We start from the raw sequence: 269,691 nt of genomic DNA, 5'->3' as shown, positions 1-269,691 counted from the left end.
TTTCCCGGAGTGCCCAGATATCGAGATTCGAGTTATCAGGGTTCTAATGTGGATCATAAGACTCATCTAAAAAGCTTAAAAAGCTTAAAACTCACTAATTATAAAATTTCCCGCGGCAAGATCCCCGGTTTTCGTCCCCCCTATGTTTTTTATAAGTCTGGTGCTGAATTGAAACGAAGGCATTCAACAATTTTTTTTAAACCCACGAAAATTGATATGTATTAGCAAAAGATATGTAGCTAAAATAAAACTATTTTTTCGAGGAAATAATCTCATAAACTAATGTCACAACTTGGTTTGCACGTCTTCCCCCAGAACATGGCTTGGCGTCCCCCTAAACCATGCCTTGACCCACCTTTACTTACGATTCTGGCTACCCCGGGTTATATACCAAGGGCCAGCTCCTTGTGAGCATATATACCACGTAGATGAAGTCTTCAAGGGAAATCAGCCGGGTCAGGAGGGACATCGCTGCCTACGTTTCAATGGCCTTTTCTGTCGTCTTCTTCAAGGCGAATGATGGATGTGGTTAGTGCCGGGCTTATATATACCCAGTTGGGGCGGTCAAGTCGTCTGTGATTGGTCAGTTTTAGGTGTCCTTCCTTCTCTTAGCCTACTCATTCTTTTGATCATTGGATTCCACGATTTGATGTGGTTGAAACCCACGTCTCTATTCATTTCATTATTTGCGATTCTTTGCCGTTGAGTCGCGCCACGTAGTCGGCATTCTCGCACAAGTTGCCCGGGTTGCGACTGCTGCGGGACGTGTATCCGTGATAACGGAGAGTGGTCGCGCACTGGCAATGAGACGCTTAGCAAACGAGAACTCAGAGCTCTCGTGAATGCAGCTTGCGAGAGACTGCTTCCTTTTTACGAAGGAGATTTTAATGGAAATAACAATGCTGATGTATCCTTGCGTTGATGCAGCAATTCCAATGATTTTGCGGTAGATTTTATTTTTTTATAAAGATCGCGAAAATATTGAGCGAGAACGGAATTATGCACGGATTATCAGCTACACGGATAAACCGCAGCCGGATAATCGAGAGTCCGCTGTACTCTGTTCTGATTTTGTAATTAGAATTATGTATACCTATTTCATGCCAGTGATGAGGTTAGCAACTGGAATCACCAGGGTTACGAGTGAGTATGCATTTCCAGTAATCACCTTAGGTTAGTTTCCCTAATTTTTCCCTATTTTAGCTGCCAGACAGTGTAAAAGACACCCCCTGTGCAAGACGCACCCCCTGCCACGAGGTCTGGTCTGGTAGAGTTAAGCCTTTAAGCGCTTCTTGTGGTGACGAAAAGTGCCCATGTGTAAGATATCCTAGTAGTGATAAAAGTTTGGGTAAATGCTGCAGTAAGCGTGCAAAGCTCTCAAGAATGTTCCCGCATTCTAAGGATTAATAGGAAAATGTTTACCACTTTTGATACTTACAATACTGCTGTGGACTTTTTATAATAATTCATGTAATATCTGCAATTTTCACAGTAATTATTAGCCCCTGTCAATTCTGTTTTTTTCTAAGGTGTATGAGTGTTTTTTTTTGGTGTTTGTAGTATGGTTTTAAAAAAGGAATGCCCTAATTTCATTATGGGTTTACACAACCTGGATATGCAATGTCAAACCTTGGTTACTTTGCTGAATATGTTTGTGCTAGAGGCAATGAGGGCAGTCAATTTCATGTCATACTTGAGAAAGCTTCTAATACTGTAGACCATGAGTTAATTATGTCAAAATTGTAGGTATATATGCATCTCCTAAGTGGATAGAATTTTTTCGTCCAACTAAGAAATACTCTGCAATATATTATGTTTAAGAAATGCAATTCACCTGAGTACACTGCTATTCATGGAGTACTCCTAGGATCTAACTGGGGTCCCTCGCTGTTTTTATACTAATCAATGACTTGCCTACCTGTTAACAACATAGATTCTAAATAGATGTTAGCGGATGTAACGCTTTTTCATTAGATTTAAGTATTGGTGGTGCATGCGATTATTATAGTAACGGCGTCTATGGACTGAGATTGGCATCCCCTTTATTTTTCATGGTGCTTCGTGGAGGAAACATATTTTTGGAGAAATGAAATAATGCGGGAGGTGATTTGACATAATACGAAGGTCACCATTTTTTTATATGGATCTTGTCACAGCATTTAGGGGCTAGGATAATTAAAAGAGAAATTCCTAGTAACAGACTTAAAAGCGAGGGAAATGCAAGCAAGCCTGCCTTGGATCCAGAAAATTTAGCCGTGGTGAAGGGTAAGGGTGCATTTCAAAAACAGTAATATTTTGGCTAAGTGCTCCTTTGCCAGGCAATTTCGGAACTTTTAATTCAAATGATCACCAAGAGTGTCTCATTTACATTTCATTAATAATAATAATTTTATTCACCTGTATGATCATACAATTAAGTAGGCAGGCTTTGTCAAAAAGAAATAACTTGAGTGCATTTCAATCAATTCGAATAACATAATAGGTTTTAGAAAAACAACGAATATACATATAAGATGTGGCAAGTTATCATAGAACAAACTAAAGGAGTACATATTTCATAAAATTTACAATTTACAGTACATTCTTGTTGGTCAGAGTAAATTGTAGGAATGATGACTTTACGCAATGAAAATACAAAAAAATGACAAATTAAAATTAACAAGATTACACAACAACTTTTTAACAATTGTTCAATATATTCATTCTCTTGGGATAGGAAATGCTTTAATTAGCAAGAAACTAAGCCATATAGTTTTTACAATGTATCTTAACTGGGTGGGAACATAACACTTTCAGTGCAAGGAAAGTGTATGTATGTTTGAAGGCTTCATTTTTGGGGCTTAGGTATACAAACAGTTCCCGAACCTCATGGAGACGTATTTTTTACCGGAGTTTACTAGCATATTCAATCTTTTTCGCTCTGTTTCCCACAAAAATATAAAACGTCATGAGTACCTTAAATGCAAAAAAAAACTTTAGTCGTAAAACATTATGTTTTCGGAAAAGAGGCAACGAGAGCTCAGTTTTACACTGCCCTTATGAGTTCCATTAGGCAATCTGCCAAGGCTTAATATGAGGAAGGTAGGCTCCTTCCCAGCAAGAAATGCCATACTGCAGTCTTGATTCAACTAGAGCACAATATACAGAACAACCTATTTTTGGACATAAATATCTTAATATAAGGAATTTCCTTGAAATCAATCGCATTTCCAATTCCAGTTTATTGAGAAATTATTTCCAGGTAATATTTTCATTAATGGTTATCCCAGATTAACTCACAAAGTTAATTTGCTAAATTTTAAACATGTCGAACAGGTTTTTTTCATGTCACACATGAGACATCTTTAGTAAACGCTCCATTTTTTCGAATAATTTTTTTTTACTTAAATGTAACATATTTTGTTCATTTGCTTGATAAAAATTTTTGTGAATGGTTTTAAAAATTTGTTCCATCACATTCCATTTGTTTTTGTAAATATATATCACTCATATCGTGCAATATAAAAACCAAAGCCATATTATCCACAAAGGAAGTTTATTTAGCATTGAATATTCCAGTATTGAAATTTTTTTTACATAAGAAAAAGAACAGTCACCAAGATCGATCTCCAGGGATTATTTTTCGAATAATTTATTTTTAATTTAAATGTAACATATTTTGTTCATTTGCTTGATATAAATTTATATGAATAAAATTAAAATTTTGTTCCATAACATTCTATTTTTGTAAATATATGTCACTCCTATCTTGCTATATAAAAACCAAAGCCGTAATATCCACAAGGGAAGTTATTTTAAAATTGAATCTCCACGGCACTCCAGAAGAAAATGATGTTTCTTGTCCATAAAAGTCACGTATTTTCTCACTCTGGGTTCATCCACTGAAGTTACTCCGGAACCATTTAGTAACGACTCATCTCATTCCAGCTTCCAATAATCGTTTCAGTAACACTGACTCGTCTATGCAAGCTTTCGTAATTTTTACGTATTACAAAACTGCAACTTTATAGATATTGTTGAGTGCATCAGGGATAGCAGAACAAAGCTTTAAAATTCCATTTTCTGTACTTTTACCTTTCACACAATCCCAATTGCACAAGGGTAAGTAGTTATTAGTGTTTATGAAATCCAAAAACTGAATTTTAATTTTTTCCAAGACTTTTGAGAAGACAGGGAACAGTGATATTGGTATATAATTGCTAGCATAAGTTTTATCACCTATTTTGGAAATTGGCACTGCAATACCTGTTTGTTTTAGAAATTCACACTATCATACTCAAGTTTGCTGTGTGTAGAAAACGGTGCAATACGATCATATACCTTAATAATATTGATACTGTTTTTATCATGACCTATTGCATTTTTACGCTTCATTTCTTCAATAATTCTGCTAACCTCTTTAACGTCAGTTGGAAAGAAGTACAATGACTGAGCCTCACCACAGGGAAATGACAGCTTATAATGACTTTCAATGCAAATATCAAAATATTGGGTTCACTTGCTAGTCTTTGAAGAGCTTCACTAAAATGATTGTTGATCTCACTCACTGTCTTGAGTGCAAAATACAAAAAACGACTTGGTACGATTCCCATGGTATCGTGGGAGATGACCCATCTTCCCAATAGGTACTTGATCATTATTCATTCTTCATTGCGAAGGTAAGAATAAGGTATTGGGCTTCTCACTACAGATTTGCAATCGCTTGATTTAGAACAACTTCGATATTTATAAGAATAATCTTTCCAATGACCAAACATGTCAAGTGCACAAAGGTGGCCCATTTGGGGAAAGCCATAAAACTTACGTAGCACGAATATTGTTTATCACTAGTGAGTGCTCATGTGGCGGTTGAGATTAGAACTAACAGTGAAAAACTTTGTGCTTACACTAAATTAATTATGTTTCACAACAGTACGTGCACACTTGCTGTGGTCAAGGCCATTCCTCACAGTAACGTACTTGCTGCAGTCCCTGTATAGAAATGATTAATCTCATTTATGTACACCCATGTGACGGCCAAGGTGAGAACTAGTAGCAAAAGACTTGCAACAAATGTCACATTGATAAGGTTTCTCTCCAGTATGTACTCGCATGTGAATGGACAGATAAGAACTCTGAGCGAAAGATTTTTTGCAGATTTGGCACGAATATGGTTTCTCTCCAGAGTGTACTCTCATGTGACTTTTGAGATGACTCGCTTGACCGAAGAACCTGCTGCACACGTTGCATTTAAAAGGCTTTTCCCCTGTGTGAGTTCGCATGTGAATTCGGAAATTACTTCCGTCAGTGAAAGATTTTTTGCAGATACTGCACTCATAAGGTTTTTCTCCCGTGTGTGTTCGCAAGTGTTTAACCCGATCTTGATTCCATTTGAAGGACTTGCCGCACACATGGCAGGTATAAGGCTTCTCTCCTGTGTGAATGCGTATGTGTTTTACTAAGTCGGTCTTTTTAGAGAAAGACTTTTCACAATCATAGCACGAATAAGGCCTTTCTCCCGTGTGTGATCGCATGTGAATATTAAGAGTACCTTTCTCAGAGAAAGATTTTTCGCAGATTCTGCATGCATAAGGTTTCTCTCCCGTGTGTTTTCGCATGTGACTATTGAGATAACTTCTACGAGTAAAAGATTTTTGGCATACTTGACACGTATAGGGCATCTCTCCCGAGCCTACACACACGTGACGATTCAGGTGACCAATACCAGTGAAGGACCTGCTGCACACGTTGCATATAATAGGCTTCTTTCCCGAATGTGTCCGCATGTGACTTCTGAGATTACTACTGGCAGCAAAAGGTCGTTTGCAGATATTGCATGAGTAGGGTTTCTCTCCCGTGTGAGTTTTCATGTGACTTCGAAGAGCACCCTTCACAGGCAAAGATTTTTTACAGATATTGCACGAAAAAGGTTTTTCTCCCGTGTGAGTTCGGATGTGACTTTTGAGAGTACCTGTCACAGCGAAAGATTTTTTGCAGATATTGCACGAAAAAGGTTTCTCTCCCGTGTGAGTTCGGATGTGAATTTTGAGAGTACTTGTCACAGCGAAAGATTTTTTGCAGATTCTGCATGAAAAAGGTCGCTCTCCCGTGTGTCTTCGCATGTGTTTAACCAAGGAATCCTTCTGAGAGAAGGAATTACTGCACACATTACAGATATAAGGTCTTTCTCCCGTGTGTATGCGTACATGTCTTACTAAGTCGCTCTTATTCACGAAAGACTTCTGACACTCGTTGCATGAATAAGATATCTCTGCCATGTGTATACGCTTGTGTTTGGTGAGGTCCTTTTTCTGAGGAAAGGACAAAGTGCACACGCTGCATGAATATGACTCCTCTCTTCTTCTCACACCCACGCGATTACAAAGGTTTCTATTGCAAGATGACATTGAGGATAAACTCTGTGAAGTGGACTCCTCTTCTACAGTAATACTTCTTGTCACTCGCCTCATTTTTTTCTCATCCTCTTTTCTGCCAGTGGTTTCCTTGAGAGGCCCATCCCCTTTTTTCCTCAGCCCAAGTCTTTCTCTCGGCAGCCCATGTAAAGTCTTGGAGGTAGTGGGCTCACAGGAACTATAACTACTACCGCTTGATTGAAGCTTTTTGAAAGACACATCTCCCATTGATGATTTTGCTTCAGCGTCCAAATTATCGCCAATCAAATGATTTTTCATGTGTTTGATTAAGTCATTTTTGTTGTTAAATACATCTCTGCAGTTGAAGCAATGATATGAACTTTCGTTTGACTTGCAACTATTCTCAGAATTTTTGATCAAGCAATTGTTTATCTCTTCATTGTCTCCCATGACAGTCTCACAGCCACTTGTGTCATTTCCTCTGATTCTGATTGACCTGAGGTTATGAGTGGTATTTGATGCATCAAAACCACCTCTATCCCCAACAACCGTCATTGCGGCTCCGCCTCCCTTGCTTTTAAGTGATTCAATGTATTTTGTATTACACTGTCTATCATCAGGAATTGAGCTATTTGTTTCCTTATCAGTATCTAGAGCGCCACATATTTCCAAGTATTCATCCATCAGATTTCTTTCTATTCCAAAATGGGATGCTCCAACCTTGGGATTAATTTGTGTCACCATAGATGCGAGATCAATGCACTCATCAATCGAATGATTCATTACATTTCCTTCCGCAGACAGATGTGAAGTTGATGTTGCTCCAATGGGCATTCCTTTGGCAGCCGGGAACCCTATAAAAAAATTTCACATTTAACCCAGATAACACAAAGTAAGACAGTTATTCGTTTCTAAAGGTTTTCTTACGGAAAAAATTGATAAGCAGCTAATCGTAAGCTAAGGGGCTTATATAAGACAAGGGTGAGATGTTAGGGAAGAATAGATAAGGAATGCCATCAAATATCCTCAGGCAACGTAACCCACATAGCAACGAACCTCTCAGAGACGTCTCACTATGATTTCGAATATCGCAAATGTCTCAGAGATTTCTCAGAGATGTAATCGTGAGCCGTTCAGGAAATTAAAAAAAAAACTTATTTAAACGCCATCAATGCCTTACATATATATTTTTCGGTGCAACTGCGCAGTTTTGATAATTAAAATCATGACATTTAATATGGGTTTCTTATTTTCAAAAGGTCATCCATCAAAAATTCGTCGCTAAAAATGATCGAGATAAGCAGGTCACAACTGTATAATTTGCATTTAATTATTTTTTGCCTACATTTTTAAGCATACCAGAGTACAAACACTTATGAAACATCTCATAGACTTATCTGAGACGCCTCATGAGACATCTCATAGACTATTTTTTTGGACATAGTGACATCTCAGAGAAGTCTCAGAGATGTCTCTGAAGCTCTCAGGATGTCTCTGAGACGTAACATGCGATATTCGTGACGTCTCAGAGACGTATCCGAGACGTATTTCTGCTGTGTGGGAAGTCGCTTCTGTTAGAACGCTAAAGGCTGCTGAACAGCATACTACACATGCTACGCGGCTCATCTCGACATGAATTTAAAGGCTACCGGTGAAATTAAGCGAGTCTTCATAAGGACTTAATCCTTTCGCGCCGCATGCCTCACCTGTGCGGCGAGAATTTTCTTCCCTAAACAACGAATGCCACACCAGTGTGTCCTGAATGTTCTTACCCTAACCAACGAATGCCGCGCTTGTGCGGCACAGGTCGAAAAAAGTGACCGTGGCGGACACAATAGACCCACGGACGCGGTCGCCCCTCACGATCCGCCTTAGCTCCAGCCCAGTCCCATCTTCGGCCGCTCAGGTCGACCCATTCTTATCCTCTCCATGCGGTCAACTACTGTTATTTGCAGTGTGTTTTCAAAAAAAAAACATTTGCTGCTTACTTTTGAAATTCAATGCTAGAAATGAATTCATATTTTTTTGCTGACCAAATGGAAATTTCAAACAAAATTCTAACGTTAATATCAACGGAGTCATAGAACAACTAGTAAATATACGAAATCCGTCTATATAAACGTTAAAACTTCGTTTAAAATTTCTGCGGGCTCAGAAAAAACACAAAATTCATTTTGAATGTAAAAATATCGGTGCGAGCAACAAATATTTTCATATATTTTGCTTTAACATTTTAGCCAGTTGACCGCGAACTCGTGCTAGGAAGGGGCTTTTAATCCCTCTAGGGTCTGGGACAGAGGCCGAGGAAAGGGATCGGCGCCCTCTGAGTGGGGTCCATAAATGGTTAGGGAGGGAACCACTGCCTTCAGTTGACGCGAAAACGCTTCGTACAAGGGAGTAAAGATAACTTTCAAGAGACTCGTATTGAGGAAGAATTTCCCTGAACCAAGGTCCAGCGCGAAAGGGTTAACAACTGATAACAGATTTTCACGTAAATAGAAAACAAATTGATAACTGCAAGCGACTGGCTAGTGAAGATATAAAGCATAATACAAATAGTTTATCCTTGCGGCGGACCGAAAAAAATAACATCAGGGAGAACCAAACGCACGACTTACGTATCTGTTGCTCTGTACTCTAACCACTACACCACGGCAGCTGATGAAAGAGAATGGTTAATCAACCTTTTTGAATACCAATTATGTAGAAAAACTTGTCTGGTATGTGCATGAAAAACTGAAATTATTCAAGGTCCAAAGAATTTTACATTTATGAATTTTAATTTATGGCTCGTTAACCTGATGACTACAATATGTATATTATAGATTCCTTCCGGCATTTTTATATTACTCTACGTCGCTATTCTTGTGAAATTTTCTGTTTTTCTTATGACCGTCGTTTCGCTATCAGTTCATACATGTGAATGATTTTCAAATTATGGCAGTATGATGTTGTTTTAATCATATTAAAGAAGTGCCAAGAATGGAAAATTTCAAAAACGATGGAATTTAAACAACACATTAGGAAGTGCTGAAAGTTTGGCATCCATTTTGTCATTACTCTGGATGTTTGTCGGACTGGCTGTAAGAGACCCATAACAAGCTTACTTGATAAGCGCCTTCCTAATTTCTTCCTCTCACCTTATCTCAATGACTAATAATGTGCTGGCTGGGAAACTACCACAGTCGAACATGAAATCTAAGACTCCTATTCCTAACAATAAAATGATTTAGTGGAAGGAAAAAGCCACAAACCATGGGGTAAAAAATTATGCTGTCTTGGCTTTGAACCCAGGAACTTGAAAAAACCAGGCGGGAGAGAAAGAAAGGGATAGGAGCACAAAACAGAGAAAGGACGAGGACAATGGAGCTATCATAGAATGAAGCCAGAATTCCTGAGGTTAAGTATACATATACATTATATTTGATCCATAAATAAATAAATGCCAATACGGATCAAAGAAAGTCTAACATTGCATTAGTTACATAATTTATAACATGAAAACGGCTGCACTATTTTAAATGACATTTCGTTGTTTGGATTCATCTCAGACCTGGATAACAGAATAAACATTAAATGAGAATTTTTTTTAAAGAATTGGCAAAACTGCAACAGCTTGAAGTTGGTAAAAACTGAAAATTAAACATTTTTTGTTTTTACCAATTTAATGGCAGAGCTTTTTCTACTTTGACAAGGGAACATTGCACAACACGTTAATGTTACCATAATGGGTACCTCGGCAAGTGACCGCCTTTTTTGCCTCCTCTGCAGGGACCACATCATTTACAATACACTTCTGATTATCAGGGCTATGGGGAGATACGGAACGGATAATGAAAAAAGCGGATAATCCAAACTTTCACTTAAATGTCTTTTAATGTTCACTATTCACGTAAAACAATTAATCCATTATTATTAATAACGTTATTCTCTTATTTAAGAGTGTTTCGCGGACTCATTGAGTGCTTTCTTTGCCAGTTCGCCATCTTTTTAGCGGCGTCAACATGAATGTATTCGTATTATTAATGCTCCATGAAAGGCTTGGTTTTGAAAACCACGCATCCAAGCGACCTTGAGCTCTAGCTTTACAAGCGATGAAGATGAACCCTTTTCCTGCAGTGAGTAACAAAGAGCCTCACTCCTACAATGCAGGAGCAGTGGTTTCCTGTAGCACCGTTTGCTGAGAGTACCCTTCTTCATGGTTCCTGTTCACCTAGCTTGGTTGATGCATGAGCATTTGCAGTGTGTGTGTCGCTCGTCTGTAGCGTTTTAACGTGAGTGAAATGTCCTCTTAGCCGAATTGGAAAATAGTCAATTGATAGGTTAAAAAGCGAGTCACTATCATGAAAAAAAAACGCACGCAAAAAGAAAGACTCACAAGGGAAAAAACTCGGAGCTTTCACAGGCTCGGACTCAATCTCAACCTGAGTGTAAATGGGGAGAAGGAAAGGAATGTGTTGGACAAGGGAAAGAGGGATGAGATGTTCAACCCAGGGAAGCTATTGGCTTAAAGATACCAAGTGCACGCAATGTTCGAGGGTGTGGAGATTGAGGGCGGAGCCAGTGGAGGTGAGGGAGGCAATAACTGATACTTTTGTACATTCAGGAAAAAGGTCATTAAGGGACAGACCACAAGTGCGGGTATTTATGCTAGGGTTTAGATGGTGGTGCATTCGCCAACATAGATATCAGGGCAGATGTTGCGATGAAGGAGGTACAGCAGACTCCTGATTATCCGGCTACGGTTTATCGGGGTTGAAGATTATCCGTGCATGATTTTTCACACTCGCTCAATTTTTTCCACGATCATTTTATTTTAAATCGGACGCAAAATCATCGGAATTACGGCATTAATGCTAGGATAAACCAGTTTTATTATCTCCGTTAGAATTCCCTTCGTAAAACGGAAGCGGTCACGCGCCAACTGCATTCGCGGAAGCTCTGTGTTCCTGTTTTCCAAGCATCTCCGCGATCCTTGATCACGGATACTCATCGCGCAGCAGTTGCAGTCCTACACCAAAGTTTAGAATCGCCCATGTGGTCATAGCCCGTTCAGTAGCTACATAGCTGTACTTAAGGATGGGGCTCCCACTTAGCTCACCCACTGCGACAGCTGCCTGTCCTTACGCTACTGCACTCACAGTTTTTTGTTATCTTCATAGGATTCTACCCCCGAACGCGGAGGGTACAGCAGGCGGTGGACAGAACGTATATCCCGAGCGGCAGAGAGAGAAATGGCACAGGGAGTCATTCCGAGAAGACGTGAGCGCAAGGATTACCGTAGGCAATCAGCTATTTTTACTGGGAGTGTTTTTTTTCTTTTTGTCGAGGCTAGTGCCAGGAGTGTAGTTAGTTGAGGATAAGTCTATCCCTTATTTGTTATACCATGTCCCCTCCCATATTCCTGGTGATGAAAAGGGAGTGGTTTGGACACTAGCACAATCCTCCCAACTTTCTGAGGGAATTACTCCCTCCAACAAGGGAGTTGTCACCACTCCGAGTACGGGCAGAATTATTTTTCCCCTTTATGCTGCATCCAATACTGGTGCCCAGAAATCCGACACCTTACGACGAGCCTAGACCCACGGCCTAACCTGTGGCTCAACCGTGACTCCACCAAGTGCAAACTATGCTCAGTCACTCGATGAAAGATTTTCCCGATTGACATTCATCCCTAGTTAATGGAAGTGTACGGTGTACGATGAACCTAGACCCACGGCTTAACCCATCAGCACCCAAAGTTTTTTTAAATTCATACATATTTCACTTTAAAAAATATGATACATATGAGCTCAATACTGTGGTGTACCGCTCAATGACTCAAGACAACGTGGTTTTCAGTTCAGCGAGTCCGACTGGCTCGGCGGCAGGTAGGGTAGCAACTCCTCGAGCTCACAACTGCCGCTGATAAGCCGGGGTAGGCGGCGTGCCGGTCGAGCCAATCGAGCCTCATTTATTTCCAGCACAAATACAACAATTCCTCCCTTTCAAAACTGGTTACATCATAGAACAAAACTTAATAACAAAAAAAATAAATTTGTTTCAATAAACAAAAATTTAACAACTCCTTGGAAACACATATTTGGAAATATAAGGCAATAACAATAGCAGTGTAACAATGCATAAACTATAAAAACTAATATAAACACCAACTAAACTCTCAAATATAACCAAATAAACAAGATCATTGCGATTGAAATCTATCAACCGGCTTCCTAATGCGCTGAGGGTATCTTTTATCAACAGCTGATCCCTCGTTTGGAGATGGAACACTTGCATTTGACTGAGTGTCAGAGTGAGAAGGAACCGGGGATTGCAGCGATGGGGATGCGTGAGGCAAACGTGGCGTACTGGGAATGCTAGAGGTGGGTGAGGAGTGAGGGGAAAGGTTGTTTTTGTTTGGGAACCTCTCCGCTACTGCGTCATTATTGACATTGAAATCACCCGTTTTAACATCATCAGAATTGGCATACACTGAGCTGGAATTCATCCCAATGAGCTGATCAATATGTCTGTTACAAACAAAACCAGACTTGAACATTACAGAATACATTACACCACTTAATTGTTTTAATACGATCCCTACAACCCATTTGTCTTTACAGCGATAATCCCTAATTAGAACAGGTTGATTTTCAAACAAAATCCTTGTTTTCTTAACACCAAAATACTCTTTTTGTTTTTCTTGCTTAAGTTCCACTCTCTTGACCACATTAGGCCTCAATAGATCTAGTCTGGATCTTAAAGGTCTACCAAACATTAGTTTAGCAGGGGTTTCATTCGTAGTACTATGAATAGATTTTCTGTAACTAAACAATTTATTACTCAGGGCAATATTTACATCTGCATTTTCTACAAAAGCGCAACTTAACTTATGCTTAGCATACTTAACAGAACTCTCCGCCTGGCCATTAGATCGAGGGTGGTATGGCGGCGAAAATGAGTGCTTCACACCATTTGATACCATAAAATTTCTAAATTCTAATGAAGTGAAAGGTGGGCCATTATCGGAATGTAAGGAAACAGGTAGTCCAAATCTTGAAAATAGCTCTCTGAGCTTTTCTATGGTTACCTTAGCCGAGGTAGAGCTAACTTCAAATACCTCAAGCCACTTAGTATGAGCATCAATCACCACTAAATACATCTTTCCTTTAAAAGGGCCCAAGTAATCCACATGTAACCTCTCCCAAGGAGAAGCGGGATAATGCCACACATGAAGTTCACTCTTGGGAGGGCTAGAACGTTCTCTAAGGCAAGGCGAGCAATTGTTAGCTAGGTCTTCTATTCGTCTATCAATATTAGGGAACCAAACATAATTTCTAGCCACAGATTTCATCTTTACAATACCTAGATGACCCGAATGCAATTCGTTCAGAACATAGTCACGCAATTTACTTGGAAGAACAATTTTGTACCCCCACATAATAATACCATGCTCTACAGTCAGTTCCTCTTTCCTTAAGAAATATGGCTGTAACTCACTATTTTCCTCTGAGATAAAGTTAGGCCACCCATTCATTACATAATTATACACCTTCTTTAAGATAGGATCACTCTGTGTTTCTTTTCTTACATGTTCAAAATTTAGTGGTACGGAACTCTCAGCTATACAATGCAAATAAGTTCCTACCAATTTTGTTTCTTCATTAACAGAGTGTAAGTCAGGTAATGGCATACGTGAAAGAGCGTCAGCATTACCATGTTTTTCAGATTTAACGTACTGAACATCAAAATTATACCCTGATAAAAACAAAGCATATCTCTGCAGTCTACTCGCGGCAAAAACAGGTAATCCCCTTTTTGGGCCGAAAATGCTTACTAAGGGTCTGTGATCGGTACATAAAGTAAACTTCCGTCCGTACAAATATTGGTTGAACTTCTTGACGCCAAAAACAACTGCTAATGCCTCCTTATCTATCTGTGAGTACCCACACTCGGCAGGAGATAAGGTTCGCGAATGAAATGCAACTGGCCTTTCGACACCCTCCTGAGTGACTATGCTTAAAACAGCACCAAGTCCGGTGGAGCTGGCGTCAACTGCCAATTTCACGGGCAGTGTTGGATCATAGTGTGCCAACACAGGTGCTTGCGTCAAGATTTTCTTCACTTCATTGAATGCATAAAGACAGTCTTTGCCAAATTTGAACGGAACATCTTTACGTAGAAGTTTATACATAGGATTTAAAATGGTTGACATGTTTTTAATAAACTTAGAATAATAATTCACAAGACCAATAAATGCTCGAACTTCATTGACTGATTTTGGTATGGGTGCATTCACAATCGCAGCTACTTTATCTTGGGATGTGTGCAATCCGTCTTTATCAATTTTAAACCCTAAATATTCAACCTTACTTGCAAAAAATTTACATTTTTCCTTTTTGACTGTTAGACCACATTCACTAAGACGTTTACACACAGCCTCCAATCGCTTATAATGAGTTTTAGTATCCGGTGCACTAACCAAAATGCCATCTAAAAACACAACAGTACCTTCTAACCCTGCTAAGGTTTGTTCAATGGCCTTTTGAAATACTCCTGGAGCACTCGAAATACCATAGGGCACTCTGCAATAAGAGAAGAGACCCTTGTGTGTGCTAATAGTACAAAGCTTTTGTGACTCAGAATCTAAGGTCAATTGCATAAATGCATTGCTTAAATCAATTTTGCTAAAATGCCTACCTTTATGCATGCTTACAAATAAATCCTCAATGCGAGGTATGGGGTATTTATCAACCTCCAAATACTGGTTTAGTGTGACCTTAAAATCCCCACAGATTCTGATGTCACCATTAGCTTTTAACAGGGGCACAATTGGCGTACCCCAATTGCAGCTACGTACAGGCATTAACACTTTTTCGTCCACCAGACGTTGCAATTCACTCTCAACCTTTGACTTTAAGGAAAAGGGAATGGGTCTTGGCTTGAAATATTTCGGCTTAGCACTCTCTTTCAGAATTAATTCTACTGGTTCGCCTTTGTACTGGCCTAATTTATTGGTAAAAACTTCAGGGAACTTTTTTACTAAATTGTTAACCATTAAATCAAAGTTATCAAATATTTTACTTGAATCGCTAATTCCGTACAGATCGGATTTATTTTTGAAGGAAATGTCTATGCCCAATATTTTAAGCCAATCACGTCCTATTAACGGATGTGATCCCCCTTGGATTACATACATATCAAGAAGTTTATTTACATTCTGATAGCTGACCTTGACTTTAATTTTACCAATTGGAACAATCGGTTGATTGGTATAGGAACATAGCTTTAACTCGCTAGGGTAAAGCGTACAAGAACTTAGATTATTCTTGTAAAAGGTATCACTAATAACAGTCACACTTGCTCCTGTGTCTACTTCGAACGTAGTCATTTCACCCTGAACGACAATATCTACCCTTATTGGGTCAACTTTGACTTTCTCGGTATGTTCCTCATACATGACAAACATGTGCTGAATATCTTCGATGTGCAAATCGTCAGCTTGATTTCCCACACAAAAAGCACTTGGCGTATCGGAACATTTTTCCGAACCCACGAAATTGTGTTTTGGCTTTAACATAGACTTATTAAAAGACTTACATTTTGGTGGTCTGGAATGGCCGTAACTATTATTACGCACAGTTGTCGCACTTGTCAACGCACTCGTCGATCGACAAACCTTGGCAATGTGGTTTTTCTTCCCACACTTATGGCAAGTAACACCATACAATTTACACTGATTCTTTACATGCCCAATTTGCCCACAACAGAAACACTTCACACCACCATCCCTGGACACTGAGTTTGACCTGGTCGATGTAGGGTTGTTGATCCTTTGCGTTGCTCTCCACGATGCGATGTGCTGTACTCGGCCGCCGTTGTCGACTCCTTGGACAGCCAAGGCTGCTGCGTTCTTCTCTGCTGCCTCCACTGAGCTGGCAATCTTGACTGCCTGCTCGAAACTCAAGCTGGCCTCTGCAAGTAGTCGCTGTTTCGTCGACTCATTTCTGATGCCACTTACTAGACGATCCCTTAAATAGTCATTTAAGGAAGACCCGAACTGGCAATATATTGACAGCTTTTTGAGGCTTGCGATGTAATCAGCTACCGTCTCCCCCTCATTTTGATTTCTCTTGCTGAATTCGTAGCGCTCAGCAATAAATGATGGTGCCGGGTAAAGATGGTCCTCTACCAGCTTTACTAACTCGCCATACGTCTTTGACGATGGTTTGTTCGGCGTGCACAAATCACGAATCAAATTAAATGCTTTAACTCCCACAACGGTTAAGAGAGTACTCACTTTCTTACTCGCATTTATCTCGTTACATTCCACGAACAATTCAAATCGTTCGACATACGACGACCACGTGTCTATCGTACTATCAAACTCGCCAACCGAGCCTATTACTCCAGCCATTTCAGAATTACTGGATCACACAGAATTACTTCCTTTATCCTAGCCGTTATCGATCTGTTACATAACGCTAGTTTCCACATAGTTTATCCTCGTCGCCATTTGTGGTGTACCGCTCAATGACTCAAGACAACGTGGTTTTCAGTTCATCGAGTCCGACTGGCTCGGCGGCAGGTAGGGTAGCAACTCCTCGAGCTCACAACTGCCGCTGATAAGCCGGGGTAGGCGGCGTGCCGGTCGAGCCAATCGAGCCTCATTTATTTCCAGCACAAATACAACAAATACAATGAAAACAATTCAAACTTACTGAATAATTGAGGTAACCTACTAAGTATGTTCACCGAAATGTACTCTAAAATTCACATATTAAATGCATTGCAGGAGTATTGGCTCAGCACTGCACTGGGTGCGATATGGCACCCAGTTAATCCCTAGTTAATGGTAGTGTACGGTGAGAAGTGTATAGACATCAAAAATGTGATGAAATGCGGACAGGAGTTTCCCGTTGGATGGAAAAACGTCCATGGTGAGCAGAGCAGTCAGGGTGGGGAATCAACAGCAGCTTAAATTGACAATATGGCATGCAATAACCGGAGAATTACTCTTCATGAGATAAAGAAATGTCTTGATGAAGGCTGTAGCTACATCTCTGTGCAGAACAATGGGTCAGAGGTCCTCCGTTACGACACGGTTTCTGCCAGATGAGTCTCATAGGAGTATGTCTGCATCATGACAGTGCACGTTCACATGTGTCATATCAAACGACCACCCTATTCCATGAATTTGGTTGGGATATCATACACCACCCTACTTACCACTCTGACATAGGCCGAAGCGAATACCACTTTGTTTCCCTTCCTCAAAAAACACCTAAGGGGACAGAAATTAAAGTCGGACCAGTGCAAGAAGTAGTCGTCAGTTAAAAATACAGGGAGAGCAGTACAACACGAGAAATAAAAAGCCAGTTACAATAATGCCAAAAAGTAATTATCCTCAGGGCAACTATTTAGAAAAATAACTAAGTGTTCCCCTTTTCCAATGATGGAGACAAAGTTGAAAATAAACTGATTATTCAGGATGAAAAAAATAGGAGACCTTAAAATTAATAAGGACGCTTCCGCGGTGAGTTGAAAGGCGATTGTTTTTCGGGTTCCTTTTGTGTTGACTCATATATTGCTTACATAAAAAAAACTAATAAATCCCAATCAATACCTTTCGTTTTCTTCGATGTAAGAAACAATCTTTTTATTTGTTAAACCTAACAAAACGCAATAGCCAACCCCTGGTAAAAAGTGAATATGATTGCGCTTGTTTTACAATTCTACCTAATTTTCCAAATAATTTAAATTGGACCAAATGTGAAGCGAATTTTTGCACTTATTTGACCAGGTTCTATGTTAACCTTTTTTATGAGCGCTGTATTTTACATTTGGAAACTCGATTCTCAGCCAAGTGATCAATCCTGGTTATTTATGCTATTTTTTCAATAAACCAGTCCTAATGGTAAAAACCTTAGCTCAATTAAGACGTACAAATCTTAGTAACAATCTTCACTGCAAAAAAAGCATCATTTCAATAAGCCATAAAGAAAATTTCCCTAGCCACTGATCCAAGTAGTTAACCCCTTCAAGACGGTGGAGTTCCCCCCTCAGCATGACTGCTGTACTGAGTCTCAAAAAGACTCTTCCGTCCCCTCCGTACGGAGCACTTTTGCTGGACCTTTGTTACGAAGGGTGTCACAGATAATCAAACACTCTCAGCTCTAACCTTTTTCGACCCTTCCTAGCAGGGACTAGGCAATATCTCAGACTCCAGAGGGTAGCTGGGCTCCCTTCTTTTGGAATTTATAACCCTACCAGCGGCATTGGTTTGCAGTCAATCATGCTCTATTTATATTAATTAGCTACATGGACAACTGTTGCTCGAACGTAAATTGCAGACTTTCAATTGAATTTCTTGTTTTATTCTGAGAATTATCGAATTTTGAACAAAGCTCTACCAACAATTTTAATGCAGCAACAATTTCCATGCTGATGTTTATACCAAAATCGTGATTTATGTTAATATTTTCCATATAATTTCATTTAAAAAATGTGAATGCTGCTCAAAAGGCAAATAATTCAATTCTTAGTTTATATTTTTTGAGAAAGGAACAAATATTTATTTTGTCACATGACTGGACGAACAATTGCATGACTGCAGTCCCTTACCACTAAGAGGGGTGATATAAGAGGAAGGGTCTGGGTACTTGCTCTCGGATTTCGAGGGTAAAGCCTAAGCCATGCTGTGTTGGGTCCCGAAGCAAAGACATCGCAGACCCACGACCATCATAAATGGGGAAGAGCTAGGAAATTTATATATTCAGCATTCGTTCACCTGGGTAGGAAAATCTTCGACCAAAATTTGTGGCTTTTCGTCTCCCCGGTCAAGAAATGTCCAGATGCATATTTTTGTATTTAGTAGGGAAAAGGTTAAATACTAAAAAAATCAGTAGAAAAATATTTTGCTTGGGAAAATCATTATAAAAAACCACATAATTACAAAATCATTGAAAAGATAACTTCTCTCCCCATTTCAATTGGCAAGCAAACAAAAAAAGAAAGCATGGATGGATTTCTATTTCATTAGCTTCATCCTCCTCAATCATTTACTACAATAGGGTAGTTTCCTTCATTAAAGAAAAAGAAACGCATTGATTGCGATTCGTTACCCACCATTAGTGTATTTATAATATACAAATGATTTGGTTTTAGAAATACCAGTTTATGCAAATGGCAATGGTCAATTTTAACCGCATATGAAAAAGGGCAGATTGGCGCCCATGCGATGACACTCCACGAGACGTCACAGGGACCTAGTTTCTATACGAGTAGATATGAGTTTTACATCATCTGAGATTACCATTGCATGCATGAGGCACAGAGCTCAGAGTAACATGTCTTAATAACCACCTATTAAAACTGGCTATTGTTAGAAAGTTTACTTCGTTTGATAAGGTATTATTAATCCATAATTAAGCCAAGCTCTACCTGCTAGCAGTGTACCCTTCTACCTGCTAGCAGCCTGCATAGGCAGCCTGCGCCTAGCAGCACTCTAAGCCTCGCCCTTAGGTCACCTCACTTTGCAGCAGCAGGAACCAGAATGACATCACACGGGCTTTTCCCGGCATTCATTCTTAGCCGTCGCATTTTCGCGTGCTTGAAAAATTCCACTTTTCATTTAATTGCAATAAAATAGATACCGTGATATAAGAATCTACATATGCATACTCCAGGAGTAATAATCTTTCGATTAAGGAAATAAAAAAATAATAGGAAACCACCCTATTGCTCCATGTATTTATTTCCCTTTTGAGCACTCACCCAATGCTTCTGGTGTAGACTCATGGGCCATAGTGATTCCCTCCATTGGCTCCCCATCCTCCATAAATACAGGCTGAAAATAAGAAATTTATAACTTTTTATGAAAGACTTAACACTAATTTATAAAATGTATTGCATCAAATTCTTGGAGTTCCCTCGAAATATTTTCTCAAGAAAATAAATTTTTTCCAACACACAGAGAGTTCAAGATTTTCCCACTACTCTCAACCAGGAAATGGTCATTGAATAATATTACGTCTGTATTGTTATATTATATTTGTTAGATAACTCTACCAGTGATGTCTTTTCGTACGCTACGCTATCATAACTAAGGTTATATAGGTGATAGTTTCATCTCTGAATTACAATTATAATTATAATAATATGTATTTCAATTTGCAGTAGGAAGTTCAGCGAGGCACAAGGAAGGGAAAGGAACTCGTAATATGTTACCAACAAATTAAAAGTCATTATTCTCTTGACAGAAAAAGTAAAGGCATAATTTTGAAACGAGGCAATATTTTTGAAAAAAAAACATCACTCTCAACAAAGTAAAAATCTGTACAAACACAACAAAATGTCGTCTTTTTTGTCCAAGTAAAAACTGGACTTATTAAATAAATACTCTTGATTAATAGTCTATGAAACCTCAGTTGAAACCAAGGTCATAACCCAGCCACTGCAAGATGTTCGATGGACTCCCATTTGAATCCAGAAGTCTCTTATGGACATCCTTTGGATGCCTTTCAGATAACATCCAATGAGGGTCACTACAAAGACATCCATTTGGAGGCTCTAGAATGCTATCCGATGGACATGATGTAAAATAGATCATAAATAATATAAATTATATCAATTTATGACTTCTTAAAGGTGCTGGAGATGAGTATTTCCACCAGCAGTTCAAGTCATCAGTCTTGAGTTTTCCTATTCCTGAAGGCCATTTTGGAACTAACACCCATGACTTACAACTATCAACCAACTGACTTCGATCGATTTAGCCAGAAATCGAGTACCATCAATACAAGATGTCTACTGGCAATATATTACCAGTGCTATGTGTATTATCATGAACAATGTTGATGTACTGTCACCCAAATACAGTAGTAGTTATCGAAATTGAGTAGTAAATCTATGATCACCTGACAGTGCAGTGTATTTTTTGGATTTTGTGGAATTTTTCCAGATTCCTCCAAAGGGTATCAACGGCTAATCGGATAAGCAGATTGTTTATTATTAAAATTCGTATTTCACAGAGTTTATACTAATCATATAATAGTGAATCTGTTTTTTTCAAGTGAATTTCTTAAATGTGATTACTATGCAGATACATATCTAGTAGGCTCAAGTTTAACTTTGATAACTAATCAGATGTTATCATTGTACTAAAATCAAAAGCTTGCTTTTTATCAAATTATATGTTTACTTTGAAAGTGCGATTCCTCAAGGCTGGAATCTACAATAGAAACACAGTAGCCTATTTTAGAAATTCTAGGTTTGAGACAGCGTGCTTTTGCAGAGAACATAAATGCAAAAAAATAAGGTTTTGCGATTACCACAATGACAACATCTGATTCTATGAGAAAATTCGAGTAGGACGACAACAGTTTTCCTCTCATGGCACCAAATCTTGTAATATTTTATGGTAAGTAGGATTACAAACTATGTATTTGCCTTGAGTGCAATCAATGGATGTGATGAAAGCCTATAAGAATTTGCATTAAAATTTTGAAACTTGGTTAGCCTAAAGAAAAATATTTGGGCCACATTGTATTAATGTTTCAATTTTTCAAATATAACTTTGATTTTTCTGTTACTGTCAAAATCCGGTTGGACAATTCCATTAAAAGAGCATTCAATAGAATACATTATCTTTACGACGACATGCTTAATAAGAAAATGCAACCAACAGTCTCAGTGTTAGTCTCCAAGAGTTTGGCATGGACTATATACATATATTCAAGAAATCCGCTTGATGAAAATGCTCCTCAATATATAGAATACAAAATCTGGTTAGCAGGAATTTTTATCATCTACTAACCTAGGAGCTGATGAAACAAGCAAAAGGACTTCAGTGGTTGATACCCTTTGAGGGACTTATACGGATTCAAAAAAAGGCAAACAGAAGGGGGAAAAAGCCTTCCTTCTCTTTCTCTTGGGTTACGAACATAAGGCCCGGCGCAGAACCCCCATTGATATAAGGCCTGGAGACAAAATCCCCTGCTGACAAAACGCCTGATGACAAAATCCCCTGCTGACAAAATGCCCAATTACAATCCCCAGGTGACAAAATCCACAATGACTTTTCACTTTTCTTGTGCTGAATCATGATTTTACATCTTTTACCATGTTTCTATGGACAAAAAAACATCACTTTTTGTAAATTATTTTACTGATACCTAACCTAACCTGAATGGGCTGAAGCATCCTTTTACATTTTTAAAACAATTAGGTAAATAACTCAATAAATAATTGAAGTTGATATTTCACTACAAATTTTAAACAATTATTAACAAAATATAATAATACATAACTCAAATTAAAGCAAATAAAATGCTTTTCACTTTCATCATCTTATTTTTAAACTTTTTCACTTCATGTTGTGTAGCTTATTTTGAGATAAGAACACTTACTTCACTTATTACAGAAGATTTCGTTTTAATGGGTCCACCGGTTACTTGTGGCAGCCTCTTTATTGGGGCAGATCTTGCAGAATAGAACCCAGAAGAGGATTATCCCAGAGTATTCTCCGCTTAATTGGCACTGCATGTCGCTTTATTGGGCCAAGAGTCGGCAACGTAGACTATACTAGCGACTAAATTAAAATATTTTGTTTTCAAAATTCTATTTTTTTATATTTTCCTCCTTTGATTTACTCTTGTATTTCACAAATGTTCCTATTCTTGCCCTGTTTTGAAAGCTCTTGTTGTTATACTCTCCGCAAGAGGATAGAACTTTTCTTTAATAGGACTTAGTAAATGACACTCATTCAGTATCGCCCGAGGATGTGAAAAATATATTTTTAGCTAAATTGTTGTAATTCTTAAACATGATAATAAATTAACTAAACTCGCTTACTTATTTATCAAATTAATTGTTTCATAAACTTGAGTTGCATTATAAACAGGGGCCAATCCAGGATTTCTTTTTGGGGGGGGGGGGGGGGGAAAGCAAGGCCGTATCCAGGATTTTGTTCTGGGGAGGGCACAAGGATACCCTGTAATACAAAATGAACGCAATGATAATAGACTTTTTAAAATCTTCCATATTTTTTAAGGTTCTGGGGGGGGGAACGTGCCCCCGTGCCCCCCCCTGGATTTTCCTATTATTATAAACATTCTTTAGTCTTCTTTCCATCATTTCAAAAAGTGCACAAGTACTGATATGTCCCAATTACCCGAAATCCACTATAGTACCTTTGAATCGAGTGGGTGGCTAAAATGCTGTGTAGAAAGAACAATTTTCGATCATGTATGATAATGAAAACATATTGAGATTTAACACCAAGTCTATCCTTCATCTATTAATTTCATTGGATTACAGGAATTACATACATACCTCGGTATTCTCCTTGGGAGATGGTTCCTTCTTGGCACCAATCAGGTTCCACTTGAGGTCTGTCACCATGGCTCCTGAGCTCTCGACCTCCATCTCCTTACCATGGGAAGCAGTAGAGGGCTGGACCTGCAAGAGAATCTGCAAGCATCATCATTAACATATTCACTGCGGAGCACGTCAATTGACGTGGTCCCATCCAAGCTGAGATACGAGGAACGTCAATTGATGTGCACTGCCAGTCGGGCCGGGAGCCCTTTCTCCACCTCCATACATGACTAATATCCACTTGCATCTTCCGTTTGCGTGTATGGCCTTTAGCAAGCTTTCCTCTTTCGAAGAATGTGTGGCGTTTGTATAAAGCAGTATTTGACGGAAGTTATGGAGCGGAAACCTCCCTCTATTTTTCTTTCTTATTTAAATGGCTGATTTGATGACTTGAATGAAAATCAGGCCCATATTGAATGTGTTATTTATTGAAATACAGAAATAAATAAATACTTTTCAGAATTTTTCACAGGAATAAAATTAAAGCTTGACTTTTATGGATGCATTCTTCATACTACCTAGCAAGCAGCCTCAAGGACATCCATAAATGAATGAATACTTTTATTATGCTTCAGGTAGAACCTGTGACAGCTAATAAACACAAGATGCATATCATGCTCCAACTAAATATTAACCAAATAAATAGCATTTTGACAAAAATATAACAGCAGCGATACAAAGTCATTGTTCATCTTTCATGATTATTTAGGATCACATGCAAGGCTTAACAAGCTGTAAACTTTCAGACAAAAACGGTGACATATTCAATATCAAATATCAAAAAATATAAGTTCTAACAAAGATAATTATGATCACACATTTGTGTAAATTAATTTATAGAAAGTTTTGATAGCATCGTAAAATGAAGATAAAAACTAAAGTTAGCCCCGGATTTCAAATGGGAGTAAAGCCTTTCTTTAAATGATTGAAGTGAACAAGTTGTTTTTATACTTAACGGTAGAGAGTTCTAGAATCTGGATGCTGTTAGCTGAACCAAAAGTTAGGAATTTTAATCATTTAAAATTAGGTTTTTTGAATTTACCACTTTACAATATACCTAATACCTCTTATTTACATTACCTAGCAAAAGCCATGCGATGATTCTCTGAGCATTAATTTCCGGAGTTGTAAAACTCCAGATATAACCTCACTCATAATAAAAACTTGTGAGTGGGTAACGCTATGCAGGGGATTCCAGAGCCCATAGGTAATGAAACAGATTTATGAAATGTAAAAATGGTCTAAAACGGAGAACTTTCGTTTATTTCGGGTTATAATTCAGTTTAATAACATCAAACGCTTTGGTTAGTAAAATAACTAGGGCAGTTGAGATATAACGGTAGGACATTCTGAGTCAACGAAAAAGAGAAATCCGTAGATTAACTCCTTATCAGACAAAAGTTAAATAACTTCAATGGGGAAATGTGAAGATTTGTATTACTTTAGATGCACAGTCAATGAATGGTGCATCCTAGAGATGAAGTAAATACAAGTTCTATAATGTCTGTTTCAGTAAAACACCATCAGTTTGACTGGAAATAACTGAATCCTTCACAATTTATTTGCTCAAAAGGTATCAACAGTGCTTTCGAATGCATGATATCAACATAGTGGGAATGCAAAACATCTGTGATAAAATATAAGTAACAAATGATAATTAACACATTTAAATATACAGCTCCACTATCGACCACAGTTTCAACACTCTTTGTCTCTTTCAAGGTCTCATATCCTTACAATGAGACAAATCGTGCGACATTGAGATTAGCTTTTAGTGATGCCTGAAGGGAGAAAGGAACGGTCAGTAGAATAGCATGGACACAGAAAGCATTCTACAAAAAAGAAGAATATAATCACAGCTGAGAATACAAATCCAGAAGTAAGGGTACGATGCACCACACACTACATACGGAGCATATTTATAAACAACAGCAAGGCTTCAAAATTGACAGCTACAGAAAAGTAAAGAGAGGAGGCTTTCAAAATGTGTTGCTCCTGAAGAATATTGAAGATAAAAGGGGTAGTCAGAGAGACAGAGATGACCTGAAAAAGAAAAACCCAAAAAGAAAAGGACACCTGTGCTGTAAGAGGGGAAAGTAATGCTTCTGAATGTGTTCCATGCATCAGATTATTAAGGGTGTACAAGAGAAGAAGACTGTATAAATGGAAAGAAATGCAGATAGCAAAGAGCAATGGAGGGCTATATAAAACCAATTTTAGGATTGCTGACTTATGATGGCAATAAAGTTCAGATGCAGTTCAAGTTCAACTTACAATATATAGCTCATAAATAGTATTACCTGATCAGAAGATGCTTCATTTGCCAGTTTGCTTGAGGTGCCATCAGTTAAATCATTGAGTACACATCCACCTTCATTATCACTGATCTGATCTTCTTTAAAAGGAGAGGACCTGTATGTTCCAAAATCACCCTAATGGAAAGAGAAATAGTCATTGATAAACATTTTAATCAATTGTTACAAGCTTTGGTGTAACTATGGGGGGATGAGGGGATAGATCTCCCCATAGCCTCAGAGAAATAAAAAAAATATTGAAAACTATTGTCTAGTTTTGACATATAATAACTACATCTGCTTAAAGTTAAATTTTAAGTGCCTAAATCATGTAAAATGTATTCACAGGCATTTTCAAAAATTTCCCGGGACCCCCCATTGCCTAGGGGGGTTCACACCCCAGACCCCTTCATCCATTCCAAAGCATATTCATAAGTACACCACTGGTTAAAAGAAACAAAATTGATCATGCACAGAACTTGAATTACAGGATTTCAGTAGAAATTAAATAATCCCTCGTGAACAATTCTGGCGCCTCTGTAGAAAACAATAACTTAACCAAAAATATTTGGCCAATGAAGTTATTATTCCTTCTCATTTAATTGAATAACTCAAACTCCATAAGTGGAACTCAAATCATCATTATAAATACACAAGGAAAAGGAGAAGAGGCAAAATCCCATTAGAATAGAAAGGGAAGTTATGCATTCTACTTGTTATAATGCACAATTAGTCTATATTTATGATGTTTTGAATACAAAAGTGTAAAAGTGATTTTGTGAATGTTATTTCATAATTAAGTGTTTCTATACCCTGAGGTAACTCCAAGCTGAAAAATAGAAAGTGAATAGTGCTACAAGCTCAACATTCCCTCCGTTGGATGAGACGTTAAGCCATGGTCCCCTTGGTGCCTTTCGTTAAGAGCAGGCTAATGCCGATGCTGGGTTTCTCTCCATCCTTCCTTACCTATCGTTCCCACGTAGCACAAATGACCTAAGCTGTACGTTGCCTCCTCCAAATATCATTTTGCAATTATCAAGATTATTAATTAATAGCCAGTCGTCCGAGGATTGATATATCGTAGCTCACCACTCACCTCTACTATCAGCAATAGGGTGGTTTCCTATTACTTTTTAATCGCCTATATCTAAAGATTATTACTCCTGGAGTACGCATTTCACGGAAAACCCCATGTGACATCATTCTGGTTCCCGCTGTCGCTGTGTGTGGTGACCTTGGGGCGAGGCTTTACGACGCAGGATGCTAGCAGGTAGTAGAGTATCCTTCTAGCAGTTAGTGCTTGCCTTATATAAGGACAATTAATACCTTATAAAACAAAGGAAACTTTTTGATCATAGCCAGTTTTAATAAGTGATTATTAAGACATGTGTCCCTGAGCTCTGTGCCTCATACATGCATTGGTAATCTCAGACGATTTAAACTCCTGACTACTTGGATAGAAACTAGGTCCCTCTGACGTCACGTGGAGTGGCATCGCATGGGTGCCAATCTGGCCTTTTTCAAATGCAGTTAAATTAACCATAGCCATTTGTCAGAACTGCGATTTCTAAAACCAAATAATTTGTATATCATGAATACACTGATGGTGGGTAACGAATCGCAATCATGCCTTACATTTTCTTTGATGAAGGAAACTGCCCATCACTCATATTAATCCTCTGTTTTACATTCCATTTTACTGATTCTATACATCTCATTAGAGGCTTTCAACTTTTCTTAAGATCCATAAATTACTCACATGATCTGTCACAATTTCAATTTGATGTTTCCAACTTTGAATACAAATGAGTAGACATCTCCGCAAGGTTCACAAATTTGAGACAAGTGCCATCTACATGCTTGATTAAATAACAAATGAGACACGAATTTCGACAAAGAGGGTACAATTTGGGGGCATGAAGCGGGAAATTGATTTGTACCTCTCGAAAATCTCATGAAATATATAATGTTCATGTTTAATCAGGGAAAATGTTTTGAGTGCCTGCTGAAAGGTATTGGGAATATTCCACAACAGAATGAATTTGTATATTAGCATAACTGTGCTAAAATAGGCAAGAGAGCACTTACCAAATCATCAGTGGCCAATGGGTCTGGGGCATTATCCGAGTTTTCAGCTGTATTAGGTGTGTACATCACGGAATAATTCCCTCCACCAAGTCCGTCTTTGTGTTCCCCTTTCATATTAAACTTGAAGAGAAAAATGGATGTCACCCATTAAACACAAAATAATAACAATAGCATATATCCAATAATAATTAGGGATGGTCGGATCGGATACATCGGATCCAAAGTCACAGAAGACATATGATCTGGATCCAAAATTTTAAATAATAGCTTCAGTGAATGCAACAACCCCCAATAAGGGTGGAAAGAGTTCTGATTCTATCTTTGAATGCGCCATCCATGGGATTCTTGTCCTAATCATGAAACATTTTCATTGAAAGCCCTCGCAGATGTTACATCGGAGAATTACAGTCGTGGAAAATAGAAAAGGCAAAATAGGACTGGCACAGGGTGTGACCCTTCCCAAGAGATTGAACAATCATCGGGGGAATTTCAGCGTCAGGAACTTGAAAATGCATTTCGATCCGAAAATATCCGATCTGAAAAATCCAGCTCTAAAAATCAAGGATCCAATCCGAATCCAAGAAAAATCCTGGATCCTTCCATCCCTAATTATAATAATAACACTTTGAATGATGATAATTATAATCCCTATAATAATAAAAACTCTTTTACTTAAAACCACTCAAGCAGGCCAATATACTCATGAGATTCTTGTGACTCACATATCAAACTCCAGAATATTAACATTCAGCTACTGCAATATTAAACCATTCTTTCACTTATTTATCATAGATATTTATCGCCAATGCCTTTTCCTCCTTCATTCACATTCACAAGATCATGAAAATTAAAAAGATTTCCAAATGAAATTAGATTTTCATAATTTCGACACAGTGTAATCCTAAAGGTGTCTATTCATGATCTAAAGAGTCACTTTTGTATTGTTTGCAAAAATTGCACGGACAGTTTTTTTGACTGAGTCCACAAAATACTCAACTTGAGTGTTTCAACTTGCCACCATGTAGCAGCGTTCTCTGAGCCTTGCTCTGGGACGAATAGGAAGTTAGCATAGCAATGAACATACCCTAACAACCTAGATGGGGGGACACGTAGGAATCTAAAATATTGAGCACAAAAGCCTGAACACATAAATTCATTAATTAATAAAATATTAAAGCATTTGCACAGATTTACTGAATGACTAAGGAAATCGTAGATATATATCGCAATGTGTTCCAGCGAATGCTATCAACGAAAGCTATTGCCCACGATGAAAAAGATGTACTTATTGCTCATTCTCATCCAGTATTGAGCACTTATAGTTTATGCTGCGGAAGCAACGGTCTTGTTTTGACATATATTGCATTAAAATTCCCAAAAAATAAAGAAGTGTTCTACTTTTTCTGCGAACTGAAGACCAGAAATCCAGAAACCCTTTGGTCCCAAGACTTCCGGATTTGAAGTTCTCAACTGTATTTACCGCAACGACTGACATTCAGCAGAGGAATTTGTACAACTGAAGGCCTTTCAACTCTATACCTATATGATAATAAAACTTACCATCATATTGTCCAAGGGTGGTTCACACTCTGGCACAGGGATATATATTTCAGTCACTTGAACTGAGCATGGGATCTGTGAAGTTTCTTCGGATACATGTCGAATACAGTCCTTTGTCTCTGAAGAAGATCCTGACTCATCTTTAGCTGCACCCTCTCCTTTGATCCTCTGCAGAGAAAGGTACACTATTAAACAAATGAATTCCATCTGATTCAACAAATAAGGGAAGCTCCTAATCTTAATTAAACATTGGGTTTAATGTCTTCCGCTCATTTCTCATGGATGAGGACGGTCCTCGCTACATGCACGGATAAGGTTTCCTTGACGCTAATGGAAGCTTACACAAGAGTGCGGACCATCCACATGCAGAGTAGTGGCCCTTTTGCCACACGGATTCGAACAAATCTATTAGGATCCGCAAATAATAATCTTCCTATATTTCTTACTGCCGTCAACCCTAACCAAATATTGCCACTTCTAACTCTCCTAAGCTAATCATTGCACCGGTCTTCTATTGGGAAAATATGAAAACTACTCACCCCGCAGTTATCTCTCGGTGATATTTTCCTCAGTTCTGTGTCCGATTCTAAGCAAATCTTTTTGAAAATACTGAAATCCTTGAGTTTCTTCAAACAAAGTGAACAAATGGTAGTGGGAAGGCCATCTCCCTCATCGACCTAAGAAAGCAATCAAGCAATTCGTTAATAATTATCTTGAGATATACGGACATAAAAGAAATAAAGCAAACATTACGAAAAAGAGAAATCTAAAAAATGAAACGTGGCGCTTACTTGTAAACCGACTAAATCATGCAGGGCATGCTTCACACTTATTTCGTATTCTGCATTTGAAGTGAATAAGTTGCAATAATGATATTGATTCTTCCTACAAAGTCTGCAAACGTCACTCTCTGAATTCCTTTCTGTCGAATCCGTGAAAATCCCGATGGTACGACTCATTTCTTCACTTCAATATTTCATTCAATCTTTAAATCGGCTCAATCATCCACTCAACACTGACAGAGATCATTAAGGTTGACTCAGGTATGAACAGCAGATTAAGTAGATGGTCAAATCGGAAGAAAGAGTCAACCTATTCGTAGACTCCACTGCAGTAAATCAAATCGTAGCCTACGTTGTATATAACGTAGGCTACGATCAAATCATATCTAAAGTTCACATGTTTATATAAGATAAGGCAGGAAAGATTCGAGGTATGTAGTTACGTATCTCACCGCTGATTGATTACGTATACAACAGGCCTACTCTCGACAAATGACGTTGATCGATCACTTGTATATTCTTGAGTTTAATTGAATGAGTGCTAATATGGCTATCTTGAAAACATTTTTTATGCATTATAATAAAGTTTTATTTAACCTCTTTGTCTCCGCAAGGCCGCAATGGCACCATGGAAAATTCCATGAAGTCACTGCTCCTGCGTGGCGGCTGAAATTGGGCTCTAATTACATTTCTGAAAGAAGTATTAAATTATCGCTGCAAAATATTTGTTTTTCTACCACTAATCTAAGTAAAATTGATAATTTACTGTGAAACTTCCATTTCTAGTGAGGTAGAAAGAAATTAATCTTAAAACGCAAACAGTTAGCCTGTTCTTTAGGGGTGCCGCAGGCGGAAAGAACGAGAACTACAAAACTATTCTATACACATCTCTTCTGTCATTGTCCGCTATCGTCCCTTATTAACAAACTTCGTTAACGTGTTGAACGAGCATTAAAATTGTTGAAATATTCTCAAACTATTCTATTATGTTGTCATTTTTCTTTGATTTGATTTATTAATTTTTGGATATTTCCTAGATTATTCCTTAGTGTTTTCACTTTCACACATCATCGAAGTTTTCTTGTGAGACTTTGAGATCTCTGTCAGTGTTAAGTGGATGATTGAGCCGATTTAAAGATTAAATGAAATATTGAAGTGAAAAAATGAGTCGTACCATCGGGATTTTCACGGATTCGACAGAAAGGAATTCCGAGAGTGACTTTTGCAGACTTTGTAGGAAGAATCATTATTATTATTGCAACTTATTCACTTCAAATGTAGAATACGAAATAAGTGTGAAGCATGCCCTACATGATTTAGTCGGTTTACAAGTAAGTGCCACGTTTCATTTTTTAGATTTTCTTTTTCTTAATGTTTGCTTTATTTCTTTTATGTCCGTATATCTAAAGATAATTATTAACGTATTGTTTGATTGCTTTCTTAGGTTGATGAGGGAGATGGCCTTCCCACCACAATTTGTTCACTTTGTTTGAAAAAGCTCAAGGATTTCAGTATTTTCAAAAAGATTTGCTTAGAATCGGACACAGAACTGAGGCAAATATCGCCGAGAAATAACTGCGGGGTGAGTAGTTTTCATATTATCCCAATAGAAGACCGGTGCAATGTTAAGCTTCAGAAAGTTAGAAGTGACAATATTTGGTTTGTGTTGACGGCAGTAAGAAATATAGGAAGATTATTATTTGCGGATCCTAATAGATATATAAAATGAATTTGAAACGATTGATTCAATATTGAAATGGATGACCCTAGTGCAGAGGCATAATGTTGTATGACTTCATAAGGCCACTAAATCCAACATAAACTATAAAGACACCTCTATGAGTGATCCGAAGTTAATTAGGTCCTTCCTTTTGTCAATCGAAAACATTAGGGGACATGAAAGGCCCTCTTATTTTATTGGCGGAGCGCTTAAAGTCCAATTTCCTACAATCTGTAATTATCCCAATCTGTGAAGCCTTAGCAAGGTTCTTGTTATGATGCAGTAGGCGTTTTAACGGCAACGACTGAAGACATGGTGTCTTCCGGTACAATTTCGTGTGTACCAAACAATCTTTCTGGTAAAGTGAGGCATCCAAGTTCACCATTGATCAAGTGATGTAAGCAATATACCCACTAGGCCATGACATGTATACCACACTCCCTTTTAAAATTTGGTCACCGCAGCATATAAAATTGAACAAACATTTACTATTGGCTGCCAAATAATGAACTGTGACCGACCTAGAGATGATTTGGTTTATCAGTTGTCAAGCATGGTCTGAAGTTCACCTAAACGTCTTAAAATATATCTTTTGATCTGGACCTCTTGTTTATCTTGAACTATGATCTCGCGAATTTTAGGTCATTTGTATTTTAAACATAGCAGCTGACGTTTCAGAAATTTAATGTCCATTTTCATGGCAATTTATATGAACAGATGAGGGGTACAACAATAAATGCATAAGTGATCTAGTTTACTTCTTTCGTGCTGGACGTCGGATTTTTCAACGCTAACAACTGGATGTCGACTGTGTCTGGCGTGTTTGAAGGGAGGTGACTGTCGAGGTAGCAATTGTCAGATACATTCAGGCCTGGCCTGAAGCTCTGGTTACACGAAACATTAATACATACAAGTAAATGTACGTTTGTATTAATGATTTTGGTGGACCGTAACAGTACATGTACAAATGCATGAACCAAATAAGAACAGGTTCTATTTTCTGTGCATGGATTTGCACAATTGGGGTGGCTACACGGTGCATTTTGGCGTTCATTCTCGCATTCATACATGTAGGCATTAACCCGTACGTGTTGATGTATTGTGTAAGCAGGTCTTGAGATCCACTCCTCAGCAATTAAGCCCAACCCTCCCACTCATTTGTAATCATCCTCACCGTTGCAAAGTGGTTATATTGTCATTGGTTTTTTTCATGGATATATTTTGTTGCATACTACAATTTTTTAATACTTTGAAATGAATTCTTGGTTTTGTTCTGTGCATAAGCAATTTTTAAACAAAATTTTAGCATGCCTAATTCTACAAAATAAATCATTGCAAAAACCATTGACAATTTATTCAGTCAGCAATGAATTGCTGCTTGGTCATAAATGCATTGGGAGGGTCGGGCTTAATTGCCAAGGAGTGGCCCTAAGTTCCTGCTAAGCTGGGTCTCGGGCCGGGCCCAAATGCATTGGACAATACTACCTAAGCGGTTACTACACTTCCTATGGGCATGCCCAGTGGGGGACCAAAGGGGGCAGCTACCCCCCTAGAAATAGAAATTGTAAAAGTCTTTACTGAAAATCAGGACTGGATATAAATGAAAGTTTTCGACAAATTGTTTTTCCAAACCCAGGAAAAATGATATTACTCAGTACGAGATATGTAACTGAAATGAAAATATATTTTCAAGCAAATAATTTTATAAATTAATAAAGCCCTTCCCCACGTATCTGCTAGAGCCAGCGTCCGGTTGTTTTTGATGAAAAAATCACGACAGCTATAGTCGACGTTGGGTCTTATGCGTATGAAGATCCCAAGACAGCTTCACTTAATGTTGAGTGTGAAAGGGTTAATAACATAAGAATAAATTGTCAATGCTTACCATTTTGTCACAGAAAATTTTTTCTCTGGTATGTATCATTTCTTTAAATTACTCTCAGTATCTAAATTGTCGGCATTTTATAAGGCTAAGAAACAGCTGCACTTTCATAGGGAAGACATATTCTAGATAGGTATCTACTAGATATTAAAAAAATGAGTGTTCATAATTTTGAATCGCTCCCATAAATATTTTCCAGAAGAGTTTGCCTTTGATTTTTTGGTTCATGTGCGTAAAATGACTTCATTTATCCATCCAAAAAAAGTCAGAAGCATAGCAGTTGTACTATTTTCGTAGATTGAGAAGTTTTTTTGGCTAGTTGCATTGGAAGCATTCTATAACAGTCGCACAGTGGCCTGAAATTGGAAAAAGCGGGCCAAAAATCGCTGTAGGCTTAAATATTGCTGAATAAATGAAACTTTTTGTGTATTGTATATTTTAATAATGCAATGAAATTTATTTAGGATAAGGTAGTCCATAATATTATTTTAGAAGGGCAATAAAATTGAAAACAGGTACAAGTGATATGGGAACCCTAGTTGCAGGGGCGACTCGAAAATTTTGATGCGGGAGTATCAGCGAAAAGATAGTATTTCTTCCATTGTCAACAGCCATTTAGCTGTCTGATAGCTTTTCATTAGGTAATTGATGATTGAAAATTGCTAGTCAGTCTTTTAAACTATAAATATTGGTCATTGAAGAGTTATAATAAGGAAGAATACCATTTACAAATATTTTTGTTGCTACTTTCTCAAAAATTAAGACGTGCCACTTTATATCCCATTCTGAGTCAGAAAATGGAGATTTCTCATATTTTCACTATAAATAAGAAGATTTTTCACCTACTCTGATAATTATTTTACTTAATAGGGAACCCCCACAGAGCATGAAATAAAAGGATTCGATTTAGGGGAAGCGTGTGGAAAAGGTCATGGTTTGTGGCAATCCTAGAAATGCTACTTTACCTTTAGTGTCATTCCATTTCAAATCAACCAGGCCATGACACCCACCGACTCAGATATTCATGAAATTCCCATGGCCCTACATTCTGGTGAATTTAGAAATTGCGTACAATTTTAACCACCAATTGCCAATTGTTAATGAAATATGAGCAATTGAAATTTGGGAGTGACCCCTAAAGTGCCGCAACGTGCAACACATGGTGATTTTTACTTTCACTAAGTCCCCCACTAAGGAGGTTTTGGGTGCACCCTATTGTGGCACAAAGAAAATTAAAAGCCGCTTTCATGACCACATTTCCTGAAGTTCATCGAGATGAAAGTTTTTCCATTATTTTCACATGTCCACTTTCACTTTACATACAAGGTAAAAAGACGCACTCGCACTGTTATCTCCAAGCTATTTCACCCTATCACCCCAAGTTTATCACCCTATTTCCATTGACAAATCTGCTTGGTCCGCATCAGCCGTCCGCGTTCATGTGTAAGCACAAACCTGTCTCTGTGCCCTGTACACGGATGGATGATCCGGGGGCAAAGTGGCCACGTGGATGGACAGAACCTTATCTGAATGTGTTGGGCGGACCGTCTGCATCCATGAGAAATGGGCCTAAGACATTAAACCCCCTGTTTAATTAAGATTAGGAGCCTCCCTTATTTGTTGAATCAGATGGAGTTCATTTGTTTAATAGTGTAACTTTCTCAGCAGAGTATCAATGGAGAGGGTGCAGCTAAAGATGAATACAGATCTTCTTCAGAGACAAAGGACTGTATTCGAGATGCATCCGAAGATACTTCACAGATCCCGTGCACAGTTCAAGTGACTGAAATATATATACCTGTGCCAGAGTGTGAACCACCATTGGACAATATGTTGGTAAGTTTTATTCTCGTATATGTATAGAGTTGAAAGACCTTCAGTTGTACAAATTCGTTGGTTGAATGTCAGTAGTTGCTGTAAACATAATTGAGGACCTCAAATCCAGAAAGCTTGGGAGCAAAGGGTTTCTGGATTTCTGGTCTTCAGCACGCAGGAAAAGTAGTGCACTTCTTTTTTTTGAGAATTTTAATGCAATATATGTCAAATCAGGACCGTTGCTTCTGCAGCATAAACAATGTGTGCTTTATACTGGATGAGAATGAGCAATAAGTACATGTTTTTCTTTGTGGCCAAAGCTTTCGATGATAGTATTCGCTGGAACACATTGCAACATATGTCGATGCTTTCCTTAGTCATTCAGTAAATCTGTGCAAATGCTTTTATATGTTGATAATTAATGAATTTATAAATGTGTTCAGGGTTTGAGATCCCTACGTGTCCCTGCCTAGGTTGTTAGCATATGTTCATTGCATGTGCTAACTTTCTACTCTTCCCAGAACAGGGCTGAGAGAGTGGTGCTACGAGGTGGCAAGTCGAAACACTCAAGTCGGGTATTTTATGGACCAAGTCAAAGAAACTGTTCTTGCAATTTTTGGAAACAATACAAAAGTGACTCTTTAGATCATGAATAGACACCTTTAGGATTACACTGCATGTCCAAATTATTAAAATTTGATTTCATATGGAAATCTTTTTAATTTTCATGAACTTGTAAATGTGAATGAAGGAGGAAAAGGCATTGGGGATAAATATCTATAGTGAATAAGTGAAAGGATGGTTAAATATTGCAGTAGCTGAATGTTAATATTCTGGAGTTTGATATTTGAGTCACAAGAATCTCATGAGTATATTGGCCTGCTTGAGTGGTTTTAAGTATAAGAGTTTTTACTATTTTAGGGATTATAATTATCATTATTATGATATTATTATTGTTATTTTTAGTATCAGGGATGGATGGATCCAGGATTTTTCTTGGATCCGGATTCGGATCTCATCCTTGATTTTTGGAGCTGGATTTTTCAGATCGGATATTTTCGGATCGTAATGCATTTTCAAATTCCTGACGCTGAGATTCCTCCGATGATTGTAAAATCTGTTGGCAAGAGTCACACTATGTGCCAGTCATGTTTTGCCTTTTCTATTTTTCACGGCTGAAATTCTCCTACGTAACCTCTGAAGAGCTTTCAAATAAAACAGTTCATGATTAGGACAAGAATCCCATGCGATGTCACACTCAAAGATAGAATCGGAACTCTTTCAACCCTTATGGGGCACTGCATTCACTGAAGCTATTGTTCAAAATTTCGGATCTAGATCCGATGTCTTCCACAACTTTGAATCCGATGTATCCAATGAAGGGAAATATCTGCGGATATTTGGATCCGAGGTATCCGATCCAACCATTTCTAAATATTATTGGACATGCGCTATTGTTATTATGTTGAATTTAATGGGTGACATCTATTATTCTCTTCAAGGTTAATATGAAAGTGGAGAACGAAGACCAACTTGGTGAAGGGGATTATCCTGTGATTTACGCTCCAGATCCAGCTGAAAATTCGGGTAATGCCCCGGACCCATTGGCCACTGATGATTTGGTAAGTGCTCTCTTGGCTATTTTAGCACAGTTATGGTAATATAAAAATTCATTCTGTTGTGGAATATTCCCAACACCTTTCAGCAGGAACTCAAAACATTTTCCCTCACTTCATTAAACATCAACATCTTCTATTTCGAGAGATTTTCGAGAGGTACAAATCAATGCCCCGCTTCGTGCCATCAAATTGCACCCTACTTGTCCAAATTCTTGTCTCATTTGTTATTTAATTGAGCATGTTGAATGCACTTGCCTCAAATTTGTGAACATTGCGGACGCATCTAGTCGTTGGGATTTGAAGGTGGAAACATCGAATTGTGAAAGATCATGTGAGTAAATTGTAGATCTTATGAAAAGTTGAAAGCCTCTAATGAGATGTATAGAATCGGTGATATGGAATGTAAAACAGTGGATTAATATGAGTGATGAAAGAGTAGGGTAGTTTCCTTCATCAAAGAAAACGAAAAGAATTGATTGTGATTTGTTACCGACCATTAGTGTATTCATAATATACAAATTATTTGGTTTTAGAAATTGCAGTTCTGACAAATTGCAATTGTCAATTTTAACTGCATTTGAAAAAGGCCAGATGGCACCCATGCTATGCCACTCCTCGTGACGTCACAGGGACCTAGTTTCTACACAAGCAGCCAGGAGTTTTACATGGTTTGAGATTACCAATGCATGTAGGAGGCACAGAGCTCAGGGAAACATCTCTTAATAGTCACCTGTTAAAACTGCTTATGGTCGGAAAGTTTCCTTCATTTGATAGGGGAATAATAATCCTTATTTAAACCAAGCACTACCTGCTAGAAGGGTACTCTGCTACCTGCTAGCATCCTGCGTCGTATCTGAGCTCAAAGCCTTTCCCCCAGGTCACCTCACATGGCGACAGCTGGAACCAGAATTTCACAAGGGGTTTTCCCAGCATTCGTACTTAGCCATCGTGTTTTTGCACACTTGAAAATTTTCACTTTTTTATTTATTTATTTATTTATTACATATTTCAAACACAGCCATAATGGCCTTTACATTGAATACAAAACATAAAATGCGCAGCTTTAACAACTATAAACTATAAAAAAACTTTAAAAAGGATATAAAAAAGGAAAAAGGATTCAGTACATGTCTTTTTGAAGCTGCCTCTTCAATAATCCTACGGGCATTGAAAGATCCAGGGAAGGGTGAGTACTCGAAATGGCATTGAAGGAGGTAGGGAGTCTGTAAAATAGTGATCTCTGAGAGAGAGAGAGATAGACGGAATTTAGGTTGGTGTAGTAGGTGGTTATTACGGAAGGAGCGGTTGGGAATGTGGAGGGAAAAAAAAGGGAGCATATCTGAGGATCGGAACTTGCCATTTAAGGCATTGTAAATTAAGGAAATATCGTGGAAACTCCTACGGGAGGATAGTGGGACCAATGATAGGGCAGACATTACTTCAGAGCGAGAAGAATTACGGAGGTGAGGTACATAGTGTCGAACTATTGAAATAAAGAAATTAACTGGGCGTTCAAGAATTTTAAGGTTGGAGGGGCTGGCAGTGGAGTAAATAATGGAGCAGTACTCGAGGATTGGGAGAACGCAACCTGTGAAAATAGCTCTCATGGCGATTGGATCGGTAACAGAAGTGAGTCGATAAAGAACTCCCACGACTGACATGGCCTTGGATTTCATTTTATTTAGGTGCGGAAGAAAAGTTAGTTTGGGGTCGAAAGTAACGTCCAGGTCATTGATGGTGGACTTTATCGGAACAATTTCATTAAAAATAGTATATTTATGAGGATTGAGGGTGCGTTTTAAAGAAAAGGGTATGTATTTTGATTTGCTTGTATTAATTTTGAGTTGCCACTGAAGGCACCAGGCCTTGATGGAATGAAGGGAAGACTGCAAAGACTGAGAGTCAGAAGTGTTCTCAACTCTTTTGAATATTTTGCAGTCGTCTGCAAAGAGGAGAATTTTGCATGCGTTAGAAAGTGCACAGCTCGTAATATCGTCAATGAAGAGGGAAAAGAGAAGAGGTCCGAGAACACTGCCTTGGGGGATGCCTGAAAGGATGGGGGTGCTTGGAGAAGACGCTCCATCAAGAATAACTCGATGAGTGTGGTCGGTTAGGAAATTCGAGAGTATAGATAGGAAAGAGCCGTGGATATTGTAGCGATAAGACAGTTTGTGGATAAGAAGGGTGTGATTGACGGAGTCGAAAGCTTTAGCAAAGTCAATGTAGCAAACGTCTAGTTGTGAAGAGGCCTCAAAAGCAGCGGTGATATGCTGATGTAGGATAGATAGGTTCGTAACAGTGGAGCTAGCTGGAAGGAAGCCATGCTGCTGGGGTGAGATGTAAGCGATAGTAAATGATAGAAGTTGGTCATGAATAACACGTTCGAATAAAATAGGAAGAATAGGGAGGATAGACACAGGACGATAGTTACTCACATCATCTTTTTTGCCGGATTTTGAAATGGGATTAATAAGTGCTGTTTTCCAAGTTGAAGGAAATGATCCCTATGAAAAGAATCGGTTGAATAACTTACAGAGGGGGATGTAGAGAGTATCAGCTGTTTGGTGCAGAAAGAGTGATCCGAGGCCGTCGGCTCCAGTGGCTTTGTTGGGAGGCAAAGATTTAAGGAGGCGTAGAGTCTCCTCAGGCATAACAGAGACCATGGTAAGTGAGTGAGAGCCAACCGTATTAAGTGTTGGCAGTTCGAATTGCGGAGTGGGAGGGGTGAAATTTGAGGAAAAGTATTTGTTCAAAGCCGAAGGTCGCTCTACCCCCGAGAAAGACCCTTGGTCTGATTTAACGATGGTTGGTATTCGGGTTGTTTTCCGTTTTGAGTTAAATAATGACCAGAAGCGTTTAAGGATAGAAGCCATGTCATTTGTAATTGATTTGATGCTATTGCTATTATCGCGGTGTAAGAGATTCCGTGACACTCTACGGAGGGAAGAAAATGAGGCATATGTGTGGGGATTTCATTTCATCTTTTTTTGCACTTTTCATTTTATCGCGAAAAATAGATATCGTCATTCAAAAATCATAGAGCATGAAATGCATACTATAGGAGTAATAATCAAGTTCGATTTAGGTGATTAAAAAGTAATAGGGAAACACCCTATTGCTGATAGTAGATGTGAGAGTTGATACGACATATCAATCTTCGGACGGCTGGCTATTAATTAATAATCTTGATAATTGCAGAATGATATTTGGAGGAGGCAACGTACAGCTTAGGTCATTTATGCTGTGTGGAAACGATAGGTAAGTAAGGGTGGAGAGAAACCCAGCGTTGGCATTAGCCTGCTACTAACGAAAGGCACCAAGGGGACCACGGCTTAACGTCCCATCCAATGGAGGGAATGTTGAGCTTGTAACACTTTCTATTTATTTGGTTTCGTGTTACCTAAGGTATAGAAACACACTTCATTATGAAATAACATTCAAAAAATCAATTTTACACTTTTGTATTTAAAACATCATAAAGGAAGACTACCTAATTGTGCTCAATTTACAATTGGGCATTATAACAAGTGGAATCCATAACTTCCCTTTCTATTCTAATGGGCTTTTGCCTCTTCTTGTCTTCCTTGTGTATTTATAATAATGATTTAAGTTCCACTTATCAAGTTCTAGTTATTCCATCAAATGAGAAAGAAGAATAACTTCATTGGCCATATAATGTTGGTTAAGTTATTGTTTTCTACAGAGGCACCAGAATTGTTCACGAGGGATTATTTAATTTCTACTGCAATCCTGTAATTCAAGTTTTGTGCATGATCAATTTTGTTTCTTATAACCAGTGGTGTAACTAGGTATATGCTTTGGGATGAATGAAGGAGTCTTGGGTGTGAACCCCCTAGGCAATGGGGGTCCTGGGAAATTTTTGAAAATGCCATGCCTGGGAATATATTTTACATAATTTTGGCACTTAAAATTTAACGCAGATGCAGTCATTATATGTCAAAACTAGTCAATAGTTTTCAATATTTTTTTTTTTATCTGAGGCTTTTTGGGGATCTATCCCCCTTATACCCCCATAGTTACACAACTGCTTGTAACAATTGATTAAAATGTTTATCTATGAGTGTTTCTCTTTCCATTAGGGTGATTTGGGAATATACAGGTCATCTCATGTTAAAGAAGATCAGATCAGTGATAATGAAGGTGGATGTGTACTCAATGATTTAACTGATGGCACCTCAAGCAAACTGGCGAATGAAGCATCCTCTGATCAGGTAATACTATTTATGAACTATTTATTGTAAGTTTAACTAGAACTGCATCTAAACTTTATTGCCATCATAAGTCAGCAATTCTAAAATTGGTTTTATATAGCCCTCCATTGCTCTCGGCTATCTCCTTTTCTTTCCATTTATTCCGTCTTCTTCTCTTTTACACACTTAATAATCTGATGCATGGAACACATTCAGAAGCATTACTTTCCCCTCTTACAGCACACGTGTCCTTTTCTTTTTCTGATTGTCTTTATCAGGTCATCATTTTTAGAATAATTCTCTCATCTCTTACTATTCTCTGCTCTTCCTTGGTACTTACTCTGTCGACCCCTTTTATCTTCAACATTGTTCAGGAGCAACATATTTTAAAAGCTTTCTCTCTTTACTTTTCTGTAGCTGTCAATTTTGAAGCCTTGCTGTCGTTTATAAATATGCTCCGTATGTAGTGTGTGGTGCATCGTATCCTTACTTCTGGATTTGTATTCTCAGCTGTGATTATATTCTTTTTGGTAGAATGCTCTTTGTGTCCATGCTATTATACTGACTGTTTCTTTCTCCCATCATGCATCACTAATAGCTAATCTCGATACTGCATAATTTGTCTCACTGTAAGGATATGAGACCTTGAAAATGATGTAGAGTGTTGAAACTGTGGTCGATAGTAGAGCTATATATTTAAATGTGTTAATTATAATTTGTAATTTATATTTTATCACAGATGTATTGCAATTCCACTATGTTGATATCATACATTCGAAAGCACTGTCTGATACCTCTTGAGCAAATAAATTGTTAAGGATTCAGTTATTTCCGGTCGAACTAATGGTGTTTTACTGAAACAGACATTATAGAATTAGTATTCAGTCGATGGATGTAACTATATCTCTAGGATGCACCGTTTATTAACTGTGCATTAAAAGTAAAACAAATCATTCACATTTCCCCATTGAAGTTATTTACCTTTTGTCTAGTAAGGAGTCAATCTACGGATTTCTCTTTTTCGATAATGCATAATGTCCTTCCGTTTTCCATTATAACTCAAAATAAACTAAATTCTCAGTTATAGACCATTTTTACATTTATTGCATCTATTTTATAATTTATGGTGTCTGGAATCTCCTGCATAGCATTACTTACACACAAGTTTTTGATATGAGTGAAGTTATGTCTGGAGTTTATAACTCCAGAAACTAATACTCAGAGGTTGATCACATGGCTTTTGCAAGGATTTTGCAACGCAAATGAGAGGTATTTGGCATATAGTCAAGTGGTACATTTAAAAAACGTAATTTTAAATTATTAAAATTTCTAACATTTGGTTCAGCCAACAGCATCCAGATTCTAGAACTCTCTACCACTGAGTAGAAAATTAATTTGTTCACTTCAATCATTTAAAGAAAGGCTTTGTTATTTAATATTGAATATGTCACTGTTTTTGTCTGAAAATTAACAGCTTGTTAAGCCTAGCAATGATTGTAAATAATCATGAAAGCTGAACGATGACTCTTTGTAATGCTGTTGTTATATTTTTGTCAAAATGATATTTATTTCTTTAATATTTTGTTGGAGCGAGACATGTATCTTGTGTTCATTATCTATCACAGGTTCTACCTGAATCATATTAAAAGTATTCATTCATTTATGGATTACCTTTAGGCAGCTTGCAGGGTAGTGTGAAAAATATATCCATAAAAAGCAAACTTTAATTTTATTCCTGTTACAAATTCTCAAAAGTATTTATCACCCACAAGTCCACACCAGTGTGGACTGAAGCCGCAGTTTCAGCTAGCTTCGTGCCTATTAAACATCTATGTAGAGTACATATGCATCATCAGTATTGTTACGCAAGGTAGTATGAAGAATGCATCCATAAAAATCAAACTTTAATTTTATTCCTGTGACAAATTCTCAAAAGTATTGCTATATTTCTGTATTTCAATAATAAACACATTCAATGCGGGTCTGATTTTCATTAAAGTTGTCAGAATTGGCCGTTAAAATAAGAATGAAAAATAGTCGAAGGTTTCCACTCCATAACTTCAATTCAAATACAGCTTTTTTCAAAAGCGGTGCACATACTTTGAAAGAGGGAGGCTTGCTGAAGGCCTTACATGCAAACGGAAGACGCAAGTCAATATTAGTCATGTATGGAGGTGGAGAAAGGTCATGTACGGAGGTGGAGAAAGGGAGAGCACATCAATTGACGTGCTCCCTATCTCAGCTTAGATGGGACCACGTCAATTGACACACACTGCACTGAATATGTCAATGATGATGCTTGCAGATTCTCTTGCAGGCCCAAGCCTCTACATCTTCCCATGGTAAGGAGATGGAAGTCGAGAGCTCAGGAGCCATGGTGACAGACCTCAATTGGAAGCTGATTGGGGCCAAGAAGGAACCATCTCCCAAAGATAATGCCGAGGTATGTATGAAATTCCTGTAATCCAGTTAAATTAACTGATCAAGGAGGTACTTGGTGATAAACCTAAATATTAACCCTTAGGCTGTGAGAACGTTTTTAAACAGTCCGCATAGTGAGTGTGGGAAAAGCATTTTTCAACGTTCCACCAGATTTTCTTACCACTGGCAGCCTTTCCTTAAGATTTTATTGCCGTCCTTTCTGCAGTTGCTTAAACTCGTCCCAACCTAATGGGAGAGAGCACAAAGGTGTCTTTCAAGGACTGTGTACCCTCACCATGGGGAGCGCTATGTGTATTATCCCTTCTCTGAGAGAGAGGGAGCTCCCTGCTCTCCGCGGGACATTCACGATGAAAACAATGCCCACAAATCCTTGCATTTCCTAGGAATGTATTGATCTTGCTGTTGTCCATTAGCCGGGGAAACTTATTTGAATGCCTTGGTCTCTCTTTCTTAAAATGTCGGTGGTGGGTCTTCCATCACTGCATAATTACCAAGGACGTATTAGGTATATTTGTAGTCTGTCGTCAGGGGGTAGTGTGGGCAGTCCTGGAGGGTCCACTACCTGCTAGACACACGCCCGGGGTCGAGAGAAAAATATCTTCCCCGCTCATGTCTTGCACAAAGTGGAAGAAAAATGTTGACGCTCCCACAGCTAAAGAGTTAATCGTTGTAAATGATAGAAAATTGTTCCTTCTGAACAGTATTATTAGTCACCCATTTGATTCAAAGCTACTAATAACTGAAATAAGTGTTCTTATCTCAAAATAAGCTGTTTGTTCCTTTTTTTTTGTTGCAACTCAACTTGAGGTTAAAGGGATGGTACCCAGCATGTAGGATGGTGTTGGAAAGATTAAAAGTTATCTTATAAGCTTTACCAATATTAATAATGGAACGAGAGGAACAGCATGTTCAAGTCTTTAGCACGTGAATGTTAATTTACCTGTGAGGGCAAAGACTTTGCCAAGGGCAGGGAGGGGGTGTAGTGGAAGTTTCCACTGGCCATGTCAGCAGTGCCACAGTGTGGGGTAGTACTCCAATGGAGGCTGACATTATGACAGTGGATATCTCTGAAACGATTGGAGATAGGTCAAAACAAACGGAAATTTGGCATTTAGGATTCCACTTTCATTTTTCTGCAATTACAGTGCTTTTTTGTCCCAAAAAACTCAATTGAAGTTCATCAGTAATAATTGCCCCTGTGGCATAGTCTCCTGCAATTTTAAATTTACCCAATGTTAGCACGTGAATTTAAACCTCATTTGGATCATTTTGAGAATAGAAAAACATAACCTTTCTCAATTGTGAAAAATTAATACCAGCCTATGGTGTAGTCTTTTGTGGTTCCCAGCCACTGAAATGATGTCCATTGGACATCTATTGGATGTACTAGCTGACATCCATTTGATGTCCTTTGGACTTCTGATAGATGTCCAAATGTCACACTTCTATACGTTCGGAGCATGTCTTTTTCAGGATTTGGCAATTGAAGAAAGATTTCTTTGGCTTCCCACCTAGTAATTCCGTCCTTTTCTCCCGACATTTTGAAAAGCATCCTCAGGAGAGGATCCCCTGAGGATGAGAGATAAGTCGAGAGAAAGGTGTCAGTTCACTAAATTCCCAGCAACAAAACGCCCAGGACAAAATCACCGTGACAAAATCCCCGCAGCTACTTACAAGGTGTTGCTACAAATGTAGTTTTGAAAAAGTTAAAAAATAAGTTAACAAAAATAAAAAACAATTAATTGCTTAAACTTGAGTTATCTATTAATGTATTTTGTTAATAATATTTAAATTTGTATGGAAATGTCAACTTCAATCATTTACTGAATTGTTTTCCTAATTGTTTTAAAAATTGAAAGGATGCTTCAGCCCATTCAGGTTAGATTAGGTTTCAGAAAAATAATTCACAAAGAGTAATGTTTTTTTGTCCATAGAAACATGGTAAAAGATGTGAAAGCATGATTCAGACCAAGAAAAGTGAAAAGTCATTGTGTATTTTGTCACCTGGGGATTTTGTCATTGGGCATATCGTCAGCAGGGGATTTTGTTGCCAGGCCTTATGTCGACGGGGGTTCTGCACAGGGCCTTCTTTTGGTAAACCAAGAAAAAGAGAAGGAAGGCTTCTTTCCCCCTTCTGTTTGCCTTTTTTGAATCCTTCTAGGTCCCTCAAAGGGTATCAACCACTGAAGTCCTTTTACTTGTTTCATCAGCTCCTAGGTTAGTAGATGATTAAAATTCCTGCTAACCAGATTTTATATTCTATATATTGAGGACCATTTTCATCAAGCAGATTTCTTGAGTGTGTATATAGTTCATGCCAAACTCTTGGAGACAAACTCTGAAACTGTTGATTGCATTTTCTTATTAAACGTATCATCGTTTTGATAATATTTTCTATTGAATACTCTTTTAATGGAATTGTCCGACCAGATTTTGACAGTAAGTGTGAAATCAAAGTAAAGTTTGAAAAATGAAACATTAATACAATGTGGCCGAAATATTTTTCTTTAGGCTAACCAAGTTTTAAAATTTTACTGCAAATTCTTATAGGCTTTCATAACATCCATTGATTGCACTCAAGGCAAATTCATAGTTTGTAATCCAACTTACCCTAGAATATTACAATATTTAGTGCCATGAGATGGAAACTGATGTCCTCCTACTCAAATTTCCTCATAGTCAGATGTTGTCATTGTTGTAATCACAAAACCTTATTTTTTTGCATGTATGTTCTCTGCAAAAGCACGCTGTCTCAAACCTGGAATTTCTAAAATAGGCTACTGTATTTCTATTGTAGATTCCAGCTTTGAGGAATCGCACTTTCAAAGTAAATATATAAGTTGATAAAAAGCAATCTTATGATTTTAGTGCAATCATAACATCTGATTAGTTATCAAAGTTTAACTTGAGCCTACTACATATCTGCTTAGTCAACACATTTAAGGAATCCACTTGGTAAAAACAGGTTCACAATCATATGATTAGTATAAACTCTGACAAATACGAATTTTAATAATAAACAATCTGCTTATCCGATTAGCCGTTGATACTCTTTGGAGGAATCTGGGAAAATTCCACAAAATCAAAAAAATAAACTGCACTGTCAGATGATCATTGATTCACAACTCAATGCCGATAACTGCTACTGTATTTGGGTGACAGTACATCAACATTGTTCACGATAATACACATAGCACTGGTAATATGTTGCCAGTTACCATCTTGTATTGATGGTACTTGATTTCTGACTAAATCGATCAAAGTCGATAGATTGATAGTTGTAAGTCATGGGTGTTAGTTCCAAAATTGGCCTACAGGAATAGGAAAACTCAAGACTGATGACTTGAACTGCTGGTGGAAATACTCATCTCCAGCAACTTTAAGAAGTCATAAATTTATATAATTTATATTATTTACGATCTATTTTATATCATGTCCATCAGATAGCATTCTAGAGCCTCCAAATGGATGTATTTGTAGTGACCCTCATTGGTTGTCATCTAAATGACATCTAATAGATGTCCATAAGAGACTTCTGGATGTCAAGTGGAAGTACATTGGACATCTTGCAATGGCTGGGTTATGACTTTGGTTTTAAGTGAGGTTTTGTAAACTATTAATCAAGAATTTTTATGTAATAAGTGCATATTTATCCAGTTTCTACTTGGACAAAAAAGACGACACTTGGTTGTGTTTGTACAGATTTTTACTTTATTGACAGTGATGTTTTTTTTTCAAAAATATTGCCTCGTTTCAAAATTATCCTTTCACTTTTTCTGGCAAGAGAATAATGACTTTTAATTTGTTGGTAACATATTTTGATTTCCTTTTCCTTCCTTGTGCTTTGCTGAACTTCCTACTGCAAATTGAAGTACATATACTTATAATTGTAATTCAGAGATGAAACTATCACCTATATAACCTTAGTTATGATAGGGTAGCATACGAAACCACATCACTGGAAGAGTTATCTAATAACTATAATATTACGATACAGATGTAATATTATTCAATGACCACTTCCTGGTTTAGAGTTGTGGGAAAATTTTGAACTTTCTGAGTGTTGTAAGAAAGTAATTTTGTTGAGAAAATACTTTGGAGGGCCTCAAAAATTTTGATGCAATACGTTTTATAAATTATTTGGTCGAGCCTTTCAAAAAAAGTTCTAAATTTCTTACTTTCAGCCAACATTTATGGAGGATGGGGAGCCAATTGAGGGAATCACTATGGCCCTTGAGTCTACAACAGAAGCATTGGGTGAGTGCTCAAAAGGGAAATAGATACATGAAGGAATAGGGTGGTTTCCTATTATTTTTTTATTTACTGAATCGAAAGATTATTACTCCTGGAGTATGCATTTCTCACTTATAGATTCTTAAATCACGATATCTATTTTTTCGCAATTAAATGAAAAGTGGAAATTTTCAAGCATGCAAAAATGCGACGGCTAACAGTAAGTATGAATGCCCGGAAAAGCCCGTTTGATGTCATTCTGGTTCCTGCTGCTGCAGAGTAAGGTGACCTAAGGGCAAGGCTTTGAGCGCTGCTAGGCGCAGGCTGCTAGCAGGTTGCAGGGTACGCTGCTAGCAGGTAGTGCTTGGCTTAATTATGGATTAATAATACCTTATCAAACGAAGGGAACTTTATGACAATAGCCAGTTTTAATAGGTGATTATTAAGACATGTTTATCTGAGGTCTGTGCCTCATGCATGCATTGGTAATCCTAGATGATGTAAAACTCCTATCTACTTGTATAGAAACTAGGTCCCTGTGACGTCACGTCATGCTGGAATCGCATGGGTGCCAATCTGCCCTTTTTCAAATGCGGTTAAAATTGACCAATGCCATTCGCATTAACTGGGATTTCTAAAACCAAATCATTTGTATATTATAAATACACTAACGGTGGGTAACAAATCGCAATCAATGCCTTTCGTTTTCTTTAATGAAGGAAACTACCCTATTGTCGTAAATGATTGTGGAGGATGAAGCTAATGAAATAGAAATCCTTCCATACTTTCTTTTTTTAATTTGCTTACCAATTGAAATGGGAAGAGAAGTTATCTTTTAAATGATTGTGTAATTATGTGGTTTTTTTATAATGATTTTCCCAAGCAAAATATTTTTCTACTGATTTTTTAGTATTTAACCTTTTCCCTATTAAAGATGAAAATATGCATCTGGACATTTCTTGACCGGGGAGGCGTAAAGCCACAAATTTTGATCGGAGATTTTCCTACACAGGTGAACGAATGCTGAATATATACATTTCCTTGCTCTTCCCAATTTATGAGGGTCACGGGTCTGCGATGTCTTTGCTTCAGGACCCAACACAGCATGGCTTAGGCTTTACCCTCGAAATCCAGGAGCAGGTTCCTGGACCCCTTGTCTTATATCACCCCTCTTAGTAGTAAGGGACTGCAGTCATGGAAATGTTCGTCCAGTCATATCGCAAAATAAATATTTGTTCCTTTCTCCATAAATATAAACTAAGAATTGAATTATTTGCCTTTTGAGCCGCTTTCACAATTTTTGAATGAAATTATATGGTAAATGTTAACATATATCTCGATTTTGGTATAAACAATACATGGTAATTGTTGCTGTATTAATATTGATGGTAGAGCTTCGTTCTAAATTCGATAATTCTCAGAGTAAAACAAGGAATTCATTTGAAAGTCTGCAATTTACGTTCGAGCAACAGTTATCCATGTAGTTAATTGATATTAACAAAGCATGATTGACTGCAAACCAATGCCGCTAGTAGGGTTATAAATTCCAAAAGAAGGGAGCCCAACTACCCTCTGGAGTCCGAGATATTGCCGCGTCCCCGATAGGAAGGGTAGAAAAGGGTTGTTGCTGAGAATGCGTGATTATCATCGAGACCCCTCTTAAGGAATATCCAGCAAAAATGTTGAAAATTATATGTACAGTGGAACCTTGATTTATCGTTTTTCAGGGGGATGGATGAAAAAAACGATCAATGCGGGAATGTTTGCCCGGGTTGCCTTTGTCCCAGGAAACGCTGGATTTTTGCGAATTATGACATTCATTAATGGATTTAAAAAAGATTTTAGCTGATTACAGGAATATTATTCCTTTATCGAAACACTTAGGTCATATTGTTGATTCGGATTTTATCTCTTTCAAATATCCTGAAGGAACACGCCGCCTTGCTAAAAAATGTTTCACTCCACTCGGAATTTTCACTGCTATCATGCCTTTCTGTCCGATGTAAAAAATCTTATCCATCAAATGCCATTTCAAGTACACGTATTTACGAGAGAAATGTGCATGTTATGCCTCAAACAACCGATTTCGCCGTCGCAGTGATTGGTTATGAGATGGATCAAGAAGGCCAAAAATAGTTTGTTATTTGAAATGTTCCTTTATAGCAATTAAATTTTTAATATGATTGAGGCAATGTGGCGTTAATCGTCAGCGGCACGCCCAACTGATCCTCGGCTTCATCCCACTTCTTGTTTTCACCAGGGATCTCGCTCTACCCCTACCCCTGCCGTCATGTACTAGCGGACATACCGAGGCGTGCTGTAATATTCACGCATTTCTAGCCCGGATTCTTTTCTTCGTCTTCAATTATTTTCAGCCTATCTTTTAAAGTTCTGACTCGTGTCTTCGAATGGGCCATGGTCCGAAAACGAATAAGAATAAAACTGATAAAAATGAAACCGGACTCTATAGAACCCACTCGGAAAACACTCGCCGGTTTTAAGTCAACCCACCCTGGAAAGTTCGGAACCACTCGTACGAGGTGAAATTCGGCACTACTAGTAATGCCGTAGCGATAGCATTTTTTAGTAATGCTATCGCGTACGGCGTAAGCAGAGGGTGAAGCATGACCATAAGACTGCGCAAATTTTTTATCCTACAGAGAAGGCAACTTACCCACTCATTTCTAACAATAAGTCGCGTAGCTCTAGATGAGCAGAAGAATTCAGATTGCTAGTAGGGAGAAACAAAATATCCTGAGAAGACATCCGCTTCGTTTGCACCTCAGACAAGTGAGACTTGTAGCGTAACTCGTAAATTGTAACCAGACTACCTGTTTTCGAAAAAAATCCGCATCAACTGCCGTGAAGCTCACTATCAGCTGCGAGGATATAGATATTCGCCAGAAATCACTATCTTATTATTCCAACTATTTCCTTGCTTAAAATGGTTAAATAACGTTAGAAATACGTCGTGTTTGGTATCATTCTTTTTTGAATTACGTGCACATCACTAATATCTCAATCTAATAAAAATATAATACCAATTGCCGAAATTCATTTTACACACCTTTCGGGCTAATCGGTGATTCATGCAGCAGTTGACCTCCAGAGGTGGGGATCTTTGAAACGAATCTGCTAATAAAAGTCAGCGGTCGAGAAAGGGGGAAGCGTGAAAAAGGCTTCTTTTGTTCTCGAGTAACTTGATATTTTCTTTCGAAGCTAAGGTAGTGCATTGTGTACTTGCATTGTGCTTTATATCTTCACTAGCCAGTCGCTTGCAGTTGTTAATTTTTTTCTATTCACGGGGAAATCTGTTATCAGTTGTTAACCCATTCGCGCCGGACCTTGGTTCAGGGAAATTCTTCCTCAATACGAGTCTCTTGAAAGTTTTTTTCACTCCCTTGTACGAAGCGTTTTCGCGTCAACGGAAGGCAGTGGTTCCCTCCCTAACCATTTTTGGATCCAACTCAGAGGGCGCCGATCCCTTTCCTCGGCCTCTGTCCCGGACCCTAGAAGGATTAAAAGCCCCTTCCTAGCACGAGTTCGCGGTCAACTAGCTAAAATGTTAATGCAAAATATATGAACATATTTGTTGCTCGATCCGATTTTTTTGCATTCAAAATGAATTTTGTTTTTTTTCTCAGCCCGAAGACATTTTAAACGAAGTTTTAACGTTTATATAGACGGATTTAGTATATTTACTAGTTGTTCTATAACTCCGTTGAGATTAACGTTAGAATTTTGTTTGAAATTTCCATGTGGTCAGCAAAAAAAGATGAATTCATTTCTAGCATTGAATTTCAAAAGTAAGCAACAAATATTTTTTTGGAAAACACACTGCAAATAACAGTAGTTGACCGCGTGGAGAGGATAGGAAAGGGTCGACCTGAGTGGCCGAAGATGGGACTGAGCTCGAGCTAAGGCGGATAGTGAGGGGCGACCGCGTCCGTGGGTCTATTGTGTCTGCGACGGTCACTTTTTTCGACCTGTGCCGCACAGGCGCGGCATTCGTTGGTTAGGGTAAGAACATTCGGGACACACTGGTGTGGCATTCGTTGTTTAGGGAAGAAAATCCTCGCCGCACAGGTGAGGCATGCGGCGCGAAAGGGTTAAGCCCTTATGATGACTCGCTTAATTTCACCGGTAGCCTTTAAATTCATGTCGGGATGAGCTGCGTAGTATATGTAGGACACTGATCAGCTCTTTTAACGTTGTAACAGAAGCGAATAACCTTGCCTGAGGATATTTGACGGCATTCTCTTACCTATTCTTCCCTAACATCTTACCCTTGCCTTATATAAGCCTCATAGCTTACGATAAGCTGCTTATCAATTTTTCCGTAAGAAAACCATAAGAAACTGTTAACTCTTTTACTTTGTGTTATCTGGGTTTAATGTGAATTTTTTTCTAGGGTTCCTGGCTTCCAAAGGAGTGCCCATTGGAGCAACATCAACTTCATATCTGTCTGCGGAAGGAAATGTAATGAATCATTGGATTGATGAATGCATTGATCCCACATCTCTAGTGAGAAAAATTGATTCCAAGGTTAGAGCATCCCATTTTGGGATAGAAAGAAATCTGATGGATGAAGACTTGGAAATATGTGGCGCTCTAGATAACGATAAGAAAACAAATAGCTCAATTCCTGATGATAGACAATGCAATACAAAATACATCGAATCACTTAGAAGCAAGGGAGGCGGAGCGACAATGACAGTTGTCGGGGATAGAGGTGGTCGTGATTCATCAAATACCACTCATAACCTCAGGTCAATCATAATCAGAGGAAATGACACTAGTGGCTGTGAGACTGTCATGGGAGACAATGAAGAGATAAACAATTGCTTGATCAAAAATCCTGAGAATAGTTGCAAGTCAAACGAAAGTTCATATCATTGCTTCAAATGCGGAGAGGTATTTAACAACAAAAATGGCTTAATCAAGCACATGAAAATTCATTTGAATGGTGCTAATTTGGACGCTGAAGAGAAATCATCAGTGGGAGGAGATGTGTCTTTCAAAAACCTTCAATCAAGCGGAAGTAGTTATAGTTCCTTTGAACCCACTACTTCCGAAACTTTAAATGGTCTACCGATAGAAACACTGGGGCTGAGCGAAAAAGGAAATCGGCCTCTCAAGAAAACCACCGGCAGAAAAGGGGATGAGAAAAAAATGAGGCGAGTGACAAGAAGTTTTACTGTAGAAGAGAAGTCAACTTCACCAAGTTTATCTTTAAAGTCATCTTGCAATGAAAACCTTTGTAATCGCGTGGGTGTGAGAAGAAAAGAGGAGTCATATTCATGCAGCAAGTGCACTTTGTCCTTTCCTCAGAAAAAGGACCTCACCAAACACAAGCGTATACACATGGCAGAGACATCTTATTCATGCAACGAGTGTGAGAAGTCTTTCGTGAATAAGAGCCACTTAGTAAGACATTTACGCACACACACGGAAGGAAGGCCTTATATCTGTGATGTGTGCAGTTATTCCTCCTCTCATAAGCATTCCTTGGTTAAACACATGCGAAGACACACGGGAGAGCGACCTTTTTCATGCAGAATCTGCAAAAAATCTTTCACCAGGAAATGCACTCTCAAGACCCACATACGATTACACACGGGGGAGAAACCTTATGAGTGCAGTATCTGCAAAAAATCTTTCGCTGTGAAATTTGCTCTCCGAAGTCACGTGAGAACTCACACGGGAGAGAGACCCTACTCATGCACTATCTGCAACCGATCTTTTACTTGCAGTAGTAATCTCAAAAGTCACATACGGACACACACAGGGGAAAAGCCATTTAAATGCAACGTATGCAGCCGGTCCTTCAATGGTATTGGTCACATGAATGGTCACGAATGTGTAGGCACGGGAGAGATGCCCAATACGTGCCAAATATGCCAAAAATCTTTCACTTATGGAAGTGCTCTCAAAACTCACATGCGAACTCACACGGGAGAAAGACCTTATGCATGCAAAATGTGCGAAAAATCTTTCTCTGATAAATGTAATCTCAAAACTCACATGCGAACACACACGGGAGAAAGGCCTTATTCGTGCTATCATTGTGAAAAGTCTTTCTCTGCAAAGACCGACTTAGTAAAACACGTACGCATTCACACAGGAGAGAAGCCTTATGCCTGCAATATGTGCAGCAAATCCTTCAGTTGCAGTAAAGAACGGGTTAGACACTTGCGAACGCACACGGGAGAAAAGCCTTATGAGTGCAGTATCTGCAAAAAATCTTTCGCTGTGAAATTTGCTCTCCGAAGTCACATGAGAACTCACACGGGAGAGAAGCCCTACTCATGCAGAATCTGCAAAAAATCTTTTGCCGCCAGTGGTAATCTCAAAAGTCACATAAGGACACACACAGGGGAAAAGCCTTTTAAATGTAACGTATGCAGCCGGTTCTTCGCTCAAGGGAGTGCCCTGAAGGGTCACATGAGAGTACACACGGGGGAGAAACCATATTCGTGCCAAATCTGCAAAAAATCTTTCGCTCGGAGTTCTTCTCTGTCCATTCACATGCGATTACACACAGGAGAAAAACCTTATCAATGTGAAATTTGTTGCAAGTCTTTTGGTACTAATTTTCACCTTAGCCGTCACATGGGTGTACATAAATGAGATAAATCATTTCTATACAGTGTCTCCAGCAAGTACTTTACTGCAAGGAATGGCCTTGACCGCTGCAAGTGTGCACGTACAGTTAAGAAACATTATTCATTCAGAGTAAGCACCAATTTTTTCACTGTTAGTTCTAATCTCAACCGCCACATGAGCACTCACAAGTGATAAACAATATTTGTGCTACGTAAGTTGTATGGCTTTCCCCAAATGGGCCACCTCCGTGCACTTGACATGTTTGGTCATTGGAAAGATTATCCATTTAACTGTCAAAGTTGTTCTAAATCAAGCGATTGCAAATCTGTAGTGAGAAGCTCAATACCTTATTCTTCCCTTCGCAATGAAGAATGAATAATGATATAGTACTTATTGGGATGATGAGTCATCTCCCATGATACCATGGGAATCGTACCAAGTCATTTTTTTGTATTTTGCACTCCAGACAGTGAGTGAAATCAGCAATCATTTTAGTGAAGCTCTTCAAAGACGAACAAGTGAACCAAATATTTTGATATTTGCATTCAAAGTCATTATAAGCTGTGATTTCAAACTGTGGTGAGGCTCAGTCATTGTACTTCTTTCCAACTGCCGTTCAAGTGGTTGGTAGAATTATTGAAGAAATGAAGCATGAAAATTCAATGGGTCATGATAAAAACAGTATCAATATTATTGAGGTAAATGATCGTATTGTACCGTTTTTCTTACACCGATAGCAAACTTGAGTATGATTAGTGTGAATTTCGAAAACAAACAGGTATTGCAGTGCCAATTTTAAAAATAGGTGGTAAAACTAATGCTAGCAATTATATACCAATATCACTGTTGCCGGTCTTCTCAAAAGTCTTGGAAAAAATTTAAATTCAGTTCTTGCATTTCATTAACACCAATAACTACTTATCCCTGTGAAATTGGGATTCTTGAAAGGTAAAAGTTCAATCTTAAGGCTTCGTTCTGCTATCTCTAATGCACTCAAAAATAATTAGAAAGTTGCAGTTTTGTAATACCTAAACTTTACGAAACTTGCATAGACGAGTCATTGTTATTGAAAAGATTATTGCAAGCTGGAATGAGAGGAGTCGATACTAAATGGTACCTGAGTAACTTCAGTGGGAGAACCCAGAATGAGAAAATACGTGACAATTATGGACATGAAACATCACTTTCTTCTGAAGTATCCTGGAGATCGATCTTGGAGACTGTTCTTTTTCTTATACATGTAAACAATTTAAAAACTGGAATATTCAATGTTAAATTAACTTCCTTTGTGGATAATACAGCTTTGTTTTCATATTGCACGATATGAGTGATATATATTTACAAAAATAGTATGTGATGGAACAAAATTTTAATTTTATTCATATAAATTTGTATGAAGCAAATGAATAAAATGTGTTACATTTAAGTAAAAAATAAATTATTCGAAAAAATGGAGCGTCTACTACAGATGTCTCAAGTCTGACACGAAAAAAAACCTGTTCGACATATTTTGAAATTGAGCAAATTCACTTTGTGAGTTAATCTGGGATAACTGTTGATGAAAATATTATTTTTTAATTCTCAAACCACCGGATACAGCACCTTTTGGCCATTTTATACCGGGGTATTCAAAGATTGTAACAAGTAAGCGTACACGAACAGCCATGCCCTGGACAGGGGAAACATACCCAGGTGGGACTCGAACCCGCGACCCCTTGTTTGGCAGGCGAAGACGCTACAGATGTCTCATGTGTGACCTGAAAAAAACCTATTCGACATGTTTTGAAATTAGGCAAATTAACTTTTTGTGTTAATCTGGGATAACTATAGTGGATAATATATTGATGAAAATATTACCTGGAAATAACATGTCAATGTAATCGAATTGGAAATGCGATTGATTTCAAGGAAATTGGTTATATTAAGATATTTATGTCCAAAAAAATAGGTTGTCCTGTATATTGTGCTCTAGTTGAATCAAGACTGCAATATGGCATTTCTTGCTGGGAAGGAGCCTACCTTCCTCATATTAAGCCTTGGCAGATTGCCTAAAGGAACTCATAAGGGCAGTGTAAAACTGAGCTCTCTTTTCCGAAAACATAATGTTTTACGACTAAAGTGATTTTTTTCATTTGAGGTACTCATGACGTTTTCTATTTGTGTGTAAAACAGAGCAAAACAGATTGAATATGCTAGTAAACTCCGGTAAAAAATACGTCTCCATGAGGTTCGGGGACTGTTTGTATACCTAAGCCCCAAAATGAAGCCTTCAAACATACATACACTTTCCTTGCACTGTAAGTGTCATGTTCCCACCCAATTTAGATACTGAGTCAAAACTCTATGGCTTAGTTTCTTACTAATTAAAACATTTTTTTATCCCAAGAGATTTAATATATTGAACAATTGTTAAAAAGTTGTTGTGGAATCTTGATAATTTTAACTTGTCATTTTTTTGTATATTCATTGCGTAAAGTTATCATTCCTACAATTTTTTTCTAAAATATTCTCTAATCTCATTATAATACGTGTTTTATTTTGTATTTTAATTTTTTCCCGTTGCTGCTGAACTTAACACATGCATGTTTGAATATCAAAATTTTTTGTGCTCTTATATTTTATATGGTCATAAATCAGCACCAACTGCTGCTTTAATGAGCTAAGTTACGATGGTACCTCCAATTCAGGATCACAGCGTACCTACATTCTACTTTATTGTTTTATTTACATGCTCTATGTAACCTACGAATAAGTGGAATAAATATTATTTTTATTTTTGAAATGTATGTAAGGATGAATGTATTGAAGGATTGTGGCAGCAGAAGGATATGCCCAGGATAGAAGTTAAGAATCAAACAGCCGGCTTGCCTTATTTTTTTATTGAAGGCCTGCCTTTTTTTCCATCAAAGGTGCATTCTTCAAGGTCTCTTTTCAATTTTCGTGTCTGGTTTTATATTGGTTCTGAATTTGCCTGGCATTAACCATGATTGCTTGGTGGAAATAAACAAAATATTGTCCCTATGCTAAGAATAAAGTACTATTAGTTCACAATAAAAGGCATATAACTGATTTTGTTAATTAAATAAATTTGTGTAACTTTTCCAATTTGAAGTAACATGATTGCATTTTTGTTCTTATTTATCTGTTTTCAAAAGTTTCCATTCAAAGATGATGGTCAAAATTTAATTGATTTTCAAGTTACTTTCTAAACTTTCTTTAAAAAATTTCAGCACTGTGTCACCAGTTCATTTTCTCTTAAACATCAATTGATTGATTGACAGAGATAGTGCTACAACTCAACCACTTGATTTCCGATATGTGTTAATCTTCCTGTATCCATGTGCCTGATCTGTTTTAATACAACATTGAAAGAAATTTTGGTATCTGCAATCTGTATCGGTTAAGAAAGTATGACCGGATATTGCTAGAGCTTAAAATTGTTTGCACTGAGAAATTTTGGGAATTTCATTTTCACGTGAATTTCCAAGAATGCGATGGTGAATATGTCTCGTTGATTGGTATTTAATCAGTTGATTTAAGTACCTACTCTGCAAGAAGGATATTTAAATGGGAAATTTGTAACCTTACTTTAGTGCTTATGCATGGCTAGGACTGTTTCCAGTTAATTCTATCTGGAATATAGTATTTTGCATCAAGCTTTCAACAAATAATTTTGCATAGCATGTGAAGTTCCAAGCCAAACATCACATGAATGATTTTCATGTTGAGTTTTTGGATACGTTTCAGAAGTGGTGGTAAATAATGTATTTATAAGAAACACTCCAGACTTTTGAATATAACACTTGACTAGTGAATGACCAACTACCATTTAACAACAGCAGACAAAATATCTACTGTATTCTAAGCAGGTCTTTTTAAAGAGTTAACAATTTGTATAAAAAGCAATAAATTGCTAACATGTATGATCATCAACATATAAGATTGGAAGTAATTTAAGCGTATTTAATGATTACAGGCATACTTCTGAAACAAATGACAATTATGATTTTCAAATAATGAAATCTAAGAAATAATTTTCACTGTCTGATAGTTTTTATTTCTTATGTAATTTCAAATAATATAATATTAGAGTTATCATTTACTTCATAACATTTTCCAAGAAATCTCCCCTAGTTATATAAGTCATTTTATCAGAGATGTAAAACTTCTAATTATAATTCTGTCATGTTCAAAAAATTATTAAAAAAGGAATTCTTCTTGAATGTTTTTGTACCACAGGCACTCTTAAAATGTATCTTGTAAAATGTAAAGCAAAAAATACCTCTTTCATGAACAAATGCTGACAATTATTACTGATTTTTTATTGTATTCCATCATTAAACATCATAACTTTTGGAAAACTGAAGTCAAACATATAAACAGCCACAATACTTAGCGTAATGGGCTGTTGAGACTGATAGTGTGTGTGTGTGTTAACATACATAGTTAACAAAAAGTACCTGAAGCTCCTCAATGAACATAAAAGTGATAGGTAAAGCATGCCATTATAAACGAGTATATTTTTATAGATCACTCCTATGAATGAAGCACTCGTATAAATGAGGCACTCTCGGTGATCATTTGAATTAAAAGTTCCAAAAGTGCCTGGCAAAGGAGCACTTAGCCAAAATGTTTTCGAAATGCACCCCTACCCTTCCCCACGGCTAACTTTTCTGGGTCCAAGGCAGGCTTGCTTGCATCTCTGTGGCTTTTAAGTCTGTTATAAGGAGTTCTTTCCAAATTTCTCTTTAAATTATTCTAGCCCCATAATACTGTGACAAGATCCATAACAAAAATGGTGACCTTCGCATTATGTCAAGTCACCTCCCACATTAATTCCTTTCCCCAAAAATGTGTTTCCTCCACGAAACACCGTGAAAAATAAAGGAAATGCCAATCCTATTCCATAGACGCGGTTACTATAATAATCGCATGACCCACCAATACTTAAATTTAATGAAAAATTGTTTATTATTTTGTTCTATCACAATTTTTATTAACACACTACCATGGTTTCGACGCTTTATATACTGGTGAGAAGTGCATTGATCCTTCATCTAAAATACAAGACGCACGAACTAGAGGGAGGTGGGGAGTAAACTGTAGAGGAGGGGAGAGAAGGTTTAACCTTTTCCCTACTATACACGTATATATACGTGTGGACGTTTCCTGACCCGGTTGACGACGGCTGTATATTTACGTATTAGATTTTCCTAGCCAGGAGATCGAAAGCCGTATATATACGTTTTCTAGCTCTTCCCCTTTTAGGACGGTCGCGGGTTTACGTCGTCTTTGTCTCGGGACCCAACGCTTCGGGGTTTAGGATTACCCCTCGGAATCCGGGAGCAGGTACTCGGACCCCTCGTCTTTTATTACCCCTCTTAGCGGTAAGGGACAACGGTCATACAATTGTTTATCTCGTCCGGATTCGAAATAAATATTTGTTCATTTATCAAGAAATATACACTAAGAATTGAATTAATTGTCTTTTGAGCAGCGTTTACAATTTTAAACGAAATTCTACGACATATATTTACTTATATCTCGAGTTATGTATAAACATCAACATGGAAATTGTTGCCGCATTAAATGCATTAATGACCTTAGAACTTCCTTTAAAATTTGACAATGCTCAGAAAAAATGAGGAATTCAATTCAAAGTCTGCGATTTACGTGCAAACAACAATTATCCATTTGCTACACACGTATAAACAATAAATAAGTTGACCGCGAACCCATGCCGCAGGTATGGTCGAAAACCCGGAAAGGAGGGAGCACAACTACTCTCGGAGTCTGGTATAATGTGGAGTCCCAGCGGGGAGGGGTCGAGAAAGGTTCAGCGAGTCCCTTCTTAACGAATGCCCTCCAAAAATGCTCCGTACCACGAGAAGGAAGTCTCTCTTGGGGCTCAGTACGGCAGTCATCCTAAGAGGAAAACTCTGCCGTCTCGCAAGTTTAAAAGTGGGGAGGGTGTAAGGGGAGAACTTTTCGGGTCTTTCCCAGGCCGTAAACCAAGGGAATGTATTCCCTTAATCCTTTCGAGACGGATCTTTAAGTTATCTTTTCGTATCTACACATTTCTTTCCTTCCACATCCTTTATAACGTAATCCGTATATTTTATTCGAGGTTTTCCATTTCTGTTCTTCCCATTCACTTGACCCTTGACAATTAATTGTATTTATTTTGCCATCATACTTCAAGATATGGCTGATAATATTGTTGTGTCGGCCAATCAAGGTTTGTGCGAGGCTTCCCTTCTCTCCCTCTCTTCATAGGAATTCCTCATCCATTTCACTTGGTCGATAAGCATCTTAAGGACTATTTTTATCCACCTTGGTATTCCGAATGGAGTAGCCATGGCTGAAATTTCACCAAAAGTCATTTTACATGTATGGATATCAAAGAAGAAACATTTGTACACAAAATTACTTATATTTGTATTTGTAAACAAAGCCTAGTGTAATTCCCGCAACACACGGAAAATCCGTGTCGTGCTGGGAAGCCGTATCAATAGGATATAAGCAACGTGCAGTGAGGTCAAATCCAGCAGGTCCTCAACTTATTTCAACTGACAAGGGTTCCCACTCAACCGTGAAAACCTTAAAACCGTGAATAACCCATGATTTTTTTCTACCATGAAAAAACCTGGAAAAAGCCGTGTATTCGTCACTAAACCTAAACCCTTTCGATACGGCGGAGTTTTCGTCTTGGCATGACTGCTGTACTGAGCCCCAAGGGACTCTTCCCACTCGTCGTGCGGAGTATTTTTGGAGGGCATTCGTTAAGGAGGGTCTCGCTGAACCTTTTTCGACCCTTCCACGCACGGAATTCGCATTATCTCGGACTCCGAGAGTAGTTGTGCTCCCTCCTTTCCGGGTTTACGACCATACCTGCGGCATTGGTTCGCTGCCAACTTATATATTGCTTATATGTATGTAGCAAATGGATAATTGTTGTTTGCACGTAAATCGCAGACTTTGAATTGAATTCCTCATTTTTTCTGAGCATTGTCAAATTTTAAACGAAGTTCTATGGTCAATATTAATGCATTTAATGCGGCAACAATTTCCATGTTGATGTTTATACATAGCTCGAGATATAAGTTATATATGTCGTAGAATTTCGTTTAAAATTGTAAACGCTGCTCAAAAGACATATAATTCAATATTTAGTTAATTTTTTTATGAGCAATGAACAAATATTGATGTCAAAAAATGACTGGATTAAAAATTGAATGACCACTCTCCCTTACCGCTAAGAGGGGCAATAAAAGAAGAGGGTCCGGGTACCTGCACCCGAATTCCGAGGGTGAATCCTAAGCCCCGCAGTGTTGAGTCCCGAAACAAAGACACCGTACACCCGCGACCGTCATAAAAGGGGGAGAGCTGGAAACTGTATATATACGGCCTTCGTTCTCGTGATCAGGAAAATCTCGGACGGAAATATACGGCTTTCGTCTTCCAGGTCAAGAAACTGACACACACATATTTACGTCTTTAGTAGGGAAAAGGTTAAGGAAAGGCTGCCAGTGGTAAGAAAATCTGGTCAAACGTTGAAAAATGTTTTTCCCACACCCACCATGCAGACAATTCAAAAACGTTCCCACAGCCTCAGGGTTAAGTAGGTCAATGGCTGGATCGATGATTAACTTCCTTTAATACCCAGAGGAACTACAGTGGAACTTGGGTATAACGGCATTGGCTGTAACGTCAACTTGGATTTAACTTCACATTTTATACGGACCAGCCAAAATTGAACATTTTATGTTGCACGAAAACCCGTTTATATCGTTAACAAATATTGCGATGCACGGGTATAGCGTCAAAACTTTTGCGGTTCTTAGGTTGCAAAAGTGGTAGTGTGATTGTATTATGTCCCAAAGTTCATAGAAACCATGTGTAGAAACATCAAAAGCAAAAACAGTTCACAAGCTGGACGTTGAGCTGGTGACGGTATGCAACTCTTTTGTTTAATTGGTATCTAGAGGGAGCGGGGGCTGTCCGGCATACCTGGGTCTTATCCCTTCCCACCCCTACATTCTACAAGGTCACTGATACAGGCACACCATATTGTATTGTTTGTTTTGTTAGTTACGGTAGATCATCAGTCACATCACTACCTACCTCCGTGTGAGCATCGCGTATGTTGACAGTTATCTTATACATCGTTAGTTGTGTTTTGTTTGTGCAATGTCAAGTTGTGGTGTCACTCAAATTTAACGCTGATTTTTTATAACGTCACTGGGATATAACGTTTAAAATCTTCTGGTCCCTTTGATGACGTTATAACCAAGTTCCACTGTAGATACCTGGATATTTTTGCAAACACATACCAACCAACGAACTTTGCCTACTGCCGTCCTTCAGAATAAAGGTCATCAAACTTGCTTTTTGGGCTGCATTGGTTGTTAGAGTTACTTATTGTTAGCATCAAGAGCTAATTATTCATTCAGAACTAGTGTTACCATCTCCTTCCAGTTGTAACTGTTCGCAGTTCCCAAAGAGTGAAGATATCACAAAAGCATAAGATGCAAATAGCTTCAAATGATATACAGCATAGTATTACCATGCAAAACCATTTCATTCACTATATCTTTTACTGGAATACAATGTCTTTGTACATATGAGTTAGGTGACATTCACAGTACGTTACAAAAAAGGACTTGAGGATATTCTTTTTGGTCAACTGATAAACGAGAAAAAGGATAATGCTGAAAGTATGAATGCCTGCATGAAGGCAATGCTTCTCTATTACACGAATGATACAGATAATCTGATAAAGAGCAGACAGCTTTATAGACAAAATTGGATTAAGCTGGCATAAATATTGGAATTAAAAGAGGATAACTGTCTAAAATGACTTAATTATACTCCAAAATGTGAAAAAATGCACTTTATTTCCAATCTTTCAAACGCCTACAGAAAAAATCACTGAAAGAATACAAAATCAAATTTATAGTCAGGGATTAAAAATACAGATCAGCTCTTACAACATATTCATCCTTCAAAAACAAAATTTTCCACAAAGATTATAACTGACAGCATCAAAGAACAACTGCAAAAGCTTGCAATTGCATTGCCCAAGTGAAACCATAGAAATGACGTTAAGGAAATCAATTTTCACAGAAAGGCTATTCGAAGATAAGATCATCAAGAGTAAACCTGGCAATCAGAAAATAGCAGCAAATGGATTTATAGATATAATGGCTTTCGGTTACATATTGAATAAAATTTCATTGCAAAGCCGGATGCTGTGTTTCTTGCAACCACTGTTTGTGCAACAAAGACATGAGATATAAAATGGAAACTATTCAAAAATACAAATATTCCAGCAGCATATTTAACAAAAACCTAGAAGATGATTCTCTACCTATATGTTCTCTAGCTCTATGTAAATAATTTTCACAATGACAAAATGCATCAATCAAATTAGATTAAAGAATGAAACAGTGAATGACAGGAAAATGTATGATAAAATGCATGCAAATGCGCTGCAAAACATTGCTGAATTAAATTATGGATGCAGAAAATAGTTACAGCATGTACCTTTCAATGTGATTACAAAATATGAAAGCAGTTCCTCACGGCAGGCATGAAATAAATAAAAAGTGTGACAATTACTTAACACATGAGAGTAATACGGTAAACCCAAGCCTTTTACAATACACTGAGGGGCTTGATGAAAACACTGATGAATATGAATAAAATAATCCTCTTCAGGAATTGCCCCAATGTATCGTCAAAATTACGTCAGGTTGCCTTCATCTCTGAAAGAAGAAAGAAATGGATATCACCTTGAGGGAAATGATGCAATTACAACCGAATATAAAATTAAAATGCGCGATTCCAGTATTAATATGAAGTCCATTTCCATTGTGCGATTAGGTATCGCCCCAATTAACAAAACTTCTATAGCTAAAATCACACAAACAGATGTCAACTAGCTTAAAATCAACCTACATTGTGACAGAAATCATTGATTTGGTGAGTCAAGGAAAACAATGACACTTGCAAAACTATGCAGAATTTACATTCAAGAGATTGTGTAATGGATTTGAATTTTTGGCGTCTTAATCTTTTGATATCATTGAATTTATTATATCCATCACACATTTTTTGTAAGAATTTTTCAAACACAGAATATGAAGAAATTCAATGTGTTTATAACAATTTTTGATATGAAATACGGTAAAATTAAAACAATTTTAAACTACTTAATCACATTTCCAAATAAAACAATATAAAGTTATTTCTATTCTCAGTCAGAGGTTTTACTTCATTACAACCGAAATACATAAAATCAATGAACCATTTTCAGGATTCAAAGAGCATTCTACATCAGCTAGAGGAGAAAACAAGAGGCCTACACATGGGACAGGAATACTTGCTATGGCTCGTTCAATTTAATTAGGCTCAAATATGTAGAAGTTAATACTAAAAATTGAGAAGGAGACTTTGTTGATTTACACTGATATATTTCGTCTGTACGACATTTTTCAAACCATAGATGACCTCTATGGTTCGAAACATGTCGTGGGGATGAAATAAATCAGTGGAAATCAACGAAGTTTCCTTCTCATTTTCGACTTGTTATAGATCTCACATGAAGGAAGTAGCAAATACAGAAAAAAGTCAAGGGGGGGGCACAATAAATATATCTTGATTTGCCTTTACTTTTACCGTAATAAAAGATGATCAAGTCTCAGGCAAAGAACAAGAAAATTTTAATTAAAGTGATTATACACATGTGAAAGACAATGCCATCGTATGATATAAAAAGTTACAATTGTGGTTTCGCAATGTTCGGCAATACGGGCAGACCCGCAAGGAGGGGACGTGCACCCACTTCACCCCCCATCTGTATCCGCCGCTGTATGGGCAAGAAGTATCACCTTGGGAACATGAAATGTTACTCACGTTTGCTGTCATCCAAACTGAAACTACTATATAAACTCTATAAATTAATGATTTGATGGCTTATGAACAAAGGCTTCATAAAATGCATTGAATGTTTTGATTTAGCCCTTTCACTGCTGTGAACGTACTTTTTCTTCCTCCATGCACTTTCCCAAAAGCACTTCGACGGGTCCCTAATCCAGGACCCTTTCCTGGACCAGCTCACCCACGCAGGACCATCTCATCAACCCCACCAGGGGGGCCTACCTCCCAAAAAGTGACCACTATGACTGCAATTTGAAAACCAATCAATCAATCGATCCGATCATCAAAAATGATTGTTTTCATCGCACTCCTGCCAATCAAATACGTCTTTGAACCGTGCTTCTGCGATGAAAAATAACTTATTTGTTAACTTTGCTAAATTGGCCATTTTCCAGTGGTCCACAGCCATGTTTTTAGCAAAGTTTATAAAACCGTTATTTTTCATCGCGGAAACATGGTTCAAAGATGTACTTGATTGCTCCATTGGCAGGAGTACGATGAAAGCAATCACTTTTTGATGATCGGGTTGATTGGTTGATTTTCAAATTGCAGTCAGATCGGTCACTTTTCGACCCCCACTGGTAGGGTCGATGAGACGGTCCTGCGTGGGTGAGCTCGTCGAGGATAGGGTCCCGGATTAGCGAACCTTTGGAGGGTGTACCATGCCCATTATTGAAGTACCTGCTCCATGGGTCCATGAAACGCATTTTAACCTTTTTGCCGCATGTGAGGAGAAGGTTTTCAGAGATTGAACAGCAGCGAAAGGGTTATTTGAAACTGAAAGTTCTCAAAACAAAATAGGCGACAAATATGGAATACTAGATATTTAATGAAAATACAGGAAGGAGAAAGAAATAGAAAAAAACTCACTCTTGCCTTAACTAGCAGCGCTGGTACCACATACTTAGCGTAGACTGAGAAGAGGAGACGGGCCTGTTCCTGCAGAATAGCTCTTCCTGCCGTTGATCCATGAAATGTGATAATCCCAGGTACTGCGGCTGCAAGGTGACATACCCTCGCAAACTGCGTCTTCTGATTCAATGCATAAATGATCCACCGATGTAATTCCCTTCCCCTCTTACTCTCCTCCTCCACCTCCAATAGAGCCATCATCCACTCACACTCCTGTTCTGCATCCTGCCCATATGGCCTCCCCCCGTTGCCAAAATCCAACTTCAGAGATAACTGGGATAAGGCCCGAGCTAACTTGGCGCCTTCCTCCTTCTCACTGTAACCCGAACAAATCTTCGCACCTAAATAAACAGTTTCAGCCTCCAAATCACAAAACGAATACCAATCATTCCCTTTCCTCTGAGTCCCACCCAAGTCCACAACCTTATCCTTCATCCTTCCGATGCGACTAAACTCACAGTCCACCAAAACCTTCACCCTGTCATCCCCACTCAGATACTTCAATACACAAGCAGTGCACTCGTCTTCATCATACAGTCTCTCATACAACCTACGCATAAACTCTACTCCATCGCCGTACACTATCTCAGTCTTGAACATCATGGCATCCACGCATTCCTGCCTAGCTTTGGCCAGATCAGACGAAAGCTTACTCACCACAGACCTCCCTCCTGGGCCAAACTCCATTGACATCACCTCCTCTGCAGTTGAGAGCACTGCCTCTTCTATACAACTCAGTTCATCACGTCCACATGCCCGCCCCTTGAGTTCCTCCAAGGAGGAGGTCAGCTGACACACAAGAGACTTCATCTCTTGCCGCAAGGCGTCCATAGAGGACTTCAGATATGCAATATCCCGATCTTGCCCAGTCACGGATGTTGTGTGGGCAGTACCCCTACTGTAAGATAATTCAAGGTGACGCCTCAGCACCTGGTCTCTCCGGTGTACCAATCTAACCAAATTAAGAACTTGCGATCGGTCAAGGTCCTCGGGAAACTGTCGAACCATCTCCTCTGCTGAAGATAGTGCATTCAATTGACTCTCATCCTTTAGGCCTGGGTCCGCCCCTCTTGCCAATAACTCCTCCACCCAATCCACCTTACCAAATCTGACTCCAACATGCAAAAGAGTACTCTGCTTTATTACCATGGCATCCACGTCTTTCAGACTGTCCAGCAGCTCTTTATGCTGGAGTAATGAACCAGTGAACAATCCATTCAAGAGCCTCTCCTCGACAAACTCCACAGTGTTGCTAGCACCAACGTAGTTTGCCATTATTGCAAAACCATGAAGCAATAATTGTAAAAGTTTGTTCTGTTCAGATGACAGTAAGTTGCCAATGGAAATGAGGAATGGCTTTGATGGTCAGCAAGGAGAAACAAAGTAGTATCTCACAATGGGCACGAAAGGATGAAATGTTCGCTGCAAGGAAACAAAATGAAAAACAAATTATTACCTCAGAAGTTTTCAGCATTGGTGCCAAAACAAGCAAACTGGCTTGTGCATGACATGAGAAACAACTACGAATAAAGGCTTAATTTAGTTAAACTGACAAAAGAAAACTTTAAGTGCAACAGTTATTTGGGGTTCACTTGTAAGAGAATTCTTTAAAAACTTACCATTGATTCATGATTAAACTTGAAAGAACTGTACTACATATTTGTAATAAACACAGAGAACTCATACTAAAAAGAATTAAGGTAAATCAATACCTTGGCTGAAAAACCTCAAGTCTCTTAAAAAGTTTCACTGCTGCTTTTGAGGGATAATTAATTAACGAACATTTTTGCAGTCTAGATCATATTTTTTCTCTTAAAACATAAATTACATATAAGGTTCAAATTGGACCCCTCAGCCGAGGGAAATATTGACGTACCTACCTCATTGAGTGTAGCAGTTGCACCAATAGAATGAGGTGATTTATTTTATATGCAGAGAGAAGTATATTGATTTTGCTAACTGTTTGATGCCGGTACGGTAGGAGTGATCCTTCAACTTCTGACAAACTTAACCCACACCATTACCCTGTCAATTCTTAATACAGCAGAGAAATCTCATCTTGGATAAGCAGCAGCAATGTGCCTCGGTTATAAATGTAAAACTAGTTTTGACAGGGAATTATATAATTTGGCTAAATAATTGACAAAACCTAGTAGGAAGATTGTTTAAAGAACTGCCTCAGGCCATTACTAAAAAAGGCAACCCAATGAGGGAGCATCACCTTCACCTACGGGTTGTCCCAACACAAGATGATAAAAGACTTTTAACATCACACCAAGCTGAGGCACCAAGTGGGTGAGATGATGCACTTAATAACAAACTAAGAAATAACAGAAAGTGCAAGTAGGAAGATCCACATGCTCTTCATCCAGAAGACAGAACTACAAGAACTTCACGATAATACCCCCTTTGAGAATATCAAGGTTCAGGCAAGTTATTTTAGAATGTATTGCTGCAAAAATAATGTTGAATAACCACTTAATTTGACCCAAAAAGCATTAAGGTAGAAATAGAAGGACAATCATTGCAAATGCCTATTACCAGTTAAATAAACTACAGTACAGTAGTGGCACAGTTAAAATTCCATGAATGTAGTAACTGCAGCTAGAGCTGTGATATGTCTTTTGAGCAATGGTAAGAAGACTAATTTAGATGTAGAAATGAACCATGACTGAAATGCCATCAAGGCATACTAATCTTTATTTCATTAGTAATTCAATGTAAAAGTCGTAAGTAGCAAAATAAACACGTGATACACAGCCATCTAAACAGGACTGTTTATACACTGTGGACAAGAGAAAATACCCAATAACAAATCACCTCAGAAACTCATAAATTACAGCCCTATCTTGTGGATAGTTTCCAACATCCTCATCTAACCAAATCTTTAGTTAGAAACCTAGACTTAGCACTTAGCACATATTTGACGGAATGTGACTTCGACGACATGTAATAAATTTAAAATATTAGTGAGTATTTCATAATAATCTCCAATTCTAACTCAACTAGAGGAAATACAGCGTAGCTGTATTTTAAGCAGAAAAAAAATTAGAAACAAGCTATATTACATGAAATATATAGATTCTGAACTTCCTTTATGGTCCTAATCATGAACATGTTTCCCTTTTAAAAACAGTATAATAAGAAAATACAAATACAGCACAATGTACAGTAGTGGAACAGCGAGGGGGGGGTTTGGGGGATGAAACCCCCCCCCCCCCCCAGAGCTCAGAGAAATTTTAAGGTTTAATCTATTTCAATTAATTGGATTAATATTAATTATGGAATCGTGTAAGGATAAAAAAATATCTCTCAGAATGCCGCAAAACTCACAAATTTGAATCATTTCTCTTTAGTTTTTATGGCGGAGGGCCCCCACACCTCCTGCCTACCCTGGTATGTGGCTATGCCATACCCCCAACATTAGTTACACCAGAAACCCCCCTAGCCTTTATTCCTAGCTGCACACCTGACGCACATTTTGATATTCAATTCCAAGAATCAATTAAACAAACTGGGTAGAAAAAATCAAGGAATTCATTGCAATCAACAACCGGGATTGCAAATGACAATATATTGGCAGTATGGGCCAGCAGTGCCCACCTGCATGCTTTGCACCCTGGTTAATCTTCCTCGGCTACCAGCTGTTACCTTGTTGCTTGTCATGGCCCAGTCATGCGAATCATGGGCCGATTGCGTGAAAGTGTCTCAGGGAGTTTGGGGGACATGGCATTATATGTTCCATTTCAATGCCTGCTTTTCCTTTGCTACACTCATAGGCGTACCCTGCTGAGGGATGGGGCAACTAACCCCCCTAAAAGCGAAAATAAATTTAGTTCAAAACAGAAGTCATGAACAAAGTTTCCTTTGGAAGAAAAATAATTGATTGGAATTAATCGGAACAAATAAAAGTCATTATTTTTTTCTAGCAAATAAATATAAAAAAGTAACCGATTGCTGCCACGAATTCCTTGAAATTTTGGTTTTATTAACCTTTTTCTGTGCAAAACAGTTACAACTTTGAACGGCCACAGCTAGTTTTGCCCCATCCACATAGTTTTGATTCTGGGTACGCCCATCCCATGTGGAAAAGTTTACTGCTCCAGAACTGGACCAGAAATTTTTCCACATGGGAATGGCTACAGTTTTGTACAGGAGAACCAATTAAATGAGGAGACGGGTATTAATTGCGGCTTGTCACTTTTTACCTCCCGTTTTGTAGGCTGGCTGTTTTTTGTCCGTTTCCGCACGTTTGTCATCAGGCAATGGGAATTAGTATCGCCATGTTGATAAATATAGGGGCAACACACTGCATTGACAAGCGCGGATACCTTCACAGTTCATAAGAGAAAGTCGAGGCAAGAGCATAGGTATTAAATGAATGCCAGAAAATAACAAAAACCAACATTATTAGAAAGAGAATAATCAGTTTCAAATAATACAGGTGACTCCCAGCGAAGGTCTGATAACTGTACTTACATTAACGCCATGTTTTTACCCACCCTTTATCGACGGATTACCCACTTACACGAATCCCCATAACCTTTAAAATTTAACCATTCATAAAATGCTACCTTCGTCAGGTCAAATCTGTATACCATATGACTGATCATTATCATAAAAAGTGTTTTAATTCATTACTGCGAATTTATGATTTATTATTGTTACACACCTGTAACTGAATATAAGTGGGGTGAACGAGCTAATGAAATTACGAATTGAATATAAGACTTAATTATACCAGTCGTGCATGTTTCCCACAAGGTAAGTCCTTGCAACAAGTGGCCGTAAGTCTTAAAATCTGGAATGAAAACCAGTATATGCATACAAAATAATCACTATAAAGCCAACACGATTCGTAATAAAATGATTAATTTGCTACAATGAAGTAACTTCTCCCACCGGGTGCACATATATTCACGCATGAACGCAGCAATTGCGATGAAAAGCAAGAGAAAACAAAAACTAAATTTCTTGTAGAGGAAGTGTAAGTGTTGATGACACCACATACTTAATACTCCTAAAACTCTAAGACATTGTGCATACATATTTCCTTACACTGAACCAATAACATGAAAATGATCACTCACTCAGATACGATGCAGATCCAATTAACATGGATTGAGGGTTGAAGAAGGCAATCAGCAACGAAAGGAATGCGAACACTGCTATGCAGAGCAGCTCTCACCCAATGATCGCATATCCAACGCCAGACGGGAAATGCGTTGGATGTCCAGGAGTTCGAGATCCAAGAATTGTCCACGAGATAGCTAGCAAATCGGTTTACTCCACATGTTTCCCTACCCTAAACGTTAGAAAAATAAACAGTTGATCTACAACTAAAATATGAAATAAGGGCGAGTGTTATGATGCGCATACGACCACTCACTTGTTTTCCTTGTACAAATCCAGGGGGACTGCTTTGCATAATCGCATACCGCACTAAAAAGGAATACTAAAAAGGTATGCAACATTTGCTACCTTTCTGAGTATTTTTTTTACAGTATCCTGCAAAGAAAATTATCCTAAATCATAGTTTACATTTGAGTATTCCTGAAAGGTAGACTCTTTCTGTGGATTTTTTTACAATTTCCTCCAAAGGAATCATCCAACATTATTGTTTACATTTTAGTATTAGTGGTAGAACAGCATATATAGTGAGTGTACATTTGTTGAATCATAAACATGAGATAATAGCCATATCTTAAGTTAGCATTTGAGTCAACCGAAATGGTTGACGCTGTCGATTTTTTCTGCATTTTATGCCGAGGAAATGATGAAACCGTGAGAGTCTAACAAAAAGGTTGACTCTTTCTTTCGATTTGTTTTGAATCTTATACTGAGGAATTTCAGAGTTCTACGAGTCTACCAATAAGGTTGACATTTTTGCCGATTTCTTTTGAATCTTATATCTGAGGAATTGATTAAATCAATGAATGTACGTATAAGGTTAACTTTTTCTTTCGATTTGTTTGGAATTATATACTGCTTAATTAACCAAACCTTAAGTTAATGGTTTAGTCTACCCGAAAGGTTGACTATTTCTGAAGATTTATCTTGATTGGACTGTGAAGAGGAATCGCCTATTTGTTTAGAGTTTGGCGATTCTGAAAAATGAAGCCTTTCACTCAGATTGTTGTATACATGTCATTCATGTCCGTACGTACAATAACCGAATTAACAGGTTTCTTAATTAAATGGTTTCTTTTTTTCTTTATAACCTTCCCTCAATTACCCCTTGGAAAATCAATCTTGGAACATTTTACACGAACCTTTCTCAAAATCTCTTTTAAGTCTTTGCATTGCGTTCTTTCTTTAGATGCATACGAGGAGGCACCAAGGAGTATGAGAAGTGCATTGGAAAGCTGGGGCAAGGTCGGAACCCGCTTAATGCCTTTGAGGCAAGAAGGCAAGCTCTCCTGAATAAAATAAAGAGTTGTCTACCCGAAGAAAAAGGCATTTTCTGTGTAAGAGTCATCAACTGATGATGATAGTTCATTTTTGTTGACTGAACTTCCCCCAGTTCCCAGGAGGAAGAAAATTGAGATCGGAAAGTAAACTGTTGCACTCCAGAAATATTCTTAACTCTAGAATTCCTGGCTGGGTAAATTAGACCCAGCCAAGAATTCCTTTAAGATTTGCTAGATTTAAAAAACCTCACACTTATTTACAATTGCATAAAATAAAATACTTACAAAGTTATCAAAGCTTGGTACTAAAAATGTATCCAGGGAAAATTGAATACACCCTACAATGCCTATCATTTTGCAACGTGGTTTCTATATTATGAACGTTACAGTACAGTGACGCATTGTAGCAATGGAAAGCAACTTAAAATCCTCATACACAATATTAATGGATAAAATATATTGCTTACGACATAATGATAGCTTAATGTCCACAAAAAATTAAGGAAATCAGAAAATAGTGAACAATACCAATGCTTGATCAACCTGCGGTAAATGCCTAGCCTCTGTTGGTTCCCTCAAAGCTCTACTTTTAAAGTTGGCCGATAGTTGGCATCTCTTACGTCTGGATTCTCGAAAAGAGAGTATTTATGTTGATTATTTTGAAAGGAAGAAATATTTTAGACTCATATTTCATGACTTTGAATTATTTAGTCTGGTTTACCACTGTGCAAAAGTTAGGCCTGATATTAATATTGTTATTTTTATCCATGCTTTCTCATCACTTATACCTGCCATACCCAGATGGCTCATTTTAACCCAGACTATCAAATAATCCATTTGAAGCCTTTCTACTTTTCCTTTGTATTCAATGTAACGGTTTGTTTTATATATATTTTGTATTGCTGATATTTTGTCAAAATGTTACTGTAATTTTTTTTAACCTGATACAGTTAATTGTAATGATACTCAGGTTTTGATACAGGATACTGATACAATTAATTGCAATCATTCATTGTACCTCCCAAACCCATCAGAGGAAAAGTGACAGGCATTCACAAATTTTTGGAAGCTAGTTTCCCTGAATACCATAGAAATTGTTGAACGAATACAATTTTAATATTTTTCGTCTAATTTAATTTTCTACTACCCTCATAAATGCATTATAGACAATATTAATAAATAAACTAGGAAGGAATTTAATATTTTGGGTAAAATATGCAAATGGTCATGTTGGGTCGAATCGACCCACTTGGGCATAATAGGGTGTAAGGATTGGTGGGGCATGCTAGTGTTAAATATTGCGAACACTATCCTCTTTCATTGCTTATTATATCACAACCTGAATCAGTACACGGAGATGGTTCAGGAATGACCGGAGTTGAGCAACCATTAGTTCTGGTGCATTCTGGGTGATCACTGGAAAATCCCATTGACGATTTTGAAATTAAAAATAATGATTTTCGTGACAGCCCCACATTATGTTTCCATGTTGGTATCACAGATAAGTTTGGACAGTGCCCTCATCTTCAGATGAATTCAGAAATTGAACGATCACCCTCTTTGCCCTGAAAATTGAGAACTTACCTATTTTAGACGGAATAATACTATGATATGCGATGGACCAGGAGAGAATTAATACATGCTAACAGGGGCGGATTCAAAATTTATTCTGGGGGGGCATAAGGGTCCGACAGGTCATCCTATATTTGAGATTTAAAACAAAATGGAGCAATTTCTGCAAAAAAATATTCTCTTTATTTAGACATGATAGTTTTTAATATAGGTGCACGCTGGGTGATCACACTACACTCACTTTACTACAGTGTACAGAGAGAAGGGTCTTAAACTACCCGCTTGGGCAGTAATGGGTTAGGTACTTTTCAACTGACAATGGTAAAGAATTGTGTCATTTTGATGCAGAAGGGAAATGAAAACGTGTATTTGGTAATAATTGAGAGAGAGAGGCCGCTAGGTGTCGGCCTATCACATAATAGGGTAGTTTCCTTCATCTAAGAAAACAAAATGCATTGATTGCTATTCGTTACCCTCCATTAGTGTATTCATAATGTACCAATTATTTGGTTTTAGAAATCCCAGTTTAGACGAATGGCAATGGTCAATTTTATCCTCATTTGAAAAAGGCCAGATAGCCGCCCATGCGATTCCACTCCACTTGACGTCACAGGGTACTAGTTTATATACGAGTAAATAGAATTTCTTGATTGAAACTTTCGCGGCTCATGATGATTAAAAATAAGTCACATACGGGTGTGTAGACACAACCCAGACAGCACACTGGTAACGGTATACATATACCGTAAGTATACCAGGTGTATACTGTTTCCTTGAGAAACTGTATACATGTTTTAGATTCTAAGTATACATAAACAGTATCCTGAAGCGTATACGTATACAGTATACGAAAGGTATCTGTATACCTTTCATATACTGTATACGTATGTGCTACATATGGAAACAGTATCTGAGAGGTATATGTATACCTTTCATATACTGTTTCCATATGTAATCTCAGTGGCGGATGCATATGGGAGGCACGCCCCCAACCCTTTCCTGGCCGCCCGCATAACCAAACATTGCAGGACTACAATTTTAACTTTTTTATGTCATAAGATGGCTTTGTATTTCATGTGCGTATAATCAGTTCAAATAACACTTTCTTAAACTTTGCATCTGACTTGATTATTTTTTTAGGATAAAAGTAAAGGTTGGTCAAGATATCTTTTGCGCCCCCCTCTAGAGTTTTTTTTCTGTATCCGCTACTGTGTAGCCATTAGTAAATAATATGTGCCCTTTAAAGGTTACTCTGTCCGTATACTATTTCCATATGTAGCCTTCAGTATACACAGCGTCCTTTCCAATGGGCTAAAACCTTTCCGTTACTTGCGTGCTCCTATGACCCCAAGAGCTACACTGACAGGAATAAATCTAAATTACCTCAGGAAGGGCCACTCACGCCAAATATGTGGAAGGGTAGGAGCCAGACGAATGGTAGTCCACGTGATGGTGTCACGTGAAAAACACTGTTGGAATTTAGTTGGAAAACCTTACCAGCTAACTCTTCCCTGAAAACATGGAGTGGGACCTGTTCGCAAAGGGCAGGTGCCATTCACGGCAGCGAGGTTGGCAAAGCAAATAATTACGTTTGTACATGTATCTTCATTCTTTGTAAAGGTATCGGCTCGAGCCGCTACTCTCTTCTCATTCTCCTTCTGGTTTCATTGGATAAAGACGTCGTCTCATTTAATATCTTTAAACTGATTCATCAGTGAATTTATTTTCCCCGGTTGGCTTCAGGCAGCAGGCTAGCCCTGGCAAAAATGAAGGAGGCTGATAACGGTGCTGGAGAGTTTTTTATCATTTCTGTTCGGAACACCCAAGAACGCCGTCCGCCTGGGTTATTAAGAAATGCAGATTAATTTAAAAAATCAATGAACTGCCTTAAGATGTAAAAAATCCTGCCATGAAAAGTCCCTATTTTCATAAAGAAAAATGCTCTTCGAAATGTGATTTCAATCGTGCTTTTTTATCTACTGAGGCGATGAAACAAAAAAGATATTTTTCAGTGGAATTTATTCCTCAAGTCATAACGCGAAACTTAATTTTTTTGAATGCCAAGATTTGGACTCCCGCCCGTGATTTCGACCTATCGATAGTGGATTCCGTCGATAGTCGATTCCACCAGTAGTCGATTTCCACAGAAACATATGAAAACATAAATGCGTCCATAACCGCTTTCACAATGAAAGACCCCGCGAATAATGTTACGTTCACTGTGTTGTGTTCGTCGTTTGCGAAATTGATCCTGCCGAAGTTTATCAGCCTCTTAAGTTCTTCATTTACTTGTTTCACCTGCACCTAGGCATTCAATTACCGTTATAACTTAACTTGTGTTTGTTGTAGTGTCGTGTTTGCTGTTTGCGAAACTTGTCCAATGAAAGTTTATCAACCGCTCAAGTGCTACTTTCGCTTCCTTCATCAGAATCTGGGTAAGTAGAAGTGTTGCCATTGCCACATTTTTTATTTTAAATGACGCAAATTCTTAATATTTTCAACCTTCTCACACTTTCTGAGACTGAGGGATCCATCTTCTATTGATTGAAAAACTTTGCATTTGCGTAAACTTTAATTTATTTATGTGCTTGACGCATTTAATCACCGTAGTGTGGGAGGAATGTGAACAAACATTTCTCGACTTTACTATTTATTAAGTCATTTAAAGTTATTTACATTTTTTTAATTAGCTGTTGTGCCATTAGTGTTGCTTCCTTTAAAATGTAATCATATTTGTTGGAGATCAGAAGGTATTTCACTCTTTAGGTTTAGACAAATTGGTTTTAAATTATTAAGAATTAAATTCTCAAATTAATTTAGTACTTCGATTATTCAAGGTGAATAACTTATCGTTTTTTACATATAGAACTGATGGGGAAGTTTTTCGAAATATCCTTTGTTGAATGTTGGTATTTATATAGCTTAAGGGAAAATCCCATGAATAGAGATTACTTTTTAACAAAGTGACTTACTTTAACTAGACAAATTAGATGTATCACTAATAGATTCTAATAAAGTTTATGTGATATTATTTACAGGTGTAGTAAGGAAGAATTTTCCAAATTGCCAATGATGAAGAAATACGAGGAAAAGTGAGCTTGTTCTTCATGGATTCTTGTGACCTTAAGGAAGGATAATCAGGCAAAAACATTGATATTGATCCTATTGGTCTTTATTTTCGTTTACATTGAATAAAGGCATTTCTAACGGTATTTGTTATTTATCAACACTCATCAAAATATTCAGAAAATATTTGTCTTGTTATATTTGACATCTAAATTCTTACTACTTCTTAAATTGACTTTTAACTTACTATGCTTAGTGAATTTACTCATACGATAAGATGTTTTTTTTACATTGGATGAATAGACTGATTAAATAATACTGTGAGAGGATCCGCTAAAACCTCTTGACGATAATTAAGCACAAAATGTGGTTTACCGTCCGGGCTTTGCCCCTTTATTGTGTCTAATGAATTCAATCTCTTATGTATTTCTGAGATTGTGTGGTATATTAGTAAAAATATGTGTAATATTTAGTTAAATATAATTATTTTGTTTTAACAGCACACATGTGTTTTCCATTTCCTCTGTAGACCCTGTAAGACCTGAATTTCACAGATTTTTTTTCTCTATTCAATTTATTGTCAGCAAGAAGTCTCAAACAAACTGGTAAGTGTTCCCACAGAACAATGCAAAACACACTAGCATGTTACACTATGTTTATGAACGCTCTCTGCTGCTTAGACAGGATGTTCTCAAATGTACGTAAACACTCTGAAATGCTGGAGATGTCACTCACACTAAATGACAAAATGGATGTACTAGTACTTCCACGCTTGCACTAAATACACAGTGGCACCAGAACAGAGATTTAGTTTCTGTTTTGCTACTTTAATTTCAGTTTTAATACAGCAGTGCATGTCAACAACTGCATTCAGGATTTTGCTCAATCAAGAAAAATATACTCAGGGTGTTCAGTGATTGGGAATCTGGAAATATGCATGATTTTTGGTCACTCAAAATATCCATGAATTTTTGCTCCTGCTTGGAATTTAAAATCTTTTATTTCAAACTCGTTTCACATGAAATTTGTCTGTGCAAGGCCTATTTTATATACTTACATGCATGCTTCAAAATGCATTGATTGCATTTTAAATTGCACTTTATGAGTGCAAACACTGATTAGATCACTTTTTCAATTTTAACAAATTTGTTGATATTCCAAGTGTTGCATTCATAAAATAAGTGAATAATTTCTTTGAAAAATGTAAGAATTTTAACTAGGATAATACAAAATTATAGAATTAATTAAAAGTATTCAGTAAATGTAGTTTTGTAAAATTCGTATACATAGCTTTTATCTCGTAAGATTGACCTGGAATTTAGTAAAATTTCCCTAGAAAACCTGGAATTCTGCAGGAATTTTTCTGCTTTCATACATATATACGTCTTGTATACTGTATATATATATGTCTTGTATACTGTATACGTATACTGTATATGCGTGGTAGGAGGACATTTGCTGCGTTATATACATTTGGTAGATGGTGGGTAGAAGGTTTTTATACGTATACAGTATACGTGTATCTTCTACTGTATACGCATGTTATACACTACGTATACGTATATTTAATGTATACAGTAGCATGTGTGCTGTCTGGGAAACGACAAGCGGCATACACCCATATGTGAGTAAATAGGAGTTTTACATTGTCGAAGATGACCCATTAAAATTACCTAAGTTCTGAAAGTTTCCTTCGTTTGATAGGGTAAAAATAATCCTTATTTAAGCCAAGGACTACCTGCTAGAAAGGTAATCCGCTACCTGCTGGCAGCCTACATCGTATCAGAGCTCAAAGCCTCGCCCCAAGGTCACCTCACACGGTGACAGCTGGAACCAGAAATGCGTCACACAGTGATTTCCCAGCATTCCTACATAGCCATCCCGTTTTCGGGCGCTTGAATATTTTCACTTTTCACTTCATTGCAAAATATATATATTGTCATTAAAAAATCTTAGAGCGTAAAGCGTACTCCAGGAGTAATAATCTTTTGATCTATGCAATAAAGAAATAATAGGAAACCTATTGCTCCCATGGATGACATTATACCTCTCAGGGTTGAGAGAGGCGAGGGAGTTCAACTGACTCACAAGTTAGTGTAGTCGTGTGGATGAAGCAGTACGGTGCATTACGTGGTGTGACGAGGACCGCGTCGCAAATCATCGTGGTATACGTGGGAAGTCATGCAGTGAAAGGTAGGGGCTCTCTCTCTCTCTCCTATTCAGAATATGGTCTATTTTTTATCGTTATTTTGAGGCGAATATTTAAATTTGACATTTTCGTGAAATTATATTGGCCCAAACAAGCTGCACCAAGGCTATCATGTATTCAGAATTTGCCCCAGTGCTAAATTTCATAATCACATAGCCGTCACTTTGTGGAAATCCATTGCACTTGAATCAGTAATGGGTACAGAAAAAACTTAAGGGGTGTAGGTAGCCAAAAATATTGCCTCGTTCAAATAACAATCGTTCCAGGAATCGTTGGAACTATCGTGCATTCACACAACGATGGTTAAGATCTGCGGTGCCCTCTAGTGCTGACATCTAATGTGAACGTGAAATTGATGGTTAGCAAAGCTGTTGAGGTATGCAGGGCAAAGATATTAGTTTGTTCAACGTGTATTTACCGAATAATTTTTCTTCCGCCAATATTCTTCCTTCCTGGGACAAATCCATGAAAAAATACAACGAAGAGAGCTTTGCGAACTTTTCGTCTTTCTCTTGTCGCTTCTTTTTCCGGTCTCCCAGCGCCTTACCATATTAAAGTGGCAACGTTAGGAACTGCGTCAACTATTGTCAGGACATGCATTCACACTGCTAGTTCGGCCAACTATCGTTAGGACGATTGCTCGGACAATCGTAATCCTAACGAGGCGTTTAGGAAGCCAAAGATATCTTTAGCTACCTATATTTTATCGTACTGAAAAATAATCAAATAGCATGCAAAGTTTACAAAAATTTTATTTAAACTGGTTGTACACATATACAAAACAATGCCATCTTATAATATTAAAATTTACGATTTTAATTCAACGATGTTCGGTAATTCAGACCCCGCAATGGTCGTACCCAGCGAGGGACAGGGGGGTGATTTTTGCTTTAAGGGGGGCAGCTGCCCCCCTAAAAGCAAAAATCTTAAACCAAAAATCGCAAAAGTCTTAAAGCATGATCAGTACTGGATTGAAACTAAAGCATGCAACAAATTTCCTTTAAACCCTTAAAAAATGTAATGTATTAGTAAAAGATACGTGACTAAATTAAACTATTTTTTCAAGGAAATAATCTCATAAACTAATATCACAACTTGGTTTGCCACCCCCTAGACCATGTCTTGCTCCCCCTTAGTTATGTACGTGGCCCTTGGGCTCCGCAATGTGGGGCGCTCCGTTCAGCCCCCCCATATCTATCAGCAAGGCCGTAGCCAGGGGGGGATCAATCCCCCTTGATCCCCCCCCCCGAAATGAAAAAAATTAAATAGATACTTAATGCTCGCTTGGTGCTCACACGACGATACTATATAGTGGTGCAAGGACATCTAGTGGTCCAATGCGATTTAAGTCAATAATTATCTGAGCGAATTTGTAGGTGCAGTGTGTGTAGTTGTAGTGCAGTGTGTGAAATAATAGTGCTGTGAATTAGTAGAGAGGTGAGTGACTTATGAGCCTCCTGAGGGACCACAGAATTGACATCGACACCGAGGAGTTAATTCATTTGTTCGCTGCAAAAAAAAGCTAGAAGGCTAAATTCAATTTTATTATAATATTTTTATATGTTCCTTTAAGGGTTTATAATAAGTATGTGTATTTAACTGTATTCGCTATTTTATTTATCTTATAAAAATAATTTTATGTTTGTCTACTATTCCATAAACCCCCTGAAAATATTTTCTGGCTACGGCCTTGTCTATCAGCCGCTAAATTTAATGGATGGCCTTTGTACTTTTCACTATGATTTTCACACGCAACACGCTTCAACCAGTGGGGTAGCCTGGAGTTTTGTTGGGGGGGGGGTCCAAAACTAGGGGGAAATTTTTTTAAAAAGGGTTAATTAAGTAATGGGTTTTAAACTAATTTCAACACTCTTCATAATCGAAAAAACTTCATTTCATAACATTAGAACCGCGGACGGGACTTTTTTGTCCCATCGCCCTTTGCAAACGTTTGCCATTCATGTACTAGTGGTTTCATCCCTTTGAAGTTTCCTGACTTTTACTCATTTATCGTGCTCTTTCGAATGGTCATATCGAAAATATTGTACGATGTTTGGTTCGCGAGAAAAACGACGATTCACCTAGAACCGCGGGATGGGACTTTTTTGTCCCATATGGGGAACACATACAATTTCAGTTTTTTTTTTACACTTATTTTGTATTTAGCATAATAACTGTTTATTACGAAGGGGATTGATGCACAGATAACGCTATTCTGCCAGTTAGAAGCGCAGAAGGGAATAATCTGTGCACTGTGCCGGCCGCCTACTCACACAGCGCCGGCCGCGTCACCTCTGCCCGGCGCGTCTGCAGGTCTGAGCTTGCAACCAACACGCTTCGCCTTGCAGCACATTTAAACATTAAACGTTACCTAAACACGTTTTTTGTTCACACAAGCCACAAAAAAACCGTCAATTATACTTAAACATGACAGGATCCACGTATTTTGTCAATGGGACAAATAATTATTACTTAAGTCCCATGCCGCGGTTTTGGTGAGGTTGCAAAGTTCAGCGGTTCTAGTGTTAAAGAAATATTTTGTAAATTAATGTTTTTTCAATATTTTGTTTTCTTCTATGAAGGATAATAATTATATTTTTAAATTTCGGGGAGTGGGTCCGAACCCCCCGGCCCCCTTCTCTGGCTACGTTGCTGGTTTCAGCACTTCAGTACCATCTACCGGGTATTACGCAAGTTTCAAGGCATCTTCAACCCATTAACGCCTAGCGGTACCAAATGGTACCGGCTGGTAGTGCAGTGCTAAACGCACCTTTTTTGTCATTCATCGTGATTTATTAGGGTTTTTGAGAGTTTATAAATTGATAAGAATATTTTTAGTAACATATTTCCGATAAGTTTGGTATTTTAAAGCCGTAATTAATGCATTTAGAGCCGTTTGAAATTTGTGAATTATCAACCAGCCCCAAAAAACGGAATTTTTAGACCAAGCATGTCGATTTTCTTTACTTACGCCTTATGTACTGTTAATACAAAGGTTTTATTATGAAATTATGGTTTTTATAACATGTATATCTCATATAAAGTATGGCTATTTGATGTGAGCCTAATATTTTTGGGATGTAATGATGCAAAACATTTTCGTGGTACCACATAGTACCGCTATAAGTTACCACTTCTATGACGCGTACCTATTAGTGGTAAAATGAATAAATTTTGCACCTAATGACTCCGAATTTCATTGGTATTTAGATACCTGATCACCACACAAAAATTGCAGAAGCTTTTTAATTCAGGCGTTACCGGGTTAATCCCTACGCCACTTTCTCCGGCTGGATACAGAATAAGATGACATAACGAACAATTTTAATACTGATGAGTGAAAATAGTTGCATTGTGATGATGACATCATGAATTCGAATTAACCTTGCATAGGTGCTGATATGTATGCTACACTGTAATTTTCTGTGTTTCAAATTAAAATTGCAAATAAGGATAGGTCGGCCAAATTTCAATTTAATCTACATATATCGTAACATAGGCGTACCCAGAATAAAAACTAGGGGGGAACTAGCTTTTCTCATTCAGGTTGTGACTTTTTGCACAGAAAAGGTTAATGAAACAGAAATTTCAAGGAATTTTTGAAGGTTTATACATTTGTATTATTCCTGAAATATAGTCAGCACCCTCATTTTTTCTGCCTGGCGATATTGAAGTACGGAAAACGTCAATTGACTTGGTGCCAATTTTTGCAAAAATAATTTAAAATATTGCTCAAATCATACATAAAAATGCTCAGCAAACTGTAGTAAACACAAACTAAACAAAAAAAATTCCTGCTGATTCTGACGACTTCCATAAAAATGATGCCTTCGTTGAATATGTTAAGAAACTTGACTATTTATACGCATGACAAATCGACGAAGAAAGTAGTTACGCATAATTACATGAAGTTATTAGCTCCAAGTTAATTACATCTTGGATCTTCAATGAATGTGCATTTTCTAGGGGGGGGGCAGTTTCCCCTCCGCTGGGTACGCCCATGTATCTCAAGAATAAGTGGTAATATTGTTATAATGATAAGCGTATTGAACTGTCATTTTTCAATGTAATTTGACGTTGTATCAAGCCACATTGTCGCAGGTCTTCCTCTCTTCGCGTGCGTCGGCTGGTCCTTCGGCCGCCATCTTGAGGAAGATGTCGTATCGTGGGTCGTCTGGCGTGACGACACTGGTGACCTTGAGGAAGGTGTCCCTGAGGATGGTGTTGGGGCCAGAGTGAAGAGCGTAGAAGAGCGATGTCGTCACCCGCAGACGGTCCACCGCAAAATCACCGCCTTGCCTCAATGCTTTCAGCAGGCGCCTGCGACAACAATGAGCGGGGGCAATTATGTCTTAAACGAAAGAGAGTCTTTGAAGGACACGTTCTATAGGGTAGTTTCCTTCATCAAAGAAAACGAAATGCATTTATTGCGATTCCTTATCCACCAATAGTGCATTCATCTACATCTACATAATACCCTGCGAGCCACCTCTAGGGTGTTTGGCAGGGGGTGATCAATCACCAGCATGCAATTGGACTCAAACACGCATCCACACAGTACTAAAAACGTGCCGCATTCTAACAAATTGTACTACCATGTGCTGTTAGAAATAATAATAACATTAAGAAACATGCATTAAGTTTTACATAGGTTAGTTGGCTACACCACAAGTCATGCAATCTATTTATGAGTTCTATCGCTGCCGTTATAATCTCTTATTGATCGTGGGCAAAATGACATTCTGAATGTATCTTATCTACGATATATCTCTCTTATTTTATTTATATGATCTGATCTTCCGTATATGTTGGCATTCGTAAGATATGGGTAACTTCGTTAGAAAAGACACTACTCTTGAATTTATCTAAAACGTTTCATAATATATTCATATTCGTTTCATACTCATATTTCATATTCATAATATACAAATTATTTGGTTTTAGAAATAATGGTTTAGACGAATGGCAACGGTCAATTTTATCCTCATTTGAAAAATGCCAGATTGGCGCCCATGCGATTCCACTCCACGTGACGCCACAGGGACCTAGTTTCTATGCGAGTAGATAGGAGTTTTACATTGTCTGAAATTACCATAGCATGCATAAGGCACAGAGCTCAGGGAAACATCTCCTAATAATCACCCATAAAAATTAACTAAGTTCGAAAAGTTTCCTTCGTTTGATAGGGTAATAATAAACCTTATTTAAGCCAAGCGCTATCAGCCAGCATGGTACTCTGCTACCTGCTAGCATCCTGCGTCGTATCAGCGCTGAAAGCCTCGCCCTAAGGTCACCTCACGCAGCGACAGCTGGAACCAGAAATGCGTCACGTGGGCCTTTCTCAGCATTCATGCTTAGCCGTCGCGTTTTCGCAAGCTTGAAAATTTTCACTTTTCATTTAATCGCGAAAAATAGATTTCGTCATTCTAAAATCTGAGAGCGTGAAATGCGCACTCCAGGAACATTAATCTTTCGATTTAGGCAATAAAAAAATAATAGGATACCACCCTATTCTATTGCCCTCCTTTCACATAATTAGTTCTCGCCCGTGCGGAAATAAATCTAACGGGCCTTATGCCCTGAAGTCCCTGCACACATAAGTAGGCAACAACACAGGAGTGGCTGAAACTATACAAGCAAATTATGGTACTCAGGGACTCGTAGTTATCTGTAGGACTAGGTAAATCAGTTAAGTAATCGCTGTTTACGGGCAAGTAACGATCACAACGAAAGTAACGATTCCTCTGTAATTATGAGGAGTAAATTAGAAATCAAAATTACATTTCGTAAAAAGTAATCGTTGCAAGTAATCGAGTTACCTTAAATCGGTCACTTACCAATACTGCGTATAATGCCCTATTGGAGAATAGTCCACAATCATCTTTCATACGGCTTATGTCTATTTTGAAATTCTTTTTGGTTTCCTTGCGGATAATATCCCATTGTAGACTAGGCATTAGACTGGAAGGAAGGGTGAGACGGTGAATATTATTATCCCTTTCAGGACGGGGGAGTTATCGCCTTAGCTGACTGCTGAACTGAGCCCCAAGAGATTCTTCCGTTCCCTTCATACGGAGTATTTTTGCAGGACATTCGTTAACCCTTCAACTGCGGAAGCGTCAAACTTTTGCCGCCACTGTGTGCGGGACATGATCGGGAAAGATATTTTTCCGTCGACCCCGGGCGTGTGTCTAGCAGACAGTGGACCCTCATAATCCGGGACTGCCCACCTTACCCCCTGACGACAGACTACGAATATAATGTCCTTGGTAATTACGCAGTGATGGAAGACCCACCACCGATAGTTTAAGAAAGAGAGACCAATGCTTTCAAATAGGTTTCCCCGGGTAAGTGGCGTGACAAGGTATATGCCTGGGGGATGGGATGGTCTGGGATGGCCAGTCCCTCCTCCGGTAAAAATCTGGGAAAAATTTAGAAAAATGACATGCCAGGAAATACATTTTACAACATTTTAGTTCTAAAAATTGAACTTTAAGCTGATGCAGTTATTATATGTCAACACTAGTCAATAGATTTAAATATTTTTTTATTTCTCTGAGGTTTTGGGGGGAAATATATCCCTAACCCACAATAATTACGCCATTACCCCGGCTAATGGACAGTGGCAAAGTAAATAAATTCCTACGAAATTCAAGGATTCGTTGGAATTGTTTTCATCGCGAATTCACCGTGGAGAGCAGGGAGCTCTCTCTCTTTCTCTCGGAGATGGGATAATCCGGGTAGGGCTCCTCGTGGTGAGGGTGCCCAGTCCTCGAAAGATGCCTTTGTGCTCTCTGGTTGGGCCGAGTTTAACCTTTTCCCTACTATACACGTATATATACGCGAGGACGTTTCCTGACCCGGGAGACGACGGGCGTATATTTACGTGTGACATTTCCTGGCCAGGATAACGAAAACCGTATATATACGTTTTCTAGCTCTCCCCCTGTTAGGATGGTCGCGGATTTACGTCGCCTTTGTCTCGGGACCCAACATTGCGGGGTTTAGCATTTATCCTTGGAATCCGGGAGCAAGTACCTGGACCCCTCCTCTTTTATAACCCCTCTTAGCGGTAAGGGACAGCGGTCATACAATGGTTTATCCAGTCAGGTTTCGAAATAAATATTTGTTCATTTCTCAAGAAAAATAAACAAACAATTGAATTATTTGTCTTTTGAGCAGCGTTTACAATTTTTAAACGAAATTCTACGATAAATATTAACTTATATCTCGAATTATGTATAAAAATCAACATGGAAATTGTTACTGCATTAAATGCGTTAATATTGGCCTTAGAACTTCGTTTAAAATTCAACAATGAAAAAATGGGGAATTCAACTCGAAGTCTGCAATTTACGTGCAAGCAACAACTATCCATGTGCCAAATACATATAAGCAATACATAAGTTCACCGCGAACCAATGCCGCAGGTATTTTCGTAAACCCGGAAAGGAGGGAGCACAACTACTCTCGGAGTCCGAGATAATGCAAAGTCCCAGCGTGGAGGGGTCGAAAAAGGTTCAACGAGACCCTTCTTAACGAATGCCCTCCAAAAATGCTCCGTACTACGAGAAAGAAGAGTCTCTTGGGGCTCAGTATAGCAGTCATGCTAAGGCGAAAAAAAAAAAGTCTCGAAAGGGTTAAGCAACTGCGGAAAGAACGGCAATAAAATCTCATGGAAAGGCTGCCAGTGGTAAGAAAATCTGGTGAAACGTTGAAAGAAGTTTTTCACGCACTCACCATCCAGACCGTTCAAAAACGTTCCCGTAGCCTAAGGGTTAAGAAGGTTCTCGCGGATAATCACACATTCGGAACACCAACCTTTTTCGACCCTTCCTAGCGGAGACTCCGCATTATCTCGGACTCTGGGGGTAGTTGTGCTCCCTCCTTTTGGAGTTTATAACCCTACCAGCGGCAAACATAATGAAAATACACTTTTGTATGTTCCACAAGAGATTTTAATACCGACCCAGGTTTCGGCAGTACACACTGTCATTATCAAGGTGAATATACAAAAATTTTGCGAGCTTATATATACCTTAGGGAGAGGGGGGTTAAGACAGGGAGGAGGTGGTGATGGTGGGAGGGGAAAAGCTAACGAGGAATAGTTTCCTCAAGGTCAGCGGGTTAACTTGCCGAGTCCAGCAGGACTGATAATAAAGGGGAGGAGTATGAGGGGTACAAAAGGTCGTTAACCACCCTTACATTTTTGGTTCGACATGCTCTTAAAATTTCCAACTGCTCAAGAAAATCCATCTTTTTACCTTTACACACATTGTGGAGAACCTTGACATTAACCTACCAGCGGCATTGGTTTGCGGTCAATCATGCTTTTTTCATAAATGAAATAGCTATATGGATAATTGTTGCTTGAACGTAAATTTCACACTTCAAATTGAATTCCTCGTTTTTATTCTGAGAATCATCAAATTTTGAACGAAGCTCGACTCTGAATATTAACGAATTAAATGCAGCAACAATATCCCTGTTGCGGAAAAGTTTCTTGGGTCTTCCACGGGTTGATTTTATCCATGTCTCCCGACGTTTCGATCAGCGACTTGCTGATCATCCTCAGGGGATCTTCCGAATGCCTTTCTTTGAAATTTGTCCAGTATATATACACCCCCATCCGTGGTCAGGTGTAACCTTATTGGTTCACCCGTGTTCTGCTTTTCCCGCCATTATTATTGTATATAAGGGACTTCAATATTGGTCTCCATGCATTGCTGACTTGGAACCCAGTGTCTCGTTTTACGTTGTTGCGGTTGATTCGGATCTGAATGGCTTCCTTGACAAGGCGGTCCCAGTAGCCATATCAGCAAGTCGCTGATCGTAACGTCGGGAGACATGGACGAAATCAACCGGTGGAAAACCCGAGAAACTTTCCTGCACCTTATACCCCGGATAAACCTAAGATCATACAGTATCCATGTTGATGTTTATAATGAGATCGAGATATAAGTTAATATTTATCGGAGAATTTAGTTTAATAGTTATATAAGCTGATCAAAAGAAAAAGAATTCAATTTTAGTTTATAATTTTTGGGAGAGAAACAAATATTTATTTCGAAAACTGACTAAATGAACAATTGAATGACCGCGGGTCCTTACCACAAAGAGGGGTAATATCAGGAAAAGAGGCCGAGTACCTATTCCGGGATCTTGAAGGTACGGCCTAAGTCCCGCTTTTCTGGGTCCCTAAACTAAGACTTCGCGAATGCCTCATTCACGTTACGATTGTACAAGCCATCGTCCTAAAGACAGTTGACCGAACTAGCCGTGTGAATGCATGTCTTGACAATAGTTCACGTAGTTCCGAACGTTGCCACTTTACGATGGTTAGGCGCTGGGAGACCGGAAACGGAAGCTACAAAAGTAAGACGAAAAGCTCGTGAAGCTCTATTTTTTCATGGATTTGTCCTAGAAAGGAAGAATATGGATGGAAGAAAAAGTATTCGGTAAATACACGTTGAACACAATAATGTCTTGTCCCTACATACCTCAACAGCTCTGCTTTCCCGTTCACTTTAGATGTCAGCACTAGAGAGCAGCACAGGTTTTAACAATCGTCGTGTGAATGCAAGATAGTTCCGACAATCGCTGGAACAATCGTAATGTGAATGAGGCAAAACCCGTGTCCGTCATGAAAGGGAACAAGCAAGGAAACGTATATATTCGGCATTCGCTCACCTGCGTAGGAAAAATCTCCGACGAAAATTTGCGCCTTTAGTTTCCTGGGTCAGAAAACGTCCTGCCGCATATTTTCGTCGTTAGTAGCGAAGGGATTGAATGTACCCACCTGTGTACGACCACCAGCTCCTTGAAGCTAGTCTCGCTGGCCTGGTGACAGTTAATGACGGAGGCCAGGAAGTGCGCGTCGTGGTTGCGCAGTGACGAGTGGAAGCCAGTTGCCTTCAACTTCAGCGCCGAGTAGTGCGCCATGCAGTCCCTTCGCCTCAGCAGTGATGAGGAGAACCTGGCGGCGAAGGCAAGGACTTCTGGCGGACAGCTGCCGCGCATGAGCCGCACGCAGAAGACGTTGAGCAGGCGCTGGGCGAGGTGGACGGAGAATTGGACCTTGTCGCGTTTGAAATGCTCTTCGATCAATCGAATAGTTGACTTCAGGACGTCCATGTTCTCCTGCATTGAAAATGGAATGGTTTTTTATGCTAGGGGACTGAGCAGCATTACGACGTTGGCCCAGAGTCGGACCATTGTCGGCTATTGTTGGTTATAGTTTGGGCCAATGTCAGTAGCCGACCTCGGGCTAAAGCCCCTATGACACTTCCCAATTTATTGGCCAATCCATTGGTTATTGCATTTTGGTCCGACTGACACACACCAATTTCTATTACAACATCCTTTTCACAATATTCGACTCAATTTCTTGCCCAATATTGGTCCGACTGACACTAAATAATTTCTAGTCCAGACCCCGCCTCACTACGCCATTGGCATCAGCTATCTATTGTTAGAATTTTGTGTCACAATTTGTCTGCAACCTACTTATTCCGGTTGGGCTATTCCTAAAGCCTGCATGACACTCTCCCATTTATTTGCCTATATTTTGCTTATTGGAATGTGGTCCGACTGACACACCAATTTCTATTACAATATCCTTTTCACAATATTGGACTTAATGTTTTGCCCAATTTGGAATTAAGAACAGGTTCTATATTCTCGCGGCTAATCTCCAATCAGAAGTCAGTTTTGTTGACTTCTAGTGGCCAAAACAAGAAGCTATTCAAAAAAATCCGACTTGGCTGAAAAAAATTGGTTTTGTTCCGAAAATTCGCTTTAAGTTTCTAAAATGGGGACGAAAGAAGTTGTTTTAATATTTATTAAAGCGTATAAAATCACAAGAATGCTTATACAGCGTAAAATCATTGAAATACAATGGGGTTCTCTAGCAGGACATTAGAAAACTATTTATGCCATTATTCTACATCTATTTCTACATAGTACCCTGCGAGTCACCTCTAGGGTATGTGGCAGGGGGTGATCAATCACCAAAATGCAATTGGACTGCAACATGCACACCATGAAGTACAAAAAACGTCACGCATACTAACAAATTATACTACTATATGCTGTTAGAAATAATAATAAAATTACGAAACATGCATTAGGTTTTGTATAGGTTAGTTAGCTACACCAAAAGTCCTGCAATCTATGTACGAGTTCTATTGCTGTCGTTATAACCTCTTCTTGATCGTGGAAAAACTGACATTCTGAATCTGTATGTTCTACAATCTATCTCTCTTATTTTGTTTATATGATCTGATCTTCCGTAGTATGTTGGCGACCGTAAAATATTGTTAAATTCGTCAGAAAAGACACTGCTTTAGAATTTATCTAAAGGTTTAGTCTATTTTTCAATGTACGGTCCGACAGAGATTCCCATCCGAGTTTATCTAAGAGGTCAGTTACACTAACAAGATTATCGTAAAGACCTTTCATATACCTGGTGTTTTTACAATATTGTGCGCCGATTTGTTGGCCAATAAATTGGAAAGTGTCATACGGGCTTTAATACTAGGAGGACTACGGTCTGTAAAAAAAGCCAGACGCCCGAGTTTGATGAGCCCTATCGTCTAAATGAGGGAAGGAGGTGGGTGGAACTAGATCCATCAATTTTCACGAGTAACCTCTACTTATTCAATGAAATACGCCGGGATTTTTTTCGGTCGTCTTTATTTTTTCGTGCTTTAATTTCTTATTTGTTGTACGTATTCTATTATTATATAATTATTTTTTTCGCATAGAAAGGGAGTTATACCGCCTGTCTACCTTGATATACCAACACCGGCCATAATGACGGGTTTAGAGCAATTCCACGTAAATGTAATGCTGACTGGTTAAATAAAAAAGTGGTTGGAGGCTCTAATATGGATCAAAATTTGTGCTATAAAGTCAAGACTTTCGTCATTAAGTGCTGACACTAGCATGAGTCGCGTGTGTCTCTGATAAGAGAAATTTTTTAATGTGCTCACCACAGTTTTTAGCCACATAATAAATTGATGGGTCATCTACGCGCAAAAAACACCTGTTTCGCCAATTGATTTTTATGGTCACTGTATTAATAATGTTTTTGTATTTTGAGGTTCATTCATTATTTTGAATGATTTTAAGGATTTTGCACAAATCTGTTTTGTTTATTCTGAATTAAAGAAGTTAATTTGTAAAATTTTTTGGCAGTGAAAAAATTTATACCAGAAGGGAATCACAAAAGTCAGTCCGTGACATTTCTGGTCAGTCCGTGACGATGATTTTCAATAGGAATTACTCCTCTGTAAAATCAGTTATTGTAATGGGCTTTGCAGCATTATGAAATTTGCATTTGGTGTTCTGAGATGTAGTTTACTGAAACTCTGATCACTATTTGTTTCAGAGCAAACCTAGGAGTTTTTACTGCTAGCTGAAAATTCGTTTCATTTTTGTCAGTCCCTGACAGTGAATGTTTAGTCACGTAAGTCCTGTATTTTTCAAGACAAAATAGTGTATCAAACAAAGTTAAACATCATACCATTGTGCAGCAATTTGGAAGTTGAAAAAGTTTTGTATGTCAGTCCGTTCGCGTTACGAGTGTTTTTAAAAGTTCAAAAACGCATTGTGACGGTCAGTTCGTGACGCGTGAAATCGCCCTTTAGCGTTTCGATTTCATTTGTAAAGGTAGCGCCTGTTTTATTCGGGAAATTGCTATTTTTTATTACTTCTGGCCAATTTGATGTTTCACCCAGCACATTAATGCATTTCAAATTCCTTATTACCAGTTACGTAACCAGGAATTTATTTTGGGGGGGGTTTCAAAACCAGGGGGAAAATTTTTGAAAAAAAGGGTAATAAGTAATGGGTTTTTAACTAATTTTAACACTTTTCATAACCGAAAAAACTTCATTCGTCGAAGAAATCTTTTGTAAATCAATGATTTTTCAACATTTTGTTTTCTTCAATGAAGGAACATAATTGTGATTTTATATTTGGGGAGGATCCGGATCCCTCCGTACCAACCCTGGCTACGCAATTGCATGTTACATGTTATATAAATGGAAATGAACTGCATATCCGCCATGGCGAGAGGCGTGTGGTAGGACAGGGCATAGGAAACGGAAGCAACGTGACCGCTTTCCACGGAATTTTTTTAACTATGAAATTATTTCTATTAAAATTAAAAATTAGCGTTGACGAATGAAGAAAAAGGTTATATTTGATAAAGTTATAAATAAATTTAAACGCAAGCGAGCGTTTTATATACTTCGGGGAGGGGGTCCGGACCCCACCCCGTACGCCCTCTGGCTGCGCCACTGCTTGTTACGTTTTGAAGTGAAATAAGCAGCATATCTTTAAGCTGTTTTACACGGGGCACGGAATTGCGCAGGTTAGAGCTGCATTAATTTCTCAAATGGCGTGAAATTGCATGAACGAAATTAGAACAGGGACTATTTTGCCGTCTCGCATCCACGCATTCTCGCATGTGTTCTAGCAATTCACCGCTTTACACGACGCAATTTTTATTGCGCTTTCGCAACATTCGTCATATTGCGCAATTCCATGCACAGTGTAAAACGGCCTTTTCATACCGAGAAGCGTGTGGTAGGACAGGACAGGAGAAGCAGGAGCAACGTGACCGCTGTCTCTATCAATTTTTTACTGTGAAATTATTTGGATAAAAATTACTTATTAACGTTGACAAATAAAGACAAAGATTATGACTAATGAAGTTATCAATTATTACACAAGCGAAGAAAATTTGCAAAAAATTGCGGCCCGTTAAATGGTGGATATTGGTGTTTGAGGTAGCCAAGCAACCTCGGTATTTCCAGTGTTGAATTCCAATAAGGAGTTTAACTGGGCGTAGCAACGGTGTTTATTTCCAGATCTTCATGTGTTAGGTAAATCTATATAAATCGAAGCCATCCTGTCTAAAAAAAAATTTTAATAGTGAAATGATTTGAATAAAAATCACTCGTTGTAAAAGTAAATGAATAAATAGGATTTATGAATTAATTTAAACACAAGCAAAGAAATATTTTAAATCAATATTTCCCTTTAAAATGAAGTATAATGGTACCACTAGGTGGCATTGCCACACAGATCTTTCTCTTGTTAAACTCCAAGAAGGCGAGGCACCGATGTTTGAAACCATATCTTTCCGTGTTGGGTAAGTCTCCATAATTTGATCGCGGCTATCCCTTTTCATTCTCTATTTTAATTATATACTTGCCGTAACACACCCGACCCTTTGCTTCCAATATTTTAAGAAGGGACAAAGGCACAAAGGCTAATAGTCTGACTGAGCTGACGAAACTTTTAGCTCAAAAGAAGATGAATTTGAACCTGCAGGACAATAATGTGTGAGGATCTAGTGCTAGCAGTGATACGCCTTCATTGCGCGGTACAGAGGTCAATTTTGGTGTTTCCACATGCAGCCTAGAAAAGTTTTCCATCTCCTAACTTTCTTCTCCAAGCAATGAGAAGTTACTTGAGTGAGTAATTTCTGGAAGGGCTCCCCACAGCCCAGAAGACTTTTCTAACTTTTCCTTCTCCGATGTTCCCTCACCAAGTCCAGAGAGGGCATCACCACTGGCAAGACGAGCAGCAAAACAAGGGAATAGGGTTGTTTCCTTCATCAAAGAAAACGTGAGGCATGGATGGCGAATCGTTACCCACCATTAGTGTATTCATAATAAAGAGATTTTTTGGTTTTAGTAATCCCAGTTTGGAGGAATGGCAATGGTCAATTTTAACCGCATTTGAAAAAGGCCAGATTGGCGCCCATGCGATGCAACTCCACGTGAAGTCACAGGAACCTAGTTTCTATACAAGTAGTCAGGAGTTTTACATCGTCTGAGATTACCAATGCATGCATGAGGCACAGAGCTCAGGCAAACATCTCTTGATAATCACCTATTAAAACCGCCTAAGGTCGGAAAATTTCCTTCGTTTGATAAGGTATTAACTTTCTTCGTTAAAACTTTAGTAGATGTTCGTCACTCCGATTAAAACTTTTGGTTTATGTCGCCGCGTCAATTCTTGGGTGGCCCCAACGTTTCCCGACAGATACTGGTCGCCTTTTCAAGGGATTATGAAGAGATAGGAATTAAAGATCTTTTATATAGGTATCTGCGTCAGGTAGTGGGGGGAGAGGAGCCGGAGGTTGGGGGAGTGGGTTGCTGCTTGATTTTTTTTCTTATTACGGGTTGCCGAGTACGGCTAAGTTTACAGCCCGCAGTAGAAAAGAAGAAGTAGAGAGATGAATAGGCTCTAGAAATAATGAACTGAAAACATTGATTAGAATTTATAGATGAATGTTTCCTAGTTTTTAATGTAAAAGGTGCATTGTTTATGGTTAAAAAAGGCCCAAATTCGTTAAATTGATTTCAATTTTGTTATTTATTTGCAAAACAGTATCTATTAATTCTGAAATACAACTTCGAAAACTTGCAGAACTTGCTTTCATCACTCATAGTGAGTTAGGTAAATCTTATATATTATTTCTACTGTATAGACACCTTTTTCTCAACTTATACGCAGCCAAACTCTACAAATGAGGTACCATAATGCACAGAATTTATCGGAGATCATGCGACGGAATATCTTACTTCCTGGTTTTTAAATAATAAAAATACGGTAAATATTCCTGACTTTAAAGGCGCACAAACTGATACATTTGCTCATTTTTAACAATATATCGCATTCTTTAAATAACTTTTATCAAAATGCGGCTGATTCCACATTCAAGTCTCCTGTTGATACGTAAGTATGAGTCATCATGTGCGTTTAACAGAGGATAGTGTAATAACTTCCAATGTTGTGTTTACAAAGGTCCTCTGACCTCAATTAGTACATGAACATTCCAATTAAATTTGTACCTAAGACCCTGCCTTTTTTTTACATTTTACAATTAGAAACGCGCCTATCCCTCTGTGGACCTGCATTGTAAAGAGCTGGGGAAGCCCGCAGGGAGCAGGTGCAGCACGCTCGTTGAAAAGTAATTTTGCACTCGTTGTAGTTTCTTCAGTTACAAAACTCGTGTAGTAAGTCAGTACCCATTAGCAAAGTATCCGAGAGTGGTACGATCAAATGGGTATCCCCATTCCGAACTAATTATAATTCTGTCTCAAACATGTTTCTCCACATCTGGGGATAAAACTGTTTGACCACACGCAGGTTTCATGATCGGATTTTTCATATGTCGTCTGATGACCGAGTGAGGAATATAATATTCAGGGGCAGGTTTACAAATACCACCCCTGATTTCACAGCTTCTATAGCCTGATTGATCTCTTCGGAAGTCCTTTTAACACTAGCATGTCCGACCAATCCTTGCACCCTATTATGCCCGAGTGGGTCAATTTGACCCAATATGACCCAATATGTTTGCATATTTTACTCAAAATACTTGATTCCTTCCCAGTTTATTTATTAATAATTTTTGTAATGCATTTAGGGGTGTAGCAGAAAATTTAATTAGACGAAAAATATTGAAATTGCAGTTGTTCAACAATTTCTACGGTGTTATGGGAAACTAACTTCAAAAAAATTGTGAATACCTATCACTTTTCCTCTGATGGGTTTGAGAGGTACAATGAATTTCAATGGCATCAGGTTAAAAAAAATAGTAACATTTTGACAAAACATCCGTGTAAAACACACCGTTACAGAGCTAATCTAGCATATTTCTGTATCTAAGCTTCCCATAAACAAACACTAATTCGAAATCGTCGGCGTACTGCCTCCTTCACGCAGAGAAAAACGGACAGGTTCAGTTTTTCTGTGACGACGCAGCGAGCTGGAGACGTGACGTCATCAATTCTCAGAGACGGGCTCTGATTGGCTCGCTAGCCGCGGCGTCAACGCAATGCCGAACTGTGAAGGCACCCTTAGTACCATCTGCTCGAACTGTCGTGCCTGCGACTGACACGTTCTTGGGACATCGCCAACTGCATAGCGAAGTGCCGCTCCACCCGCGGTGATGACACCCCGATCAAAGCCCTGAAGACTATAGGGGCGAAAGGTTCATGCTTGATGGGTTGCCCTGAGTTGGCGGATGGCCCAGGACCCGGGCCCCCCTTTGATCTGGTCCTGGTTGCCACCAACGATCATCGGATTCACGGATCTTGTACATCAATTACAATCTAGCGATTTGATCGGTGGATTATTCTTCCTCATAGGAACATCCTCTAAAATCGCTGGCACATTAATGGCTTTGCCTGGTTTCGCTTATAGTAGGGCCCTCCTCGCTTCTGTAGCGTTGAGGTGCTTTTCCCTGTCCCGTTCCTTCCGCTCCTATCCTTTCCCAGAGGCGTCGTCGGGCTCCTATCGCGGCGGCGCCTCTTTCCTTTTCGCTTCCTCTCCAGCCCCTCCCCGGGTGATCGGGCTTATAAGCCACGGGCTTCGTTCCCGGCCCCGGTACGTTGCATCCTCGAAGAGTTCTCCCAGAACCCTCATGCTCTTTGTACATCAATTACTCACATTGTTCTTCAAGTCGGCGTGTCCGAGGTGTCTGTGGCAGAAGTATTGGACGGCTTCGAGGCGTAGGTTCATGGCAACGAGAGACAGACCGTACGCGAACCTCAAGCTCAGCGTGACGTCGCCTTCCATCTCGCTGTTCACATCATCCAACATGGCGTCCCGGCGCATCTCCACGAACACGTCTACGAACCTGCGTATCGAGGGAAATAAAAAATTTACATCAACTTATAGTTCAAGTGATCCTTTGTGTAAGTTTACGTGTCCAGGGAGATTATTCTGTGTATACAAAGAAAAACACATTTTGAGAACAGGTTGATCATAAAATGAGCCGTTCAATGAGTTTTTATTGACTCTTAAAGATGATACGATGGAAATGAAATTTTCCAGTGAAACTAAACCGTTTCAATAAGCAGATAATAATTTACTTGTTTCAAGGGTTAGTCCATATTTTCTGATGAAATTGGTTATTCTGAGAACTCTTTGTCCATACAATGATCCGCTCGATTAGTTATTCATTGATTTACACTCAACGGATGACAGGATGGAAACGAACTGATCCCGAGGAAATGATTCATTCATATGAACCGCTTAAGTGCCTTTTAATGACTACAGAGTAGATTCTCCGCTGCCCGTTAATCTTTGGCAAATAATAGGGTAGTTTCCTTCGTCAAAGAAAACGAAATGCATTGATTGCGATTCCTTATCCACCATTAGTGTATTCATGACATATAAATTATTTGGTTTTATAAATCCCAGTTTAGACGAATGGCAATGGTCAGTTTTAACCTCATTTGAAAAAGGCCAGATTGGCGCCCATGCGATGGCACTCCACGTGACGTCACTGGGACCTACTTTCTATTCGAGTAGATAGGATTTTTACATTGTCTGAGATTACTAATGCAACTATGAGGTACAGAGCTCAGGGAAACATCGGGAAATGAAGCGACAAGAGAAATACGAAAAGTTCGTGGAGCTCTATTATTTCATGGATTTGTCCCAGGAAGGAAGAATATGGACGGAAGAAAAATTATTCGGTAAATACACGTTGAACACATTAATATCTTGTCCCTGCATACCTCAACAGCTTCGCCAAGCAACAATTTCCCGTTCTTTTTAGATGTCAGCAACAGACGGCAGCACAGGTTTTAACCATCGTCTTGTGAATGCACGATAGTTCCGACAATCGCTGGGACAATCGTAATGTGAATGAGGCACTACGGAATGGAATGGCACTACATGACGTCACTTCCGAAATTTGACCATCGAAAAGTACTGGTGAGAGCGCAATAATGCATTTACGGTGGATTATAACACGGCACTAGTTGATACTACATGAGTAATCAGAATCAGCTGGCGTAAATTATTATGTATTCATCTTATTATTCAATACTTCTAAGCTCTGAGAGACCGGAAGAGGTAGCGACAAGAGAAAGACGAAAAGTTTGCAAAGCCCTCTTCGATCTATTTTTTCATGGATTTGCCCTAGGAAGGAAGAATATGGGCGGAAGAAAAATTATTCAGTAAATACACGTTGAGCACAGTAATATCTTGTCCCTGCATACCTCAACAGCTTTGCTAACCGTCAATTTCTCGTTCACTTTAGATGTCAGCACTAGAGGGTAGCACAGGTTTTAACCATCGTCGTGTGAATGCACAGTGATAGTTCCAACGATTGCTGAAACAATCTTCTATATTATTTCTACTGTATAGATGCATTTTTCCCAACTTATATGCAACCAAACTCTACAAATGAGGTACCAAAATGCACAGAATTTATCAGAGAACATGCGACGGCATATCTTACTTCCTAAGCATTGCTATTGTTTCCTCAAATTCCTTTTAAAAATGACCCTTGATATTTCTATTAGGGGATGAGGCGATCCGCCATAATGATGCCATGCACTTGCTCCATGGTACAGAGCAAACCTTTATTTCAGGATATTTAATTGATACCAATTTAGTTTCAGATACATATTATTATATTTTTTGCAATATAACGCGCTTTCAACATATTTTTTCTAGTTAACACAGAAAGGTGTTGGACTCAACGCGTACCCAGTCTCTGGCGAACCATTTTCTGTCTCTCTTTCTCTGGCACCCTCTTTTCTTTGTTTTCTAGTCTTGGGAATGGATGAATGTTTGAGAGGTAAACCGGTAAATATTCCTTGCGTTAACGGCGCACAAACTGATATATTTGTTCATTAGCAACAATATCTCGCATTCTTTAAATGACTTTTATCAAAATGCGGCTGATTCCACATTCAAGTCTCCTGTTGATACGTAATTAAATTTGTACATAAGACCCTGCCTTTGTTTTCTACATTTTAAAATTAGAAACGCGCCTATCCCTCTGTGGACATGCATTGAAAAGAGCGGTGGAAGCCCGCTGGGAGCGGGCGCAGCACGCTCGTCCTAATTTGAACGGGGCATTACCTTTCGGCGACGATGAGCAGCTTGGCCCTCTTCCGCCTCATATCCCGCGATTTGATGAATCGCCACCCGAACTTCCTCTCATAGTAGAAGTTGGTCAGGTCGTACATCTTGATGGCGTCGTCGAAGAGTCTCGAACGGAAGTATTCGTCTCCCAGAAGCTCGGCCGCCCGCAACAAGTTGTAGTTGGACCACTGAGAACGAAGGATGGATATAGAAATGCAGTAATGCGCCTTGTCAAGGAAGGCATTCAGATCCTTATCAACCGCAAGAACATCAACAGAGACACTGGGTTCCAAATCAGCAATGCTTGGAGACAAATAATGAAGTCCGATATATACAAGAAAAATGGCGGGAAAAGCACAACAATTTTCGAAGAACGGCATTCGGAAGATCCCCTGAGGATGATCAGCAAGTCGCTGCTCGAAACGTCGGGAGACATGGACGACATCAACCGGTGGAGAACCCGAGAAAATTTTCTGCAACTGATACGACGGGAAAACCCAAGATCATACAAGAAATGCAGTAATTAATACAAGGAGGCCTGGGCCGCACTGCTTCCTAGAAGGACCAGTCGGGGAGACCGGGGCAAAACCATACGGGGGGCAATACCGTTCACCAAAATTTTAGATCCGATAGAGTATGGCAGTGGCGTAACTAGAAATATGCTTTTGGGGACATAAGGGACCTAGTGGGCGACTCCCCCCCCAAGCAATAGGGGTCCGAGAAAATGTTTGAAAAATGGCATTCCTGGATATACATTCTACATCATTTTGGTACTTAAAGTTTAACTTTCAGTAGATGCAGTTATTATATATCAAAACTAGGCAAAAGTTTTATAATAATTTTTTGAAGTGAAAACTTCTTTAGCGGCGTTAAGCACTTTTTCGGGATGGGGAAAAAGGATGGAATTAGCGTGAGCGTCACCGACCCGACACCGCGATCGCTACAGCGAGATATACATTTCCGTCTTAAAATTCGTCTCTTAGTGTCACAGCCTCGGTAGTATAGTGGTCAGTATCACCGCCTGTCACGTGGGAGACCAGGGTTCGATTCCCCGCCGGGGAGGATTTTTTGTCTCAATCTCATAGACTTTAAAAAATTTTACAATGGATATTTCAACTACGCTGCCTGGCTGACCAGGTATAGTAAATAAACTTTGTTAATGTATAGACTGTTAAAGTCTTTTTGTTTTAAAAATATTAAAATTGAAAATAAAATCTATAGTGTATATTGTATTAGTTCATTATATATAAAGAGCTCATGCATGAACGTGCAGAAGAGTGTACACGCTATAAAAATACCGGTCAGTACAATTTAAGGCAGTTTCTTTTATGTGCATAGTGAACAATTATGGGTTTGAAGCATATTTAATAAAAGAAATAAAAGCATATTATATTTTAATATGTAAATGATGTTACTTACTATTCATACACATCGTATTTTTAATTTAATAATAAACCGTTTGCTGAAAAAAATAATTTAAATTTTTGTTGAAAAATGAGTATTATTGGAAAAATTAGTACTTTTATAATATTAAATCTATATAAAAAAATAAATGGATAATAATTATTTCAGTTTTCACTTCTGTCGACCAGCCCCACGACTGCCCCGTTTTTTTCTCTGTGGCTTTTGGGGGATCTATGCCACTCATCCGCCCCTTAGTTACGTCACTGGAGTATGGGCTAGAGCGCTGGGAAGTGCTGAGGCGATAGCGGAAGGAAAATGAAACCGATAAAGATAATTATGCAGGATTATAATCCAGGAGCATCTGACTCTAAACACGTGCATGCAAATTTTCATTCCCTCTTTGATTTGTGGACGACATTTGTCCTTTACACATCGAGTTACTGCGGATTGCGTCAATGCCAAAAAATGTTTAGCCCTGCGTTTCGCTGATATCCTCTCCCGTGGACCATAATGCAACGACAAATTTAAAATATGAAACATTTCAGTGCGGAAATTTCAAAGTGCCTTCAACTTGTTGAAACAAATAAGCAAGAAATCTATGAGCAAATAAAAGCACTTTCCTCCGTTCGCATAAAAGGAGTTCACTCTACTTAAAGTTAAATGTTTAGCGCCGAAAATATGTAAAAATGTATTTCCAGGCGTGTCATTTATCGGAAAATTGCTGTTCATCCCCTTCTCCCCATTCCGCCCGTCGCCTACCCCGTCCACCCCTCGGCACGCCCAAAGCATATTCCTACTTAAGCCACTCTCGGGCCAAAGTTCATGCTAAAGACATTTTAGGCGAGAAATGTCATTATTTTTGGCATCCAGAATACAATTTCTACTGATGAAGGTGATCACGTGTAGTTCATTTTTAATATTTTCTTAAGTAATAACTGATTAAGTAATATTACATAATAATGTTAATTAATATATATGATAGTAATATTAAAGTGAGTAATTTAAAAATTCCATGTTCCGATATTTGGACTTCGTGTGAGTTATTCCGCTACAGTGGCGCCGACTCCATGGGGCCTGGGGGGCCGGAGACCCCTCAAAAATTCGTTATGGGTGTGAGGAAAATATGTGTCAGGCTTGTCGATTTTCCCCGAAGTGTCCAGATGTCGAGATTCGAGTTATCAGGGTCCCGATGTTGATCATATGACTCTTCTAAAATGCCCAAAAAAGACTCAAAACTCACTACTTATAAAATGTCCCGGATAGTAATACCGCAGAGAGCGGTATTTCCCCTAACTGGTGATCTATCTACATCCACATAATACCCTGAGAGCCACCTCCAGGGTGTTTGGCAGGGGGTGATCAATCACCACCATGCAACATGCAATAGGAGGGAACACTCATAATTAGAAATTGGATTTCGTTATTTTAAACCAAAAAGATATTATCGAAAAACACACGCGCCAAATTTCAGAGCTCAAATTCGATTTTTAACCGAGATAAGTAGCTTTAAAAGTCCGCTAGGAGCTTTGGCCACGCCCACGACGCGAAACGTATTTCTATTGGCTGACGCCGTGTGACGTGTGAACCTCATGAATGCCCCTGGAGTAACGCTTGAAGAAGCCGTAAACACATTGGGTTCGTGGAAATAGTGGCCAAAAGTTTATCATCATGGTGAAAAAAACGCTAATTTTGTTCTGGCTGATTATCGAAATGTACTGGTATTATCAACTGAGGCTCGATGAACAATTTTTTTTGTCTTAAAACGAATCATTTCATTGAAATGAAACTTCTTAAGATGATATTTTTAAAGTTTTGATGGAGACATAGATAGAGATCACGGCAATTATAGTGGATGCTTTAATTTGTGGGCATACAATCGTAAATTCTTTTACTTATTTTAGTTTCCGGATTTTAATTTCCGGATGTAAATTATGAAATAAATTTTTAAAATGTGCTATAGTTATAGCTGTTTTCTTGCTCTCTGAAGTGAGGAAGTTCGGGGTTTTCTCCGTTTCTTTTAGGATTAGCATTCAAATTTCGTTGGAACAGCTATTTTTAAAGCAGAGGCCTCGCTTTGGTCAACTGTGCTCCTGATAATTCTTCAGATAGTTCGCTTTCTTAATTCTCCTGATAAGTCAGTTTCGTTCTATAAAAAATAGTAAGCAGTTGTCATCAAAATGATAGAGTAACTCAGAGATGGGGATTTTTACATGAAAATATCCGTAAGTTCACTTATATTTACATCAGAGTTACACGTACAGTCACTTTCAAAAGTTGTAGGACAAAGTTTGTGGCACCACTTCTGCTTCTCAAGAAAATGTAGTATTCTATACTAATTTCGTAGTTTTCTGCTATGCTCCACTAACATTCCGCTTGTGAGTGAATATATATTAGCACTCGAAGGGATAAATTATTTCATACTGCAAATTTGACATTCCGCTTCTATTTATGCAGGATGTAATGATTATTTCGTATGCATTTACTGCATACTTGAACCGGTTTTCACCCTTACTTTTTATAATACTTACTTTTTGAGTAATTTTATGTTACCGAGGCGGCCAAGTGGCCATCGATTTGAACTGTGCTAGTAAAGGTTGAAGTATCGGGACTGTCTTTCATAATTTTTTCAGCTTTTTCTCTCCTTTTCTTTCTTATTTTCAGGTTTTTTGTATTTGTAGTTTCGCTGTCATTTCCAATACGCTTTCATTGAAGCTAATGCAAATTTTTTAAATTAAGAAAAAAATGGTGGATAAAATCATGACGTCGGCATTAACGCACAGTTTGAAGTCTAGCGAGAGGAATCACACTTTACATTGTATACTTTGATTATTATTCTTTTTCGATTGGTGATAGTTCAAACTAATTTATAGTATTCATTTAGTGCGCATTTGGTTTCTCTGTTTTGCTGTAAGATTAGAAAAGTTAAAAAAAGAAAGAAAAGTTATTACTTACTATTTGTGCTTCTATTTATAAACCTGGCAGCATCGTCACTCAAATGTGCTTATTTCAGCTTGTTGTGAGTAATACAACATCGTAGTATTTTCTGGAGTACAAATTTGTGATTATGATGTATTACTTTGTACTATTTGACACATCACCAGATGAGCGTCGAAGACCCTTTCCGTTACAGTATTTGGCTTTTAATGCGAAAGATAGAAAAAAAGAGTGAAAACCGGGGCAAATATGTAATAGATGCACAAGAAATAATCATTAAATTCAACATAAATTGAAACATAATGATATATTTGCTATTAAAAAGTAAAATATCCCGTTGAGCGCGTGTGTATTTAAGCAGTTACGAACTTTTGCGATGTGTGGCCAAAGACAACAAAAGGAGTAATGGAAACTAAATCCCATTGAGAAGCAGAAGAGACTTACATTAAAATGGCCCTCACAAATTCTGTAACAGCCCATCTCTGAAGGAATATGCAGCCTCTCCGTGCAGCGGAGCAAGACATCATGAGGTTCAGACATCATGAGGTTCACACGTGATCAACATGGCGTCGCCCGAGAAATACGTTTTTGGCGCGGAATTCAAGTTGAAACTTGAAACTGCTCCAGGAGGGAAATTATTCTGCGCTCAATGGTAAAATTTTGTGAGAGCCTTTCTTACACCCATTGCTTTATAAATCAAGCATAATATTTAGTAGTGTAATCCCTTCTATTGGACTCCCAAATGTACACCACTCGGTCCAAAAAACGTCACGCATGCTAAAAAATTGCACTATCACATGCTCTTATAAATAAAAATAAAATTGAGAAACTTGTCATATAGTATGCAAGAGTTAGCAGGCTACTCTACAAGTCATCTAATCTATTTATGAGTTCTAACGCTATAGTTATAATTTCTTATTCAGTGGCGTAATTTTGGGGGGATAAAGGGATAGATCCCCCCCCCCAAAGACTCAGAGAATTAAAAATATATTTTAAACTATTGTGTAGTTATGACATACAATAACTGCATCTTCCTTAAGCAAAATTTTAAGTGCCAAAATGATGTAAAATGTATTTCCAGGCATGTAATTTTCAAAAACTTTCCCGGACCCCCTGTTGCTCGGACCCCTAGACCCTGCCAACCCCCCCAAAGCATATTCCTGGTTACGCCACTACTTTCATTGATAGATGATCGTTCGTGATGATGAACGATGTTGCAAAGAATGTGAGGGAAAAAATAAAGATGGAAAATACTATTTAAATTTATATTCCATCAGCCAAACAAGTAAAACATAGCATGATAGCTTACAATAAAATTAAAATAATACCAAACCCCTTATCTTATTTCTTGATTGAAGCATTCGCGGCTCATAGTGATGAAAAGAGAGTACATGCCGCATGTCATAGTGGAGATTGCCCCGACGTTTCACGACCAACTGCTGGTCACTCTTTCAAGGGAATGGTGTTGGGATTTGTTTTTTTTTTTCAAGATCGTCTCTGGTTTTCAAGATCGGCAACATCCTCCGGAAATTTGACATTGAAGCCATTTTTAAACCACACGCCCAAGTATGACACCTCCTAGGAAATGCCAAGGATAGGACGCTACTTCAAATTGAAGGAGTGTACGAAATCTCTTGCGGAACTTGCGTGGAGAAATACATCGGGGAAACAGACGAACGGTAAAAACTCGAATAGAAGAGCACAGGCGGGCCATTCGACTAGATTACTCTTCAGAGTCAGCCGTAGCGGAACACGAAGCCACCGGACATGCGATCGACTTCGAAAAATCAAGAGTCATCGCGAGGATAAAACATTTTAAAGCCCGACTCGTCCGCGAGGCCATAGAAATAAAGAAGAACCAGAACAACTATAATAGAGATACCGGATTAGGAATCAGCAGTACTTGGAACCCTGTCATCCGCAACATTTCGTCATCTCCCCCTCCAGTCCTAACTCCTCACACCCTCCGCCCACCCCTCCCACCTGAAATATAAAAAAAGGCAGCAATAAACCAATCCCAGCATTATTCCCTTGAAAAAGTGACCAGCAGTCGGTCGCGAAACGTCGGGGCAATCTCCAGTGCGACACGCGGCATACACCCGTATGTGACTTATTTTGAATTACGTGTTACTTGATGGAATTACTGAGTATTAACGGCAAGTAGGGGCAATTTCTCAGTCTAGTTTTCTGTATAGGTGGTAAGGGATTTCGCCCGGACAAGGTGATTTATTTGGACTGAGCGATTTCAATACATTTTCTATTACGTGCGCACTAACGTCAATAGACGGCATCTTTCGTACGCAGAGATTGTCGACTGTTTCGGATGAGTTCTCAGGAGGCCACCGGAAATGCGATCGATGTCAGGCCTGAGGGTGACGCAGTGCGTTGAAACTATGGTAGTTATCTAATAAATATTTTATGTGGAATACTTTAATTTTCTTTGAACGGAAAAAGAAAGGCCAAGAATGCGCTGGGGCGATAAAGTTAAGAAGGATGTGAATAATATGGGAGCCCAGCTGGATGTGGCAGGCGACCGGAGAATGTGGAGACACCAAGTTGGTGAGGATAAAGACCTTCTAGGTTTCGAATGGCCATAGGAGTAAGATAATGAGTATTTAAAAATACATTTTTTTGAAATGCAGCCCAGTCCTGCTTGAGGCGGGGGTTCGCAGGACGCTAGTCGTCAAGAAAAGGAGATGCATGTGCTCCCTTCCATTCAGCATTCATTTAAACACACTTTTTGTGGTGGGGAAAACGAAGTTACAGCCGTTCGGCCTCGTAATAGGGTAGCTTCCTTCATCTAAGAAAACGAAAGGCATTGATTGCGAATCGTTAGTCACCATTACTGTATTCATAATATACAAATTATTTGGTTTTAGAAATCCCACTTTAAACGAACGTTAATGGTCAATTTTAACCTCATTTGAAAAAGGTCAGATTGGCGTTCATGCGATACCACTCCACGTGACCTCAAAGGGACCTAGTTTTTATATGAGTAGATGGGAGTTTTACATCGTCTGAGATTACCAATGCAAACATGAGGCGCAGAGCTAAGGGAAATATCTCTTCATGATCACTTTCTTTAAATTGTCTATTGTCGGAAAGTTTCCATCCTTTGATAGGGTATTAATAATCCTTATTTAAGCCATGCGCTAACTGTTAGCTGAGTACTCAGCTACCTGCTAGCTGCCTGAATCATGGCGGCGCTCATTGCCTCACACCAAAGTGGCCTCACCCGGCGACAGCTGGAACCAGAATAACGTCACACTGGCTTTTCCCAGCATTCATACTTAGCCGTCGCGTTTTCGCGCACTTGAAAATTTTCACTTATCATTGAGTCGCGAAAAATAGAAATCATCATTTAAAAATCTAAAAGCGTGAAACACATACTCCAAGAGTAATAATCTTTTGATTTAGGCAATAGAAAAACAGGAAACCACCCTATTTATGCAATCCGTGGGACCTAGAAATGAATAAAGATACGAATGTCATGTTTTTAGCGCGACAGACTCCGTGTACCGGCGCAAAACATATTAAAGTTGACCTTTAATTAAGTATACGGAGCATGATGTCATGAAAGTAAAGTAAAGGGTCTACGGTGGGGCTCTCGGTTACGCTGTTACTTTTAATAGAAACTTCTCAATAAATATCGTAAGGAACTTATGGGACTGTTGTCACTCTGAAATTATGGATTTCTCGATCTATCTTATCCTAGCATTTTCCCAACGAGTCTCTTGCTGCTTTTAGAAATATTATAGTAGAATCTGTGTTTTACTTTCAGTCCGATCATAGTAGCTTTTGGCGAAATATGGATTACTTTGGAATACTTTCGATAGCTGAGGGTAGCCGATTAATCGGTTCGCAGACCACCAGTGTGGGAGAGTCCAAAATAACCTAATTTATTTTCGTTTACTCACCGATTCCATGGTGACAGGGACCTCCCCATGCATGAGCAGCCAATCAGAAGCGTCGCCCGCGTAGCGGAGGCATGTGACCCTGTTTTTGACGTCATTTCCGCCGGCGTTGAGTTTGCTGAACATCTCGCGGAGGGCGTTGAGGTTCCAGTCGTGTAGGGCGGGTGGCGCTCTGATGGAACCGTCCGTGATCACACCCCCGAACACCCTCTTTCGGGCGGCGTTGAAGTCACTCGTTGCCGTGGCAACGGTGGTCATGTTGTTTGCGCGGGAGACCCCGTTTGCCGACATCAAAAGGTATTATAAAGATCCTTTAAGAAGTAGAAATGGGGCTTTACGGACAATCAAGGGCGCGCGTTGGTACGTCCGCAATAAATATATGCATGAAAACCTTAACATTGAAACAATACCACAATTCCTGCACGTCATCGCTAAAGCCTTTGAAGACTCCCTACGAAAAACACAAAATACACTATTAACACCCATCTGGAATTACCAAGAAAACCCGCATTTTAAATATCGTAGATAAATAAGAGCAATTAATCACCCTACTCAGTAAAACAAATAGCCATGTAACTCATGAACCCTTTATAACCCAATGCTACTTCTAAGCAATACCAAAAGTATTTAAACTTTCAGCTCCATTTAGGAGATATCCAAACTAAATATTATTTTGTTGATGAAGCATTTAGCTGGCATTATAATTGTCATTGAGTGTAACATTTTCGAGTTTTCAAAATGAAAAATCTTGAAATTTGATTTTTACCAGAAACAGCTCTGGGTTGGAAAGGGTTTACGCCAAATTGCGCAATATACCGAAAGCCTATTACCAGCAACAGCTGGATATCAGGTACAAAACTGCTAATCAAAGTTACCACACATGATTTGCGTTACAAAGGCGTGGCGTCATCGGAGTGAAGTAAATAATAAGCAGATTAGGGAAGATTGGCAGTAGCGGATACAGAAAAAACTCAAGGGAGGCGCTAAGTACATCTTCAGTTGTCTTTACTTTTATCGTAATAAAAATGATCAAGTCAGAGGCAGTATAAAAAAGTATTAAAAGTGATTATACACATGTACAAATAATACTATCTTATGATATAAAAAAGGAACAATAGGGTGGTTTCCTATATTTTTTTTGTTGCCTAAATCGAAAGATTATTACTCCTGGAGTGAGTATTTCTCGCTTTTAGATTTTTAAATGACGATATCTATTTTTCGCGATTAAATGAAAATTGAAAATTTTCAAGCGCGCGAAAACGCGACGCGTAAGTATGAATGCCGGGAAATCTCTCCGTGTGACGTATTTCTGGTTCCCGCTGCCGCCCTGTGAGGTGACCTTGAGGCGAGGCTTAGCGCTGATACGACGCAGGCTGCTAGCGGGTAGCTGAGTACCCTGCTGGCTGGTAGCGCTTGCCTTAAATAAGGATTATTAATACCTTATCAAACGAGGAAAACTTTCCGACCTTAGCCAGTTCTAATAAGTGATTAATGTTTCCCTGAGCTCTGTGCCTCATGTATGCATTGGTAACCTCAGACGATGTATAACTCCTATCTTCTCGTATAGAAACTAGGTCCCTGTGACGTCACGTGGAGTGGCATCGCATGGGCGCCAATCTGGTCCTTTTCAAATGAGGATAAAAATGGACCATTGCCATTCGTCTAAACCGGTATTTCTAAAACGAAATAATTTGTATATTATGAATACACTAATGGTGGGTAACGAATCGCAATCAATGCCTTTCGTTTTCTTTCATCAAGGAAACTACCCTATTATGGTTTTGTTATGTTAGGCAATGCGGGGGGGTCCGCAAGGGGGGGGGTGCCCCCCATCTGTTTATGAAAATTGGACAGATTATGCGGGACATAAAAAATTTGTGTGGCTGACTTTTCCCACGCATTGTCATTGGGCTCTGAACTGTAAAAAATGGAATCTGATATTTAATCAGAGACAAAAAATTGCGCATCTAGCCATCTTGATAACCTCTAGAATTGCGCTCTATTTAAACCAATGCGGAAGAATAAATAGATAAAATTTGAATTTTTTTCTCAACTCTTGATTCGGATAAGGTATGGGACTGGGCTCAGGGGCGCCGACTCAATGGGGCCTGAGGGGGGTCGGGCCGCCTCGAAAATTCGTTATGGGTGTGAGGAAAAAATGTGTCAGGCTTGTCAATTTTATCCGGAGTGTCCAGATATCGAGATTCGAGATGACAGGGTTCTTATATTGATCATATGACTTCTTAAATCCTTAAAAAACTTAAAACTCACCACTTGTAAAATTTCCCGGGGCGAGATCCCCGGTTTGGGCCCCCCAATATATTTTGTGAGTCGGCATCCCTGATTGGGTTGATAAATTATTTGTTTCCCCGGCGACAATCCGTCAAACAGTCGTTATCAATCTGCTACTCTGCCATACTTTCAGCATGTAAAAATGTCAAAGTTTACTCCTACAGTTCCTGAATTGATGACGTCACCCTAGCTTCGGTGTAATTAATCAACCATGAATAATGCGTAGCAAGGTTTTCGGGTTTCCGCGTCGTTTAATCTTCATGACGGCAGTTTGACCGGCGTTGCAGCTGGCGTCTTCAGGTTCGAAGTGTTTGATGCAGGTTTTTGCCCGTCCTAAATAGGCCTTGGTTTGGGCTAGGTGCGTTCTGATTGGTCCGTTTGGGTAAGAGTCTCTTCCAGGTGTTTGAGAGCGAATAGCAGTCCTCCAAGTTGAAAGTGGATGTTTTCGCTATTTCGATAGCCTCTCGTATGAGTCGGGGAAAGTAATGCTTTTCTCCAGTGATGATTTTTGCATTTTCAAAGTCTACATTGTGTGTTGGTCCTTCCCATACGTGCTCGGCGATTCAACAGGGAGGACAGCTATTCGCTCTCAAACACCTGGAAGAGACTCTTAACCAAACGGACCAATCAGAATGCACCCATCCCAAACTAAGGCCTATTTAGGACGGGCGGAAACCTTCATCAAACACTTCGAAAGTGAAGACGCCAGCTGCAACGCCGGCGAAACTGTCGACATGAATATGAAATGACGCGGAGGTCAACCCAAAAAGCTTTCTACGCATGCTGCACCACCCCGCGAAAGTCTCCATCAACAACCATGAATAATATTTCAGAGAAATGAAAGGAGGCGCAAACTGGAGTGTAAGTGAAAGCGAACCAACTGAAAAGACTGACGATGAGTGGAAAACGAGAACATTGCTAAGTTGGTGACGTCAATACGCGAGGAAGAAGCTTACACTTAACCTTTAACCGGTAACAAGTGGTCTGAGAGACCGCTGCGTTTCTAAAATTATTAATATTTTCAAAATATCAGTCATAATGATAATGACATAATATGTATAATAATAACATGGCACTCTTAAAATATAACGTTCTTATTATTTATTTCTAAAAACTTGAAACTGAATTTGAGTAGCGGTCTGTAAGACATCACGTCACTAAGTTAGAAATCCAGTAAACGTAATGCTAGTGGAAATGATTCAAAAAGCTATTTAAAACAATTCATAGCAATTTTTCAAGAATAATAATTATATTATAAATTGATAAGGAAGCAGTTTTAGTTGCATAACGTGGATAATTAAGTAGTTCATTAAAAAAGCAGCATAGTAAAAATAATAACTCAAGTGATTTTTATATCAGTTTTTTGATCCTGTTCCAAATAACAATTTTAACTGGAAAAGTTTGGAATGCATAATATTGAATATAAGTTTAAGAATAGTTCAGAGGCCAAAGAAACATTCAACTAAAAAATAAAAATGAATTTGCAACGTTTTACGAATTTTTGTTTTATTGCGTTCTCCCAGACCTCACGTCACTGGTAATGTAACAAGAATTGCACGTCATTGGTTAACGGTTAAAGGAAAAGACGCGTTCACTAGAGCTTAAGCTACAACGAACCACCCTGTATCCATACAAAAGACGGAGAAGTAGTATAGAAGCGGGAAAGAAGGCCAGAATGATCTCTTGACGTCATCAACTCATCCAATAGGCTACTATATCGCCGCAAGGAAACAAGGAGCCACTCGGAAAGAGTGACGTCATGATAATTTCATAGAAAGGGATACCTCCGTCCATTTTACGCCGAGAATAGCTGGAGAAGATAGTTTTTAATGAAAAAAATACGGGTCGTTTCACTTTTCAATATCTGATTGAATTTAAATTTATGTAAAATGGAGGACGAGACCTTTCGCAAATAAAAACGTATCTGGTGGGCGCTCTCATTGGGGTTCACATATTTATTTCACTTCAGCACCGCATGAAAGAAGTAACTTTACATCTATATAATACCCTGTGAGCAGTGGCATGTGCCCCTCCCCCCCAAATGTAAAAAAAATATTTTCCTTCGTAAAAACTAAAAATACAAAATATTGAAAAATCATGCCTTAACAAAAGATTTCTTTGACGAATGAAGTTTTTTCGGTTCATAAAAGTGTTTAAATTAGTTTAAAATCCTCTACTTTGTATCCTGTTTTCCAAATATGTCCACCCATGATTCTGGATCCCCCCCGGACGTAATTCCTGGCTACCCCACTGCATGCGAGCCACCTCTGGGGTGTTTGGCCGGGGGTGACCAATCACCAACATTCAAGTGAACCGCGACATGCACACCACACGGTCATAAAAATATTACGCATTCTAGTACAATACGCCTGCTTATTCATTAGACAAAACTTGCCAAAGGTTAATTATTCCTATAGGATATGCATGCGAGGTTAGAACATATGGAAAAAATTCCATGCAATGAGTCATCCTAGCGAGTGACGCCTGTATTCCTATAAATTGAGACAAAGTTGCTATCCTTTTTAGTACGAGGGAAGAATGAAATTTTAAATCTCTCTGTTTTGCTGTCTATTTCTTTTCCTTTCTTCTCATGATCACGTCTACCATAGTACGACTGTAAACGAAGGATATTATATACTCATCTACCTGCTCTGCTACCTGATAACAGCCTGCGTCGTATCAGCGCTCAAAGCCTCGCCCCGAGGTCACCTCACACGGCGGCAGCAGGAACCAGAACGACATGACACGGAGTTTTCCCAGCATTCTTACTTAGCCGTCGCGTTTTCGCGCGCTTGAAAATTTTCACTTTTCATTTAATCGCGAAAAATAGATATCGTCATTTAAAAATCTAAAAGCGTGAAATCCGTATTCCAGGAGTAATAATCTTTCGCTTTAGGCAGTAAAAAAATAATGGGAAAAAACCCTATTCATTTTTTAGTACGAAAATTATGTCAAATGTATTTCCAGGCACGTTATTTTTCAAACTTTTCTCCGAAGGGGGCGGGGGATTACCACCGCAGGCTATCCCATCCCGCCCAAAGCATAGTCCTATAGTTACGCCACTACATCGCAGTCAATGCATTGGTAGCTAATCTCAGACGATGTAAAACTCCTATCTATTTGTTCAGCATCTAGGTCCCTGTAACGACACGTGGAGTGGCATCGCATGGCGGCCAATCTGGCCCTTTTCAAATGCGGTTAAAATTGATCATTGTCATTCGTCTGAACTGGGATTTCTAAAAGCAATTAATTTGTATATTATGAATACTCTTAATGGTGGGTAAGGAATCGCAATCAATGTCTTTCGTTTTCTTTGATGAAGGAAACTACCTACCCTATTGGTGTGATGCAGCGTGCTAATGGACACTGATACTCCATCCAACTCAATGAGAAATAATTTTAAATTCGGTGAAAATAATTTTGAAATTTTATCGAAATAAAAATAAGAAAAGTTATTTTCCTACTTTTTTTGCAAAAAAAAAACAAGCTATTCCTTCTGACATAACCGTTTATATCTTACCTACATAATGGGACTAAATGATACTAAACTTATGAAGAGCCGTATTATATACACTATTTTAAAATAAATTTAAAATCCTGAAAAAGCCATGAATTTAGCCATATTATGACATTTAGAATTTAAAATAATTTGAAATAGTGGTATAGAAATAAGTATAAATGTTTCACTTACTTTTATGCAGATCCTTTTGAGGTGCACTTCTTGATGTTCTCTTGAGATGATCACAACCAGAGAGTATTCCTACCTACTGCGATGAGGATGAACTGTGAATAACTTCACCGCAGAACCACACTCATGCTACTACGGCGACCATGGCGCCTCCTCGCGTGAGGGGCGGTAAACGCAGTAGAGACAACAAACGGTGGGCCGTGATTGGTCGAACGGATGCAAGGGGAATTCATAGAAAATGTCCTTGACGTCACATCCGTCCGTTATTAATAACATTTTCCACTCCTGGGAGATAAAGTCGACATTGTTATTATCGCTCCGGCAATTTCGCCGGCATCGGCAGAAAAACAAGTGACTGTGGAGGTGATTAAAATATGTGATAAAGAGCGAAGCCATAACAATGATCTATTCTTAGTCGCGCAATAATCGGGAAGGAATGTTGAATCATGGTATTTTTCCGTACGTGGAATGCGGGGAGCAAGAGTTGCTAGGGGAAACGCAAGCGTAAACAGTGGTGTTTCACGCCACAGGAGACTTGAAAGGGTATTGAGAAGTACCATATATTCGAGTGAAAAAATTTCATTCTCATTTTTATGTCGACATTTTTTTGCTACTTGGGATGCTTTCCAGGTACATTTGAGTGGGCAGTGGTTCTTATAGTCAAACTGCACATCGCATACACATCTCCTTACCTAGTTTTTGCTGCATGGAATAGGGTGGTTTCCTATTATTTTTAATTGCCTGAATCGAAGGATTATTACTCGTGGAGTACGTATTTCACGCATTTAAATTTTTTAATGACGATATCTATTTTTCGCTCTTAAATGAAAAGTGAACAATTTCAAGCGCGCGATATCGCGACGGGTAAGTATGAATGCCGGGAAAAGCCTGTGTGACGTATTTCTGGTTCTATCTGCCGTTGTTCTGGTTCCCGCTGCCGCAAGTGAGGTGACCTTGGGGCAAGGATTTGAGCGCTGATACGACCAGGGATACCGACTTACAAAAAATATTGGGGGGGACCAAACCGGGAATCTTGCCACGGAAAGTAGTGAGTTTTAGGTTTTTTAAACATTTTATAAGAGTCATATGATCAACATTAGAACCCTGATAACTCGAATCTCGATATCTGGACACTCGGGGAAAATCGACAAGCCTGAAACATTTTTTCCTCTAACTCATTACGAATTTTTGAAGGGGCTCGGGCCCCCTCAGGCCCCATGGAGTCGGCGCCACTGGATACGACGCAGGATGCTAGCAGGTAGCAGGATACCCTGCTAGCAAACTACGAAAACGAAGAAAACTTTCCGACTCTAGGCAGTTTTAATAGGTGATAATTAAGATATGCTTCCCTACAATATATATAATAATACACTAATGGTGGGTAATGAATCGCAATCAATACCTTTCCTTTTCTTTGATGAAGGAAACTACCCTATTGAAGGAGTATACGAAATCCGCTGCGGAAAGTGCCGGAAGAAATAGATCGGGGAAACGGGACGAACGGTCAAAACTCGATTAGAAGAGCACAGGTGGGCCATTCGACTGGGTCACTCTTCAAAGTCAGCCGTAGTGAAACACGAAGCCACCGGACATGCGATCGACTTCGAAAAATCAAGAGTCATCGCGAGGGTGAAACATTTCAAAACCCGACTCATCCGCGAAACACTTCAAATTAAGAAGAGATACCGGATTAAGAATTAGCAGTACTTACTTGGAACCCAGTCATCCGCAACATTTCGTCATCTTCCCCCCAACAGTCCTCACACCCTCCGCCCACCCCTCCCGCCTGAAATATAAAAAAGGCAGCAAAAACCAAATCACAGCATCATGCCCTTGAAAAAGTGACCAGCAGTCGGTCGCGAAACGTCGAGGCAATCTCCATTACGACACGCGGCATACTCCCCCATGTCATTCTCATTTTTTAATCACCACGAGACGCGAAAGCTTCAACCAAGTAATTCGGGGCCGTCTCTTGCTCTTCTTCCGTTTCACCTGTCCTTCGACGATTGTCTTCATCGGGTCATGCCTCGTAATGTGGCCAACTATGTTGTCCCTTCTTTTGCTTAGGGTTTTTAGGAGGCTTATCTTTTCTCCCACTCTTCTTAGAACTCCCTCGTTATTACGCGGTAGATGCATTTCATCCTATTTTGGCATAATCATCCATTTTCAGCGGAATTCCCCAATATGGAACTGTTTAAGACACATTAATTTTCATTCATCTCCTTACTGTGACTCCATTGCCATCAAAGTTGCTCGTTATCTTTTCATTTTTACAACAAACTAAACAATTTAAATGGAAAATTCTAAATTGAAAAAAGTGAAAATATGTTGGAGCATGCTTTGCCGCATTTCCTAGTTTAAGAATAGGGTGGTTTCCTATTATTTTTATTGCCTTAATCGAAAGATAATTACTCCTGGAGTTCGTATTTCACGCTTTTAGATTTTTAAATGACGAAATCTATTTTTCGCGATTAAATGAAAAGTGAAAATTTTCGAGCGCGCGAAAACGCGACGGCTGAGTATGAATGCTGGGTAAACTCCGTGTGACGTCGTTCTGGTTCCCGCTGCCGCAAGTGAGGTGACCTTGGGGTGATGATTTGAGCGCTGATACGATTCAGGCTGCTATCAGGTAGCAGAGTACAATGCTATCAGGTAGCGCTTGGCTTAAATAAGGATTATTAATACCTTATCAAACGAAGAAAACTTTCCGACCTTAGGCAGTTTTGATAGGTTATTATTAAGAGATGTTTCCCTGAGCTCTGTGCCTCATGCATGCATTAGTAATCTCAGACAATGTAAAACTCCTGACTACTTAGATGTATAGAAACTAGGTCCCTGTGACGTCACGTGGAGTTATATCGCAAGGGAACCAATCTGGCCTTTTTCAAATGAGGAAAAAATTGATCATTGTCATTCGTCTAAAGTGGGATTTCCAAAACCAAATAATTTTTATATTATGAATACACTAACGGTGGGTAACGAATCGCAATCAATGCCTTTCGTTTTCTTTGATGAAGGAAACTACCTTATTACCATATTCGATTATACTCGATACTCGTAGTTTTCAACTGGACTCGCGGTCAAAAAGTGCTACTCGCACATCCCTACTATGACTGCTATGTCGTCAGCAAATCGCAGCATAGGTGCTCATTTTTCTCCGTGTATATTGACACCCGAAGCTTAAATTTATCATTCCGCTTCACTACTAGTCCCGGGACTTTGGAACACGGGTCAATGACCTCATGTTCTATAATTCTGGCACCTCCTGACCCACCCCACCTCCTTCCCCTCGTCGAACCCAACCCCACCTCCTTCCCTTTGCCGGACCCACCCCCTCCTCCTTCCCCCTGACCCACCCCCACCTCCTCCCCCTCGTCGGACCCACCCCCGCCCCTTGGCATAACCCTAACCCCTCTGGAGGAACAGGGGTTCGATGACCTGCCTTTCCAACCCTTCTTGGGACCCTAGCGACTCCTGCCTATAGGACAAAGCATCATTCTTTGTGGCATACCCTCCCTCGTCACAAGCCCAGCCCTAGTTCCGTAATTAAAGTGTCTTCGGAGATTTTGGAAATTCTTATGTAACCACTTACCCCTTCTCTCTGTGGAACAGGGGTTCGATGACCTGCCTTTCCAGCCCTTCTTGGGACCCTAGCGACTCCTGCCTATAGGACAAAGCATCATTCTTTGTGGCATACCCTCCCTCGTCACAAGCCCAGCCCTAGTTCCGTAATTAAAGTGTCTTCGGAGATTTTGGAAATTCTTATGTAACCACTTACCCCTTCTCTCTGTGGAACAGGGGTTCGATGACCTGCCTTTCCAGCCCTTCTTGGGACCCTAGCGACTCCTGCCTATAGGACAAAGCATCATTCTTTGTGGCATACCCTCCCTCGTCACAAGCCCAGCCCTAGTTCCGTAATTAAAGTGTCTTCGGAGATTTTGGAAATTCTTATGTAACCACTTACCCCTTCTCTCTGTGGAACAGGGGTTCGATGACCTGCCTTTCCAGCCCTTCTTGGGACCCTAGCGACTCCTGCCTATAGGACAAAGCATCATTCTTTGTGGCATACCCTCCCTCGTCACAAGCCCAGCCCTAGTTCCGTAATTAAAGTGTCTTCGGAGATTTTGGAAATTCTTATGTAACCATTTACCCTTTCTCTCTGTGGAACAGGGGTTCGATGACCTGCCTTTCCAACCTTCTTGGGACCCTAGCGACTCCTGCCTAAAGGACAAAGCATCATTCTTTGTGGCATACCCTCCCTCGTCACAAGCCCAGCCCTAGTTCCATAATTAAAGTGTCTTCGGAGATTTTGGAAATTCTTGTGTAACCACTTACCCCTTCTCTCTGTGGAACAGGGGTTCGATGACCTGACTTTCCAACCCTTCTTGGGACCCTAGCGACTCCTGCCTATAGGACAAAGCATCATTCTTTGTGGCATACCCTCCCTCGTCACAAGCCCAGCCCTAGTTCCGTAATTAAAGTGTCTTCGGAGATTTTGGAAATTCTTATGTAACCACTTACCCCTTCTCTCTGTGGAACAGGGGTTCGATGACCTGCCTTTCCAGCCCTTCTTGGGACCCTAGCGACTCCTGCCTATAGGACAAAGCATCATTCTTTGTGCCATACCCTCCCTCGTCACAAACCCTGCCCTAGTTTCGTAATTAAAGTGTCTTCGGACAACTTGGAAATTCTTATGTAACAAACGGCTAGTTTGGAAATGGCGAAAGACTCTTTCTATAAATCCGTGCCCTCACTTCCTCCTGTTACCCCCAAACAAACCTTAATATGATCCATATCAACCAATACAGGTATTGCAATCACGCAGATGATAAGAAATGTGAGCGCCAGCCAGGTAATTGGAAGGAAAGGTAGAGATTTCATTTTATAATTTATTTATTTATTTTTTACAGTTAAATATTTAAATAAAATCCTGGTTCTAGAGTCACTTCTTCTCTGCACTGTAAAATGTCTCTGTAGTTTGAAACTACTTCGTGAAAAGCCACGTTAAGGCATGTTTTGCATGTCACACACTCACACTCGCGGCAATTTGAGATTTTTCTTACGGTATGGTCACTTGAACCAACAGCACGCGCAATATTCTTGGCACAGCTATCACAAATGGCACACGTACAGTAATCACTGGAAAGTGGTTCTGATAGTTCAAATGAAAGCAACAGACTGTCTTGGATTTCGGCCTCTGTATCATCATCATCATCATGCGTTGCAGCGTCGATGATTACGGTTTCCGCCGTGCTGCTGATCTCCTCTGTATTCCCTACAGCCGCAAATACCTCGCCATTCGGCGACCAGAAGCCATCCGGAAACTCTCTTTTTGCTGTAACGGGTGTAGAGCATCGAAAGCCGTTCTTGATAGAGGATGGTGGATCGTCATAATCTGAGTGATCGTCATCTTCCCAGCTATAAAGGTTGGCAGCTTGAATCTGAAATAAAGGATTTATAAGTTTTCAGTGCTGGACTCGGGGAGTTGAAAATCGAATACATTGATTGGTAACAATGACCGTAAGAAAAAAAAAAAAATGCCAACGTGCTTACCTCTCGTTCAATTTCCTCAGGAGTGATTTTCTCATACTTGTCGTCCATGTCAATAATTGCCTCTGTTGTGGGTCGTGGATGGGTGCTTTCCGTCCGACGGGTAAGGGACAACTGAGACCCACTCGCAACCCTTTTTCCAGTGGTGGGGGAAGTAAAGGCGGGGGAAGGTACGTAAGTGAAAGAAAGGGAGGGAGGGAGTTGGGAAGCATTGTCTAAATGCGGATGCCTTTCCGTATTTTTTGACGGCCACCTCTTAACAGCTCTGCAGTGGCCTTTCAGGCACGGATCGGTAAGGTTCTGCGCCGACGTTATGTGAGTGAAGGGGGAGTTGAGAAAAGGGTCTGCTGTGTTTAGCGCCTTATGTCGATGACCCTCCACTTTTGCATTGCCGCTTTTTCGAGGGTCCAAAGAATTTTCCCGTGACGGCTTGAACGATTTTGAAAAAAGAGATTTCGTGTGACAAACTATAAATCGCGGGAAGGATGGTGAAAGGTGTTTAAGTGTCTTAAGGTGTTCCTAAAATTACTTATGATTTGTAAAAAGGGTTCTTCACCCCTTGGAAGGGTATGGTCAGTAAGAGAAATATGTATGCTGAAAAGACCAAGGTGAATGTATTTTCCCATGCGTTTCGAAGGAAACTCACCCCCTTTTATTTATTTTTTTTTTTTTTTGAGTGGGGGTATGCCAGTTCATACCCTTAAAAGGGCTGAGAGTAGAGCTCTATCGCTTGTTTGTCTCGTGGTTGCGTCTAGAGGCCAGAGTTGCTGTGTGCTACGTGTGTCGGTTGTCTATACACTTTGCTATCCTGCTTATCACACGTCGATCCTGAGTGAGAAGTCGCGGTGTAGTCAGTGTGTCGACTGTCTTTACATTTCGCTATCCAGTTTATCACACGTCGGTCCAGAGTGAGAAGTCGCCGCGCTGTCAACCTTTTCGTGGGGACTACACGTTGCAGCCAATTGAAAACAGAATCTACAGAGGGGAACGCATCAGAATCGCCAGGAAAAGAAGTGAGTTAATAAATCATTATCATTATCATGGATAAAATTTTTGAATTCGTGCCGGCCGCTGAAATAATTCGCGCCCATCGTTCGGGAGCGTTTACAGACTTAACTCTTCTGAACAGTGCCTTGAACGGTTTGGTGCACCGTAGGGTTGTGCTTGGGGAGGAAGTGGGAGTAGACGATCTGATTAATATAATTCAAGATGTGAAGAAAGCTCAGACCGCTTCGACTGCAGTTGCCCCTAAGGCATTAAACGTCCCACCTAATTTTTCAAACACGGAAAATGAGACTCATCAGGTGTTACCTGCTTCACCAGGCAATGCCTCTCCTTTTCCCACGCTTGATCGTGGATTTGTGGACTTTTTGATGAAATCGCAAGCAGCAGAAGAGATTAATCAATCAGTGTCTCCGCCATCAGATTCTGTCTTACCGGTTGCGGACGATGGATTCTCTACATCGTCAATGCCGAACATCAACTCCACCTCTAGCTCATCAAGCTCTTCAAATACAACTCGTCCACCTTCAGAGTTTGAAAGAGAGAATTCTGACCAACAGGAAAATATTGCTCACTCTAGCGACTTGGATAAATTTCATGGATTGGATGTTTTCTCTCCTCACGTTCCACCTGGATTCGAAGAAACTCCTTTTAATATCGACTCCCAAGCGCTAGAGTCTTTAGAAAATTCATTCCTTCCCCTTCACCATGAAACGCCTCCTTTTTTAACAGGAGAATTGTTCTGTGGCGCCACCAGCTCTGATAATACCCCCCGCGAAGATCAGGGGAGTAGTTCCACACTCTCAAATGAGTTAAATAGACCGCGTATACAGCCCAGCTCATCAGACGCTCTGACATCTAACGTGATGGATGAATTGAGCGCGGATTGTTCTCCCGAAGAAAACGGGCCGGCGGAATCATCTGTTGAACCTCAGCGGGGAGCACAAGAGGGTGGTGGTGATCCCGAAAATATATTTTTCACTATACTTTCCGAGAACCGAAGTTGTTTGAAAAAATTCCGCTTGAACGGGCGGGAGATTTCTTGCGTTTTGCGCCCAACTCCCGAAGGTATGGATCCCTTTGCATGGTTTCAAGCATCACTAGATGCGCTAATCAGTGAGTTGACCGAAGGAATCCCTCCAAACAGTAAGGCGGGAATGTCCATATACACCTCTGAAAATCCCGGAAAACCGATTAACATTTCCTATCGACGAGTTGATCAGTTTAGTGCCGAGGTGATTTGTGGAAGAATCGAAAAAGTTATTCAGTCCAACGAGACTTTTCTGTTAAACGGGATACTGCATGTAACATTTACCTATGTCGAGATGCCTGTCGGAGGGAGCCGTCTAAAAAATCGCCTCTGTTCTTTCCAAGACTTTTGCGAATCGAAGAAATCAATTGTTGTCATTTCCAATAGGGATAACCTCTGCTTGGCTAGGGCTATATGTGTGGGGATTTCACGTCATGAAGACACCGACAAAATTTATAAAGCAATGAAGAGAGGTGGTGGCTTACAAACGCAGAGGGCTGAAGAGCTGTGTGAAGTTTCAGGGGTAAATTTAAATAATGGCGGTGGTTTAGAGCATCTCAAATCCTTCCAAGACCACCTTCCGTCATACAGTTTAACAGTTTTTGGGGACCGTAGGGGAAAAGAAGTTCTCTTCGAAGGACCATCAACTCCGGCAGAAGATGGGAGTGCAAGGAGACACATCGACTTAATTTATGGGGATAAACATTTCAACTATATTGTGTCCCTAAAAGGGGCCTTTAGTTACGATTATTACTGCAGGCCTTGTCGGGTAGGCTTTTCTCACCTCTACGAGCATAAATGTGCATCAGAGTGCTCCAGGTGCATGAGATCGCCGCCATGCGATATTTGCGAGCCAAATGTGACTTGTGAAGTGTGCAACAGAAACTTTTATGGAGTAAGATGTTTCACGCAACATTTAGAGAGGAGGGGTAGAGGAAAGGCGCCGTGCGACGTCTTAAAATATTGTGTGAACTGTCAAAGAGTGTACAGTTTGGAACACGCGAAATCGATGCACGTTTGTGACGAAGTCTATTGCCAGACGTGTAAGAGTAGGCATGTGTCTGATAGAAAATGCTACATGTTGCCAAAGGTGAAACAAAACAAGCCAGCGACAAAGTTTCTATTTATTTTTTATGACATAGAGTGTAGACAGGACACACCTCTCCCTGAAAGAACTGGACAATTTCTCCATACCCCTAACCTCCTTGTCGCACAAAAATGTTGTGGTGAGTGCATTAATGATGTATCTATGCAAGCTTGCACTCAATGTGGAGAAAGACAGGAGGTATTTCGCGACTCGGAACCAGTCCTAGACTTTTTAAAATCCGTAGTGGTCATGAGGAGTAGGGGTTTTAAGGAGATAATTTGCGTGGCACATTACGCCAAAGGTTACGACAGCCACTTCATCATAAAGGCAATGGTGGAGAAAATGAACTGGCAGCCGAAGATAATTTCTACAGGGGCCAAATTGATATCTGTGGAATATGAGGGGGTTAAATTCATCGACTCGCTCAATTTTCTTCCGATGCCTTTGTCAAAACTTCCGCAGACGCTGGGACTGGATAGCTCCCTAGCGAAAGGATACTTCCCGCATCTGTTTAACAAGAATGCTAATAGTAGATACGAGGGATCTATGCCGCCACCTGCTGACTACGGTGTGGAACAGATGACGAGGAAGGATGCAGAAATTTTTCTAAGTTGGCACAGAGAGATGACGGAAAGCAATTACGTGTTCAAAATGGACGAGGAGATCGTGAAGTATTGTGTGCAAGACGTGAATATTCTTCGTATAGCCTGTACAAAATTCAGGCAGGATTTTCTGAGCCTAAACGAGACGGATCCCTTCAGAGAGGCGCTGACCATTGCCAGCGCTTGTATGTGCGTTTTTAAGAAAAAATACTTGAAAGCTAATGAGATAGCCATTATACCTCCAAGAGGATACAGATGGGCAGACATTCAATCCCAAAAGGCCATTAAGTGGCTTTTGTCTGAGGAGCGAAGTCGCGGTCAAGTGATACAGCACGCTGCAAATGGAAGAGAAGTGAGAAGGGAGGGGAAGAAGGTTGACGGGTACTTGCAAACCCCTGATTCGAAGATAATTTTCGAATTTAACGGGTGCTTTTACCACGGCTGCCCCAACTGCTTTCCAAATAGACATGAGCTCATTCATAAAAACTCTCAAGAAACCATGCAGTCGAGGTTCGAGACGACTGAGAGAAAATTGGATTTTTTTACCCAAAGGGGCTACAGGGTAATCCAAAAGTGGGAATGCGAGTTCGATAGGGAGGTAGAGAGAGACAGCGAGTTGCATGAGTACTTGAGGGAGCATCCGTTGTGCGAAAAAAGTCCTCTAAACCCCCGGGACGCTTTCTACGGAGGGCGGACAAACGCGATAAAACTCTATCATCGGGCCAATGAGTCGGAGGGGGAAGAAATAAAATACATAGACATCTGCTCACTATATCCTTATGTGAATAAGTACAAGGCATATCCTCTAGGGCATCCAGTGATATACGTGGGCGAAGATTGTCCTCCCCTCGAAGAGATTGAAGGATTGGTGCGCTGTGATGTTCTTCCCCCTACCGACCTCTACTTGCCAGTATTGCCAATGAAGGCCAATGGAAAATTATTCTTTCCGCTTTGCCGTAAATGTGCGCTAGTTGAAAATCAGGGGGCATGCTGTCACACGCAAGAAGAAAGAAAGCTAATGGGGACATGGGTTACCAACGAGGTAAAAAAGGCGGTGTCTCTGGGATATAAGGTGCTGAAGATACATGAAGCTTGGCACTATGATGATATTACAGAGTATTCCAGGGAAACGAGGGAGGGAGGTCTTTTTTCGGGCTACATAAATAACTTTTTGAAAGTTAAGCAAGAGGCTAGTGGGTGGCCTAGTTGGTGCAATTCCGAGGATGAGAAAGAGAGATACTTAAAATTATTTCTCGAGAGAGAGGGTGTGTGTCTGGAGAAGAAGAATGTGGAGTTCAACGCTGGAAAACGATCTTTAGCAAAACTCATGCTCAACAGTTTCTGGGGCAAGTTTGGGCAGCGTGAGAACCTGGCTCAGACAAGTGTAGTAAAAAAATTGGACGAGTTATACACAATGCTATCGAGTCCCACGGTCGAAGTGCATCGGACAGTGGAAATAAATGATGAAATGTTATATGTGCACTGGGAAGAGGCCGCCGATGCAGTTAGCGCCACACCTAGCGGTAATATTGTATTGGCGTGCTACACAACTGCTCATGCTAGGCTCGAGCTGTACAAGTATCTTGAGCATCTGAATAGACGCACGATTTATCACGACACAGACAGCTGCATCTACACACAAAAACCCGGGGAATGGGCACCGCCGATTGGCGACTATTTGGGTGATATGACTGACGAGATCGCACCCCTGGGAGAAGGGTGTTTCATCTCTGAATTTGTGTCTGGTGGACCAAAGAACTATGCATATGTGGTGCGCTCGAAATGTTCTCCAACTTTCGAGAAAAAAGTCTGCAAAGTGAGAGGCATCACTATAAACGTATCAAACGACCAAAATGTGTGCTTTGATGCGCTGAAAAAGATGGTTCTTGAAGATGCTCCGGGGCGGAGATTAACATACAACCACCGTATCTATCGCCTGAAGAACCATGACATTGCGACGAGGACTGAGACAAAGCTGTTCCGAGTTGTCTACACAAAGAGGAAAAGGACCGAAGATTTTTGTACGCTTCCTTATGGGTTTAAACGAAGAAGAGGAGATTGAAGCTGTCTGCCTACAACTTCTCATTCTTTTCTATATTATCAGTAACCTCACTATTTCTTTTCATTTTCCTTTAAGTTTCACTCTCCAATATGCATTCTTATTTTTCATTTATCTTTATTTCTCGTAAATAGCTTCTCTTTACTTAAACTGAAATTGTGCATCTCTTTTGAATAACACATTTTTATTTCACTTCATCTTTCTCTCTCAAAATATTTCTTTATTTTAATTCAGTTTAATCAAGAATATTATTTCCCTTTTTTTTTTATTTGTATACTTCTATTATTTTTTATTATTTAAAAATACCTCTGTATTTTAATTTCGATTTACTTAAGAATATTACTTTCAATTTTTATTTGTATACTTCTTCTATTATTTTATCATTTTTCCCTCCGATGGACTATCACCTTGACGTGGTGGATGGGCTTAAGAACTCCTACCATGGGAATTCAACAAAGAGTAGTCCTTCTTTTATCAAATGCACGTGTCGAGACCAAGTAGCGTAGTGATGTGGTTTGTTATCCAATATAAGCGTAAACCCAACCTAGAATTGCTTAATCTCTAAGATGGATCTAAGGCTGAAGCATCCTTTCTGCGCGTTAGTTGCAGGCCCTTCCTCATGTGGTAAGACTTGTTTTACAAGTAAGCTGATAACACTTCAAAAGGATATGTTTGACGTGTCGTTTTCCGACATAATCTGGTGTTATGCAGAATGGCAGCCTTCTTACGAGTCTTTAAAACCTTTGGGTGTCACTTTTCATGAAGGACTACCAGATATGAAGAGTATTCAGCCGTCAAGCGGCGCTAAATTAATGATCCTAGACGATTTAATGATGGAAAGTAGCGATAGAGTCGTGGTAGATTTATTCTCAAGGGGAAGCCACCACAGAAATATAAGTATTATCCACCTGACTCAGAATCTGTTTCATCAGGGAAAGGGAGCTAGAGATATATCACTCAATACCCACTACGTTGTATACTTTAAAAATCCTAGGGATAGGAGTCAGATTTTGAGCCTCGCACGGCAGATTTATCCGAGAGACATCAGATTTTTGCAAGACGCGTATGACGATGCAGCGCAAGAAGCTCATGGATATTTATTCATCGATTTAAAGCAATCCACACCCGATGCATTTCGATTTCGTGCCAAAATATTTCCGGACGATGCACATCATTATTTCTACCAACCGAGGAAATGAAATCGAACGACTCGTCGCTGGAATGGTAATAAATAGAAACAGACACTTGGTCAATGTTTTAGTCACCATGAAGCAGAGGATAGCTAAACACATCGATATTCTGAGCTTCATTGCACGCTGTAAACCTTCGATACGCGCAGCAATTCTCAAAACGGCGGACCCTGGGCTCACCAGAACCATATGTGAAATTGTTGATAACACGCTGAAAGGGAGAGTGGATTTGACTGCTGCACAGAAAAAGCGATTAGCGAGACACAAAGCTTTACTGCGTAAACTCGCAACGGGAAAAGGCTGTTGGCAGAAAAAGAAGAAATTAATTGTGCAATCGGGAGGTTTTATTTTACCACTACTCTTACCAGTTATAACTGGTGTCATTTCCAGCCTTATAAGTAATGGATCACGCTAAGAAAATGGTGCTTGTTCCTCATGAAACTTTGCATCGCATGAATAACCCAACCGTTCCGATGACCAACAGCGGCCAAGTCCTCTCGGCCCTAGATGACGAGATGGAGAGAATTTTACGCGCACCCATGCAATCAGACAGTGAAAAATGGAAGTTATATAAACAATGTCTCCATCGTTTTCTACACTTTGCGGGAGAGGAAAGGAAACCATTAGGTCTACCTATAATGGAAAAGGAACGCAACGTGGACGATGAAAGTTCTGTCGCTGCAGGAGAGGAGAGACGCATTCCCCTACGGTCTGAAATTATTAATTCAGTACCACTGAAATACAGGAAAAGGGCTGAGCTTCTCGTGAACAGAATCTCATTGTCAGATAAAATCAGCTGGAGCTCTGATGGAACGGTTACCATCAATGGTGGCGTTATTCCAGGGTCCAATATCATAGATCTAGTTGGAGATATAATGAGAGAGAGGAAAAATTCAAACCCTATCGGTATCGCTTCCTTCGCGTCATTATTATCGGAAATAAACACGCCAATGGAATATATAGGGAATCGCCCGCGGCTTCAAATCATTCAGAGCCACACACCGAAGGTGAGAGAACGTAACGTAGAAAGGCTGCCATTTATGCGTCGGAGGACTCAGAGTTCACCAAAGAGTTCATCCTCCGCTAAGGAGACGATCATTCAGCGCTGGACTCCATATCGCTTTAAAAAATGAAGAAGTCTGTGGATTCGATACTTCGAAATATTTATTACGACCCTGCGCATCCTGCGTCATATTCCGGAGCAGAGAAGCTGTGGAAAGCTGCACCACCTACTTTGTCAAGGAAAGACGTCAGAATATGGCTTCAGAAACAAGATGCATACACGCTTCATAAGCCCTTAAAACGAAAGTTTCAAAGAAATAGATATATTGTCGACAATATGGACGATCTGTGGCAGGCGGATTTAAATGATATGAAGCATATAAGAAAGCAGAACGATGGATTCAATTATATTCTCACTGTGATCGATGTATTTAGTCGCTTTTCATGGGCGGTCCCTCTGCGCTCAAAGACAGGCGCAAATGTGACAGAGGGTTTTTATCGAATATTGAAATCAACGAAACGAAAACCTCTCAAACTCATGACCGATAAGGGCAGCGAATTTTTAAACAAAACATTTCAGGACTTTTTAAAAAAGAATTCGATTGGTTATTACCATTCTAATAATCCGGACACCAAATCATCGATAGTTGAACGCCTAAATAGAACTCTTAAATCTCGGATGTGGCGATATTTTACGATGTACAACACCAAGAGATACGTTGAAGTCCTTCAGAAGATCGTAGACGCGTACAATAAATCCACTCACTCTACAATCAAGATGGCTCCAGCGGACGTTACCGAGAATAATATTCTTCAAGTGTGGAATAATGTCCACGGCGCTGTGAAGAAGAAGAGCGTAAGAGCGCGCCTGAAAGTTGGAGACAGAGTGAGAATAAGTAGAGAGAAGGTGTCATTTCGGAAAGGATACGAATCGAATTGGAGTGAAGAAATATTTATAGTTGAGAGAGTTATTAAGAGGCGGCCGCCAGTTTACGAGTTAAGAGATTTAGAAGGCGAAATAATCGAAGGTACTTTTTATGAACCCGAATTACAAAAAATTATTCTCTCTAAATCGAGGACATTCAAAATAGATAAAGTACTTCAAACGAGGGGGAGAGGGATCAGAAAAGAGGCGCTTGTCAAGTGGAGAGGATATCCCACCAAATTCAACTCGTGGATTCCAGCGTCATCGATAAAGAAGTTATGATGTCTGAAGAGTTCTACCTCACGCTCCCTAGTAACAGCTCTATGTCTAGTCATGGGAGCAACACAACCTCTAAATTTACATGTCTTCTGCCTAGAAATATCTCTTTGGACGGGCAGTGGGAGGTCTCTCTCGCAGAGATTCACTTCCCCATGACAATTTGCAACGTTTATGGTAAACAGCGCGAATATTCCGTTTACCATGCCAGTAGCAACGACTCTTATTACAGAAAACTACCGGCGAGTCACTACTCATCTATCGTAGATCTCGTTGAGACATTTAACGAAGATCTAAAGAAGATTTCTAGCTCTAACGATGTGAAATTTTCTTACAACGAACGGGGAGTTATTACAATTGAGGCGATAGACACAGTTGTTACCATATCTGAAATTTTGGCGTTGCAACTAGGGTTCGAGCCTGGGGGTGACATTGTGGAGCAGAAAAAAGCTAGGCGCAAACCCGACCTCGATATAGGCTACCCCTCTCAGATATACGTTTATTGCGACATCGTCGAGCCGCAGGTAATAGGCGATACTGTAGCCCCTCTCCTGCGAATAGTTAGTACGGCGGCCGAGAAAAAAAAATTTGGTCTCAACGTTAACCACGTTTTCAGCAGACCATTCTACGTTCCTATTATGAAGAGAGAGTTTGACACGATAGAAATAGATTTAAGGACTCACGCGGGTCATCCCATACCATTTCTTTATGGGACATCAGCTGTAGTACTTCACTTTCGCAAGCGTGGGAGCTATGGTAAAGACGAATAACAACTACGATCCTTACACTCGTTACTACCTAAATCAGGTTGGAAATGGGGTGGGATCTGTTTATCAGGGAGTTAGCTATCAAAAAGGTCACGGTATAGGGAAGTTTCTGGGAGGGCTCTTTCGATCCGTGCTGCCATTACTGAAAAGCGGTGCTCGCACCGTGGGTCACGAGGCTCTTAGAACCGGAATGAATGTCATTGGCGACTTGGCCTCGAACGATGCACAGCCTGTAAAAAGGGTGATACGCAAACGCGTTCTAGAGGCTGGAGAGAATCTCATGAGAAGGGCGGAGAGTAAAATACAGAGGATGACAGGGGGTGGGTATATTCAGAAAACGCGTAGGAGGAAGTCTCAGTCGAAGACTACCACCCGAGGGAGTAAGACATCTACTTCAAAGAAGAAGAGGAAGATTAAGGGGAAGAAGACGACGACGGTTCTGTCAAGAAAGATTTCTAAGCAAGACTTGAAGGACATATTTACCTAAAATGTCTTTTCTGCACCACCAATCCTGTGAATGTGTAAAGTCTGAACTCGATCTTTTTTCCGTGCCGCCAACACAAACGAGTATCGAGGATGGTCAGTGGATACACTATAAACCCGTTTCTACCCTGTCCGATGACGCTCCTTTGGAGTTCGTAATACCAGGACATGGTGAGGAGTACTTAGATCTTTCGCATACGCTTATATCCATAACAGCGCGAGTAGAGCGACCGACACAGTTGGCTGTGGACGATTCTGTAATCGGCCCGGTAAATCTATGGCTCCATTCTCTATTCTCCCAAGTGGATGTTTTCCTAAATCAAAAATTGGTGACGCCCCCTAGTCATACGTATCCGTATCGAGCATACATTGAAACAATTCTCAATTACGGGCCCGCTGCGAAGACTTCACATCTCACGGAAGCGCTCTGGTACGCTGACACACCAGGGTTAATGGACGATTGTCGTAAAAATACAGGAGCCATTAAAAGACGTCGATACACTGACGAAGGACGTTCTGTAGAATTAATGGGCCATCTACATTGCGATCTATTCAACCAGGAAAAATTTCTTCTGAACGGAGTAGAGATGCGTCTGAAACTCGTTCGGTCAAAGTCGGAATTTAACATGATGGCTTCGAGAATATACGACAACGTTAAAGTGAAAATACTTGACGCGGCACTTCTCATTCGTAAAGTGAAAATAAGCCCGTCGGTGTTAATAGGGCACAGTCGCGCTCTAGAAAAATCCACAGCGAAATATCCAATCACACGTGTGGATATTAAGACCATCACGATTTCGAAGGATGTGCAGAGTAAAACTATGGATAACATTTTCTTGGGACAACTTCCAAAGCGTGTGATTGTAGGATTTGTCTCAAACGCAGCGTTCAATGGAGATATGGTATCCAATCCATTTAATTTCCAGAATTTCAACCTCACATTCTTGTCTCTGTATCTTGATGGGAAACAGATTCCAAACAGGCCGTTGCAACCTGATTTTTCGGGATCTGGCCTTTTCCTACCGGCTTATCACACGCTCTTCTCAGGCACAGGCATTCACTTTCAAGACGATGGCAATGGTATACCCAGGGAAGATTATAAGGACGGTAACTTCCTCACCGCATTTGATCTGACACCTGATTTAGAGGCTAACGCCTCTCATTGGAGTCTACAGAGGCATGGAAGCCTTCGTCTGGAAGTAAGATTTAAAAACGCTTTGGCCGAGACTATAAACTGTCTGTTGTACGCAGAATTTAATAATATTCTCGAAATCGATCGGCATCGCAATGTCGGAGTAGATTACAGTAGTTAGCGCCCGTAGGGAGAGAGAGAGAAGGAGAGAGAGAGAGAGAGAAGGAGAGAGAGAGAGGAGAGAGAGAGAGAGAGAGCGGAAGAACACCTCAAGGTGGAGGGAAGTGTGAAAGAGGGAGAAAAGGGGAAGGGGGAGGAGGATAGGGGTGAGAGTTCCGAAACTAGGAGAGGTAAGACTTATAAGCGTTCGAACTCCTAACTAGCTTTCAGTACGAAGTGACGCCGCTCTGAGATGGCAGCTATTGTGGATATTCAGTGCTTCAAACACGAGGGCGAGCTAGTCGTAAAAGAACTATCCATCGTTACCTCTGATAGTAACAGCGCAAAAACATGGCTATTCAAACCCCCCTATTCGAGGAGTAGGAGAAGGGAGAAAGAGGAGAAGGAGGATTTATGGTTAAAAAGACATTATCACGGCCTCTCTTGGGACGATGGATATACCGAATACACAGATTTACGCTTTATTCTAGAATATCATACATCTGCGTGTACTTTTGTGTTTTCAAAAGGTCGAGAAAAGTGCGAGTTCCTAAAAAAAGTCTTGATTCTCCGGGAAGTACTCGATTTGGAAGTTTTAGGATGCCCCTCTCTTAAGAAATTAAAATTCAAAACTACTCTACCCACTAACATCTGTCCTGTTAATCATCGAAGCAGAAAGTTTGACTGTGCAACGATAAATTGCGTTTACCTCCTTAAATGGCTACGCAAAGATGGATTGAAGAGGATTTCATCTCCCGAATTTCATGTTAAATCGTTTAATGGGGCGTCGAGTAGGTTTGCTTTAAGTACAAAACGTTTAGCAGATGCTGGCTTTTTCTATTCGGGAATACGCGACGTTGCTATATGCAGTGTGTGTGGTATCGCTATAGGGGCTTGGGAGGCATGGGATTTGCCAGAAAAGGAGCATCATCGATGGAATCCTTACTGCCCCATATTTATATCATCACCTACGTGCAATGTATCGTGCATAAAGACGTATGAAATGAGATGGACTTCTCATTTCGAAAGGAGTGAGCTAGATGGACGGTATTCAACTGACGCGCGCTCTAAACAAACATTGTGAGACTCGTTCATTTTTCAAAGGTGTGTTTGCAGCAGATAACTTGCCTAAAAACTGCACTCATCCCTCAGCCCTGGTAGTGAATACAGACCCCCAGAGAAAGTCAGGATCGCATTGGATTGGAATATTTATAGATGAAAAGGGAAAAGGGGAATACTTTGATAGCTATGGACTGCCTCCACTTATCAAAGATCATAAAACCTTTCTTAATAGGGAATGCAAGTCATGGCGGTACAACAACGTACATCTCCAGAGCTGGACTTCAGCAACGTGTGGTCTTTACACATCCGTATTCCTAGCTTACCGTTGCACGGGGTTTTCCATGAAGAAATTTTTAAATATATTCAGCGCAGACCACGACTGCAACGATAGGCTCATTTTAATTCTCTTTGATAAAATATTCGATAGACGGTGTAATTCATGCTCTACGTATAAATCTCTATTCTGCGTGCAAGTCGGGAGGGCCGCGACAGTATCTACACCCTATACGAGCGTCGGTGCGAAGCGACCATCTTTTCCTCCCCTCCCCGCTTCTCCTCTTTCCCACCGTCTTTACCCCTACCAGGGGAGAACAGAAAGAGCCCAGCACTGAAAGGACAGTCACCAGTCATCCCACAGCCATGGACACACCTAGAGGTTCCTTCCGGATGCCGGGGAGAGGTGGGGTGAGAGGATCGTCCCATCGTCGGGGTTCACGCCCGTACTCGCCTCGGCCACCCCATAGCCGCCGGTACACACGTCCGTCCTACGAACCGTCCATCATGCCGGAGATTGAAGAGGAGGAACAAGCCATGTGTGAGCCCTCGCTGCCGCTGACTCGAAAACCTCAACACCTCGGGATACTTGAATGTGGTTATAAAGTGAATTACAGTGATACAAAGCGAGTGACAATCGGCATTGACTTGAAAAACAAGTGCAACCCCTTCATAGCGCTGAGCAAAGTTGGACGCTTCTCTGTCGTGTTGGACTATTTGGGCTGGTGTGAGTTAATGAAAAATGAGAAACTGATAAATTCATATTTTCATAGTGATACGGTGCCGCATAGTATCCCAATAGGGAACTGTGTTTTAAAATTCAAATGCATATACGGCACAAAATCCATCATCTTGGAGGACAAAAAAGACAATAATGAACTAACCAGTGTTTACTTGGCGAAATCCTCTTGGGATGGACTGTTGGCCTATGCTGATTGTGTTAGAATGCGATGGGAGGAACGGAACGCATGGTCTTCGTTCACTCTAAGACTTGTAAGTGCATACGTTGATGCTGTTTTCAATTCATATCACAGTGAGAGCAATAGCAATCACGAGAGAGCTTTTTGTGAATACGTTGACACTGTGAAAATCAACATGTCAGAGATTGGAAATCCACCAAACTCCTTAAACGCGGAAGCCCTTTCAAGGGAAATTCGCGCAGTCTTATCAACTCGCGAAGGAAATGATTTCATCACTGATTATGTCGCTGTGTGCTCCTCAGGCTCTGATTAATGAATGGAAAATGTGATACATACATTTATTTTATTTTTCTTTCATCATATTTTTGTATTCATGAACCTTTTAAATAAAATGATCGAATTTACCATGTCTTTCTTTCCACTATACTATTTAGAAAAACCCCGCATGCAACCTCTGGTAATAAATAGGGTTATGGTTCTCGGAGACTTCAACTTACGAGGCCAGCGGAAAAGGTTACTGCTTTCCATAATGTCCGAAGACACTTTAATTATGAAATCAGGGTTGGGTTTTGCTACGTGGGAGGGTATGGCGCAAAGGCTATTCTTTGTCCTATAGGCAGGAGTCGCTGGGGTACCAAGAAGGGTTAGAAAGGCAGGTCATCGAACCCCTGTTCCTCCAGAGGGGTTAGAGTTATGCCAAGGGACGGGGGGGGGGGGTGGGTCCGACGAGGGGGAGGAGGTGAGGGTGGGTCAGGGGGAAGGAGGAGGGGGTGGGTCCTGCGAAAGGAAGGAGGTGGGGGTGGGTTCGACGAGGGGGAAGGAGGTGGGGTGGGTCAGGAGGTGCCAGAATTATAGAACATGAGGTCATTGACCCGTGTTCCAAAGTCCCGGGGTTAGTAGTCGCTTCTATTAACCCATTATAGCCCAGTGTTGCTCCTGAGCAACATCAAAAATGCACACATATCCTGATGTACTTAGGAAATATCTAAACTACCCATTATTTTGTGGTGTAAATTGTAATGACGAGACATTTAGCGGCAACGATTATTATGGTTGAGAGCAAAATTTTCAAGTTTTTGAAATGAAAAATCTTGAAATTTGATTTCTCCCAGAAGCAGGTATGGGTCAAAAAGGGTTAATGTAGGTAGAGATGATTATTTCGTGGGCATTTACGGCACACTTTCACCGGTTTTTACCCTTAGTTTTTACAAAAGTTATCATAGTTATGAAGATTAAGTGGCCTAGTGGCCAACGCTTCGAGCTGGGGAAATGAACGTTGAGAGGGTTTGGGACTGTCTCTCATAATTTTTTATCGGCTCGTTCTCTTGTTTTCTTTGCTTATCTCCAGGTTTTTTATAATCGTAACATGGGCGTACCCAGCAAGGGTCAGGGGGGGGGGTGCAGCTGCCCCCCCCCTAGAAGCAAAAATCGCATAAGTCTTTAAGCAAAATCGCTACTGAATTGAAACGAAATCATTCTACAAATTTTCTTTTAAACCCACGAAAAATGATACGTATTAGTATAATATTATCTAAAGATATGCAACTAAAATAAAACTATTTTTCAAGGATATAATCTCATAAACTAATAAAGCGCAGTTATATTTTTCTTAAAATATTGGTTTCATTCACCTTTTCCATGCTAAAATGTCACAATCTGGCGGAAGCCCCCCCCCCAAGACCATGGCTTGCCCAACCCTAGTTATTATCCTGGGTACGCCCTTGAAATTTCACTGCCATTGATACATATGTTTTTATTAATGGTATAATGAGCCTTTTTAAAATTCGGAAATAAATGTTTTTCCTGGATATGCACAATTACTTATGCCACTCATAAAACTCGATAAATGTCGGCATTCCTTCTCCATTTTTCGGAAACCCTGTTATACGGATCATGTCATCCCAGCAAGTTCAAGACAACATTACTCACACAAACTTATAGCTTTTCATTCCACGATTCATCGCCTGTTAAGCATACCACTTTCAAAAGGAGACTTTAAGAAAGAAATCATCACTATTAAACGAATTGCTTCAGCCAACGGTTATTCTCAAAATTTAATAGACAACCTGATTTTTAAAAAACAGAGAAGATTGGCTATTGACCAAATGTTTTCGGCGGACGAGGATAAAAAGAAGCAGTGGTGCACAGTGACGTACTTCAATGCACTTTCTCTGAAAATGGCTCATCATTTACCCAAAGACAAATTCCGCAAGGCACTTCCTTATAGCACTCTAAGGAGACTGATCGTAAAATGTAAGGATCAGATAGACCGATTGGATAAATGCGGAGTATATAACAAAAGGAAAAGGGTGGTTTCCTATAATTTTTTTATTGCCTAAATCGAAAGATTATTACTCTTGGAGTACATATTTACGTTTTTAGATTTTTAAACGACGATATCTATTTTTAGCGATTAAATGAAAAGTGAAAATTTTCAAGGGCGCGAAAACGCGACAGCTAAGTATGACTGCTGGGAAAAGCCTGTGTGACGTATTTCTGGTTCCAACTGCCGTCGTGTGAGGTGACCTTGTGCCTCGTCTACACTACAGACTTAACTTAAGTGACTTCACTTAAATATAATCTTGAATTTGGTGCGGTAGCTACACTTGAGCTTTAAGTCGACTTTAGCACCGTGATTGTCTATATCGGGAAACAGTTATGTTGACAGATGAAGGTCTAGGAGAGCAATTAGAGATTCTTTGATTCAAAGCGACTGTTATTTGAAATAAACTTCCAAACTCCGTGAATTAACCATTTTGGATTTAGAAGGTTAAAAGGAAAGACCGATTTCAATTCCTGAGGGAACGCTATATGGCGAGAGGTGATGGAGCCAGAGGAGTTTAGAATTACTAAGCGTGACTTCGTGGAATGACATATTCATAACGTAAACAAAAACACTTATTGCTAGTCAAATTCCACTGCTTTATTAAAACCATTGATGTTAAATTTCAACCATTAATTCCTCCCACGTTCAATGAAATCGCCACATCTTATCTCCCTCGGAATCCCTAGAACTAAAATTAAAGCCCTGTGCAATAGTTTCAATAACAGTGTGTGGGAAGTTACTGAGTGCATTCGTTTACGTTATTTTCGATTATGACACCATGGAAAATAAACTGTTTTACCGGATCCTCTGCCGTCGTCTCATTGTCAGTCTTAAAATTCCTTTAAACGTTTCTAAGTTTTATAAATCGATTTTCACCGTGAGCAACAGGCATAGCAATTAGTTTTCACGGAAATAAAACCAACAATAAGATGAGAAACACTACAAAATAAATTCGTCGAATTAATAACGCCAACACTGGAAATTAACTAACGAAATAGAACGCTCAACAACCACATCATAGAATACAGCACGACTTAGAACATAATCAACGGGATAATTCAGAAGTGAGATGGGTATTATGTGCCATTTACGACACTTAAAGAGCTTCAACCGTGCGGAAACAGTTGCCTACGCAATTTAAGTTGGGTTCTAAGATGACTTAAGTGGAGGTGTACTTAAATGAAGCTGGTGACACCTACACTACCAACTTAAATACAGAGCCAACTTAAGTAGTCACTTAAGTTACTAGTTTAGACCCGGAATTGGGGCGAGGCTTTGAGAGCCGCTATGATGCAGGCTGCTAGCAGGTATAGAGCGTTCCACATTTAGGTGACAGTATGGGCTCTTATGGAAAATCGTTTCCCATGTTAATGTCCATAAGGCCGGGAGCGCGGTGTTGTCATTAACCCTCATATGGATTCTCTGCGCCTTAGCGGCGCTCGTGGTTTTAAAACTGGTGTAAAAATTTTCCATTCCAATGGATCATTCTGAAATTTTCAGTAGTCTATTTTTTCTGCCTTCTTCGTCTACGTATAAAATTTTGTTAGCATAGTGTCGATAGTTTACATTTTATTGGCCTCTAATGGAAAAAGTTACGTCGTTGGATTTTCGGCGCCGCTGCGGCGCTCAGTATTTCCTCGTCGCTACGTCATTGACTGCACTCCCAATGTTAATGTCAAACCATTTATGTTTCGTATGAAATGCTATAATATATTTATTATCATATTATTTATATTTTTAAACATTATAAACAAAATGAAATTGTTAAACAAAAGGAAAATTTTACCATACCTATTTTGCTTTCTATTACAGCTAAAAATCAAAATATTTGCCTCAATATGATGTTCATTGACAAAACTTCATCTTTTTACAAAATTATTCATAAAAACTTATGGCTAGTCAAAGTTGTTTTCTCATGGGCCGCCGACTTAGTTTTGCTTGGACCGAGAATTTCCTCATCGTTACGTCAGGGTCTGCACTTTCAACGCTAATGTCAAAGCAATAATGTTTCATATGAAATGCTATAATCTATTTTAATCCTATTATTTAATTTTTAACTTATAAACCAAGTGAAATTGTTTAACAAAAGGAAAATATTACAATACCAATTGTGCTTTCTCTTTTAGCTAAGAATCATTACGTTTGCTTCGTTATAATGTTCATTGACAAAACTTCATCTTTTTGCGAGAATTATTCATAGAAACTCATGGCTATTCAAAGCTGTTTTTCCATGGCTTCCGACTTAGTTTTGCTTGGGCACCTTCTCCGCTCCGCGTCCACGTTACTGCCGTGGTGATAGTCAGCTTTGGGTAAATACTAGAGTGACTCTGTTTAGAATTACTCCAAGCAGCAATTCTAAGAAAAATTTAACACAATGCATTATCCGAATTCGTAGAATAATGCTTCCTCACCGTTGTGTGAATATTTCTCGCTGAATGAGTAACTGTAACTTACCAAGAGATTCAGAAGTTTCACCGACTACCGTGAAGAACACATCGCACAGTTATTGTTATATGTCTTGTACTTTTCATTCGAAAAAAATCCCTTTGCGGCTACGATAGTCTATACAAAATTGCTGGCGTTTATATAGCTAGTGATGACGTGACAGTTTACCATTGAGGTGAAATCAAGATAACTACCCAACTAATTTCGTGATAGAAAATAATTTCTCTTTCCTGACGATGAGTTTAGACTTTACATGGTAAAAATCGTTTCATGATGAATAGATGAAAAGACAATTTACCATGAGGTGAAAATTTGTAAACATATATCTCGTTTCTATGTGTACTGAAATGTACAGATGTTTTATGCATTGGGGGTGTTACTAACGTAAAGGGATGAGTGAGAAGGAGAAAGGAGAAGGAATGCCAGGAGGTTGTTTTGAGGTGAAGGGGCGGTAGTGTGTAGACTGCCAAGGATCGGGGAATACCCAGATCGTTAGGACAGGTAGGAGTAGAAAATCCTTATCGCAAAAAAGGTTGGGAGTGCGAGGAGGCAATTAGATACAAAAGCCTGCTTTCTGTTCATCCTTCTAACGCTGCATGAAGGACAGGGAACAAAAGCCTTGTCAAAACGCCCCGCGGTGGCCCTCCCTTCATTCCAAGAAGGTCCAGCTCGGTGGGTCATTAGGGTGGTGAGAAGTTCAATCAAGTTTTGTGGGAGGAGGTAAGAAGGTGGTGAATGACGAATAAGGGAGCTTAGTGGGAAAGTATGGAGAGTCTCAATGTTTGGGTCAGTGAAACGCTAAGAAAGGAAACGGAAAGAAAATGTAAGGGAAGTCCTTCCAAAGTGAGGGTATTTTTGTCACCCCAGAGCATATTATCATCAGTTTCTCACGCAGATTTGGACGAAAAAAAGGCAGCTGCTCATTCTCCTCTACCACCAATAACACATACTTCTAAGAATTTATTTTTTTTGGACTTCCCACCAATCCAGGAGTAAAACCTAATCTTATGCACTCCCACGCAAAACATTTACCCGTCCATATCTAAGGAAACCTTTCGCTTGGGCTACACGTCCCCAGTGGGGGAATGGGGCTCCGTGGTAGGAAAAGAGTACCGACTCTTCTAGCTCCATCTCCAAAGAAGCGTTGAGTTCTTTGACACGCCGCTTATCATCCCATATTATTTATATTTCAAAAGCCATAAGACTTGATTTTTTTAATTTCAGGACATAAGCTCCCAGAATATTCGTAAGATTTGTCTTGATCGCCAGAATCTTGTAAAAATCACGAATGTTACACTCGTCTCTTCACACTTAACCTACATCTGTTCCATTATTAACGTTTAATAACTTATCCTTCTATATACACTGCAAAGATATAACATATGGGTGGACGCATTGAAGAAAAATTATGTCATATGGGCATAAACGAATTTTATTTGGTCATCATTTTTAGCATTTAGATACATAAAATTATAAACAATATAAACATTAAAAAGCGGAGTTTGCCGAGCTCTGCATATCAGAAAAATATTTCAAACAACAATTACTCACGAAATTAAAACTTTCACTCAAAAATAACATACAAAGGGAACTGAAATAAAGAGCATTACGGCAAGAAATGGAAAAGAATGCAGCGTTCAAGATTTTTTGTTATTACTTCAACAATAAGGGTTTAAATCTAGCAAAACACGGTAAGAAATAAAGATAATAGATGTATTTACCATTATCAATCAAAAAACTTGTAAATTCAGGCTAACTTTGAAAGATAATAGCAAAAAATGACGCGGCGCCGCTGCGGCGCCGAGAATCCAACGACGTAACTAATTTTGTAAATCCATATGAGGGTTAATAGCACGAAGATTAATGTTGCGCTATGCTCTGATTAAAAATTGCATTCTTATGTGGAAATAGATGCTGCATTTATTGGTGCCAATAGGTTTTCGATAAAAATTATAACAAAAGCTATAAAAAATATTTCCTTAAATCTCCGTTAGAAACGTGTATTATTTTTTACTTAATCTTCTTCTCGCAATTTTTGCCTGACCGTTGTTTGTATTCAATTGAATCTTCTGCACAAAGTTCTTCATACTCTTTTATCTTTGATGATCTTCACCTATTTTACAATGATTGAGTTAAAATGTTGTTCTGCCGACGTAACACCCTTTTTAGGCCAAGAAAATTTTGATTTTTGCAAGGTAAAAAGTAGTCGCCTACTAACTTACGTTTTATACGTCGTAGGTCCCCATATGCTGCGTATAAAATTGGAAGAAAACTACAAAGTTATTTTTAGTGAAATATTCATTAACTTACATCAATTCTGAAGGGAGCCACAAGGTTTTGTTCTTAAGAAAAAATATTACGGCGCCGGGCCGGGCTTCTTGGTTTTTCTTGCGCGGAGGGGGAAAATTCTCGGGCGGAAAAGGATCTTTTTGTCAATTAATACTACGAAATACATAACTATTTGTTTGATATCCTGAACAGAGAATGCTCATGCATCGTAACAGCAGTGTTTTCATTTCAATACATTGATACACGAAAGCAAACAAATTTTAACGGCTTGGAAATAAGACGCAAATTTCGCCTTGGGTGTTTCGGCCCCGCCGCAGAAACCAAGATAGAGGGTATCTCATAATCTGTGCAAAACACTACCCCTTCCAGTGCATGTCTTTTACAAAAGGGGGCTCGGGTTTTTCCTCAAGTTCCGTTCATAGGGTACCATAAAACATTTGCACCAGAAGCGACCCTAGCGGAAGGGGCCGGGGGAAGAATTTACGGAGGCGTTCAGTTTGTCGTTGCATTTTTTCAAGTGAACAAGTGTTGTGTGGTCTGCTGAATTTGAGAGCCGCAAAGTGTGTTTTACACTTATCTCTGCTGTAACGTGCCCAATCACCATTTCCGATACAAAGAAGAGAAAAAAAGGTGAGAAGCTCAGAAGCCGCGAAAGACAGTTGGTGCTCAAAGTCTTCTCGTACATCAGGAAATCTCTCAGCATTAGTGAGGCCTGCCGAGAAGCTTCCAAGGCTACTGGGTGCTGGGAGTTCACTATTTACAGAGTGAGAAAGGAAAGCTCCCGTGGTCCATTGGTAACTCCTTCAAAAACTAAAGAAATTAGACAGCCTTACAAAAATTCGAGAGCATTGATTTTCGACGGTTTGGTGAGATCGGGAATTAGAAGGAAGGTACATGAATTCTTCGTGAAAAATATTCCTCTGACTTTAACATCCATCTTAAACTCGGTAACCATGGATAGTATTCTCCCAGATTACAAAAGGACAACACTATATCGTCTTCTTTTGGACATAGGCTTCGTGTACGAACGCAGGGGGAAAATAATTATCGTTATCGAAAGGGATGATATTATTCGTAGGCATCACAATTATTTAAGGCAGCTAAAAAAGTATCGTCACTTCACAATTCGGCGTTGGGTTGACGCCTTGGCTAGCGAGCCAATCAGAGCCCGTCTTTGAGAATTGATGACGTCACTTCTCCAGCTCGCTGCGTCGTCGCAGAAAAACTGAACCTGTCGGATTTTCTCTGCGTGAAGGCGGCAGTACGCCGACGATTTCCAATTGGTGTTTGTTTCTGGTAATACAAATATGCAAGATAAGCTGTAATGGGAGTGGAAAATGCTATTTATTTCATTATTTACTATTATTTTGAAGTGTTCAGCTTAGATGTTTCGTATATTTCCTAAACATAAGACGAATTTTAACCATAAATTAGATTCCAATCACTGAGGAGCATAGATTAGCGTAACACATACCCGTAAATGGTATCAAAAGCTAAGTACAGCGTGAGAGGTGCTTGTTGGTGACTACGGTCGTTTAAATTCCATTTTATATCCAATGATTGTACCCTCATGATCTACTCAGAGCTATTTAGATAACATGACTAGGACAATCTGTTTGAACAACAGTTATCATCAATAAATATTCCTGATAACATTCCACGTCACTCATGTTCATTGAGTGTATGTAATTAGCTATTTTTCGAATATTCCGAGTTAGGAAATAAAATTTAAAGATCATGATAATGCATAGGCAAGGGCCATCACTACACGCATGATTATCGACTTTATGGTCGCCATATTACCTTCAAATACTATTTATAGTTAAGAAGAACATTTTAAGAAATGAAATTGTGTAAACATGCAGAAAACAACATATGTATTGTGCGTTTGGTTCGAAATCATAAGATGATATGCTCACAGGCCGATTTTTAGGAGCCGACACTTTTTGCCTTTCATTTGTTTTCGCAACGCAGAGCCACAGAGTATACTCTGTGGCAGAGCTGTGAAGGGCTCCAACTTGCTACGATAAGTTTGCTCCCCCCCCCCCCAATTACGCAAAGCCGAGCTATGAAGGCACCCTAACACAGGACGATTGTACTCACAGACGAAACTTGGATTAATGTTGGACAAACAGTGAAAATGACTTTGCGAGACAAACAAATAGAAACTCCGCGTCAAGCTTTCTTTGCTGGACTAACTATAGTTATATATAGTATACTGCGCTTAAGGCCCCCACTTCCTGAGGAGGACGATTTGCAATTATACATGCAAGGACGGAAAAAAGGGTTCATAAAAGGAGCATCGCGTGTGTTTCTGTACAAAAAGAACTCGGTGGATGAGCATGACGAAATGGATGGCGAGTGTTACGAGAGATGGTTTGAGCACTCACTTCTTGCAAACCTACCGAAAGTTCAATTATAGTGGTAGATAATGCCTCTTATCACTCAAGGAAATTGGAATCCTTGCCTACTACAAGCTGGGGGAAAGAGAACATTAAGGAATGGTTGGCTGGTAAAGAAATTAGCTTTGATGATGACAGCTTAAAAAGAGATCTTTTATTTACAGTAAACCGAGTACGGGAAAATTCTGAAAATTTTAAGGTTGACGAATTAGCAAAGGAATACGGCTGTACGGTTCTTAAATCACCACCGTGTATATCATTGCGAATTAAATCCAATTGAGATGGTTTTGGCTCAAGTGAAAAATTACGTCGGCATGAAGAATTCAACGTTCAAGAAGACTGAAATGGAATAACTGATAGCAGAAAGCTTTGATACTATTACTTCGGAGAACTGGAAAAACTATGTTGAGCATGTCAAGAAAGACATGTGGCGTGCAGACAATTTGCAGGATGATGTAGAGGAGTTGATTGTTCGTCTGACATCGTCTTCATCATCTCTGTCGACATCGTCTTCAAAGGAGGAGCCAGGGCCACAGCCGAGCACATCCCGCTGCGTGGAGGGAGTGGAAAATCTCTGCTGATTACGACGCTCGTGTACTATGAATCCTCAGGCAAGTACTCATTGAGATTTGAAAGATTATTGCCATTAATAATTTATCTGCGTCACAAATAGGGTGGTTTCCTATTATTTTTTTATTGCCTAAATCGAAAGATTATTACTCCTGGAGTACGTATTTCACGCTTTTAGATTTTTAAATGACGATAACTATTTTTCGCGATTAAATGAAACGTGAAAAATTTCAATCGCGCGAAAACGCGACGCGTAAGTAGGAATGATGGGAAAAAGTCCGTGCGACGCATTTCTGGTTCCCCCTCCCGCCTTGTGAGGTGACTTTGATCGAGGCTCTGAGCGCTGATAGGACGCAGGATGCTAGCGGGTAGCTGAGTACCTTGCTGGCTGGTAGCGCTTGGCTTAAAAAAAGTTTATTAATACCTTATCAAACGAAGAAAACTTTCCGACCTTAGCCAGTTTTAATAGGTGATTATTAAGACATGTTTCCCTGAGCTCTGTGCCTCATGCATGCATTGGTATCCTCAGACGATGTATAACTCCTATCCTCTGGTGTAGAAACTAGGTCCCTGTGACGTCACATAGAGTGGCATCGCATGGGCGCCAATCTGGCCTTTTTCAAATGAGGATAAAATTTGACCCTTGCCATTCGTCTAAACCGGTATTTCAAAAACCAAATAATTTGTGTATTATGAATACACTAATGGTGGGTAACGAATCGCAATCAATGCCTTTCGTTTTCTTTGATGAAGAAAATACCCTATTGCATCATAACGCTTGTCATTCGAAAACCAATAAATTGAAAACAGAAATAAGCTTAAAAAACATAAGCACTAGCCCTAATAGGTGCCTGTGTTGGAAATGCGTTAAATTTCTTGTATTAAATGTTGTCAGTAATGTTCTTTACTTGCCTCGTCCTAAAATTTTGCTGGGTGAAAATAATTCTGGTGGCAGTGAATTATTTTACTAACATAATTACGCAAACATTAATTATCGTTTCGTTTTCATCGCGGTTATTGCGTTTTATCTCCTTGCATGAGTCGATAATGTTTGGATAAACTTTGATATGAAAGAAAATTTCAAATAGATTATGGATGGTTTTTCAAGTTGGACGTTCCATGGCTAATCATTGGAGTAAAGGAGAAGAGTAGTAATAGATTCGGCTGCTACTCATTCCTGACGGTCTATTCGATTTATCCTTGAGTTTTTATTGACGTTCTCCGAAAATTAAGGCACGAATGAATGCTTAGAAGCAAAATATCAATAAGGTCATCTTTCTTACAACACACGTCTTACAGCTTACGTCAGTGGAAATAGACGTTTCGCTCACAGTAAATTTTCAAGATAACATTTATAAGCCAATTATCCGTCTGATATCTTTATCTTATACAACCTCACCTTTCATGTAATATTAGCCAACGCCAAAAATACCGCATAATATGTAAGGAATAAAAATTTAGTCGCATCCAGAAGTCACGATAAATTTTATTATCCTTAACTTTATTGATTTCTTTACATTACAGATTATTCACTATTCAACTAGTGTATTGAATAAGTACCTACATAAAATAACATAAGACTTTTCCTTTTATATTGCAGTAAAGGTATTTTAATCACGCTAAAAAATTTGTTAATTTACGCCGTTTTTCGTGCGATCCCAAACTCCTTTTTAAACTGCACCATTTTGGCGCTCTATTATGTGTGGTTGCATACGCTGTCTGGATGCCTGCCGGCGGACCGGAAGCTTGGCAACACTGTTCTCCATAAGGCCCGTACTGTCAACTAAATGTGGAACGCTCTTTAGCAAAGTACCCAGCGAGCAGGTAGCGCTAGGCTTAAATAAGGATTAGTAATACCTTATCAAACGAAGGAAACTTTCCGAACTTAGTTATTTTTAATGTGTGATTATTAAGACATGTTTCCCTAGGTACTGTGCCTCATGCATGTATTGGTAATCTCAGACGATGTAAAACTCCTATCTACTCGTATGGAAACTAGGTCCCTGTGAGGTCACGTGGAGTGGCATTGCATGTGCGCCAATTTGGACTTTTTTCAAATGCGGTTAAAATTGATCATTGCCAATTGTCTAAACTGGGATTTCTAATAACGAAATAGTTTGTATATTATGAATGCACTAATGGTGGGTAATGAATCGCAAGCAATGCCTTTCGTTTTCTTTGATGAAGGGAACTACCCTATTATGGAAACTAAATTCCTTTGAGAAGCATATGTGATTTCCACTAAAATGACCCTCACAAATTCGATAACAGCCTATTTCTGAAGGAATGTGCTGTCTCCGTTCAGCGTCGTACCACCGCCTTTTTCGGTCTAGCTCACTTGACTCATCAAAAAAAGTACTTTTCTGGTATTTACGAGAGGTATATTCACATCTCGGCACAAAAAAGTGGACGTATGGCTTCCACCCACTCATTCAAATTATCCGTTTGATGTACTATTTATTTATGTTGGAAATAACGCATTCTTACAATGTACTTCTTATGCAAGCAAGGAAGATATCATGAGGCTCACACGGCGTCACCAACATGGCGTCGCCCGAGAAATACGTTTTTGGAGCGGAATTCAAGTTGCAACTTCAACTGAACCAGTGGCGCCGACTCCATGGGGCCTGAGGGGGCCCGAACCCACCCAAAAATTCGTTACAGATGTGAGGAAAAAATGTGCCAGCCTTGTCGATTTTCCCCGGAGTGTCCAGATATCGAGATTCAAGTGATCAGGGTTCTAATTTTGATCGTATGAATCTTCTAAAATGCTAGAAAAACTTAAAATTCACTACTTATAAAATTTACCGGGGCAAGGTCCTCGGTTTGGGCCCCCCAATATTTTTTGTAAGTCGGCACCCCTGAACTGAACTAACTAAACTGCTCTAGGGGCGATTATCCAGCGCTCAATGGTAAACTTTGGTGAGAGCCTTTCTTACACACATTGCATTTTAAATCAAACATAATATTTGATTTTGTATTCCCTTCTATATTGAGCATTGTATTCCAATTCACATAAGCAAAAGCCTTCTTTAGGTCTACAAACACAATTAGTGTACGTTTGCACAATATTTCCATGCATTTACTTATATCCCTAAAATGCAAGAATCACTCGCTCAACTCCCTTTCCTTTCTAGGGCATAGATATGCCCATCCGTAAACCTGTGTCCCTTGAAAATGGAGTCTAAGCGTTGAAACCGGTCGGATGGTAAAATTCTCATGGAATTGTGCAGTCTTTTTTTTTCAAGAGCACTGGACTTCAATAAGAGACAGCAAAAGTTTTCTACACAAATAATTCCGTTGCCTGTGAGTATGAAAACACCTCTCTGCGATTATAAATATTGGTAGAATTGACGTAAACTATCCAGAGTAGGATCACTGCGCATTGTTTCTGCGCTGAAAGTTTGCCCAATTCACTTACGGTGAGCAAGCAGATGTTACAAGAAAAAAGAGCACATGACTTTCATGCAAATGATCTTTTTTGAGATCATTTACTGTGTAAAACGGTCATATGCTTCTCCAGTAGATTGGACAATTACCACAACATATGGATTAAAGATGTGAGAATGGAGAGGTTTAGAATTTCATTCTGCCATTGATCAAAAACAGACCGAAAGAGAACAATTACAAAGTTAGGTCTTCACTTCACCACCTTAACCTTTCACAGTTAAAATAACATTATTTGTGAGGTAGTGTATGATGCTCTAAATAGCAATATATGTATAATGCACTACCCTGACTGAAAAAAACAAAAAAGCTTCTGATTCCATTACATAATGACAACTTCAACACTCAAGAATCCGTGCATAGTGTATCCTAGTTCAAATTCATTCGATGAACAAGATCTAAAGGTAAAATAATCTGTCCTCGAAAACCCAATAATAGAATTTTATTATGAAAGTGTGGGGTACAAATACACAGGGTACATCTTTGAAATGTTAATTTCGTGGAAAAAATCTGAAACTGAAATGTTAAAAATATCTCCATACTCTACCTCCCTATCTGAAACTTTCATATAAAATGTCAGGAAAACTCTCACATTGTGTTTCAGATAGGGAGGTAGAGTTCCCTGGCATCACCCATCCTTTACCCTTCTTTTCCCCACCATGGGGGAGTTTATTTTTATCAGGGGTACAGCATTGTTAGGTGAAAAATATCTGAAATTGCAAACACTCAAGATGTGGAAAAATTGGGTCTGAAATAATTGTTATTGACAAAGTTATTTGGAATATCCTTCTTCAAAAGTTGACTAGAGCTTCACTTGAGCCAGTGGTGTTTACAATTTTAAGTTCTTATTCAAGGGATGAGACACTGCGATTGCAAGGAGAATTCAACAGAGGGGGAAAATGGGGTGCCTAAAAATAAACAGCAGTTTTTTGTTCAGGAAAATGAAATGCCACCATCGAGCATAAAATTCTGGTAAATATGCATAAGATGGGCTGTAGAAATAGGTAAGACGAACTGGCAAGGAGAAGGTTGTGAGCTAAATGCTATAACAAAGCTGCAAATAATATCTTTTTCAGTTTTTATTTTTATTTTCAGTCCAAAGTTTTTCAAACATCAAGTATCAACAATGGCCGAGCACTGAGCCATTCCAGTGCATCAACATTTTACTCTTGTTTTTCAAGCATTGAAAAAGAAAATTTCACATTATATTCATTCATATTTCACATAGATTCCATAGCCATCTAATATCTTCCACTCTTATCAAAAGAATAGACAAACATGCCTCCAAGTGCACATAGTTTATTGTGGTTCAATTCATGATTTCCAAGAAAAAGTTCACAATTGAAACTGAACGACCAGAAAACCGGAGTACAGCATGGATACAGAAAATGAGATCATATGAGTTAGAGAGATCAGTAGATGATGATAGAGAAAGATCTGGAAAGTGCTGGTCTCCAGTTTTTAGTTCCACCGTAATTCTGAGTTTAAAACATAAATCAAAACTGATGGAAATACATGGAAGTGTTATATTAAAATTTCTGATATTTTGCTTCTACATATTGTTCATGACATCAATTTCCTAAATTCTTTCTTACAACACCTTCAAATACTTTCTTTCGACTTCATTACACATAATTATCCTTAATATACAGCCGGGAAGTCAACTGGCTCATTGCCAATTGATGGAACACATTTTCCAGGGCATTGTTGGGAATTCACATGAACATGAAATTCTCTACACTTCTCAGTGGAACTTATTTAAAGGCACAGCAATATCTGGAGACGTTTGATAAACCAATGCCATTCATTTTCATTTGAAGCAATGGCTAACTTAATTTACGTACATATAAAATCCAAACATATCCATTATTATTCAAAACGACCAATCATTTCCAAAATGTCACCCATTTTAAGCATCGACCCCACAGCAATAATGAAAAATTCAATTTGAGATAAATTGCCAACCATGAAGCAAATGAAAAAATGAAGTAAGACTTAGAGCAAGACACTTAAAATAAAAATTACATGTTAAAAATTACAAATTAGCATGATGCCGATTGAAAGCAATGGTGGCATAAAAATGAATCATCCTGTCCATGAGTAAGCATGACATGCGTGAGTGGATGGCCTCTCACTGGTGTTTATGGAAGTGGTAGTCAGGGTTAGTGAAAGAATTTGCACGTTAACTTCATAAAAGACATTTCTCTCCTGTGTCTGTGAGAATGTGTATGACTTGGGTGTACAGTGAAACCTGCCTTTAGCGGAACCTGAGTTAAGCGCAAACCTGTCTTATCCGGAATATATAGTTGGTCCTGGAGGTCGCAATAGGGTTTAATGTGTATTCAGTGCCCTCTGTCAAATGGAAACTGTCAAATGCGTAAATGGAATTGATTCCTGGGCGAGTTTCTGGGTAGCGGAATTGTAGAAAACAATTCCAAGGAAAATTTTTACCCTAAGGAAATGAAATTCGAAAATGTTCTGTTTAGTCCTCTCCCTAAAAAACAGTCCTTAAAACGGAACCAGCCAAAGATGTCGTTCGTTCTCTATGGTCCACGTCAGGGGTCTCCAATTTACTAGGCCACGAGGGCCACATTCCAAGTTCCAAATCGCCCCACGGGCCGGATAGCAAATTTGCAGATTACTGAAGTATTCGATGCCAACGAACACTAGAAGGCCACTTTGACGTGCATTACAGCACTGTAATGCTCCTAGTGGCATCTCACAGAGTTAAATGAGCGAGAATCGCGTGGTACTTGAAATGAGTGCGCGGGCCAGATGAAAGCCCTCTGCGGGCCATATTTTGTAGACCCGTGGTCTACCTCATTGTTGGTTTATATCACATCGCGCGAGGGACTCAGGCCAATATGACATCAATCTAGACTAAAACACTTCCACGTCTCGCTAAACCTAGCGTTAACCCTCCTCTAGTACCCAATGTCCCTCTGAGTTTCGTTTCACGTACATTTCGTCAAAGCCCCTACAACAAAGCCCCTACAAAGCCCCTTAGGGTGTCCCAAAAAAAACCGAAAGTTTGAAAGTTGAGGGGGCATTTCCATTTTCCTATGCGAATGAATGAAAAAACATCCCATAAAAATTTTCAGCTCAATCGGACAATATTTGACCCTGCCGAAACGCATTCAAAGTATGAATTTTTGTTTTCCAAATTTCAAGCAATGTTGCCTACCCTGCAGGAGGCTCGAGTGTTAAAAAAACAACCAATTTTAAGTTCAAACCATCTCCTCTAGCTCTATAGTCGTTGACAGCAACACTTGAGTCAAAATGAGCTTCATAGCCACAACTCGGTGTGTTTATAAGTCCCGCTCGCCGTTGCGGCCGCCAGGCGCCAGTAAAGTGCATATTGCCCCGCCGTGTCGCGTTGAGATTCGAGTTATGCGCTTTCAGAACATCACTCTGTTTATGTTAAAAGTATCCCGGCTTAGTCTATTAGTCACTCGTGGAGTTAAGTGTTGTGCACTAACTGATAGCGTGAGGTATTGTCGTGTGTTTCGAGGTCGAGGCTGTTTCGGCGGTGGCCAGAATGAGCGTGAAGTCGAAGGGTACGCCTGTTATGCGAAGTGCGGCAAGTGTTTGGTTGGTGGGTAATGAGTCCAAACATTTTCCCGGCAATGGTTAACTCCCAACGCTGCGTGAAGTTCTCAAAGTTTTCTTTTACAACCTGCACTGTTCTCCAGGATCGTTGTCAGCGGCAGATGCAGCAAGGATTGCAATCAAAGAGTTACTTGTTGTGTGGGGAAAGTCTAATATTCCTACGCAGGAGGTTCGAGCAGCCATTAAGAAGGTACTGACAGCTTACGAGAAATACCGTGCCCTTGGGAAAGATAAAAATAAAACTAGTGAGAAGTCAGTGTCCGCAAGAGAGGAATTCAGCAAAGTGCTCGACCGTCTGTGGTTGGCATCGGCTGCAAAGACGCCCTTTCAAACATTACTGAGGAGGAGGACAAGTTGTTTTACATATCTATGAAAACTGATTGAAAAGGATATATGGTGAGTATTGATAGAAAGTGGTGTAAGCGTTTAGAAAACCGTAAGAGACTTCAAGAAGAGGATTTTTTAAGGAAAAAACGGCATGAGAAAAAAAAGGAAAATTGTATGAGAAAGTGGACCTCGTTCGACAGATGTCTGCGGAGAGTACAACAAGCTCGTCGGATTCGGAAGAAAGTAATTTTTTTCGGGTGCGGGAAGGGTGACTAATATGGCGGAAGAAAGGGAGAAATAACATTTGTTACTTTTACAGAATTTGAAATGCGGACAAGGTCCGGAAAGCGCCGTAGAGTAAGTATAATGTCCGACAGCCTTGTGACTGCTTCCCTATATCGGACTCAGACGTCCTCTGCCGCTGGGTCTATGATAGTCCAGGCTGTCACCAATGCGACAGCATCTGCATTGGGTTTTAAAGGGGATGAAATCCATTTAGTATCCTCCAAATCTCATCTACATAGAATGAGAGTGAATAAAAGGTCCGAGACAGTAAGGCTTATCAAGCAAGATTTTCACCCTCAAGTTCCTTTAGCAGTGCACTGGGATGGGAAATTACTTCCGAGCAATGAAGACGACAAGAGGCTGTTTGAAGGATATTTCAAATGTAGATGACATTATCAAATTTTGTATTCTTCAGCTGCAGGTTCGTAAATGGTAAATGTCAGAATGTTCAGGGTTATTTAAAGTCCATCCTCAGGATTAGTATTTAAAATTATGCCCCATATTATTTTAGAACCACCATCCTCGAGACGACTACAAAGAACTTTTGTAGTTGTGTATAGTGTGGTTGGGTGGTGTGGTTCCCAAGAAAGAGAAGTATGTGGTTCGCCCCCCCAGGCCCAACTGACAAATCACGGTGGATGAATAAGGATCTCTACGCTTTTAAAACGTGGATTTTTGGCAAGCAATTGCGTTTGTCGACACATGACTGTGACAATTTATTCAAATTGTGTTGCTTCATTGCACTTGCATTTATGAAACATTGGTACACCTGTCCCGTGGCAGTGAGCGCTCCGAGAATGGATCTTGAGCTACTTAAAGTCCTTGGTCGGAAGAAAGACCCTCACTACGCAGCAGCTTTGGCCAAGGTTTGTAACCGTCTATGGTTAAAACTTTCGAAAACTTGAATTGTATGGCCCTCTTCGATGAAATGGTTTCTGACGACGAGAAAAGAGACATTGCGGAAGCAATCAGAGACAATGAGGGGTCTGATGATGACGCACCTCGGGCTACTCTTCCGCCTAATCGACCTATTAGTGAGCTGACTCTCGCTGACTTCGCTTCGAAAAATTCTGTGAAGTTTTTCAAAATTATTGGTATTTCGCCGACATTTTTTTTTGCGAGATCCGTGCACATGGAAAAGTGACGTAGACTATCAGAAGGGCCTATCTATAGTTCAACACCTTAAGGTTGTTAATGATACTGCAGAGAGAGGAGTTCAATTAATAAAATATTTTCTATTCAAGAAAAAATTGACAAATGATGAGGCTCAGAGGCAACATCTGTTACTAGTTGTTAAGCGGCATAGGAAAATGTATGAAAAAAGTGGCAAAAAACTCTAGTTTTTCATATTGCTTGTGGTTAACAGCGCATTTGTATCCGCATTGTGACAGTATAATAATAAGAGAGCATTTTCTTTCAGAGGTTTCTGATTTTAAATCCCCCAAGACCCTTAGAGCTAGGCAACATTGCATGAAATTTGGAAAACTCAAAAATTCAAATTTTGAATGCGTTTCGGCAGGGTCAAATATTGTCCGATTGAGCTGAAAATTTTTATGGGATGTTTTTTCATGCATTCGCATATGAAAATGGAAATGCCCCCTCAACTTTCAAACTTTCGGTTTTTTTGGGACACCTTAACTCCCCCTCTTCCCTCCCATCACCTTTCTCTTTCTTAACAATTTCACCAGCCCATGTCTGTATGCTCACATTCCCTCCAACTCGTAATAATCTCTCCTCTCTCTTAATACACAGACATTTTGTGCAGCCTTGCTCGCAACCGAATCAGAAGGAATCATTCTCCTACATGCTGCTGACAGGGGAAGACTACAACACAGAACGCTAAGAATAAGAGGAACTGCTGATTGATTTCCGCCATGAGGCGTAACATATTAATGCTGAAAAATAAACTGGACTTGATCAAGTGTTTTAAGGGAGAAAAGCTCTCCGTGAGGCAGATAAGTACATGAGAAGTGTGGAAAGATGCAAATTTACGAAGCAATTACGGAAAAGGACGAAAATAAGAAAGACCTTGAAAGGGGTAGGTCCTTACAAACAGTTTTCTTCATATCCCATGCCACAATAGTTTGCAAAACGACACACCATAAAATAATTGTTGTTTCTGTCTATTATTTTAGGCCTGAGTCTACATTGAAAGAGGAAAACACCTCTCTGTGAATAGGAAGAATTAAACGTATTAGTTTGGGAATGGCTTGCGTGAGCAAGATCGAGGAATATTCCATAGTCAGGTCCAATAGTGCAAAAAAAGGCAAAGGAGTTTGCATTTTATTTAGAAAAATTAGATTTTAAACCATCTAATGGATAGCTACAGAGCTTCAGAGCAAGACTCAATATTGTTGGGAGCATTATTGTTGGTAAGTCAAACAACGAGGTTACGTAAACCGTAGAGGAGTTGAACTGCATGGTTCAAGTATAAATTAGAGACAATCAACCATGTGATATATATATAATAGGGTTGAAACCGGAATGTTTTTAGGTCTCTGAAGTAAAATCTGATGATTTCCCGGCAAATATATTCAAAAAAGGATATTCGGGCTTCCAGCCGGGATGTTGTCTCCCTCCATTCAAGTAGCGCACAATTCTCGCTCATTTAACTTTGTGAGATGCCACTAGGAGCATTGCAGTGCTGTAATGCACGTCAAAGTCGCCTTCAACTGTTCGTTGGTATCGGGTACTTAAGTGTTTAGGTCTCTGCCGTCTAAAACATTGTGAGTAAAAGGAGAAAACTGCAAAGGTATGTATGCATTTTTGAGTTCTATTTCTTGAAATTGGGGCATGAATGGAAACAATTGTTACATTTACACTTATTCTGGTGGAGGGAAGCACTCTTAAAGAGCATTTGACCATTGTCATAGGTGGAAATATGACAGGGCCTCCTAAAGCCTATTGTCATTGGGAAAAAGCTCGACCACGATGCTTCAAACTCATTTAAATTTATTTTTTCACTTAACCATTTCCAACTTGAGAAGCCACTGATCAAATGGAGAAATAATTAAAAAGGATGGAACACGGCTTCAATCATGGAAGAGAGGCATAAAAGTTTTAATGCCGAAATGAAGAGGGAAGATAGGGAGGTCATACTTTTCCTTGATGGTGCAACCTGTCACTCTAAAATTTGCCTCGTGAAAGTGGAGCTAGCCTTGTTTCTGGTAAACACCACTACAAACTGAACTATATTATAGCATCACGCAGCCAAAGGACCAGGGAGTAATTAGATTGCTTAAGGCACAATGTACGATGCACATTTATTTATTTATTGAATCATTCAAAAACAGCCAAAACGGCCTTTACATTGAATAGGCTACTTAAAATCTGCAGCTTTAACAAAAATAAACTATACAAAACTATAAAAAGGATATATAAAAAAGGATTCAGAAGATGGCTTTACGAAGCTGCCTCTTGAATGATCTGATGGGCATTGAAAGATCCAGGGAAGGGTGAGTAGTCGAAACGGTATTGAAAGAGGTAAGGAGACTAAAAAAGTGATGTCTGAGAGGGAGAAAGACGGAATTTAGGTTGGTATAGCAGATCGTCATTATGGAAGGAGCAGACGGGAATGTGAAGTGAAAAGAAAGGCAGTATTTCTGAGGATTGGAACTTGCCATTTAAGGCATTGTAAATGAGGGAAATATCATGAAAATTCCAACGGGAGGAAAGTGGGACCAATGATAGGGCAGACATTACTTCAGAGCGATAAGAATTATGGAAGTGAGGAACATGGTGTCGTACTACTGAAATAAAGAAATTAACTGGGCATTCAAGAATTTTAAGGTTGGAGGGAAAGGCAGTGGAGTAAATTATGGAGCAGTACTCGAGGACTGGGAGAAAGCAACTGGTGAAAATAGCTCTCGTGACCATCAGTAACAGTAGTGAGTGGATAAAGAACTCCTACCACTGAAATGACCTTGGATTCCATTTTGTTGAGGTGCTGATGAAAAGTTAGTTTGGGGTCGAAAGTAACACCCAGGTGATGGAGAAAGCTATCGGAACAATTTCATTAAAAATAGTGTATTTATAAGGAGTGAAGGTGCGTTTTAAAGAAAAAGGTATTTATTTTGATTTTCTGGTATTATACATGATGCAATCACTATTGGCTGCTGCAGTTACTGCGAATACAGTGTCGGTGGCGACCAAAGAAGTATCAGGGCTGGACGCCATTAATTGGATTAATTTGGCGGTGAAAGTATTAAAACATCAACTGATAAACTATGCTTTGCTTCTCTGACAGTATAAAAGAAGACCAAACCTATGAATCCAACAAAGAAGTAAATATAACCGTAATATGAAAAGAAAACAAAAAATCCTACAGAGAAATTTTGGTTTCATTAAAAGAACCAGCAAAATGTAGTCTCAACAAAGGTAACACTGATTTATTTAATATCTTACGTGGGGCTATTGGCAAGGTAGAGAGTTGTTACACAGGGAAAAAGTTAAAAACAGACAAAAATGATGGATTGTATGATTATTGTATGGATTCCTTTTTATTTTAATTTCTTCAAATAAACTAATTTAACCACAGTGCGATGCTGTTCCTTTGTTAGTTCATAATAATTTTGTCTACAGGTAGAATTTGAGTCTAAATAACCTTTCAGGCGACTCATGTAATAGATGTGATTTGACTTTCGCAGTCTTTTTTGAGTTGTCAGACCTTGAGTTAAGTGGAATACTGTCTTATCCGGAAAAAAATGACGGTCCCAAGAGATTCCACTAAAGAGAGGTTTCACTGTTTCTTGCGTAGGACAGAATTAGATATGCAGCATCTAAGTACAGATTAGCATGAACGGTGGCATAAATATGAATTATTCTGACCGTGAGTAAGCATGCCATGGGTGAATGGGTGGTCTACCAGGGTGATCTCACACTAGTGTTTATAGATGTGGCAGTCAGGGTTAGTGAAAGAATATGCACAGCCAGTTCATGAATAACATTTCTGTCCTGTGTGTGGGCATGTGTATGATACGGGTGCTACAAATGTAACTGGGGCGGGCGAGATGTAATGGAATGACACCCTTTAACCCTTCTACTGCCACTGGGCTGATATATCGGCCCTCACTGGTTGAAAGTAAACTGCCAGGGGCGGATTTATCGGTCGAAATAATTTCTTTTTTCATGATTGTGGCCTTTTCAACGGCTGTAATTTAAGTAAACTCCACTAATCTATCTAAGATTATAATATATAAACATATCTTAGTAATTGGGAAAAAAATCTAGACGTATTAAATAAAATTAAGGAAGTAGGTAAAAAAATTCAGATCTGAAATGATGCCAATTCCGGCAGTCTTCGCACATCCCACCCAAAATGGGCCGGCAGTAAAAGGATTAATGAATGATTCATTGAATCTAATTCTGATGCATCAAATTAGGCTGCTTTTTCTAGAGAACGACTGATCAATCACTACCTGAATATGTGCATAATACGGGTGCTATAAATGGGTACCTGTAAATGTGAGGCAGGCGAGATGTATAGGAACGACACCCTTTAATGAATGATTCATTGGCTTGGAGTGATTCATTAAAACTGATTCTGATTTATTACATGCGGGTGCATTTCTAGAGAACAGCTCCAATCAATCACTATGTGAATAGTGTCCCTCTCCTTTATGTGTCTGCTTTTTGCTTTCTGAGGTAACTAGGAAGAGAGAAACTACTTACCGCAAATGGTGCACGATTATGGTTTCCCTTGTCTGCGAGTACTCATGAGATTTCTGCTGTTTTTAACCCTTTCGAGACGGTGGAGTTTTCGTCTTAGCACAACTGCTGTACTGAGCCCTAAGAGACTCTTCTTTCTCGTTGCGCGGAGCATTTTTGGAGGGCATTCGTTAAGAAGGGTCTCGTTGAACCTTTTTTGACCCCTCCACGCTGGGACTTTGCATTATCTCGGACTCCGAGAGTAGTTGTGCTCCATACTTTCCGGGTTTACGACAATACCTGCGGCATTGGTTCGCGGTGAACTTATGTATTGCTTATATGTATTTGGCATATGGATAATTGTTGCTTGCACGTAAATTGCAGACTTTTAGTTGAATTCCCCATTTTTTTCATTGTTGAATTTTAAACGAAGTTCTAAGGCCAATATTAATGTATTTAAAGTAGCAACAATTTCCATGTTGATGTTTATACATAACTCGAGATATAACTTAATATTTATCGTAGAATTTCGTTTAAAAATTGTAAACGCTGCTCAAAAGACAAATAATTTAATTGTTAGTTTATTTTTCTTGAGAAATGAAAAAATATTTATTTCGAAAACTGACTGGATAAACAATTGTACGACCGCTGTCCCTTACCGCTAAGAGGAGTAATAAAAGGCGAGAGGTCAAGGTACCTGCTCCCGGATTCCGAGGGTAAATCCTAAACCCCGTAGGGTTGCGTCCCGAGACAAAGACGACGTAAACCCGCGACGGCCCTAAAAGGGGGAGAGCTAGAAAACGTATATATACGGCTTTTGTTTTCCTGGCCAGGAAATTTTCACACGTAAATATACGCCCGTCGTCTCCCGGGTCAGGAAACGTCCACACGTATACATACGTTTATAGTAGGGAAATGGTTAATGAATAATTCATTGAATCAATTCTGATTCATCAAATCAGGCTGCTTTTTCTGGAGAAGGATGGATCAATCACTACCTGAACAGGGTCCCACTCCTTTGTGTATGCGCTTGGGTTTCGTGATGTAACTACGAAGAGAGAAATACTTGTGGCAAATGGCGCAAGGAAAAGGTTTCCCTTGTCCGTGCATGCGCAAGTGTTTATTGAGGCTACCGATCTTCGTAAAATACTCGTCGCACAAACCACACGGATAAGGTGTCTAACCCGTACGTGTTTTCGCTTGTGATAATTAACACATAGAGTGCCAGCCGTTAATTTTAAAGCCCTAGCAGTCAGGGTTAGTCAAAGAATATGCAAATACAATTCATGAATAACATTTCCTTCCCTTGTGTGGGCATGTGCATGATACGGGTGCTATAAATGTAACTGAGGAAGGCGAGATGTACTGAAATGACAACCTTTAACTATTTTAGTGCGGCGTGTCGATATATCAGCTTTTACTGCTCGGCTGAAAAGTGTGGTGCGCCGATATATCGACTTTTACGGTATTGCTGTTAAATTTGAGGACATTGAAATAACAAAACTCATACATCAGTAACCATATACAAATGTAGTGATTATTGTCCAATTTAATCTCATTAATTAAAAAAACACCTTAAGATAACTAAAAAATTAACAATGTAATGTTTATTTTTCCTAGTTGCAACATTTTACTTAAAGATTGATTGATTTACATTTTATCCGCATTTTTTGACTGTACCCCGGGAAGAAGGATAGCAATAAAAGGGTTAATGAATGATTCAATGAATCTGATTTATCAATTTAGGCTGTTTTTTTCTAGAGAACAACGGATCAATCACTACCTGAACGGGGTCCTACTCCTTTATGCGTACGCTTGTGTTTCGTGAGGTAACTACGAAGAGAAAAAGACTTGTGGCAAATGGTGCAAGAAAACGGTTTCCCTTGTCCGTGCGTGCGCATGTGTTCATTGAGGCTACTGATCTTTGGAAAAGACTTGGCACACAAACCACACGGATAAGGTCTCTCGCCGGTGTGTGTCCGGAGGTGATCGTTGAGGTTGTTACTGTACGCAAAAGTTTTGGAGCAAACGCTGCATGAGTAAGGTTTCTCCCCGGTGTGCGTTCGCATATGCTTCTTGAGGTAACTCCGAAGGGCAAAAGACCTTTGGCAAACGCCGCATCGGTAAGATTTCTCCCCCGTGTGCGTTTGCGCGTGGCATTCGAGCTGATAACCCTGGCTGAAGGACTCGAGGCAAATGCCACACACATATGGTTTCTCTCCAGTGTGTGTACGGAAGTGTACGGCTAGGTAGCTTTTTCTAGAGAAAGACTTTGCGCATTCACTGCATGAATAGGGTTTCTCTCCACCATGCGAATTCATGTGCAAGGCGAGGCGCCTGTGTGTTGAGAAAGTCTTGGCACACACGCCGCATACATGAGCTTTCTCTCCTGCATGCGTTAACGTGTGCTGCTGGAGTTCAGAACCGTCGGCAAAAACCTTGCTACACACGTTGCACGAGTAGGTTGTCTCACTTGTGCTAGCACACATTTGATTGCTCAAGTTTCCCATACAAGAGGAGAGCTCGGAGGTCCTTCTATGAGTACGAGTTTTCCCATCTCCAACGACACTTTCACTCTCCTGTCTCACACTTTCCTTCTCACATATTCCTCCAGAGATATCCAAAACAGGCTCATTTCCTTTTTGCCCCAGCACTTTTAAAGTCTTGGAAGTGGATGGCTCACAAAAAATACTGTATTCTGCACTTGATACAAGGGTCTTGAGAGACTCATCTTTCCCCATGGATGATTCTGCTTCAACGTCTGATTTGCTGGTGCCAAAATTAATTTTAAAACCTTGTCCATCATCAGAAATGGAGGAAATCGTTCTCTCATCAGCAGGTAGAGTACCACATTTTTTCAAGCCTCTAACCATCACATTCCTTCCTTCCCCTGCATGGGATGTTCCCCCCTTGGATACAATGAGTGGTACAAAGGCTGAGGTAGCAATACAGTTATTGCTTTGATCGATCCATACATAACTTTGTGGTAGTAGATATGAAGTTGACTCTTCTTGCAGAGGCACTCTACTAGGATCTGGCAGCACTAGAAAAGAATTTTACATTACGACTATAACAGTCAATCATGAAATTTATGACTCCTTGATCTTATTTTTAAAATATCCTGGACAGATAACCTAAGCAGCTGGCTAGATAGCAAGAAAGCTGCGTTGACTCTTTTGCCAGTTTCTACACAGGTACAAATGGTGTCATAAATAATCTCAATACTTAAGTAAGTTTTATAAAGAATAGAGTTGTACATCAATTCATATCTGGCTTATAAATAATTAAGAAAAAAAATAATGAGGCTGCTTTGAAGATTTGCTAGTTTACAATACAAGACGTGAGTTAAAAGATTTTGTATTTTCCTGTTACATTCCAAACTTGATACTTAAAAATGGCCAATTAATATTCTATAGTTGAATATTTCAGAATGCATTATTGCAGATGTCCCTAACAATACTAATGTCAAAATTTAGAGGCATTTCTGATAGGCATGAATGAAAAAAAATTAGCATTTACACTTTCCCTGTGTGCCAAATCTTGATGAACCCAAATATAAAATTCAAAAATCATTAAAAAATGAAAGGTAGCTACACAACGGTACAGATAAATCTTTTTCCTTTTCCATTAGCATGTGAACTAAAGAAAACATTAAGTATGGACGGATGAATAATTCAGGATCTTCATCCTTCACCATCTGTTGCAACAAGTCCTCCAACTATATATTTAATTTCTAGCCCTTTAGAGCACTCACCCACTGCCTGCGTCAAATCCTCATGGGCCATTGCATAATTCTCCATTGGCTCTGCATTCCCTACAGATGTAGACTGAAAGTAAACATCAAAATACGGATCATGCAAAGCAGGGGTTTTAGAACTAATCAGGAAATGATTACCCACAACTGATTTTAAAAAATTTCAAAAAAAATTAAAATTTCCTCATGAAGAGTTTCTTTGCAAAATACAGTAAATCCTCTTTACATCGTAATAGACGAGACCAAAATTTGGGAAATTTGATGCATGGAGGTTCACTATAGAGAGGCTTCAGTGATAGGCACCATTTTTTCATATCCTTAGGAAATGAAAGGCACCACTGTCTTTTAAACCATTACATTTATGTGTTTAAACAAACATGTATGCATTAGTGTAGCGGTTCCCAAAGTGGGGGTCGCGACCCCCAAGGGGGTCGTAGGCCGTTCGGAAAGGGGTCGCGAGATACTAATAATATGGTGAACAACGTACGTAAACTTGGACGACCATTTTTAGGGGGTTGCGGCTAAAAAGAATGAGCTAAAATGGGTCGCGGAAAGAAAAAGTTTGGGAACCGCTGCATTAGTGAACATGTATTTATTATTAAATGATAACAGAAGGCGAGCACTATCACATGATTTTTAACATGATTCAAGAGATGATGAATGAGAAGAGAATGATCTCTCTTAATTCAACAGTCAGTTAAAATGATTAGGATAGTTGGATACAGTAGACCCTTGTTATTACGAAGTTTACGGGATCGAAAAACTGGAGGTTCGTAAAATCGAAGTTTGTACGAAAGTTTCTCTTGGGAACTGTCGAAAAAAACCGTATATAATAAACGCGTTTAAATTACGCGGAAATATATATAAACAGTAAAATACGCTTCAGTTTCTCAACAAAATAATGCAACATGATACAATCGAGTGTTGATGTCTCCCCGAATACTGTAAGTCCGATATACGAACTAGATGCGTCCCAAGACCTCGTTCGTAAGTAGATAAAACTACAGACCGGCCTCAGAGAGTAGTCCGAGGCAGAATGGTCTATGTCAGGGTAGGGGGCAGCATTGCCAGGTAAGAAAGGGAATCGCTTACAGAGGGTTGCGTGAAAAAAGGAGCCGGAAAAGAAGACGAGCGTGAAGGGCCCAGAGAAAGAATCACTTGGTTTGGTGATTCGAAGAAAGGACTTGTTTTGGTGGGACAGGCTTATTTCGGTACTCCTTATGCATTTGACAACATTGTATGACTAAGCAAGTGTGTAGGGTGCGTTTGGGGGACAGCAATTGGCTGTAAACCGTGCTGGCCCAGGGTTATCCGCCCCTCCTATTGTGCCGTTATTGGGCAACTCTCCCCATCCAGATTATACGCAAGGAATCGAGGAGTACGGTTATCCTGCAGAAAGCAACACTGCATTACACGTATGCGCTAACTCACGATCGTGACGAACTGATCTACCTAGGTGTGCAACGCATTCGGAGCCGAAAAATAGCTCCCCGCGGTGACGAAGAACGTGCGAAACGCTGAACAGTTCCTAAATTCACACAGGGTTCAGTGATACTTTGTTCAGATTGTGCCCACTGTGGTAGTTTCCCAACGCCACACCGCATGGCATCGGCCAAATTCGAAATTTGAAAATTTAGAATACTCGTATCTCTGAAAATTCGTAAATCGAATGTGCGCAGGAAGAGGACTAACTGTGCGTCGAATTTACGAGCGGTTATGAGTGGGTCACCATGACTCCACAGGAATGTAGCGTATCACATGTAGCGTGTGAACTGAATAAAGAACCATAATTGACGCAATTGGGCACAGCACAGGAGAAGAACTTAAACGTGGCGCCATTATTAAAACTTAGCGTAGTGAATATCCACCTATATGCCGTTGCTTATGCGTAGAACTTAGTAATAAAGTTCATATTATAACTTCCGGGACCAGGGCAGAGGTTTGTAATTTCGTAAAAACGAGAATTTCGTAATAACGTTTCTTTGAGCTATAGCTCGGGTAGGCCTTTTCGCCAGGACCAACTATTTACTTCGTAATAACGAGAACTTCGTAATAACGTTGATCGTATTAACGAGAGTCTACTGTCTATTATTTCTTATTTACTATCAGGTATGCTCTCATATGGACCATCTCAAAATAGCCATAAATAATGGTTAACGTGAAAATTACTGCACATTAAAGGTATAAAATTATAAAATAAGCATGAAACAATTATTGCTGAAAATGTCATTCCATGTACGCAATCATGGCTGCATAAATGGTCTCTAGTTGTCTCTGTACGACTTGTGGAGGTAGTTTGACCATCTCACGGGTATCCCCTTGGTCTCATAAGTGGAGGTTTTACGAGATAAAGAGATTCACTACAAAGAGGTTTGCCTACAAATTTATTTGTAAATATGATGGGACCGAAGGGGTGGCATGAAGTATAGAGGTTTATGATTTAAAGAGGTTCACTACACAGACATTTTACTGTAGAAATTTCTTCAACACACACACTGTCCTCATGGATTTCCCATTTGTTTTAACATGGAGCCAGCATTTGAAATATGTTACGCCGACATTTTTACAATGCATTTACGCAAAAGCTACTGCTAATATTACTATTTTTATTATTGATATCATCTATTAATTATTCTAACAGTCCATGCAAAGTTTACAATTATGAATATTGTTGTTTCTAATTCCATTTTGCAATGGAAAATTCTGAATATGCAGGGAAGAAAAAGGCAGCTTATTACCAAAATCATAGGAAGAGGTCCATGAAATTGGTTTTATTTTTTGCTAAAATTCGTTTCGAAACCATGTGATTTTGGTATCATAGAAAATCCTGGCAGTGTTATTATAATGCTACAATTTTCCCACGTTCATAAGCGTTTTATTATTTTATGGTACACATTTCATGAATACTTATACTTTTATTAAGCTTTTTAAATAACAATTAACACAATTTCGATGGTACAAAATTTCTGATAAAACTAAATGAAAAAGTGGTTCAACTTATATTGGTTCAAGGTATATGAATGGGTCAAATATGTAGTCTTGGTGAATATGATCAGCAAACAGCAAACCCCCACTAACCTCATACGTGTACACTTCGAGAGCCATTCCAGAATTTTTGGATGGTCAACTTTCTCTACACTAAATAAAGCCTTTAAAAATCCTTCTGTAATAGCAACCACAAGCTCCTCCTTTGCTTTCTTTGACTGAGTGTTCAAACGATAGCTGTCGTTTTGCGGGTCCCCTTTCTTTCGCAAGTGTAAGTGTATCACTACTGATGTGCTTTACAAAGTGTCACATCTTTCAAATTAAAATCTTTTACCACAAACTTTGCACTTTAATACTCTGTCTTTCACATAAAATCCTTCTCAGCTGAATTTACTTGTCCAGGTATGAACATTATCACTAGCATTTGGCATTTTAAAATTCCTATCCTTCGTTCAATATTTACAGCTGGAACTACGACAAAAAAAACATACCAACCGTAAAACATAACCTCTTACGATGGTGTTTTCAAACTGAGTGCTGGGTAGCTATGGTATAACCATAGTACTGTATAACTTACAAAGTGGCCAAAATGTTTCATGTCATGGGTTCCCATTCGATACCCCTCACCAAGGTGTTGAGGGAAGGTAGGACAGCGGCTAGATACAACAAAATCGCTAATTTTAGTATTACAGCTGTTGCCAATCGGTCTGGTAAGGCAGCGAAAGAAGCACACTTAACAAAACATTATCGGATTCAAAGAAACTTGAAAAATTATTTCCCGTTCATCGATCCTGAAACATCTAGAATGAGACGCTTTCTCACATGAACAATTAGTTATTAGATTTGGCCAATTTCGAAATGATTTTTTTTGCATTGTAGCTCATTGGAGAGCGGAATATCTGACGATCCGTCCGCTAATTAGGAGAACCCCCACTCCTCCTTTCTTTTCTGTTACTTCCTTCCCTTCCTCCAGTGCTAGCGCTTCGTCCTTTTAAATAACCACACATGTCTATGGTTGTCTTTAAACGAATCGAATCGCGCAGTTGACGGCACGGCGCCGTTGGTGGCGCCCATTTCAATTCGGCCCGGCGCATAGCGGGGCCAAATGCTTAAAAGGTGGTCATAATTATTAAATATCATGCAATGTGTTTGAAATTTCGAATATAACAGTTTTCGAGGTCGCTAATTTCGAATATAATATTAAAAGATAAAGAAAATTTATATTTTGCCAAAAAAATTGGAATTTTTGATAAAATAAGACATTAATTGTTCCTTATGTCCAGTAAAAAGGGGGGAATATTTTGAATTATATTATATTACGAATATGAAACTGATTTTGAAAATAATATGAAATGCATTTCAAAGCTTCAAGGCAAACGATTAATAATTCTATGAATTATTTTAAATAAATATCATCATTTTATGGCTATTTTTAATTTTCAAACATTCTAAACGAATTAATTACCAATATTGTTACATGTATCTTAATTTACACGTTTTAAGCATGTATACATACTTAAGGCTTAAAAATATATCCTTGAACATAATAAGGTAGCAAAGAAATTATAGACATTATTGTATAACAGTCAGTCTGCGTAGAATATGAACAGGCCCGCGACCACTCACTTAAAAAAATGCAAATACTCAATATAATTCGTCTCTAATTCGTCCCATGAAAAAATTATCTAAGCACAAAACTGCATTATTAAATAAACCCACTTATTATTTTGAATATTAAATGAAAACTATTAACTTAAATGTCTTTATAAGAATATATAAAACGTTAACAAACACATTTACATCACACATTATTATACAGTAGGTTTTCTACGTTGAATATGAAAAGAGCTGCGCACACAGGCTTATAAACGTAAACACAAATTTCAATCAGACTTCGTTCCATCCAAAGAATCGTCTACAGATTCCGATGAAGATCCTGATTCTATCAGGTAGGATTCATACAAAATATTCATGGCTACGGAACATAAAACTGTCGGTGACTTGGACCGCATCACAATCTGACTTACAATAATCGAGTCGGAATGTAACATCAATCTCACGACCAAGTCCACTACAGTTTTTTCCTCGAGCACTTTCGGGTAAAATCTTTCCTGAATTTCCTCAACAATTTGTTGTACGCTTCCTGCGCTTCCTCTGACATTTTTCCGATTGGTAACAATGAATTTTGTATGGCATTCCTTTCGTGCCACAGTATTTAGGGTTAACATTGTCGGCATGCAAAACTAGTGATATAATTCAACAATAGCCGTGCTGTTTAGATAGAATACACTTCGCAGATATCTATATTTATTCTATAGCCAGAAGACAGCTTGTAAAACAGAATTAAATCTCTGAAGAAGCTCCAAATTGAGGCCTGTTATATTGGCGGAGATTTCAGATTTCTCGAGCTGTGTTGTCGTCATTACTACTACCATACACCTGCTTTGGCCGGTTTAAACTAAGCTCCTTTTTAAGTCCTTCTTAGGCTCCTCCACCAATTTTTTAGCGTTTGTATTGCATATCAGCCAGGTTTTAACTTACATTCTGAAAGCCACTTGCAAGTAGCATTCGAAATGTCGAATCCATGCATGCAACGTGGTTAAACTACATTAGGGATATCATTCTTTACTGGACGAGATATTATAGCATCAACTTTGTATATACTTTGTCTTGAGTCTTTTTTGCGTCAATTTATTGCAAAAGAACTAATTTTGTTACACTGATAATAAAGTAAGTGCTCCCCCTTGCGTGCAGCGAGTCAACGAGCTACGCGCTTCGGCGTCCATATGGTTGGAGGTTACTTACGTATTGCTTCATTAATTCACGAAGGGGTGGGTTGGGGCAGTTAATTTATTTTTGTTTTGATAGCCGAGAGTTGTGGCTACAATAATATAACTATATAAGAGCAACACAGCAGTGCTATATAACTTAATGATGTTCGTATTTTTATTTTTGAATAAAAGTTGTGCAATTTATTGGTTAATATTTATATTAATAATAATTTTAATTTTGTTTCAATGTTATGGTAAAGCAACATCTTTTAATCTATGCACATTGCTGCGTTGATTACATTTTTTAAATTTTAAATTTAGCCAATTGGGTAGCTGAGGAGGAGCCTAGAAGATGAGGGTATTTCGAAGCGAGAGGGAGGCTATGTATTCCAGCAGCGCATCGGCCACTTTGAAAGTGATTTTTATGAAGAGGTGCACACTTACCTGCTTCTGGAACTTATTTCTCAGCAGCTCAAATAAGTGTATTCCCAACCATATAAAAAGAAATCATAACCCCGAACTTTTATTTTTCTAATTATGGCCACCTTTTATAGATTTGGCCCCAGTGTGCGGCGGTACGCCGTCTACGGCGTGAAATACAGGCAGTGCTACATTGCAGCCGCTTTCTGACGAAACGACTTTTCGCCGGCCGCCGCTCGCGTCACGACGCCGTGAACTTCAGGCCGCTTTGAGACGAGGCCACTCTGCCACGCTGTGGGCCGTACCGTGAATAGCGGCTGGGTCCAAGCCAGCGGACGTGTTTAAGTCAACTAAATTGTTACATTAGACCCACACTCAAGGTTTTCCTGCAACAAGTTATCCAATAACGCTGTCTAATGCGTCGCGGTAAGTCACCGAAATTACTGCTTGGCACTGACGCGTACCGGGCGCGTGAGCTTGTATTTCCCCTCTTCCGCGGCCGCATTGAATTTCTTTCCGCACATTTTTCATTCATAATATCTAATTCTTCAGGTGAGAAAGCGCCTCATTCTAAACATTTCAGGATTGATGCATGGGAATCGAAGAGAGAGGCTGTGATAAATTTAACAGCCAATTCTGGCGGAGAAATCACTACAGTGCGCGATTTTACGCGGATGCGATATGTGCGAGACTAAACGAGTTAATTGACCTTAGAATCGTAATGAGATAGAGCAAATAAACGCCCATAAACGGTATTGTGGATTATAATTTCACAGTGAAGTGAATGAAAAAAACTAAATTTCTTAGTATGTACATATTTCACTCAATTTGCTTCTAAAAATATAATTTTGTAATTACTGCATTTGCAAGGTCTAAAATCACATTTTTTCAACAACAATGTCTTTGAACATGAACCATTGATGTGGGATGTGTTTTGAGAGTACAGTAGATTCCGTTTATTGGGTCCACCGGTTACTTGCAGCAGCCGCTTAATATGGGCAGATCTTGAAGAACAGAACCCAATAGAGGAATATCCACGAGTATTCTCCGCTTAATTGGGACAGCATGCCACTTTATTGGGCCATGAGTCGGTGACATAGACTCTATACTAGGGCGACAACATTGTATGACTAAGCAAGTGTGTAGGGTGCGTTTGGGGGACAGCAATTGGCTATAAACCGTGCTGGCCCAGGGTTATCCGCCCCTCCTATTGTGCCGTCATTGGGCAACTCTCCCCGTCCAAATTATACGCAAGGAATCGAGGAGTACGGTTACCCTGCAGAATGCAACACTACACTGCACGTATGCGCTAACTCACGATCGTGACGAACTGATCTACCAAGGCGTGCAACGCATCCGGAGCCGAAAAATAGCTCCCCGCGGTGACGAAGAACATGCGAAACGCTGAACAGTTCCTAAATTCACACAGGGTTCAATGACACTTTGTTCAGATTGTGCCCACTGTGATAGTTTCCTAACGCCACACTGCATGGCACCGTCCAAATTCGAAATTTGAAAATTTAGAATGCTCGAATCTCTGAAAATTCGTTAATCGAATGTGCGTAGGAAGAGGACTAAATGTACGTGGAATTCACGAGCGGTTATGAGTGGGTCACCATGACTCCACAGGAATGTAGCGTGTGAACTGAATAAAGAACCATAATTGACGCTATTGGGCACAGCACACGAGAAGAACTTAAACGTGGCGCTATTATTAAAACTTAGCGTAGTGAATATCCACCTAAATGCCGTTGTTTATGCGTAGAACTTAGTAATAAAGTTCCTATTATAACTTCCGGGACCGGGGCTGAGGTTTGTAATTTCGTAAAAACGAGAATAAATAAACGTAATAAAGTTTCTTTTGACTATAGCTCGGGTAGGCCTTTTCGCCAGGACCAACAATTTGCTTCGTAATAACGAGAACTTCGTAATAACGTTGCTCGTATTAACGAGAGTCTACTGTATATTTTTTCTTATTTACTATTAGGTATGCTCTCATATGGACCGTCTCAAAATAGCCATAATTAATGGTTAACGTGAAAATTACTGCACATTTAAATGTAAAATTAAAAAATAAGCATGAAACAATTATTGCTGAAAATTTCATTCCATGTACGTAATCACGGCTGCATAAATGGTCTCTAGTTGTCTCTGTACGACTTGTGGAGGTAGTTTGGCCATCTCACGGGTATCCCCTTGGTCTCATAAGTGGAGGTTTTACGAGATAAAGAGATTCACTACAAAGAGGTTTGCAGACAAATTTATTTGTAAATATGATGGGACCGAAGGGGTGGCATGAAATATAGAGGTTTATGATTTAAGGACGTCCACTACACAGACATTTTACTGTAGAAATGTCTTCAACACACGCACTGTCCTCATGGATTTCCCATTTCTTTTAACATGGAGCCAGCATTTGAAATATGTTGCGCCGACATTTTTACAATGCATTTACGCAAAAGCTACTGCTAATATTACTATTTTTATTATTGATATCATCTATTAATTATTCTAACAGTCCATGCAAAGTTTACAATTATGAATATTGTTGTTTCTAATTCCATTTTGCAATGGAAAATTCTGAGTATGCAGGGAAGGAAAAGGCAGCTTATTACCAAAATCATAGGTAGAGGTCCATGAAATTGGTTTTATTTTTTGCTAAAATTCGTTTTGAAATCATGTGATTTTGGTATCATAGAAAATCCTGGCAGTGTTATTATAATGCTACAAACAATTCCCACGTTTATAAGCGTTTTATTATTTTATGGTACACATTTCATGAATACTTATACTTTTATTAAGCTTTTTACATAACAATTAACACAATTTCGATGGTACAAAATTTCTGATAAAACTAAATGAAAAAATTGTTCAACTTATATTGGTTCAAGGTATATGAATGGGTCAAGTATGTAGTCTTGGTGAATATGATCAGCAAACCCCCACTAACCTCATATGTGTACACTTCGAGAGCCATTCCAGAATTTTTGGATGGTCAACTTTCTCTACACTAAATAAAGCCTTTAAAAATCCTTCTGTAATAGCAACCACAAGCTCCTCCTTTGCTTTCTTTGACTGAGTGACCGTGTGTTCAAACGATAGCTGTCGTTTTGAGGGGCCCCTATCTTTTGCATGTGTAAGTGTATCGCTACTGATGTGCTTTACAAAGTCACATCATTCAAATTAAAATCTTTTACCACAAACTTTGCACAGTAATACTGTCTTTCACATAAAATCCTTCTCAGCTGAATTTACTTGCCCAGGTATGAACATTATCACTAGCATTTGGCATTTTAAAATTCCTATCCTTTGTTCAATATTTACAGCTGGAACTATGACAAAAAAACAGTCCAACCGTAAAACATAACCTCTTACGATGGTGTTTTCAAACTGAGTGCTGGGTAGCTATGGTATAACCATGGTACTGTATAACTTACAAACTGGCCAAAATGTTTCATGTCATGGGTTCCCTTTCGATACCCCTCACCAAGGTGTTGAGGGAAGGTAGGACAGCAGCTAGATACAACAAAATCGCTTATTTTTTATTACAGCTGTTGCCAATCAGTCTGGAAAGGCAGCGAAAGAAGCACATTTAACAAAACATTATCGGATTCAAAGAAACTTGAAAAATTATTTCCCGTTCATCGATCCTGAAACATCTAGAATGAGACGCTTTCTCACATGAAGAATTAGTTATTAGATTTGGCCAATGTCGAAATGATTTTTTTTGCATTGTAGCTCATTGGAGAGCCGAATATCCGACGATCCGTCCGCTAATTAGGAGAACCCCCACTCCTCCTATCCTTCCTTCCATTCCTCCAGTGCTAGCGCTTTGTCCTTTTAAATAACCACACATGTCTATGGTTGTCTTTAAACGAATCGAATCATGCAGTTGACGGCACGGCGCCCATTTCAATCCGGCCCGGCGCACAGTGGGGCCAAATGCTTAAAAGGTGGTCATATAATTATTAAATAACATGTAATGTGTTTGAAATTTCGAATATAAGTTTTCGATGCCGCTAATTTCAAATATGATATTAAAATATAAAGAAAATTTGAATTTTGCCAAAAAAATTGGAATTTTTGCTAAAATAAGACATTAATTGTTCCTTATATCCAGTAAAAAGGGGGGAATATTTTTAATTATATGAAATGCATTTCAAAGCTTTAAGGCAAACGATTAATAATTCTATGAATTATTTTAAATAAATATCATCATTTTATGGCTATTTTTAATTTTCAAACATTCTAAACGAATTAATTGCCGATATTGTTACATGTATCTTAATTTACACACTATAAGCATGTATACATGCTTATGTCTTAAAAATATATCCTCAAACATAATAAGGTAGCAAAGAAATTATTAACATTAATGTATAACAGTCAGTCTGCGTAGAATATGAACAGGCCCACGACCACTCACTTAAAAAAATGCAAACACTAACTATAATCCGTCTCTAATTCGTCCCATGAAAAAATTATCTAAGCACAAAACTGCATTATTGAATAAACCCACTTATTATTTTGAATATTAAATGAAAACTATTAACTTAAATGTCTTTATAAGAATATATAAAACGTTAACAAACACACACACACAAACACATTGCATATTATTATACAGTAGGTTTTCTACGTTGAATATGAAAAGAGCTGCGCACACAGGCTTATAAACGTAAACACAAATTTCAAGCAGACTTCGTTCCATCCAAAGAATTGTCTACCGATTCCGATGAAGATCCTGATTCTATCAGGTAGGATTTATACAAAATATTCATGGCTACGGATCATAAAACTGTCAGTGACTTGGACCGCATCACAATCTGACTTACAATAATCGAGTCGGAATGTAACATCAATCTCACGACCAAGTCCACTACAGTTTTTTCCTCGAGCACTTTCGGGTAAAATCTTCCCTGAATTTCCTCAACAATTTGTTGTACGCTTCCTGCGCTTCCTCTGACAATTTTCCGATTGGTAACAATGAATTTTGTATGGCATTCCTTTCGTGCCACAGTATTTAGGGTTAACATTGTTGGCATGCAAAACCAGTGATATAATTCAACAATAGCCGTGCTGTTTAGATAGAATACACTTTGCAGATATCTATATTTATTCTATAGCCAGAAGACAGCTTGTAAAACAGTATTAAATCTCTGAAGAAGCTCCAAATTGAGGCATGTTATATTGGCGGAAATTTCAGAGTTCTCGAGCTGTGTTGTCATCATTAATACTACCATACACCTACTTTGGCCGGTGTAAACTAAGCTCCTTTTTAAGTCCTCCTTCTTAGGCTCCTCCACCAATTTTTTAGCGTTTGTTTTGCATATCTGCCAGGTTTTAACTTAAATTCTGAAAGCCACTTGCAAGTAGCATTGGAAATTTCGAATCCATGCATGCAACGTGGTTAAACTGCATTAGGGATATCATTCTTTACTGGACGAGATATTATAGCATCAACTTTGTATATACTTTGTCTTGAGTCTTTGTTGCATCAATTTATTGCAAAAGAACTCATTTTGTTATGCTGATTATAAAGTAAGTGCTCCCCCTTGCGTGCAGCGAGTCAACGAGCTACGTGCTTCGGCGTCCAAACGGTTGGAGGTTACTTACGTATTTCTTCATTAATTCACGAAGGGGCGGGTTGGGGCAGTTAATTTTTTTTGTTTTGATAGCCGAGAGTTGTGACTACAGTAATATAACTATATAAGAGCACTACAGAGCACTGCTATATAACTTAATGATGTTCGTATTTTTATTTTTGAATAAAAGTTGTGCAATTTATTGGTTAATATTTATGTTAATAATAATTTTAATTTTGTTTCAATGTTATGGTAAAGCAACATCTTTTAATCTATGCACATTGCTGCGTTGATTACATTTTTTAAATTTTAAATTTAGCCAATTGGGTAGCTGAGGAGGAGCCTAGAAGATGAGGGTATTTCGAAGCGAGAGGGAGGCTATGTATTCCAGCAGCGCACGGGCCACTTTGAAAGTGATTTTTACGAAGAGGTGCACACTTACCTGCTTCTCGAACGTATTTCTCAGCAGCTCAAATAAGTGTATTCCCAACCATGTAAAAAGAAATCATAACCCCGAACTTTTATTTTTTTAATTATGGCCACCTTTTATAGATTTGGCCCCAGTGTGCGGCGGTACGCCGTCTACGGCGTGAAATACAGGCAGTGCTACATTGCGGCCGCTTTCTGACGAAACGACTTTTCGCCGGCCGCCGCTCGCGTCACGACGCCGTGAACTTCAGGCCGCTTTGAGACGAGGCCACTCTGCCACGCTGTGGGCCGTACCGTGAATAGCGGCCCGGTCCAAGCCAGCGGACGTGTTTAAGTCAACGAAATTGTTACATTAGACCCACACTCAAGGTTTTCCTGCAACAAGTTATCCAATAACGCTGTCTAATGCGTCGCGGTAAGTCACCGAAATTACTGCTTGGCACTGACGCGTACCGGGCGCGTGAGCTTGTATTTCCGCTCTTCCGCGGCCGCATTGAATTTCTTTCCGCACATTTTTCATTCATAATATCTAATTCTTCAGGTGAGAAAGCGCCTCATTCTAAACATTTCAGGATTGATGCATGGGAATCGAAGAGAGAGGCTGTGATAAATTTAACAGCCAATTCTATCGGAGAAATCACTACAGTGCGCGATTTTACGCGAATGCGATATGTGCGAGACTAAACGAGCCAATTGACCTTAGAATCGTAATGAGATAGAGCAAATGAACGCCGGCAGCGTTAGACAATGAAGGCTTAGGCTTTAATTGATTGTGTGATTTTTTTCGAATCCACCGAAAATCGCAATTGATGCGAAATTTCGTTTTTATTCACCGATTTCTCGTTATTTCGTGTTATTTCGCGTCTCGCAAAATTCACGGACCTCTAATCATAGGTTATAATGTCCATAATTTCCTCACCACAAAAAGAAAACCCAAATTTCAACATTCTCTCATTTATTTAAACACAAAAACAACCTTTCATTTATGTTATACACCCACTGTAACAAATCATTTATGTGATAAATCAGACATTGATGTCATTATTTTTTCATGTGGTATCAACAACTTATTATTCTAACAAGGCATTAAAAGCTTGTATCTATGAAAAAAAGCATACACTAATAGCCCTTACAAAACTGACATTGACCCATTCCCAACAAGATGAAAATTTACAGGAAAGTTAGGGATACTGCTCTAAGGAAATGCTGAGAAGTCCCCATCAATCACATGTGTAAAAAACATTTACTGAAGGTCAAAGGGTGAAAGAAATGTTTTTTTTTATTTTTGGCCAAACGGTTAGTTTTACAATAAAAATAGCTTAGACATAAACTGTAGACATGGTAATTATCTACAAAAATGTATGTTCACCTTTTCCTCTAAGATCAACCATTTCTGAAAATTCCATTCAAAAGTTAGCAGGAGCTATATTCTCCAAAATACGAATGACTTCACAGTTGTTGAACCTTATTGGAGGTGTTATATGAGAGAATTCTTCATTACGGAAGTACTTCATCAGTTTTACCAAAACGTGATAGAGTATAAAGCATGAGGATCTACATTAAAACTATTGGCACAATATTTTTACATGGTGTCCATCGCTAAAGAGTTTCCACCGTTTATGAGGTAGTGTATGGGACATGTTCATTTTTAAATGTGGCTTACCAAGTAAGCCTACCCCACAATCTGTCTAACTTGTAAATTGCTGCTTTTGTCACACAGTGACATTGTTTAAAAGCTTTAATAATTTTTTTAAATCGTTATAACCCTAGAATACTATGGTAATTTTTTGACCAAAATGTCTCCTTGAATTTATGAGACTTGTTGGGAATGTTCCACCCAGGAAGGACTTCGCGTCTCAGCAAAACTGTGCTAAACAAAGCAAGGGTATACTCACCAAGTCATTTGCGTACGATGAAAAAATGTAGAACTATATTATGAGCTGAAATAATAACAGAAAATCTCATTTGCAAAAGAGCCCTGGCCCAAGGGAAGATAGGGTCGTTCTGTGGCCTCACCTGGACCAGGTTAAACAAGACAGCTGTACTGTACATTTCATGTTTTATCAAGCAAGGGAAAACATTGTGCGTTTCAGCTGAGGGATAAAGATTGTGCGTTTCTGAGACTTGTTGGGAATGTTCCACCCAGGAATGGCATTGCATCACAGCAAAACTGCATCAAACAAAGCCAGAGTAAACTCACTATGTCATATGTTGCCTATGATGCAAAAATGTAGAACTACATCATCCTCAATAAAACATCAAGAAAATGTTGTTGACTATATGCCTACAATGTAAAAAAAGGGTTCCCAGCCTCACTACATTATGAAATTCACGTTTCTTCCAGATTTTCATGACCTAAATGTCATCAAACTCACAGTTTGTCGATAAGGCATTTTAAGCAGATGTATTGTTCATGTAACAACATCTGTCTATCTTAGTTCTACAATCAAGTTTGAGAGATTTCTAAGATTTTATGATGAAAATTACAGCTATTTCCGGGCTTTTTGTAAAACATCTCTTTTGTAAAAGAGCCCTGGCCCAGGGGAAGAGAGGGCCGCTTAGTGGCCACACCTGGGCCAGGTTAAACAATAAACAAGACCGCTGTACTGTACATTTTCATGCTTGATCAAGCAGGAGAAAACACTGTGCCTTTCAGCTGAGGGATGAGGATGAGTGTTGTTGGGAATGCTCCACCCAGGAATAAAATTGCATCACAGCAAAACTGCGCTAAACAAAGCCAGAGTATACTCACTATGTCATGTGTTGCCAGGGGATCTGAGGCATTGCTTGAAATCCCAGCAGCAGCATCCTCTGCATCCAGCACATGATAATTCCCTTCTGCAACATGGTCTTCTTCCTCCTCTTTCACATTAGACTTGAAGAAAATAATGGGTGTCAATCAATTAAGGAAATAATAATGATTATGATAAAATTTGGCAGGTGAAATAAAAAATATTTGGAAGTTGAAAGACGTCAGCATTCACCCACTGATAATCTCTGCGGAGGGAGTCTTGTCTAAAAGAGTCAAAAAAGAAGTCGAACACCTGGGAATTAAAAACAACTGATTAACCTCGGGCAAAAAGCTGTTTTACTACAGACCTGCCAGATCGTTAAAGGATTCCTGGGTCGGGCATGATCGGACAGTGTAGGATAGGGTGAATTCTCTTCCTTAACATCCGAGCTTAATCCTAATTTACCCTAAGGATAGGTGAATATTACCATCTGATATAACCAGCTGAGAAATTGCATAAACTTATAAATGTGAAAAATATTTATGTCTTTAGATAATAAAAATTGGTATTTTACTTGAGACCACTCAAGCTGGCAAGAAGACTAATTAGATTCTTGCGACTCTCTGATCAAACTCCAGAGAAAAAAATTTGAGCATCTGCACTATATAAGTATCCTTTCCACCAGGGAATGAAGAAAACCCATGTCAACTGTTAACTATTAAATAAACCAAATTATTGTGAGATCTATAAAATGAGGCTATCTACCAAATGTTTGGTTGTAGAGAAGGCATGCCTAAGTTTGTTGCTTTGTTTTGCTAAGGTACAAAGGCCAGCGTATATATTAAAAAGTGATGACCGCAGTGCAAGCGCTAAAAATATTAACTTTGATCCAAGGACACTAAGTCCTGATTGTTGTGGGATGAAAACTAGGTAGGCATTGATAATGAGAACTTTGAGTAAGATTAATAGAGGGAAGTTAGACAGCACCCTCTTCATTAACCTTTACCCTACTAAAGACAAAAATATGTGCCTGGATGTTACTTGACCCGGGACACAAAAGCCGCAAATTTTCGTCAGAGATTTTACTACGCAGGCAAACGAATACCGAATAAATACGTTTCCTAGCTCTCCCTCTTTTTTGATGGTCGTAAGCGTGCGATGCCTTTGTTTTGGGACCCAACACTGCAGGGCTTATGCCTGTTCTACACGCTCGGATCAGCTCATCCGGCTTAGCTCAGCCAAATCACTCCGTGGGAACCCATTCTTAACGAGAGGCTTAAAGTCGACCCCTCGCCATCTGATGGCAATAACTGAAAGCTTAAGAACACTTGAGAAACGGCGAGCACTGAAGCATTTTATGGAAAAATTTCTAGCAAAGCACATAATTACCGGATTTATTTTGGCAGATCAGTGTATTCCCGAGTTATTATATGCGGTTCTTCTACTGAAGGAGATGAATTTAGAATAATTGAGTTGATTTTTTGTCGGCTAGGGCGATAATACCTTCTCAGGTTTCGTTACAGATTAAGTAGAGAATTTTGAAATTTTTACATCGAAAAAATCCTAAATATATATTTGGTACATTATGACTCCGTTAATTAAATATTACGACTGTTTTGGATCATCAATGGAATGGTTATGAAAGTGACCGCGAGAAGATGGCAAGAACACTGACAAGAAGGCTACGATGGTAAAGGCTTTCAAATTTCTTGTTCACTGGGAACGTATTATAATATTCCAGTAAGGACGTTGGTCTCATCCACAATCCCATTTTGAGCTTTGCACCACTAACATTGTCATTTATGGGCTTAGTGAGAAGAACCACACTCAGAAGAAAACTGAACGCAACCAAATACACGCGCCATGTGAGAGAGAGTTGGTGACAACAGCGCAGCGCAACTTAAGCTGGGGGTCCCAGGCGAGATGATCCAACTCCCTCGGCTGAGCCGTGGCAACGTCTCTACACGGCAAGATCAGCCACCAGGACGGCTGATCCTAGGCGCTGAGCGGAGCGTGTAGAACAGGCATTGGGCTTTACCCTCAAAATCCAGGAGCAGTTACCCGGACACCTCGTCTTATATTACACATCTCAGCAGCAAGGGTGCGGTCATACAATTGTTTATCCAGTCATTTTGCAAAATAAATATTTGTTCCTTCCTCAAAAAATACAAACTAAGAATTGAACTGTATCAGTCTTTTGAGCAGCGTTTACAATTTTAAATGAAATTTCATGATAAATGTTAACTTATACAGTGAAACCTCGATCAATCGTTTTTCAGGGGGATGGAGGAAAAAAACGATGCAGGCGGGAAAGTGATTGATGGGGGAATTTTTGGCTAGGTTGCCGATGTCTCAGGAAACACATGATTTTGGTGCATAATTATGATATTCGTTTAAGGATTCAAACAAGATTTTAGTCAATTACTGGAATACTAGTACTTCATCAAGACACTTAGGTCATATTGTTGATTCGAATATCTCTTTCAATTATCCTAAAGGAACACACCACCTCGCTAAAAATGTTTGCTCTCCACTCGACATTTACACAACTATTATGGATTTCTGTCTGATGACCTCGCCAGCTTCGGTGGCGATGGGGTTAAGTCATAGCCTGCCAAACGTGAGGTCGCACGTTCAAGTCCCACCTGGGTAAGTTTCCCTTATGCAGGGCATGGTTGTTCGTGTACGCTTCATTGTTGAATTTGTTGAACACCTCGATTTAAAATGGCCTATGAGAGCTGTATTCTGAGGTTTGGAAAAAAATAAAAAAATGTAAAAATTCTCATCCAATGAATGCTATTTCCCGTAAATGTATTCACGAGAGCAATATGCATGTTATGCCTAAAACAACTGCTTTCGCCGGTGCAGTGATTGGTTGTGAGATGGATCACATAGGCCAAAAATAGTCAATTATTTGTAATGTTCCTGTCTAATAAATATATTATCCATGTAATTTAGGCAATGTGTAAAGCATGAACAACATTACGTTAATCGTCAGTAGCAATGCCCACCTGACTCTCGGCTTCATCCCACTTATTGTTATCACCAGGTAGCTCACTCTACCCCCACCCCTACTGTCATGCGCTAGTGGACAACCCAAGGTGTGCTGCAATATTCACGCGCTTTTATCCTGGATGCTTTACTTCATATTCAATTATTTTCCGACAATCTTTTAAAGTACTCACTTGTTTCTGCGGAAGGGCCATGGTCCGTAGACGGATAAAAATAAAACTAATAAAAATGAAACCTGACTTTGTCAAACCCACACGTAAAACACTCGCTAGTTTGAAGTCAACCCACCCTAGAAAGTATGGAACCACTCGTGCGAGGTGAAGTTCAGAACTGATGCTATCACATACGTCTTACACAGAACATACTGCAGAGGGTGAAGCATAAACATATGACTGCACCATGAAATTTCTTGTCCTAAAGAGAGGGCAACTTACACATTCTTTTCCAAATAACATAGTGCCAGATGAGTAAATGAATTCGGATTGTTAGCAGGAAGAAACAGAATATCCTGAGAAGGCATCCCTTCCTCAGTAACTCTGACAAGTGAGACTTATAGTACAACTCATAAATTGATAACTGATAATAGCCTGATATCCTGTTTTCTGAAAAAAATGCCGCATCAACTGCCGAGATACTCAGCTATGAGGACAGCGAGTTTTGCCAGAAATCACCAACTATGTATTTTTCCAACTATGTGTTTGGTATCATTCTTTTTTGAATTACATGAATATTACAAATATTTCAATCTAATAAAAGTGCAATACCAATCGCCGAAATTCATTGCTAGACACCTTCTGGGTTAATAGTTGAGTCAAGCAGCAGTTGACCTCCAGAAACTGGGAACTTTGAAGCAGGTAGGCTGAAAAAGGTCAGTGGGTGAGAACGGGGAGGGGAGGGCGTGAAACATGTTTTTATTGCTCTCATGTAACTTGATATTTTTTTCGAAGCTAAGGTCTTCACAATACAATCCCTGCGTGAGCTAGGACCGATTTTTATTTTGGATAAGAGGAAAGCGTTAGAGTGGGGGAGGTGAGTGCTGAATGGAGAGGGACAGCGGATCGTAGGAAATGCGCTACAAATGTTACTATCCCATGGCACTGAGTTTATCCCTATGGTAGTTTCATCTCCTGGGAAAGATTCTAACTAAGTGCCTGTCCTTATTAGCCATAAACAACACATGGTAAACACTTCCTCTCATTTTTGTCAAAGGATGGATGCGGGAAAGTTATACGACAGGACCACGATCTTCAAACAATCAATGCGGGAAAACGATACTTCGGGGAACGATGGATGCAGGAAAAAATTACATTGCCTTTATGGAACTTTTTTTGGGACCAGGATTGGCGAACGATGAATGCAGGAAAATGATCAAGGCAGGAACGATAGATCGGGGTTCCACTGTATCTCGATTTTCGTATATACATCAAAATGGAAATTGTTGCTGCATTAAATGCATTAATATTTACGGTAGAGCTTTGTTCAAAATTTGACGATTCTCAGAATAAAATGAGGAATTCAATTTGAAGTCTGCAATTTACGTTCTAGCAACAATTATCCATATAGCTAATTCATATAAACTAAGCATGATTGCCAATGCCGCTGATAAGGTTATTTACTCCAAAAGGAGGGAGCCCAACTACACTCAAGAGTCCAAGATATTGCAGAGTCCCCACTAGGAAGGGTCGAAAAAGGTTAGAGCTGAAAGTGTGTGATTATCCGTGAGACCTTTCTTAACTAATATCCTGCAAAAATGCTCCATATGCAGGGGACGGAAGAATATCTCGGGGCTCAGTGCAGCAGTCATGCTAAGGAGAGAACTCCATCGTCTCAAAATGGTCAAGAAGGCCCCATTCCATTCAGTATGAAATTTATTTATGTTGTCATTTAGGGTGCATTATACATATATGGTTTTCAAATGTGTGATTCATGGCAATGAGTTCAGTTTGATCCATTCATTCTCCATATTCGCAACAGAATACAATCAACTCCTGAAAAACTGTGTGGTTTTTAGCTGTTGATGGGTTGAATTCCAACAAATCTACCACGAAATTGTCTTCTACAATGACACTTAATACAACATTTAAACTTCAGTACTGTCATTTTAATTTATTCCTTCTCATGAGCAACTCAGCAAAGGCCCATGAAAGATAATTCTTTTCATCTTATTTTTTTAACAGTAGCAGAAATCCCTCTGTAAACATAATAAATTATGTTCATAATAAGTCTAATGGAAAGTGAGAGGAATACATCAGGCAGTGCAATTTTCACTTTTCTCATCATAGGCTGACTTTTCTAGGGCTATTTCACATCCATGAGCATAAATATAGTTGATATATACGGCACAGTGATTGAAATTCCAAGTAATTTTTATCTTTTGTAAAGCCGATAACTTCAATTGAGGTAAAGCAGAAAGATTGTTTAGAAAAAATGCAGAGCAACTTGAGACCAAGCCATGGCTTTGCTTGACAATACAGTTGAGACAGTACATCATAGGCCTACTCAATGAGATGCACAGCATTACTTTCACGAGATTAGCTCTGTTGTACAACTAAATTGACTTCACTTAAGTTAGTGGGAGTTAGGCATTTAGCCTCACATTGGTCAGAAGAATAAAGGCCATAAAATTGTGAGTGAATTTCCACAGAAGTGTATGTTTTTGTATTCAGGCAAACCCACTCTCGTCATACAACTTCGTTCAACTTTTTGTAGAAATTTGGCCCTTATTAGACAAGGTAGCCAGGCAACGTCGCCAGCAACGAAACTGGCTACTCAGCTTGTTCTGGGTCATTGATTCTTAAGGACCTCTTAGACTCAGCGATTGCTACATAAATTTTAAAAATCCCTTTCATTTACAAATTCGGTAAGGATTTATACCTGCCACTGCCAGATGACATTCAAGAACATACTTTTTTAAATCAATGAAACTGCTTCCACCCTAAATTAAAATTTTCATTAGAACAAAATAATGAAATTCCTTTCCTTTACATAATAAACAGAAGACTTCCTGAAAGAATTTCTACAGACTAATGGACAAAATCTTACAAATCTAACAGATTATCAAATTTTCAATCACATCTCCCTTTCTTGCACAAAGTATACACAGGAAAGCACCACGAGGGTAGTCAGCGGCATAGCCACACTTTGGCGACTGAGTGGCTACCGAGCCCCGTCGCCACTCCAGACGCCATTGGCCACCCATACTGGCGATGCTGAGTTGTAGCATACAGAGCTTATCACACTAGGTCACCAGTCCCAAGTCGCCCCTCAGTCAGATTGCATGACAAATATTTTTATCAATATGGAAAAAATTCTGGCTACATAACTGGCTACTAGATTTGGTAGCCAGTGCATCGCCAGCTACTGCCGCTGGCGACGTCGCCTGGCTACCTCGTCTAATAAGGGCCTTTGTAACACTGACAAGCATGCAGCTCAGGCTTCACTGTGGATGACAATTAAACTTACCAGCATATTGGCTTCGGGGAGTTGGCAGTCTGGCACAGGGATATATATTTCAGTCGTTTTGACAGCGCATGCGTTCTGTGAAGTGCCTAAAATCACATTTTGAATGCTGTCATTTGTCTCAGCAGAAAACCCCAACTCGTCATCTGCTGACCCCTCTTCTTTGATGCTCTACAGAGAAAGTAACAATGATAAACAACTCACCTCTCTCAAGGTCAACAAATAAGTGATTCTCTTAATCTAAACAGAACACCATTTGTGAAATCTAATCTATTCTATTAAATAGAAATTGAGTGGTGTCTATGTGTCACTAAATCTCTCAAAAACTATGCAAATGAGTGAAACAAAATTTGGCAGACAGATCCTTTTTGTACTAGGTTCACAATTATACTGCATGAAAACAGCATTGGAGCCATGGAAGGCCTTTAAGTTGGCACTTTCACTGTGAAATATGTTATGGCCCAGGGAGAGAATGTTGGGGGTTATGCAGAGATTCCTTCATCCTCTTTTTCACATTACTTAAAAATGGTATTATGGATTATAATTTTACAGTGAAGCGAATGAAAATAAACTTAATTTCTTAGTATGAATTTCACTCAATTTGCTTCTAAAAATATAATTTTGCAATTACTGCATTTGCAAGGTCAAAAATCACATTTTTCCAATAACAATGTCTTTGAACATGAACCATTGATGTGGGATGTGTTTTCAAAGTACAGTAGATTCCATTTAATGGGTCCACCGGTTACTTGGGGCAGATCTTGAAGAACAGATTCCAATAGAGGAATATCCCAGAGTATTCTCCGCTTAATTGGGACAGCATGCCCCTTTATTGGGCCATGAGTCGGTGACATAGACTCTATACTAGGGACGAAATTAAATTGTTTTGTTTTCAGAATACTATTTTTTATATTCTCCTCCTTTAATTTACTCTTATTTTTCACAAATATTCCTATTATTGCCCTATTTTGAAAGCTCTTGTTGTTATACTATCTGCAACAGGATAGGACTTTTCTTTAATAGGACTTATTGTTGGTAAAAGACTTTCATTCAGCGTCGCCCGAGGCTGTGAAAAATGTTATTAACTAAATTGTTATGATTTTTAAAAATTATCATAAATTAACTAAACTTGCTGATTTATTAATCAAATTAATAGTTTAATAAAATTATGTTGCATTATAAACATTCTTTAACCTTCTTTCTACCATTTCAAAGTTTTTTATGCCCATATACGAGAGAGTTCGCCTAATTGGGGCAGCCGCTTAATTGGGGCAAAGTGCACTAGTCCCAATATGTCCCAATTAACCGGAATCTACTGTATTTCTTTTGCTGTTGATGTCTTGTGCAAAATAAGACAATCAATAACAACTAATAAGTGGAGTTCTTATAGGATCCCTCAAGGCAGCTATTCTAGCTAATTTCAATATGAACTACCTCTTAGACTCAGTGATTGCTAAATTAATTTTTAAAATCCCTTTCATTTACAAATTCGTTAAGGATTTATATTTGCCACAGTCAGATGACATTCAAAAACATACTTTTTTGAATTAATGAAACTGCTTCCACCCTGAATAAACATTTTCATTAGAACATAATAATTAAATTAATTTCCCTTGCATGATAAACACAAGAATTCCTGAAAGAATTTCTACAGACTAGTGGATAAAATCGTATTAATCTAACAGATTTTCAATTTTTCATTCACATCTCCCTTTCTTGCACAAAGTATACATAGGAAAGCACCAAATTTTGAAGCTATAAATTCAGATGAAAAAAATATTTACCAAAGAAACTTGCTAACAGTCAGGATAAACTAGAAAAGGGGTCATTCCATGTCAGTTCATCCAGGCATGACACCCACCGACTCGGATTCTGATGAAACTTGCCAATTTTCATCCTTCCATGCAGGAATGAAACAGTGTAAAATATTTCTTGGCTATCTCTAATAGTTTTTTTTTCACGACCATTTGAAGTTTGGGTGAAACTGCAGTTTTTCAATGAATGCGGTCTCCAGAGGCACTTGTACCTCCAGAGGGAAATAATTTGTCTCAGCCATAGTTTTCATCAGATTCTTATGAAAATTTGTAGGTTTACTATAGAAGTCATGAGAATTCCAAAATCTAATTGAAAAATATCCTAAGGAATATTGGAAATTCTCTAAACTCGTATGTTTCATAAGATTTTAGAAAATTTTGCGTCAAAAACATGGTTCTATAAAACATCAAATTTTTACCTGAGGCAATATCTGAATCAAGCTAAATTATTTTTTCTAATATTCCTTAAGGTATGACCCACCACCTGTAAAAATAAAATTCATGGCTTTTTGCTTGCTTTGTTGCTAAAAAAAATTTTATGCAAAAAAAATCCCTTTTCACGACTCTGGTCGTCAGTGTTGGGTCCTCCTTCAAGTGTGATGAAATGCTTGTGTTAACTGTTTTCTATATCCAAGAAAATATTTACAACATGTATCTAGTGCATAATACATTCAAAAATTAAAACATTTTTTATGTGCAGGTTGTTTTTCTCCCGATAAGAAAAATATATTTTTGAAATAGAATATTTTAAGGAATTCATAGCACTTACCCATCATTGCTGGGGAAAACTTGATTGTTGCTATATAAAACACATCAAAATACAGGATGCATGTCAATACAAGTTAACTTTCTCCATTTTGTATTGACAAAAAACTTCACGAATGTGTTTTACTTCATTAATGTTGCACAACTTATAAATGAACAATCACAATATATCGTCACTTTTGTCTGTGCATCAGTTTGTAGTTAAATAGGATAGTATCCAAGGTCTTCAATGAGGCCTATCTCTGAGAAAGCTAATATTTCAGTTACACTAGAGTTACATTTTTTTTTCCAGTAGTGGTAATTCCAAGTTTTCCTATTAAATCCAACAGCCGTCGGTTCACACATTCATTATCTTTCTCGGAGAAGTAATACATTCGTCCTGAGCCTCTTGTGGTAGGAGTTTCCACATAACATATGACATTATTTACAGGAACATTGCAAATATATTCTTTCTCGTTTGGCCAGTAAAATGATAAAGAATTTCACTTTTATATCACATGGATCAACATCCTTTGACATAAGTAGCCCAAAAAACCAGTGATTGTCATACAAGCAGGCCACAAAAGAATTAGTACAAGTTTTTGTCAAAATTTCTTCCCAACTTGGCTTTATCACAAAGTTGTGGACAGAACTGTATGTGGTATCAAAGCTAATTTTTTTGTCACAATAATGTATAGAAGAATGGTAGCTATGAGTACCTGGGATTGTTTTTACAAGGTACCAGTGAGTTTCTAATTGTTGCCAAATCATTGATAATTGTTCTTTTTTTAAAACGTAAAATGAAATTTTATCCACTTTGTACTTGCAGAACTCAAACACCTTTTCAATGGAAGTCATTGTATTACCCAGATCCCGCTGAAGGCTTTCTCTTGTAAGAATGCACTTAACTGTTCCACCTATCCCATCACATGGAGATATCCCATGACTAGTTGAAAAAAAAAGACCAAGAAGCATGCAAGTCAAAGTCCAGGTGATGATGGCACAGGTTTATAAAGTTTTTACTGTTCTTATATTGGCCAGCACAACCATCACTGAAATATTGCACTTTAATTACTTCAAGGAACTTTTCCTTTAAAAACTGAGTGACTATTTTTTGCGTTTCAAATACGAAAGCTACATCATGTTCTAGATGGTCACAAAATACACACAAACTTGACACACAGAGATCTTTCTTCAGCTGTCCACAAGTATAAATTACTACTGGATGTAGGGAACAACCATCCTGATTCCAGTGATGACCCTGAACCTCATCTTGTACCACATAATGGTAGTTTTCACTGAAATCCAGCAAAACAATGGCTTCATCTGGCTGTAGGTTATTTTTTTAGTTCTATTAGGTATCTCGCCTGGGATTTGTTTATGAAGGAATGTGGGAGAAGTTTTTCGAGATTGTTCACCAGACTATTGATGTATTCATCCAGAGTCACTGTTAACGTAATTTATTGGGTCTGATCTGTTGTCACCCATTGTATGTCACTGGATCTTCAGGGTCCCATTCCTCAAATTTACTTTTCAGATGCTCCTTCAGTTTTGTCAGACATACATTCTGAACAGTGCCGTAACATGCAATCCCTGTTATCTTTGGAACATACCAAGTAGTCAAATAGGTTGATGTAGGTCTCCTCTATAGAGCATCCGTGGAGAAGAAGTGATGCATTCTGATGGATAGCACAGACACACACAGAATGGGTTGCAGAGGAGCCTGCCAACACGCACCATTTAGGCCGCAACCGACAGAATTTTGAAAACACTATTTTTACAAGTGGGAATTCAAATTAAAAAGCTGCATACAGCTCAATTAGGTTACTTAGAAGTAACCTCTTTTGCTTGTGGAAATTTTTGGACACACTCACCTTATCTTTCATTCCTGGCATAAGGCGTGAATACTCGTAATTTTGGTAGAATGTCTGAACTAAGTCCACTGCAGTTTGTTCTATGTTTTTGCCCCTCCTTGGATCTAGTATGGCTATGATGCCTTTCATTCCTAGAATTCCCTAGCATGCCGAATTGTATATTCACTTACATTAATTTCGGTGGCTACTTTTTTCATAATCCACGAAGTCGGAGCTAGTGTTAGTAGCTGAATAATCTCTCGCTGACTGCCTGCTGTCACCAGTTTTTCTTTTAGTAGCCCAACTAGCACATCCATATCACTCGCTTTATCAAGAACTTCTGAATCATGCTCTGGAAGGAAATATGTATCCAGTACTTTGAAAACCTTTTTGTTCAAAGTAGAACAACAATCATGAGGTAAAAAACATTCGTGAAGTTTTTTGTCAATACAAAATGGAGAAAGTTAACTTGTATTGACATGCATCCTGTATTTTGATGTGTTTTATATAGCAACAATCAAGTTTTCCCCAGCAATGATGGGTAAGTGCTATGAATTCCTTAAAATATTCTATTTCAAAAATATATTTTTCTTATCGGGAGAAAAACAACCTGCACATAAAAAATGTTTTAATTTTTGAATGTATTATGCACTAGATACATGTTGTAAATATTTTCTTGGATATAGAAAACAGTTAACACAAGCATTTCATCACACTTGAAGGAGGACCCAACACTGACGACCAGAGTCGTGAAAAGGGATTTTTTTTGCATAAAATTTTTTTTAGCAACAAAGCAAGCAAAAAGCCATGAATTTTATTTTTACAGGTGGTGGGTCATACCTTAAGGAATATTAGAAAAAATAATTTAGCTTGATTCAGATATTGCCTCAGGTAAAAATTTGATGTTTTATAGAACCATGTTTTTGACGCAAAATTTTCTAAAATCTTATGAAACATACGAGTTTAGAGAATTTCCAATATTCCTTAGGATATTTTTCAATTAGATTTTGGAATTATCATGACTTCTATAGTAAACCTGCAAATTTTCATAAGAATCTGATGAAAACTATGGCTGAGACAAATTATTTCCCTCTGGAGGTACAAGTGCCTCTGGAGACCGCATTCATTGAAAAACTGCAGTTTCACCCAAACTTCAAATGGTCGTGAAAAAAAAACTATTAGAGATAGCCAAGAAATATTTTACACTGTTTCATTCCAGCATGGAAGGATGAAAATTGGCAAGTTTCATCAAAATCCGAGTCGGTGGGTGTCATGCCTGGATGAACTGACATGGAATGACCCAAAGACCAGTTTCATAAATCAATTATTCATTCCATTCTGTACTCTAAAAATATTTCTATCCCCATACGCTCCAAATAAGTTACACAAAATTGATTCATAAAGTAATACACAATCCCATTCTCCATACCCTAGAGTTATTTTCACCAAAAATTTATCTTCATTTAAAAATCAAAGTTAATTTAAGAAAAGATTAGGATAGACAGTGGTGGTGAATTTAAAAATGAGCTTCTCACAACATAGCGTAAGGAAAAAGTAATAATATTGGACTTCACCATTACATGTACTCCTCAATTGAATGGAAATAGCGAACGATTAAATCTTACGTTAATGAATAAAGCCAGAGCACTCAGTTTTGATGCTGAATGCAAAAAATACATGTGGGGTGAAGCAGTACAAATAGCAGCCTATCTGGCGAACAGAAGTCCAACCAAAGGAATGGCTCAAACCCATGCTGAGAACTAGGATAAAAAGAAACCTGACTGGAGAAATTTACACATTTTCGGCCAGAAAGTTTTTTCAAAAATAGTAAAACCACTAAAGAAATTGGATAATAGGAAAGAAGAAGCTATTCTAGTAGGTTATGCCTCAAATGGATATCAACTGTGGAACAAAAATGAAAGAAAAGTTTTTGTCACTAGAGATTTAAATTTTGCAAAGAGTTTTCCTATCTCTGCAAACAAACTAGAAGAAGAAATCAATACAGAGTTACGTGAAGAAAATGAAGATCAAGAATATTCTGAGATAAATGAAAACCAAGAGCAAGAAAATAAGATCAAGAAATTCATCCAAAACAAGACAAAAGAAGAGAAGAAGAAACTGGAGACCCATTAGAGAGAAAAGACTACCAGCAAATAACGAAAATTATGTATTGGATTTTGATACTAGTGAAGATGAAGCACTACTGACCTATAACGAGGCTGTCAGTTGTGAAGAGAAACAGGAATGGATGAAAGCTATAAAAGATGAAGTAGACTCATAAATGAAGAATAAAACTGGACATATCTAGACGAAAATGAAGCACGAGGAAAAAAGAACCTCACTGGTCACTGGGTTTTTTAAGTCAAATATAATGGAAAATTTAAAGCCAGACTATTGGGAAAAGGATGTTCTCAAGACAGGAAAAACATAGACTAAAAACATATTTTTAGTCCAATGGTTGACACAACCTCTTTGAGATTGTTATTTGCCATAGCAGCCAAGAGAAACTGGGAAATTCAAGCACTAGATGTGAAAACAGCATTTCTGAACGGTGAATTAGGAGAACCAATCTATATGAGAGTACCAGAAGGTTAATTATGATCAGTCAGGAAAAATCTGTCTCTTACACAAGTCACTTTACGAACTGCGACACGCACCTTGTAAATGGAACAAGAAGTTCACAACAACCCTCAATGAAGAACTTAACATGGTTCAGCTGGCGACAGACCAGTGCACATTCAATTCATAAGCTGGAGATGTGTTTCTCTAGATCAAATCAATGATGGAATAATTATGGGTAAAGAGAATGAAAAGATTAAGAAATTGTTAGAAAGTTTAAGAAAAAGTTTTGAAATAACAATTGAGTCAGAGTCAAAATCATACATTGGCATGAACATAAAAAAGAAGAAGGACAGAGTACATCACAGAAAAACTATGCACAGCTGATATTGAAGACATATGGCATGGAAAACTAAAACCAACACAGACATGTATTATACCTAATTACAAACTAGATGAATATGCTGAATTTACAGAAAAAGAAACGAAATTCTACTACTCATGAGTAGTTGAAAGTCTTTTATACTTATCCAGTAAGACAGCCAGATCTAAACTTTGCTGTAAACTTGAAAAGCAGATCAATGGAAAACCCACAGAAGTAGCCTATGTTAATATTAAGAGAACCCATATTCGTCAGCATTTCACATCCCCTATTACTATCGATCAATAATTGTATGTCAACGATTTTTTATTCTAATAGACGTGATTTTACAGTTCAACTTCGATTTGCTAGCTTTGTGCAATCACACAACACTACATTTTCTCCACTTGTAACATCAAGTGATTATTGAACTACATTATGGAGTTGCACCTTTCAAATTAATGTTAAAAACCTCTCGCACCCACCAACAAATTCTCCGAAAATCACTTTGCAGCAAGCTTCAAATGAGATAAAATGACATGCACTCACCGTCAAGTCAATGCTCGAGGACAATTTTCTCAGTTCCGCTTCCGATTTATAACATATCTTTTTGAAATCACTGAATTCCATGAGCTTTTTCAAACATAGTGGGCACACGGTGGCGGGTAAGCCATCTCCCACAGCAACCTGCGATAGCAATCAACACTGTGCGTTAAGAGATTTCGGAGGTATCCGAGAAAATACGTCCAAAACACGGAATAAAATAGGACCCATGACAAACACAACCCATAACACGATAATCGCCACTTACTTTTAAACCGACTAAATCAAGCAGGACATCCTTCACAGCAACTTTGCATTTTACATTTGAAGTGAAAATGTTGACATAATAGTCATGATTCTTCATGCAAAGCCTGCACAAGGTACTCTCGGAATCACTTTTCGACGAATCCTCGGGGCACTCGTTGACTAGAGCCATGTTTTTAATGTCAATCCTCAAATCAGTTCAATTGTCAACAAAGTCTTCAACACAGCACTGACGGAGATATCAAAATCCAACAAGGAAAATGCATTAACTCCAATTATATATGGAAATGAAGTACATTTAAATTCTCACGGAGAAGGACAAGATAACTCACAATGAAAAATTTCCAAAATTAAGCTAAATACACTGCCGCAGAGAAGACGGAGATGTTTTGCTTTCGTCTCCCATGCCCATTGTTAATATAAGATAAAGGCAAAGATTGGTTGGAGCCGAGTTTTACTAGTTGCAAATTTTACCGCGAGTGGCTCTCTTATGGAGCGACTTTCCTATTATATTTTGAATTATTACGCTATTTCCTTTCGGTCGGTTTCATTGCATTGTCGATAAAATGTGTTTTTCTTTTATAAAAATTACAATATTTCAATTATTGGCCTTCAAAATTAAATAGGAAGCCCTTGGAAGGCCTGCTCCATAAGAGAGCCTCTCGCGGTAAAATTTGTAAGTAGGACACCTAGCCTCCAGCCAATCTTTGCTATTATCTTGTATTAACCATGGGCATGCATGGGAGATGAAAGCAAACCATTCTGTCTTCTCTGCGGCAGTGTATTTAGCTTAATTTTGGAAATTTTTCATTGTGAGTTATCTTGTCCTTCTCCGTGAGAATTTAAATGTACTTCATTTCCATATATAATTGGAGTTAATGCATTTTCCTTGTTGGATTTTGATATCTCCGTCAGTGCTGTGTTGAAGACTTTGTTGACAATTGAACTGATTTGAGGATTGACATTAAAAACATGGCTCTAGTCAACGAGTGCCCCGAGGATTCGTCGAAAAGTGATTCCGAGAGTACCTTGTGCAGGCTTTGCATGAAGAATCATGACTATTATGTCAACATTTTCACTTCAAATGTAAAATGCAAAGTTGCTGTGAAGGATGTCCTGCTTGATTTAGTCGGTTTAAAAGTAAGTGGCGATTATCGTGTTATTGGTTGTGTTTGTCATGGGTCCTATTTTATTCCGTGTTTTGGACGTATTTTCTCGGATACCTCCGAAATCTCTTAACGCACAGTGTTGATTGCTATCGCAGGTTGCTGTGGGAGATGGCTTACCCGCCACCGTGTGCCCACTATGTTTGAAAAAGCTCATGGAATTCAGCGATTTCAAAAAGATTTGTTATAAATCGGACGCGGAACTGAGAAAATTGTCCTCGAGCATTGACTTGACGGTGAGTGTATTTCATTTTATCTCATTTGAAGCTTGCTGCAAAGTGAATTTCGGAGAATTTGTTGGTGGGTGCGAGAGGTTTTTAACATTAATTTGAAAGGTGCAATTCCTTAATGTAGTTCAATAATCACTTGATGCTACAAGTGAAGAAAATGTAGTGTTGTGTTACTGCACAAAGCTAGAAAATCGAACATGAACTGTAAAATCACGTCTATTAGAATAAAAAATCGTTGACATACAATTATTGATCGAGAGTAGTATGGGATGTTAAAGGCTCTCGAATATAATCGGCCAAAAAGTGAAACCGAGTCGAATTTCCCATGAGAAGTGTTTCAGTTGTAGTCCTTGTTAAGGGTCTAGTTAACCTACAGTTAGGGCCGACGACTGTTGACGTTTTGTCAGCTGGTGTAACTATGTGTTTGGAAACCATTCGTAACTAACAAAGTTGGCAATTTAAATTGACCAATGGTCAACTTGGGAGGACGATATACCCTCTAGGCTATAATATAATATAATTTTACTATCCCCAGTAGACAATATACAGAGTAGGTTATAAAATAGCCTACAATTAGTAATGTATAGGGTACGTCAAAATTTTGGCATACAAAAACAATGTTACACAGTAATTATAACAAAGAGAAAAAAAAAGAAAAAAACATAGGATACCATTGAAGGAAAAGGCACAGGAATGCAAATTAAAGGGGAAAAAAACATATCCCAGTTTCAGGTTACGATAAACAAACAATTCATTTAGGCAACTTGTCTGTCAGAAATTCACTTATTGTGTAAAAAGATTTCATTAACAAATATTTTTTCACTTTGTTTTTAAAACTAATAATACATCCAGTAGATTTGATGCTCTCTGGGAGTGAGTTGTATATTTTTGTCCCCATTGCAAATACGCTGTTGCTGGATATCTTTGACATGTGGTGTTTTGCATAGATTGCATTTTTGTTTCTAGTACCATATGCATGTATGCTGTTATTGAACTTAAGAAGATGAAGATTATTTTTTACGACTACTACAGTGCAGAAAATATACAAACTTGGGACAGTTAAGATGTTTAATTTTACAAATAGAGGTCTGCAGGGAGCGGTGTAGTGGACTCCATCATGCATCTTATCATCTTTTTCTGAATTAAGAAAACTTTGTAGGCTCACAGATGCTCCCCAAAATATTATACCATAAGACACTTTGGAGTGAAAATTGGAGTAGTAAATAGATTTTAGGGCACCTATGGAGAGAGAGTCATGCAGAAATTTTGCTTGGTAAATAACAGAATTCAGCTTAGTAGTTAAATCACTAACATGGAGGCACCAGCTGCCTGAATGCTGTATGTGTAGTCCCAAAAATTTAGTATGCGAGGTATAGGATATGTCAGAGTTATTCAGAGACAAGTTTTGTAAATTATGAGTGCTAAGTTGGTTGAAGATGAGAGCCTGAGTTTTGCTGCAGTTAAGGTTCAGTTTATTGTCATTACACCATTTCCAGATATTGTCGATTAGATGTTGGGAATCATGCAATAGGGAGTCTAAATTTTTGTTTGATAGAATAAAATTAGTATCATCTGCATATAAAATACATGTCACATTCTCAATTACGCTGATAGTTGGCAAATCATTGACAAATAACAAAAAAAGCATAGGACCTAAAATTGACCCTTGAGGTACTCCAGTAGTGATCTTGCAGGGGTCAGGTATGTATTTGTTGTTCCTCAGAGTAATTTCCACTTTTTGTGTCCTCCCTGTTAAATAGGATGTCAGCCAGCTTAGTGCAACTCCTCTGATGCCAAACTTTTAACATTTGTGATAAAGGATAGTATGATCAACCATATCAAAGGCTTTAGAAAAGTCCAAGAAAAGTGCAAGAACTTTATGTTTCATGTCCAAGGAATCAGAAATGAAACTAAAGCTATCCAGGAGTGCGGATTCAGTAGATCTGCCTTTCCGGTATCCCCATTGAGAGTTCGTCAGAAGTTTATGCTTCTCTAAGTAAGAAATTAATTGACGTAAATAAACTAATTCAAATAGTTTGGAAAGTTGTGGTAGGAGTGAAATCGGTCTGTAATTGTCCAAGTCATTGATGTCACCTTTTTTCTTAAAAATAGGGACAACTTTGCTTACTTTTAGTGCCCTAGGAAATATTCCACTACTAAGGGATTTATTAATCAAGAATATTAGAGGTTTAATGATGTGTCTGCTGCAGTCAAGGAGAACAGTTCCAGGAATACCATCACAGCCACACATATCTATAGTACTCACCGCGATTCTTTGGCAATGAAAAGAAGTTGTGACATGACAAAATGAAATAGAAAATCCCTTGCAATTAATTGCTGAATCATAAACTATGAGAAACCTGTAGACTAGGTCGTTTATCGCTTGTTAAATGTGGTGTCAAGTGCTCGAAAACGTATTATTTATATTATGCTCTTTGATATCTTGCTTATGTTTAGAAATGAACTGTTCACCCCTATGAAAAAATTGTATAAACCTGTTTCAAATTTTTGTACATTCTTATACAGTACCATGGGAACGTATAAGAATATATAAAAAGTTGAAACAGGTTTATACAATTTTTTCATAGGGGAAGGTTTAGTTCACTGATGAAAAAACACATTAGGCCATGATTATAAAAGTCATTATACTTTTTCAAAGCGCATTATGTATAAAGAATAGCTCCTCTTAGACCGTCCGCAATACAATATATTCAAAACTGGCCAAATGTTAATCTTCGATATTACAGTTTAATAATATCAATGAAGTATTTTAACAAATATATATAAAGTTAAAAAATAATTCATGATGAATTCAGGATTTTGTAGTGGTGGGCATTTGAACTTTGGTTGCTAGGGAGTTGTTGAAAGACATTTGTCATCAATCAGACATCTCGGTCTTCATCTTCAATCGCACAAAAGTGGAAGGTTTTTTTTTGCATTGGGGTGGTTTCCAAATTTTTTAATTGTCTAAATCTAAAGATTATTACTCATGGAGTAAGTATTTCACGATATTAGATTTTTAAACCATGGTATCTAATTTTTGCGATTAAATGAAAAGTGAAAATTTTCAAGCCTGTGTAATCGCAAAGGCTACATATGAATGCTGGGAAAAGCCCATGTGATGTCATTCTGGTTCAGGCTGCCACTGTGTGAGGCTGCCTGGGTGCGAGGCTATGAGCACCGCTATGATGCAGGCTGCTAGCAGGTTGCCCTTGGCTTGAATGAGGATTATAAATACCCAGTAGCGTTTTCCAAATGAGGTTAAAATTCACCATTAACATTCGTCTAGCTTAGGATTTCGAAAACCAAATAATTTTTATATTATGAATACACTAATGATGGGTAACGAATCACAATGATTGCCTTTCGTTTTTTTATGAAGGAAGTGAAATATTGCTGACAAAAAGTTTTGGAGGTGAATCAGATATGATTGATGACATATGTATTAGTGAGAGTGAGAAGGAATAGGGTAGTTTCCTTCATCGAAGAAAACGAAAGGCATTGATTGCGAATCGTTACCCACCATTAGTGTATTCATAATATACAAATTATTTGGTTTTAGAAATACCGGTTCAAACGAATGGCAAGGGCCAAATTTTATCCTCATTTGAAAAAGGCCAGATTGGTGCCTATGCGATGCCACTCCACGTGACGTCACAGGGACCTAGTTTCTACACGAGAGGATAGGAGTTATACATCGCCTGAGGTTACCAATGCATGCAAGAGGCACAGAGCTCAGGGAAACATGTCTTAATAATAATCTATGAAAACTGGCTAAGGTCGGAAAGTTTTCTTCGTTTGATAAGGTATTAATAAACCTTTTTTAAGCCAAGCGCTACCAGATAGCATGGTACTCAGCTACCCGCTAGCATCCTGCGTCATATCAGCGCTCAGAGTCTCGCCCAAGGTCACCTCACAAGGCGGGAGGGGGAACCAGAAATGCGTCACACGGACTTTTTCCCATCATTCCTACTTACGCGTCGCGTTTTTGCGCGCTTGAAATTTTTCACTTTTCCTTTAATCGCGAAAAATAGATATCGTCATTTAAAAATCTAAAAGCGTGAAATACGTACTCCAGGAATAATAATCTTTCGATTTAGGCAATAAAGAAATAGAAGGAAACCACCCTATTGGAAGATGTCGATGAGGTGGATTAACAAATAATTTATGCCTTTATAATCATGGGAGAGACAAGGGTATATCTTGTATTAAAGGTGCGGATTCTCACTTGCGTGGAGAATGTGGTAGGGAGTTAAGAGTCAGGGATGGCTAGTAGAACAAAACAAAAATGTTTCGTTGCGACCTTGAGTGAAATGAAAATGCAAGGCCTGGGTTTGGTTTCGTTCCCGCACGGAATTTAAATCACCATGGAGTTTAGTTGTGACCCAATACGAAATGGTAATCCCGGGAAGGAAACTAAATCAATTGAAACTCGGCTGCTCGTAGTTAAGTTTCGATCCCAAAAGTTGAGTGGAGGCGAATAAGAGGGAATATTTACTCATTACGTTTGACATGCGTCTACAGTCCGGCCACTGAGAGTTGTCCGATGACATGTAGAGGGGTCTAGATCGGGGCAGGGGGCAATGTTGCCAGGTAAGAAAGGGAAACTCCCACGTCACATGTAAACAAAAGGGTTTTTAGTGAAGAAAGGAGCTGGAAGGGACGACAATCGTGAAGGACCCAAAGGAAGAATCTTTTGTTTAGGCGATTCAAAGACAGGGCTTGTTTAGCAGGCTCAGGCTTGTTTCAGTACTTCATATGCGTGTGACAATGTCGTATGACTAGGCAAAGGTTTGAGGTGCATATAGGGGACAGTGATATGCTGCAAACTGTGCTGGCACAAGGTTCTAAGCCCCTCCTTCTGAACTTCCATCGGACAACTCTTTCCGGCTGGACTGTAGAGAGGTTAAATCATTGAGTTTAAAAATTGAATGGCCTGTTTACATTCACCGTTCTCCTGTTAGTGGTGAAAATATTAGTGCCCCATGCATCTTATGGCGGTAGGCCAAACCTCTACTTCATTCAACCATGCTTCGTATTCGGTGTGTGAGTCGAAACTGAATCGTTTGAAGGTGAAGCTCATGGTCCCTCCAGTGCGAAACATTTTATTTGTTTCGTTTCATTTTTAGATTTTGCTCTCTGGAACAAAACTGTTGAAATCTTACTGGTTTCGACTTTCGTTTCGTTTTGTTTCACTTGCCATCCCTTGTTACATAGCACAGACGTTCTTAAGTCATTTCATATATTGTCATTGATAAGTCTGTTCTTTTTTAAAATACGGTGTTAATATAAAAAATTGTGTGGCGGGCAATGCAGATTCCATTCAGGGCCCCAGGTTGTTAAAAATTTCTCTTACTTTTTGAGCCATCAAGAGGGATTCTTTCCATATGATACCCACATCATTGGAGACTGGATATTGAATCCGTGAACATTTGATGTTACCTTTCAGAAATAACAGTTTTCTGACTTTTTGTCAGAAAAACTTAAATGGTAAATTTTTGAAGGCTCAAAAACTAATTGAAATGGTTATCGGATTGCTCAAAGGGTGATTCAGAAGACTTAGGGTGTGATTCATAGATGGCACTTTAGGCTAAAGTGTACTTAAGCCGGGCTAAAGTGTACTTTCTCCGTTTCATAAACACCACTTTACCAGAATAATTGCCAAATCATCACTTTACAGTGAATTCCCCAACCGGAGCTCACTTTAGGGCTGAAGTGTCCTATACAGTTGAATAAATATGGCTGCACCAGCTGTTGTTGAAGTTGAAATATGAAGACATTTGCATTACGTAAATGAATAGGAATTAATTTTTTGGTGAGAACGCAGCAGCAGACAGGCACGTATCAAGAAATAACCATACATGTAATGTGTCTCTTCCCTGAGTCAGTATTGATGGAGATGACCCATTACTTCTGCAGTTGAACTCAATCGGTCGTTATGCTACCTAGGACATTTTTATGATTATTTGATAATTACAGCACAGTAAGTGGTTGAATAGGTTGGCATACTTTGTGTTGATTTTGTATACAAGCTAATTATGATCTTAGGTTATTTATGTGTTTATATTCTAGAATTCCCCTACTTGAAATGATAGCAAAATTCTGTTTATATTGGCATCGATGGTCTTAGTTAGCAAAGACTTGATTTTCATGTCATTTGGCCAGCAAAATGCTAGTTTCTATATATTGCATTGTATTTTAAGCGTTTTCATTCCATAATTGCTTAATTTACTCTTTCCACATGCCTCCATATCACCTTTAACACGTTGCGTACGGATGGCGAGAATTCTCGCCATTGTTTTCCCAAACGTTCCGGACGGATGACGAAGATTCTCGTCGTTTAGGTGCCACAACCTAAACAATTTTAAAGGGTACAATACGTAATCATTAGTACGTTTTCAGTTGTTGTTCGTTATTCATAATGAATTGATACATCATAACGTTTGATTGGGTAAAGTTATATTCTAAGTTTAGGTTATAACTTTACCCAATCAAGGCTTTTTAACCATGTTTGAACCTAAGGCATTACGCCCTAATAGGCACATATTTCCAGAATCGGTGTTCCTAGGAATTTAAATACCCCCGTGCGCAACATGTTAACATTTTCCTGTTTCTGTCATTTTGAAACAAGAGAGTTTTTGTTACATTTTTCAAGTATGCATTTGAATGTTTACAATGACAATATAGCATCTTTTCATGAAAGGTAGGAATAAAGAAGTAAAACATACCTTCCTTCATGGTCATATAATCTGCAGCAGAGCAATATTTTCTTGAGGTTGAAGGATTGTTATGAAACTGTCTTTACAGTGTGTCGCAGACTTCTTTGGACTTTTTTACTACAAAATTCGTGAATGGATATTTGGTGTTAGGTATTCACATATGTAGAGGTATCATTGGAAGTAGACACAGATATATTTATTGATATAAATCCATTCTCACATTCACCATGTTTCATTGCATGGTCATGCATTCATTCGTTTTGATAGGTAGTCTTGAGTGTCCATTTCTCTCGTATATACAGCCCCGTACATCAACATTCCAAGAATTTAAATATTGGTAAGCATAAAAGAATTCAATCCGCACCCATACCTCCTTCAAAATATGCATCCACCTGAGACAACCACTGATTGGTAAATCTTCAAATTAATTGCAACACTTTCAAGATAAAGCAAGAGAATTTCACTATTTCATCCACCTTCAATGAACTTATACAATCAAACTTAATCCATCCATAACTATACAATCTTATCATAAAGAATTCATTGAATCTCTTCGTACAAATTTTACATCACTTTGATTAAAAATGCTACAAGCACCGTATTAAAAAATATTGTCACTGATTTTTCTCTATTAGTTTCTTCATCAACTCTATTGCTCTTCTTTACAATTCCATTTTCTCCCCGTGACTTTGCCAATTCTCTTTTTCCATTCAATTCAATTCCAATCTATTTTTATCTCTCCTCTTTTGCCTTTTCTCTTTCTTCCCTCTCTTTTTCGTGCTCCCACCTATTATTATTTTCCCTTTCCTGGTTGATATTTTTAATGAAGTCCTCGATTGTTACCTTGACTCGCCTCTTCTTTGGAATCGATAGGGAAAAATGAATAGATAGAGATTACCATAGGAAATGATGTTACCTTATCCTTAGGGATGTTTGAGCTAATTAATTCAATGAACTTAAGTATCGTTACAGTTGACACGCTTTTAAAATTAAAAATCATCAATCACTAAAACGCTTAAGTCATTGGCACTGCTTGAAATATTTCATCGTTTTTATTCACTAGCTTTCTGCAGATTGTGACGGCCCTGCACAGCATGGTGGCTCAGGGCCATCGTTCGTGGCTATGGCGGGTGGATTGAATCAAAAATGAATTGAAGAAATCTCTTCATGACCTCCCTCATATTCTCTCCCTGGGCCATCATATATTTTGCAGTGGAAGTGCCCACGTAAAGGCCTTCCATGTCTCCAAGGCTGTTGTTATGTAGCCTGAATGTGGTCTTCGTATACAGAGGATTCCTCTGCTCAATTTTGTTTCAGTCTTTTGCATAGTTTTTGAGAGATTTAGTGACAGATAGACACCACTCTATTGGATTTAACACTAGAACCGTGGAGAGGACTTTTTTGTCCCATTGCCCTTTGCAAATGTTTGCCATTCATGTTCTAGCAGTTTGATCCTTTTGAAATTTACTGACTATTACTCATTTTTTATGCTCTTTCAAATGTTTATATCGAAAATATTGTACGATGTTTGGTTCGCAAGAAAAGCGACGATTTACCTAGAACCGCGGGATGGGACTTATTTGTCCCATATGGGGAAAAAAACAATTTCAGTTTTTTTTGTACACTTATTTTGTATGTAGCATAATAACAGTTTATTACGAAGGGGATCGATGCACAAATATCGTTATTCTGCCAGTTAGAAGCGCAGAAGGGAATAATCTGTGCACTGCGCCGACTGCCTACTCACACAGTGCCGGCCGAGTCATCTCTGCCCTCAACACTTTTGCTGTGAAAATAAGTTTCCTGTATTCCTAGTTATACTTAATAAAACGTTTTAAATATTACCTAAACAAGTGTTTTGTTCACACTAGCCACAAAAAACCGTCAAGTATACTTAAACATGACAGCATCAACGTATTTTGTCAATGGGACAAAAAAGTCCCATGCCTCGGTTTTGGTGGGGTTGGAAAGTTCAGCAGTTCTAGTGTTAATAGAATAGATTAGATTTCACAAATCATGTTCTGTTTAGAGTAAGAGCATCACTAATTTGTTGATTATGAGGAAGGTGAGTTGTTTATCATTGTTACTTTCTCTGCAGAGCATCAAAGAAGAGGGGTCAGCGGATGACGAGTCGGGGTTTTCTCCTGAGACAAGTGACAGCATTCAAAATGTGAGTTTAGGCACTTCACAGAATGCACGCGCTGTCAATATGACTGAAATATACATTCCTGTGCCAGACTGTCAACTCCCAAATGCCAATATGCTGGTAAGTTTAATTGTCATCCACGGTGAAACCCAAGTAAAACAACTCAGTGTTACAAATTTCTTCAAAAAATTGTTCAAAGTTGTGTGACGAGAGTGAGTTTTCCCAGATAAAAAAATATCTCACTTCTGTGGAAAATCACTCACAATTGTATGGCCTTAAGTTCTCCGACCAATATGAAATGCCTAACCATGCTATTCTATTTTCAATGAAGTTAGTTTAGTTGTACAGCAGAGCTGATATTGTAACAGAAGTGCTGTGCATCCCCTTGAGTAGGCCTATGATGAACTGTCTCAACTGTATTGTCATGCCAATAGTGATAGGTAAAACATGGCTTCGGCTCATGATTACTCTGCATTTCTTCAAAAAAATCTTCCTGCTTTACTATGATTAACACATTGCGGACCGAGTATTTAATTCCAATCTCATCGGGTAGGACCGGGACCGGTAGGCATTTAAATGAGCTTTCACCTAAATGACACTGATGCACGAAAACCCTCCATATTTAATTTTTAATGTATTTTAATAAATTTTGAAGGGTTTTACTCACTAGAGATTGTTAGTACTTAGTTTTTGTATGGTATTTGGTGAAACATGCTCCTTTGTGCAGGGGAACCTTGGAGAATCCACAGATATACCAAGTTTCCTTCCTTAGTTTATTAGCAGAGCAAACTCGACACATCAGTGATGGATATTTCTTCTTCCCATACCCCACTATCTTCTCTAGAGTGTGTTCCATCATTTTCCCTGCTAGCCTTGCCAGGATATCCTGCCGAGGCACTCGCTGAGTTGGCCTTTTTATCTCGCTGTCCTTGTCATCATCAGTGGTCGACACACTTCTTCCCTCCTCACATATAGCCCACCCCTTGGCTACTTCCAAATTAAATTTTTTGAAGGTCACCTGTGTAGAAGTGTTCAACGTTTTGTAAACCACAAAATAATTAAATAGGGCACAGTTGATCAACCACAACACTACTTTTTGTCCACTTCATAGTTTTTCTTAGTACTGAAAAGTAAGCGAAGTACATATCAGCTTTTTCTACTCCTCCCATGTACTTATTGTACTCCAAAATACTAATTGTTTTCTTCTGTATCTGTCCCCTCCATCTGTTTCGCTTTCTTTCGCCCATACTCGAGTTACGGACTGTGGAAATCATCCTCACCTCCCTCTTGTCCTTCTGCGCAAGCAGCAGAACTTCCCCCCTTTTACAGAACGTGTAGTCACCTTTCTTCATACTTTTTATTTCATGCCTAAATTCAGTGGGAAGCCCCCTGTTCGCACTAATGGTTCCACAAACTCGAGTGTGTTTCGCTGGAAGATTTTCAGCTATTTGTACGCTATTGTAATAATTATCTTGGAACACATGATGCCAACGGTGTAAATACAGATCTATAAGGGTCAATATGGTTTCCTCTAATTTTTTTTCTTCAGCTGTGTATATTTCTATGTTGCAAATGTATAATTACTTTCACCCTCACCCACCATTGGCACCAATAATTCGCACCAGCCTCGGTTGTGGTGGGGAAAAGTCCTCACCTGCCAAACCGTAGGTCGTGGGTTCGAATCCCACCTGGGTAGGTGGTCCCAATCCAGGGCATGGATATTTGTGTTGCGTATTGTTTATCCTCCGTTGTAAAGGCCTTATAGTGCTATTTACGGGGAAGTTGGAAATAAATTTTTTTAAATAATAATAATACTTCACCAATTTTCCTGGATTGTATTTTCTAAATCTCACTCTTCCCCTCCGAGGTATTACTCCCTCGTCTAGGGAAAGATCACGTTTAGGCATATACACAGTTTTAAATTTTTCTAAGAAATATGATAGTGTTGGTCTAATTTTATGTAACCTATCGGAAGATTCAGAATTTGATTTGTTATCACTGAAATGCCAAGAATTCCAAATTTGTTCAAATCTGTTCCTGCTGAGCAAATTAGGTGTTACTAAAAAAATTGCTAATAATAGGTGTATTGGTAAATTCATCAGTGCTCCAATATTCCTTGAATGAGTCTTTCCTGACTTTTCCAATCAAAATTATAATTGCTACCGTTACATTTTTCCACTTCCCTTCGACAGATACAAGTTTTCTTCGAAGACTTGTATCTGCCTTTGTTCGACATTCGATACTAATTGGTCTCATTGCACATCATTTCAATAAGATCATCCCCAAAAAACATTTTTACCACTTCTAAAACACATTCACAATTATCAGGGGCATTGATGAATCCTGCCTCTCCCTGAAAATCTTCCAAACTTCTTGGAAGGTCAATTTTATTCCATGTCACCGAGGTGTCTTTCACTAAGCTACCATCGCTATCATTGGCATCCGAGTCACTATCATCAGTGTAAACTAACTGTGCAGCTTTTCTTTTAGGTTGTCTTCCACCAGTTTCAAAACCAATTTCACTATCTGAGCTCTCACACTCGTCTACACAATCATCTGGCATCTCTGATAATGCATCAACACAAAGTTCTTCGTATATATCCTTCTCTGTCATTTGGCAAACACCACCACTAGTTGATGCCATCACTATAGATAAGGTCTTATTGCTATTGGAGTAATTTTTCAGTAGACAAGATATGCAGGAATTATTGCTGAAAATTAATGAAATTTATGTAGATTATGTGTGCAAGCACTTTCATAGGGTCAACGCACACCAACTTTCATCCAAGGAAATGATTCCTCACTAAACTACGTGACTTCAGATCTCTATCGAAGAGAGTAAAGCACACAAGAACATCCCAAAGGAGACTGATATGCATTCTAAGCAAAGGGAAACATTACAGACAAACAAAGATAAGTTATGTGTAATATTTCTAAACCTGCCACATAAGCGGCGGTGAAATATACAAGAATTGCCTAACACCTAGTACCATGAGCCTCGGTATAATTGCCATAAGAATTAAAGAACCTGGATTGCATAGTGGCCTGCGCAGTGGCCCGGAAAGCCTAAGGTACGTGGTTTGATTCCTGGTCCAGGGGATTTTTTTCTCATGGCAATTCTTGTATATTACACCGCCGTTCACGAGGCAGGTTTAGAAATATTACACATACCGCTTTGAGCGGCTTTAGCACAGGTTTGAGGCTCTCAACCGGTTGTGGCTTCTTAGAAGTCCTTTCTCCCTCGCGTTGCCTCTTTGATGGACTGCAAGGGCCTAACACTTAGTACCATGAGCCTCAGTATAATTGCCATGGGAATTAAAGAACCTGAGTAGCGTAGCGGTCTGCGTAGTGGCCCGGAAAGCCAAAGGTCCGTGGTTTGATTCCCAGTCCTGGGAAATTTTTTCTCATGGCAATTCTTGTATAAAAGATAAGTTAGTTGTGACCATCTGGTCCTTTTCGATCAAGGACCGAAAGATAGGGTCCCACTGGGATGACCCTCATATTCCTTGACCCTCGAGACTCGTTGATGTGTTTACGTTGAGCGCTGAAGAGAGGATGTCTTATGAGAATCCAGACCATGGCACATTTGAAAGACAGCCGAAAATATGCACCCAGAGGTGAAATAAGCATTATTTACTCTGCGCCACCATGCATTAGGCGATGAGAGAATTACCGACAATAGATTTTGTGTTACAGCCAATTGAAAAGGACCGAAAAATCCGACCAAAATTATTCCTCATTAGCTAAAATATTATAATTCATAATTTCAGAACATTGTAGAATTTATAGATTTACTGTCATTGAAAAATGTATGTTTAATCAAGTTTTTTCTCATGTTATGGCTTAGTGAAATTTTATTCCTACACATTAGTAATCTCTAAAAGTGAATTAACGCTCATTTAAAAATACTAATAAATTTATAATTTGAATGGTAAAACTAATCTAAATCAATGAAGGCATATTCTCAAATACACCAGAAGCAAATGCAAACATAAGATACTTGTATTAAAATAAGCAAAGTAAGTTTTATTATCATACGTGAAAACACGGAAATCTCCGTGGCCGGTCCTCAGCATTCGGCACGCTAAACATGGAGATCTCCGTGATATGTCCGCAACGTGTTTTGGGACTTACGAAAACTCTCATGTTACCTCTGGGAATAGGTAAGAAAAACACAATCAAGTGCTTTCATGAAGTAATTGACTTTATAAAACATTAACCTACTTGGATTTTCAATCTCTGTGCCACATGTATCAACTGTATTTATGCCTATGGATGTGATATAGTCCCTAGAAAAGTCAGCCTATGACACAAAAATTTTAAAAATGCCCTCCCTGAAATACACGTCTCACGTAACACTTTTTATATTGACATAAATTATGAGTGTTGGACCACAAGTAAGGTTCCCATATTTTTTTACAAATAGAAAACTTTGTTAATTGTTAATAATTTTCACACTGAAGAAAAGCTTACACTTTTGCCTATATTTCAACGTAGTCTCCTTTTTTTTGACACACCAACTTGTTGAGGAAGCATGTGACCTCCGCTTGGGCTTCATTGTCGCTCTTGAAGCGTTTGTCACCTGAGTATTTTGTTTTGGGGGTGTAATGGAACACTCACCTTTCATCTCCCGTGATGATAGACTCCAACAACTTTTCCTTGTTGCCTTGCCCTCACATTGTTAGTTATTAAATAGTGCAGATGCTCAAATTTTTTTTCCCTGAAGTTTTATCAGAGAGTCGAATCTCATGAGTCTTTTGGCCAGCTTGAGGGGTCTCAAGTAAAGTACAAGTTTTTATTATCTAAAGATATTATTATTTTTTTAAAATATATTTTCACGGCATTTTTGCTGGTTTTAGGCAAGGTATGGGTATCACCAAGTACTCTCGTCTCTTTACTCTGCATTGAAAAATTTTCTGACAACCCGGCAAGTATTTAAAACTGCTGCTTTTTGTATTGTAATGTACAAGTTTTTCGGCAGTCCAATAATTTGAAGACGTAGATGGATTGAATGAGGTACTAATCCTGTGGCAGGGATAATGATTGGTATTATGTGTACTTTATCTCATTTCCACTATCTCTTGATTTCATTTTTAAGTTCTACATATTTTTCCATTTTGTTGGTGTAGGCTGTAGTGATATTATGCAAATTAGGTACGGCAATGTCTATCAAGTACATTTCATTGTGAGTTTTATCATGCACTATTAAGATGAGGTCTTTTGCTATGAACTGTTTTATCGGTAATAATTGAAAGGTCATAATAAATCTTGCAGTGATCGTTTTCAAGGATGGTTTTAGGTTTGTACTTATGATAGGGAACTCCATTTTCTATGAGTTTATACTTCAGAGCTAATTTCTGGTGGATGATGTTGCATATTTGATTGTGACGGTGCAGGTAGTCTTTTCGGGATAAGTTAGTGTATCCACTTGTGATGTGCTGTATCGTCTCAGAGGCACTATCACATTTGCTGCATCTGTCATCCAATAAATTTGGGTTTTTAATTATATATTTTTCATAATTTTTATCTATTTTATTATCATTTTAATTATTATTATTATTCATAATAATAATAATTAAAATAATAATGATACAAAAGGAAAAAGAATAGTTAGGTGAGGTGGGGTAAGTGCGACTGCGGGGTAAGTGCGACCCCCCTTCAGGAAAATCGTATTTCCGTTCTCGAAGCAGGTGGCGGTCGTGTAACATATTCTACACATAGTAATGAAACCGGAGCCAACGACTTTGTAATACTTATCCCTTAATTTCTCGTTCCACATGCTTAGGAAATATACCCGTCCGTTCATCTCGTAGTCTTAGTTGGTTGTGAGAAGAGGCTATGCCGCAGTTCCGTCTGAATCAATGCATCGGAGGTGTTAGGTAAGAAGTATATCTTGTTTTCTCTTCTTCATGGATTGGTTTTCCTTGCTTTACTTTAAATTTAGGAACTCGGGTCATTATATTTAGTTTGGATGGGGGGTCGCACTTTCCCCGTCGTAACCATCCATTCCTACCTTCCGGGGCAAGTGCGACCCCGTTGCCTGGGGTAAGTGCGACCCCCTGTCGCACTTACCCCAGGCTACGAGGTTGAAGTATGGATTGAATTTTTAGTTTCTGACTAACAGTTCTTGCGTTAAACTTTTAGTTTCTGTCTGGCAGTTCTTGCGTTAAGCTTTCTTAAATAAATGTTGCAAAACACCGAAGTTTATAAAACTAGGTCTTTAAATTAGAGTCCTCCCATCAAATTTTATTTTGAAGGTTTATCTGATAAAGATAGCTTACTTCAGTTTGTTGATTGATTATGATAGGGCATTGGATATCATGTCTTCTGACCAGAACGATGTAGACGACATGGTATTAATGCCTGAAACAAGATAGCATGAGTCGAAAAAGCTTAAAAAATTCGGTGACTAACATTCAAAGTGGAGGGATTGGATTCTGGCTAGATTCAGCAGCAAAAAGTCAGTTGCTCACTATGTAGGGAAAATTCTGGAGATTAATGAATTAGGTGATGCCGTGGCTTTCTTTTTGAGGGCATTTTTTGGAACTGAATTAAGTTTCACCTGTCCACGGAATGAGGATTCCAGCGAAATACCTAGGGAAGATCTCTTCTTCTTCTTCATCCTAGAGTTTGTCCCGCGCTGTTGCAGGGTCCGCTGTTCTGTAAAGTCTTCTCCACTTGGCTCGATCCAGGGCGTCTACTGGCGTGGCGTTGATGGTCTTCATGTCCGCCTTAATTTTGTCGAGCCAGCGCATCTTTGGTCGTCCTCGTGGTCGGCGTCCTTCAGTACTCAGCCACATTGCTGTTTTGGCCACGGAGTTCTCATCACTACGCACCACATGCCCATACCACCGCAGTCGAGCCTCCCGCATCTTGTCTGTGATCGGTGCAACTCCCATTCTTTTCCGAATGTCTTCATTCCTGATGTGATCCAGGCGGGAGATGCCTAGGATCCATCGCAGCATCCTCATTTCCATGACATGCATGACATGTTCTTGATTTGCTGTGGCTGGCCAACATTCTGCTCCATATAGGGCCACTGGGCGGACTACGGTCTTGTATACTTTGGCCCTGAATCGTTCGGGCATTCGACGGTCGCACAATACGCCAGTCACTTGGCACCATTTCAGCCACGTTACATTAATTTGAGCTCGTGTGTTGGCGGTTGTGTTTCCATCGTTGCTGATTACAGAGCCCAAATATTTAAACTCCTCGACCTTTTCAAGGTCCTCGCCGTCGATGCTGATCGTGCCATCGGTTTGAGGTCCACACTCCATGTACTCAGTCTTCTTGGTGTTTAATCGCAACCCATAGTTGTCGAGTCGTACCTTCCATAGTTGAGTTCGCTGCTGTAATTCGGGTCTGGTGGTGCTGGCAAGGAAGACATCATCGGCGAACAGTAGTGACCAAGGATGTGATTCTTGGAGACAGGCCGTGAGTGTGTCCATGCAGAGGATGAAAAGGAGCGGAGAGAGGGCCGATCCTTGGTGGACGCCAACAGTGATTGAGAAAGACGGTGATATTCCTGATGGGCAACGGACGGAGCTGGTGACGTTGGTGTAGAGAAGGTTCACCCATGACACGTAGACTTCAGGGACGTCGTGAGATCTGAGGGCATGCCAGATAAGGTCGTGTGGCACGCGATCGAAGGCCTTCTCCAGATCAAGGAAAGACATATGCACTGGCTTGTTCTTCTCTCGGTGCCTCTCCAAGAGCAGCCTAGCTGCGTGTATTGCGTCTGTTGTGCCACTCCCCTTTACAAATCCACACTGGTTGGGTGCGATGTGAACAATGTGTCTGAGCCTAGCATCAATCACTCTTTTGAATATTTTCATGGCGTGGCATAAAAGCCGGATCGGGCGGTAGTTGGAGCATTCTGCGACGTCGCCTTAACCCTTCCAGATGGGCACAGACACAGGGAAGATGTTGTAAAAATATTGCCGAAGCCCTCTGTCGGCCGTCAAGGAAAGTTAACGTTTTGCCTATCTTTCTCGGGGTAAAACTTAAAATAAACAAATAAATATTCAATGTTCAATTGGTTGAAGACCATGAGTTTTTCTTCATTTTGCTTTTTTATATTAATAACGTAAATTACATTAGAGAAGAAATTCTTTGTTCATTACAATCTAGTTTGTATTCAGATTTGTTGTCATATGCAAGATTTATAATTTTTTATTTTATTTATTTAATCAGCTTTTATGCACACTAGATATTTTAAATACACTTTTGAATTAATGTGTAACAGTTGAATACTGTTACTATCATTAAAAAAGCACATTAAACAACAATTCCATACTTTGCCATAATTAACCAAAAACGCGAAAATAATCTACTTACATTACCGGAGATAAAAGTTGATTTCTCAAGAATGGTTAAACATAATTTGGTACTTTAAAAAGCAATGTACAGCTGACTTTCTGGGCAAATCGCACTTACCCCATGGGCCGCGTAATGCGTAAATATATTGCACATTAGCCATGGGACGCACTTGCCCCATGTACGGGGTAAGTGCGATCCCTCTACAAGATTGTAAGTAAAAATTTATAAAAATTACCACTTTACAGAGAGAGGATTTTTAATCTAATTATCATTTTCAGTGATTCACATACATATTATACATTGAATCTCCGGTTTTTAGCTAGCCTAGAAAATTTTCCTAAGCTAGTTAAAGTTGATGTATGCTATTTAGGGGTCGCACTTACCCCACCTTACCTTAATATCGATTTAAGGGCTTTAGGAAAGTATGAGATTCCGCGATGTTATACGCAAAAGGGTTGTAGGCAATTGAAAGTTGTTGTACCTAAACTGTTTAATAATTTGAAGAGCGAATATAAAGAGTTAAAATCGTTGAGTGAAGTAAAAAGAAAAATTAAGACATGGATATTGACTGGTTGTTGATAATGGAATTTAAGAGTATTTTATATAATGATATGCTTATTTTCTATTAAGAATGTTTTTTTTTAATGTTTAATTTGTTTGTTAATGAAATTGTTAATTTAGTAATTTTTACAAGACACAAATTGTAATGCTTAAGTTGGCACCTGCTGACAAGCCAATTTCGGCTTAGCAGGACCAGACTGTTTGTTTACATTTGAAAATTTAAACTGTTGTATAAACATTATATCTTGTTTGTACATAGTTATAAAATGAATAAATAAATAAATTATTAATTATTAATAAATTAATAATTATCATTATTATTATTTCCTTGACTGATTGACATCCGTTATTTTCTTCAAGTTCAATGTGAAGGAGGAGGAAGAAGACCAACTTGAGGAAGAGAATTATCATGTGTTGGACACAGAGGATGCTGCTGGGATATCAAGCAATGCCTCAGATCCCCTGGCAACAGCTGCCGTGGTGAGTACATATACCCTTGCTTCGTTTAGTGCAGTTTTGCTGTGATGCAATGTCATTCTTGGGTGGAACAATCCGAACAAGTCTCAGAAACACACAGTCTTTATCCCTCAGCTGAAAAGCACAATGTTTTCCCTCGCTTGATCAAACATGAAAATGTGCAGTTTATTGTAACATCTGACCCAGGTGAGACCTCAAAATGGCCCTCTCTTCCCCTGGGCCAGGGCTCTTTTACAAGTGAGATGTTCTGTTATCATTTCTGCTCATGATATAGTTTACATATTTGCATCATAGGTAACAGATGACTTGGTGAGTTTACTCTGGCTTTGTTTGGCGCAGTTTTGCTGTGATGCAATGTCATTCCTGGGTGGAACATTCCCAACAAGTCTCAGAAACGCACAATCTTTATCCCTCAGCTGATAGGCACAATGTTTTCCCTCGCTTGATCAAACATGAAAATGTACAGTACAGCTTTCTTGTTTACTGTTTAACCTGGCCCAGGTGTGGCCACAAAATGGCCCTCTCTTCCCCAGGGCCAGGGCTCTTTTACAAGTGAGATGTTCTGTTATCATTTCTGCTCATGATATAGTTCTAAATATTTCTGGGTTTCCACTTAACCGTGAAATCCTTAAAACCGTGAATAAGCCGTGAATTTCGTCTACCATGAAGAAAACTGGAAATAGCTGTGAATATTATCATGTAATCTTAGAAATCTCTAAAACTTGATTCTAGAACTACGACAGACAGATTAAAAGAAAAGTCTATATATCGGTCATGTTTCAAGGCCGAGTCATGTGCAGATACTCTCTGTACGCATTTTCTGCACACGTGTATTCGAAGCGCAACTATTAATGGGTCGGTGTGCCATGACTGCACATTGACCTTAAGCCTGCGATTGGAAGATGTTAATCCTGGAAAAAAAAATCAGGCACTTCTTCACTTCCCTGCCACCCTGCTCTCTCCATTTTCCCACTCACACCCTTTAGCCAGACCTGTATTTTGCTAAAGATAGGTGGCGTCATAAGAGATAGCACTGTCATTGCTGTGTTTGCATTCAAGGTATCTGTTGTGGTTGTTATATTTTTAGTTAATGTGCGGCCGATGGTTGTTACGTGATCAATATATCTGCTTAAAATGCCTCATCGACAAACTGTGAATTTGATGACATTTACATCCTGAAAATCTGGAAAAAAATGTGAATTTTATAATGTAGTTAGACTGGGAACCTTTTTTTTTTTACATTGTAGGCATATAGTCAATAACATTTTCTTGATGTTTTTTTGAGGTTGATCTTGTTCACATGTTGTTATTTGGGTAGATGATCAAATCAATGTTGAAGGCTTGAGCTAAGAACTTCAAAGACCTTTATTTTTACCTGAAGGGTTTTTATCAGTATCATATTGGCCCATTCTTACAAAGATTACCTCTGACCTCCAGGAGAGTGGGCAGGTAACCAACATCAGGTGTAACCCGTGAAGTGGAAACATGGCAGTAGATTCCAATCCAACACTAAGCATAAAAACTGAAAAATACCTTCCTGGAAATTCTTTAGATGATGGACAAGATCACCTCCACCTCTGTTCCAGTATTTAACGTAATTGTTATCAAAGGATTTCCCTCCCATCTCGAAATCACCATAAACTCTCTTGAAGATATTGCAAGACCTTGTGTTGCTTTCTGTCAGTGAAGTATGTAAGAGGAAATTGACTTTTACTTATAGAGAAGCAAGAATTTTCCTTTGACTTTTAGCACACAAACAGTTAATTTATTTTTAAAATGCAGGTATTATAAACTCAACATTGATTAAAGTTAAGTGTGGTAGTGCAGAAAAGAATTTCGTGACACAAGCTGATAATGACTCTGATATACCAATTGTTAAAACTGCAACAAAATACAGGGTGTCCCATTTATCCTGAGCACCCGAAATAACTTTTTGTCCAGAGTTAAATTCAAAAATGTGTGAGGCAAATGTCCATTAGCCATCAGGGGGATATTGATCAGCATGATTTCCTTCCTTGTAGCTTTGTTATTTTCAAAGATATCAACAGCAGTATTTCTTTCGTAAATGGCACCATTTATTTTTTGTTCGACAATTCATTTCCTCCATTTAAAAAAGATACGCCGCTGTTCATATTTTTGTAAATAACAAAGCTACAAAGAAGGAAGTCATGCTGATTAATGTCCCCCTGTCATCTAATGAACATTTGTTTGACACACTTTTGAATTTGCATCTGAGCATAAAGTTACTTCGGATGGTCAAGATAAATAGGACACCCTGTATATTAATATTGATGAAGACATTGATCTGTAGGTATTAATTACTGCTCGAACTTCTAGTGACAAAATTATTTATTTTTTGAAACCTGGCAAGGCTCAACAATCTGCAGAATTTTTTCCAATGAGAGTTTATCAGCTTTTCTTATTTATAGACGCTGTTTTTTTACATGCCTTCACTAGCTGTGATACTACATCAGAATTATTCATAAGGGGAAAAACATCGATTTTGAAATCATTCAAAAAACAGGATTTAGTCAACTGTTTGAATATGTGAACTCAAAGCATAGAACTCTGATCCATCAGGAGATTCACTTTCTTCTTTCAGTCAGTGGAACTTCAGCAAAAATCACTTTCTGATTAGTTGTGATCAATAAAAAATCATTTCCTGATTAGTTTAATTTTCCATTGCAAAATGTAATTAGAAACAACAATATTCATCCATGATTGAAGCACAAATGGTAATCAAGGTGAACCTTCAAAATGACACCAAGTGTCGAAACCATGGTTGGTTAAGTGATAAAGAAAATAGTGTGGATATTAGCATTTGTGCTTTAATCATGGATATATCATTATTCCACAAAATTTATCCGGAAACGTTTTTATACAAACAATATTCATAATTGTAAACTTTGCATGGACTGTTAGGATAATTAATAGATGATATCATGAATAAAAATAGTAATATTAGCAGTAGTTTTTACATGAATGCATTGTAAAAATGTTGGCGTAACATACTTCAAATGATGGCTCCATTTTAAAAGAAATGAGAAATTCATGAGTACAGTGTGTGTGTTGAAGAAATTTCTTCAGTAAAACCTCTGTGTAAAGCTTATTAAAACAACTTGTCTGATACCACACTAATTTATTTTTACCGACCATGGTTTCGGCAGCATGTGCCTTCGGCACGTTGACAATGGCACAAGCTGCCGAAACCATGGTCGGTAAAAATAAAATAGTGTGGAAACAGACAAGTTGTTTTAATAAGCTATATATCAAAGATTTCCACCGCATCACGCCGGTCACTGTATCTTTTAAAACCTCTATGTAGTGAATCTCTTCACATCATAAACCTCCATACTTCATACCACCCCTATGGTCCCATCATATTTACATGTAAATTTATAGGCAAACCTCTTTGTAGTGAACCTCTTTATATCGTTAAACCTCCACTTATCATACCAAGGGGATACCCTAGAGATGGCCAAACTACCTCTATTTTGTAAAGAAAATCTCCCTGAGGAAATTCCAAATTTTTATTTGAAATAGTTTTAAAATCAGTTGTGGGTAATCATTTACCTGATTAGTTCTTAATCCCCTGCTTTGCATGATCCATATTTTGATGTTTACTTTCAGTCTACATCTGCGGAGAATGCAGAACCAATGGAGAGTTATGCAATGGCCGATGAGGATTTGACGGAGGCAGTGGGTGAGTTTTCTAAAGGGCTAGAAAGTAAATATATGTAGTTGGAGGGCTTGTTGCAACTGATGGTGAAGGGTGAAGATCTTGAATTATTCATCCATCTGTACTTAATGTTTTCTTTAGTTCATGAGCCAATTGAAAAGGAAAAAGATTTATCTTTGCCTTTTTGTTGCTATGTTTTACTTTTATAATGGTTTTTGAATTTTTTGTTCCGCTGAATTTTATATTGTACGGCAGACTCGCGATTATCCGGCGGTGGTTTATCCGGGTTGCGGATTATCAGTGCATGATTTTTATTCTCGCTCAATTTTTGTCGTGATCTTTATAAATAAATAAAATCGGATGCAAAATCATCGGAATTACTGCATTAATGCAAAGATACACCGCACTCATCATTTCCGTCAGAATTCCCTTCGTAAAATGGATACAATCGCGTGCTAGCTACATTCACGGGAGCACCGTGTTCCTGCATTCCAAGCCTCGCAGTGCGCGACCGCGCTCCGTGATCACGGATACACATCACGCGGCAGTTGCAACCCGGAGAAATTGTGCAAGACGTGACTCCGCGGCGTGGTGCCTGACAGTGTAGTTTCCGACGTCGAGCAGTGGTTTTGAAGCATTCGTGCAAACCAATTTTCTGTATTCGTGTGGTTTTCGAAAACGTGCAAACCAATTTTCTGTATTCGTGTTGTTTTTTTCGATGTGTGGTTTTCGAAACCAAGCTTTACGTGAAGCATTAATAATACGAGTACAACCATGTTATCGCCTCTAAAGATATCACGAACTGGCAAAGAAAGTTCTCATTGAGTCGTGGAAGCACTCTAAAATAACAGAGTAACTGCATAAATAATAATATATTGTTTGTTTCAGGTAAATTATGAACATTTCAAGACATTTAAAAGTGAAAGTTTGGGTTATCTGTGTTTTCCAATTATTCGTGCCGTCCCTTCCCATCATTAAACCAGATACTCGAGAGTGTAACTGTATTTGGTTACTCCATTGGTTAGAAAAATTTTCTTTATGACTCAGTGAATTGAGGTATTTTTGGCAGTGAAGGAATAATATGTATTTTCTGCCTTACTTTAGCCAACATTTTCCCTCAAAGATTGGCTTTTAAAAAAACAATAGAGATAAATAACCTGTGTAGAGCTCTTAGCCGAAGATTTGAGTGCCCATTTGTCAACGTCAGCTTTCAAACAGAAAATTACCGTGGAAAGTGGTGAGATGAGTGTGGAAACTAGCTTTGCATTTGCCAATTTTTAATTTTTATATATTTACTTGAGTAAATTTCACATACAGCCGTGACGCCAGTTTACAGTGAAACTTTTAACAATGACATACATGAATTGGAAGGGAGTGGAGGAAGGGGGGAGCGAGTTTAGGAGGGAGGAGAGGGGGCGATATAAGGGTGAGCACTAGGTCAGGGAAATTCTGGGAATAACAGGCAGGTGGAGTAGGGAGAGCGAGCGGGTGGAATGAGTCGGTATTCTGAAATTCAACAGAGAGAGGAGTTCAGGGCAGTCAAAAGTCGAGTTCAATATGCTGTGTAGGAAGTTGAAGTCCGTTTTAAGTCTGAGATTCTGCAGATTAGACAAGAAGAGAGAAGACAATACAGCATCAGAGGACATATTGCGTAAGTGAGGGATTCTATGCCTAACTATTTTGGCAAAGAAGTGGGGGATGCAATCGAGGGATTTTAGGTTAGTCGGGGCTGACATGGACCAAATTGGAGAGCAATACAAAACTATGGGAAGGGCAATCGTTGAGAAAAAGGAGTGGAGTGCAATTGGATCCTTAATTTCCGTGAAGCGGTAAAGAAGGCCTAACTGAGACCTGGCTTTCTTTTTTACAGTCTGAATGTGGTCGGAGTAGTTTAGTTTCGGGTCGAAGTAAGTAATTGGAAAAAAAGCTGGAAGCTTTCAAAGGAGTGCCATTCACTTTTTTCACGTATTAACACATTCATGGATGTTGTCAGAATGGGGCGATAAATTTTTTTTGTTTTGCTTAACCCCTCGCGCTGTAATGATGAGTGTAGCTCGTCATGAACTTTCGACGAGTGTACATCGTCATTGGATTTTCGTAATTTTAGCAATACTTAGAGGGACAATATAATTATTTTGAAAACTTAAAAAATTTAAAACATGCATAGCATTAAAAAATCAAAACTTCACACTAAATTTATTCATATTTCACATACATTCCATAGTTATCTACTGTCTTTCAGTGTGATCAAAGGAATAGACAAACATGCCTCCAAGTACACATTTACACGTTTATCAAGGTTCATCGAAAACAAGTGAAATGCATACAGCATTCATTATGAGACTTCTTCCAGGCTTTGGATTATGAAGAGTTGTCTTCCCTGTTTAAATTAGGTGTTTTGGCTATTTGTAGACAAGGATAGACTATCTCCGAGCACGTATGCAAAGGGCCAGTGCACAATGTGGATTTTAAAAACGCTTAACTCATCCCTAGTCTTATAATCCCAGACTCACCGGAGAGGATTACGAAAAACACTATTTTTTTGTTTCGAGGTTATAACTAACCCTTTGCACTGTAATGACGATTCTAGCTCGTCGAGAACTTTCGACACCAAACCGCGCAATGACGTGTGTATCTCGTCATTGGATTTTCATAATGTTAGAACTATTTCGAGGAACAATATATTAATTTTGAAAGCTTATAAATGTTAAAACATACATAGTATACATAAATAATACATATTTCATGAATCATGATTAGGGATGCGTGAAAATCGCAAATGCGATAAATGATTTTAGAAGCTATGTGCGCAAATACAGTGAGTCCTCGTTTAACGTCACTTACCGTTCCTGAAAAATGTGACGATAAATGAAATGACGTTAATCGAAACAGAATATCCCATAAGAAACAATGTTAAAAGTGAATATCGGCTCCTAGACCTCACAATTTCTACGCGAAAAAAAATGTTAGCGTATCATATGTGGGGCATTTTTTACGATGGGAATGCCAAACTATGGCATAAATACGAGTTCCTGTCTTCATCGACGACAATAGCATCAGTGACGTAAATCCTTATCCATTTTTGTATCTTCCCGCATTTGCTTTTCTGCTTCACTATGGTGGTCGCCCGGGCGAGCGTCGCCTGGGCATCATCATCGCTGAAACATCGTCGCAGTTACAGGAACCAAAATTATTGTGAACACGGCAAAAAAAGTGACGACAAAAACTCCAAGTTCTACACTGAAAAATTCCTTGAAATCACTTTTTAGGTTCCTGAAAGCCATTATGTCAAGTAAAACCTTGCGCACCTACCTAAGAACTCATTTTGCAGAAAATTTGCTAAAACCATAATCGCAATTAACAATAAACACACCGATTTACACTTCGTTTAGATTGCTTGTATTACCGCCCGCAAAACGAACAACCTGCAACGCCCGCTGCTTCATGTTTTTTCTCGCGCAAATTTTAAAATACTTGAACGAATGACGGTCTCAAAATTTTCTTGGCGTTATCGCGAAATGACGTTAAACGGGGCGACGTAGAACGAGGACTCACTGTAAACGTGACATAGATGCAATGACTCGGCTTTTATGATATTTTTACGCAAATTTGCCTTTTCAACGGCAAAATTTGTAGATTTTGTGCCGGGCGCAATTTAAATGCTCTGCCGACATTCACCGCTTAAAGCATGTGAGTGACTGGCCAGCTGCTAGTTGGCTGGGACTCTACATGGCCGTGAATTACAAGTGGGTGCGGGCAAGCTATACCTCCGCCACTATATGTCTTATTCCTTAATTTATTATTGTTCTACAACGTAATTATTTAAAATAATATGTATTTTGTTAATAACTGTGTTTCACTTCATTTCATCGTCGTCCACCTCATTATGAAAATAAAAAATAGATGCTACAAAATGCTATAAACTGTTACTGAAAGTGCGATTTTCAGGTAACTCTAATCATGATGCATTGGAAGGATTAAAATAGCAATAGTTGTGTTCTCCATAGATAAAAAGGTGAGCTCTATGGCCTCAATCTCAACTGGGGAAATAAAATCTCCAATGGCCGTAACAGAGGACCTCCTCACAGGTATAAATAAAACACTGTGTTGCTATGCTGGCATACCAACACAGTGTTTTGTTTATACCTGCGACGAGGTCTCCTGTTACGGCCATTGGACTTTTTATTTCCCCAGTTGTGTTCTCCATGTTTAAAAGTCACATTTTATTTCATGGTTCTACGTTTATTATAAATTACAAAATATCATTTCATTACTTACCACTTAAAAGAGAACCACAGAAATATAAATATAAGCACACTATTCGGAAAATTAATCAAATGGAAGGGGTTAATTTGTGTTAAGCACAGTTCCTTATACGCATTTATTCATGATTTGAGCAAAATTTTTAATTATTTTTCCAAAAATTGGCACCACGTCAATTGAAGTGCTCCTTATTTCAATATTGCCAGTCTTGAAATAATGAGCGTGTTGACTATTGACTATACTATATTTCAGGATAAGTACGAAGTTCACTAAGTTTGCGGTAAAGCTGCGAGGGCTGTTTTTTACCATAAAATAAACCAAAATCATTTGTTTTCCCAAAATTCTTTTATATTTAGTATTTTCTGTATATTTCCCCATAGTTACCTTGTTTGATCTGAGGTTTCCACGGCGTTTCTTCACATAAGTCTTGGCTTCCGGGCGTTCCTCCGCGTTTAGATGTCCATAAGTGATGACAGCTTCTCCAGCCAACTTTTCAATCAGAATCGGCCTCTGATCCCCAAGGTACCGATATAAGACGGTCAAATTTTTTGCATCGCTACTTCTGGCCTGAAGACGCCAGCAGGATGGCTGGAGAAACTGTCGTCACTTATGGACATCCAGTGGCGCCAACTCCATGGGGTCTGAGGGGGCCCGAGCCCCCTCAAAGATTCGTTTGGGGAGGCGGAGCCCCCTCAATATTTCAAGAAAATAATTAAGTTATATTATGCTTTGTGAAATCACAAAAATATATTGGTAATTTTTATTTCCCATGTTTGACGATAGTTACCTTTTAAAATAAATTCAACAATGTGTTAAAACAAATAATTATATAAGCTGAAACAGGTTGACTGAATCAGGTGGTGTGAATCATGATAGTGTTTCGGTGCTGCGACACACTTTGAATTTAACCTCTTCCCGGGGCAAGACCTCGGATATGGGCCCCCCAATATTAAGCTAATATATAATGACGAATTGATTGACTGACTGACTCATTGATACAATTACGCAGCCAAAACTGTGATAGGTGTGGGTATTTGGCTTATTGGACGTAAAAGTAAAAAAAAAATTCATCGGGAGAAAAATTCTTAAAAATTGAAAAAGTCGATTAGTTTTCGAGATATATCGACTTGAATTAACATGGGAGCCTTATGGGACTAAAACTTTTTCGCTTTTATTTTGTACTTTTAAAAGTCTGAGGAACATGATATTCAATGGACATAAACTAGATTTTTTGGCTGATTTTTTGGTATGGTTGCCATAGCGACAAATTGATATTTAGTATTTTTTATTATTTTTTGAACGTTTTCTATGCTTTTCTTATGGAAAAAGTTTAGGAATTTTTTTGACCGACTTGCAATAATCGTACGACATTTTCCTTGACTTATAAGGTAGAGAATTTTTTGGTTGATTTTTTGGCTATCTTGGAATTTTCATGTGTCGAAACAATTCCGAGGAATAAACGATTTCGATTTTACATTGTCGTGATGGGGGAATTTTCAAATTCGGATTTCGGCCTTGAGACATGTGTCATATGAAAATTTGGTATCTTCTGGAAAAACCGTAGAGGGTACTTCGTACCCTCACGTTCTAACTGCTTTCCCCGTAACCCTCTTGGTTAATTCATAATTAAATTCCGAAAAATATCCTGCACGCGAAAAATCATTGTCGCCATTTTTTTGTGGGGCATACAATCTTGAATATCATAGCAACCGTTCCAGCTAGATGAATGAAATTTTTAGGGTAATACTTATATCAAAATGGTCAACTTTTGCAATGATGACCATTTCGCTCGATCGATTCATGTGCGAGTTATATCGATACCAATCTCCTTGGTTACGCTTAAATCGCTAATAACTTTTTTTAAATCAAGTTATGAATATGAAAGTCATATATAATACTACTGTTAATGTCTTTTCTTCGACAAAAGTTAAATCAAGCGGATCGAGCGATTAGAGTCGAAGTTACGATCGATACAAGGTTGCATTCGATGGAGCCATTTTTCAGACCTATTTACATAGTTACGGGGATAAAAATTTTAACAATAGGTAAGGGAAAGAATGTTTTATTAGTACCCATAAATTATTTAGATGAGGATTGTTTCCTAATGCAGACATATCAATATGAATTTATATCTTTTTGTATTAGGCCCCCGTAAAAAATACACGCAACGCGTCTATCTACGGGCGTAATCCAGTACACGCTCCCAATGCTCCCGAGTGCTCCCGCTTCAGACGCTACAGATTCGTGGTCCACTTTCGCTCCTATCGCTCCCAGTGCTACCCTACTGGATCACGGCTGGAGCGATTGTAGCATTTGTTAGTCGTTTGTTTTACTAGTATCGTCTGCTCGGATATTAGATCGTCTGAATTAGGGATTGTTATAGCCCCTTGTACTTTACTTAGCGTGTTAGAGAGGTCAGTAATATAAATGACAAAAAGAATATGACCATGGGGTACACCACAAGAAACCTATTTAATATTAGATCTTCATTGGATACCATGATCGGGCACCACAGCAGACCGATGCTTGTCCTGAAGATTTTACCCACTGGTTTGCAAATCCTCTAACAACAAGGTGATAAACTTAAACTATAAAGAGCAGATCATATGATACATATAAAAGAAGATAAGACCGATTAAATACCTTATTATAGAAATTTCAATGAGACCAAAAATAAGCCTAATTAACTTAACTCACCTAAAAGCCTGCGTTTAAACGATACACGTACAAGTTAATGCCTGTTTGCGTGAATTATTTTTGTGGACCGAAACGGAACATGTACGAATGTTTGAACCTAGCTAAAATAGGTTAAATTTGCCGATCATGCATTTGCACAAGTTGTGTGGTTACACGTGTAACCACTTAACGTGCAACAACGCAACCGTACGGTACATTTCGTGTTCTTTCTCGCGTTCATACATTTAGACTTGTGCGGATTTATGTAGGTGTAAAAAGGCCTTAAGTGGAGTGTCCTTTATGCGATTTATCAATTGCACTCATGACATTGTATGACAGTCTCAAAAGCAGTCCTACACTTGAACCAATCTCGTCAACAACGAGCCTTAAGCATAAATGCAATGCGTATCAACCTGACCTTAAGAAAATTACATAAGTAAAATACAACCGAACATCAATAATTGATTAAACTTCAGTTGAAGATTAGAGGAAGATATCATCATTTAACAGAGAATACAATCTTCATGGGGAAAGCTTGAAGAAAACCTAGGTTGGCCGCCAAAAAGCAATAAACGGAATGCTTTAACTAAGTTCACTTACCCTAACCTAAGAAGTCATATTCTATCTCAATTTCACGCAATATCAAGTTCAAATAACTAATAATTGATCTAAATAACAAATAAATCAATATAACTTACAAAATTAACATAATTCTTATGTAACGGACGGAATGCTTCGACCGGAAAGTTCACTCACTACATGTCTTATTAATTTCGAATAGCCATTTTCTATCTCCCCTTCTCGCTAGCTCAAGCTTAAACCACTAATAATTAAATAATATTATATATAATTAATTATCACAACAAATTTTATAAGATATCTTGGTCTTGCCGCTCAATTTCTTCCCCGATCTGGCCCGTGGCGACTCTGAATTGTGAAACCATTGAGTTACAGCCATTTGCCTCACCGTAATATCCCCCGAATAGTTCTTTAACCATTTGGTTTTAGCATTTACTATCCAGGCTATCTTAGCGACTTCTTCCATCAACTCCAAATGGTCATATTATTGCCGGCCAGGTCCACAATTGTTATGAACACCATTTTCTTTAGCCTTCCTTCCCGTTCAAATTCGCGCTGAAAACCGGTTCGCTCCAGCCGCTCCAGCCATTTCTTGGGAGCGTTTGTAGCGAGAGAGAAGCGAATATAGTGACGTCATGCGTGACGTACGAGAGCGCCACGGGAGCTTTTGTAGCTTCTACTGGACCACGAAAAGACTCGCTTCCAGTGCTTCGGAGCACTGGGAGCTTGTACTGGACTACGCCCTACGTCACCAATATAAGAACATAGGCTAAGTTTTGAAAACGGGGATAGTAGAGAAGGCAGGGATAACGAAGTAACCATAGAATGGAAGGGATATCAATAGGATTGCGGATTTTACAGTACAGATGTCAGTATAGTCGAAAGTACGATTCGATTAGTTTAGCAAATACGCAAATTGGCATAACTTGATTAGTGTATACGTTGGACCAATGAAATTTGGTGAATGGGTACATCATGGTATTCCTCACAATGCACATTGGAAATATGTTTTGTATATTGGCTCACGTTCGATGTCTATCGAATCTACTTTTTGTTAAAATATATCGAATTGCTATAACATATAGGATTTTACTTCCTAGGACATAGTTGACCAGGGATTATATAGTAGATACCCATAGACTGTAAGTTAAACCAATAGCATTGCGGATTTTACACTACAGATGTCAGTATGGTCGAAAAAACGATTCGATTATTACAGCAAATACACAAATTGGCATAACTTGAATAGTATATCCGTTGGACCAATGAAATTTGGCGAATGTGTACATCTTGGTATTCCTCACAATGCCCAAAGGAAATATGTTTTGTATGTAGTCTCACGTTCGATATATATCGAATATGATTTTTCTTAAAATATATCGAATTGCTATAACATATAGGATTTTACATCCAAGGGCATAGTTGACCAGGAATTATGTAGTAGATGACCATAGACTGGAAATAAAATCAATATCGTTGCGGATTTTACAGTACAGTTGTGAGTATAATCGAAAGATCGATTCGATAATTATAGTAAATACGCAAATTGGTATAACTTGGTTACTATATACGTTCGACCAATGAAATTTGGTGAATGGGTACATGTTGGTATTCCTCACAATGCTCAATAGAGATATGTTTTGTATGTAGTGTCACATTCGATATATATCGAATCTGCGTTTTCACAAATTATATCGAATTGCTAAGACATTTAGGATTTTACATCCACGGGCATTGTTGACCAGGAATAATAGAGTAGATGACCATAGACTGGAATTGAAATCTACAGCATTGCAGATTTTGCAGTACAGATGTCAGTATAATCGAAAGAGCGAATCGATTATTGTAGCAAATACGCAAATTGGCCTAACTTAAATAGTATATCCGTTGGACCAATGAAATTTGGTGAATGAGTACATCTTGGTATTCCCCACAATGCCCAATGGAAATATGTTTTGTATGTAGTGTCAATTTCCATATATGTCGAATCTACTTTTTGTTAAAATATATCGAATTGCTATAACATATAGGATTTTACATCCAAGGACATAGTTGACCAGGAATTATATAGTAGATACCCATAGACTGGAAGTTAAACGAATAGCATTGCGGATTTTACAATGCGCATGTCAGTATGATCGAAAAATCGATTCGATTATTATAGCAAATACACAAATTGGCATAACTTGAATATTATAATAGTTGGACCTGAAATTTGGCGAATGTGTACATCTTGGTATTCCTCACAATGCCCAATCAAAATATGTTTCGTATGTAGTCTCACGTTCGATATATGTCGAATCTACTTTTTGTTAAAATATATCGAATTGCTATAACATGTAGTTTTTTACATCCAAGGGCATAGTTGACCAAGAATTATGTAATAGATGACCATAGACTAGAAATAAAATCAATATCGTTGCAGATTTTACAGTACAGTTGTCAGTATAATCGAAAGATCGATTCGATAATTATAGCAAATACGAAAATTGGCATAACTTGATTACTTTATAATTTGGACCAAAGAAATTTTGTGAATGGGTACATCTTGGTATTCCTCACAATGCCCAATAGAAATATGTTAAATATGCGGCTGGGTATTGGTATTAATTGGTCTCAGATCTTTTATTTTTTTAAATCTGTTATAAATTGCTTAAGTTTATTGGGTTAAAACCCTTACGATCAGAGTGTGAGTAGCTACAATCATAGAGAAAGGTCTAAATTTAAAAAAATCGGCCTTTTTAAATAACTTCACCGGTCATTATTAATTTATTTCTCCCCATTACGTAAATATTAAAATCAAAACAATCTCTCGACGCTTATACCATCGTGGTTACTAAGACGACCTTAAGTATTGTTGACGGCGAAAAAGCGTACTCTCCGTACATTTCATCCATTTAAACGATATTATGAGGTTTTTTTTCCTTTTTAATCAACTTATGGGCACATAACTCGGAAACACGTGACACAACAATGCTCCCAACCCCCTAATTACCCGCTTGATGAGTTCAAGCGACTATCGACTCGTTTTTTATAAGTCTGTGGACATCTAAACGCGGAGGAACACCCAGAAGCCAAGACTCAGTTACCTTGTTTGTTTAGGCACTTATCACACCTTAAAACTAAGTTTTGAAACCCCTCTTCAAAGAAGAACCTCAGATCAACCTCAGATCTTTCTTCCTCTTCAAAGAAGTTTGCCGCCTGTCTTGACAACCAGCAGGGCTATTTTGGTAAATGGGGCCATATGTACGGCTGGCCATAAGTTTCTTATGGCCTGACCCAAAATTACGGCCTATACTGACTCCACTCTTGAGAGGCCATATCGTATAGCTCGGCCAAAAGTCTTAATGCCCTTTCTACAGGAGAGTATGAGAATTATAATTGGTGCTATAAGTTGGGTTCACTTATATTATATATGTATACATTTATTCCACATTATGGTACATGAAATTTTAATAGGTTACTCAAGCATGAGTTTTTACAAGGTGGAATATAGGCACCCCTGTGGTAAGAACCAGTGTTGGGGTTGCCATCTCTTTTAAATTAAACATACAGCTGACTGGTGCGGCCAAAAAAAAAAGAATATACCGTCAGTAATGAGTCAAAGTATGCTTTTCTTTAACGTGTGTTCCTTTGAGAAAAATATGAAAGATTGAAACAAAAATAAATGAAAACAAATACATTAATTACCGTGATACATAGAAATATTTCATTTACTGTAAATAAATCAGACTTATAACATTTAATGCTAAAAATAATGTCCAAAGATAGTATTTACAAGTACTCTTCATTATTGTCCACGGAGAACAACCATATTTTCGATTCACGTAAAAACAACATTTTTTAAACACTTGTCATTTTTTTTTGAGAAGGAAGTTAGTTCCAACGTGGATAAAAAATTAATTCTATGTTCCTTAACCAAAATGTAATCGTATTAAAGGATTAATTTGGATTTTCTTTAGCCCATTTACAGCCAAAGTTGCGAAAACGAAACATTGAGAAACGGAAAAAAAGTTTCAATTGAATTTTATTCATATTGAATTCCCTTTTTTCGATAAAAGTAAGTTTAAAATGATTTTTAGTGAGATTACAATAACACTTCATAATTATTTTGAAATTTTTAAAAATACTCAAAATGTGTCAATTTTGGAGTCTCCTGTTAAGCAAGATAAATAATTTTTCCTAAGAATAACTATTCCCTTTATTAAGTTTTTTATTCGTCCATATGGTCGTCAAACTTTCAATTAATAGATGTTAAAGCGTATATTACGTCAGGGAGTCAACATTAAGCGAAAATCAGATCCGGAAAATAATGTTGCGTTTTCGCAACGTTGGCAGGATCCGATATCTATAGGCAGTTATGCAACCCGCATTAACACAAATTTCCGTCTCGTAGGAATATGCCATTTTTACCGTCAGATATAATCCTACGCCTTTTTATGCCGCGTATGTGACAGATATCCTCATATTTGATAATTAAAATTCTTAGATATTGTATTTCCAATGAGAAGCTGCATTATTTTACCTAAATCCAATATAAATTAGAGATGCATTATGGTTTGAAATAAATGAGTCAAAGTGAATATTTACAGAAGATAACATATTTTCCAGTTTTTAATTGACATTTTTTCACAGCAGATTAAATTACAACTAATAATGACTATTTATCGAATGCATGAAATAATTTCAGGTGCAATGGAACACAAAACTTTGTACATTCATTCCGAATTAGTCCATCCTTACTTCATGATTCAGCGATATCACCGACTTCCACAACAAGATATTGGGTGAAAGAAGACGATAAGGCATAGATTTGATTCGGAAATGGTTGAACCATAACATATTTAGATAAATAAAAAATAATCTACACTTTTCAAACAATTCCTGTCTGGACAAAAATTGTCAATCCATGTCTGGACATATTTGTAAATTATGACCTCAATTTGACGACTTGAATGAATAATTATTAGAATTCGGAATATTTGTGTATCATTTTTCAAATGATGAGCAAATGGTACCTTACATTGGTCACTACAGTGCATAAATGTTCTTTAAAGCAAGCCTTTTAGGTTTCGCTTTTAACTTTGGTGCTAATGTTATTCGGATGGTTTTAGGGTTCAACCAGGCAATAGGAAATTACTTTGCTCGAAAGTTAGGCTTGGAGGCAAGTGTTATTCTGGAATTCCTCAAGGTTATCTGTGAATCATCAAATCATCGCATGTTTCTCGATAACTTCTTTTCATCTTGCAGATTATTTATTTTTTGAAAGAAAAATGATTTTTTGTCACTGGAGGCATCCGTTAAGATATAATGGAGGAGTGCCTGATAAAATTTAGTAAAACCATCAGCATAAAGCCGAGAGGAACATGAAAATAAACATTTGATAAAGCTAAAGGTCTTAGTATCGTTCGATGGAATGATAACGAGATTGTCCCTGTAGACAGCAATACAAGTTCTGCTCTTCGATTGGGCACAGGGAAAGTTTCAGCAGGAAAAAGAAAATACTATTCCACAGCCTCGTGTTATTGGGGAGTATAGTAAATACATGGGAGGTGTGGAACTACTTGATAATGCAAATGCAAATTACCACACTAGAATTCGGAGGAAAAAAGGTCCTAGTTTATCAACTTACTGGACAGCGTTTGCACTAACACCAGGGAATTGTACAGGTTATGCAACGGAAGTAAATTTCTCTGGTATACTTCAAATCGTATCTAGCAGGGACGCATCTAAAAAGTGAAGTGAATCAGTCAGTAGATGAAGTATCTCTATGCGATTCACGTCCATAAATATTGAAAAAGGTCGGCGATATAATTTATCGCGGATTCGTGAAGCATGAAAGGATGGATTTGGCTTTAGAGTTCAGACCAGAAGTAGTTGCTGAAACGAGAGTGTAAAAGCCAAACCATATCTGAATGTACAAAATTTAGTGTTCCATTGCACCCAAAATGCTCGAGTATTTCATAAATAGTCATTAATTGTTGTAATTCAATCTGAAATGATAAAATTAATGTCAATAAAAAAACGTGAAATACCTGTTCTTCTGAGTTCTACTTACTTCTTTCAAACCATAAAGCATGTCTATTTTATAGTGGATTTAGGTCAAATAGTGCAACATCTCATTAGAAATATAATATCTAAGGATTTCATTTATCCAATATCACGATATTTGTCATATACGTGGCATAAAAAGGCATAGGATTATATCTGACAGTAAAAACGGCAAATTCCTATGAGACGACAATATATTGTAATGCGGGTTGCACGACTGCCTCTAGATGCCGGATTCGGCCAATGTTGCAAAAACGCAACATTTATTTTTTATCATAAGCAAATTTTTTCGAAGGCCCATATTTTCAATTTACCTTATTTAGCATGTTGTTCCGTAAAATGAAGAGAAAAAATTGTGTATTTTCAAGTATTTATTTACTCGGCCGGTAAATGTTTTAAACTCTGATCTGATGACAGATGCTGGATATCTTTAAAAAAAGTGAAGAATTCAAATCACAGACGAGAGGAAGCATAAGAAATTTGTAAATGAACCTAGGCACGAATTTTGTTTGTTAAAAATCCATAAAATTTAAAAAATCCTGAAATGATTAACACCTCTAATACTAAATTTGAGAAAATTACAACTGCATTTCCATGATAGTTCGCTAAACATACAACAATATAGTGGTACAATTATATAATGTTCAACGGTTAGTGAATGCCTGCCATAGGTAATCTATACCATATATCTTTCAGGAGGGTTTCTGGATACTGCATGCAGGTAGGTAGACCGAAATGGGCAGATATTATTGGTACTGAATAATTTACGAAATCAACAGTCAGACACACTGAGGTCATGGTAAATATAACACTTACGTTTGCAAATTTTTCGCAAACAGACATGCATAATAAATCTTCATTAAATGTTATTCTTATGATGCAACACCAACTTCTAAATTTATGAACTTTTTTGCCACTTTTCCATACATCACTATAAACATGAAGGCAAACGACTAGTTAAAATAAAAAATGTAATATTTAAACAAAGTTAGAGTGAAAATTTACTGTCACCCTTGCCAGGTGCTACTGAATATTTTTTCTTTCCCTGAATGAAGTTTTTTTTAGGAAAATGAAATATCCTAATATGTTAACATAGGCAGCAATATAAAATTTATACTTATGGAGCTCAAAGAATGAAGAGATGTCCCTCTTTATAGTTCTTTATATTTTAAAAATAAAATGAGCAATAATTAGACAAAGTTCTAAAAACATCTAATATATAGTGCAAATATGTGGTCTAAAAAATGTACGAGGGTGGTTTGAAAAGTTCTCAGAATGGAATAGAAAAATGTTCTTACATTACTAAAACTTACTTTATTTTTCAATATAGTCTCCTTGTAGAAATAGCACATCTGGTCCAACGATATTCCAGTACCTTGATCCTATTTAGAAAATGAGATTTCTCTAGGCCTGCAAAACAGTTGTCAACTCCGGCTATCAGTTCTTCATTTGAAGTAAATCATTTTATCCACCAGGTCCACCATCAAAAAATTTCAGTTTTGGGAAGAGATGGAAGTATGACGGAGGCACATCAGGTGAAAATAAGCGGAAGTGGCAACAATTAATACTATAGTACATGTTATTTTGCAATGGCGACAGCACGTATGTGCAGGCACGCATTGTATTGATGAAAGATGACTTTCTTCCTTGCTAAACGTGGTCTTATTTCCCGTACATTTTGTTGCAATTAGTCCAAGAGGTTTTCAGCATCCTCTAGTAATTGTTTGCCTAGTGGGGAGACAATCTATAAACAGAATCCCCTTCACATCCCAGAACACTGATGTTATGACCTTTCCAGTCGAAAGAATTGTTTTTCCTTTCTTTGGTGATGGATAGTCATCGTGTTTCCACAGCTTTGGCTGTGTTTTTGTCTCTGGGGAATAGTAATGGACCCAAGTTTCATCTTTGGTCACAAACCGGTACAAAAAACGAGTTCGTTTTCCTAAAACGGGTCAAACATTGTTCCGATATGTCCATTCTCATGCGTTTTTGATCCAGCGTCAAGAGTTGAGGCACTCATCTTGCAGTTAATTTTTTCATTTCTAATTTTTCCGTTAAAATATAATATACCTTTTCAGATGACATTTGGCAAGCGAGAGCAATTTCACCCACTTTCAATCGGCGATGCTCCATTACCATTTTGTGCACTTTTGCAATGATTACTGGAGTAGTGACACTTCTTGGCCGACCTTTGCGCGGACCATCATCTAAGTTCCCCCGACCAAATTTAAATTCTTTTGTCCTCTTGGCAACAGTTGACTATGAAGGAGCAGAGTCCCCTAGTGTGTTATGGGAATCGGCATGAATGTCCGTTGCTTTCATACCTTCCTTTACGAAGTACTTAATCACTGCACGAATCTCTATTTTTTCCATATTCGCAAATCACTATGCGGGAACAACAAAAAAGTCACGCCACCGACACAGTTCTATTCCACGAGCATTGACATGGTATGTGTTTACAGCGAACAGACCTATGAATATCTATTCAAGGAGCTAGGCATAATGACATTGTATGGTCAAAATATATTTAAATGTCTTATAAATGTAAAAATGAACCTGGACAGACATGAAACTGTTAGTGACGTTCACCATCATAACACTAGGCTAAAAAATAATCTCATTCAGCCTCAATGTAGGCTGTCAACAACAAGCAAGTGTTTTGACCATGTAAAGCTATGCCTTTTCAACCACCTACCCCGAGAGGCCAGAGACTGTTAATTACCCAAGTTTAAGCGTTGTCTCCACCTATGGATATGTAGCCAAGCTTTCTACTCTATGAATGAATTTCTTGAATGCAGTACTCAGAATTGTATTATTTAGCTCTAGAATTTCATTGACTTTGACGAAGACTATTGCATTGTATTGTGTTTAACGTTGAATAAATCATTATTATTATTACGTGAAAAGCTCGTTGCACTAGCACTGACAACTCGTGGTGATTCGGAGAACTTTTCAAACCACCCTCGTATATTTAACATAATTTGGCATGAAAAAAATTAAAACAATGAAAAAGATGAAATGGTGCGTATTAGCTACATTATGATAATTATCTCATTTATAAATATTGATAAAAAATAATGGCATATATTGAGTTGGGGAGAAAAATAAGGATTGAAAATAGAGAGAGGTGTCCGCGCCATCACTTCCGTTCAAATAGTGCTACAGTATATTCCGTTTAATGGGTCCACCGGTTACTTGGGGCAGCTGCTTAATTGGGGCAGATATTGAAGAACAGAACCCAATAGAGGAATATCCCAGAGTATTCTCCGCTTAATTGGGACAGGATGCCGCTTCATTGGGCCATGAGTCGGCAACATAGACTCTATACTCGCAAGAAATTAATTTTTTTTTTTTCAGAATACTATTTTTTTATATTTTCCTCCTTTGATTTACTCTTATTTTCCACAAATGCTCCTATTTTGCCCTGTTTTGAAAGCTCTTGTAGTTATTCTATCCGCAAGAGGATAGGACTTTTCTTTCATATGACCTAGTAAACGACATTCATTCAGCGTCGCCCGAGGCTGTGAAAAATATTTTTAACAAAAATGTTATAATTCTTAAAAATCATTATAAATTAACTAAACTCGCTGATTTATTAATCAAATTTATAGTTTTATAAACTTATGTTGCATTATAAACATTCTTTAGTCTTCTTTCTATCATTTCAACGTTTGTTTATGCCCATATACAAGATAATTCGCCTAATTGGGGCAGCCGCTTAATTGGGGCAAAGTGCACAAGTCCCGATATGTCCCAATTAACCAGAATCTTCTGTATTTACAAATGGTGCACGCGATTCGACAGAGGGAAGCTTACTGAAGGCCATACACATGATCGGAAAAGTCGGAAGTGGATATTAGTGACGTACGGCGGCAGAGAAGAGGGCTCGTGGACCGACTGGCAGAGTATGTCAATAGTGTAGTTTCCTTCATCTAAGAAAACGAAAGGCATTAATTGCGATTCGTTACCCTCCATTAGTGTATTCATAATATACAAATTACTTGGTTTTAGAAACCCCAGTTTAGACAAATGACGATGGTCAGTTTTAACTGCATTGGAAAAAGGCTAGATGGGCGCCCATGCGATTTCACTCCACGTGGTATCACAGGGACCTAGTTTCTATACGAGTAGATAGGAGTTTTATTTTGTGTGAGATTCCAAATGCATGCATGAGGCACAGACTTCAGGGAAACATCTCTTAATAATCACCTATTTAAACTGCCTAAAGTCATAAAGTTTCCTTCGTTTTATAAGGTACATATTAATAATCCTTATTTAAGCCAAGCGCTACCTGCTAGCAGGGTACTCTGCTACCTGGTAGCAGCCAGCATTGCAGCGGCGGGCAATATCCTCACCCCAGGGTCACCTCACATGACGGAGCGGGAACCTGAATGACGTCACTTGGTGTTATCCTAGCATTCATACTTACCCGTCGTGTTTTCACGCGCTTGAAAATTTTTCACTTTTCATTTAATCGCGAAAAATAGATATCGTCGTCTAAAAATCTAAAAGCGTTAAATGCCTACTCCAGGAGTAATATTTCGATTTAGACAATAAAAGATAAAAGGAAACCACCTTATTGATGTGCTCCGTATCTTGGCTTGGATGGGACCATGTCAATTGAAGTGCTCCATGCTGAATGTGCTAAGCATTTTGCGGCTCGACCCTAAGTGGGGGCAGAAATGATAGGTGTATAATTTAGGTTATAGGTAACGTATGATAGTTAACTTAATGCTTCGATGACGATGATATTCTGGCTTTTGTGTATTGCTTTGAAATTGCAAATGTAGATTAACTTGTAAGGATTGCTATTGGAAATGGGAAAATCGTCAGTGAAAAGTAAAAATACTGAATCGTCACGGAAGATTATTTGTACACGACCTGATAGGAAGTAATTGCTGCTGTTCTTAGCTTTTTATAGTGATGTCTACAAACTGATGAAATGAGAAAATGAAGTAATTTCTAGCATTATCTACCCATGAATCCGCACCGCGGATAATGCTAATAGAAACGGACCGCACCGTAAGTGGAGGATCAAGGACTTAAATTCTGCATTAAAGTCTTCTCCTAATTCTTTAGAAAATGAATGTGCGGAAAAAATGAAAAAATTGAGTTGCTACTCTCCAACTGAAGTTTTTTCATGATTTTGTGTTAGAAAAATTATTTATTTATCAAATAAAAATTCTGTTGACCACGACAGGCATAGCTTTTGTCCATCAATGATAAGTATCATAAAAAATCTGTGATTTTTTATTGTATCTGGTTATCACCGACTTCCACGACAAGATATTGGTCCAAAGACGACGTTAAAGGCATAGATTTGGTTAGGAAATCATTCAGCCGAAACAGATTTAGATCAATAAAAGAAAATTTACACTTGAGACAATTCCTGTCTGGACAAAAATGACAGATTTGTAAATAATGACCTCTATTTGACGACTTGAATGAGAAATTTTTACAATTCGGAATATTGTCACATAATTTGTAAATTGTTGACTTAACATACACCTAGAAGGTACCTTACTTTGGTCACCACAGTGCAAAATTGTTCTAAAAAAAACAAGCCTCTAAGATTAAGCTTTAAACTTTGGTGCTTATGTTCTTCAGATGGATTTAGAGTTCAAGCATATGGTGGGTGAAGGGAAATGACTTCAGTCGAAAGTTACGCTGTGGGGCAACTGTTATCGATAACTTCTTTTCATCGTGCAGACTATTGTTTTGAAAGTGTAAAGTCATGTACAAAGTTTTGAGTTCCAATGCACCCGAAATGCTTTCATGTTTCATAAATAGTCATTATTTGTTGTAATTCAATCTGAAATGGGAATAATGTCAATTAAAAACTGAAATACATGAGAAAAATTCTCATCTACATCAGAAAAATGGTCTTCTGAGAAAATATTCCCTATGACTCATTTCTGTCAAACCACAATGCATATTTATTTTATTGTGGATTTAGGTTAATATTACTACATCTCACTGGACGCATAATATCTAAGAATTTTAACTATCAAATGTTACGATATCTGTCAAATACGTGGCATAAAATGATGTAAGAATATATTTGACAGCAAAAATGGGACATTCCTACTAGACGGCAGTACATCTATGGTAATGCGGGTTGCATAATCTTCTATTGATACCTAATTCGGCCATAGTTGCGAAAATGCAACATTTATTTTTTACCATATGGATTTTTTTTAAGACCAATATTTTCAATTTACTTTATTTAGCGTATTATGAGGCCAATTAAATGAAAAAAATGGTGTATTTCCATGTATTTTACTAGGCCAGTAACGGGTTAATGACACCATTTTTCAATGTCGGTGGTTGGTTTCAGGAAATGTTGTATAGGTAACATTGTCTGCTTGAACGAAACACTGAGCAGTGGAAATGCAATGGGTTAACTAAACATATTCAGGGTGTCCCATTCATCTTTACCACCCGAAATAACTTTTTGTCCAGATGCATATTCAAAAATGTGTCAAGCAAAAGTCAGGGGGACATAAATCAGCATGATTGCCTTTCTTGTAGCTTTGTTATTTACAAAGATATGAACAGCGGTATGTCTTCTTTAAATGGCACCCTATTCGACAATTCAACCGACGATGGTTGACTGATTGACTGGTGTGCATTTTACTATGTTTTCATTTGTTCACTGTCAACGTCAGCAAGTGGAGTGGTTCCAATACCCGCGTAAGTGTTAGTGAGTCAGTCATTTTTCATAACACTGTGTTTATGTTAATGGTCCACTGTGAATAGTGAGTCCTCGTTTAACGTTGTTGATTCGTTCCTGAAAAAGTCGACGTTAAGCGAAACAACGTTAAACGATGCAGTGTTTCCCATAAGAAACAATGTAAAAAATTTAAATTGGTTCCTAGCCACGTTCCTAACAATTCATTTCTTCGTGAAGAATCCAGAATTTCCCGGGCGAGAATCCAAGGAGGCCAATTATCGGAGCCGTAACTTTAAGCAGACTTTGTGACCAATCGGGAGACACCTGAATCAGGCCAAAACGAAAAAAATCTGAATCTGACACTCGGAAGCACGAGGATGATGGGCGTGTCAATTTTCGTGATGATATGAATTCTTTAACCCGGCGGAAATCGCGTGAAACATTCATTACCGATTATTCACTTCAGCATGATAACGATTCATTCGAAACGAAACGAATTTTCATAACGAAAAGGTTGGGAAGAAGGCATTATTAAATGAAATATAAAAACTAAAAAGAAAGTATTTTAATGGCGAAACATCGATATTTTCAGTAACAGAAGAAATTTTAATTGTAAAAACTCGACCTGCAAACCTAAAACTCGACCGATCTCTCCAGCAGTTGCACCTTCTTCAATTCTTTTAATAATACCAAGTTTTTGTTCTAATATCGCCGTTTTTTCTTCACGTCTGAAGAACCGCCAGGATAGCCACTCTTCTTCGTGGACATTTTTTTCGGTTGGCATCAGAAAAATAAACGGATAATGGGTAAATGAGGCGATAATTATTCGCTCAGACGCATATTTAACATACGCTACCCACACCAACCTTTTCTGTCGAGCGAAAATTACCAATCGCATTAATATAGTAATATTTACTATACATCAGATGCGCTTGCGTCCTATTCGCCATTCATTTTTTTTTCGCCGCGCATAATTTGAACAACGTTATCGCGAAGCAATAACGACGTTAAATGATCAAGGGTTTCAATTTTTGGACAACGTTATCGTGAAACAACGTTAAACGGGACGACGTTAAACGAGGACACACTGTAATGACCTCTATTTGACGACTTGAATGAGAAATTTTTACAATTCGGAATATTGTCACATAATTTGTAAATTGTTGACTTAACATACACCTAGAAGGTACCTTACTTTGGTCACCACAGTGCAAAATTGTTCTAAAAAAAACAAGCCTCTAAGATTAAGCTTTAAACTTTGGTGCTTATGTTCTTCAGATGGATTTAGAGTTCAAGCATATGGTGGGTGAAGGGAAATGACTTCAGTCGAAAGTTACGCTGTGGGGCAACTGTTATTAGGGAATTGTTCAAGGTTATCCCTGAACCCTCTAATCATCGCATGTTTTTCGATAACTTCTTTTCATCGTGCAGACTATTGTTTTGAAAGTGTAAAGTCATGTACAAAGTTTTGAGTTCCAATGCACCCGAAATGCTTTCATGTTTCATAAATAGTCATTATTTGTTGTAATTCAATCTGAAATGGGAATAATGTCAATTAAAAACTGAAATACATGAGAAAAATTCTCATCTACATCAGAAAAATGGTCTTCTGAGAAAATATTCCCTATGACTCATTTCTGTCAAACCACAATGCATATTTATTTTATTGTGGATTTAGGTTAATATTACTACATCTCACTGGACGCATAATATCTAAGAATTTTAACTATCAAATGTTACGATATCTGTCAAATACGTGGCATAAAATGATGTAAGAATATATTTGACAGCAAAAATGGGACATTCCTACTAGACGGCAGTACATCTATGGTAATGCGGGTTGCATAATCTTCTATTGATACCTAATTCGGCCATAGTTGCGAAAATGCAACATTTATTTTTTACCATATGGATTTTTTTTAAGACCAATATTTTCAATTTACTTTATTTAGCGTATTATGAGGCCAATTAAATGAAAAAAATGGTGTATTTCCATGTATTTTACTAGGCCAGTAACGGGTTAATGACACCATTTTTCAATGTCGGTGGTTGGTTTCAGGAAATGTTGTATAGGTAACATTGTCTGCTTGAACGAAACACTGAGCAGTGGAAATGCAATGGGTTAACTAAACATATTCAGGGTGTCCCATTCATCTTTACCACCCGAAATAACTTTTTGTCCAGATGCATATTCAAAAATGTGTCAAGCAAAAGTCAGGGGGACATAAATCAGCATGATTGCCTTTCTTGTAGCTTTGTTATTTACAAAGATATGAACAGCGGTATGTCTTCTTTAAATGGCACCCTATTCGACAATTCAACCGACGATGGTTGACTGATTGACTGGTGTGCATTTTACTATGTTTTCATTTGTTCACTGTCAACGTCAGCAAGTGGAGTGGTTCCAATACCCGCGTAAGTGTTAGTGAGTCAGTCATTTTTCATAACACTGTGTTTATGTTAATGGTCCACTGTGAATACGTCTTTGGGAGAGGAAATGAATTGCCATATAAAAAATATAGGGTGCCATTTAAAAAAGACATACTGCTGTTCATATCTTTGTAAATAACAAAGCTACAAGGAAGGAAATCATGCTAAATAATGTCCCCCTGACGGCTAATGAACATTTGCTTGACACATTTTTGAATTTGCATCTGGACAAAAAGTTATTTCGGGTGGTCAAGATAAATGGGACACCCTGTATAATATCGAGACGAGAACGGTTTCCCTTCCATTCTCTCGAAAATGCTCCCAGTAGGAGGAGTGAAACGTCGAGCAGATACTGTTACCTACGCAACATTACCCGAAAGAAACCACCAACATTGATTAAAGAAGCTGTGAAAATCTTCATACGAAAAATACACCATTTGTACTTGTGCAGCAACTAGCTAAGGGATTAGTTAAAGTGGCTTTCTTAGCATCAATCCGACTGTTTAGATTATCTGTCCAGGAGCTTTTAAAAATAAGATCAATGAGTCATAAATTTCATGATTGACTGTTAAAGTCGTAATGTAAAATTCTTTTCTAGTGCTGCCAGATCCTAGTAGAGTGCCTCTGCAAAAAGAGTCAACTTTATATCTGCTTCCGCAAAGTTATGTATGGATCGATCAAAGCAATAACTGCATTGCTTCCTCAGCCTTTGAACCACTCATTGAACCCAAGAGTGAAACATGCCATGTGGGGGAAGGAAGGAATGTGATTTATAGAGACTTTGAAAAATGTGGCACTCTTCATGCTGATGAGAGGACAATTTCCTCAATACCGAATGATGGACAAGATTATAAAATTAATTTTGGCACCAGCAAATCAGACGTTGAAGCAGAATCATCAATGGGGAAAGATGAGTCTCTCAGGACCCTTGTATCAAGTGAAGAATGCAGTATTTTTTGTGAGCCATCCACTTCGAAGACTTTAAAAGTGCGGGGGCAAAAAGGAAATGAGCCGGTTATGGAAATCTGTGGAGGAATATGTGAGAGGGAAAGTGTGAGACAGGAGAGTGAAAGTGTCGTTGGAGATGGGAAAACTCGTACTCATAGAAGGTCCTGCAAGCGCTCCTCTGGTGTGAGAAAATTGAACAATCAAATGCGTGCTAGCACAAGTGAGACAACCTTCTCGTGCAATGTGTGCAGCACGATTTTCTTTGACGGTTCTGTACTCCGGCAACACATGTTGACGCATGCAGCAGAGAAAGCTCATTTATGTGGTGTGTGTGCCAAGTGTTTCCCTACAAAGGCGCGCCTCATCATACATACCCGTACTCACACAGGAGAAAGACCATATCCATGCAGTGAATGCAAAAAGTCTTTCATGACAAACAGCCACCTCACCATTCACAAGCGTTCGCACTCGGGAGAAAAACCGTATTCGTGCAGCGAATGCGAAAAGTCTTTCACAATGAGCAGCCACCTCACCATTCACAAGCGTATTCACAATGGAGAGAGGCCCTATTCGTGCAGTGAATGCAAACAGTCTTTCTACGAGAAAAACCGCCTTGTCGTGCACCTACGAACTCACACCGGAGAGAAACCATATGCATGCAGTGAATGCACCAAGTCATTCTCCAGAAAGAGCAACCTAGTCAAACACTTGCGTGTACACACTGGAGAAAGGCCATATGCGTGTGGCGTTTGCTGCAAATCATTCGCCCAGAGCCATCAGCTCAAAACTCACACGCGAATACATACGGGAAAAAAATCACGCGAACACATTTGATTTGGGACTTTATTATAAGCCATAGAGGCTGAGTGGTGAGGACCTATTCTGCTTACATTTTAAGGCTGATTATTCAGATGGACATTGTCTTTGCCACGTGTCTCGTGGTTATGGATTGAGGAGTTGGACATAAACAGGTGCCTATAGTTTCTCACAAAAGTACAGCAATTCAAGACATAAACACAGGGGAGAGTAAGTATTTTAAGCTCTTTGAATAGAGGTTAGAATAGAGCTTGAATGCCACACGCAAACACATGCGGGAGAAAAATGTTATTCGTGCAGCGTAGGTCTTTGTCTCTTCGGAGCATCCTCAGAAAACACATGTGTAGGCATACTGCATAGGAAGCCACATACGTGCAGTGCTTGCTCCAAAACCTTCCCTTACAGTCACAGCCTTAAAGTTCACTACGTACAGTGAGTCCTCGTTTAACGTCACTTACCGTTCCTGAAAAATGTGGCGATAAACGAAATGACGTTAATCGAAGCATAATATCCCATAAGAAACAATGTTAAAAGTGAATATCGGCTCCTAGACCTCACAATTTCTACGCGAAAAAAAATGTTAGCGTATCATATCTGGGGCATTTTTTACGATAGGAATGCCAAACTATGGCATAAATACGTTTTCCTGCCTTCATCGACGACAATAGCAGCAGTGACGTAAATCCTTCTCCATTTTTGTATCTTCCAGCATTTGCTTTTCGGCTTCGCTATGGTGGTCGCCGGGGCGAGCGTCGCCTGGGCATCATCATCGCTGAAACATCGTCGCAGTTACGGGAACCAAAATTATTGTGAACACGGCGAAAAAAGTGACGACAAAAACTCCGAATTCTACACGGAAAAATGCCTCGAAATCACTTTTTAGGTTCCTGAAAACCATTATGTCAAGTAAAACCTTGCGCACCTACGCAAGAATTCATTTTGCAGAAATTTTTGCTAAAACCGTAATCGCAATTAAGAATAAACACACCGTTTTACACTTCGTTTAGACTGACTGTATTACCGTCCACAAAACGAACAACCTGCAACGCCCGCCGCTTCGCCTTTTTTTTCGCGCGAAATTTAAAAGACTTGACGTTATCGCGAAGCGTAGGTGCGATAAACGAGTGACGGTCTCAAAATTTTCGTGACGTTATCGCGAAATGACGTTAAACGGGGGGACGTAGAACGAGGACTCACTGTACACATATTTGAGAGAAACCTTGTCTATGCGATTTGTGTGCCAAGTGTCTTAACCTTTTCCCTACTATACACGTACGTATACTTGTGGATGTTTCCTGACCCGGGAGACAACGGGCGTATGTTAACATGTGACATTTTCCTAGCCAGGAAAACGAAAGCCTTTTATATACGTTTTCTAGCTCTCCCCCTGGTAGGACGGTCCCGGGTTTACGTCATCTTTGTCTCGGGACCCAACCCTGCGGGGTTTAGGATTTACCCTCGGAATCCGGGAGCAGGTACCCGGACCCCTCGTCTTTTATAACCCCTCTTAGCGGTAAGGGTCAGCGGTCATACAATGGTTTATCCAGTCAGGTTTCGAAATAAATATTTTTTCATTTCTCAAGAAAAATAATTTAAGGATTGAATTGTTTGTCGTTTGAGTAGCATTTACAATTTTTAAACGAAATTCTACGATAAATATTACTTATATCTCGAGTTATGCAAAAAATCAACATGGAAATTCTTGCTGCATGAAATGCGTTAATATTGGCCTTAGAACTTCGATTAAAATTTGAAAATACTCAGAAAAAATGAGGAATTTAATTCAAAGTCTGTCATTTACGTGCCGGCATCAATTATCCATTTTCTAAATACATATAAGCAATACATAAGTTGACCGCGAACCAATGCCGCAGGTATGGTCGTAAACCCGGAAAGGAGGGAGCACAACTACTCTCAGAGTCCGAGATAATGCGGAGTCCCAGCGGGGAGGGGTCGAAAAAGGTTAAGCGAGACCCTTCTTAACCCTTTCGAGACCGCGGAGTTTTCGTCTTAGCTTGACTGCTGTACCGAGCCCCAAGAGACTCTTCTTTCTCGTGGTACGGAGCTTTTTTGGAGGGCATTCGTTAAGAAGGGTCTCGCTGAACCTTTTTCGACCCCTCCACGGTGGACTCCGAGAGTAGTTGTGCTCCCTCCTTTCCGGGTTTACGACCATACCTGCGGCATTGGTTCGCGGTCAACTTATGTATTGATTATATGTATTTAGCAAATGGATAATTGTTGATTGCACGTGAATTACAGACATAGAATACAATTCCTCATTTTTATCTGAGCATTTTCAAATTTTAAACGAAGTTCTAAGGCCATTATCAAAGCATTTAACGCAGCAACAATTTCCATGTTGATGTTAATACTCGAGACTCGAGATATAAGTTAATATTTGTCGTAGAATTTCGTTTAAAAATTCTAAACGCTGCTCAAAAGACAAACAATTCAATTCTTAGTTTATATTTCTTGAGAAATGAACAAATATTTATTTCGAAAATTGACTCTACAAACAATTGTATGACCGCTCTCCCTTACCGCTGAGAGGGGATATAAAAGACGAAGGGTCCGGGTACCTGCTCCCGGATTCGGAGGGTTAATCCTGAACCCCGAAGCGTCGGGTCCCGAGACAAAGGCGACCTAAACCCACGACCGTCCTGAAAGGGGGAGAGCTAGAAAACGTATATATACGTCTTTCGATCTCCTGGCCGGGAAAATCTCACACGTATGTATACGCCCGTGGTCTCCCGGGTCAGGAAACGTCCACACGTATATATACGTGTACGGTAGGGAAAAGGTTAACGAATGCCCTCCAAAAATGCTCCGTACCACGAGAAAGAAGAGTCTCTTAGGGCTCAGTACAGCAGTTGTGCTAAGACGAAAACTCCGTCGTCTCGAAAGGGTTAAAAACAGCAGAAATCTCATGAGTACTCGCAGACAAGGGAAACCATAATCGTGCACCATTTGCGACAAGTCTTTCTCTCTTCCTAGTTACCTCAGTTACCTATACCTTATAAGCGCGCACAGAAAGGAGAGGGACACTATTCACATAGTGATTGATTGGAGCTGTTCTCTAGAAATGCACTCGCATGAAATAAATCAGAATCTGTTTGAATGAATCATTCATTAAAGGGTGTCGTTCCTATATATCTCGCCTGCCTCAGTTACATTTACAGGTACCCATTTATAGCACCCCTATCACATACATGCCCACATACAGGAGAAATGTTATTCATGAATTGTATGTGCATATTCTTTCACTAACCCTGACCGCCACATCCATAAATACTAGTGAGAAATCACCCTGGTAGACCACCTTTTCACCCGTGTCATGCTTACTCATGGATAGGATAATTCATAATTATGCCAACATTGCTGTCAATAGGGTGGTTTCTTATTATTTTTTTATTGCTTTAATCGAAAGATTATTACTCCTGGAGTACGTATTTCACGCTTTTAGATTTTTAAATGACAACATCTATTTTTCGCGATTAAATGAAAAGTGAAAATTTTCAAGCGCGCGAAAACGCGACGCTTAAGTATGAATGCCGGGAAATATCTCCGTACGACGTATTTCTGGTTCCCCCTCCCGCCCGGTGAGGTGACCTTGAGGCGAGGCTTAGCGCTGATACGTCGCAGGATGCTAGCGGATAGCTGAGTACCTTGCTGGATGGTGGCGCTTGGCTTAAAAAAGGTTTATTAATACCTTATCAAACGAAGAAAACTTTCCGAACTTAGCCAGTTTTAATAGGTGATTATTAAGACATGTTTCCCTGAGCTCTGTGCCTCATGCATGCATTGGTAATCTCAGACGATGTATAACTCCTATCCTCTCGTGTAGAAACTAGGTCCCTGTGACGTCATGCGGAGTGGAATCGCATGGGCGCCAATCTGGCCTTTTTCAAATGAGGATAAAATTTGGCCCTTGCCATTCGTCTAAACCGGTATTTCAAAAACCAAATAATTTGTGTATTATGAATACACTATTGGTGGGTAACGAATCGCAATCAATGCCTTTCGTTTTCTTTAATGAAGGAAACTACCCTATTGACCTCATGTTTATCTGTATGTAGATGCTGCATGGTTAATTCTGTCTTAACGAAGGACCATTGGTGAGATACCATTAATGATGGTAGGCTATGGGCATGATGCTGTATGGAAGGACCAGATCATGTATTTTTGTGGTTTCATCATCCATTTCGTCGGAGCCTAGCAGAAAAAGAGAATACAAGCCCAGACAAGCAAGTTGGAATTAAGCAACCCTTAGGAACGAAATGGAAAAAAAAAACAGTTTTCCAGTATTCTTTCAAGTTGTCTCGCTCGAAATCTAGTCTCATTATGCCATATCCTTCATGGTTTGCAGTTTATCTCAAATTGAATTTATCATCATTGCTGGTTGGGTCTATGGTTAAAATGGGCGATATTTTGGAAATGATTGATAATTTTGAATAATAATAATAGATATGTGATTGGATTTGATATCCAAGTAAATTTAGTTAGCCGTTTCTTCAAAAGAAAAATTTCATTTTCATGTGAATTCCCAACAATGCCCTGGAAAATGTGTTCTGACATCCATTGACAATGAAACAGTTGACTTCCCGGCTGTATATTACGGATTATGTGTAATAAATTTGGTGAAGTTGAAAGAAAGTATTTGCAGAGTTTTGGAAAGCTATGTCATATCTCATATCTACAGCCAAAATATCAGACTTTTAATATAATACTTCCATGTGTTTCCATAACTTTTTATGCAGGTTTTAATGTCAGAGTTGGGTTGGTACTTTTAACTGGAGACCAACATTTTGCAGGTCTCTGTCATTATCTACTATTCACTCTAAAGGCCATTTACACCGTGCACGGAATTGTGCAGGTTAGAGCTGCATTCATTATTAAAATGGCGTGGAATTGCGCGAATGCATGAACAAAATCAGATCAGAGGTTAATTTTCCATCTCACGTCCATGTACTCTCGCATGTGTTCTAGCAATTGATCGCTTTACATGTCGCAGTTTTGACTGTGCCTTCGTACACACAGCATATTGTGTAAGTACGTGCCCCATGTAAAACAGCCGTAACACATGTGTTCTCCTTATTTTCTGCATCCATGCTGTACTTGGTTTTTCTAGTCATTCAGTTTGTATTGTGATTTTGGTTGTGATGGAACCGTTGAAAGGAGGAAATCATGAATTGAACCACAATAAACGATGTGTACTTGGAGGCATACTTGTGTATTCCTTTGATCACACTGAAAGACAGTAGATGACTATGGGGTGTGTGTGAAATATGAATGAATTTAATGTGAAATTTTGATTTTTTTTATGCATGATTAATGTGAGTAAAATGATGATGAACTAGAATGGCTCAGAGCTCACCCATTGTTGATTCATTGTTGGAAAAATTTACGACTTAAAATAAAAAAAACCGAAAAAGATATTATGTGTGGTTATGGAATTTGTTTTTGTTGTATAATTTGTAATGTGTTTATTGATATAGGTTTATAGATATAGGTATATAGGATATAGATTGATATTTAATGTGTTTATTGACGCACATAAATGTTCTGGTTGCATAAATATTTTATTTTTGGCTAAATAATCCATCATTGGGTATAATATTTTCTAAGAACACTGCTAGGGTGATAAATTCAGCCGGCAATGTTAGCATTCAATAAGGTATACATCAGCAGTGTATAACTACCAGAAATGTACAAATACCATACTGTCATTGATTTTTTGCTATCTTTCTCATTTGGGTAACTTAAAGAATGATTTTGGTTGTTTATTTTATTCTGTGTGGAACTCCAAAGAGCCTGTGGTTTTTTTTCTCTGCTACTGATCTCCAATGCAAGAGAAACATTACAACAGGAGAGTGAGTTTAAAGCTTGTGTTACATTTGGTAGCTAAATATTTTAATTTTTGTTCTTAAATAAATTGCTGTGAATATATGCGATAAAAATCGGGTCTTACTTCGATAAATGTATTTGGTGTGGTGAAGAATCGGCCCCGATTAACATCGAGCCCATATCTAAGACAATAGAGTGGTTTCCTATCATTTTTTATTGCCTAAATGGACAGATTAAAAACCCTTCTATGCATATTTCGCGCTTTTAGATATTTAAATGACGATATTTATTTTTCGCGATAAAATGAAAAGTGAAAATTTTCAAGTGCGCCAAAACCGTGACGGCTTAGTATGAATGCTGGGAAAAGCCCGTGTGACGTCATTCTGGTTCCAGCTGTCGCTGTATAAGACCACCATAGTGCAAGAATATGAGGGCTGCTACGATGCAGGCTGCTTGCTGCCGAGGTTGGCAGTGGCGCAAAGAGTCCAGCTAGCAGGTAGCAATTGGCTTAAATGAGGATTATTAATACCTAATCAAACGAAGGAAACTTTCTTACCTTAGGCAATTTTAATGGCTGATTTTTAAGAGAGGTTTCCCTGAGCTCTGTGCCTCTTGCATGCATTGGTAATCTGAGACGATGCAAAACTCGGATAGAAACTAGGTCCATGTGACGTCACGTGCAGTGCAGATAAAATTTGTCCCTTGCCATTCGTCTAAACTGAGATTTCTAAAACCAAAATATTTATTTATAATGAATGCACTAATGGCGGGTAATGAATCGCAATCAATGCCTTTCGTTTTCTTTAATGAAAGAAACTACTGTACTGTGGCTTAGTGCTTGCTGCAATAATGTTTGCTCACATCAGCCAAAGCTTATCTTCCTTCTACGTCATATTGTTTCCTTTGTCTCTCATGCCTCGCAGAAGATGCCATTTATTCTGTTGGCCTATTAGTTTTTTTTATGGAAATCGACATTGAAATCATGTTTTTTTGCGGGACCCTTGACAAGGATAGATCCAGAAATTTTTTCTGGGGGCAGCACCAGGTCTGACAGGCAAATGGTACTCTCATGTTTAGGATTTAACACTACATGCAACAATTACTCTATTAAAAATACTCTTATAATACTAAATATAAAAGTTATTAATTTGCATGTATTTATAAATTTTATATTAAAACATTAAGGTTATTGATATTTGTATTCAAGAATCTCGAGTATCTCATGAGCATCTGTGCCCCCCCTTTCCTGCCTTTGACCCTTGAAGTATTTCATGTGGACAATATTTTGTGATAATCACGGCATCATTTAGTAGTAATTAGCTTCAGGAAAAAAGTCAAGGTTTTTCTTGCAACAGGAATGGAGTTGTGGATATGAGCAAAATCACTGTGCAGGTATAGTTCTCAGGTTTCCCACCGGGTTTAGATTTGGGTCACAGGTCCCAACGTTTCGGTGAATAAGTCTGCCATCGTCTTCAGGGGTCCAATGTCGTGCCAATTTCTTGCTGGTATTTATACCCTTGAGAGCCATTTGGATGTGCCTTGATTGGTCTGTTCTCGATCAGTGAGGCTTTTATGTCATTCCGCAATTTATCCATCTCGCACCAGCAACTTATCCTGGTGGGTATTCCATACCCCCACACACCCCGGGATTATACCATTTTTCGGAACTGATCGCGGCTGGGTGTAAAATAGTAAGTAGCCAATCAGAAGCGCTGCCCCTTCCACCTCTCCCTTCCCTTTTCCGCTCCGCTCCCCTCCATCCGACCGACCGGCGTTGCCAGCCTTGAGAATAACGGTACTTTCGGGGGCGGCGGAAGATTCTCGGACGAACGCTGAACTATTCGATTTGGCAACACTGCTTGCTGGAGAGCGATCTGCACTGCACAGAATTCAAAGAGAGACTGCGGGCTCCTACACACTTTATACTTTGCTTTATACTTTTTTATGCGGGCTCGCTTTCCTGTGGTTGGCTAGAAGAGTGGGTGGGTTTCAAGCATGCTCAAGGTCGGCCGCCATCAGTTAAGAAAAATGGTGTAGTTGCTCCTAAATAGGGTGGTTTCCAATTATTTTTTTATTGCCTAAATCAAAACATTATTACCCCTGGAGAACGCATTTCACTCTCTTACTTAGATTTTCGAATTACGATACCTATTTTTCGCGATTAAACGAGAAGTGAAAAATTTTCAAGCGCGCGGAAACGCGACGCTCAAGTAGGAATGCTGGGAAAAGTTCGTGTGACGTATTTCTGGTTCCAGCTGTCGGCGTGTGAGGTGACCTTGGGGCGAGGCTTGAGTGATGATACGACGCAGGCTGCTAGCAGGTAGCTGAGTACCCTGCTAGCAGGTAGCGCTTGGCTTAAATAAGGATTGTTATTCCCTATCAAACGAAGGAAACTTTACGAACTTAGGTAATTTTAATGGGTGGTTGTAAAGAGATGTTACCCTGAGCTCTGTGCCTCATGCATGCATTGGTAATCTCAGACAATGACAATCTCGTATGTACTCGTCTAGAAACCAGTTCCCTGTGACGTAAGGTGAGTGGCATCGCATGGTCACCAAATTGGCCTTTTTCCAACGAAGTTAAAATTGACCATTACCATTCGTCTAAACTGGGATTTCTAAAACCAAATAATTTGTATACTATAGATACACTAATGGTGGGTAAGTATTCGCTATCAATGCATTTCGTTTTATTTATTTATTTTATTAATTTCAAAAGCCTACGTACAACAATTATTGCCAATTTACAGTGGCGCAAAACCAAGAAATGAAGGAAACTACCCTGTTCCTAGCTGCGCCCCTGTTTCCAGCTACTATACCGCCTACATTACCAATATTAGGCCGATATCGTTGAAAAGCATTGAGTCAATGCTGGGATAGAGTGGCAGAGATTTTTCAGAGGGTACCTGCCCAGTCAACACATCTATTGTGGCCATAGTGGGGTGCTATTATGATCCCATAATGGTTTCGACCCCCGGCCATAGTGTGGCCTGCCGTAATGTGGCTTAAGTGTAGATAATACACTTCCTTTATATCAATTGAATCAACCAACTTCCATTTTAATAACTCGCCAACTAATCTGAATCGATTAATCTAATCAATAGCAACCGTAATATTCCTATGTTTACAAATGTTTGGTTTGCCAATCTGTGGCCTTCCTGAGACAATCCACAGTGTGGCCATAGTTATGCATGTTTGGCGAGCCAAACTATGACTTGCCGCATGGCAACCACAGTCTGACCACAATATGGCAATCTGTGGCTAGCCATATCCATAGTTGCCACAGGTTAACAAAAATTCGGCCACAGTGTGACCATAGTTGTAGTGTTGACCAGGTGATCCCTGCCGGAGTGCCTTAAGGAGGACACTTCAAGTACAGCAATCCGTCCGTCAGATGGGACGTTAAGCCATGGTCACCTTGATGTCTTTCCTTACTTGGAACTTGGAACGAATTTTCTTCCGTCGAGCACTCGCTGACAACAGCTTCCACACCGAACTCATCAGGGCATGATTACGAGGAAACAAATTCGCCCAAACGAGAATCCTAAAAACAGCTTTTCCAAACTTGTTCACCTGAAATTTTCAAAGAAATCACTGTAAATAAAGAGCTCTATACTTTAGCAGATGTTGAGGGAATCAAATTTCAGTTATATTGGTTATTAAAAAGTATATTGTGTCACTGTGGCGTCGCTACAAAAAGTGATGCTACTCTCTGGTTTAATTTTCCATTGAATTATATTTTACCATTTTCAGCATTGCATCAGGTAACTTAATTTAGTTTACTTCATGCTCCGGTAATAGCCAGAAATTATAATTGCGAGGCACATTACCTCGGCACTTGCAGTCGCGTTCATGTTCCTCCTTCATTGTTTATTTGTTATCTCGTCGCCAACGTTATGGTCCACTAATCACAAATCGCATTTGAGGATCCAAAATGGCCAACCGTCAAGATATGAATTCGATCATTCATAAAATTATTTCAATTAAAAAATTATCCAATGAAAATCAGCACTCCTCTATATTTATTTACGAAAATAATCGGGTAATTTTTAAGTACTTGAATTATTGTTAGTAAAGCCTTTCCTCGATAGCGTGTGTATAATGTGAAACTATTTGCGAAATGAAATCGAAAATAATTTGAAAAATATCACTACAGCGTCGCTGTGGGTATATTTAACTTTTCTTTTCTACTTTAAACTTTTCTCAACCTCATACAATTAAGTAAATGCCTCACTATATATTTTCTATACTTCACTGTTGGCGATTCTGCACGTGAGTAATTAAGTGGTAAAGAGAGGGTAAAGGTTACTAGGGTAAATTTGCCCCAGATTACAAAAATAATTTCCGTCTAAATTATCTTTTGTGCTGACTGGGGTGGTCTCATTAAATAATATATAACGACCTACCAGCAAAACTATTTGAGCCCTTCCCGAAAAATTAACAAATTTTTGAAAAGCGGTTGAAGAAGTAGGGACCAAGGGCTTCTTATAATGTTTTCTATTGCTTTTGCATCATATGTACATGTTACCACCAGGCCAATGGCCTACTTGTAACCATTTAATAATAATATATGTTCACTAATGCATGCATGTTTTTTTAAATGCTGGGTTGTGTAATAGGGAACTTGCATATATGTCAGATATAATCAAACGCCCCAAAATTATATAAAAATATATGTTTGCATACCTCGGTAAAAGTTTTTTATTATTTTATGGCGTGGTTTGCGATATTTAATGCATCAAAGTTCACGAGAATTTTCAAATGCAAGTGAGAATTGAAAACGCCCGATGATTGGCTGGTAGAAAAGTGACGTCATTATTCAGTACGAGGAGGCACGGCCATGGTAGAGATTGCATACTTGAATACAAGCGACGGCGTGATTCATTTATTGAAGTGCAGACGTATCGGAGTTGTTCATTGTGACTTCAGGGCTATTATTTGATCTATTTCTCCTCAATTGAAAGCGATAGATTGCGTAAAGATGAAGGAATATGGTTATTCTTAGGCTGATCCTAGCAAGCTTCCTGTTACTGATTCCATAATGATATCAGGGTATTTTAGTGAAACTGGAGACTTCGTCGGCGCCGAAAGTCGATGCCGAGAAATGGAAAGGTAGCTGATGTGCATCTGAAATGTTTTATAGCTCATAACAAAGTGAGACTTGCGTAAAATATTGGCGAAAGCGTATTCATGTGAAATGTGTATTCTTTTGGCAGTCCGGTAGAGAGTCTTATGGTGAACTTATTTCCACCTCGAAGCTGTCGATGATACTTTCAACTTAAAAATACCTTGCCTGGAGGGCGACAGGAAGCTCTGAGGAAGCCAGACTATTAATTGTTTCAATTTAGTAGCGACAATATGGACGAACTTCCAACACAATCTACCATCTTGTGACTCAAAAACCCCGACGCCATTTCCTATACTGCAGAAAGAATCGGTCAATCGCACTTCGATCAATATAATAAACACAACGTCTTCAGGTGTTAATAAGTTACTTTTGTAATGATGGCCTTCCTAAAGTAGCATTAAATTGTGAATATTTTCCAAACAGTCTTTAATACATTTTGGGAGCTTTCCTCACGATATATCTGAAATCTACTCTAAAGGCGAGCTCATTGTCATTGCGATCGGTTGTCACTTAAAAATTCCGTATCGGAAATGCTAGAGGGATGACCTCCGACGATGACCGTGATCACCTGCACTCTCACCATCACTGGAACCCGTGGTGAAAATATCATCCCAATCCAATTTCTATTTGGTCTTAACTGGGGAAAGAGCAACATAGAACTGCACATTCTTCGGGCAACTTTGGGTTTGACCATGGCCACCTTTGGTTTGACTTTCCCTCAAACACCCCATTTCCCCTGTGGTGCACATCAGTCCTATCTTTATACGATGGCCTGACAACCTTTAAATGGATCCTTGGTTTATCCTGACAACCAACTAATTGGAAATTGCTGATCCATACGTCTTCCTCTATCTCCACAGTTTCCAAACCAAGGGCCGCGGAACATTCCTCTTGTGACTCAACTTTTTCTGAAAAGCAAGCAACGGCGTAGAACAAAATCAAAGAATGCTGTGATTCATTTTTTGCGACCACCTCTGGATTCCATTCTTTTTCCATCTACAACTTCCTTTATCTTTCGGGGTAAACTATGTGACAAGATAATGTTTAAATATTTTCATTAATTTATAACAAAATATAAGTTCTAAAAATACCCAAAAGCCATTTTGTTAATCCACACTGATAAGTGTAAATTAATGTGGAAGATGAATGCTGTAGACGTAGTAGTTTTCCCTAGGTTGAGTTACAAAGTTCATGAAGTTGACAAAACGGCTAATTTTTCGGTGCGCGAAGTCATTTATTGCACTGGCCGTGTCTACATTTTTGAATTTTTTTGTAATAAAATAAATCAGAATTTAGGATAAAATTGCCTTTAAAATGAGGTATAGTTCATTAATATAGTATGCAGTGAAGCCAGGATGTAAATTTGCGAAGTACAGCGGCACATCGTTTTGACGCCGACAGTAGAAGAAAACGCTGCCTTCTTGGCTGGCACTCGAATGCATGAGGATCAACGTTGATCTTTATTTTCATATTTCCTCCCTTGATTTTAAATGCCATGGAATTCTCTATGTCCTTCGTAACTGAAATTAAACAAGTGCCTTAATAATTCGAGTCCATTGAGAAACAAGTATCTCGATTTTTGTTGAGGAGTTGAGTTTTTATTCTACGGCGGCCGAAGTATAGAAAACCTCAGTTTCAAGTTATTCAGTCGATGAAATATGGAAATATTATTTATATTAAAGTTATCTTCGCTCACATAGCATACGGGTTTATCATTTCGTTTATTATACTCTTATTTTTCCGTAACGCTCATCCCGACAGACGGCATGCATCGAGGCTTTTCTTCTAATTTCCTCCGTGGGAATGCAGACGAAAATTTTTTCTGGGATGTTATTGCACAGAGGAACAATCCACCACTTGTAATGTTTCCTTATTTCAGCCATGTTCTCCTTCAAACGCAACGTGGCTCTTCCAAACCTGCAGTTACTTGGCTTGGATCTTGGACTCCTACTGAATTATGACGTCACGGCCTAAGATTAGTGGGGGTGGTATTTTTTAGCCCGCGAAACTCGGGAGACTTTTGGGAGTCATTTTCTGGTGTATAAACTGAATTTTAAGCGGAGGAAAGTATATTGCGGTACTAAGTGTTTACTGTAGTATATCAGCATACTGTTTATAAAAAGTATGCAATTTCCCTATTGTTTGTATAAGTGTTTAATGTACTGGGTTGATTTTCAGGCTGGATGGAAATTAATTTATTACTTCAATCTTAAAAAACATGTATTCTCCGTTGTAAAAATTCACACACACTTAAACTCATATTTTTGAAAAATCAACAAAACAACAATGCACATGTTAACACATAGAAATTAACATAGAAATTGCATTCACTTGTATAGATGAGGCAATTCATTTCCTCCATTTAAAAAAGACATACTGCTGTTCATATCTTTGTAAATAACAAAGCTACAAGGAAGGCAGTCATGCTGATTAAATGTCCCCCTGACGGCTAATGCATATTTACTTGACACACATTTTTGAATTTGCATCTGGACAAAAAGTTACTTCGGGTGGTCAAGATAAATGGGACAACCTGTATTATATACCATAATTATTTTTTTTTCCTCTTCTATTCTTGACCTTGTTTAATACATTTTATAATATTTCTTGGAGGTTAGGTCAATGTAAAACAAGTTATAGCCAACGTTTCGATTTATTTAAAATCATCCTCAGGGCTATGAAAGAAAAAACATGAACAATATATAATACAAAGATGACAACGATATACAATATTTTTACATAAAAAAGTTACGATCGCGTTTTATTATACAGTAATATAATTTAAAGTATGCACATATATAATATAACATATACAAACATACTTAACAAATACACACACATATATAAGAACAGAATAGAATACACAAAAAAATTTGACATTCAAAAAAAATAAAAATAAATAAAAATATGAATATACCAACACATATCACTGAAACCTCTCTATGGTGAACCTCCACAAATCAAATAACCTAAATTATGGTCCCTTTCATTACGATGTAAAGAGGTTTCACTGTAGTTGGAATAATTCACTAGCATGGTTTTACAGACTCGTACTCCCTGGCAAAGAGGAAGGCTGCTGTTGCAGATTTTTCTTCCACCACATCATCCGATTCTGAGGATGCTGATGAGGCATCACAGAGGAAGAGGTTTATCGAAAAGCGTCAACGCTATCAGCCAGACAGTAGCGATGAGAATCAATCGAGTGATGAGATCAGTCTGGGGATAGCTGTTCCAGAATTGCCAGGCAAAAGCAATAGTCGTGAGCAGCCTGAGAAGTTCCACCAAAAGATATCTTCTGATAACTCTCCCACTGGTGAGCATGAATCTTTACTCATGAATGAATGAATGATCATAAATAAAATAGTCGTGAGTGTTACTTTAATCAATGTACAGTTGAGGACCTCAAATCCAGAAAGCTTGGGACCGAAAGGCTTCTGGATTTCAGGTTTTACTGGATTTCTGGACTTCATAGTATATTAAGTTAATTAATTAATTTAGACAAGTGCTCAGGCTCTTGTACTTGATATTTGATGTCCTTGTGTGTCCCTGACAAGGTTCTTAGCGTATGTCCATAGTATGCGCTAACTTCCTACTCATCCTAGAACAAGGCTTGGAGAGTGGTGCCACGAGGTGGCAAGTCAAAACACTACGCAGAGGAATTTTCAAATGTTCTAGATTTGTGGTTATCCAGATTTCTTGATTCCGGATTTGAGGTCCTCAACTGCATTTATGAAAGTCAGAAATTTTGAAATTTGAGGAAAGTTTATCCCTAAGCATGAGAGTTTTTTCAATATCGTGCTAACATGTCTGTATTTATTTGAATTTCAGTGATTTGCAAGATCATCAAATGTATGGAATCATTAAAATATGATTTACACGAAATTAGGCAGGAGATAAGGAAGCCTAAGGGTAACTGCCACTGCGGGAAACAGGAGCAGCTTAAAAAAATGAACTTCAGGTTACCTGTGGTAGAAGATGAAGAACTTTCCTCACTTTCGGAAACAGTGAGCGATCCATCGTCGATGGATCAATTGGTAACCCTCTTGAAAAATATTTCATTAACTCTTTCACTGCAGTGAACGCACCTGATACGTTGGCATAGCAGGCTGCTGTGAACGTAATACGGTGGTTTCCTATTATTTTTTATTGCCTAAATCGAAAGATTATTACTTTTGGAGTACGTATTTCTTTTAGATTTTTAAATGACGATAGATATTTTTTTGCGATTAAATGAAAAGTGAAAATTTTCAAATGCCTGAAAATGCGACAGCTAAGTATGAATGCTGGGAAAACTCCATGTGACGTCACACTGGTTCCCGCTGCCGCAAGTGAGGTGACCTTGGGGCGAGGCTTTGAGCGCTGATATGACGCAGGAAGCTAGTAGGTAGCAGAGTACCCTGCTAGCTGGTAGCGCTTGGCTTGAATAAGGATTATTAATACCTTATCAAACGAAGGAAACTTTCCGACCATAGGTAATTTTAATAGGTGATTATTAAGACATGTTTCCCTGAGCTCTGTGCCTCATGCACGCATTGGTAATCTCAGATGATGTAAAACCCCTACATATTCGTTTAGAAACTAGGTCCCTGTGACGTCACGTGGAGTGGAATCGCATGGGCGCCAATCTGGCCTTTTTTGAATGAGGTTATAATTGACCATTTCCATTCGTTTAAACCGGTATTTCTAAAACCAAATAATTTATATATTATGAATACACTAATGGTGGGTAACGAATCACAACCAATGCCTTTCGTATTCTTTGATGAAGGAAACTACCCTATTATTCTTCCTCCCTGTCATGCACTCGGCACTTTTACCGAAGCCATCTGAAGGGTTGCCAATCCAGGACCCTTTCCTTGACGAGCTCACCCTCACTGGCCTCTCTTTTCGACCCTCGGAGTGGGGTGCCTCCCTAACCAAAAGTGACCGCTCTGACTGTATTTTGAAAATCTATCAATCCGCTCAATAAAAGAAGATTGTTTACAATGTACTTCTGCCAATCAAGCAATCAAGTACGTCTTTTAGCCGTGTTTCTGTGATGAGAAATAACCATTTAGTTAACTTTTCTAAATGGCCATTTTCCGGTGGTACGGAGCCACGTTTTTAGCAAAGTTAGCGAAATCATTATTTTTCATCCCAGAAACACAGTTCAAAGACGTACTTGAATGCATAATTATTTTTTTCTCTTCTTATCTTGGCCTCGTTTAATACATGTTATAATATTTCCTGGAGTTTCGGTCAATGTAAAACAAGTTATAGCCAACATTTCCATTTATTTTACGTCATCATCAAGGCTCTTAACTTTGTACAACATGTAGATTTGTTTTTTTTAAACATCAATAAATATGTACAAAGTAAAGAGCCCTGATGATGATTTAAAATAAATCGAAATGTTGGCTATAACTTGTTTTAACTCCAGGAAATATTATAACATATACTTGATTGCTTGATTTGCAGGAGTGTGATGCAAACAATCATTTTTTGATGAACAGATTCATTGATTGATTTTCAAATTGCAGTCAGAGCGGTCGCTTTTCGACCCCCGCTGGTAGGGTCGATAAGACAGATCTGCGTGGGTTAGCTTGTCAAGGATATGGTCCCGGATTAGCGACCCTTCGGAGGGTGTACATTATTGAAGTACCTGCTCCGTGGGCCCACGAAATGCATTTTAACGTTTTCGCCGCATGTGAGGGGAATGTTTTCGGAGATTGAACAGCAGCGAAAGGGCTAATTCGATTAGCGGTCTGAGAGACTTCACGTCACGCATGCAGAATGCCTCAAGAAGAGTAATGAAGGAGATAAATTCAATTGTTTCCTATTAGTTGGCCGTCTTTCTTTGACATTTAAGGCGTTATTATGAATAATGGCGAGTTATTGACGCTTAATAACGATAACAACAATTTAAGTGTGTTTGATATCAGTTTTTGGATCCGGTTTTCAATTACTTTTTTTTGCTGAAAAAGTTGGCTCGTGTTGGGAATGCATGATATTAAATAAAAGTTTTATAATAGCTTAGAAGTTAAAGAAATAAACTTAAGCAATATAAATGCTGTTGCAACGTTTCATGATTATTTAATTCATTCCGGTTTCACAAATCGCACGCCACTGATAGTGTAACAAATATTTCACGCCAATGGTTCAGGGTTAATATATTATGAAAATGTAGCTCAAGCCAACTGATTATTTAATTAGCGATCCTTTGTAGGGTGTACCACGCCCATTATTGAAGTACCTGCTCCATGGCCTTACGAAACACATTTTAACCTTTTCGCCGCATGTGAGGAGAAGGTTTTCGGAGCTTGAACAGCAGTGAAAGGGTTAACTTTGAACAAAATTAAGTTTGTGTGCTTGACTTATTCTTAATCGTGGTATTGCAGGTTCAAGAGCTTGCAATTGTTGGCGGAGGAAGCATTACACAAGTCACGTATAACATATTGAAAAAGCTCATGGGCAACGACCTCTGCAAGCTCTACAGCTGTTGTGGGAGAAAGGGGAAGAAAAACTTTTCGGCTCTTCCTATTTATAAAGCTGTTGAAGGTTAGTTACATAACTTTCTTAATTGGCTATCTTCTATATTATTTCTACTTTATAGATACCTTTTTCTCAACTTATACCCAACCAAACTCTACAAATGTGGTACCAAAATGCACAGAATTTATCAGAGAACATGCGACGGCATATCTTACTTCCTTAATATTGCTATTGTTTCCTAATATTTGTTTTTAAATAATTAAAAAAAAACAAAAACCGGTAAATATTCCTGACGTTAACGGCGCACGAACTGATACATTTGTTCATTTGCAACAACATCTCACATTCTTTAAATAACTCATATCAAAATGCGGCTGATTCCACATTCAAGTCTCCTGTTGATATGTAAGTATGAGTCATCATGTGCGTTTAACAGAGGATAGTGTAATTCCAATTTAATTTGTACATAAGACCCTGCCTTTTTTTTCTACATTTTAAAATTAGAAACACGCCTATCCCTCTGTGGACCTGCGTTGAAAAGAGCAGGGGAAGCCCACTGGGAGCGGGCGCAGCTCACTCGTTGAGTTATAAATTTGGTTTTCTTTTAGATGTGTTCATATCATGCAGATCAGAGTGCATTTATATACTTCTTGTCAAGCCCAATTGGTTAAAAATTTGTAAGAATGATGTCATCACTTTAAGTTTTCAAAGTGAATACTTCTTCTTAACATTACTTCCGCATATCGATGGCTAAGTCTAACAACACATATTTAAAAATCGGACGGTTTGAGACAGGTATCTTAAACAAAGTGTAATAGCATTAAAAAAAATAAAATACTAGCAGAAAAACAACTCTTTGTTTGCAAATGAATGCTTCTTTTTTTTCAGTTTTATTATCTTTTGGTTTTTAATGTGTACAAGTAAAAAAAATAAATCACTTTTCTGCTCTCCTAAATATTTCTATTTTTTAAATACGTTTTGTTAGAACTTTCCCGTCAACATAGTAATTAAGAGGAATTTTGGTCGATTATTTTTATTTTTTCCGTGTTTACATTTAAGTAGAGATAATCCTATCAATAGATGATTTAAATTTTTTTACTGATATGATTTTGATTTGACACACTACATTACATTTTATACTAATATCTTATTAATTTCTGTGCATAGAATATAATTTAAATGAATATCTGTTTTATTTTCCTTTTATACTAGTGTCGTGGGATGAATAGGGAACGATGTTCATACAACTATAACCTGAAGGATCAGAGAATACAATGCACTTTCAAACATTCAAAAAATATATATTCATCACTTCAACAATATCATGAAAATAGTGAATAATAATGGGGGGAATTTCACTTATCAGTATAATAATGAGGGAAATTTCACTTATCAGACCGTGTTCAGTCAGTAAGCCTCCTTGTCTGCAGTGCCGCCGACACTTCTCATCTACATCTACATAATACCCCGCAAGCCACCAAAAAGGCGTGTGGCAGGGGGTGTTAGGACACCAGCCGTTTACAGCCCAAAAACAAACAAAAAATGAAGTGCTCTAATGAGGTTGGGACAAGCGTTTATTAAAGTCCTTTATGGTTCGGGGGAAAAACGAAATGCCATATCTATCCGTTCAGCAAAACATATCTCTTAATTTATCGCTTCTATCGGACCTGGAAATATAGTGTGGCTCTAATATTATGTTCTCTGTGTCGCTCTCAAAGATATCCATTCTCAATTAAGCACACTTGGGGGACAGGGAAGGGACTGGGGCAGCTGAGGCACCACACATTCTCACTATGAGTTCCACACACTGACTCTCACAACTTACTCCGAGATTGACGACGACTGGCTGCACGTGCACACACACACACACACACAAAAATTGAATATCGGAATAAAAATACACCCTCCGGTGGCAGTTACGACAGCCAAAACATGCCTCTGTTTACGGAACAATAGGGTGGTTTCCTACTATTTTTTATTGCCTAAATCGAAATATTATTACTCCTGGAGTGCGAATTTCACACTTTTAGATTTTTAAATGACGATATCTATTTTTCGCGATCACATGAAAAGTGAAAATTTTCAAGCGCGCGAAAACGTGACGGCTAAGTAGGAATGATGGGAAAAAGTCCGTGTGACGTATTTCTGGTTCCCCCTGCCGCCTTGTGAGGTGACCTTGGAGCGAGGCTTGAGTGCTGATACGACGCAGGCTGCTAGCAGGTAGCAGAGTACCCTGCTGGCTAGTAGAGCTTGGCTTAAATAAGTATTATTATTCCCTTATCAAACTAAGGAAACTTTCCGAACTTAGTTATTTTTAATGTGTGATTATTAAGAGATGTTTCCCTGAGCTCTGTGCCTCATGCATGCATTGGTTATCTCAGACGATGTAAAACTCCTATCTACTCGTATAGAAACTAGGTCCCTGTGACGTCACGTGGAGTGCTATCGCATGGGCTCCAATCTGGCCTTTTTCAAATGCAGTTAAAATTGACCATTGCCATTCGTCTAAACTGGGATTTCTGAAAACAAATAATTTGTATATTACGAATACACTGATAGTGGGTAACGAATATCGCAATCATTGCATTTCGTTTTCTTTGATGAAGGAAACTACCCTATTGGTATTTATATTGCATTAGAGATAATCCTACTTTCATTTTTTAACTGAAGATCTCAATTTTGATTTGATACGTTGTGACTAACAGATTTTAATTGTTCATGTGATGCTGTTCACAGGTGCCATAAGGAAGAATTATCCCTCTGCTAGTGATGCCGAGATAAGGGGGAAGGTGGGCAGATATTTGGTGGGGTCTTGCGACCGCGATGGAGGAAGGAAAAAGAGGCAAAAACTAGATTGATTGATGTAATCGAATGATGTTATATGTACTGAATAAATGCATTTTGAACCCAAGCTGTTATTTTATAGACATTTAACTTGATTGATCGATGTAATCAGATGATGTAATGCAGTGAATAAATGTGTTTTTAACTCCAGCTGTTATTTTATAGACCTTTTGGTATGAAAATGTTAATGAAATATGTAGCTGATTATATTTAGCATTGAAATTCTGACTGCCCCTTCTAGATACCTGTTACTGAATGATGGTACAGTTAAACCTCTTCACATCGTAATGGAGGGGACCAAAATTTGGGCAATTTGATGTATAGAGGTTCACTATAGAGATATTTTGGCGATACGCACTTTTTTTCACATCCTTTGGAAATGAAAGGCACTACTGTCTTTTAAACCATCATATTTATGTGTTAAAAATAAACATGCATACATTAGTGAACATATATTTATTATTCAATGATTACAGTAGGTGAGCGCTATCGCATGAGTTTTTACCATGAGTCAAGAGAAAAAGATGTGATATCTCTTAATTTAACAGTCACTTAAAATGATTAGGATAGTTGGATATTGTTTTTCTTATTTGCTGTTAGGTATACTCTCAGATGGAACAAAATGGCCATAACTAATGGTTAACGTGAAAATTACAGCATATGAAAGGTGTATAAGAAAAAAAATAATCAGGAAACATTTATTGATGAAAATGTCATTCCATGTACATAATTGTGGCTGCATTGATAATTTCTATTTGTCTCTCTTTGTGGATGTAGTTAGGCCATCTCGGGGGTGTCTCCTTGGCATGATAAGTGGAGGTTTTATGAGATAAAAGATGTTCACTACAAAGGCGTTTGCTTATTAATTTACATGTAAATCAGACGGGACCGTAGGGGTGGTATGAAGTATTTGAGTTTTATGATGTGAAGAGATTCACTACATAGTGGTTTAACTGTAAATGATTTTTCTCGTGCATTAAACTCTTTGTGGGGCTTCTTTTTGTCTCTATCTCTCTTTCTTTGTAGCCGTGAGGCTCTGAGTGGTCCTCCAACACCTCCACGATTTAATTTCAGTCTGTCACTTCTTCTCTTTCAGCAGTTAGCAGACGGGAAACATCTCAAAGTTGGGTATTGAGGACATCTCGTCCCCAAAAACGTACCTATTACGTGCATCTGAATGATTATATAGTCGCACTAATGTCAACATGAGATGAATTTATCAATAGGGCTAAGGGAACTAAGTCCTTCTTAAACTCGAGGCATTAGTACTCGCCACAATCACAACTTTTCGTGCACAATGGTCCACTTCGAGAATTTGAAATGCTAGATTGTATGTTATAATAGGGTGGTTTCCTATTATTTTTTTATTGCCTAAATCGAAAGATTATTACTCCTGGAGTACGTATTTCACGCTTTTAGATTTTGAAATGACGATATCTATTTTTCGCGATTAAATGAAAAGTGAAAATTTTCAAGCGCGCGAAAACGCGACGGGTAAGGAAATCTCTCCGTGTGACTTATTTGTGGTTCCCCCTCCCGTCTTGTGAGGTGACCTTGATCGAGGCTCTGAGCGCTGATAGGACGCAGGATGCTAGAGGGTAGCTGAGTACCTTGCTGGCTGGTAGCGCTTGGCTTAAAAAAGGTTTATTAATACCTTATCAAACGAAGAAAACTTTCCAACCATAGCCAATTTTAATAGGTTATTATTAAGACATATTCCCCTGAGCTCTGTGCCTCATGCATGCATTGGTAATCTCAGACGATGTATAACTCCTATCTTCTCCTGTAGAAACTAGGTCCCTGTGACGTCACGTGGAGTGGTATCGCATGGGCGCCAACCTGGCCCTTTTCAAATGAGGATAAAAATGGACCATTGCCATTCGTCTAAACCGGTATTTCTAAAACCAAATAATTTTTATATTATGAATACACTAATGGTGGGTAACGAATCGCAATCAATGCCTTTCGGTTTCTTTGATGAAGGAAACTACCCTATTTGAAATGCTAGATTGTATGTTATAATTGTTTCTTGAATGGTGGAACAAAAACATTAATTAGCTCTCCAACCGCGTGAGTCCTCTGAATATAATTCAAAAGTAAATTCACGGCATTATTAGCGCTAGAGCCCTAAATGATCTTGTGGGCTCTGAGCGAACGGAAAAGATTGAGAAATTCCTTCCCTGTAATTTCTCTAGAGATATATTTTCTCCATTTTTTCCCTTCCATTTATATGAAGAATTTCTGCTGTGCCGGCTGGATCCACTTCGAGAATTTAAAATGGTTGATTGTATGCTATAATCGTTTTTTGAATGGTGGAACAAAAACATGAATTAGTTCTCCATCTGCGTCAGCCCTTTGAATATGATTTACACGTAAATTCAATGCATTATCAGCACTAGAGCTGTAAATAATCTTGTGGGCTCTCTGCGAACAGAAAAGATAGGGAAACTCCTACCCTGTAATTTCTCTAGAGATATATTTTCTCCATTTTTTCCCTTCCATTTATGTGAAGAATTTCTGCTGTGCCGGCTGGGCAGGCTCCAAAAATGTCTATAAAATGTGCATACATGGTATATAATGTACAACTTTTATACAGGTTATACAAATGCATATAAAATGTGTACATTGCACGTATCCTGTGTGGAAAATTGTGTACAAATTTTTCATTGGGGAAGTGTGCAGAATGTGTTTGGTGAAGAAGTGTGCTAAAAGTCTGAAAAGAGTGTGCAAGAAGTGTGAATAGAACTGTGGGCACACTTTTTGCACGGTTCTCTGCACACTTTATTTTCACCAGGGCTACTTCATTGGTTGGATGTAGTATGATATTTTCCTCCAACATGAAACGATTAATCTGGAGGTACATATTCCTTAAACAGAAGGTAGTACATATATGTTTGTTTGGCTGATTTTTTTCTTAGGTTGTCAACAGGGTGTGGTGATCCACAATAACAGACATTTCAAGGCCAGAATCGTTCCTTGTCATCAGGTTAAACGAGGAAAAAGAATCTGTTATCATGGACCACCTCACCTGGAGAAATATCCATGCATTAGTTAATTCATTGCGAAAGTACAGTATATTTCATCATATGCGTGATTGGATTGCCTGAGACTGGTTTTATATATTTTTTATTTTTAAAACCAGTATATTATTTGAATATACTGGTTTTATATTTTCAATGTCATATTCATGAACAGCAAACATCATCCTTACGGTTCGGTTAGCAATAAAAAGTTTACCTGAAAATGAAATTATTATTACTGAAAGTGAAATTATAATTCTATGTTTCAGATGTCACTATTGAGACCGATAATGCTTGTACCTCGGAGGAAACTGTCTCTATTAATGATGGTAGGTATTTTTTAAATTGTGTGTTGCATTGAATCTTACTAACTCTGTCTGATATGTCATTTTTTTACCATGAATTATCCTGAGTTCGGTATGAAAACTTGTCTTTCAGATTCAAGGGTTGCAGAACTGATCAAATCTGAGTTCCGGAGGCTAAACTCCAGAATTGAGTCGATAGAAAACACAGTCCTTGTTTTAGTGAATGGGGCACAGGTTGGAAGAGGAAAGGGGACAGTGTGCGAGACTGCCTTAAATAATTTGCCAAGTTTCCCCCTGGACTCCCTCGCTGATTTGAGGAAAGTTGAGGCAGAACTTCAGAAATCGGACGGAGTGAGGAAACAGTTTGTGAGTATTAAACTCCGTTGGCGGTGAATTCTTCTCGAGTTTCCATCCGGGTGAGCTCCATCTCCATCGCTGCCGACGTTTCGATAGAATCCTTTTCTATCGTCATCAGGGCCGATGATGCCAGTAGGAAAGTGCCAGGTTTATATATCCTCGGTCGTTATGTTGGGTCGTTCTGATTGGCGGAGAAAGAGTGCGCTTTTCCCGCCACTTTCAAAATCGGGTTCCATGCCTTACTTAAGTTGAAACCCTCGTCTGTGTTGAAGTTTTTCTTGGAGAGTCGTATTTCAATTGCCTCCTTGGTGAGGCGATCCCAGTAGCCGCTGGAGAGGCAGAGCATTTTGGTGTTTTCCCAGCGAATCGCGTTGTAGAGATTGATGGCGTGCTCCGCAACCGCCGATTTCGATGGTTGGCACAGCCGGAGATGACGCTTATGCTCTTAGATTCGGGTCTCGATCGTTCTTCCCGTTTCACCGATATACTCCTCACCACACTCGCATGGTATGCTGTAGACACCAGGCAATTTCAGTCCTGCAGGGTCTTTGGCACAGACTAAGACTTGTCTTAGTTTTTTTTATATATATAAACCTGGCACTTTCCTACTGGCATCATCGGCCCTGATGACGATAGAAAAGGATTCTATCGAAACGTCGGCAGCGATGGAGATGGAGCTCACCCGGATGGAAACCCGAGAAGAATTCACCGCCATCATACGCCGGGAAAAAGTGAAATCTTACATTAAACTCCGTTCATTTTATCTCTGCGGGTGAGCGGGCGTGGCCAAAGCAAGTGGAGATGAGGGGAGGGAAAGTTTCTCGACATGTGACTTTGCCTTTGCCAATCGGCGAACGGCAGGCGTGGCCTCAGTGAGTCGCTCTCAGACCTCCGCCGAGTGAACATCGTGAATCTGCCCGTGGAGCAGTGTTGCCAAACCTCACGCGTTCTCCTTGTATGTGACTAAGGGGGCCTTCACAGTTCAGCGTTGCGTCGACGCCGCTGTTAGCGAGCCAATCAGAGCCCGTCTTTGAGAATTGATGACGTCACGTCTCCAGCTCACTGCGTCGTCGCAGAAAAACTGAACCTGTCGGATTTTCTCTGCGTGAAGGCGGCAGTACACCGATGATTTCCAATTGGTGTTCGTTTCTGTGCATACAAATATGCAAGATTAGCTCTAATGGGAGTGGCAAATGCTATTTATTTAATTATTTACTATTATTTTGAAGTGTTCAGCTTAGTTATTTCGTATCTTTCCTAAACATAAGACTAATGTTAACCATAAATTAGATAATAATCACTGAGGAGCATAGATTAGCGTAACACATACCCGTAAATGGTATCACAAGCTAAATACAGCGTGAGAGGTGCTTGTTGGTGACTACGGTTGTTTAAATTCCAATTGATATCTAATAATTCTGCCCTCATAATCTACTCGGTTTGAGCTATTTTCATAACGTGACTAGGACAATCTGTTTGAACAACGGTTATCATTAATAAATATTCCTGGTATCATTCCACGTTACTCATGTTCATTGAGTGTATGTAATTAGCTATTTTTCGAATATTCCGAGTTAGGAAATAAAATTTAAAGGCCACGATAATGCATAGGCAAAGGCCATCACTACATGCAGAAAACAACATATGTATTGTGCGTTTGGTTCGAAATCATAAGATGATATGCTCACAGGCCGATTTTTAGGAGCCGACAATTTTTGCCTTTCATTTGTTTTCACAACGCAGAGCTGTGAAGGGCTCCAACTTGCTGCGATAAGTTAGCTCCGCCCCCAAGTACGCAACGCCGAGCTATGAAGGCACCCTGAGTATGCCTTCCACCAACGGTGCCTCATTCAGCGCGGTAGCTGACAATGTCATGGGCTTCTGTGAGAGGATTATCCCCAATGTCTTCCAAATGAGTAGGTATATTGTCTCGGTGCTGGGGCCAAAATACCTGTGGCCACTCATTACTCTCACGTTTTCAGTGATAAAGTAGGGCGGCTATGTACATTTGGCAACGTTGTGTTCTCTCCTCCTCTGTCTCTCCCGGTACTACCCCCCCCCCCCCCCATATCAGCGAAGCCATCCGAGAGTCTCCGGGATCTCACGAAAGCTCACTCGCAGATATAAAATGAATAGACTATAGCAGCCATCTAAACATGGAATATTTTTCGTTTTTTACATGTTTTTTGATGGATAGATTTGATTCATCTTCTTTGCATCAGGACTAGTATAATAAATATGATATGTTCCTTGATGATTTGAAATACATGATAGCTATCAACGTGGTGATTATCTTTGTTTCCCATATCTCTTCATGATATGATTAATCACAACCCCTTATGACCTATAAATTCGTCTTCAATCGTTTCTTTACTCCATGATTCAGAGGGGTCTTATATTTAAATAACCATCAGAACTATATAGAGAGAGTTCAACAGTATTTTCTGAAATTACCATGTAGGAAACTGGGATACTATCCTCATGATGTGCCTTGTGGTAATCTTATTTAATGCCGTAGTATAACTACCCTAATTGTTTGGAGAGTTATCAGAGAATTACATTCTTACATACCCTCTGTGACAATCGAGATGACTGCCCTGTTCATTAAGTGTCTTCATATTTTCACTTACTTCAGTGCCATTAACAGAATGATGGGGCTATTTTATAATCTACCAAGCAACATTGGCCTTAATACTCTGTCATTATCTTCCGTATGCACATTTGTTAACTCAACTCTTACTTTGCAAACTCAAATGTCTTGATTGTTATGAGATCATGTAGCCTGTTAATAAATGGAAAAATTACTAAACATTTCTCCCTATACCAGGAATACGTTTCTATGAAAATGTGATGAATTTTGTGCACTAGATGGAAATAATTTTATTCTTGCCTGTTTTTCAGAAGCTGAAGATCAAACTTATAGGAGGAATGAGTGGAGAACAGCATTTTAGGCGAGCATTAACGCACTTGCTGTCGAATGACTTAGCCTACCAGCTGACATGGATGGCACCGCAGCACGGCAGCAGGAAGCGGGGTCATTGCACCGATTCAGTGTATTTCAGTGCACTGATGATGTGCGATGTATTGATAGGTATGGATAGCCTTGCTTTCACTCCCTTCACTCAGATACCAAGGCAAGCATGAGTCAATCTTGAATCATATGGACAAGACTCTCCACCATGCGAGCTTGGCACTAACCTGGAATTAAGCCATTGCGGGACATAATTGATTCAGACCCTAGTAGCACCTAGAGGATTATATCTAGATTTAATACGTATCACAGTATACACTGTATACATATTATATCTGTATAAAATACTTGCAAATGTCCACTACCACACAGAAAATATCTAGATACTATAAGTATTAAATCTGCTGCCATAATATGGATATTATATAGATTAAATATGTGTAACACGTCGTAAAACTGTGTATTATACATATCTCATACATGTCTGATGATACCTGTTTACACTGTAAGGGAATTATTTGTATATTTTAAAGATTCTGGTATACATCAAGGACCTTGGATCATCAGACATGTATAAAATACGTATAATATACAGATTTGCAAATCTGTACACCGATGTATTTCGAAATCTTTAAAATATTGGATATAATCCTTTTGTTGCTACTACATAGAGGGGAGTATTTAAGGACAGCTGTTGAGATTATTATTATCAGGTGTATTTGATGTTTCCCAATATTTCATTTGTTAAACTTAAGTTCGATGGTTATATTTTTCAGCCTCTGTTATGGAATGCCATCCAACTTCGTCGAGTGTTGCTTCATTGGAGAGAGTGGGAAAGCAGTGGTTGCAGCACGCAGGGGATAGGCTCAAATACGCTGAGAAGAAGAGAAGATGAAGATTTTGACATTTGTGGCATTGAAAAATAAATTGTGGTATTGTCCATTCCATTTGTTTGTTCCGAATTATTCCACCTATGGTTGTCATTTAATGTGCGTTTTTGCCTCATTTTCATTGGATAAGTTGAATACTGCCATGTTATCTTCTGCTCCTATAGTGTCACCAAAAGTAGTTTAAAAATGCCAGACCAACCAACTTTGCAATTTGCACTTCTCCAGTTCTGAGCTAGCTTCAATTAACAGGTACCAAGAAATGTTATTGTGTAGGCCTTGCAAGTTGTGTAGTATCCCTCCTTCATCTTTATACCGTTCACGTAAAGTATTTTGAAGTTATCTCTTATAGGAGACCTCTTGTATGAGCTCTTAAGGGTCTTGTGAGTCCCTCGAAATGGGATATTTTTTGGAGTGCATATGACCTCACGGAGGCATCATTATGAGGTCATTTGGGACTTTCTAGGAATCCTACAAATTCGTTAGACCTCTTAAGACCTCATGCATGAGTCCTACGTGTTGACTGGGTGTATCAACCTCTTATATTACCTATTATAATTACCTAATTTCGATCCACTAAAACTTTTAATTAATAATTTAAATACGTCTTTTTTTCTTTTTATCCGAAAACAATTATAAAAGTGTTACCCCTTAAAATAAAGAAAAAAAAATCATGTCATCTTCACGCTAACATTTTATTTTATATTTTCTTTGCTTTTTATATGAATTATTTAAATGATGGCAATTGTGTTTTAACTCGCTACGGTACGTGTGTTTCTCTATTTATTATTTGTATGTATACAGCATGGCGAAAATAAAAATACATTTTTTGTGATATCACCAAAAAAATGTAACAATGACGAAACAATTTATCTCGCATTCATAATTTTTCAAATGTTTTATTAATATTACTCAGTATAATCACCTCTTGCCTGAAGATTTAATGTTTACAAGTTTCTCTGCCCTTTATTGCTACTGCGGGTCACACAATTTGTGCAAATTTTGTGATAGGTGATTCCTACACCGGCAAAAAACATCACGAGCACTGAAATGCCGAGTCCAAGAGCACAGAAGGGCCGTAAAAAATAGACATTTCACCCAGTCAGCGGGGGCGGAACACCAATGGAGTGGACCGACACACAATATTGACTTTGACAACGCTTCTCTATTGAACAAAGAAGGCCGCCACTACCCGAGAGTAATCAGGGAGGCGATCGAAATCACCAAAACAACGAAGAACTTGAACCGTGAATACGGCTACAATCTCGCCAGCGCGTGGAAAACGGTCTTCAAACATCCTGACCAATCAGGGCACACCTCCACAAAAAAGGCGGTAAACGGGGTGTATATAAGATGAACAACTTTCTGCATGGAGACTTCAGTGGACCTGAGGAAGCCAACTGGGACGTTGGCGAAATATTGTCCTATAAATTGGATAAACGCGGAAGAATACCCGGAAAATCCCTAAATATCATCATGAACTCCACGGAAGCCTTATACTTGGAAACCATTTCGTAGTGGCGGACTCCGCAGCAAGCTATTTCCAAACGTCTTCTTCGTCGGTTGCGCGGATCAGAAAATTTAGAAATTTTGCATTTGAAAGATTACTAAAATATTGAGATAAGCTACACGAAACTTGTTGTTTTTTAAGTCTTACTTTGGAGCATACATCAAGGAATGTTTAGTATCCATTTTGCTACTGCATGACCGTGAATGCAATGCATTCATGCGGCAACCGAAAATGCACTAAAATTCTGTTTATGACCACATAGTTAATTCAAGGTATACGCATTTTTAACAAAAAATAGTTAACACTAGAATGCCGAAGGGTGTCATTTTGACACCCTACGCGAACATTTTTTTCAAAGCTGGCCTTTAAAGAGTTGTAGAATAAAATATTTCGTAAATTTTTAATCATTTTTAGGGCTTAATGAGACGACAGTGTTAGGAATACCCCCCTCTCTTTTTTCTGCCTTAAAATTCAAATTTACCTTCAATGCCGGAGGGTGTCATTTTGACACTCAGTATATTGTATCATTTCTTCTTTCGGCTTAGGTGCTTCGTGGGATGCGGCTTCAGTAGCTACTTCAAGCCAAATTAGTATTTTAGAATAGTGCATTTCCTTGATGATTGTTTTTTTTACATAATTTCCATAATTATTAATCGAGGTTGTTAAATCACTAGTTTATGATCTTCTTATAGGTAGGTCCTGGGTTCAAGACCACGAGCAGGCTAATTTTTTTTCTGCCCTATAACTTTAGAAATCACTGCTGCAACTCATCTCCATTCGTTTAATTTAGTTTATTAGCGATTTTTTAAATTTTTATGTTAATTTATGGATTTTTAGTTTTTATATTAATCCTACCCTTCCTGTACCCTTCATCGAGGCTGGCCAAACCCTTCCCGTACCCTCCAGGAAGGAGAGGGCGTACCCACCGATGTTCTAAAATACCCTTCGTGTACCCTTGCTGAAGGATATAGGAAGGGTACACCTATCCTTCCTGTACCCTCAATGGAGGGTAAACCTCTCCTTAATGGAGGAGTTTATTTTTATCATTTAAATGATTTATTACCTCGTGAGTTAGGTATATTCCGCTCTATTTGCGAATGATTTGCCTTGAAACTAGCCAAATTTTACCTCGACGACAACTATTTGCTGTCTTCTTCTAGTCTTCGGGTTTTCTTTTACACAATTTTGCAGTTAAATAGTCGTCATATATTTTACTGTTTTGAAATTTTCACCGTTAAAAGCAAATGTCTACACTCGAAGACGAAAACCAGATGCAAAAAAAGATGCCGCAGTCCAAGAGAACTGTTTTTTTTTTTCATATTTTTTCTTACTTAAGTGGACTTACTTACTTAAAAAAAACATTTTTTTAATGCTAAGGAACAAATGCATGCATGAGGGACAAACTTCAGGGAAACATCTCTTAATAATCACCTATTAAAACTGCCTAAGGTCGGAAAGTTTCCTTCGTTTGATAAGGTATTAATAATCCTTATTTAAGCCAAGCGCTTCCTGCTAGCAGCCTGCATCTCAGCGGCGCAAACATCCTCGCCCAAAGGTCACCTCACTTTGCGACAGCAGGAATCATAATGACGTCACACGGAATTTTCCCAGCATTCATACCTAGCCGCCGCGTTTTCGCGCGCTCAAAATTTTTCACTTTCATTTAATCGCGATAAACAGATATCCGCATTAAAAAATCTAAAAGCGAAATGCGTGCTCCAGTAGCAATAATATTTCGATTTAAGCAATAAAAAAATAATAGCCACCCTATTTGTTGTTTCTGTGTATTATACTTTATGACTATCGCCGTAAAAAAAGTAAAACGCTGAGCTGCAAACATTTGTATGAAATTCTGCCGAAGCAAAATTGGGTCGTGTTGTATAATTCGTTTTGCTCATTGTTTATTCAGCTACAACAATGATTCATTTAACATTGTTTAACGCTTTGCGTGCCATGGACGTAATATTATGTCCTGTTAGTATTTCTGAATATTGCTATGGACGTAATATTACGTCTTTCTATATATTTGTCTTTGTACGCGTGAAGCCATAATATTTCGCATGTGGTACTTTTTCGCTATACTGCTTAGTGGTTCAGTTATTTAAAAAATGAAATCCTTGATGGAAAAGGAGTTCTTTTAATGCCTTGAGGACGAAAAGTCCTCTGCAGCTACCGGCATCCTTATCTTAGGCCACTTGGTGTGAAAATTCTTTTGCGGAAAGAACCGTTCGTTAAGGGAGCAGTGACCCTTTT

General features: G+C 38.7%; 8 protein-coding genes across 15 annotated transcripts; 3 read left to right on the top strand and 5 right to left on the bottom strand.

Annotated features, from left to right (window-relative positions):
• Positions 1 to 4,793: 4,793 nt before the first annotated feature.
• On the bottom strand, positions 4,794 to 30,774 carry LOC124172145 (zinc finger protein 271-like). Of its 3 annotated transcripts, none has more exons than XM_046551553.1 (8): positions 30,448 to 30,774; positions 30,196 to 30,333; positions 29,657 to 29,824; positions 28,097 to 28,216; positions 26,015 to 26,146; positions 23,670 to 23,807; positions 20,112 to 20,184; positions 4,794 to 7,207 (listed from the first exon to the last, which is right to left on the bottom strand). In XM_046551553.1, exons 1-8 carry the CDS (start codon positions 30,613 to 30,615, stop codon positions 4,992 to 4,994), a joined length of 3,153 nt encoding a protein of 1,050 aa, XP_046407509.1. In that variant the 5' UTR covers positions 30,616 to 30,774; the 3' UTR covers positions 4,794 to 4,991. The 3 variants fall into 3 exon arrangements, with proteins under 3 accessions (XP_046407509.1, XP_046407510.1, XP_046407511.1); XM_046551554.1 differs by having other exon boundaries at positions 23,670 to 23,795; XM_046551555.1 differs by lacking the exon at positions 20,112 to 20,184 and having other exon boundaries at positions 7,048 to 7,207.
• Positions 30,775 to 31,556: 782 nt separating this feature from the next.
• Positions 31,557 to 58,922, top strand: LOC124172144 (zinc finger protein 271-like). Of its 3 annotated transcripts, none has more exons than XM_046551551.1 (8): positions 31,557 to 31,769; positions 31,883 to 32,020; positions 35,709 to 35,876; positions 37,358 to 37,477; positions 41,575 to 41,706; positions 43,991 to 44,128; positions 48,312 to 48,384; positions 52,772 to 58,922. In XM_046551551.1, the coding sequence occupies exons 1-8, from the start codon at positions 31,602 to 31,604 to the stop codon at positions 54,988 to 54,990; spliced, it is 3,156 nt and encodes a 1,051-aa protein (XP_046407507.1). In that variant the 5' UTR covers positions 31,557 to 31,601; the 3' UTR covers positions 54,991 to 58,922. The 3 variants fall into 3 exon arrangements, with proteins under 3 accessions (XP_046407507.1, XP_046407508.1, XP_046407505.1); XM_046551552.1 differs by having other exon boundaries at positions 35,706 to 35,876; positions 44,003 to 44,128; XM_046551549.1 differs by having other exon boundaries at positions 35,706 to 35,876.
• A 4,922-nt stretch (positions 58,923 to 63,844) lies between these two features.
• LOC124172242 lies at positions 63,845 to 72,015 on the bottom strand. The gene is made up of 3 exons (XM_046551659.1): positions 71,910 to 72,015; positions 66,778 to 68,241; positions 63,845 to 64,733 (listed from the first exon to the last, which is right to left on the bottom strand). The coding sequence occupies exons 2-3, from the start codon at positions 68,092 to 68,094 to the stop codon at positions 64,728 to 64,730; spliced, it is 1,323 nt and encodes a 440-aa protein (XP_046407615.1). The 5' UTR covers positions 68,095 to 68,241; positions 71,910 to 72,015; the 3' UTR covers positions 63,845 to 64,727.
• A 12,143-nt stretch (positions 72,016 to 84,158) lies between these two features.
• LOC124172502 lies at positions 84,159 to 108,497 on the bottom strand. Its single transcript, XM_046551942.1, has 5 exons — positions 108,243 to 108,497; positions 99,985 to 100,175; positions 97,552 to 97,741; positions 89,876 to 90,216; positions 84,159 to 84,396 (listed from the first exon to the last, which is right to left on the bottom strand). The coding sequence occupies exons 1-5, from the start codon at positions 108,495 to 108,497 to the stop codon at positions 84,159 to 84,161; spliced, it is 1,215 nt and encodes a 404-aa protein (XP_046407898.1).
• Positions 108,498 to 119,124: 10,627 nt separating this feature from the next.
• LOC124172571 lies at positions 119,125 to 120,355 on the bottom strand. The gene is made up of 2 exons (XM_046552012.1): positions 119,773 to 120,355; positions 119,125 to 119,660 (listed from the first exon to the last, which is right to left on the bottom strand). The coding sequence occupies exons 1-2, from the start codon at positions 119,818 to 119,820 to the stop codon at positions 119,130 to 119,132; spliced, it is 579 nt and encodes a 192-aa protein (XP_046407968.1). The 5' UTR covers positions 119,821 to 120,355; the 3' UTR covers positions 119,125 to 119,129.
• A 2,782-nt stretch (positions 120,356 to 123,137) lies between these two features.
• On the top strand, positions 123,138 to 125,552 carry LOC124172501. The gene has a single exon (XM_046551941.1). It carries the CDS (start codon positions 123,138 to 123,140, stop codon positions 125,550 to 125,552), a length of 2,415 nt encoding a protein of 804 aa, XP_046407897.1.
• An 18,048-nt stretch (positions 125,553 to 143,600) lies between these two features.
• LOC124172500 lies at positions 143,601 to 190,804 on the bottom strand. Its single transcript, XM_046551940.1, has 7 exons — positions 190,374 to 190,804; positions 190,112 to 190,249; positions 182,235 to 182,402; positions 175,781 to 175,903; positions 160,839 to 160,911; positions 159,369 to 160,127; positions 143,601 to 143,797 (listed from the first exon to the last, which is right to left on the bottom strand). Exons 1-7 carry the CDS (start codon positions 190,539 to 190,541, stop codon positions 143,601 to 143,603), a joined length of 1,626 nt encoding a protein of 541 aa, XP_046407896.1. The 5' UTR covers positions 190,542 to 190,804.
• Positions 190,805 to 191,081: 277 nt separating this feature from the next.
• Positions 191,082 to 265,986, top strand: LOC124172318 (zinc finger protein 33B-like). Of its 4 annotated transcripts, none has more exons than XM_046551760.1 (9): positions 191,085 to 191,509; positions 191,634 to 191,771; positions 200,583 to 200,750; positions 209,871 to 209,990; positions 213,618 to 213,690; positions 252,120 to 252,386; positions 252,902 to 253,107; positions 255,451 to 255,610; positions 258,281 to 258,536. In XM_046551760.1, the coding sequence occupies exons 1-9, from the start codon at positions 191,342 to 191,344 to the stop codon at positions 258,400 to 258,402; spliced, it is 1,422 nt and encodes a 473-aa protein (XP_046407716.1). In that variant the 5' UTR covers positions 191,085 to 191,341; the 3' UTR covers positions 258,403 to 258,536. The 4 variants fall into 4 exon arrangements, with proteins under 4 accessions (XP_046407713.1, XP_046407716.1, XP_046407715.1 ...); XM_046551761.1 differs by lacking the exons at positions 252,120 to 252,386; positions 252,902 to 253,107; positions 255,451 to 255,610; positions 258,281 to 258,536 and adding exons at positions 261,678 to 261,737; positions 261,847 to 262,079; positions 264,972 to 265,161; positions 265,818 to 265,986 and having other exon boundaries at positions 191,092 to 191,509; XM_046551759.1 differs by lacking the exons at positions 252,120 to 252,386; positions 252,902 to 253,107; positions 255,451 to 255,610; positions 258,281 to 258,536 and adding an exon at positions 236,937 to 238,595 and having other exon boundaries at positions 191,091 to 191,181; positions 191,285 to 191,509.
• Positions 265,987 to 269,691: the final 3,705 nt, after the last annotated feature.

This window comes from Ischnura elegans, assembly GCF_921293095.1.
Source record: "Ischnura elegans chromosome 13 unlocalized genomic scaffold, ioIscEleg1.1 SUPER_13_unloc_1, whole genome shotgun sequence".
Classification (NCBI taxonomy): domain Eukaryota; kingdom Metazoa; phylum Arthropoda; class Insecta; order Odonata; family Coenagrionidae; genus Ischnura; species Ischnura elegans.
The sequence above is the reverse complement of the archived record's forward strand: the minus strand, read 5'-3'. Positions and strand labels throughout refer to the sequence as shown.

Excerpts from the sequence above, each read along its gene's own strand:
- LOC124172502 (XM_046551942.1), bottom strand. The coding sequence starts at position 108,497 with ATGACCACCGTTGCCACGGCAACGAGTGACTTCAACGCCGCCCGAAAG. Across the intron at positions 100,176-108,242 it reads TCCCTGTCACCATGGAATCG|TGGTCCAACTACAACTTGTT; the intron begins GTGAGTAAACGA and ends CTTCGTTCTCAG. Across the intron at positions 84,397-89,875 it reads GAGCTGGTGGTCGTACACAG|GCGCCTGCTGAAAGCATTGA; the intron begins GTGGGTACATTC and ends TTGTTGTCGCAG.
- LOC124172500 (XM_046551940.1), bottom strand. The coding sequence starts at position 190,541 with ATGGCTCTAGTCAACGAGTGCCCCGAGGATTCGTCGAAAAGTGATTCC. Across the intron at positions 160,912-175,780 it reads CCCTGGCAACACATGACATA|TCTACATCTGTAGGGAATGC; the intron begins GTGAGTATACTC and ends GTTTACTTTCAG. Across the intron at positions 160,128-160,838 it reads GGATTTGACGCAGGCAGTGG|TGCTGCCAGATCCTAGTAGA; the intron begins GTGAGTGCTCTA and ends ATTCTTTTCTAG.
- LOC124172144 (XM_046551549.1), top strand. The coding sequence starts at position 31,602 with ATGAGTCGTACCATCGGGATTTTCACGGATTCGACAGAAAGGAATTCC. Across the intron at positions 35,877-37,357 it reads CACCATTGGACAATATGTTG|GTTAATATGAAAGTGGAGAA; the intron begins GTAAGTTTTATT and ends ATTCTCTTCAAG. Across the intron at positions 37,478-41,574 it reads CATTGGCCACTGATGATTTG|GGTGATTTGGGAATATACAG; the intron begins GTAAGTGCTCTC and ends TCTTTCCATTAG.
- LOC124172242 (XM_046551659.1), bottom strand. The coding sequence starts at position 68,094 with ATGGCAAACTACGTTGGTGCTAGCAACACTGTGGAGTTTGTCGAGGAG.
- LOC124172145 (XM_046551553.1), bottom strand. The coding sequence starts at position 30,615 with ATGAGTCGTACCATCGGGATTTTCACGGATTCGACAGAAAGGAATTCA. Across the intron at positions 30,334-30,447 it reads ATGATTTAGTCGGTTTACAA|GTCGATGAGGGAGATGGCCT; the intron begins GTAAGCGCCACG and ends TTGCTTTCTTAG. Across the intron at positions 28,217-29,656 it reads CACCCTTGGACAATATGATG|TTTAATATGAAAGGGGAACA; the intron begins GTAAGTTTTATT and ends TTTCTCTTCAAG.
- LOC124172501 (XM_046551941.1), top strand. The coding sequence starts at position 123,138 with ATGAGGAGTAGGGGTTTTAAGGAGATAATTTGCGTGGCACATTACGCC.
- LOC124172318 (XM_046551757.1), top strand. The coding sequence starts at position 191,342 with ATGGCTCTAGTCAACGAGTGCCCCGAGGATTCGTCGAAAAGTGATTCC. Across the intron at positions 191,772-200,582 it reads CCTCGAGCATTGACTTGACG|AGCATCAAAGAAGAGGGGTC; the intron begins GTGAGTGTATTT and ends CTTTCTCTGCAG. Across the intron at positions 200,751-209,870 it reads TCCCAAATGCCAATATGCTG|TTCAATGTGAAGGAGGAGGA; the intron begins GTAAGTTTAATT and ends ATTTTCTTCAAG.
- LOC124172571 (XM_046552012.1), bottom strand. The coding sequence starts at position 119,820 with ATGGACGACAAGTATGAGAAAATCACTCCTGAGGAAATTGAACGAGAG. Across the intron at positions 119,661-119,772 it reads CTGAGGAAATTGAACGAGAG|ATTCAAGCTGCCAACCTTTA; the intron begins GTAAGCACGTTG and ends CCTTTATTTCAG.